The following is a 288022-nucleotide window of genomic DNA, read 5'->3' as shown; positions in this document are numbered from 1 at the left end:
GGATCACGCCACTGTACTCCAGCTTGGGTGACAGTGAGACTCCATCTCCAATGAACCAATCAATCAGTAAAAATTTGCTGGGTGTAGTCCTAGCTACTCAGTAGGCTGAGGCAGGAGGATTGCTTGAGCCAACAGTTCAAGGCTGCAATGAGTTCTGATTGGACCCAATATACTCCAGCATGGGCAACAGAGTAAGACCTTGCCTCTTAAAAATAAACTATGGCTGGTAATTTTATATGAACTAGGACAGGTAAAAAAAAAATAAAAATAAAACTTCCTAGGTCAAAGTAAAATTTCCTGGGTCAACAAAGACTTTTTGTTCAATCCCATAGGTTAGATGTGCATTTCCTTTAATATTTAAAATTGATCGCTTTGTTCTCCTTAAAAAGGAGTCTTCTCTTAAACTTCTCTGACATCACACTATTTCTGTTTCTCTGACCACTCCTTGATCTCGTTTTGTTTTCTTCCTCTGGCTATTTCCAGGCTCTTTTCTCTCCGGAGCCTGCACCAGGTGATTTCATGTACTCTCATGGCTTCAATTGACCATCTACATTTTGATAATTCCTTTTTCTGTAGTTCCAGCCTATATCTGTCTTCCAAGTTCCAGTTACACATCTAGTTGACATCTCCTCTTGAGTGTTCAAAATAGCATCTCAAGTTAGTGTGTCCAGATCTGCATGCATCTACTTTCCCGGGAATTTGTCTTGCATGCCTCTTGTCAGCAAATGACTCTACTCAGTTGTGCAAGCCAAAAACCTAGATGTCATTCTTAAATCTTCCAACTCTCTCATGCTCTGCATCCAGAAATCACAACGTTCTTCTGGTTTTACCAACTGTATCTCAAACGCAGCCATTTCTTACCTTGCCTGCTGCCACCATTTTAATACAGACCACGATAATTTTTCCAACCTGGATTATTGTACCAACCTCCTGTGTTTTCCCCTCTAACTGAGTCTCCATATTACCCGAAGAGTTATCTGCATAATTCAAATCTCTATTCTCCTATCCTTAAAATCTTGAAATTCTTTGAAGGTTCCCCATTTGCCCTCAGGATAACTCTTTACTATAGGTAACAAGTCTATTTCAGCCTTGTCTTCACATCTCCACTCTGTCCCTAAGGTGGCTGTCGTACTTTTCCTTAGCTCTCTACAGAGCCCATCCTATCCCTCCTCGCTTCTTGCTCTCGCACCTGCAGTCTCCTCAGCCTGGACAATCTCTTCCCCTTTTCCCCAGCACAGATGTCACCCTGTTTCACCTGACTAGTTTCTGTTCACACTTTAAGTCTTGTTTGGACAATATTTTCTCCCAGAAACTTTTCTTGACAACCCTTCCCATGGTATGTGCCCTCCTAATACTCTGTTCTTCCATTCACACTGTTTACTTGTTTATATCCCCCACTGGACTGCAAGCTACTCACGACTTGTGTCTTTTTCATTGTTTAATCCTCTAATACATGCGGTGTGCAATAAATATGTGAATAATGACAAACTGTAGTAATAATGCCTTTTTATTTTCTGATACTTTGACATCTGGTTTCTTGCTAAGACTTCTCTTCCTAGAACTAATTCCTAGAGATGGCAAAAGATTCCCTTTGGAGCATGCCTTACATATACACACCAGCCAATCCAAATATCATATCCTTAGCTACCGCCTTTAACAAACTCTCACAAGCCAAACCAATATTCCCATCCCCTAATCACCCCAAGGCCAGCCTCTCACCTAAGAGCCTGCTGAAATTATTCCAACTAGCCAGTCTTAGAGCTGCTTACCCTGTCTCACTCATTCCTTCCCATGACAACCAGAGTAAAGTCTCACCCATGCTTTCCCCTCGTTCCCTCCACCTCCTGGTCAACCCTGGTACTTCCCTGTGTGGGATGCCGTGCTTCCTGCTTCTAGGAAGCTAACTGTAGTGTTTAACTCAGTTAAAAAACATCTTCCTTCATGACAAAATTCATTTCTGTGTCTGTGTATCTTACCATATGCTGTGGTTTGAGTGTATCCCTTAAAAGTTCATAAAATGGAAATTGATATCCCATTTTAACACTGTGGAGAGGCAGAACATTAAAGAGGTGATCAGGTCATGAGGGCTCCACACTCATGAATGAATTAGTGCCATTACTGTGGGAGGGGGTTTCTGATGAAAAGGATGAGTTTGCCTCCTCCCCTCTTGCTCTCTGTCACACATGCTTCCTCACCATACAATGCTTTCCGCCATGGGATGACCCTCAGCAGATGATGACAGCATGCTCTTAGACTTCCCAGTCTTCAGAATCATGACCCAAATAAACTTCTGTTCTTTGTAAATTATCCAGTCTGTGGTATTCTGATATAGCAGTAGAAACAGACTAAGACACCATATCTGATTAAAACATTTCAGATTTTTGAAACACATTTACTAAGTGCTATGTGCTATTATTCCTCACAACAGTCTAAAGTATGAAAGTGTTAAACTTTATTATTCTCATTTTAGAGAAGAAAAAACAGAAAGCTTAAAGCTTAAGAACATGGTCCAAGGTGGTAAAGCTGTGGAACAGTGGAGCTGAAACTAAACTCAAACCTCAGAGCTGCTTTCGGTGGCTCACACCTATAATCCCAGCACTTTGGAAGGCCGAGGCAGGTGAATCACAAGGTCAGGAGATCAAGACCATCCTGGCCAACATGGTGAAATCCTGTCTCTAATAAAATACAAAAAATCAGCCAGGCATAGGTGGTGCATGCCTGTAGTCCCAGGTACTCGGGAGACTGAGACAGGGGAATCGCTTGATTCATGTAATTTGCCATTTTAACAAACTAAAGAAATATTGCATGATCATATTAATAGATGCAGAAAAAGCATTTGACAAAATATAACACCAGAAAAATTATAAAACCTTTAGAAGATTACACAGGAGAAAGTCTTTGGACAGTCTTAGTCCATTCGGTCTGCTAGAACAGAATCCCATAGACTGGGTGACTTTATAAACAACAGAATTGTACTTCTCACAGTTCTGAAGGCTGGGAAGTTCAAGATCAAAGCATCAGCATGTTCTTCATCTGGTGAGGGCCTATTTCCTGGTTCATAGAACAGAATAGTGCCTTCTTGCTGTGTCCTTACATGGTGGAAGGGGAAGGGAGTCTCTCTGGGGTCTCTCTTGTAATATAAGGGCACTAATCTCATTCATGAGGATCTCACCTTCAAAACCTATTCAACTTTCAAAGGCCCCACCTCCTAACACTATCACATCAGAGATTAGGTTTCAACATATGAATTCTGGGGGAAACAAGTATTCAACCTACAGCAGGATCCTGGGACTTGGTGAGAATTCTTAGGCATGACACCAAGAGCACAATCTATAAAAGAGAAAATAAGTGAGTTTAATTAAAATTTAAAACTTTCACGGCCTGGTGAGGTGGCTCATGCCTGTAATCCCAGCACCTTGGGAGGCCGAGGTGGGTGGACCACCTGATGTCAGAAGTTTGAGACCAGCCTGGTCAACATGGTAAAACCCTGTCTCCACTAAAAATACAAAATTTAGCCGGGCATGGTGGTGGGCACCTGTAATCCCAGCTACTTGGGAGTCTGAGGCAGGAAAATCACTGAAACTGTGAGGCGGAGGTTGCAGTGAGCTGAGACTGCACCCAGTACACTCTAGCCTGGGCAACAAGAGCGAAACTCTGTCTCAAAAAAAAAAAAAACTTTCATTCTGTAAAAGATCCTGTTGAGTGTGTAAAAAGATAAACTACAAATTAGGAGAAAATTTTCAAATCATATATCTGACAAAGTATTCATATATAGAATATATAAAGAACTCTCAAAACTCAACAGTTGGCCAGGCATGGTGGCTCACACCTGCAATCCCAGCACTTTGGGATGCTGAGGCAACATAGGGAGACTCCATCCTTACAAAAAAAATTAATTAGCCAGGTATGGTGGCATGCACCTGTAGTCCAGCTACTTGGGAGGCTTAGGTAGGAAGAGCACTTGAGTCCAGGAGGTTGAGGCTGCAGTAAGCTGTGTTCACACAACCTGGGTGACCCTGTATCAAAAAAAAACAAAAAAAACTCAAAACAAAACTCAACAGTTAAAACTCAATAATCCAAACAGAAAATGGACAGAAGACATGAAGAGACATTTCACCAAAAAGGATATATGGATGATAAATAAGAATATAGATTGAGTTAGCCATTAGGAAAATGCAAGTTAAAACTGTGATATCACTATATACTGTTGGGGTCCGGCACATCTGCCGGGGGGCTACCGACCTGCGGGAGTCCCGAGACCGCCAATGTAGATGTCTCGTTCAACCTGAGGGAGAGAGTGCACGGAAGTGAAAGAAAATAGTAAAGCAGAGTCTGGAGGTCTGCGTATCTTATGGTCAAAACGCAGCAAATTTATTCTTGTGGGTTACAGCTTTTATACCTTTTTTCTTGTTACATTTACTTTATCTCATCAGAAAAAGGGGTAAACAGAAAGGAAATAGAAACTCCATAAATATAGTTATCAGGGACTTGTGATAACCGCTCACAAAGCAGTTTAAGAGGGCTTGTGATAATAGTTTACAAAGCAGTTTGTTTTTCAAAGATACACAGTGCAAACAAACAATGGCGCCTTTTTTTTTTTTTTTGAGACAGAGTTTCGCTCTTGTTGCCCAGGCTGGAGTGCAATGGTGCGATCTCGGCTCACCGCAACCTCGCCTCCTGGGTTCAGGCAATTCTCCTGCCTCAGCCTCCTGAGTAGCTGGGATTACAGGCACGCACCACCGTGCCCAGCTAATTTTTTGTATTTTTAGTAGAGACAGGGTTTCACCATGTTGACCATAATGGTCTCGATCTCTTGACCTCGTGATCCACCTGCCTCGGCCTCCCAAAGTGCTGGGATTACAGGCTTGAGCCACCGCGCCTGGCCCACAGTGGCACCTTTAAGGTGGCTTGTTAATCCTGTTTTCCATCAGGAGTTAGATCAAAGGCTTAGCTCCAGGGAAAATATGGGCAGGGGTCTCTTGTCCCTCTTAGGCATCTCAATTGCAGCAAGTTTATTGCTTACACAGAGACTGATGGGGACATGAAAGCAGACAGCACAATGTCCTCATAAACCGCAGATCTTTGCTTTGTATTCTGTTTTTGCCTCAGTGACTCAGCCGCGACCTTTGTCTCAGCTCGACAGCCCTCGAGATGGGGGAGTGCAGATAGGTCCAGCAGCCAAGATGGGGCAAGTCACGCTAACTGTCTCAAGCCCTTGGCATGAACACTGCACAATATACCTATTGGAATACCTGAAAAAAATCCCAAACACTAGTGAGGATGTGCAGAAACTGGATTTCTCATACATTGCTGGTAGGCACATAAAATGGCATAACCATTTTGGGAAATAGATCGGCAGTTTCTTTCTGGAAAATAGATTGGCAGTTTCTTAAAAAAAAAAAAAAAAAAAAAAAAACTGCAAGCACCTACCATAAAGCCCAGCAATCACACTCCTAGATGTTTATCTGTAGAAAGCCCTGTACACAAATAGTAATAATAGCTTTATCTGTAATAGCTGAAAGCCAGAAACAAGCAAAATCTCCTACAATCAGTGAATGATTAAACTGTGGTACATTCATACTATGGAATCCAACTCTGCCACAAAAAGGAATAGTTTATTGATACAACAAGTTGGATGATCTCAAGGGCATTGTAATGAAAAAAGTCCATTTTAAAAGGTCATGTATCAGCCAGGCATGGTGGCTCATGCCTTCAATCCCAGCATTTTGGGAGGCCAAGGCAGGCAGATCACTGGAGGCCAGGAGTTTGAGACCAGCCTGGCCAACATGGCAAAACCTTGTCTCTACTAAAATTATTAAAATTAACCATGCGTGGTGGCACATGCATGTGATCCCAGCTACTTAGGAGGCTGAGGCAGGAGAATCGCTTAATCTGGGCCACAGAGCAGGACTCTCTCAAGAAAAAAAAAAAAAAGTAATGTATCGCATGATTCCATTTATATGACATTCTCAAAATGGAAAGTTACAGCGGTGGAAAAAAGGTTAGTGGTTGCCACAAACCTGGGGTGGTGAAAGAGAGGTGGACGAATGTGACTGCAAAGAGAGATCTGTTTAACTTTCCAGTCATCACTTTCACTGTGTTAAGCTGCCCTTGTCTTAGGTATGATTTTTCTGGTTGGGAAATTCCTCAGCTTCTGGTCTGCTGATAGCATCGTTCCTAATTTCCCATGCTGGTGTGGATTTTGGGAGTAGGAAAGATGAATGTAATTCTTTGAAATTTGTCTTAACCTACTCTCCCCCAAAACAATTTTCAGCAAGTTCACCAATGGCCTCCTCTATGATGCTAAATCCAGTGGACAATTTTCAGTTTCTCTCTTTCTTTCCTTCCTTCCTTCCTTCCTTTCTTTCTTCTTTCTTTCTTTTTCTTTCTTTCTTTCCTTTTCTTTCTTTCCATTTTTCTCTTTCTTTCTTCTCTCTCTCTCTTTCTTTTTTTTTTTTTTTGAGACAGAGTCTCACTCTGTTTTCCAGGATGGAGTGCAGTGGCGGAATCTTGGCTCACTGCAACCTCCGCCTCCCTGGTTTAAGCAATTCTCCTGCCTCAGCCTCTCAAGTAGCTGGGATTATAGGCACATGCCACCACACCTGGCTAATTTTTTGTATTTTTAGTAGAGATGGGGTTTCACGTGTTAAGCCAGATGGTCTTAATCTCCTGACCTCATGATCCGCCTGCCTCGGCCTCCCAAAGTGCTGGGATTACAGGCGTGAGCCACTGCGCCCAGCCTAGTTCTATCTTTTTTTTTATTTATTTATTTATTTATTTATTTATTTGGAGACAGAGTCTCGCTCTGTCACCAGGCTGGAGTGCAATGGCACGATCTCAGCTCACCGCAACCTCCAACACCCTGGTTTAGGTAATTCTCCTGCCTCAGCCTCCTGAGTAGCTGGGATTACAGGCGCACGCCACCACGCTCAGCTAATTTTTGTATTTTTAGTAGAGACGGGGTTTCACCTTGTTGGCCAGGATGATCTCAATCTACTGACCTCGTGATCTGCCCGCCTCAGCCTCCCAAAGTGCTGGAATTACAGGCATGAGCCACCGTGCCGGGCTATCAGTTCTTGTTTTAAAGCAGCAGTCCCCAGCCTTTTTGGCACCAGGGCCCAGTTTCATGGGAGACTATTTTTATACGGGATGGAGTCAGGGGATGGTTTTGGGATTAAACTGTCCACCTCAGATCATCAGGTATGAGATTATCATAAGGAGCACAAAATCTAGATCCCTCACATGCAGTTTGCAGTAGGGTTGACGCTCCTATGAGAATCACACTGATCTGACAGGAGACAGAGCTCAGGCAATAATGCTGTTTCGCCAGCTGCTTACCTCCTGCCATGTGGCCCCATTCCTAACAGGCCACAGACCTATGGTCCATGACCTGGGAATCGGGGACCCCTGTTTTAAAGGATTCTCTGATGCAATTGACATAGCTTATGGTATTAGATTCCGGAGGTTACTGCAACAAATTACCACAGCTTCAAACAACAGAAGTTTATTCTCTTACCATTCTGGAGGCCTGACATCCAAAACCAGTTTTACTGGGCCAAAACCAAGGTGTAGTAGGGGTGTGCTCCCTTTGCAGTTTCTAGAGAAGAATCTGCCAGCATTTTTGGCTTGTGGCTGGACCACCCAATCTTTGCTTCTATGGTTACATTGCCTCCTCCTCATGTATGTATTAAATATCCCTCTGCCTGTCCCTTATAAGGACATTAGTGATGGCATTTAGTGTCTACCTGAATAATCCAGGATAATCTCCCTATCTCAATATTCTTAATCACATGTGTAAACATTTTCCCATAAAGGTAATATTCACAGGTTCCAGAGGAAAGGACCAGGTATCTTTGGGTGGCCATTATTCAGCTTGCTACACTGACCATTCTCATTCTTTCCCAAAACTCCACCCCTCTGACTTCTGGCACATTGTTCTGTACTCTTGTTTTTCTACCTGACAATTGCATCTTGCTTCCTTTGTGGGCCTTTCTTGGTCTGTTTAATCCCACATGGGGGCAACCCTTGGCTCACCAAGCACACTTTTCTCACTGGGACAATTTCATGGACTCCTGTGATTCATCACTCCCCCATCTCTATCTTTAGCTCTGATTGCTCCCCTAATTATCAGACTCAGTCTGCAGATGGTCAGATGCCTGCCAAAAATACATCTATCTGGATGTTCATCAAGTCTCTCACACTAAATAATCTTCCAAAATGAAATTCATGTTCTCCCTCTCACCAAAAGCAGAAGTGTAACTAGGTTCTCATGCTGTGGAGCGAACGTGTATGCAAAGAGAATTCCTCTGAATGGATATGGGAAGCAGGGATCTAGGGGTAGGGAAGGGTCCAAACTAATCACTGACAGATGGGCTCTCGTAAAAAAGGGATCCCCTTTCACTGCCTTCTCCACTGTCTCCCACATGGACTCACCATCGTGTCTCAGTTGTGTAGTGAATTGACAAACTGTGACGTTCTCACTTTGGTAGGCATCACTATGAAATGCATACTTTTTATTAGACCCAGTGACAAATGGAAACTCAGAGCCTCTTGTTCGAAGATTAGTAGGAATTTCAAGAGAAGAAACAGCTGAATACTAAGCCCTTCTAAGCTCAAGACCCTGTGTGACTACACAGGTCACATGCCTGTGAAGTTAGCCCTGCCCGGGAGTCATTTCTTCTCTTTCTTCCCACTGCCTGGATCTAACCAGCCTCTAAGACCTGCCATGCTATTCCTCAAATGTCTCCTGATTCTGTTCTTTCTCATTCTCTTCCATCATTGCTTTAGTACAAGCCCTCATTCCCTCCATCTGTTCTTTTTGGCTCAGGTCTTTAGATCTGGCAGCAAGATGAATCATCTAAAATGCAAATCTGGTCAGGTTACTCCCAGCCTGAAATGCTGCAGTGGCCTCTCATAACTGTAACCCAGGTACTCAGTAAGGTCCACCATGGTGAACTCAAAGTGATGAGCATCAAACTTGTTTTAGTGCTTATATGTCATAGTGTGACACATCTCTGCACCTTTGCTATTGCTGCTACTTCTACACTTTACCTGGACAATTTTTTCTTTTGAGTCTCACAGCTCAACTAATCGTGTGTGTGTGTGTGTGTGTGTGTGTGTGTGTGTTTATGTGTGTGTGTATACCTAAACATTTTTATAACAGTGCCTGGCATATAGTTAGCACAATATGTATTAGCTATTATTATTATTCCAGGAAACCCTCTTGGACAAATCAAGCTGAATAGCCTTCTTTCATGTCTCCATAGCACACACTGCACATATTTTATCTTACCACATTATAGTGAAGAGTTTTTTTTACTCTGTCCACCTCCACAGCTAGAGTGCAAACTGCTTCAGGTCAGGGACCATGTCTTACTCATCTTTTCATCCTAGGGCCACAGTGGTATAGTATCCTGGGCATCGTATGCATTCAACTGATCCCCAGCATACCTTCCAGTCATTTTTAGTCCCAGAAGAGTTTCTTAAAAAGCGTTTTCATCAGATGAGACCCCAGCCCTGGGGGGAGAAGGAGAAAGAGAAAGAGAACTGTTTTCAGCCACCACCTGAGGCCACCATGTACTTCCTCTCTTACACATCTAGTACATACCCCTTAGGCTTCCCATAATTTCTGTCTTCCCTGTGCACAGTTTCTTCAATCATTAGTAGTGTGTTTCTATTTCTCTCTCTCTCTCTCTCTCTTTCTTTCCTTTTTTTCTTTTTTTGAGACAGAATCCTACTCTGTTGCCCAGGCTGGAGTACAGTGGCACAATCTCAACTCACTGCAACCTCCACCTCCCGGGTTCAAGCAATTCTCCTACCTTAGCCTCCCAAGTAGCTGGGATTACAGGTGTGCAACACCATGCCTGGCTATCATTAGTGGTGTGTTTCTCCAATGATGTCTCTAAATCTTCTTCCCCGGGGCCTGCACCCGCCTTGAACCTCCCCATTCTACACCTAGTGCACACTTTGCCTGGGTAATTCCAAAGGAGTCTGGGGGTCAGGGCTGGTGGTAGAAATCCTAGATGTTATGGCTGGATCTTTCCTGGAAGTTTGGGTTGGAACAAGTATTAAAAAGGCCACTCTGAATGTATAAATCTAATTAAAAATTTATGTGACTGGTGGACATTTTTTCCAACCTAATGGAGTCCCTTTCCAGCTCCCAGCTCTTTGTATTTTAAAAGCCAGGTCACTAGACTTGGTAATTCTGGTGACAGCTGACTGAAAATAGTTGATTTGATTAGAAATAGATTTGATTAGAAATAGAGGTTGAACACTTTTACACTGTTGGTGGGAATGTAAATTAGTTCAACCATTGTGGAAGACAATGTGGTGATTCCTCAAAGACCTAGAACCAGAAACACTGTTTGACCCAGCAATTCCATTATTGGTTATATACCCAAAGGAGTATAAATCATTCTATTACAAAGATACATGCACTGGTATGTTCATTGCAGTACTATTCACAATAGCAAAGACATGGAATCAACTTAAATGCCCATCAATGATAGACTGGAATAAAAAAAAATGTGGGTACATATACACCATGGAATACTATGCAGCCATAAAAAGGAATGAGATAATACCCTTTGCAGGGACATGGATGGAGCTGGAAGCCATTATCTTTAGCAAACTAATGCAGAAACAGAGAGCGAAATACTGCATGTTCACACTTGTAAGTGGGAGCTGAACAATGAGAACTTCTGGGCACAGGGAGGGGAACAACACCTACTTGGGCCTGTAGGGAAGGAGTTGGGGGGAGGGAGAGCATTGGGAAGAATAGCTTAGTAGATGTAGGACTTAATATCTAGGTGATGGGTTGATAGATGCAGCAAACCACCATGGCACATGTTTACCTATGTAACAAAACTGCACAATCTGCAAATGTACCATGGAACTTAATAAAATAAAAAGAAATAGAGGTTCAAGTCTTTTCTGGTAAGCATATTTATGCTCTACCACATACGGTTCAACTTTGGGGCAAGACAGTCTTTCTCCTAATTTTTGTTTTGAACATTCTAAAGTTTTTGTTGTTGTTTTCCCTGAGGAAAGATGCAACTTCGGGGATGTACTTTGTGGGGTAGGATGGAATTTGGGGCCTTTAGTTTTCCTTTCAAGAGCCCATAGAAGGTTTTGGGTGCCTTCTCAATGCAGGCATGAGAAAATATTAAGCAGATGGACGGTGAACTTTGGTATATTCAATCCTTATGAGAGAATGTTATGTGGAAAAGTGGAAAAACATAAGCTATTTGACTATGCTATGTTTACAACTGGTTTGCTGTATTTTGTGGACAAAATTGGGGTAAAAAATAAAAACTGTGTTAGGATGATGGGTATACGCCTGAATTTTCCAGGCATTTCTCTAACAGCACCAAACCCTATGTTTTAATGCCACTGTGAACAAAGAAGATCGGAACCCTAGCAACTCTTTTCGACGTTTTCTGGTCGGCGGTAAAAGCTCGGTTTCCGGCACTCCCGGAAGTTGCTGCAAGTCGTTTCCGCGGAGCGGGACTCCAAATGGGTCGCAGTCGCAGCCGCTCTCCACGGAGGGGTGAGTCTTACAGCATTTCGGAGGACGTGGGGCTCTGTCAGAAACCTATCCCTTGTTTTGTTTTGTTTTCGATAGCCGGGCGGCAGAGAGGCGTGCCCTTTTACCCAGGAGGAGAGCCAAGGGTGGATGAAGGAACGTAGACCTGGCCCTGCCCCCTTCAGCTCACGCTCTCGGGTTTGAAGGAAATTTTTTGTCTTTTGTTTTTCCCCTGTGAATTAGTTTCAGTAACTCTTTGTCACCATCATACAATAACTTTTATTACACTGTGGCCGGTGGGTTTAGAATTACACCTCGGTTCCTTTGCTGAATTTCTGAGTGACGGTGGGCAAGTCACTCAGCCTTTCTGAATCGAATTCCCAGAATTAGTCATTAAGGGTAGTATTGCCAACTTTTAAAAACTGATGTGAGAATTAATGTCACATCCCATAACATACAGTATGTGATTTTTGTCTGGCTCTTAAATACTTAATAAATGTTAGATTCCTGCCCAGGTCATTACAGGGAAATCGATATTAAGAATTTTGAGTCCTGGAAGCTCACTCCGTAGTATTTTCTGGCTCCCAGCCCCATAAAGAACCCTGGACTTCCGTTAGTAGATCCAACTCAGACCCTTGGTTTTGCCCCTGATTAGTTTTTATTTCTTTTAATGAGACCGAGTCTCTTTCCGTCGCCCAGGCTGGAGTGTGGTGGCGCGATCTCAGCTCTCTGAAACCTCCACTTTCTGGGTTCAAGCGATTCTCCTGCTTCAGCGTCCCGAGAAGCTGGAATTACCCTCCCGTGCCACCACGCCTGGCTCATTTTTGAATTTTTAGTATAGACAGGGTTTCGCCACATTGGCCAGGCTGGTCTCGAACTCCTGACCTCACATGATCCACCCTTCTCGGCCTCCCAAAATGCTGGGATTAGAGGCATGAGCCTCCGCGCCGTGCCCCTAATTAGTTTTTATCACTTTGAACTAATGAAGCCTCGATTTTCCAATAATCCAGTGTGTTCTAGTGCTGTAACTCTGGAACACACTGGATATCCCTGGAAAAGAATGTAAAATATTTTGTTAATAACTTTTTATATTGTTTACATGTTAAAATCTTAATAGTTTGGCTATACTGAGTTTAAAAACAAATTAATCCCACCTGTTTCTTTTGACCTTTTTAATGTGACTACTAGTAATGGTTTGCATTATGTTTCTACTGGACAGGCAGCTCTAGCTATTTGAGGTAATTTTCAGTTCTGCAATTTGTGTGCGCTTGCATTAGAACGTAGGCGGTCCCGGTCCACATCCCGGGAGAGAGAACGCAGGCGCCGGGAAAGGTCCAGGTCTCGGGAAAGAGATCGGAGAAGGAGCCGCTCGCGATCCCCGCACCGAAGACGCTCCCGGTAAGGGCAGAAAATAAGCCAAGAGCTTTATTTATCATAAGTCCCTAAGAAACTGGTCTCTACTCTTAACTTTGTTTTGATCGCTTATAAGGGGATTTACGGTTTCATGAAATGGAGGAAACTTAATCCCACCTTATTCTAAAGCTAACATTCACCTTGGTTAAATGGTGTTAATAGTACCCTACATCAGAGTTGTCTTGAGGAGTAAATAACACCAGAGCATGGTGCTGGGCAAGAAGAAATAAGTATTTTATATTTTTGTTTCTTTTAATTAACTATTTGGTGATAATGATTTATTCAAGTATGCAATCAAGAATGGATGATCTTGGAAGAAGTTGGAAATGGGCTCAGAGTGTTTTGTTTTGAGAGAGGATCTTGCTGTGTTGCTCAGGCTGGTTTTGAACTCTTGGACTCAAGCGATCCTCAGCTTTTCAAAGTGCTGGGATTTCAAGTGTGAGCCACCAAGCCCCATCCAGCTCTGAGTCTTAATAAGCATCAATTGCTGTTTAAGTTAGCTTTTTTGTGTGTTTGTGTGTGGTTGTTAGAAACTTTTAATTTACATTTTTCTGCTTTCCAGAAAGCTTTCTAGCCTTAGTTGTACTGAAAGCAACTGATGAGTAAGCAGTAAACTATATTAAAATTTTTTTTTGTTAACAATCAAGGCCTTAGCAGAACCTTTTTCTTCACTTTGCTATAGGGAATGACTCTTGGTTCTGTGGAGCTTGGCTCATGTATATCTGTGCTGATTGATACAAAGTTGAAATGTATGTCTGTCTGTCTGTAACTATCTTTGCTTACCTTAGATCTCCAAGACGACATAGATCCACATCTCCTTCCCCTTCTCGACTGAAAGAAAGAAGAGATGAGGAAAAGAAAGAAACAAAAGAAACAAAGAGCAAAGAACGGCAGATTACTGGTAATGTTACTAGATATATAACTATAGGAAAAGTACAGTGATGATAAAATTATAAAAGTTTAATCTTTGAACATTTAAATGTTAAGCCTTTTATAGTGTTACATCGCCTATAATTTTGAGGTTTTGGTTTTCTTTTTTGAGATAGAGTTTCATTCTTGTCATCCCTACTGGAGTGCAATGGGGAGATCTTGGCTCACTACAACCTCCACTTCCCAGGTTCAAGCAATTCTTGTGCCTCAGTCTTCCAGGTAGCTGGGATTACAGGCGCTCACCACACCTGGCTAATTTTTGTATTTTTAGTAGAGACAGGTTCTCAACGATGGTGGCCAGGCTGGTCTCCAACTCCTGGCCTCAGGTGACCTCAGGCCTGCCACAGCCTCCCAAAGTGCTAGGATTATAGGCATGAGCCATCACGCCCAGCCTGAGATTTTGTTTTGATTGCACCCTAGCAAGTTGCTGGTTGCCTATGGTGCTCCTGATATAGAAGGTAGTTAAAAACGTAAGACGATTCTATTTTGGAAGTATCTTCACAACTAGATAGTGTCATGCCTGATGTTAAAGGTAGGCCTGGCTGGGCGAGGTGGTTCATGCCTGTAATGAAGGCTGAGGCAGGCAGATGATGAGGTCAGGAGTTTGAGACCAGTCTAACAACATGGTGAAACCCCATCTCCACTAAAAATGCAAAAAGTAGCCAGGCGTGGTGGTGTGTGCCTATAATCCCAGCTACTGGGGAGGCTGAGGCAGGAGAATTACTTGAACACAGGAGGCAGAGGTTGCAGTGGGCCAAGATCACGCCACTGCACTCCTGGGTGACAAGAGCAAGACTCTGTCTCCAAAAAAAAAAGGTAGTCCTTAATATGAAACCCAGATTTTTTTTTTTTAAAGGTAAACCTGCCTAAAGGCTTCAAGAAGACTTTTTTTTGGTACCATATTGCATCCAAATTTAAGAGGAATTTTCATTAGACTTATCTTCAGCTAATTGTTTTGTGTTCTCTGCTAGTGAGGTGGAATGACAATGTTACTACCTCTCTTTTTATTTATATATATGAAATGATAAAGAGGTCATAAAATTATTTTTGCAGAGGAAGACTTAGAGGGCAAAACAGAAGAAGAAATAGAAATGATGAAGTTAATGGGGTTTGCCTCCTTTGACTCCACAAAAGTAAGTAAAATGTGCAACCAATTACACATTCTCATTTGAATTAATCTGTTATGACTATCCTGTCTTTCCATGTTCTTTTCCATTTATACAATTTTATTTGGTTGTTAGACAATAACTATCTGTATGAAGGGCTTTGAGAATACAGAGGAGAAAACAATGAACTGCCATGGGAATTCAGGGAGGGGTTGCCAGGGACAATGTTTGAGTTAGATCTTAAAGGGCAAGTAGAAGTGATCAGACAAATAAGAGGAGGAAGATTATTTCAGATAGAGAGAAGAGCTCATGAAAATGCCATGTAGGTGTAAAGGAGCACAGTATATTCTGGGAATCTCAAATTCAGCCATGGATAAAGGGGTGCTGATGGGCTTGTGACTTAGGCTAGAAATAGCAGTAGTAGGCAAATCACAGAGGGTGTTTGATCCCCTTAGCCATGCTAAGGGATTCAGAGTTGATACCTTAGGTGTTGAGCGGTGGAAGTAGTGATTTTTAAACTAGGGGGTGATATGGTTATATGTGTGTTTTAGAACAATGACTCTGGGGGCAGCATGGAGGACAGATATAAGGTGGGTTAGATTGGAGGCAGGGAGCACTGCTGATTTGTGCAAGTGAAAGATGTTGAAGGCCTGAACTGAGTTGAGAAGCATTCAGGAGCTGGGGGGAGTGAGAATGAGTAGTTAGTGATGCCTCTTAGGTGTCAGGCTGGGAGCCTGAGTGAGACAATTAACCCAGAATAGTTTCTGGAAGGGGAACTGCTGGGAAATGGAAGAACAAAATCCAGCTGCCAAATAGAGATGACATTGGGCAGCTGCATACATGTCTTACAGCTCAGAAGTGGGATGGGTAGGGGAGTGAATGCCTTCATAATAGCAGAGAGATGAGGGAAGAGGAAAAAGAGGGAGGGATTATGTAGAGGAGGGAGAGCATAGGGAGAGATGGGGGAAGAGAGAAGTGGATATAGAGAGAGGAAATGAAGAGAGGGATGGAGAGAGGGAGGGTGTATGGAAAGAAAGACAATATATTTTTTTAAATCTCTTTTCTGGAATTTTAAGTTTTTCCATTTAGTTTTGCAAATAGAAATAGAGATGTTTGAGAAAAAATTATCTAAAAATTTCACTTTTCCAAGTCTTGTATTCCATTGAATTGTTAATGGAGTGAGGTAATCACCAATGCTTAAGAGTTTCTAACTAATGTGACTGTGTAGGGCTCACGTTTTAAAATGACAGTGTGTAACTTAGGAGTACTGAGGCATGACTGTTCTGAGGTGAGAAATTAAGAACAAGCTCTTGTTTTTGAAAGGGTTATGTGAACCCGGTTTTGGAATTTAATGAAGTTTGTCAGCTTTTTTTTCCCTTGTATATCCTAAATCCTTATTTATTTTTCCAAATAGTATTTTATAAATGAAAATTTATTAATATATATGTTGGATGAATAAAAATACATCAAAAGTAAAGCAACTACAGTTTTATTGTTTTTAAAGAATGGGGAGGGAGCTTTTTCCCCAAAGAAAATGGAATTATTTTCTTCATTTTCTCGTTTTCCTGTTGCTTGATATTAAGTTTGAAGTTCTTAGACATCAGATGTAAGGATGGTGCCACCCATCACTTAAATGTAGTCAGTGATTAATATGTTTGCTTATAAAGGGAAAATTAGGTGAGAAGTCATAAATGCCAGGATAGTCACCTATTTTCCTATTTGGTTTTATTTTCCTTTTTAAATTATTTTTTATTTTATTCTATTTATTTTTTTAGATGAAGTTTCACTATGTTGCCCAGGCTGGAGTGCAGCAGTGCGATCTTGGCTCACTGCTACCTCCACCTCCCAGGCTCAAGCGATTCTCTTGCCTCAGCCTCCCAAGTGTCTGGGATTAAAGGCACCTGCCACCAGGCCCGGGTAATTTTTGTATTTTCAGTAGAGATGGGGTTTCTCCATGTTGCCCATGCTGGTCTCGAACCCCTGGCCTCAAGTAATCCATCCACTTTGGCCTCCCAAATTGCTAGGATTACAGGCGTGAGCCACTGTGCCTGGCCTTACTTTTAATTATTTTAGAGACAGGGTCTTGTTTTGTCACCCATGCTGGAGTACAGTGGTCTAATCATGGCTCACTGCAGCCTGACCTCCTGGGCTGAAGCAATCTCCCCACCTTAGCCTTTGGAGTAGCTGAGACTGTAGGCACATGCTGCCACACCCAGATAATTTTTTTTTTTGCAGAGATAGGGTCTTCCTATACTGCCTAGGCTGGTCTTGAACTCATAGCTGCAAGAAATCCTCCTGCCTCAGTCTATTTTATTTTTTATTTTTATTTATTTTATTTATTTATTTTTTTGAGACGGAGTTTCACTTTTGTTACCCAGGCTGGAGTGCAATGGCGCAATCTCAGCTCACCGCAACCTCCGCCTCCTGGGTTCAGGCAATTCTCCTGCCTCGGCCTCCCAAAGTGCTGGGATTACAGGCTTGAGCCACCGCGCCCGGCCTATTTTTTATTTTTGAAGAGACAGAGTCTTCTTATGTTTCCCAGGCTGGACTCAAACTTCTTGGCTCAATGAATCCTCTTGCCTCAGCCTTCAAAGTAGCTGGGACTACAGCCTCACAGCAGTGTGCTTGGCTTTTCCCTTTCAGTCTGTTAGGTTGGTGCACAAGTAATTGCGGTTTTTGCCATTGAAAATGATGGCTATAACTGCAATTACTTCAATAACATTCTTCTAGGAAATTTCAAAGTTTCATTATGTTTATTAATGGATAATTTTCTATGCCAGCATGTATATAAATGAAGATAAGGCTAATAATATGCAACTCAGCAAATAGTTTCTAGAAATCACTAAGCCTTTAGGAATCAAACTTTGTAAAAAGGTTAGCATCATTTATTTTTTTGTCCGCAAGGCCAGTCTTTCTAAGTCATGCTTACTTCCTGTTATTGGGAGTTCAAAATCATATACCTTGAGTAATTTGTTCAGGACTCACCCTCCACCCCCCCCAAAAAAATACATGAAAATAGTAGAAAAGTAAGACCAAATAGATTTATTTTAGCTCCACTTCAAATATATGATTCTTCTGTGTATGCCTTCTGTGGGTCAGAATCGGTTTTTGCCTTGATACCAATATCTAATTAAGTACACTACACAGATAGGCTACTCTTGCATAAGTAGTAATGGGAGAGGAAGGAGGGTGGGGGTCACTTGTGTATGTTATGACAGTAGCTGATGATACTCATCTAAGTCAATTTTCTGAATACCTGGGAGTGCAGTGGCCTAGGATATGAGAATGCAAAGGTGACTCTTAGAGATATCCCTCCATCAAGAAGCTTGCAGTCTCATAGGGAAAGTAACTTTGTGATGTACATCATGATTATACAGAGTGGAAAATAGAGAGTACTGTGAGGAAAGCACAGTTAACATTTTTCAGGAGTTAGAGAAGGGTACTTCGTGGCAACTGGAATGTCTGAATTGGGCCTTGAACAATGGATAACTGGATAGTTGAAGTTGGAAGCAGGGAGGGCAGTTCAGGCATGAGGAACAACATGGGGGGAAAGTCGATATGTTGAGTTGACTTGGTTGGATCAGAAGACCTGAACATGAATTAGTGAAAAAGAGGACAGGTGCTACATTTAGAAAGGTCAAGACAGAGTGACACATAACAGCCTAGCATTTGTGTCTGTTATTCTGTTCTGATTCTTATTTAAAGATCAAAATTGGGCTGGGCACAAGGTCTCATACGTGAGATTCCAGCACTTTGGGAAGCCAGTGCAGGAGAGTTGCTTGAGGCCAGGAATTCAAGACCAGCCTGGACAACATAGTGAGATCACATCTTTACAGAAAAAAATTAAAAATTAGCCCAGTCTGGTGGCATCTACCTGTAATCACAGCTACTTGGAAGGCTGAGGCAGGAGGATCACTGGAGTTCAGGAGTTCGAGGCTGCAGTGAGTTATGATCACGCCACTGTGCTCCAGCCTGGTGACAGCAAGACCCTGTGTCTAAAAAATAATAATTTTTTAAATGAGCAAAAAATTGCAAGGCTCGTATAAGAAATTAGATTTAGATGAATGGCAACCATTCCAGATTTGAGAATATTATTAGCTAAAGTTGTAAGTTAAATCTTGTGTGCATGTGAATTTTTCTGAGATTATATCTATACTTTTTATCTGGTTTCAAAATATTCTTTGACCAGAAAAGATTAGAATCTGCTACCCTACTTTCTCAGCATGGCTTGCACATAGTATACAGTGTAAATGTTTGTTGGCTTGAATATGAATTGCTTATGTACAATTGTAAAAGTGTGAGCAGAGAGTTGTCCCACTTGGGAGTTCGTAGGATATGGAAATTCTCCCTCACTGGACCCCTCCTCCTCCTCCCCCTCCCCCTCCCCCTCCCCCTCCACCTTTCTGCTGCTGCTTATGCTGCAGCTGCTTCTGTTCCTGCTGCTTCTCCTTCTCTTACGCTTCTGCTGCTTCTGCTTCTGTTTCTTCTGCTTCAGCTTCTTCTGCTGCTGCTGCCACTTCTGCTGCTACTTCTCCTTCTCCTCCACCCCTTTCTCCTCCACTTCCCTCTTTCTTCCTCCTCCTTCCTTTCTCCTTCTTTCTTTCTTTTTTTTTTTGAGACTGGATCATGCTCAGTTGCCCAGGCTGGAGTGCAGTGATGTGATCATAGCTCATTATAGCCTCAAACTCCTGGGTTCAAGCGATCCTCCCACCTTAGCCTCCCCCAAGTAGCTGAGACTACAGGTACATGCCACTGCCACCACACCTGCTTTAATGGAATCCTGATTTAAGGTAATCCTGATTTAATGTATCCTTCCTGGGGTTTTTTTGTTTATTGTTTTTCTTCAGGGTAAGAAGGTAGATGGCTCTGTAAATGCCTATGCCATAAATGTCTCTCAGAAGAGGAAGTACAGGTATGCATAGCCCCCATTATTATATTTGAACTGATAAATCAGTGTTGTACTTAGAACTTTATTATGGGATAACCATGTTTGTAGGAAATGTAGCAGTTTTCCATACTGTTTGTTTTAATGAAATACTACCATCATTGCTAATATTCTGGTGTGTTAAAATTATTTTCCCATTTACATGTGAACTAATAGCTGTTAGAGAGAGGATAGTTTGCTTAAATATTTTAGGACTATAGATAACAATTTCTTCAGAAAAGCATAATTTGAAGTCTGTGGGCTTTGATTTCAATATAATTATAGCTATAAAGTAGATCCCTCCTGCACTAGATTGATTATGTAAGGATTTCAACTGTAAATACATTCTTCTGTTAAGTGTAGGCATATTTTATTTGTACCACAGTTTTGGAACAAACCAATCCATACATGAAATCTCACTGAATTTTTTATTTTTTATTTTTCACCTGGGTACAGGTGGGCTAAGGCCGAAAAGGGCTTTAGCCTTTTTTTTTTTTTTTTTTTTTTTTAAGACGATTTTCACTTTTGTTGCCCAGGGGAGTGATCTCAGCTCACTGCAACCTCTGCCTCCCAGGTTCAAGTGATTCTCCTGCCTCAGCCTCCTGAGTTGCTGGAATTATAGGTGCACACCACCACTCCCAGCTAATTTTGTATTTTTAGTAGAGACAGGGTTTCTCCATGTTGGTCAGGCTAGTCTTGAACTCCTGACCTCACGTGCTCAGCCCACCTCAGCCTCCCAAAGTGCTGAGGTTACAGGTGTAAGCCCCGCCCTGAATTCTTTTTTTTTTTTTTTTTGAGACGGAGTTTCCGTGTTGTTACCCAGACTGGAGTGCAATGGCACAATCTCGGCTCACCGCAACCTCCGCCTCCTGGGTTCAAGCAATTCTCCTGCCTCAGCCTCCTGAGTAGCTGGGACTACAGGCGCGCACCACCATGCCCAGCTAATTTTTGTATTTTTAGTAGAGGCGGGGTTTCACCTTGTTGACCAGGATGGTCTCGATCTCTTGACCTCGTGATCTACCCGCCTCAGCCTCCCAAAGTGCTGGGATTATAGGCATGAGCCACTGCACCTGGCCCTGAATTCTTAATGAATGAAAAAGTCAAGATATTTTCAAAGATTGCCTTTCTTCCTAATTTTATCACTGATAAAAGATTAATAGTCCAGTTAATTTAGATTATGAATCACGTGATTGAGAATGCTGTAAGCTAAGGTATGAGAATCATCTTGGACAGTCTTTTGTAAAATTACCTTCAAATAAGGTCTTGTGGGGAGAATCATTACAGTGTGCAATTGAATTTGCTCAATGGGTGCCTGTTTTGGAACTGTTCTCTATTTCTAAATTACATGTCTCATGTTATCTAAAATAAATAAAATTTTTCAATTGACTTTTTTTTAAGTCTGTAGAATCTTCTCAAATTTTTCAAAATTAACTTCCATACCGCTATTTGGAGTTTAAAGAAATCTGAAAGTCTTTGGCTTATTTTGAAAGTAAAATAATCTCTAAATATACATTAAATTATCTTGAATAGTATCTACCTTAGAATTTGCTATTTGGAAGATGGTTTATAGGTTTAATCTCTGAAGTATGTTACTTTTTTTCTAAGAGGAGTATAGGATTAAAAAAAATAAACAATGAATTTTCTCTTCTCATCATAGGCAGTATATGAATCGGAAAGGTGGATTCAACAGACCTTTGGATTTCATTGCATGAGAATTGAAATGTTGAAGAATGATTTTTTTCCCCCTCATCTTGGTCAGAGAGTGGATTTTGTGTTTTGTATTTAACTTGCATTCAAAAAACAGGATCTCAGTTCTTTCTTCTTGTAAAGTAAGAAAATCTTATTTATGATGTATGTAGTTCACTTACCTTGCTTCAACAAAAGAAAGGTTAAATACTACATTTTTTTCTTTTAGGAAATATCATTTGTGGCAAACATCAACCCCATTTTATTTGTCCTTATTCCTGTGGAAGCAGTATATGTTTTCTTCTTGAATGCTCATTAGGACTTCTTTAAAAACATGAAAGTAATTTGGAAGTAAGTTTATCCAATAAAGCAGTATTTCTACCCTTTTAAATGTGATAAATAGTTTTATTACTAAAGAATCTCCCTAGACATTTTGTTTTTTTACACATAAAGTATCTTGATTCTTAGTAGTTTAAAAATGGGAAGAATGAAAAAGCATAATAGATTTTTCTATCTTCTGTGTTTCATCCTCCCAAAAATACCATTTATTGTTCTCCCCTCAAGTACAAAAGCAATACATGCAAAAAAAGATCTGAGAGAAACCAAAAAGTAAAAGAAAAGCCAAAAATCACCTGTTATCTACCCCCAGAAATAATCAATTTTAACATTTCAGTATATTTCTTTCCAGGCTTCTTTGGGTGTATATTTCTCACCCCCACCTATGAGATCAGAATATATATGCAGCTCTTTCTTTAACCCTTTTTTCTCCCATGTACTGTGGACATTTAAAAAATACTTTTAAATATTCTTTGGAAACTTAGCTTTTAGTAGCTACTTGGTCATAATTTATTAACTAATGTTTTACTGGTAAGTATTGGCTTGCCTCCCATGACTTGCCATTATAATTAAAACTGTGACTATATTTCCATTACATACATATTTTTGTATGTTTCATTATTTCCTCAGGCTCCATACTTAGACGTGGCATTGCTGAGTGAGATTAAAAGGGCTGTGTATCCAAGTTTTAAGACGTTTGATATCTGGCTAGAAGGTAATAGCCAACTCTATCCAGTAAAGTATGAGCATTCCTGTTTCAGATACATGCACAAATATTAGGTGTAAAATTTGTTTTAAAGTTTCTTACCTGATGGGTAAAATACTGGTACTATTTGTTTATTTTGTTTTATTTCTAGGGAGGCTGAATATTTTTTAAATGTACTAGCCATATTTCTTTTGTGACATGCCAATTCTTAATCTGGATCTATTAATATTTGTCTTTTGGCAGGTTTTTCTTTTTTTCATTTGAAGAACACTTTTTATATTGAATATAATAACCACCCATTCTGTTGTAGACCTTGCTGGTAGTTGAGGCTTTGTGGCTAGATTTTAACTTATTTTTCTAAGTACTACAAACGAGGAACACAGTTGAGATGATACAAAGGGTATCTAGTGATGCATTAATTGTATATCCTTTCAGAGATATTCCACATATACACAATCATATATATATCTTTAAAGATAGAAGCAAACTCTACATACTGTTCTGCACCTAGTCTTTGTTCACATGCATCTTAAACATCTTATGATGGTTTCTTACTTGTACTTGTAAAATTATCTCTAGTTTTTTAATTTCTTTTTTTCTCTCTCTTTTTGACACAGAGTCGCTATCACCCAGGCTGGAGGGCAGTGGTGCAATCTCAGCTTACTACAACCTCTCTCTCCTGGACTCAAGCAATTCTCTTGCTTCGGCCTCCTGAGTAGCTGGAATTACAGGCATACACCACCATGCCTGGCTAATTTTTGTATTTTTGGTACAGACAGGGTTTCACCATGTTAGCCAGGCTGGTCTCAAACTCCTGACCTCAGGTGATCCACCTGCCTCAGCCTCCCAAAGTGCTGGGATTACAGGCATGAGCCACCACACCTGGCCTTATTGCTAGATTTTTAAGGGCTGTTTTATAGTCCATTGTAGGATGGACCATAATTTAATCCCCTGTTGATGGACATTCAAGTAATTTCTAAGTTATTTCTAATCTTTTGCTACTTTAAACAATTCTGTAATGGTTATCCTTGGATGTACATGATTTTACAAATCTTTAGCTAGGTTTTAAAATAGTTATCTGAAGTTTGACCATCTATTGTAGTTCTTTAAAAGCTTTCCTGACAAGTTAGTCCCTGTAAAGAAAATAATGATAATGACTGCATTGTATGCTACAGGGTGCAGAGCACCTTGATTCACTTAATGAGATAAGTAGAGCAGGTACTATTGTCTCCCATTTCCCAGATGAGAAAGCTAATGCTATTTAGCATAAAGGCAGAAACTCTTGATGTTTATACTACCCACTGTCTTCAGTGTTTAAATAATGAATTATGTTGTACAACTTTGAAGTACCCATTGCACAATTGTCACTACCGCAAGCATTTGGATTATTTTGCTTGGACTTTTTGCCAGCTAAGCTAAATGGTTTTCCATACCTCTACCCACCAAAACACTGTATATCTGCAAAGAATCCATGACAAGGACTGTTTCTGTTTTTATATATACCTAAGAAAAGCAGACCTAATCATTATTTAATAGTGAAACTGAATCTTCTAGGATAGAATAACATACCCCAAACCAGATTATTACCTTATCATTTTATTGGTGTGTTGCTAGATATTTGACTTGAAATCCTTAAAGCAACATATATTACAGATAAATGATCTGAGAGAATCTGGTAGGTCAACAGATCTGCTGTCTGTGAGCAAACTAAAGAAACAGAAGAAGAGGGCCGGGCGCGGTGGCTCAAGCCTGTAATCCCAGCACTTTGGGAGGCCGAGGCGGGTGGATCACGAGGTCAAGAGATCGAGACCATCCTGGTCAACATGGTGAAACCCCGTCTCTACTAAAAATTACAAAAAATTAGCTGGGCATGGTGGCGCGTGCCTGTAATCCCAGCTACTCAGGAGGCTGAGGCAGGAGAATTGCCTGAACCCAGGGGGCGGAGGTTGCGGTGAGCCGAGATTGCGCCATTGCACTCCAGCCTGGGTAACAAGAGCAAAAACTCCGTCTCAAAAAAAAAAAAAAAAAAAAAAAAAAAGAAACAGAAGAAGAGTAAATCTTTGAAAATAGAGAAAAGAAACCTTTGATCTCAAAAATCTTGGTTTGAAGGAACTTTTATTCATTAGATCATCTAATTCTGGAAGAATAACCAAAGTGCAGCATCCTTGTATTCTTCCTCTAACAGGCTCACCCTCATAGGGGATGTAAATTGTGCCAAGTTTTCTGAGTGTCTAAATATTAAGTGCTCCAGGGCTCAGTCCTTGGACTCTCCAATCTCTGCTTTGGTGAATAGTCCATTTGTGTGGCTCAAACACCTTCTGCCATGGCTCTCAAATTTATACTTCCAGTCGGACCATTTTACTGAATTACAGTCATGTATATGCAACTAGATTAGTAGGCACCTCAAATTTAAGATGAACTGAACTTAACTCTGCTCAGTCTTCTTTGAGGCTTTCCTGTCACAGTAAATGGCCCTTTCATTCACTCTGCTCAGACCATGGTCCTTGAGGTCATCTTGGACTTTTTATTTTATGCCTTATATCTGATTCATTAGCAAATTCTTTTGGCTTTAACCTCAGAGTACATTTTGAATTTGACCGCTTTTAACCACCTGTGCTAACCTAAGCCATCTCTCTTGCCTGGACTACTGCAGTAGCCTCCTAACAAGTCTCTCTCCTTTCACTCTTGCTGCTGTTTATTCTCCACAAATATCAGAAGTAAACCTTTTAAAATGCGCATCAAGGCTGGGTGTAGTGGCTCATGCCTGTTATCCCAGCTCTTTGTGAGGCTGAGGCCAGCGGATCACTTGAGGTCAGGAGTTTGAGACCAGTCTGGCCAATATGGTGAAACCTGGTCTCTACTAAAAATTCAAAAATTAGTTTGGTGTGGTGGCATGCACCTGTAATCCCAGCTACTCAAGAGGCTGAGGCAGGAGAATTGCTTGAACTCAGGAGGCAGAGGCTGCAGTGAGCCTAGATCTCACCACTGCATTCCAGGCTGGGCAGCAGAGCGAGATTTTTGTCTCTTAATTAATTAATTAATTAAATGTGTGTCTAATCACACTGCTCCTGGCTTCAGTTATTTTTTTTTTTTATCATTTAGAACAAAGTTCAGTCCTCAGTATGGTCTACAGGGCCTCCACATGACCTAGACCCTGGTTTTCTACAGCCTCACTCCCTTGCTTACTGCACTGAGCTACACTGGCTGGACTCCTTGCTGTTCTTTCAAAACACGCAAGTGTCTACTCCCAGAGTCTTCTTACTTGATCTTTCTTCCTTCTGGAATGTTCCCCCACCTCCTTGATTTGCACGAGTAGCTTTTTTACATTGTTCAGCTCTCTTTCCAAACTAAGGTCATTCCTGACCACCCTATCCAAAATAGCAAACTTTCTTACTTGTCTATCCCTGTTTACTCTTAAAAAAAAATTTTTTTTTTTCAGTTGAGATAAAATTTATATACCATAAAATTTACCCTTCTAAAGTTTAAAATTTAGTGTTTTTTAGTATATTCAGAGTTATGCATCCATCATTCCTAATTCCGGAATGTTTTCATAACCCCAGAAAGAAACCCCATATCCATTAAAAATCACTCTTCAATCACCCCACCCCTAGAAACCACTAATGTACTTCCTGTCTCTATAGATGTATTCTGAACATTTCATATAAATGGAAATCATACAATATGTAGCCTTTTGTGTCTGGCTCCTTTCATTTAGCATAATGTTTTCAAAGTTCTTCTGTGTTGTAGCATCTGTCAGTACATCCATCATTCTTTTTGGTCTCCAAATATTCCATTCTATAGTTACACCACATTTCTGTTTGTAATTCATCAGTTGATGACCATTTGAGTTGTTTTTACTTCTTTACTATTAGAGATAATGGTGCCACAGCCGGGCGTGGTGGCTCACGCCTATAATCCTAGCACTTTGGGAGGCTGAGGTGGGTGGATCACTTGAGGTCAGGAGTTCAAGACCAGCCTGGCCAACATGGTGAAACCTCATCTCTACTAAAAATACAAAAATTAGCTGGACATGGTGGCATGTGCCTATAATCCCAGTTAGTTGGGAGGCTGAGGCAGGAGAATCGATTGAACTCAGGAGGCAGAGGTTGCAGTGAGCAGAGATCACACCACTGCACTCCAGCCTGGGTGACAGAGTGAGACTCCATCTCAAAAAAAAAGAAGTAATAGTGCCAGAACATATATATACAAGTTTTGTATGAACATGTTTTCAGTTCTCCTGGGAGTATGCTTATGAGTGGAATTGCTAGGTCATATGGAAACTATGTTTACCTTAAAGCACTGTCAAACTGTCTTTCAAAGCAGCTGCACTTATACAGTCCTATCCACAATATGTGAGAGTTCCAGTTCCTCCTTGTGACTCTCCAAACCCTCCTTTACTTTCTTCACCACATTTTTCACTGTCTGACATACTCTATATTTATTTATTATTGTCTGGTTCTTCCATTAGACAGTGAGCTCAGAGAAGTGGGGCATCTGTCGGGTTAGCTGCTGTAGCCCCAGCACCACACAGTGGCTGGCACAGAGTACAATGCTCAATTAAATGTCTTGAATTCGTGAATATAGTTCTGTAACCTTTTTTCACTAGCCAAGTCCCTTCATTTTCATTTTATATCTGATTACCTTTAGTTACCCAGGTATTGTACCTTGTATTTAACTTGCATTCAAAAAAACAGAATCTCAGTTCTTCCTTCTTGTAAAGTAAGAAAATCTTATTTATGATGTATGTAGTTCACTTACCTTGCCTCAATAAAAGAAAGGTTAAGTATTATGTTTTTATCTTTTAGGAAATATCATTTGTGGCAGGCGTCTTTCTTGTAAAAATCTTAAAACATTATTACAAAGCTAAACACCTTTTGAACAGTACTCAGAATGTTATTGCCCTTCTTACTGTTAATCCTTTGCTTTGTATTTTTTGTCCATGCCCGTATGTATGTAACAGAGTAGGAAATGGGGAAAATACATAGTTTGGGCCTTTAAAAAGAAAATGCTGTAAGGATCATTTTGCAACTTATTTACTCAATGCTGTGCCTTGGGGATCTTTTCTTGCCTGTATATGTAAATCTACCTTTTTAAAACCTACTGCAGTGGCCAGGCACAGTGGCTGTAACCCAGCACTTTGGGAGGCCAAGGCAGGTGAATCACCTGAGGTCAGGAGTTAAAGAGCAGCCTAGCCAACGTGGTGAAACCCCGTCTCTACCAAAAAAAAAAAAAAAATAGAACATGTAGCTGGGTATGGTGGTGAGTGCCTGTAATCCCAGCTACTTGGGAGGCTGAGGCAGGAGGATCGCTTGAACCTGGGAGGTGGATGTTGCGGTGAACCAGGATTGCACTATTGCATTCCAATCTGGGCAACATGAGAGGAACTCCATCTCAAAATACAAAACAAAATAAAATAAACCCTGCTGTATAGTGTTTTGTGTGATGTACATATGACAGTTTAGCCATTGCCTTTTTTTTGTTTCTTTTCTTTTTTTAACCACTCCATTCTGTGGCTGGAGTACAGTGGTATGATCACAGCTCACTGGAGCCTCAACTTCTTGGGCTCAAACAGTTCTCCTGCCTCAGCCTCCCAAGTAGCTGGGACTATAGGCCACACTACAACACTCAGCTAATTTATTTTTTTAGTAGAGTGAGGTCTCACTATGTTGCCCAGTCCGGTCTCAAACTCCTGAGCTCAAGCAGCCCTCCCATCTCAGCCTCCCAAAGTGCTGAGATTGCAGGCATGAGCCACGGCCCCAGGCCATTGCCTCATTTTCTAAACCAGAGATTTGTAGAGTGACTAATTTTTGCAAAGCAGCATTTTTAAAGCTTTTTAAAATTAGTATGATGTTAGATACCATATTAGTGTGTCTAAAGTAGCCACAAATAAAGAGATGATACTGTTGAGGCAGAAACTTGAAATACTGATTTATATACTTCGAGGAACAAAATTCCTCAAAACCTTATAAGACAAAATTTATTTTAATGTCATAGTAGTTAGAAGGTATCAAACTCAGTTATAAATGGTGGGTTTTAATTCCCGCAGTGATAGAACCTTTTAGGCACTTAAGGATTATAATAATGCAACAATTGTCTTCCATGCCACTCTGAGGTGCTCTCTAAAGTGACATCTCTGGCAGAACTCCATGAGCCTGCTGCTTGCTCAGCATTAGCATTTACCTCTTAATATACTGTCCTATTGGCTGGGCGTGGAGGCTCACACCTGTAATCCCAGCACTTTGGGAGGCCGAGATGGGCAAAGAGGTCTCCACAAGGTCAGCAGATCAAGACCAGCCTGCCTAACACGGTGAAACCTCATCTCTACCTAAAAATAGAAAAAATTAACCGGGTATGGTGGCACGTGCCTGTAGTCTCAGCTACTTGGGAGGCTGAGGCAGGAGAATCACTTGAACCCGGGAGGCCAAGGTTGCAGTGAGTGAGATTGTACCACTGCACTCCAGCCTGGGTGACAGAGTGCGAGTCCGTCTCAAAATATATATATTTTTTTTTCCCGTGTCCTTTGGCCATCTGGATTATAAGCTCCCCAGAGGAGACTGGGCAGAGGTTTACTTGGCAGTGAAGATTATCTGACAAGTCTAATATTTTATGTCTTTGTAATTTCCCATTTTCAAGTATATATCTCACTTAGTTTATCTTGATATATGCTCAAATATATAAACCATTGTCATCCATGTGTATGCTATTACATATAGCTTTTTATTTAAAGTTCTGGTCATAAAACTCAGGTTAAAACATTCTAGAATTCCCTACTTCTATTTTTGGAGCTGTGCCTTTTAGTCAATGCTTATTTCAGGCCTTTGAGGCACTAGGTATTGAGAGTCACCACTTCTTCATTATCTTAGGATTTTCAGTTCTGTCTTCAAAATTTATACTTTCAGGTTTTCCTAATTAACTGGTCATCCCATACATTTGTGTAAAATAATTTCTAGGAACACTCCAAATCTCAAAACCTTTGTTTTAGACTTACTACTTCATTTCCAGTAGATGGCACCAAATACTCTTTGAAGTTCTTCATTATACTAAGTCCTAGTTGGTGTTGCTGGCTAGTTGGTAATTTCATCCATTACCAAGGAACAAACATGGTCCAGTCTTTAGTCTGATTCTCTAATTTTTACATAATGTAGTATTTTTGTTTGTAGTGTAAGCTGGACTTGTTGACATTTAAATTATTTGCTGTTTCTGGCTCGGAATTCAACCTTTTCCCCCCTTTTTAAGACAAAAATGTCTGAATTTTGATCAGGGTGACTGTAGAGGAAGGGTCATGATATTGAAGTTGCACTTGCACGGTGGCTCACGCCTATAATCCCAGCACTTTGGGAGGCTAAGGCAGGTGGCTCACGAGGTCAAGAGATCGAGACCATCCTGGTCAACAAGGTGAAAGCCCGTCTCTACTAAAAATACAAAAAAAAACAAAAAAAAATAGAAAAAATTAGCTGGGCATGGTGGTGCATGCCTGTAGTCCCAGCTACTCGGGAGGCTGAGGCAGGAGAATTGCTTGAACCCAGGAGGCGGAGGTTGCGGTGAGCTGAGATCCTGCCATTGCACTCCATCCAGTCTGGGTAACAACAGCGAAACTGCGTCTCAAAAAAAATAAATAAAGAGTAAGAATAAAGAGATATGCTAAATATTCGTAATAAAATCAAAGAGAAAACATATACAAAATCCAAAATGTCAGGATAATGAAATCAAAGTATTTTTAGTATTATCAGTTTGGGTATTTTAGTAGAATTGCACTTGTTTATGATTTTCACGTTTGTTTTACAAATAACATGCAAGTTAAAAATACTCTTTAAAAACTGTTAGATCCTTTTGTAGTGCGTAAACGTGGTAATTAGGTGTTCACATTGTATGTGTGGGATGTGCCTCCCAAACAGCTTGTGAAAAAAAAAACTTATATTTCTACCTTCATTTCCAACTTTGTATTGTGCTTTGAAAACCTTCACCTTCAGTATGTGTATTTCATTAGTATTTTTGTAAATAATCAGTTTTTAGATCCAGTTAGCCATCGAAACCAGAATATGCCTATATATCTATCAGGCATGATTAATTACATTAATTACATTTATTCTATTTACTCTGAGTTGATTTAATTTTAGTGGGTTTGTGAACCATTTAAAAATACATGTTTGTTATATTCATATAAAAATTAATATACCATCATTATATTAAGTACTTGAGTTTTGAGTCAAGTGTTTTGTGACCCAGTCTGGAAATCTGTTTAAACTACCTTGTCTTTATGCAACTATCAACAGGAGGATTGGTAATTTGAGCTCCAGGTGAGACAGACCTAGGTTCAGTTTCATGTCTGCAGCTAAATGCATGACAAGGAAAATCATTTAGTCTCCCTGGGCCTCAGTTTCCTCAGGTGCAAAATGTAATTAACACAACCTACCTCATGGGGTTATATTGAAGATTAGAGATAATGTAGGTACGATACCTACACATAGTAAGCTATTATATATTGGCGACAATAATAAACTTTTTAAAAAAGAAATATGTTCATGCTTTACTCATTTGGATTTTGGGGACTCAACCTACCAAGAGCTTTATTTCTACTTTTAAAATTGGAGATGTCTGTCAGTACATTGGCATTGCAGCTTGGTTTGCCAGATAGCTTTCATTTAAAAAATTTTGATAGGTTTAGGGAACGATCTTTAAACTTATTAGTTCTGTATACGTAACATTCTATTAAGCATTTATATTGGTACCACCCCCACGCGGAAACACACCATTTGCAGCCGTCTTAGTATTCTTTTGAATGCTTTCATCTAGAATTAAAAGGAAGGGGGAAGCCGTAAACGATATTTAAGTCAAAGACTCTTAGGGTTCAGTGCCATTCTGTAGGTTCAGGAAGTCTCTGAGCTTTAAAAACCCGCTGGCGTGAAAGTAATTAATTATTCCATCACTTCCCGGGGTGGGGCGGAAAAGGCGCCTGAGCTCAATGCTGTACAGCAGCCCGATTCCATCTCTTTCTTGAGGGCAAAAAAAAAAAAACGCCAGGCGGCGGGTATTTAACATCAGCCAGGCTTTTCTTAAGCTCCGCAGCAGCAGCCACGTGGCGCCCGCCGGAGCTGCTGGCTCACGGACCACTAGCCTGCACAGCTCTTTGGGAGGATTCGCGGCTGGGCCCTTGCCAGCCGGAGTTCCGCAAAGCCCGGAACCCCAGAGGGTTAGAGCGCCCCGACGACACGAGGTGCCTGCCTTCCATTCGAGGGACGCCTGGCAGGTCCCCGGAAGTTTTCCCCGGGGAAAGGTCTTGGCAACAGGTCCGAGGCGGGGCCGGGTGGAGCCGAGCTCCGCAGCGGCGGGTGAATCAGCGCCGCCCAGCGCCTGGCCGGCCCTCCCAGCCAATGCCAGACCTGGTGAGGAGCAGCCAGGCCGCTGACCATCAGCCACTTAGGGCTCGCCTGGCCTGGAGAAAGGTGACATCATCGTAGCTGGGAGGTTTCTGAAGGCTTCACCAATGGGAGACAGGCGAGGTGCTTGCCTTCTACAGCTCTTGACCAATACTAACAAAGCAAAGGGTTGTTGGTATAAAACCAATGGGAAACAAGGAAAGAGCACGAGGCGGAGTTGCGAATTCTGTCACCAATTGGAAAGAGGGGGTGGAGCCCAGGCCTTGTCAAGTGTGGCCAACCAGCGAGAGGAGCGGACTTTGGGGGGTGGAGAAGTGAAGCCCTCTCCCAATCGCACAAGTGCAGGGGCGGGGCATTTTTTGGGGGACCCAATGAGGAACGTGGCCGAAGCTGGTCTGTCAAGAGAAGGGGTTGGGGGCGGGGGGATGGTGAGTCGGGGATAAACACTCCGCGGCGGTGGCGGCTGCTGATCTCCGGGTTCTGTCACAGTGTCGGCGGTGCTCAGCTCACTGGCCCCCTCCCTCTCTTGTCGAGCGTGGTTGCCAAAGAGGCTCCCTCAGCCCTGCTCCGCGGTGTCCACAGCCGGGTCCACAGCGGTCCGGCGGCGGCAGCGAACCCGTGGGCAGTGGAGGTTGGTCCCGTGGCTCCGGCCCCGGTGCAGAATGGCGGCGGCGGTTCGGATGAACATCCAGATGCTGCTGGAGGCGGCCGACTATCTGGAGCGGCGGGAGAGAGGTGCACGGGGACGGGGAGGGGTCTACCCGAACCGGGGCTGAGGGTCCTGGGGGACCGGCCTCAGGTTCGGGCGCCCAGCCGCTCCGGGGGTGGTTGGAGGCGCGGAGACCGCGAGCGCTCCCAACCCCTCAGGCTATCCCCACGCGCGGTCCGAAGGGAGGCCGCCGCTGCCCCAAAGCAATGAATGAGGTGAAGAAGGAGCTGCCGCCCGCCGGGGTCCCGAACGCCGCCTCGTCCCCAGCCCCTCACAAGTGGGTGGCCGGGGCCCCCTCCGCCAGTCTCCCTGGTTTACCTCACCCGGGCTGGCCCCGGCTGGCCCCCAGGTGGGCCCGGCGCCCCAGTCTCCCGGGCAGAGGAGCAGCGCCTCCCCGTCACCGGCTCACGGTGCTTATCCCGCACCTTCGCCCGAGGCTGGTCCCACTTAACCCGCACCAACCTGCTGGACGTTGCCAGTGGGAAACACAGGCTGCGTGAGCTTAGCCGCTACTGTGTCTCTCAACAATGAGCAGCTGGAATCCTTACACCTGCTCCGAACTGAGGGTATTCACACAATGTGTGTGTGTTTTTTTTAAATCATTGTTCTCAGAATTCCACCTTACTCCATTTAATTATTTCCACAATATTCTTTTAAAGATAAATAAAGGAAAAAGGAAATACTGTAGAGAGGAGAGTATTAAATATTCTGGGCCCATTCATTAACTGGATCCTCCGGTTTTCTAGAAGCTGAACATGGTTATGCCTCCATGTTACCATACAATAACAAGGACAGAGATGCCTTAAAACGGAGGAACAAATCCAAGAAGAATAACAGCAGTAGCAGGTAATTTGATAAATATTTCTCTCTCTATTTTAGATTGTATTATAGGTGACACAAACTGCTGAATGTAAGTTGCCTGTTGTGATTATAACCCTATAAAATTACATTGTGGCAGTCATGATTCAATAATGTACACATGGACTTAAGCCATTGCAGGAAGCTGTTTCTGTTTGAGGCAACTGAAAAGAAAAATAGAAATGTTTTACATTTCTTTATGAACTTTATCCAAAATTTAATTTCACTTTTCTTCCCCTTTGGAACAAAACACTGTGGAAGCTTCAAGTGCGATTAGCAATGGCGACAATATTTTGCCTTTAGAAGTTGCAGATTCAGGGCAAGTTTTCTATAAGTCAAAATGCTGGACATTATCCATTTCTTTTACTTTTCATAGTGATGATTTTATAAACATATTAAAGTGCCTGACTTGGTACAAGTGCTAGGATCTCATATTTGACATTTAAATTAAATACAGTGGTTTGTTTGATACTCTAATTTGTCACCTCTATTTGTAATGGCAAAGAGGAATGATTGAGGTTAAAACCTACCTCTTTAGTGATAGAGGAATGTATAATACCAAAATATTAATATGCTACAGCCTTTTCATGTTAGCCTTATAGATTGTCTTATACTGTAGTTCTTAAAAGCTGTAAACCTCACTGGAGATTTGGTTCATGCCAAAATATTAATATGCTACAACCTTTTCATGTTAGCCTTATAGATTGTCTTATACGGTAGTTGTTAAAAACTGTAAGTCTCTGGATATTTGGTTAATGGGCAGTTAAATCACATATTAAAGTCCTATGCATAGTTTCTGATACATATAAATAGTTTGTCAATGTTACTGCCCCTTTCCCCCCTTCTTTGCCCTTAAAATATTGTTGGCTAGGAATTTTGTTTTATTAGATTTCTTCAACTATACCTTTCCTGCCAGTAAATTAAAAGCATTGACATTTTCATCACTGGTTTAGAATCCTTATCCCTCCCTCACCCTCATGAATAACTCCTTGCAAGTAACTATTTGGATAGCTTCTGTGGCTTAATACAGACCACTAAAAGCCAGGAATTTCCCACGGAAACTTAAAAGTCACTTGTTCTTGCTGCCTCTTCTGTACTTGGTTCACCTCATTAATATCACTGGTGGAACCACAGGATGTGAGCAGCATTTCTTGTGCCATGCCCTTGAATAAGAATGGCACGTGAAAGATGAACCTGGTAATTACCTGGTGGGTTTTGCTTGTCCTTCCATCTTAGCGTTACCTGAGGGTGGTAGCCAGTAGTTTTGTGCATGGATACTGAGGCACTTTAAGAAGGATGTTAATACTGACTTGTAATATGCAATGGTATAAAAACAAGCTGTGTTGCATTTTGTTAAAGTATTTTTTTTAATTTTGTTTGGAATAATTTTGAGGCCTTTCAGTTAATTTTTCTAGAAAAGCATAGTCTATTTTTGCTTTTATTGTCACTAATGATTTGAGAGGAATCATCCATGTTACTTATTGAGGCTTAATACCTTAACACTTTTAATATGTTCAACTATACCTTTCCTGCCAGTAAATTAAAAGCATTGACATTTTCATCACTGGTTTAGAATCCTTATCACTCCCTCACCCTCATGAATTTCACAGGAAGGTTCTAGGGGATAATCAGTAATGGGGATAAGAAAATGAGATGTTGAAGAGAAGTGGCTTGGTTTCAAAAGGTGATTAGGAAAGAAAAATAGTAATAGTTAAGAATTTCAAGCCAAGAAATGGATTCTTTCTAGTATCTTCTCTTTAATTCATCAGTACGACACCACAAAATGACCACAAATCCTTCTATTAATGGGTTGGTTTGCTTTCCATGGTTAGAGACAGGGGTTATCACAGTTGTCCATATACTTGACTGACAATGAGTTAGTGTAATATATTTAGTGGTGTAAAGATTTCTGAGAGACCGTGATGAAACCTAGAGGTAGCACCAGACAAATTCGTGAATCAAGAGCAGATAGTTTTCTTTCAATGTGATCATTTCCTTCATGACCCATTTGGAATGGCTCCTTTTCTGAGGTACGAGCAGTCCTAACAGAGAAAGCGGCTTGACCCCGTGGTTTGAATGAGCTTTATATCCTCAGCCATGTATGGTCAGAATTTTGAACTGAGGTAAAGGATAGAGAGAGATTACTGCTGGTTTACATAACCCTTGGATAACAGTTTATTCTTGCTCACACAGGTTGAAATGCTGTGCTTTTTGCTCATTAGAGTCTGGGGGAGTACTTTTCCTTGGACAATAAAAGATAAGATTTAGCCACATAGGAAACTTCTTAGGAACTGAAAATGTAGATCTTATTCACGTTTCTCTAGTTACCTATTAAAACAAAAACAAAAATGAAATTTTGAATATCAATTGTTTTTGAAATTATCCATAGAACTACTAGAATATGGGAAGATGGAATTTTCTTTTCTACTAATTTTTGAAGTCAATTACTAATTATTTAAAATTGAAATCCAGAACTTTTTTAAAGTATGTTTTGTTAAATTGGTAAAGCAAGCTTTGGCACTCATGTGAAAGAGGAAGTTCAGGACTTGCTACCCAGTTGTTTTATAAGACAGTGGCTACAGTGAGCTGATACGAGGAGTCCTTTTGAACCCAAGGATTATTCCTGTTTATCTCAGATATGCCATAATTTGGCTTAGTTTTTTTTTTTTTTAGTGTATTTTTAAATGGTGAAATTTGACCTTTATCAATGATTCCAGAGTTATCCATTCTTTTCCGTAATCACATGGAAAATAGTTTTGACACAAGGTATCAATGTGTTCTTATAATGCTTTAATTAAAAACGTAAATGTTTACCCATCAATGGAGGTGACCGGCAGTCACTGAACTGATCATTTTTGAATGGGCTGCTTTTTATTAATAATTCAGTTTCAGTAAACCAAATACACTTCAGTAATGCTCAAGTCATTAGGCATAAGTCCCCCTTTAAAAAGAATCATGTGTTTAACCCTCTTAATCAAATAAAATCTGTAGTTTTAAAAATTTTATTCTGATTTTGTAAGGAGTTGTGCTTCCTACGGAATTTGTTTAAAAGTTTATTTTGGGGATTCAGAATTTTACATAAGTATATGACTCTATTAGTTTATCTATATCTTTTCAAAGAATCCAGGAATATTTTGGTAAGAATTTCCTGTGTGCTGTTTTTTTCTACTGTCTTCTCAACCTATTACTTTCCTTTCCTCCACCTACTAGGGATGGTCTTTGTCTACAGGTAAACAGGGGAATCTCAACCAGCAGTTGGCATATACTTTCATCCATTTTATTTATTTATTTATTTATTTATATATTTTTAGAGACAGAGTCTTGCTCTGTCTCCTAGGCTAGAGTGCAGTGGCACTATCTCGGCTCACTACAACGTCTACCTCCCAGGTTCAAATGATTCTCCTGCCTCAGCCTCCCAAGTAGCTGGGATTACAGGCACACATGACCATGGCCAGCTAATTTTTGTACTTTTAGTAAAGACGGGGTTTCGCCACGTTGGCCAGACTGGTCTCAAACTCCTGACTTCTAGTGATCCACCTGCCTAAGCCTCCCAAAGTGCTGGGATTACAGGCGTGAGCTACTGTGCCCATCTACTTTCATCCATTTAAAAAAATCTGTCAGGTTTGAACTTACTAGTCCCAGTTAAAACTAAGATGCCATGTGCTTTAGAACCTAAGGTTTGCAGTACAGGCCAGATTCTTGTTAACTATAGCATAATGTTACTGGAGAATGCTGAGGGATAAACAAGTGAATCAATGTAAAAATTTTATTTCTTTTTAATTGAGATGGGATCTTGCTGTGTTGCCCACACTGGTGTTCAACTCCTGAGTTCAAGCAATTCTCCTGCCTCAGCCTCCTGAATAGCTGGGATTACAGGCATGCGCCACCATGCCCAGCTAATTTTTATATTTTGAGTAGAGATAGGGTTTCACCATGTTGGCCAGGATGGTCTCAATCTGCTGCCTTGTGATCCACCTGCTTTGGCCTCCCAAAGTGCTGGGATTACAGGCATGAGTCACTGTGCCTGGCCTAAAACTTTTAAGTTAACCAGTTTTGAATTGGTTTGAATACATGAGGTCCATGTATTGTTTACCTAGAAAACAAATATTCCAAACTTAAAAATACTGTCACTATTTTCTCATTTGTTTTTTCTTCATGAATCAAAATTGATCCCCAGGGTCCTTGTGGAAGAGAAGTTTTAATGCTAGGTTGGAAATTTCTCATTTCAAGGCAACCTCCTCACTTTCTGTGCCACGCCCCAACACTCACTGTCCTTATCCCCATTCTCTGATGAGTGAACTTGGTGGTGGTGCTCCTGATGTACATGAGTGGCTGAGCACTCTTGAAGTGGTATCTCTCCATGCTTGCTGTGAGAATCACAGCACTCCAGTAAGGTGCTGAGTGTGGCCCCACAGAATTCATGAGGTGAACCAGGGATTAAACTCCTGAGCTGGTTAAATTCTAGAGAATTTTCATAAGAAAGGTCAAGATTCAGCTCCTTTATAATGCTGGTAGGTTCTTCCAAGTTTATAACCAGTTAGGAAGGGGTTGTGTGAGGAGGGCACTAAAGGGGCCACATTGACTTCTTATGACTTTGTGAAAACTTGTCCATAAAGTCTTAGACCAGACCTTCTCTTTAAGGTCAGTCGTAACTACACTAATGATACGGTTTCATATCCATCACACCTTTCATCCAAGGCTCTCTAACCAGTTGTACAGTTGTTACCTCATTGATCCATACTTGTTCAGTAAATAATTGGTAATTATTTTTATTCCCATTTTATAGGCAGGTTAACCAGTGACAGGATGGTAAAGAATTTTATTTATTCCACAGTATCAGTCAGTGGCACAGCTAGACTTCACATTTCCCTAACTTCTGCTTTAACCAACCTATCATCTTTATGTTGAGCTGAACTTTGGAAACCCCTTCCTAAAATCATTTGGTAGCTATTTAACAGTAGCATCTTGTACATGATAGTTACTCCAGGGAGTCAGAAGATTGGGGAGGGTTTTTTTTTTTTTTACTATTTAAAACAGTATGGTCAAGCAACTTTACACAAAATTTTGGTGTATGCTACCCCAAGGGAAAACTGCAGGGATTGGGTAGGGGTGCTACCTCCACTGTTCTACCCTTTGCCTAAAGAAAGCTTTGCAATGTTACATAACACAAATTCATATTGCATTGTGGCAGCTGTTTTTGTATAAATAGACCCCTTTTATTTCTTGCCTTAAAATGGATGATTTTTCCGCTGGAAAATGCATGCATCTTGGTTTGTCGCTTTACCTTGAACTCTATTTTAGGTATTTACATTTATCTAACTCTTCAAATGGACTACTTTTTTTAGTAGAGACCAGTGAATTTTTTCCCCACTCTGCATCTCTCCTACCAACTTTGGAGAGAAAGAAGTTAAAATAATTGTGTTGGTGTTGAAGTAGTTCTTTAAGATAAGAATATCTTATTCTTCTCTTATTGTTTCCTCTTTCAGATCAACTCACAATGAAATGGAGAAGAATAGGTGAGTTGGGAATTTGGGAGGTGGAATGCAGGGAGTTTTCTTGCTTTCTCTATTCATGAAGTTCAGACTTGGTTGCTCTTTTTGACTCTTCCCACTAGTAGCACCTGATTTCAGAATTTACCGAGGACCCTTGAAGCAGCATTGCTCATAAATCACTTAGATAGATGTGTAGCTTGCCAGTTAAAAGACCTCACCCCTAACCCTCACCCCAACCAGGCCACTCCAGAGGAAGGCCTTTGAATGACTGTTCCATAAACCAAAGCATTTTAAGTCAGAGGTAATGTTTCCACAAATAGTATTTTTTAAAATTACATGCTACTGAATATAATTGGCAGTGTGATATTAAATCACATATACACTGATATATATGTATATCCACAAACATAATACACATGTGTGTATGTATTAACACGTATGTTTTAACATGTGTATGTATGTGTATTTGCAGTTTACTTGTGAATGAAGAGTCTCAAAATTCAGGCAAATGTATGCATAGCAGAAATTGTGGAGTTGGTACCTTACTAGAGGAGGCCTGCCACCCTCACTGGGCTCCATCTTGCCACAAGCCCAAGTGGAATCTCTCTCACCTGGATTGCCTTTTGGGCTTAATTTTCCAAATCAAGTTGCCCCTCCTTCATTGAGGCAGCTGAGTGGTTCTCAAATCTGGGTGCACATTAGAATCACATTAGAATCATAAAGCTTTTTGTGTATTTTTAACATATTATTATATTAAACACATTATACACACACGCTTGTATATTTTTCTGGTGGGGGTAGAGAACAAAGGTTTATTTCTGCTGATTCTATAAAATAACTTTTTATTATAGAAAATTTCAAATCTGACCAGGCACGGTGGCCCACACCTGTAATCCCAGCACTTTGGGAGGCTGAGGTGGTGGATCACCTGAGGTCAGGAGTTCAAGAACAACATGGTGAAACCCTGTTTCAACTAAAAATACAAAAAGTAGCCAGGTATGGTGGCATGCGCCTGTAATCCCAGCTACTTAGGAGGCTGAGGCAGGAGAACTGCTTGAGCCCGAGAGGTGGAGGTTGCAGTGAACCAAGATCCCACCACTGCACTGGTCTGGGCAACAGAGTGAGACTCCATCTCAAAAAAAAAAAAAAAAAATTTCAACTCTACAAAAGTAGAGTGACTAATGTAATCAACTCCTATGTATCCATTACCCAGCTTCAGTAATTGTCAACATTTGGCAATCTTCTATAAGCAAAACCACCTCTCCCGATAGAGTATTTTAAAGCAAATTTTCTTGTATTTCTAGTAAACACACACACACACACAAAAACAAAAAAAACACCCAAAATGACAACAACAAAAAAACCACTTGCTTTTACAATATTGAAAAAAAAATTGACAACTTTTTGTGGTGCTTTTAAAATAAACAAACAAACAAATAAAATAATGCCCGGATCTTACCCTTAGCAATTCTGATTTAATTGGTTTGGGTTGAGGCTCTGCACTAGTATGTTTCAAAAGCTCCCCAGGTAATGCTCATGTGCAGCCATGGCAGAGAACCATTGAACTAGGCTCTTTCTGGTCTCTGAGCTCCCATCAATTTGAAATGCGGGCTACCCATCCAAATTGAGTGCTTTCTCAGTGCCCTGCATGAACAAGAAAATGATGTGTAATGATGGCTCTGTAAATACATGTGGTTATTTCCTGCAAACCTTCTTTGAAAAAGGAGCCTGACTCTGAAAGTCAGGATCTGAATATTTATGTTTCCTCAGTGAAAGGGCAGACCAAACCCTTGCCAGGCAGGTAGAATCTTGGAATAGAGCGGTTAGCTTTGCTCCACTATGGAATTTCGTGTGTGTGTGTGTGTGTGATGGTGAGTGTGCCTCACTGCTTATATGCTTCTGCTCACCCCTTCTTCTTCCCTTTTAAGTGTTCTGTGATTGTGACCAACCAGGTTTTAAGTTGAAGCTTCCTTTATGCTTTAGGTATTTACATATAATGAACTAGAAACTCAAAAGTATCTCTTCCTAAGGTGGAAAGGTAGTCAGCTGTGGCTTCTTTTTCTCATCTTTAGATTTTCTCTTGAGATTCTCTCCCTTCTTCATGCTTATGCAGTGACATGGGTAAACCAGGACTATTTCTGCTGAAAAATCTCCTAGTTCTTCACACCTCTAATATTTTACTTTGGTATTTATTTTTATTATTATTAAAATTTGATCCCTTCACATAAAGACTTATTAAAGCTTTGTGACTTTTGCCTCTGCAGGAATGCCACAGAATGCCAATTGTAGTATTTATTTTAGCTCCTCCGGGATGTTTATTTTCTGTCTATGGTGGCCTCAGAACTTGTGCATGTTGCTGGGTATTAAATGCCTTCATACTGGGGTATTTAATCAGCAAGGTCCCCATCACAGAGAAGTGTGCATTTTGTCCATTGGGAAAGATTCAGAGAAAGTTTCAGTTAATATACTAAGTGCTAAGATTGAGGTGTGCACAAGAGGCCGGAGGTAAAAATTATAGAAAACTGGACGTGAAGTCAGCACTAGGCAAGCTGCCTGTAATTGAGCTTGCTTCCATATGACCAGAAAATTTTTGCCTGTTGAAAGGTTAGTTATTTACTTTCCTTCTTTTCTTTTTTGGAATTTGGTCTTTTAAGGTCTTGATAATCTTTCTAGCTTAGAGCATGTGAACAGAAGAGAAGGAAAATGAGGACTCAGTTTACTTACTTTAAGCAAGCATTGGTTCCTGCAGTTCAGGGGAGGTGAAAGTTGTTGGGCTCTTCTCATTAGTGTGGATGCTTAAGAATGTCAGAGTTTTGAGGTCAGTTGAACAGCTGCTTTTGTCCTCTCTCTGGTTTTAGTAGCTGAGTCCTATAAAGAATACCACTCTGGTGAATGCTAATACACTCTAGCCATTTTTTACCTTATAACATTGCATAAAAAGATTATCATGGCTTTCATTGCTTCTCGGCCTTTTGGCTAAAATCAAGCATAAAAAGATTGCCATGGTTCTAAAAAAAAAAAAAACGAAAAGGGAAGAAGAAGAAAAGGCAAATTAGGAAAAGAACTTCTAGCAATGGGATTTTCCCTTTTCTTGATATTGCAGTTGATTATACTTGGGTTAGTTTTCTTGAATCAAAACCTTTTCTATGGCACTTTAGAGATACTAAATAATTAGTGTTACTCTATGTTATCGGGACATCACTATAAAGATATTATATCCAACAACACCAACACTTTGAAGTATCTTGTCATTGATGGGACAATAAAGGACTTCCTAGAATGGTGGTGGTAGTATTTTTTCTACTGAACAGAACAAGTGTTGAGCACCTAAGATGCCTGGTAGTAGGTGCTGGGACTACAGAGCCAGCAAAGGCTAAGCACTGCTGTGGAGGAGCACAGATGAATATTACTCTACAGGGGGTTTGGCAGTCAGCACATGGCCTGTGTTTCTCTGCATTTTAACTAGTTTTCTGGGTCTGATTTCCTAAGAAAACACCCTTGGGGTGTGTGTGTGTGTGTGTGTGTGTTTCTTTTTTTTAAACTAATCTTGCAGAAAATTTTGAGAAATATAGAAAATAATGCTAAAAATTTAAATTGTCCATAGTTCTAGCACTCCAAGAAAACCAATGGAACTTTGAAATATATCTTTCCAATTGTTTTGGAAAATAACTGAAAATACAGTTTTGCGTAGAAAGTTAGAAAATTCAGAAAAGCACAAAGAATATAAACATAACCTGTAATAGGCCTCTCAGAGGTCACACCTGCTAATATTTGTTCTATATCCATCTAGACTTTTGTGTATACTTTTTTTAACCAACATGGGATTGTATAGTAATAATTTGTAGCATCTTTCCCAGTTATAATATTTTCCAATGACATAAAATCTCCTTTCCAACATCACTTAATGCCCAGTATTATATCATATGGATATGTTAAACCTCATATAATCAATCCCATAGTTTAGAGTCTTCCCAGAACGTAAAGAATGCTTCTTAAACCACCTGTAGAAAAATCTCTGTCCAACATCATAATTATTTCCTTAGGATAAATTTTTAGCTGTGGAATTGGTGGTGTACATGTTTTTAGGATTGCTGGATTTTCCACCAGGCAGGTTACAGGCGGTGTTTTCCCTATACTTCACAAGTTGAAGTTATAACCTAAATACTTTATGAGTTTGATAAGTGAAAAATAAAAAACCACATAGGCAACTTGTTTTAATTTGTATTTCTTATACTACTAGCATAGTTGAACAATTTTTATGTCTTTGACTCTGTATGTCTCCTTGTGTAAATTGTCTGTTAAATAACCTTTGCCCAATTTTCTACTGAAGAATTTATCTTTTTTTAATTGTAAAAAGTTTTCATAATATAAAGGACATATATGAAAGATATTGACCCTTTTTCTATCACAGAACTCTCCAGTTTATCATTTCGCTTTACTGAATCAGTCTTCCCTCACTGATCTGAGTTGCTACCTTTGGTATAGACTTAATTTTTGTTTATGGCCAAGTCTCTTTCTAGACTTGTTCTTCCAGTCCATTGATCCATCTCTTCTTCCTATGCCAATATATATCGTTTCATTCTCCTTTTTTTATTTTTTCATGCTTTTAGCTACTTTCACCAGTTTTTTTCCTGAAAAATTTTTTAATGTATGAATTCCCCAACCTCTAAATTCTTTTAGAAGTTTAAAAATTGACATTACATAATTCCAATATAAACTAACCTTAAAAGGTTCATGCTTATATATTAGATCTTTTCATCCAGGATTGTGTCTCTAAGCAAAGTTTTGTAGCAAAGTTTTCCACACAGGTCTTATATATGTCCTATAAAAAGTATTCCTGAATTTATATATTTTTAGATTGCTGTTGGTTTCCCATTTTAGTTAACTGATTAATTATTGTGGAATATTAAAAAAATTTGAATCTTTTATTGTTATATATCCTTTATTGATGATAATTCTGCTATTTCTTTCTCTTAACCGAGAATACCTCCACTTTAAATGCCTTTCAATGAGCCCCTCCGCAGAGGGAGACTGAGCAAATACATGTAAGCTACAGCCAATAGGTCAGGAACCAGGTGGTAGAATGGACTCTTTTTTCAAAAGGTGACTCTGGCATCTCCTTTAATAGTAGACATCCATTTTTTTGGAATAGTGCATATGCAGGCCTTGCTGGAATTAGGTGCCTGATCTAAAGATACTACCTCTTCTGACCCTGTGACAGAAGATTTCTGTGGGGAAGACTCAGCAGCCCAGTCTGAGCTGTGATTTCCATTTGGTCAAACAGTATTTCAGTGGCATCTAGACTGGCACGAGAAACCAATTTAGTGAGGTCTCTTCTGCAAGAATATTCTAATTGATTACAGGTCCCTATAGTTTGTTCCTTTTGAGTTTCAGTTTTTCAGATAACCAAGCCCCTTATATTGGAAGGGCTGGGGCCTGACTTTTGCACTGGGCCTAAGTTGTGGTATGCATTGCATCACTCTTGTTTCTGAACTTTCTTGACCACATTCAGATTTCACTCGAGGATGTTGTAACAAGTCCACGTTTGTTGCAACATGGAGTAAGGTTATTATGAAGGAGGGACACAGCAATCAGTATACAAATACAGTCTATATTGATGATCTGGAGGAGAACTCACATTTGTATAAGAATTGATCTTTCTTGTACTATACCCCTTGAGTAGATGACAACTGCCTTTGGCACAACTTGGAGGAGAGATACATGCTGGTCATTTGACCAATTTCCAGTCTCCTACCTGGAGGCCTGGGGGCTACTCCTGGACTTTTTGTGATAGGCATTAATAGTCAAACAGTGGGATAGAGGCAGCAAGTACTAATCATAATATATATGTTGTATTTGAAAATTAGGCTCTGAAAAGGAAGTATTAATGAGATATACTTAATGTTCATACTTTAATAAAGATCACTTCTTTATTAAAGTATAAAATGCATAAGTATATCTCATGAATGTATATCTCCAAAATGTAGCCACCATAAATTGCTATTTAAGTATTATTCACTGAGTATATTACTATCTTTGTATTTTCTACAAAGATTTATCAGCACAATTGCGAGGAATCTTCAAAACCTTTTAGGGTTCCAAGTAAGTTGGGAATAATGATGCATTTGGCAATTGTTTATAAAGGGATCATTTTGGAAAAAGGAGGAAAGTATTTTTCCCCCCTCAAAGCATGCCTTGTAGTCTTCACCTGGATTTTTTTTTTTTTTTTTTTCTGTTTAATGCAGTAGGCCTTTGTTCTTAATGCAGAATCTTTTGTGATCCTTGACACTTGCAGGGATGAATTTTACAAGTCCATTAATAAGACTTGTTTCTTCTTACTCTGTACTACATACCCCTTTTCCTTACTGTACAGTTCATACATGCCCATAGCTAAAATTAGTTTTGTTCAACCTTCAATTATCTTATAGGATTTATGATGCTATTTAATTGGCTAAGTTTATGCCCATACCAAGATAGGTGATAAAATGGTGAAGCCTCAGAGTTAAACAGGCTATCCTGCTTAGGATGATCTATTTGGAAAGGAAAAGAAGGTTATGATAAGCTATGAAAGCTTGGAAAGAAGTCAAGTCAGATGAGATGTTTGAGGGTGAGGGAAAAGAAAGAACGTGTTTGGTAAGGGCAAAAGGGAGCCCATTCTGTAACTTTAGGCAGGAGCTGATATTTGTCAGGCTTTGAATGTAACTCCTACAAATCATTCTGCAACAATTCATCTACATGTTGAGAACTCCAACTAAATTTTAATTACCTCAAAGATAGGGATTTGATCTTACTCAATATTATATCCCAAGACTAGCTGGGTGTGGTGGCTCACACCTGTAATCCCAGCACTTTGGGATGCTGAGGTTGGAGGATCAGTTAAGCCAAGGAATTCAAGACCAGCCTGAACAACACAGTGAGACCCGTCTGTACAAAAAAAAAAAAATTCTTTTAATTAGCTGGGCATGCTGGTGTGTACCTGTAGTCACCGCTACTCAGGAGGCAGAGGTGGGAGGATTGCTTGAGCCTGTGAGGTTGAAGCTACAGTGAGCTGTGATGGCACCACTACACTCCAGCCTCATTGACAATGCAGAAAAAAAAAAAAGAAAAGAAAATATAGCCTAGGACCTAAGAAAGAAGAACATAACATAATAGTTGTTTTTTGTTTGTTTGTTTGTTTTGTTTTTTTGAGACATAGTCTTACTCTGTCACCCAGGCTGGAGTACAGTGGCACAGTCTTGGCTCACTGCAACCTCTGTCTCCTGGGTTCAAGCAATTCTTATGCCTCAGCTTCCTGAGTAGTTGAGATTACAGATGTGTACCACCACACCTGGCTAGTTTTTGTATTGTTAATAGAGACGGGGTTTCTCCATGTTGCCCAGGCTGGTCTTGAACTCCTGGCCTCAAGTGATCCACCTGCCTCAGTCTCCCAAAGTGCTAGGATTACAGGTGTGAGCCACTGTACCCAGCCTGTTAGTCTTTTTTTTTTTTTTTTTTGAGACGGAGTTTCGCTCTTGTTACCCAGACTGGAGTGCAACGGCACGATCTCGGCTCACTGCAACCTCCGCCTCCTGGGTTCAAGCAATTCTTCTGCCTCAGCCTCCTGAGTAGCTGGGACTACAGGCGCGCACCACCATGCCCAGCTAATTTTTTCATTTTTAGTAGAGACGGGGTTTCACCTTGTTGAGCAGGATGGTCTCGATCTCTTGACCTCGTGATCTACCCGCCTCGGCCTCCCAAAGTGCTGGGATTATAGGCATGAGCCACCGCGCCCGGCCAGTCTTTTTTTTTTAAGACAGAAGTCTTTTGCTGTCACCCAGTCTGGAGTACAGTGGTGAGATCTCGGCTCCCTGCAACCTCCGCCTCCCAGGTTCAAGTGATTCTCCTGCCTCAGCCTCTTGAGTAGATGGGACTACAGGTGCCCGCCATCACACCCAGCTAATTTTTAGTAGAGACAGGATTTCACCATATTGGACAGGCTAGTCTCGAACTACTGGCCTCAGGTGATCCACCCGCCTTGGCCTCCCAAAGTGCTGGGATTACAGGCGTGAGCCACCACGCCCAGCCCAGCCTGTCATACTTTCAGTAAAGAAAAGTAATCACAGATAACAGTGCTTCCCTCAAAAACACACACACACACACACACACACATACACACACCCTCATTTGATACTACTTCTGGTGTTGACTACATCCAAGTCAGGAAGAACTTTAAGGGTAGTATATTAAATGCAGGAGGCACTATCTACAGATAGCACCATCTACCTAATAATCCTGCTCTGTTGAATCTATTCCCCATTTGCAGATCTACTAGCCTGAGAGAGATCCATAGTAGAATCAAGGAAGAATGAGTCTGAAGCAGAAATAAGAACTGCATTCAGAATTCAGCCCAGGTGCCCTCTGTCAGTGCCAAAGCTCTGGTGGGAGCTGGCGCCTCAAACAGCTTGGCACCTTGTTCATTAATAACTTCCTTCACTTGTATATTCAATTTCTATAATTCATGGCTGGCAAGAGTTAAGGAAAACTAACAACAGAAATATGTGGTATCTTAATATCTTTTATATTTAAATCTTTAATCTGTTTGGAATTTATTTTGATGTTAACCTCCTCACTCTCTTGCCATTTTCTGAATAATCCATTCTTTCCCCAAGGATTTACAGTGTTATCTCCTTTATGTGCTAAATTCATGTCTATTCTTAGGTCTGTTTCTGGGGATTTTTATCCTGTTCACTTGATTTGTCTGCCTATTCCTGTATTAGTACTACACTGTTTTTAATTATTGAAGCTTTATAATACAATTTAATATCTAGTACAGCACATTCCTCCTCATTATTCTTCTTTTTCAAAAATTTTGGCAGTGTCTCACACGTCTATTCTTCTAGATGAAGTTTAGTCCCAACAAGCATTAAAAAGAACACTGTTGAGAGTTTTTTTCTTGGAATTGTGTTAAATTTGTAAACAAACTTGGGGAACACTGACATTTTTTGCTTGGAGGGTTCATACCCAGGAATCTGCTATTTTTTTCATGTACTCAGATTTTCTTGTGTCTTTCAACAAAGGTATATAGTTTTCTTCCCATAGTTCCTTCCCAACCTGTTTTAAGTTTCTTCCTCAATATGTCATACTTTCTTCTTGTTATTGCACATGAGACATTTTAAGATCTCTGTTTATGCTTAGACTTCCCAAGTCAATACATATTTGCCTCTATTTTTATTTTCCTTTGGCCATTGCAGTAGAGATCAAGGAGGGAGGCCCAGGCTCTTCAGAATGCTTGCTCCTGCAGCAAGCAGAAGTTAGGCAGATGCCTCCTTCCCAACCGTGGAATGCTTTCGACCCCTGCCTCTCCATGATATGAACAGGAAATAAAGGAATATTTTATTTGCATTCATTTGCTTTATAAAACATTTGCTAATTTTGTTAATGTAAAGAAATAGCACTTTTATCATAAGCACTTATTGTGTTTCTGTAGAAAATGGGTTAGATTTTCCATTAATTATTTTAATGACGAAAGATGTCCATTTTCTTCAAGAAAGTATTCAGAAAAGTGGATTTTGCCAGATAGCCTCTGTCTGCCTAGTGAGAAATTTTTGAGTTCCCTATTGATTGTAAAAGGATTATTATAGTGCTATAATTATCTGTGTTTGCTCACAGTTCTCCTTCTACAGAGGAAGCTAGGATTGAAGGAATTACTGCTACCGTATACAGAGTACTCCCGTCAGACCCTGACCCAGGGGCTTCCATACCTTGTCTCAGTCAATACCCATGAGGACCCTCCCAGGGAGGCACTGTCACCCTCATTCTACTGATGAGGAAACTGAGGCTACACAGAGTTAAGTAATTTGCTCAAGGTCACACAGGGAGTTAATGGCAGAGCCGGGATCTCAAATATTTACTTTTTTTTTTTAATATAAACTTCACTTTTTAATTTTTGTGGGTATGTAGTAGGTGTGTATATTTATGAGGTACATGATGTATTTGATACAGGCATGCAATGCATAATAATCACTTCATGTAAAATGGGGTGTCCATCCCTTCAAGCATTTATCCTTTGTGTTACAAACCATCCAGTTAAAAACTCTTTTAGTTATTTTAAAATATACAATTAAATTAGTTTAACTATAGTTACCCTGTTGTGCTATCAAGTACTGGGTGTTATTCATTCTTTCAAGCCTCCTCCCCACCCCCACTGCCTTTCTCGGCCTCTGGTTACCCTCCTACTCTCTATGTCCAGGAGTTCAATTGTTTTGATTTTTACATCCAGCAAATAAGTGAGAATATGCAATGTTTGTCTTTCTGTGCCTGGCTTATTTCACTTAACCTAATGACTTCCAATTCCATCCATGTTGTTGCAAATAACGATGCCATTCTTTTTATGGCTGAATAGTACCCCATTATGTATATGTACCACATTTCTCCAAACACTGACTCTTAATCACTGCATGAATATTTGTTTGCATAGTGACTGAAAGGTTCAGAATAAAAAAAAAAAATTAAAAATTAAAATAAAATTTGGGATACTTAAAACGTACTGAAGATAATCTATAATTGTATCTAAATTAGTTATTACTAGTTATAAGCCATACTTGATTCTGAGCATGACTGATTCTAGTTCAAAGATTGGTTTCTTTATGCTGCTGTAAACCAAAGGTATATCAGCCTATTCAGAATAATTAGTTATGTTTCTGAAGAGTCAGAAGGCGAAGTTTGTTAGAGTTCATGACCTAGGTACAAAGCAGTGTGGATTAGTGCTAAAGGAAGAGACAGCCGGGTGCCAGGAAGCTGGGAGGTAGCTCTTGGCAACAGAGGGAAGACTGTCTGAAGAAGATATGATGGGAGGAGAGCCAACTGCAGGGGTCAGATTGAGGTGTCGGGTGGCTTCCTGTTGAGGATATGTGGCAAAACCCCTGCTAGTTCCCCAAACGGGAGTTCAACCTGGTTTAAAATGGGACAGCAGGGCAGGGAAATAGAACTGAGAAGAGACAGCTAAGATAGGTGTTTGTTCTGCTTCTTTTGGATCTGGGAGCTCCATGGGTACTCAGGGCTGGCAGAGGGATTCTAGATCCAGGAGTTTATGTGTCTGTGTGTGTGTCAGGGTTGGAGAGCCTTGGTAGGAGCTGTATGTAACAGAGGGGTCTACTGGCTTTTTTATCTGGTTCAGGGATTGGATTTCACTACTGTATGATGGAACTGAGTCTACTTAGTATATTTCCTTGCTCTCCTGTGGCTGGCCAGGGCACCAGTGTGGGGAATGTCTGCAAGCGGTAACACGTGGGCAGGGGGCAGCCATCAGGCTGCAGCAATGAGGCGCCAGAGAAGGCCAGGGCAGACACTGCCAAAGACAGAGTTGGCTTTGGATCTCTGCAAAAATCCAGAAAGAATTCTGGGCCATTTTCATAGAACTAGGCCAGAAAACACTGAGTGAACAAGTATTAGCCTCAGCTGGAATTAGTCAAATGGCTTATTTCTAGTTTCATAACTAGGAGTGTTCTTTTGAAACCCACATTTGGATAGTGAAAATTGCACTTTCTGGGCAAGACTCCTATAAAACTAGAAATGATGATGCATCAAAAGATGACTTTATTATATTTTTATCAGTAGGCAAACTTCCTAAAAAAAAATTCACACACTCATATCTGCATATAGACCAACATCATAGAAGTACTAATATGACACTGTTCTGAATTATGCAGTCTTTGCAAATAACAAGCTGGCTGAAAAATATCTAAATATAATTTTAATTTTTAAACTTTTCTTCTGATTTGAAAATTAGCTTACACTTGTAATCCCAGCACTTTGGGAGACTAAGGTAGGTGGATCGTTTGAGATCAGGAGTTTGAGAGCAGCCTGGCCAGCATGGTGAAACCCTGTCTCTACTAAAAATTCAAAAATTAGCTGGGCATAGTGGTGCATGCCTGTTATCCTAGCTACTTGAGAGGCTGAGGCAGGAGAATCCATTGAACCCAGGAGGCAGAGGTTGCAGTGAGCCAAGATTGCGCCACTGTACTCCAGCCTGGACAACAAAAACGAGACTTCGTCTCAAACAAAAAAAGAAAATTAGTCTATAAGCTTTATGGCAAGAAATAAATTAGACAATTATGTAAGTGACGAATTATACTTTCTCATTTTGTTTCTAATAACATGATCTATTTTCATGGCTCTTTTTGAAGAATATTATCTAAGATGAACAAGTTTTTTTTTTGTTGATGTTTTTTGAGATAGAGTCTCACTCTGTCACCCAGACTGGAGTGCAGTGCTGCAGCCTCGGCTCACTGCAACCTCCACCTCCCGGGTTCAAGAGATTCTTCTGCCTTAGCCTTTCAAGTAGCTGGGACTACAGGCATGTGGCACCACACCCAGCTAATTTTTGTATTTTTAGTAGAGATGGGATTTCACCATTTTGGCTAGCCTGGTCTCAAATTCCTGACCTCAGGATCCACCTGCCTTAGCCTCCCAAAGTGCTGTGATTACAGGCGTGAGCCACCAGGCCCAGCCAAACAAGTGTATCTTACACACAAGTTTTCTTCCCTTCCCCGGCCCCCACCCCATGCAGTAGTGGGAGGAGCAGACCTGTCCTGAGTCTTTGCTATGGCTCTGCCACATGGACAGGTTTTCAGAGCAAGTGAAAGTCTTACAAAATAGTAAAGCTCCTGTCCCATTACCTCTTCCTAGCTCAGAAATGAATGCTGTACTCCCCAAGCTTGCCAAGCCTTAGAGTGCCCTTGGAGAGTTTAAGACATCTTCCTCATGATCTAGAAGAGGCAGGAGGCTCAGAAGGAAGTATAATGCATCACTTACTAGACCCACCTTGGGGGAACATCCTGAAGTCTCCCTGGAGAGTGTAAATTGACTTCTTACATTAATATCATGCATATACACCTGTCCTACAGCTTTCTGAAGCCATTTCCTTTCTTTGGTCTACATTTTCAATTTTTGCTATTACAATACAATTCTTAAGAGGAAAAAGGGCAAACCTATAAGGCATTGCAGTGTTTCCCAATTCAGCTGGAGTGTAGCCTCCTAGACTCCAGGGAGCTCTGCTCCAAGTAGGTTGTATGTGGGCAATGCATGTTATCTAAAACCCAAAGACTCTGAGCACTGCTGAAGGTGCAAAGAGGCAGTAGAGACGGACTCTGTCCTCTAGAAGCTCAAAGTCTAGTTGAATAGATGACATAATTCACTCAGCAAACACTTATTAAGCATGTGTGTGTTTGAGGCACTGTGGCAGCACAGCAATGATTAAGCTGCAATCCTAATTTTCTAAGGAGACTGCAGTGAATGGTTAAGTAACAGATACGAAACAATTCAGGCAGTACAGTGAACTTCCCAGTGAATCGTATAAACAATTAAGTGGTGCTCAGAAAATAGAGGAATCACTGTGGGCTAGGATGGCTGCAAAGGGCTTTAAGGAGGTGGTAAGCTTAAGCAAAAACCCCAAATCTCGGCTGTTTCTTACATTCTTGGAATCTTCCAGGTTCTAGAATAAAGCACAAACCAAGTTTCAAGGAAATATAAATTTCTACATTGTAGTGACTCTGATACTCTCTCTTCAGTTGATTGCTGTGGCTACTTCCTCATCCAGGCCTTCTCCCTCTCCCACCCTGTATCATTGCACGGGTCTAACATACTCCAAGAACAAAAAGTATAAAAGATGACTCAGTAAAAATCCCCCTCGCTTCCTTCCTTGTCTGTGTCTGACTGCTCCTTGCCTTCTCCCTGCCCAGCCAGTTTCTTATGTATCATTCCAGAGTTTGTCTACATACAAGAAAATATGAATTTAGATTCTTGTTTTCCTTTGTTTTTAAGATAGCATGGTATACTCACAGTTTGGGATCTTGCTCTCCTTCACTTAATAGTATATCTGGGAGATCTTTCCTAATAGGACATAAAGCACATTCTCATTCTTTTCGATAGCTACATAATACTCCACTGTATAGATGTAGCATAATTTATTTAACCAGTTCCCTCCTGGTTGGTCATTTGGGTTGTTTCAATGTTTGCTGTTACAAATGAAGCTTCAACAAATAACTCCACAGAGACATATGCCCCTTGACTTACAATGGGGTTATGTCTCAATAAGCCCATCATAAATCAAAAATATCCCAAGTCAAATATGCATTTAATACTTAACTATATTCATTATAAATTTAAAATATTGTAAGTTGAACCATCATGAGTCAGGGACCATAGCTGTATATAGTATATACACACATGAAGGACCATATAATAGCAGATATTATTCCCTACCCCATCACTTATATTATCAATAGACTTAGCTTAGAAAACCTTGGATTTTGCTTTTCATCGTTTTTACCAGCATTGTCTGGTTCAAAATACATTTATTCAGCAAGAGGTCATTGGTAACATTTGCCATTACAAGGCCTGGGCAACTTCACACTCTTGTAGAATTCATTCTTCCTGGGGTGCCTTCTGGCCCACTATGAAACTCTCAAATGCTACTGTGGTCTTGTTTTCATAGACGGGCTCATCTTCGCTTGTGCCTGGAGAAGTTGAAGGGGCTGGTGCCACTTGGACCCGAATCGAGTCGACACACTACATTGAGTTTATTAACAAAAGCCAAATTGCACATAAAGGTAAGTGTATCATTGGGATGCTGCTTTATCTTTACTTGTTTAGTAAGGGTTTGTCTGTTGATACATCTCCAGGACAGTCCTCTCCCCTGAACTCCTCCAGTCTGGCTATTGGATGAATCATAGGTACCTCAAATGCAACATATTCAAACACCAACTGAGTATTTCTCACTCCCATGCACCAGAGGTTTAATGGTCCATCCAGCTCTCCATCCAGTTGTACAAGCCAGAAACTCAGGAGTCCTTGATAGCTCCTGCTCCTTAACTGTATATCTAGGCCATCTCCAACAACTAAGTATTTTACAACCTGGTCTGCTTCCATCTTCACCCCCACTGTCTACTGCAGTAAAATCTTCAGAGGTATCCCTCTGGGTCCCACCCATCTGCTTTCCATGCTTCCTGAGAACAGTCCTTCCAAGGCACAAATCAATGTGACTTTGTTTAAAATTCTTCTGTGACTCAGGACAAACTCTGTCACCAGGCCAGCCCCAGGCTCTGCCTTGCCTGGTCCTCACCTGCCTCTGCAGCACCATCTTGTTCTCCACGTCCCCTTTCTCCAGCTCTTCTTCCAGTCCCTGGCACTTGTCATGTTGTCTTACTTAGGACCTTTGTCCGTGCTGTTCCCTCTGCTTGGTATACTTTCCCCTGTCTTCTTTACCTACAGGACTTCCTCAGATCACAGTGCAAGTCTCTCTAGCTCAGAGAATCCTTTGCTGACTTTCCCGACTCAGTGACCTCCTTCCTGTGACAGGTGGTCCCGTCACTGGATATCTCTCTTAGCACTGTCACAGCTGACATTTGACAGTGGTTTGTGTGACCATCGGGTTGTCTTAATCATTAGACTGTAGACCCCATGAGGGCAGGAACTGGGTCTTTGTGCTCACTTCTCAGTCCCAGCACCTTGCAGGGTGTTGGGCACAGAGTTGACACCCTCTATGCTACCTGAATAGCAAAGGATATGGGGAGTTGGATTCAAAGTCTTGAGAGCCACAGACAAAATCCCTGTTTAGCATGTTTGGATAGTCATATCATAGTTGAACAGATGTTACTTTAATTATGGTTAGTAGCCTGCATGCATGACAATTCTGGGAGAAAACCTCTATCTAAACCAAAACAGCTACATTTAAACAATCGTCTTAATTATCTGAAGAATATGAGAAGCTAGGGGGCAGATTTGTAAAAACAAGTATTCTTTGGAAATGTGTTTTCTAAACTCCTCTGTTGGACAAATTAGAATCAGGACTTCAAAAGGGACTATTATTTCCTGTTAACAAACAAGTTAATTGAGATTTGGCATGACACAAAAAAGTGCTTATGTAATTGGGACATGTACTTGAATAAACATAGTTTTAAATGGAAGCGTGTTTCTTAAGCTCCCATCACATGCAGTTTTCTAGTTCAGAGATCAGGTGTTCAGGGGATCGCTGCAAACAAGGGAGACCAAGTTGGGGGCTACTGCCTGCAATCTTTTCAATACTAAAATTGAGGGCTCCCAGGGTGCCAGCATGTGAGAGCTCACCCCCAGAATCCCTGTGACAGAACAAGTACCCACAGCACTGGTGATGCTGAAGACTCACTGGCCAGTCAACTTCCTGTCCCAGGGAGAAGCTTGATGAGTGACACCAAAAGGCTTCTGAGGAAGCATGGTGCATTTCACTGCTAGAAAGGAAGATCCGGGGCATTGCCCATTTAGAAGTCCCCCTGTGGGGCCCAACAACTACCCCTTTGACTTGCAGAAGCTTGAAGATTGTGACAGAAAAGCTGTTCACCAAATAGACCAGCTTCAGCGAGAGCAGCGACACCTGAAGAGGCAGCTGGAGAAGCTGGGCATTGAGAGGATCCGGATGGACAGCATCGGCTCCACTGTCTCCTCTGAGCGCTCTGACTCCGACAGGGGTGAGCCCCTCTTGCTGCGCCCTCTGCCACCCTCCTTCCCTCCTCCCTGTCTCCCTGGTCCTCTCCCACCTCCAGAGTGGGGCAGAGTGGGGGTTTCAGTGCCACTGACAGGAGGCAGAGCGTAAGAAGAACTAAGACATTGGGTATGTTGTAGAGAACTCAAACAGTGTGACCCCCAGTGACAGGTTCCTCCCCCTTGCTAGCAGTTAGGTGACAACGTCTATAGAAGGGTTTGATTGAGGTCAGTTTTCAGCCTGAGTTTTCTGTTTTTGTTTTTTGAGAGTCTTGCACTGTCATCCAGGCTGGAGTGCAGTGGTATGATCTTGGCTCACTGCAGCCTTTACCTCCTGGGTTCAAGCGATTCTCCTGCCTCAGCCTCCCAAGCAGCTGGGATTACAGGCATGTATCACAATGCCGGGCTAATTTTTGTAGAGATGAGCATTCACCATGTTGGCCAGCCTAGTCTTGAACTCCTGACCTCAAGTAATCTGCCCGCCTTGGCCTCCCAAAGTGCTGGGATTGTAGGCATGAGCCACCTGGCCAAAATTTTGTATTTTTAAGAGATGGGGTTTCACTATGTTGGCCCGGCTAGTCTCAAACGCCTAACCTCAAGTAATCCACCCACCTCAGCCTCCCAAAATGCTGGGATTACAGGCGTGAGCCACAGCGCCTGAGTTTTCTGCAGAGCGCTTTCATCAATGTCCTTCTCTCTTGTCCTCCCTGCAGAAGAAATCGACGTTGACGTGGAGAGCACGGACTATCTCACAGGTGATCTGGACTGGAGCAGCAGCAGCGTGAGCGACTCTGATGAGCGGGGCAGCATGCAGAGCCTCGGCAGTGATGAGGGCTATTCCAGTGCCAGCATCAAAAGAATAAAGCTGCAGGACAGTCACAAGGCATGTCTTGGTCTCTAAGAGAGGGGGCGCTGCGGCTGCCTCCTTGAAGGTTTTCCCTGTCAGATCTGATTAGGTAACGTATTGGACCTGCCCACAACTCCCTTGCACGTAAACTTCAGTGTCCCACCTTGACCAAAATCAGCTTTGTAACTGTTTTCGAGGAAGTGCTTAGGATTGTGGGTTTCTGATTGCATCCACTAGCTTCTCTTTTTCTCGCCATAAAAATTTGTCTCTGAGAGACTGTACATTCCAGTCAATTTGATGCATCCAAGAATTCTTAGACCGAATAAGCAATGTCCACATCTCAGCAGTCCCCCTCTTTACTCTCTTCGTGTCCTCTCCCAGACCTTTCTTCCAGTTTTCTGGCTTACTATGTTACTTGCCTAGGAGGAATGTCCAAGTATGTCTTGTGCTTAGGAAACTGAAGGAAACAAACTTTTAAAATTGAGATCCTGATCTCAGAACTCCAAAGTAAGCTTTGAAAGCGGCATTTAAGAGCACTTAACCATGGTCCTCACCGCCAGTGAGGAAGTCAGGAATACCTCTAGAAAACATGCCCTTCACACACAGCGCGTGCTCATTCCCCCGACGTGCTGCGTGTGGATGGGAGCAGTATTTCTCCCTTTAAAATGGACACCTTGATAGTGTGTCTTTGGGGTTGCACAGCTCATAAAAGTTCCAAATTGTTTGTTCTCACAAACAAAACGGTACAATCTATTTTTGTGCGACATTCTTGGGACCTCGCTGTGTTCTGCTATCTTGAGGCACATTCTCCCCTCCAAGTTTGTTAATGCTACTTGTCTCTGGAACATTTTTTTTTCCTACCTCAGAGATAAATGAGATCTCCATTTCCCACTTAACACAAAGTGATTATCCTCTTTCTTTTTTTTCCCCCCAGAATAAGTGACATTTGGTCCAATTCTAATGTATTTTCCTAGTCAACTTTCAGCAATAACTGAGCTGTGGCACTAGCAGAGCTAGTGGCCATTATCAGTGAAAGAAAAAGTCCACATTTCTACTCTCTGTTGCAGGTGAACAGGAGAGGATGGTACACTGTTACTAGAACTCCTCTCCTTAGTGATTATTTTTGGACACACCCAGAAACTTCTTTATGGAGGCTTTTGGGTTGATAGTTTAAAAGGCTGATTTTTCTTTTTGGTTATGATTTCTCCCTTAAGTGGTCTCCAACTTTGTAGCATTTTTATTTAAGCTAAAACAGAGCACATGTATATGTACATAAGACACATTAAATCTATAAATACTATTTATTCATTTTATATAAACTAATGTAATGGAAAATAAATTCTTATGACTTTGTGCTTTTATAGATGTTCTAGAAACTTTGTATGTAGGTATATACAAAATTAGTTCATTCCCCTGAATATTTTTGCATTCATATTTTTGAGGTCTTGATGTTTTCAGCCTCTGATGAATCTTTTTCATTGAATTTAAACCATTTGTAAAATCTGTGATGCTGAAGCAGAGTGTGTCACAAAGTGATGAGAACATTCCTAAAATCCATGGACTCACCGCGACCTAAGGGCTCAACGGCTGACTCGGCAGCGGGCAGCCACCCCACGCTCCCCTGCTGGTCTGCGGTCACTCGCACACCATAGCCTGAAGCTCACCTAGCGCCTGCACCTCACACACAGCTAAGGTCAAAGTTCAAACGCACTCCACAGGGAAGCTCATTCTGTACTGGAAGAGCAATCTCACAAAGCAAGATTACTTTTGTGTGATTCTTTATGTATTTGTTTAAATGTTCTGATTGGAAGTAGTGGATTCCTAAATGATTCCAAAGTCATCTGTAATTCTTCTGTTTTTGTTTTGTTCTGTTTTTTCTTCATTTCAGCTTTGGGTTGGGGGAGGGGCAGGTGACACAAAGGATTTTTTTTTTAATCTTTTCCAATAACCAGCTAAAGATTTGCACTGAAATACAACTTGTATGCCTTTTGCATTCTTAAAGCCTGCTTCCTGGATTTAAGCAGAGTGATAGTGTTCAAAGAGCCAGCTCAGCCTGTAACATGTTTGAAAAAGATATGTCTGCACTTTGAGGTCCCTTTTGAATGCCATTCACCAGACCTCTCAAGCATTTTGTTTCATTGCTACATCCAAGCGCCTCACAAGTCCACGATGCGGGATAGCATCAAAAACTCAAGACTTTGGAAAAAGCTTGTGGGCTTGCATTGGGGAAGGGAAGGGAACAAAATTTGTGTACTTCTTTGTTTAATTTAGAAAGAAGGCATCCAAGAGATGCCGTTATTTCTGTGTTTCAATTGTTGTGCCTTTGAGTTAAAATGCATTTTTGTCTTTTGGTTGAAATCTGAAATGTACTGTCCCAATATAAAACAGTAATTATTTGACCTTTGCACTGTTTGTCTGGTCCTTTTCAATTTGATTGCGTATAAATGTGGAACTTGATAGATCTCTATATTTTTAATGCACTTGTGATAAACTGACACCAGGGTTAGACATTACTTTCAAAGCTCGATGTAGACCGAGTCAGCATGCTAGACAGGCTTCTCTCTCTAACCAAAACTGTAATCTTCAGGACCAGCAAACTCAGCCCAAGGCAGCTAATCCCCCCTACCCGATCCTCCACCCCCAACGGCTGATCGGCAGCCCTGATTTGCCAATCTGTCCTCTCATTCACTGATCCACCAGCCTGACTGCTAAGAGCTATAGTCTTTTCAGTTGTTCTGTCTTTTTAAGCAAGATGAAAACCTTTCTATTAGGGATGTGGGGTCGGGGAGGGGATGGGCAAAGATATAAACCCCAGCCTTTAAGACTTTGACAATTGTACGTAAATACAGATGTGTATAAATATAGGCACATGCATATTTTTATGTAAAAGTTGATTTTTAAAAAAGTAAAAAAATCTAAACTGCACTCTTATTGATACCATCATAATGCAAATGGGAAAAATAAGAGTAGGTAGTCTAATAGAATTTCATGCAGTGAGAAAATATATATGTGTGCTTCTGTAACATCCTGAAAACAAAGCTTTTCATCCTCTGTTGGCTTTGAATGGTGAGCCAAGCACCCAGGGTGTCTTTATTTATTTTTTCTTTTTCTTTGCTAAACAGAGATTTTGAATGGTTCCAGGTGCTGATAGTAACCACTGGCTCCTTTCTCTAGTCACACACCTAATACCAGTTTAGTGATTCCAAGTGCATCACATTTTTAGCTTCTCCCTGTCAACCCAAGATTAAAATCATTTCAGTGTTGATTCAGAACTGGGCATTATGTAGACCCTCATCCTGCAGTTGGCCACTTGAGTGTCTCTGGTTTTGTTTTTATTTTCAAGGTGGGCATTTTCCTTTAATCTCTACTTTTTCAAAATAAACAAAGGGGCCTCACCTGGGTTTCCTATGGGCCTCTCTTCCACATCCCTTAAGTGGCCAAGAGCAAATCCTGGGTGGGTAAGAAAAAAGTGTAAACTAGGTAGGATTGTGATGCTCAAAATAACCATCTAGCAATATCCTGGAGCTTGAGAATGGATTTTGTGGGCTTATTTCTTCTTGCCTCTTCCCCATCCTTTCAAGAGAGAGCTTATTTTTGAAAAGTATATGTGTGTATATATATACATACATATGCATACATACACACACACATTATTATTTAGGTTTTTATACTGTATTGGCAAGAGTACCACTATCATTGTCCTTTACAATCTATTTCTTCCCCCAAATCTTGGTCTTTTTTTATTTTTTATTTTTTTATGAACCACACAGGAGACTAAAATCCTGGTCTTTTCAGTTTCTTCTTTACTTTTTTCCCCGAGTTTCTTTGTCTGCCCCCCTTTGCCTTCCCTGTGTGTTGAACACCAGGTAGTAAAAGGCTAAACGCAATTTCCTGCATGTCAGTCTATTCTTTTTCTACGTTTGACTCGAATGCAGCGTGTTTAGTAGCTGGCTACTACTATTTAAAACTCTTCCTGGTAGAAGACAACCCAAAGACCCTTTTCAATGAGGTGGTTTTCTCATTCTACATCATCTGGTCTCTGTAGGCTGTAGGATACTTTGCTTTCAAATATACTGGATCAGAGGGTGGGATATGCAATAGGTGATTTATCATGATTTTTTTCTTTATCAATATTACATGGATGATTTTCTCCAATTCTTCTGGAAGAAGAAATAAGTGGCACTGTTAGATTCAGCTGTTGAATGGCTGAAGAGATGGAGTGTCTGATCTCTCAAATTCACAAAGTGAGAATTCATAAAGCACCCAATATTAAGATTTATCCAGATTTTTACATTTTGATTTCTTCTCTCTGGGGGAGTGGGGGGCGGCAAGTTGAGGGAGCATTCTTCATTTTAGCTTTTACATGACAACCAAACTTGCCTTGACCCCCATCCCTAGAATTGGTGCTCTTGGACTATTGCTGTTACCATCATTTTTGGGGAGCCATCTTCCTAATGCTACACATAGCCTGACGGGGGGCAGCAGATGAAAGGGTATGCTATTCTGTTTCCAGATGTTTCTTTATGTAAATATGACGCCAATGTAAATCCTGTGTCAAGACCATAGAGAATGGTGCTTTTTACTACAGTTAGCACAGGCATTTCTAGAAACTACATGTTTTAGAGACTCTTTGCTGTGTATATGTAAACTGTATTGTTCAACCGTTAACAAATAATAAATTATTTCATTATTAAAGAAACGTTGGTCTCCTGATGTTTTATATCCCAGTTTGCCCTTTTATTGTTGTCCTTGCAGAATGGCATTAATCAGATTTCTTTTTTCTTTTAATTTAAGGGAAGCTTCACTAGCAAAAGTTTTCAGCCCTTGGAGCCTGTGATGAGGATTGAGATTGTGTGGCTCCAGTTGAGCCCATTTGTTGATCAGAATTAGCCACAATCCCACCCTCTCCACTGCCCCCTCATCCCACCTACTGGTTTCGCCTGCTCATTCACTCACTCTTGGCTGACTTGCCTTGTTTTGGGTGCCTCTGATGATGGAGGCAGTGCACTGGGGCTGCAGGCACTGCCAAGACTTCCACGTCTTTCAAGAAGCCTGTAGCCTGGTGGGAAAGATAGGCACACAATTTAATGCAGTGTAATTAGTTGTAGAATAAAGTTGTATGGGAAAGTGCCATGAGCATTCAGAGGTGGTGCATTCGAGCTGGGCCCTGGAGGAAGAGTGAGTGTTTGCTGGTGAAGGAGCATTACTGGGAAGGGGAACATCGGGGCAGTGAGGCAGGTGCTCAGGCAGGGCCCAGCTTCGTGGGGCTGCGGTATGGCCTGGAGGCTGGAGCACATGGAAGGAAAGACCTCATGGATTGCACAACTCACTGAAAGGAGAGAGGCATTGGCTGAAGAGGTCCATTCTTTTACATATTAACCCATTTGGTTAGCATACATTTATTCATTCCCTGAACAAATAAGGCTTGAGCACCTGTCAGGCTCTGCTGCCTCATGCTGCTGCCTTTCCAGCGTGAGTCTCACTGCAGCTCAAGTCCTCATCTTGGTAAGTTCACCAAGTGCACAGTGTCTTCCTGTTTTTGTTACTCCAGGAGAGCACTTTTTTAGAGTCAAGAGGAAGGAAAAAGATGTCTTTCTCTTTGTTGACCAATGATTTCTTATTCTAAAAACCACCCAAAATTTTTGAAAGGTTTTTATGGTGCCTTATAAGTTAACTATATTGGCATTCAGCCTGCAAGTCTGATAAAAAAGGAACTTTCTGGTACTTCTATTTTGGAAAGTGGCCTTCCTTGTCTGCTTTCTCCAAAGAGTAGGGGCAGCAGCTGGGCCCGTTTAGGATGTGTGGCTCCATCACTATGGGCAAGCTCCAGATGGAACCCACCTAATAGTGCTCAACAAAAGCTATGTCTCTGAAGCATCAGGATCCCTTGTTTACTGTGGCTGCGGAGAGGAAGCTTTGAACTGTAGATAATTAGAAAAACAGCTTTCACATAAAATAGCCTCCCCCACAAGATGACAAATCTTATTTCCGAAGTTTCCTGACTTTGTTTGTTCACTGTAGCCGGATGAAAAAGTATCACTTGTTATGCTGTATGGGACCATGTCATAGCGATGGTCAGCCCACATTTACTGAGTGCTAAGTGCCACTGCAGGGCCTCAGTGAACCTTCACATTGGCCTGGGAGTGGAGTACCAGCATTATCCCCACTTTGCAGGTGAGGAAGCTGAGCGAGAGAGAAGTCAGGCATTTTGCCCCAAGCCCACAGAGCTAGTGACGGGTGGGACTGGAAGCATCAGCACCTGGCTGCTGAGCCCCACACTCCCTTGCCCCAATTTTTGCAAGAGCTGTGCCAAATCGTCATCGGTCTTCCACATACAGCATCTTTTCCTTTTTAAGCCTTTGAACGAGGCCTATTTTATATGGAGGGGGCCTTAGATTCCAGACCGTGGAGCAGAAAGCTGGGAATTCACAATACAATTACTAAGTCACGGCTCTCCTCTCCATCTTAACTTCCCTCTGGGCCTATTGTGAAGAAGGACTCCCAACTGCTGATCCTCCTGGGGATCTGGTGAGAATAAACCAGCATGCTCTCAGAGGAGACACTCTCCGTATCCCACATCTTCTTGGTGGTGAATCCTGTGACATCACTTATTCAACCAGTATTTACCACACACGACTTCATCTTAGGCCTTGGAGTTACCCAGTGCAGCTTTGGGCCAACCTCTTCCATGTCACTATGACCTAGATGAGGAGGGACACACCAAGGCTCTCTGCCAGGAGACTATGGGAGGCCCATTGCCCACTTAGGCCTTCTCATCAATAAAGGACACTTGGGTCTCTAGTTCCAGCTACTCTGGAGGCTGAGGTGGGAGGATGGGAGGATGGGGCTGAGGTGGGAGGTGAGTTGATTGTACCACCACACGCCAGCCTGGGCAACAGAATGAGACCCTGTCTCAAAAAACTAAAGCTAAATAAACCCATGTAACCAGCACATCCACCCCCGAACCTAAAAAAAAAGTTGAAATTATAAAAAAATAAAAATAAAAAATATATAAAAGTAAAGGACATTTGGCTTTCAGTGGCCAAGGGTCCCACAGGCAGGGTCTCTCCAGGAAGTATTGTTCAGGGCTCAGCTCAGACTGGGCAGCAATCAACTCCCTGCCCACTCTGTTCCATGCAGAATTCTGGAGTCATTACCTCTGCGAGTGTCCTTGTGAACCCAAATGAGGTAGATGCGCCTGCTGACTGGGTTGAACATGTTGCCCAGAGGAAAGGGAAGCTTTATGTTGGGACAGAGTGACTAACCCCCTTTCAGGCAGACAGCAGGGCAGGCTCTAACTGGCTGAAGCTTTCGGGAGCCTCCCCCGCTGTGGGTGAAGGCAGCATGTCTGGTGAAGACAGGCTCAGGATTTAGTAGGACATGCCAGCCATCTCATGCAAAGGGATGACTGCAGGAAAAGCCAGCACAGAGGCCAAGGGCATGCACCCGAGGCCAGGTCAGTGCGGGTGGACTGGGGTCATTGGAGCCAGAGTGGCCCACTCAGGCCCTGGAGAAAAGGGTGGGGGGCTTTTATAGGATGCTCTTGGCCTTACCTGGGGGCAAAGGTGCGGAAGACAGTCAACGCAGGGAGCTCTGTGTCAGAAATATGTCTGCCTTCAAGGAAAGTGGCCAGCCCGGAAGAGAAGGCACCTGGGAGGGCCCGAGGGACAGGGGAAACAGAGAAAGGCACTGGCCAACCCCATTGGGCAGCCAGATGGCCGGGCTGGGTGATACCTGGAGGCAGCCCCCAGCCATGCACAGTGGCCAGTGGGCACGGGAGACCCAACATCTACTGGGGAGTTTAGTTACAAACAGAACATCCAACACACTCACCTTCCCGCACTAACGCTCTCATCCCCCAGAAGGTAGAAAACACCGCTGCTGTGAAGCACTGGAGCCAATTATGACCAACAGAGATAAATGAGCTGGCCAAGTGGAAACAGAATCTCAGGGGGAGTGCCCATGTCCCCTAGCTACCCCGGAAAGTGGTCCTGAGTGATGGTCACATGCACAGACTCATCAGATGGAGCTAAGGGCCGATGCCAGCTCCACCCCTACACCCTGGGTGACCCCAGGCAAGTATTTGGGGCTCTATGGACCCGGTCTGCAGAATGAGGATAATAACAGCATGTACTTCTCAGGGCTGTTGGGGGATTAAGTAAGGTAAAGCATGCAAACAGCTTTTCCTGCTGCCTGACATGCAGAAAGCATTCAGTACATATGAGCAATTGTGATCATTTTCCCAGCCAACGAGGGAATGTTCGAACACTGTCTGGCACGTGACTGGGATTTTCAGAATACGAAATTCCAACACTCAGAGAAGAAATAAGCCTGGAAGGGAGAATTACATTAGAGGTTAGGGAAGTGTTCAAATATGTCATTCTGACTGTGCTGTTTAGAAACAAACAGTGGGCAGGAAGTGGTTAAACCAAAAGGGGGAGCAGAGAAGAGGGTGACTTGGGGACAGAATGTGGGCATTGACAGTGGGGGAGTGGACATTTTCCAGGTGGCACCTCGCCTAGGTGCTGTTCAGAAAGTCGCAGTGAATGCTAAGACCCCTCCAGCCCTGCAGGCTAGCTCCTCTCACAGAAGAGAAACCAGGCTGTCCAGAGGTGGCTTAGAGAGAGACAGAGGGAAGCCCTTGCTAAAATGCCTGCATATTGCAAGTATCTCATCAGAAGAGTGCAGAAGACTTCAGTTCCAGCATTCGCATGTACCTTTTTGCACAGCAAATTCAGAACAACAGTAGCTAGAGCGCTAGCCAGACAGGGGCAACTCCACACTTCAAGCATGACCTCTGAGCAACTGCAGACGTTGTGACAATTCTTGGCTGCTTTGCAGTTAAAAGCTTTGGTCAAAGAAGCTATCAGACAATGCGGACTAGCACAGGGCATGGAACAGCATGGAGCCCAGAAGAGGCCTCGCTGGAAATGTAAAGAGACAGTCGGAATAGGACCTGGCCCTGCTTTCTCGTTAGAAAAGTGTGGACTTTCTAACGTCAGGGAAAAGTATTCTTTTGGAAGATTGCAGCAATCCCATTGCTTTCCCCTGAAAAATGGGTGTGTTTACCTCAGGGAAACAGTGAATCATGCAATAGATCATCTTTCTCTTTTTCCTTTGGCTGTCAGGAAGCTCAGAGCCAAATTCACACTTCACCTTTAGTAATTTTGTGAGAACCTGTAATCTGCATGTTTGGGACCCAGTTTCCCCTTAGTCTCTTCTCTGGCCTTGACTTTTACTCAACATTTTTCCTATTTTACTATTTGTAATTTTGAAAGTCACTTCCAATCCACCTTTGTAGGGAACAAGAGGATACTGTCATGCAGAGTCACTGTGTAAAATAAAACATGCTTTTGCAAGCAGATGGAAGTGAGGTTGACTAGGCAGGAGTGAGGTTATTGGGGTCAAGAGTGTGGAGAGGGGAGATTAGTGTCAGGGTTTTTTTGTTGTTGTTGTTGTTTTGTTTTTTGTTTTTTTAGTTATAGAAACATACTAGCCAAGGACTGGAAGGGAGCTGCCCGGGGCTGGAAATCCTCCCTCCTGTCTAGAAGAATTGGGGCTCCTCTGGGGCTTTCCACAGAGGCCAGAGGCAGTGGCGACGCTGATCTGGGTCTGAGTCCCCGTCAGAAACAGGAAGGACTGCCACCCTTTCTCCTCAACTAGAGAAAGCTCATTGGATTGCAAGTAAATGAGCATAATGATTGTATAGAACTAGCTTTGAATCCACTCTGTTACAGATTGTTTAAAAGTAAGCCTGGGAGACATAGGGAGACCTGTCACTCAAAAAAAAAAAAAAAAAAAAACTAGCCGTGGTGGTGGCCTGCGCCTGGTCCCAGCTACTTGGGAGGCTGAGGCAGGAGAATTGCTTGAGCCCAGGGAGGTCAGGGCTGCAGTGAGCTGTGATTGCACCACCATATCCAGCCTAGGCCACAGAGTGAGACCCTGTCTCAAACAAACAATCAAAAGCAAATCACTTTTAAATTTCGGTATTTTATTACTCCATTCCTCCTGGCCCCACCAAGGTTAGATTAGAGGAGACAGGTCACCTGCAGGAAGCTGTCCAGGGGCATGGAGGGGACACTGTCCACAGCCTGTTCCACTCAACATCAATACAGCCACTTGCAGTCGGGTATGGATGGCACATTCTCTACATCTAGGGAAGACCCCGAGCTTGCCAGATGGCACTGAGGGCCTGACAGAACCAGGATCCAAAAGTGCTTGACAGCTCCCAGCCGGGGGCAGCTTGGACAAGATGCCTTTAGGAGGGATCAGTGGAGGCTCCGGGCTTGGCTGGGAAGGCAGCATCCATGGAGGGTGGTGCCAATTACGGGAGGCCCTGGAGGAAAGGGGGCTGGCTGCTCCTACACAGAGTGAATTCCTTTGGTCGCAAGTAGAGGCCCCGAGGGAGAGGGCTGCCCTGCCCCCGGGGCCACCAGACCCCACCGAAGCCTCCGAGCTGCTCTCCCTGTCTCCCCACTCTGCCCACGCTCCCCGCGTCCCCTGTAAACCCTGCCCTCCCGCGAATGCCGTCCCGCTGACAGCACCCAGGCCTCCCCCACGGCGGTTTCCCACCTAATCAGGCCCTGACCACTCCCCACCCATCTCCCACCCCTCTCCTCACTCTTCCCGACACCTGGGGGCCCCCACTTAGGGCGCCTGCCTGGCCGCTCCCCCGCACCCTCGCGGCAGACTGCGCTTCACTCAGGTCGCCGTGCACACGTCCCCGTGTTCTTGAGCTCCCCCACCAATCCACCTGTATAAAATCGCAGCTCCCTGGTCACTTTCTGCTGTCTCTGCAGTGATGCATTTCACTTTCTCTGACAACAACCTGACACCTTGTATTTTACCTGTTTGATGTTCACAGGAAGCTCTGCCGGAGCAGAGACTGCAGGCCCCCTGCGGCTTTGACCCAGTGTCCAGGACATGCCTGTGGGTGCTCAGCGATGGCACTGGTGGATGGATTCCCAAATAGAGGAATGAATGAATGAATGAATGAATGCTTTTAAAGAGAGACAGATGCGAACTTCAGACTGAGAGCTAAGGCAGACAAGAGTGTCCGGTATCATATGGCCCCAAGCAGAGATGGTGAAACACAGCCAGTGAGGTTTTTACTAAAAACTAAAGACTTAATCACCATCAGAGTTGTACAGAATGGTGAGGGCCACAGAAAATGCCTGGGCTTTGGAAGAATCCTGGTGACTGGTTCAAAAACAAAAGCAATGTGACAGAAGCAATTTGGTTGAGAAAAAGTTTGCAGAGGAAACAATTCAGCCCAAAGGACAATTTGTTCTACAAGTATATTCCACATTATCAAAAATTGCAATTTTAATGCAGCATGAAGGCAAATTGCATCCTTTTGTGCCTTTTCAAGTATTTTGCTTATAAATTTCAGGATATTTAGTTTTATCCTGTGCTTTAAATTTCTAGTTAATTTTTTAGTTATCTATTTATATTTTGTTAATTTTAAACATTTTCTTATCATAACTTGGCATATGTATATGTATTTGTTTTTTTGTTTGTTTTTGTTTTTTGTTTTTTTGAGATAGAGTCTCACTCTTTTGCCCAGACTGGAGTGCAATAGCATGATCTTGGCTCACTGCAACCTCTACCTCCTGGGTTCAAGTGATTCCCCTGCCTCAGCCTCCCAAGTAGCTGGGACTAGAGGCATATGCCATCACACCCAGCTAATTTTTGTATTTTTAGTAGAGACAGGGTTTCGCCATGTTGGCTAGACTGGTCTCAAACTCCTGACCTCATGTGATCCGCCTGTCTCAGTCTCCCAAAGTGCTGGGATTACAGGTGTGAGCCACCACGCCCGACTGGCACATATATGTAAAGGTGCTGTTTAATGAGTTATTATCAAGTAAGCACCCACAAAAACACAACTGGTGAACAGGCAGGATGTCACCGGCCCCAGGTACCCTTGAGTGTCCCTGACAATACCCTCATTGGCACTGAAGGACACAGCCACCCCACTGCTGGGGTAACCATGTCCTTTCTGCCTTTGCCCTTTTGCCTCCTAAGAATGCATCTCTAAGCCTGGGCATTAGGTTTGCCAGTCTGAGAATATGACACAAACAAAATCATATTTGATATGTTTTGTGTCCAGCTTCTGTCACGCAACACTGACATCTGTTTTTGTTGTGTGGTTGCAGCACATTCCTTTTCATTACTGTACTGTGAGGTTTGTAACAGTCAAATGTTGAAAACAATCTAAATGTTAAAAAACAGGGGAGGCCATACACAGTGGCTCACACCTGTAATCTCAGCACTTTGGGAGGCCAAGGCAGGTGGATCACTTGAGGTCAGGAGTTCCAGACCAGCCTGGCCAACATGGTGAAACCCTCATCTCTACTAAACATACAATAATTAGCTAGGCGTGGTGGCTGGCGCCTGTAATCCCAGCTACTCAGGAGGCTGAGACAGGAGAGTCACTTGAACCCAGGAGGTAGAGTTTGCAGTAAGCCGAGATCGTGCCATTGCACCCCAACCAATAGAAGATTGGTTTAATAAGGAATGCAAGTTTACAAAACAGAAATTACCTGTAATACTATTTTTGTTAAAAGGAGAGAAAGAAAAGGCAAGAATGAGAAAATGAAAGAGAAAGAATGAAAGAAAATACATTCATAAGAGTGACTATAGAGAAAGTTCTGGAAAAATACTAAAGCATACAAAATATAAAGTAATTTTATATTTGTATAAAGTATATTTATACAAAATATAAAGTAACAGCTTACTTTATAAAAATCCTAAGCAGGGTGAGCAGTTCAAAGTTTTTATATCTATATAAAATGTGTGTGTGTGTGTGTGTGTATGTAAAAGTGCATAAAACATAAAGGGGCTGTTTAATGAGTTACTATAAAGCACCCACAAATACACAACTGTATGTGTATATTGTACATACACACACACGTGATATGTAGATATAGAGATAGATATAGACAGACATAGATTGACCGAAGTTTCTGCTTTTCCTGCAAGGCTCACTCATTGTTTTTGTAATTAAAAAACAAAAGACTAGAAGGAATTTGAGCCATGAAAGAATAAACAAAGCAATAAAAACAAACAATCAAAAAAGAGGGTTAGGAGCTTTAGGGTTTTTTTCTCTCCTCATTTATTTTCAGCCAATTATGTCTGCTATACTTGTCTGACAATTTTTTTGGTGAATTTTTTATTTTTATAAATTGATTTTTAGAATGAATGCTTCCAACCACAGTTAACAGTTTCTGAGGTTTGCAAATACTGCTTAGTTAACCAATACCTAGTTGTTAGTTCCTTCAGCTTTTCAAATTCATTTTCACCCACTTTGTCTTGCCTTGCTCTGTTTATAATGGATGAAAACAACCTAAATTCATTTCAGTAAAATCTTTGTTTGTCCAAACTGTTCCAGGCAACAAAATTGAGTGCTCCAAAGTCAAGCCAGCTTAAATTCCAATGTCAGTTCAGCCACTTACCATTTGTGCAATATTGGGCAAATTAACCTTTCCCAGTCTCAATTTCCGATCTACTAAACGGGGATAAAACCTACTTTATAGGAAACTGCCTGGCTGGGTGCAGTGGCTCTTACCTGTAATCCCAACACTTTGGGCGGCAGGATTGCTTGAGCCCAGGAGTTTGAGACCAGTCTGGGCAACATGGTGAAACCCCGTCTCTACCAAAAATACAAAAATTAGGCATGGTGGTGCATGTCTATAGTCCCAGCTACCCAGGGGGCTGACGGAAGAGGATTGCTTGAGCCTGGGAGGTGGAGGCCACAGTGAGCTGTGATTGTGCCACTGCGCTCCAGCCTGGGATAACACAGATTGTGTAAGAAAAGGAAAAAAAAAAAAAGAAAGAAAGGAAAAGAAGAGAAAGGGAAGGGAAGAAAGTAAAGAAAAGAAAAGAGATTGCCACAATCAGCAAGCTGAGAGTGACTTCTTCTGGGGCTGGGTGATTCTTTGTTGTGGGGGTTGTTTGGTGAATTGTAGGATGTTTCACAGCCTCTGGCCTTTACCCGCTAGATGCCAATGGTCTATCCCCTGGAAGATGTGACAACAAAAATGTCTCCAGACATTGCCAATACTGCCTTGGACCTGTCCCTCTCTCACCTCCATAACAAATGCCCTCAAGTCCTGTTGGTTCCTCCTTCATGTTACCTTTGGAATCGGTTTCCCCTTCTTACTAGCTGGCATAGCCTCTTCAGCCTGCACCAGGGCAGCACAGAATCCCCAAGGAACAACCTCACTGCACCAGGCCTTCTGCCCTGCCTCCCTCCAAGGGGTGCAGAGTGGGTGAAACATGAAAACATGAAGCGCTGCTTTTGCTCTTTGATTTTCTCCCGTTTCTCCCAGCTCAGGCAAGCAGCCAGGACTTTCATTGTACTGGGCCAAAAGCCAGTGCTGCGTTTAAGACACAAGATGCTTTTCTTCCCGTCTTCTGTACCTGCCTAAACCATGGATGCATATGTCGGAGTGCTCTGAACAGGGAACTGTGGGAGGTCTCAGGATGTGTAAGAGACTCTGCAGAGGGCAGATCTGCCTTGATGGGGGTGGACAGTGGTCAGTCCCAGGGACAACTGGCACCACACACCTATCAATAGCCTCGCTCCAAGCAAGTAGCAGGACATGACAAGGGGTGGGTGCCTGGTGTCCTTAGAGAGGCAAGATCTGAGTCAGGCCCTCTTTGTGCCCTGTGCATGGCACAGAAAGCAGCACAAACTTGTGGCAGGAGGGACTCATATATGCAGGGATGCTGGACATTTCCATGGGCACAGTGTGACTGGACTGGGCAGCCACGATTTGCGGGGGCCCTTTTCTCCAATGCTTCACTGCTGCATAAGTTTCTGGGACCTTTCCCCCAACCCAGGGTAAAAAGAGCCTGCCAAAGTGACTGACAATGAATTTCTCAAATGCCTGGCTGAATGGGGACTCAGAGTTGGACTTAATTTGCTTTTTTTTGAGAGCAAGCCTCACTCTGTTGCCCAGGCTGGAGTGCAGTGGTGCCATCTTGGCTCACCGCAACCTCCACCTCCCAGGTTAAAGAGATTCTCCTGCCTCAGCTTCCCAAGTAGCTGGGATTCCAGGCGCACACCACCAGTCCTGGCTAATGTTTTTGTATTTTCAGTAGAGACAGGGTTTCACCATGTTGGCCAGGCTGGTCTCCAACTCCTGACCTCAGGTGGTCTGCCAGCCTTGGCCTGACAAAGTGCTAGGATTACAGGCATGAGCCACCTCGCCCAGACAATTCGCTTTAATTATGGAAAACTTTCTTAAATGACATCTGTCACATCAACATCTATGAGTTTATAAACTGAGGCTCAGATGCATCTCATGATGCAGATGCCATTTTGCCACTCCCTGCCTCCAACTCTGCCCTGGCACCCCATTACCTAAGGATGAAGGCTCCTCATGGCCCACCGCAGAGGAAGCAAGGGCTCAGTCTCCACTCCTGCTCCCAGGGTAGACATCACTAATCAATCACAGCATCTCACTGGCTATGTATGAACACAGTCCCAGGATCCTTTGCAGCACTGCCCACCAGGCAGCGGCATGGATATGAGCTGGTCCTTGAGAAGTCAGGTAATTTCTCTGTTTTCCCCCCACTTCCCCTTTTTACTGCTTCTTAGATCTGAATATACCATTGGCATATACATTTAAGTTGCAGAGGTGGTTTTTCTTTCCTCCAAAAATATTAGTAAACTTAAAACACACTTTTGAATTGAGTGCATTTTAGAACTGAAAAAAATGCAACTTTCCTGGTCTCCTGGAGTTTCCTCAAGGCCATATGAGAGCATCCATGCTGGCCCCTGACTTCTCCTCTGTCTCCATTAGCTGACACCAGCAGGCTGGTCCTTGCCTCCCTGTTTTCTTCCCTGTCCTCCCTCGACCCCACATATTCCTGGAAAACATCCACACATTCATCTTTTAAGACTCAAAGATCTCTAGGGAGCCGTTCCTGACTCCCCGACATCCCACTCAGCACAGGACTGGGAGGAACACGAGGTCAGTCTAAACCCTGCCTGTCTCCCTCTCCCAGACTGTCCTAGAGGACCCGGCTCCCTTCACACTCTTCCCAGTGCAGGGAGAGGCTCTGCTAGGAGCTCCAAGAGATGGGAAGAGCACCACCTGTGCCTTGGAGAAGTCACCACAGTCCAGCTCAGAGTTACACTGTTCAGGGTTGCTGACCCACAATATCTGAGCAGTCAAAACTCGAGAGCCAATTGATTAGCCCTTAGTGAAAAGCATAACAGCCAGGTGGAGTGGATGGTCACAGTGACCTGACCAGAGTCTGCCCTCCTTGCTACCCAGCCAAGTGGCTTCCTTACCGGAGGTTGCTCAGCAGCGGTGGACTCAGTACAGCCACAGTGATTGATGGGCCTGGAATGTGGGGTGGCTTCAGCTCCTCAGTGGTGGAGGACCGGGTGGGCAGACCAGGTCACCTCTTCCCTCACATGGCCTAAGGACAGGACTCATGGCCTTCAGTCTGTGACTCCAGCTGCCCACTTGATGGACACATTGTGTCCTCAGTTGAGGACACACCTTCACACTGGTCCTCAAGGCAAGCCCTGTACACCTGGGAGGCTTCTGCTCTCCTGCAGACAGCTGCACTCGGCTTCCTCATTTGTCTCTCTCATTTGCTGCCAGGGGCCACCCATGCCTGGCACTGGGGGGTGATCTGAATAACTGGTTGCTTCCAGGCTTCTCTTCCATAGGTGCATGGGTTAGCCATTTGGAAACTGCTTTCTGGGCACTTTAGAACTGGGCAAATAAGTAACCTGGAGCTGGGTTTCTCGTTAGTAAAGAAAGAAGTTGCAAATATGCAAATAACTAAAAAAAGTTACGATCCTTTTGCAGCTGGTAACCGTGATGATTGGGTGTTTGCGCATGTGTGATGTGCCACCCTCGCACTTGTTGCAACATCGGCACATTAGCCATGTGACATGAGAAATAATAAATAAAGGGAAAGGTCAGACTAGGCCCTAGAGTGTGGGATTGGAACTGGAGGTATCAGCATGAACTCACATTTTAATATATAGAGAGAGGGAGAGATAGAAATATAGAGAAGTGTGCTCTATGGTTTTCTTCTTAGATCTGGCCACTGAGAGGTCCTAGGAGTGAAGACATGCCAGTAGCAAGAAGCACACACACCTGACATCCAGATTCTTGTTTCTGAATATCAGATCCTGCACAAAGGGACCAGGGTTCCTTGGAGAAATGGCTGATCTCAGTGCTGGTGCAAGGAAGGGACAAGATGAGCCTGGAACTCATCTTGTGCCGGAAAATAAGGAAGAGCTCCGATGATGATGGGGACATTTCCCAAGGAGACAGAAGCCAGTTTGAGGTGTCTCCCATGGCCAAGTCTAAAACAATTTGAGCATCAAGACAAATAATGATTGTAAATGAGTATAAATCATTGAAAAATAAGAATCTCTGAGTCCACATGGTATAAATCAACCAATAGATGAATAGGGAAATCTCCTCTGTAGAGCTGAGTGCCAGCTAATAGGTATAGAAGGATAGAATTCGTCCTGGAAGCCCAGCTACTTGGGAGGCTGAGTCAGGAGGATCATTTGAGGCCATGAGTTTGAGACCAGCTATGGCAAAAAAAGCAAGACCTTGTGAAAAAGAAAAAGAATAAGAAAGAAGAAGAGAAGTAGGAAGAAGAAGAGGAGGAGGAGGAAGAAGAAGAGGAAGAGGAGGAGAGGGGAAGGGGGGGAGGAGGCTCACCATCATTTGGTAACTATCACCAGTGACAATTCAGGCAAGGATCATCATTGGGTGCTGAGTCTAGTAGTGACAGTCTGATGAGAAACAGGATATTTATATGGCTTCAGAGTGTCTCCCCACAAGACACTTAGTCATGACGGGGGTGGGGGATAGTTACAGAGTAGAAATCTGGCAAATAGCACTTTGACCAAGTGACGAAGAAGTTGGCACCTTAGGCCTCCTGATACTGAGGACACACCAACACTTCTAGGTATTCCTGCCCAAAACACACAGCCCACATCTAACCACAACTGAACATCAGTTCTACAAAATAACTGGCCAGGTGTCCTCAAAACTGTCAGGGTCATGAAAACAAAGAGGAATTATTCAGTTTAAAGGAGATGAAAGAGACATGACAACTAAATGCAATGTGTAGCTGGATTCGATCCTGGACTAGAAAATAATTCGGGGCCAAAAATGTTCTTGTTGGGATAATCGGAAACATTGGCATAAGGTCTGAAGCTCAGATAACAGTGGTTTTATCTCAGTGAACGTCCTGATTTTGATAACTGCATCACAGTTATATAAGAGAATGCCCTCGTTGTTGTTGTTTTTCCCCAGGAAATACACATTGAAGTATTTAGAGATAAAAGTGCATCCTATTTGCAGTTTTCAAAGGTTTGTATACATACAGATATAGAGAAAAAGAATGGGGTGAGAGCGATGATGAATTTAATTGGTAAAATGTAAATGTTTGGGAAAACTGGGTGAAACATTTGGAAATTCTTTGTACTTCTCTTGCAACTTTTCTGTTAGTCTGAAATTAAGACTTAAAGGTTTGCTGGATAAAAGCGTAAAGAATTATCTAGCATGGTCTGGGGAACTGGCATGCATTCAGTTTGTGGTGGTCATTAGAGAAGAAGGCAGCTCGTAAGCGCCCCTTAACTAGAGGTATTAGAATGTTCTAGGCCAGGGATTTTCAAACTCTCATATGCCCTGGAATCACTCGGGGATCTTGTTCACTGCAGATTCTGGCACGGGTCTGGGTAGGGATGGAGGGTCTCAATTCCTAACAGGCTCCCAGTTGATGCTGATGCTGCCTTCCTGCTGGTTCATGGATCACCCTTTGGGTAGCACAGGGGTAGATGCCACTGGAATTTAGACCATGGGTTCCCAAGCCTGCTGCACTTTGGGACCACCGGAGGAGCTGATGTTCATTGGTCTTCTCTGGTGATTACCATGTGCTGTCTTCACAAAGACTAAAGCTTCACATTGATCCTGCTCCCTCCTTTCCATCATTGCAAACGCAGACCCTGAGTCTAAGGACTGCCATGGCGTCCAAGAGGGGCCTCTGCTGCTGCTTTACTCCATCTTATACTCAGAAGCCAGATGAATCTTCCTGCTCCCCCATGGTTCAAACGTCCACTGTGGGAGGCAGGTGTGAACTCCTCGCCCAGGCAGCAAGCCCTCTGTGGTGTGGCCGCAACCCACTTTTTCTGGCTTCTCTCCCAGGCTTCTCTGTTGTTTGATACCTGCTTCCCAGAGAGCAGCTGCTCATAGTCCTTTAGCCAGGTTCCACCTTGATGCATCTGCAGCTGTGATCACTCTCACACCCAAAAGCAGCTGTCTCAGGCCCACTCAGGTCTCCTGGTAAGAAGCACCACGTGGTCCCTTCCTCCATGGGGGCCATGTTTCACATGTCACAAATCCCTCCCCTCACTGGGCCTGCTCAGGGTGCCCACAGTTCTCTAGGAGAGGTAGCTTGCTCAGAGCTGGGGACCTGGAGGCTCAGATAGGGTCTCCTCACTTAGAGTAGGGGAAGAGGCTGTCTGCTGCTGGGACACAGAATCTCATTCACAACCACACAAGATGGGGCTCTGCTCCCTCTGGTGTGTGGGGAAGGTCAGGGAGGCTGGGGTGTTGCTCCAGAATTCTGGATTGGCTACCAATTCCCTGGTCCCCTCCCCAGCTCTCCACCCACCCACTTATCCACTCTTCACCCTCCCTCCTTCCACCCAGCATGTGGCTGGGATCCAAAGGACCTGGAGGAAAATAGGTCACCGGGAGGTGCCACCTGGATCGTTCCCTCAGGACAGGGCTCAGCCCTGAGAGGGCAGCATGCGTTAGGCCACAGAGAGCGGGGCTGAAAATCTAATTTGAGAAGGGGAATGCAAGACCCAGGAGGCATCCAGAGACCACCCCTTCTCCACTTCCCCCATCACATTCTCCCACTCCCCCACCCTCTTCTCTAGGCCTCACTTTTCTGGAAAGAGATTTCCCCCAATCCCACACCAGAAGTCCTTCCCTCCACGTACCCTGGGGCTGATGGAGCTAATTTCAGTTACACTGCTTGGCTGCCCAGGAAAGGGGCCTTGGTAAGCCCTGGGGTTTCGGGGCTGAGCCAGGTTCCCAGGAGCATCACAGCTGGAATCGGAGGGAAGAAGGGCCAGGGAGGAGCAGCTGATCCTGGCTCAGATCAGCTTCAAAAAGTCCAGGGGCTTCAACCCTGCCTTCTCTCTCTCCCTCAGGAGCTGTCCAGATGGGAACTTTGAGAGGCTCATTGCATCCTGGAGGATGGAAAATGGTCCTTCACACCCCCATCAAGAGGACCCAGATCCCTGCATGTCTGAGTCTCTGACCTTGCACCAATCTTCCTGGGCCCACAGTTTGGAGGATGCAGGCCGTCCTCCCCTGAGAACAGGCTCTCCTGATGTGCTTGGTGGGGAGGTCTGAGATTTGGAACAAATTGGCTCCTCTGTGGAGACTTTTGTCCACTGAGCATCTCCCTTTGAGTTGGGGCTTTCAGATTCCCAACCCTACTGCATTCCAGAAAAAGAAACAGGAATTTGGAAGCAAATAAGAGGTGGACCCCTAAAAGAGATGCACACCCCATTTCCAGATCTGGGAATGTCCTCCCCCTCCACCAGGTCACTCTAGTTTCAGGCTCTATTCCAAGTCCCTCCAAGAAGAAGCTGACCTCTCACTGCCTCCCCCGTCCTGCAGCATGCCCTGTGCTGCCCCACGCAGGTCAACACTTGTCTCCTGGCCTTGCTTTCTGCCTCCAAGTTCTCGCTCCCGGACAGCTGCAAGAACCTATTGGCCCAGCAGATACTTTCCTGTTGATCATAACCATAATTTCCCAATCCCCAGTCAAGACAGCTCATATATAACTTTAAAGCCACTGTGGGGTATAGGGGCAATTTGTATGCTAAAATACTGCAGATGGAAATAATTAGAGGAATTACTTCGATTCAAAATGATGAGAGTAATTCTGTAGGGAATAAGTCAAATATTTTATGTTGAGACTGTCTTAGAAAATCCAAGCCGTGCTGTCACTGTGGATATATTCTTATACCTCCAGCTGGGCCCTCAGTAGACACTTGAATCTCCCTTGTCTCTGACATTGACTCCCTGCATTCCCCACCCTCTCACATCCCACTCATCCTCAATCAACACGCTACATGGTTTTTTCCTGGATCAGTCTTTATTGGTGTTTGCAGCAACTGAATTATTGGCACAAGGCACAATGAATTTCAAAGCAAATGACAGAAAGAAAATACCATTGTCCAGGTGGAAAGGCTGTTCAGGGAGGTGTCCGAGAGCAACTGTGACCCTCACCAAGACCCTGCAGCCAGGACCCAGCCCAGCTGAGCAGGCTTTGAGGACCAGAGAGTAAGCAAGCCATACCTCAAGGAATCTGAGGGGTCCTACAGTTCTTTCAAAGACAAACATTTTAGCTTCCTTGGGAGCTCTTCCAGCCGTCAAGTCTGCATCAGTAGCAGTCTGATGACCATGGGGACCCTGTCCCTCACCTGTGCCTGCTCAGTGGAAGCCTCCCCCACCAGGGGCAGATTAAGGCCCCTGCAGAGGGAGGCGGGGGGAAGGGCAAGAATTGATACAGTGGATTGGCCAAGCCTAGTGACCCCCCTGAGGATATGTGACCCCCTACACCAGTGGGTCTTCTCACCAATATTTAAGAGGGTAAAGAAAAGGGGGCTTCTCAGTGGGAGAGCTCTTGCGGCCCTTCTGAGGAGGGTTCCTCCTCTATGAGCTCCAGGTCAAACTCATCTTCCAGGGACCCTCCCACAGGCAGCAGGCGGAACTTCTTCCCTTTCAGCGTGCAGGTGCGATGCTCAAAGTCCAGGACTGCGTTGTGGTCCTGGAGCACATCGGTGCCAATGATGGCTTCCTCAGCACTTGCGTTGGCCACCAGGAACTGTGCCTTCAGTTTCAGCTTGCCTAGGGACACCGCTGTATCCCAGACACCCAGGATCTTCATTTCGGCACCGTTGGCCACCTTCACCACGTTCTCAAAGGGCCGCAGGGTGTCCAGATCGCCGTCGGTGACCTCCTCCCACAAGCTCGGGTGGACCACAGAGACCTGGGCCCCAGAGTCCACCAGGAACCTCACGGGCACTCTGCCAATCTTCCCCTTGAGATAGTAGCCCTTACCCATGCTGTAGGCAAAGACGATCTCTTTGGGTAGGTGGCTGGGGGCGGCCCCAGGGACCCCAAAGGCCTTCAAGAGGGTCTCTTTCACAATCTCATAGTCTCCTTGGTCCTGGGGACTGAGCCCATTGTAGACATCCAGGGCCTTTCCTCTGAGGGACTCTTTCAGGAACCTTAGCTTGGTGATATGGTCCCAATGGTTGAGGTCGTTGATGACTTCAAATCGTCGCAGCCAGAGGTTTGGGACGATATTGGCTCCATCAAAAGGTTCTGGGATGAAGGCATGCTGCCGGCGGCCTTCCTCACTCCTGGCTCCACTCCCGGCCATCCCGCTGCTCTCCTCTGGAACTTCAGCAGCAACCCACGCCAAGAAGAGAAAGCCACAGAGCAGTGTCGGCGCAATCACGCTGGAAAACGGGGCCTCTCGAAGCAGAGTGGGGCTGACTTGCCCGGCCTTGGGCAAGCAGGAGGGAGCAGGCGCCTTCAGCCGACTAACAGCTAGGGAAGAGGCAGGAAGTGCTGTGTGCTGCTTGGGCTCTGCAGAGCCTTTTTGATGCCGAGGCTGGCTCCTGGGCTCCCTATTCTCTTTTGTTCTGGAAGCTCCGCCCCTCCTTGCCCCGCCCTCCTGCCAGCATCCAGCCAGACTAGCAGGATGAGTGCCTCACCCTCAGCATCCATCCTCGGACCAACACCAGCCAGCCCACATCCCAAGAAAGGCCGGCCTTTGTTGAAGGGGGACTGCTCAGTACCCTCCCCTGCCCGTGTCCCAGAATAACAGATGAGGATACAGAGGATGTGATGACAGTCAGGTATTTGTCATCAGCCAGAGAAGGAAGGGGGAGGCAGGGACCAGATGCCCATCAGCTCTGAGACTGGGGAAGCCCCTGTTGGCCTGCCCCACAGGTAGCCACTTTGAGTGGTCAGAGGAAAGGATTTTACATGTGCTGAGCTCCCACCACGTGCCAGGCACTGGGAAGTGTCTCTCACACGTTCTAAATCAAGTATAGGGTCCTATGGGACTTCCTGGAGAGGGAGGCAGAGGAGGGTCCTAGAATCAAGAATGCACAGAAATGGTCTTTTTTTTTTGAGATGGAGTTTCGCTTTTGTTACCCAGGCTGGAGTGCAATGGCTGGATCTCAGCTCACCGCAACCTCCACCTCCTGGGTTCAGGCAATTCTCCTGCCTCAGCCTCCTGAGTAGCTGGGATTACAGGCACGCGCCACCATGCCCAGCTAATTTTTTGTAACTTTTAGTAAAGACGGGTTTCACCATGTTGACCAGGCTGGTCTCGATCTGTTGACCTCGTGATCCAACCGCCTCGGCCTCCCAAAGTGCTGGGATTACAGGCTTGAGCCACCGCGCCCGGCCCAGAAATGGCCTTTTTTTAAGTGAGGACACGCGCAGGTGCGCGCGCGCGCGCGCACACACACACACGTGCACAATCATTTTACAAGGACTCAATGGCTGCAGTAATTTTCCATCATTGAGCAGCCCTGATTCAGAGGCAGGGGGCTAGCTACCCAACTCTGGGGGGGCCATCCTGGGCTCCACCAGCTTTGTCTCCAACCTGTCCAACACTCTCCATTTCCAGGAAACTTTCCAAGGGCCCCTTCCCCAGGTGCTGCAGTCCTTCCTTTCCCACTCCCCAACCTGGTCATTTATGGAAAGATCACAGCAGAATTTCACTCCCTTTTCATTCTGAGAGGGGAAATGTCCAATATGTTGGTGATGCTGGTAGTGAGGGCCTGGAGGGCTCTGACTGTGTGCCCCTCCACTGTGGGGTAAAGGGTAGTGCTGGAGGACCTGCAGGCATCTACAGAGGAGATCTGTGAGTCCAACCTGAAGGCCTGACTTGGGGCAGTGCAGTGGCTATTGAAGGGATCCACTTTTATGGCCCCATTCAAATGTCACTCCATGGAGCCTTCTGTCTATCCCTAGCAAGAGCACCCACTCTGGGTTGAGCGTGTTTTACAGTGTGCTCTGGTGGTTTGTTCACAAGTCTGCCTCCTGCTATGAACCAGAGTCTGGGGCTCACAAACCTGGCATTTGTGATCATTTCCAGCCCCCAGAACAACTTCCTCTGGGACCCAAGGGCTCTCTGCTGGGCTCCAGGCCTGGCTGCATGCTGTGACCAAAGAGGATTGATTAAGAATGGGAGAGGAGGAAGACTCGATGGCAGACCTGTGGCTCTGGGGCTGTTTTTCCTGGCTGAGAGCCTATCCCATTCCAGCTCCCTATCCCATGCATTGCCCAGTGCCTGGTGGAATCCTAGCAGTACCCCGCCTTTGGACAGTCCTATCTCTGCATGGCCCAGGTCCCCAACCACACTGCAAGACTGTGCTGTCCCCAGCCCCTTCCAGCTGATTCGATGAGCCAGTGGAGAGGCAGCTGGGTCAACACCTCTCATTGCAGCTGCCTGACTAAGGTGGGGCCATTGTGGCATTCCAACAGCCCAGAGGAAGGGGAAATGGAGTCACTGAGAAGGTGTTGAGAGCAGGTGGTTCTTTGAGAAGATTGCATCATGAAAAACCTGCATCCAGAGACATGGCCCAGCCACATGCAAGACCTGGAAGCCTCTTCTGCAGGTGGACTCTTGCACATGGCTTCCCAGCTGCTGGGATGAATGTTGTTCTGTGGCTCAAAGAACTGACCCAGTGGTTTCATGATTCCCTGGTATTCATTCCCTCCACACATCTGGTCCCCTGGAAGTGGAAATGAATGAGGAGGCTAGCATGTGACCAAGGGAGGAGAGAGGCAGGGTGGCTTGTCAGCTGACACGCTGGGACTGCCAGATACCCTGGACTGGCTTTTCAAACCATAGTGGTAGATGCTGAATTCTAATCTCCCCACTGCCCTTAGACTAGAAATCGGTGGTGCCTTGGGACTTCATTTGAGTGGGTTTGGTGTTCACTTTGGCAAAGTCATTTCACACACATCACCTCCGTGAGCAGCATGACAAGCTGGAAAGCAGACTGCTCCACTCCAGGACTCTGCAGCACAGGAGCCTCAGTGGCCTCAGGTCCCAGGCTTTCCAGTGGCCAGAGAAAAGCATTTTGCAAGGACAGGGAGGTGAGATGCTGAGTTGGGAGAGGTACAGCATAGGCACTGGAGGCAGGGGTCTTGGTGGTCAGTGGAGAAAGAGCTGCTTGTTAAATATTCAGGAATTTAGTGAGCCAATTGTTAAACCAATTGGTACTTGAAATCAGACTTGACGGAAGTATTTATACCACTAAAATTGGCAAATGCTAAATCAAGACATTTCCCCCTCAGGAATGCCAGTTCTGTCACACTCCCTGCATGGGAGCCTTGGTCACACTGACTCTCTCTAGGGCAGGCAAAGTGCCGTGGCCAGCGATGAACAAATTTATAGTAACATCCACCCTGCTCAGCCACTAAGGCCCAAATCATCTCTCCCAAGGAGCCCGAGCCCACCTTTGTCCCATCCTTCTCCACAATCTTTAGACTTCTGTGCCAAGCCCACCTTTGTCCCATCCTTCTCCACAATCTTTAGACTTCTGTGCTGCTGTGGCTTGAGGCAGATGGCCTGTCAGGCTGTGTCTTCCACACAGTTCCCTCTGGGACCTCCACAACAGAAGCACGCACTGGCCTCATGGTTACCATGAAGGCTGGAAGGGGTCAGCATCAGCCTCTGGCTGAGTCTGGGAGTCTGTCTTAGGAACATGGGTGGAGGTCAGTTCTCAATTTCCTTTAAGCCTTAGGAGATACCCAACCCTAGAACGGCCAGGCAATACGCAGAGAGAGAGACCTTGGAATGGCTGTGCTGGGGTGCCCCATGAGCTAAACCAGCCAGGGCAGGTGCCACCATCTCCTCCCAGAACCTAGGAAATCGTGGTTAATTATTGACAAGTATAGGTATTGGGGCGGGACACCCTCATTATCATCCATTACCGTCTCCTGGGTGTACCCTGAAGCAGGCACATCGCACTTAACCCTGGAGGAGCGAAGCAGGACAATAAACAGGAAGGAGTGGGCCTCCCCACCCTCCACACCCCCTCACTCAGATTTCTGGGCTGTGAGCTCCACCAGCCCAATTCCTTCTCAGTTCCCTAGTTCCCTTTTGCCGTTTCTTTTCTGGTGTGTGTGTGTGTGTGTGTGTGTGTGTGTGTGTGTGTGTGTTAATTGTTTAACTTCTGATATTCACCTGGATCTTTTGCCAGGTTTTATCTCCCTCAGGCCAGTTGGGCAAACTGGGACAAGCCCAGGACTGTGCCCATCAGGCCTCCTGAGACCCAAAGCCCTTGGTGGGCAGTAAGTTCACCCCAAACACTTTAGACCAGGGCTCCAATCTTTTGGCTTCCCTGGGTAATACCGGAAGAATTGTCTTGGGCCACACATAAAATACACTAACACTAATGATAGCTGTTGAGCTAAAAAAACAAAAATCTCATAATGTTTTAAGAAAGTTGATGAATTTGTGTTGGGCCGCATTCAAAGTTTGTTTTAGACTGTTCCTGAAGCCCGACGACTTTCCAGAACACAGTAGCAGCTCAAAGAGGAGCCTGAGGCCTTCCAAGTCCCAAGGGTGGCGGGCAGGGCCCACCACGCAGGGTGGAGTGGGGAGCAGACCCCAGCTTCTAGGGAGATCACTTTTCGAGCCAGGAGCCCAGGGCAAGAGACACCTTACGGACTGGGGTGCCGCTAGTGAGGCCCAGACCAGAAGAGGAGGGTCAGGAAAGGGTAAGACCAGCACAGCCCTCAGCCGCTCTGCCAGCCCACCTTGGCACTTCCCCACACTGCCAAGGTCTGGGAACCCAGTGGGGAGAGAGCAAGGGGGGACCCAGGGACCTTCCAAGGTGGCATAGGAAGGTTGGAGGGAGACCAGGAGGCACACTCCTCCGTGGGCATGAGACCCACCCTGCGCTCAGAAAGGCCCCAGCTTGGTTTGATGCTCTGCTGTTGCTGTCTTGGAACTCCTGGTAATTTTGAGTGAGGGCCCCATGTTTTTATTTTATTTGGCGACCCCAAAAATTAAGTAGCTGGCTCTGTCCCTGCCCAATCTGGTGGTGGGGGTCTTCTCTTCATACACATGTACGTACACACAGACACACACACTCCCTGCTTCACACCATGTACACACTGTCCATCCACAAAAGCACACTCCTCCACACTGTACGCACATCCTGCACCTATAAAACACAGTCACACTGTAGTGCTCAGTGCAAAACAGCTGAGCAATTGTGCAAACTGCACATAAAATTCAGATCCCACCTTTCATTTCACATGTTTATTTGCACCCACATTTACACTGAGCATTAAAATCCTATTTATTGGAGGCGCCTGCTGTTTATTAGCCTCTGGGCACACTTGCTGCTTCAGAAGACGAGGCAGGTCCCCGTGGCCACCGCTTACAAGCTAATGAAAAGAGGATCTAGATATTTAACAGCCAAGTTTTGAAGAGTTTAAGACCAATGTATATATGCAGGCTGACCCACTTAAAGCAGCCCCCGTCACAACCACGCTGCTTTGAAAGGAGCCAGTCTTTAAGTGGGTCAGCCTGCCTCCTGCTCCCTGCCACCTGGTGAGGGCAGGGACGGAAGCCTCCATCCCCTGACTCCCCCTACCCGCTACCTCTGGGCATGGCCGCCAAGATCAAGGCCCCCCAATTTGCCCGCCCCTCTCCTGCACGACTGGGCCCCCCAGCCCATATGGGGCCCCCGTCCCAGAGTTGATGCGAGTGTGTGTGGGGTTGGTGACACAGCTCCTTGGAGCACCGCCCTGGCTGCATTCTGCTTCCAGCATTCCGCATCAGTAGGCTTATGGCACCAGGTCTTCAAACTGAAAAGAAACATGAAGAGGTGAATTTGGCACAAAAATCTGGTCAGGAATTCAGATCAAAGCTGGGTGGACTTTGACCCAAGCAAGGTACATTTGGAAATCCAAGATCCAAGACACCTGCAAATTCCTCATCCCCAAACCTAAACCCCGAGACCACACATGCCTGCTCCTACCACACAGGCACCACCCAGCATTCACAGTCACGGCCAAGGGCACATGGGCAGGACAGCTTGACCTTGACTGGACCACCATCTTGGTTCCTGCCACACGCCTCACCCCACAGGCTAGTGTCACCACTGAGGGACAGAGCTCCCCTGCCTTCAGGGCCTTTCCCCAGCTCACCACTGTTCCAGAACTTCTTCTTCCCGTTTGGGTCTCCCTCCTACCCTCCTTCGCCCCAGTTCAGAACCCTTCTAACCGGAAATGGCCCAGTACAGCCCACCAGCCAAATCCAATATGTCAGCAGGCAGCAAAACACTTAATGCAAGTCCCAACCCTGGGGGTCCTGGAGATGTTTGGGGAGCAGTGGTCCTGGCCCCAATGCCATTGTGAGCCTCCAGGCCTGGGGCCAAGGCCAGGACCAACCAAGCGTTGGTCAGAGCAAGCTGCTGACTAACTCCTAGAAGTCCAATTTGCCAAAACCAGTTCTCTCCTGTTTTTATCTTTCAATCAAATATGAAGATTACTAAGGTGTCCTGAAGGCCTTCTCAGTCGCCTCCTCAGGGCCCAGCCCTCCGAATTGGGTTCCTGCCTTTTCCCCAATTGCTGGTGTCCCCACCCTAGACCAGGCCTTCATCCTTTCCTGCCCCATCCCTGCCACAGAGGCCCAGGGCCCCTCTTCAGGGTCCCCTCCACTTAACTGAGGTTGGGAGTAGGACTTGTAACACAGGTTCAGATAGTTTTGGAGACATTAAAACTTTTGACAAACACCCCTGTAATTAGTGAAATATTCAGGCAACCAAAACATACAGACTGGGTAATCTCCAACTGCAAGTGGGCTTCTAATGCCACCAGGAACCTTGGCTTAGAGTGGGACACATGGAGGACTTCTGCCCAACTGAAGCCCAGATTTGGCTTGAGCCCAGATTTTCACAGCCATCCAAACCGAGGGCAGCCTAGCTGTTAACTCTCATGTGAGCCAGCCCAGGAATTTACAGTCCTCTTATGGAGGGCTCAAGAGCTATCCTCATTGGGCCACGCCCTCATGTTCACAGCTGTCCTTATTGGGTTGAGTCCAGATTTTCATAGCCATCCAAACCGGGGACAGCCTAGCTGTTAACTGTCGTATGCATAGGTTCCCAGACCAAGTGTAAATAGCGGTCCTCTTTGTGTCCAGCTCAGGTGTTTGCAGCCTCCTCCTTTCAGGATCTGCCAGGTGCCACTGGCAGCTTCCAGATGACTTGGGCTGCATTGGGGGAATACCTCAAAGGCAGCTTTGAACTGATCTGGAAATAGTTTAAATTGCCTCTAATGATAACTACTATTGTGAGCGATGAAAACCTATCAAAAATCCTCAGAGCAGGGAGTTGCTTCTTTTCAATCAATTGCCAACCTAGCTTTACTCCTAACATACAGGAGATGGGGGGCGGCGGCAGAGAGGGGATACCTTCCCTCTGGCATGTCAGAGTGATCCGGAAGATGTAGGAACGACAGGAGAGGGAGAAAGGGAACAGCAGAGCCCGTACATGTATAGAAATCTCCAGGTGGCTGGGCGAGCCATCCATACTCATTTATTCAGCACCTACTGTGTGCCAGACACCATGCTCGTGGCTGTAAATTAGTGTCAGGCACTCAGAAAGTCCAGAGTATAGACAGGAATGGACAATGCCGAACATGTGGGTTGATTCAATTCCATACATACTTACCGAGGCCAACTCTGCCTCACTTTGAGAGATGAATCAGACCTGGGCCCTACCCTTACTGAGTTTACAGATGAGTGGGGGAGACAGACTCGAACCCAGCTACTCAGAACTCAGGGATGAGCATGGGAGGTGCAGGGCACATTGGAGCCTTCTAGGCAAGATGACAGCCCAAGGAGCATCAGGCAACGCCCCCACCAGACATCAGCCAGTACCACCAGAGGAAAACAAACATGAAAATGAACAGGGCTTTTTCAAAAAGTACTTTAAAAAGTGGTACATCGACCTGGCACAGTGTTTCATGCCTGTAATCCCAGCACTTTGGCAGGCCGAAACAGATCACCTGAGGCCAAGAGTTGAAACCCTGTCTCTACTAAAAATACAAAAATTAGAAGAGGGTGGCGGTGCGCGCCTGCAGTCCCAGCTACTCGGGAGGCTGAGGTGGGAGAATCACTTGAAACAGGAGGTGGAGACTGTGGTGATCTGAGATCTCATCATTGCACTCCAGCCTGGGCAACAGAGTGAGACTCTGTGTTAGAAAACAGACAAACACAAGAAAACTGGTCCATAAAACAAGATTGGCAATATTAATCATTGTTAAAACTAGACAGTAGATCTAAGAGGGTTTTTTGAGTTTCTCACTACTTTTGGGTGTGTTTGAAAATTTTCCATAGTAAAAAGTAAATAATAAGTAAGCAAAGCCTCTGTGCCAATACCCTCCCCAGCCTGCTCTGCTCAGCTCTTGGCCCGCTCCTGGGCAGTCTGCAAGGGCCTGAGTCCTGGACACTGGAACCCCTGGTAGCTGAGGACAGGCAGTCCTGACTGTGGCTCAGTGTCCCTGGTCTGCGTGGCCGCTGCTGAGCTGACTCTCCCCTGCAGCACGGGCCTCTGCCAGGGCAGCCGCTCCAGCCTTGCACCTCATGTCCTTTACCCTTTTTTCCTGAATCTCCAAATTCTCAATCTCCATGGGTTCCCCGCCCCTATCCAAATCAGCATGCACGAGGCTCTCACATCTTAAAAAAGAAAACCCTCACATGATCCTCTATCTCCTTGGTCAATGACTGCTTGTCTCCTTCCTTCCCAGGCGGTTTCTGGAAGGGTTGGTCCACACTCACAGGGCCAAGGTGCATGGATGCCCCATGGTGGGGCAGGCTGAGGCTGAGGCAGAGGCCGCATCCCACTTGCCAAGCCTATGTGCCAGAACGAGGAGCTGAATCTGCCTGGAGGAAGGGGTGCCCCTTTCTAATTTGCACATGGCGGGGCATGGTCTGGGGCAGCCTGCTTACACTCTGCCTCACGGTGTCACCTCCATTCATCCACAAAGCCCCACCACCCTCTGCCCTACCAAAGCCTCACCACCCTTGCCAGGGACATCAGTGGTTACCTGACACGGCAGCCCAGGCCCCCCTCAGCCTTCAAGGACTCTGATTCCGAAGCACTCGCATTGCTGCTTTTCCTCCTAGGTCTGCTCTGCTCCTTTGGTTTCTGTGGCCCACGTTTCTGGATCTTCTGCCACTCCCCTCTACCCTTCGCGGGTTCCTCTCTCCCTGGATACTCACGGATGTGGCTCCCTGAGGCTCTGCCTACAGTCCATTTGCCCTCATTCCACACACTCTCCAGGCCAGGGACACCCTGCTCTGCACCGCTCCCCCATCCTCTCCCCACTGCCCCAGCTGCCCACCTGACGTGTCCGCCTGAAAGCCCACTTTCAATAGTGAACTCTTCTCGCCAGACACACTCTGCCTCCTGTGTTTTTTGTTTTGTCACTGTGTCTGCAATGCCACGACTCCTTGGGGCCTTGACCTCTTGTTCTGAAAAAAATCTGCCCACCGCAGCTCCAACTCCACCTTAGAGGGGACCGCAGGTACCCATCACCACATCTAGCTAATTTTTATTTATTTATTTGTTTGTTTGTTTTTTGTAGAGGCAGGGTCTCCCTATGTTGCCCAGGCTGGTCTTGAACTCCTGGGCTCAAGCGATCCTCCCACCTTTGCCTCCCAAAGCGCTGGGATCATAGGTGTTAGCCACCACACCTGGCCTGCTGTGTTCTTGATCTGACAATGGCATTACGATCTAGCCAGCCCTGAGAGTCACAGACACGGGTGGCTTCCTCACCTTCACCCCTTTCTCACAGTCCCACCTGGACTGATGGGTCGCCAATGCCCCTGGCTCCTCCTCCTGAGTCTCTCTCCTGCCTCCATTCCTCTTCACACGCCGGCCTCAGGCCACCCTGGCACAGCTGGTAGTCATTCTACAGGTCTCCTTGCCTCCTGCCTCTTCTCCATAATTAATCCACCCTCCTCAGGCCACCAGAGTCATCTTCCAAATAAGTCTGCTCATGCCATTCTTCTGCTTAAAATTCCTCCATGGTTCCTCATCCCAAAATAAAATCTTGACACTCAACAAGCAAATGCCCCTCCCTAGTTCCATGCTCTACCTACACTAAATGGTGTGTAGTTCCCAAAATAGGATGGGTTTTCTTGTGCCTTTTCACAAGCCACTCAGCCAGATGAGCCCTCTCCACACACCTGTTCTGGCAAATGCTGAGAAGTCAGCTAAGGCACTACCACCTCCAGGAAGTCTCCCTTGCTTTCCCCAGCAAACTCAGGGTCTCCCTCCTCTAAGCTGCTATCACAAGGGACTGCCAGGCCCAGCTCCTCTCTGAGTTACAGCACTGGTACAGTCTAAGCATCAACATCATGGTGTTTCTGGGCCTTTGGTCTCATTCATAACCTGCACATCCTCAGCCCAGCCTGTCCTCACCCCTTTCCCATGAAGCACTGCCTGATCTTCCTCAGCAATTCCTCCTGCCTCACTGGCTTTGGATGTCAGGCCTGGCAGTACTGTCTTTATCTGCAGACCAGCAGCATTCAAAGTTGCTTTTTTTGGCCAGGTGCAGTGGCTCACACTGTAATCCCAGCACTTTGGGAGGCTGACACGAGCAGATTACTTGATGTCGTGAGTTCAAGACCAACCTGGCCAACAAGGTGAAACCCTGTCTCTACTAAAAATATAAAAACTAGCCAAGCATGGTGGCAAGCACCTGTAGTCCCAGCTACTCCAGAGGCTGAGGCAGGAGAATCGCTTGAACCTGAAAGGTGGAGGTTGCAGTGAGCTGAGATTATGCCACTGGACTCCAACCTCGATGACAGAGCACGACTCTGTCTCAAAAAAAAAAAAGTTGCTTTTAAGTAAGACATTTTTCATCATCATCCAATACACATATGCATGAAAATATATGTAGCTAAAGCAAAATGTACTTACTATGTATAATATATTCTGATATTTTCTATTTGGGGCCACTTCTTTTTTTAACTCTGGTAATGACACTGAAAACGAATCTCCCAACCCACTAATTAATCCCCACCCACCATTTGGAAAACTGCTGTAGCCAGTGGAGATCACTAAAGGCTCCCAGCAGGGGACCAACATGATTAGAACCCTGCCTCTCAAATGTTCTAAGGCACAAGATCTGTTTTGTAAACTTCCAATCTGTCTAATAAAAACACAATAAGAATGAATTATCTGAAAGTAAAATAACAAAGGTATTTTAAAATGCAAGCATAGTTTCATTATAATTAGCTTCAACAGACAGTGCAGCGTGCTAAGAGCATCAGGTGCAGCAACCTGTGGGGAGACCAGAGACATGAGGCAGCTTTGCCAGCCTTAGGATGCCCACCAGCTCTTGACATGCGGCCACGCCTGCCTGCCAAACTCCCTCCTGGGAGATTGAATTTATATCATCTGGGGGAGCTTTGCTAAGGAGAAAGGTGCCTCTGTGCAGTCTTCTGCCTTGTCAAGAGGGCCAGGCTGCCTAAATTCAACTCCTGACTCAGCCACTAACTGGCTGCAAGCTGTGGATAAACGACTTAATTCTTCCAAGCCTTGGTTTCCTTCTAGGATTGTCCTGGAAGATTAATCAAGCAATCCACACCATGTGTCCTAGTCCAGTGCTGCACCTGGTTACACTCAACCCTCTTGCTCTCATGGCTGTGATTCGGTTGCTGTTTTCTTTCTTTTCTTTTCTTTCTTTCTTTTTTTTTTTTTTTTTGAGATGGAGTCTCACAGTGTTGCCCAGGCTGGAGTGCAGTGGCGCAATCTCAGCTCACTGCAAACTTCGCCTCCCGAGTAGCCGAGATTACAGATGCCTGGCTAATTTTTTGTATTTTTAGTAGAGACAGGGGTTTCATCATGTTGGTCAGGCTGGTCTTGAACTCCTGACCTCATGATCCTCCTGCCTCAGCCTCCCAAAGTGCTGGGATTACAGGTGTGAGCCACCGCACCTGGCCTGCTGTCCTCTCAGTTTTCTTGTGTGTTCTGCAGTCCTCCTTAGTCTTTCTCATCCTCCCAGCTCCCTTTTCTTGGCCCCACACTGACAACTCAGGCCAAACCTTTACCCTTCCTCACTTCTCCACCTCCTGCTCGTAGTAGATGGCTTGCTCCTACCGGGCAATTCCCTCTGTCTTCTGGGAATCTTTCCAAAAAGTCAAATCTCTGGTCACTAAGCCTAAGGCAACCTGCCCAGTGGTATGCTGGTAGATGTTTAATTAACAGTGTGCTCTCTGGGGGAAATGCATGCATATATATACATACATATATTTATGATGAATTTTATTGACATAAAGGATGGCTAATAATTTACAAATAATAAAAATATATACTACTCTTTATCGTAAATTGTACATAGCCAGTTGAGTCTTACAGAATGCTTTAATTGATTTTTGCCAATCTGCTGAATCCATAGCCAGCTTACAATTGTAACTGATAAATGAATGTAGTTCCAACGTGAATGTTAACTGATATTTTTGTTTGTACCAACTAGCAAGAAAAAAGTGAAACAAAAAAGATGTTGGAACTTCACTTGTTGTTTTTGTCTTTAGAGAATGGGTTGCCCAGACCTTGGGGTGCAGTGGAGTGATCACAGCTCACTGTAACCTCACACTCCTGGGCCCAAGAGATCTTCCTGACTCAGCTAGTGCACATCACACCCAGTGAACTTTTTTATTTTTTGTAGAGAACTGGTTTAGCTATGTTGCCCAGGCTGGTCTTGGACTCCTGGCCTCAAGCAATCCGCCTGGACTTCCCAAAGTGCTGGGATTATAGGCAAGAGCCACCGCACCTGGCTGGAGCTTCACTTGTTTGTCAATGGTGTGAGCAGGGTATTTACTGAAGCAGAGAATGGATTTTGAATCCTGAGAGAATATTTGCTTCATTTTCCTGTGGCATTCACACGGCAGTGGCCACTGGCAAAACATACATTTAAGTTTAATGTGCATTATTTGCATTTTCTCCATAAGTTTCTTAAGTCTAGATAGTCAACCAAATAATGAATAAAGCCCTGATTTGTGGTGTTGAGGCCCACTTCTGCAATGTAAGTATTCCCACTATGGCTGATTTCAGTCAACCAATATGATGTCACTGAATGCAGACTTGGGGAAAAAAGCACAGTAACACAACATTATATAGTATTTCCACAGATGTAACAGATGTGCATAACCTTTTTTTCTTTTCTTTTTTTTTTTGAGTCTCACTCTGTCGCCAGGCGCCAGGCTGGAGTGCAGTGGCACAATCTCGGCTCACTGCAACCTCCACCTTCCGGGTTCAAGCAATTCTCCTGCCTCAGCCTCCTGAGTAGCTGGAATTACAGGCACACACCACCATGCTCAGCTAATTTTTGTATTTTTAGTAGAGACGGGGTTTCACCATATTGGCCAGGATGGTCTTGATCTCTTGACCTTGTGATCCGCCCGCCTCAGCCTCCCAAAGTGCTGGGATTACAGGCGAGGGCTACCATGCCCAGCTGATGTACATAATCTTAAAATAATAAATAATAATAAAATATAAAATTATTAGGAAGTGATGGGTTTTGAATATTTATTTTTGCCTTAATATAGCTCACTTAATTGTACATTTTATATAATTAAATTTTTCATATTAGCTGGGTTTAATCACTGGTTCATGAAATTCCTGAAGATTTAGCAATCAGCTCATAGAAGCTGGTATGATCTGAGCACACCTGGATCTGAACCCCAACCCCCAGCTCTTCCTTGAGCGGAGCCCTCAAAAGGCTCTCCAAACACCTGATGGCCCTGCCCAATGTAAACTTTTCAGATCTGATCAGCAAAACTGAACTCATTTTCTTTCTCTTCAGTCTGCTCCTCTGTGGGCTGCCATATTGGTGGAGGGCTTCGCCATCCACCCAGGGGTCCCAGGAGTTGTGGATGAGAACTCTGGATAGAAAGAAGGCTGGGATCAGTTTAGAGCAGAGGTGGAGTAATCCTGGGTAATGACAATGTTGAGTGGGTGAAGAGTCCCTGGGCCAAGGAGGGTACAGAACCGTAAGTCTAGGCTGTTCCTGGAGGTCAGGACACGGGCTGATGGCACGTTCACACTCCTGTTACATCTTCTGTCAACTAGCTGCCCTGCGACAAGCTGTGTCTGATGGCCCCTCCCCCACCAGCTCCTGCACTAGGGGTCCCAGAGCAGGCCATGGGTCACATGCTTGGCAGCCTCCCACCCCCATACTCCTCTGGGATTGCTCCAGGCTAAGGTTGGATCCTCAGGCAGAATGAAGGAAGATCAGCCTTGGCCAGAGGCGCAGAAAGCTGCAAAGCCCCCAGCCCTCCCTTGAAGGGCGGAGCTCCCTCTGAGGACAGAGGAGGGTTTGGAGAGGACATGGAGGCAGGTGTTTCACGGAGGACTTGACTGTATTCAGGCTTTCCGTGGCAGTGATGCCTGCATGGAGGCCAGAGTATCCTAGGTGAAGTGCAAGATTCTGAGTGGAGCCCACAGAAAGCAAGAGCCCAGCCTGCAACTTTCGCGCCACCTGACGTCTGCACTGCTGCCCCTCAGCCCAACAGCAGGGCCTTTGCTGGTGCCTCTCCTCCTTCGAGAAGCTTCCCTGCTTCCTCCCATGTACTTCAGGGAACTGATACATTTGGAAAGCACCCAGAATTACTTGAGGAAAAGACTGTTTGCAGCAAATACAATTTGAATATGCCAAGAGACTTTGCCACCAACTTCACTCGCCTAGAGAGAGAGGCCAAGTCCGTGGGTCTCTCCCTGTGGTTCTGTGGCTTCACTGGGAAAAGGTGGACCTTGCTGAGCTATAGCGGGGAAAGGAGTGGAGCGTCAAGGAGACAGGAGGCAGAATCCCCTCACTGTGCCCAGCAAGCAGTTGAGGACATGATGTGCTGAAGGACGGGCTCATGGCCACGTAAGTGGAAGGCCGGGCAGAGTTCCTTGTTTAATGTCCCCTATGCTTTCCCCGTCAGTCAATGAATTTGCTTTGCTGAATCAGGGACAATTTCTACATGGCCTTGAGGCCACAGACATAAGTAGACAACTGCACACCTCAGGATGCAAGGGGTTACACCTGTCCCTTGCTCAAAAGTCATGGGAAGTTGCTAAATAGACCAAAAGAAGAACCAGCACACTTACTGCTCTCCATCCTCCTCTTCCCCACCCCACCCCCAGCTGTTAACCTCACGGAGGGTCAAAACAGGCAAGATAAAATCTGTCCAACTCATGCCTCCAAAGGAACACAAGTTAGGCATGTGACCCAACCGCACCCAGCCTTGTCCCTCCCAGGTACGTGGCCCTGGAAGGCCTGACTCTCCAGCTACGTGGCCCGTGTAGAGGCCAGGTGGCCTCTGACTCCTGTGCTCTTTCAGCAAATGACTTGCATTCCAGACTCGATGCTGCCCACCCATGAGATCCCAATCTGATTTTGGTCTTCCTGTGGTTCTCTAGGAAGCTGGGTCCAGCCCCACAGCACCTCCTCCCCACGTTCACCTGGCTCCCTCCAATCCAATCTCAGGCAGACAGCAATGGGGACCTCAGCCTTCACTGCAACCCAGACCCCAAGGACCCAGAGCCAGCGCTGAAGCCACCTACCAAGAATCACCTCCACAGCCCTTGAGGCCGAGTGGGAGCCCTGGGGCTCCTGGATAGGGGAGAATACAACCCAGACCAGGCCCTGGGTATGAAACAAATCTTTTCTGAACCCAACACTGGACTTTTGCCCAGAGGTGATTTTTTAAAATTATTTTTTGAATGCTTTTCTGAATTATATGAGTGAATGAATGAAGAGATGACAATGACCCTAAGTCAAGAGCCTTCAAAGCCTGTGTACTTGTGAGTTAAGAAAACCCTTTCCCAGCCTGGCATGGCCAGCCCCCTCCCCCTCCAGACACAGAGTGTCCTGGTAAGGTATGATGGCACAATGCGGCCTCTGCACGCCTTATTCCCACCATCTCCCATCACCGTGCCCCATCAAAGCACACACAGAGTCCCAAATCAGACCAACCTATAAGAACAGGGTGCCCACCACAAAACACACACATGCACACACTGAGGAGATGCAAATTGGGCAAAAACGGGATGGGCAAGGTGACTCACGCCTGCAATCCCAGCACTTTAGGAGGCCGAGGCAGTTGGATCACAAGGTCAGGAGTTTGAGACCAGCCTGGCCAACATGGTAAAACCCCATCTCTACTAAAAATATAAAACATAGCCAGGCGTGGTGGCGTGTGCCTGTAGTCCTAACTACTCTGGAGGCTGAGGCAGGAGAATCACTTGAACCTGGGAAGAGGAGGTTGCAGTAAGCAGAGATTGTGCCACACTGCACTCCAGCCTGGGCTACAGAGCAAGACTTTGTCTCAAAAACAAAAAAAAAGCTGGGCACTGTGACTCACGCCTGTAATCCCAGCACTTTGGGAAGTCGAGGAGGGCAGATCACGAGGTCAAGAGTTTGAGACCAGCCCAGTCAGCAAGGTGAAACCCCATCTCTACTAAAAATACAAAACTTAGCTGGGCATGGTAGTGCATGCCTGTAGTCTCAGCTTCTTGGGAGGCCAAGGCAGAAGACTCGCTTGAACCTGGGAGTCAGAGGTTGCAGTGAGCCGAGATTGCTCCATTGCACTCCAGCCTGGGCAACAAGAGCAAAACTCCATCTCAAAAAAAGGAAAAACTTACAAATTGGGCAAAAATGTAGAAATTCAATTTTACTGAACTTTTTTTTCATTATGGGAATTCCCAGTGTCTCAAAAGAAAATGACAACCCCCAGACAAGCACATTTAAGTAAACAACATAAAGGTACTGGCAGCCACTGTGGGTGGGAAGTCACCAGCAAGGGGAGCCCTGCCCCCTCAGGGTTCTGTCATTGTTTTGCAGGTGTGATTCCTGCTTCCCCCACCACTCCGTAAGTTGTGTAACAAGCTGTTGAAAGAGTACAGGGCTGAAAGGCAGGAACCTCATGTTCCAAACCCAAGACGGGCCCAGTAGCTATGTGACCTTGGGCGAGGTCCTCTGCATCTCTGTGCTATCGTGTCTCTATCTGTAAAATAAAGGTTAATCTTCCTGTACAATTTCTTGTCTTAGGTTTCCATTGTACTTTCACTGTACCTGGCCCATTACCACCTAGGAGGGGCCTAATCAATACAAATGAAAAGAAGTAGCCCCAAATAATTTTTTTGTAAATATAACCCCAAATCTGGTTTCAGCTAAGATCTAGATACAGAAGGTACCATTTCCCCACTGGTTCAATGGAAAAGTTGGGTGGAATGCATCTTTGGAGGATCACAGGTGGAAATTAGAAGTAGGAGTAACTTGCCAGGCATGGTGGCTCACGCCTGTAATCACAGCACTTTGGGAGGCCAAGGCCAGAAGATCATGAGGTCAGGAGTTCGAGACCAGCCTGGCCAAAACAGTAAAACCTGTCTCTACTAAAAATACAAAACTTAGCCAGGCACGGTGGTGGGCACCTGTAATCCCAGCTACTCGGGAGGCTGAGGCAGGAGAATTGCTTGAACCTGAGGCAGAGGTTGCAGTGAGTTGAGATTGTGCCACTGAACTCCAGCCTGGGCAACAGAGCAAGACTCTGTCCCCAAAAAAAAGAAAAGTAGGAGTAACTCTGGAGGGGGGAGTGAAGAGAAGGAGGTGACAAGGTGGCCAGTGGGCCTGTTGGTGGTGTCACCCTGAATTGTACCATTCCAAGCTATCTGGCCTGTCTTCTAGGTCATAAGCCCCAGAAGTGGGTCCCTGCCCTTGGGTGGTGAATGACAGGTGTGGGTATAGATCCCCCAGATACTAAATTCAAACTCCGACATCCGCTGTCTTGCCCAAGCCCACAAAGGAAGCAGGCTGGGGTCCTATGGACTTCCTTTGCACAGATGCAACCAGCCAGGTGCCTCTTTCTGGCTACAGCCCTCTGCAGGGCCGTCTTGGGCCTTAAGACCAGGCAGTAACCCCAGCACTCTGAGAAATGCTTGCTTCAACCCCCAGAGAAGCCTCTTCCCCAGGGGGCTCTGTGCTCTCCCAACACTCTCTCCACCCCTCCAGCCTCTGGGGGTATATCCCCAGGGTAAGTTTTCTCAGGCTGGTTCTGAACGTGGCCACACACTCATCTCTGGACAGTTGCCCCACAGAGGGGTCACAACCCGGAGGGCCAGAAAGCTCAGTCTGAGAATGGGACCAGCACCGCCTCACCCACCAGGCCACCTAGGGAAAGCAACTCTGGGCCCCATTTTCCCCTTCATAAAATCCATCAAGCAGTTACGCAGATTAAAGGAGATAAGGCATCAGAGCCTTAGGCCAAACCCAGGGTTAGCTCCCATTCACCCTGAGAATTGCTCGGAGCTACAAAAGCCCTCACAGATTACACCAATGACAGGCCACAGCAAGGCATGACAAGGTTAAGAAAGCCCTTTCCCAGCCTGGCAAAGGTGAGGGTGTCCCGGTGAGGCACCAAACACTGGAAGCAAACCTTGCGCCCTCCAAAGTGGTAGTGGACCTCGGACAGGAGAGCCCAGCTGCTTCAGGGGTCATGGAACCCACCCCTTCACTGCACAACTAGGAAACTCCCAGACGATGCGTGACTTGCCGGAGGCCTCATGGCAGGTCTGTGCCATGTGGACAAGAGGCCACATCTTCATATTTCTTCTCTGTGTGGCCAAATTACTTCCTCAGATACTCATGTGTGTTTCAATGATTTTCCTCCCCCCGCATTCCAAGAAGGTCTTGGACCTGTCCTCTTGTGAGTGTTCCCACAGCTAGGGAGGTTTGTTTCAGGACCAGGCAGAAGCCACCCCAGGCCCTTCTCTCCTTTGCCTCTTTGTTCCAGTGTCTGGGCTCCTTGATGACTCTGAGGGAAGAGTCTTGGGAGAAAATGAGAAGGGAGAAAGGAGGAGGAACAGGGAAGTGGGAAGAGGGCAGAGGTCTGTACTCTGTCCCTCTGGGAGGGGCAGGGCACAGAGGTGGGGAGGCCAGCCCTGCACATGGGTCCCCGCAAACTGGGCACAAAGTCCCCGAAAATGGCCTGAGGGCAGAGTCTCAGCCTCCTGAGGCCCTTGAGAGTGACAGGCCCCTTGCCTGCCCACATTTCTGGGCAATTTCCTGGATTCTGGGGTGACCCTCACTGGATGGGGCCTAATAATGACCAAGATGGAGTTTCTCCTTCTCAGGGACCATGGGAGCTCAGAGTTGGAGCTGAGTTGATTTCAGGAGTGTTTCCTGCCACCTGGGTTGGTGGACTGAGCTTCATGCTCTCCACATGAGGCACTGCCCAGTCCCCATCACCACACTGCTCCCTACAATGCCATCACCCACTTGTAGGATGCTTTACACGGTGCCTTCATGATCGTCCACCCAGTACCTGAACAGGCCTAAATGTATGCCCACTTAATGGATAAAAATATTAGAGTTCAGAAAATAGAGTGAATTTTCTCCCTGCCGCTGGCCTGCCTGAGCAAACAGGGAACATCACTGTAGCCGGGTTCCATCACCCTGGGCAGGCCTCAGAGAGGCGAACCAAGTCTGCTGGGAGCATGTGAGCAACCTGCCCTCCCCTATGGCTCCTTCAGTGACTTAGTAGGATGCAGCACCAGTCGCAGCTTCTAGAAGCTCACCTGACTCTGGCTGTGTGTCACCTTGAGTGGAAACTAAAGATCTCAACACTGACAAAAATGCCTGCAGGTGGTTGGGAAATCAAAAACAAAGAAAAGCAACTGACCACCAAACAGATGGAAAACGGCATACACTCATTAGCAATGAATAAATGCCCACTAAAGCCACGTTGTTACGGTTGCTGTTCATCTTTTAAGTTGGCAAAGTCTTTTTCTCATCCCCTGCGATGCTATTTGTGGAAATATATATTTAAATAATTTTCACATATACATGCACACACATACATACATATGTGTGAGCATGTATATATGTGTATATTTATCTAAAAAGTCTCACAAATGTTCACATCCTAAATACAACATGCTGTCTTGGAATGTATCCCAGAACAGTAAAGGACATTCATGGAAAAAAACGAGTGAAATCCAAAAAAAGTCTAGAGTTTACTTAACAGTATCATACCAATGTTAGTTTATTAGTTTTGGCAAATGTATCCTAGTTAGGTAAGATAGGAACATTAGAGGAAGCTGGATAAAGGGCTATGGGAACTCTCTCTACCATCTTTGCAACTTTCTGTAAATCTAAAATGATTTTTTTTATTTATTTATTTATTTATTTATTTAGAGATGGATTTTCACTCTTGTTGCCCAGGCTGGAGTGCAATGGCATGAACTCAGCTCACTGCAATCTCCTTACCCTGGGTTCAAGCAATTCTCCAGCCTTCCAAGTAGCTGGGATTACAGGAGCCTACCACCAGGCCCAGCTAATTTTTGTATTTTTAGTAAAGATGGGGTTTCTCTACATTGGCCGGCTGGTCTCAAACTCCTGATCTCAGATGATCTTCCCACCTTGGCCTACCAGAGTGCTGGGATTACAGGTGGGAGCCACTGTGCCTAGCCTAAAGTTTTTTTAAAATAAAAGGTATTTTTTTAAAGTTCACATTCTTTTACACAGAATTTTACTTCTAAGATTTTATCTAAAACTTATCAGAGACATAGATGGACATTCTTTACTTAAAAGGATATTGCACCACTTCTGATGATCACAAGAAGTGTGAAAATTATCTACATGTCCAAGAACAGCAGGTAGGTTAAATAAATTATGCTGCATCCAGTGCCTGTAATCCTAGCTATTCAGGAGGCAGAGGCAGGAGAATTGCCTGAACCCAGGAGGTGGAGGTTGCGGTGAGCCGAGATCGTGCCACTACACTCCAGCCTGGGTAACAAGAGCGAAACTCCATCTCAAAAAAACAAACAAAACTAAACTAAACTAAAACTAAAAAAAAAACATAAATTATGCTGCATCCAATAGAATGTGGCCAGAAAGTATTGTATTATAATATTTATTGATGTGAAAAATGCTTTCAATAGAAGGTAAAGTGAAATAATTAGGACACAAAACTAGATATAGTTTAAGCTCAAAATTTTTAAGCTATGTACTATATATTAAGAGTAGTTACAAATGGAGCATATAACTAGAGTGAATCATATTTTCTTCTAAATGCATTTATAAATTTTTACAATGAACAATTATGCTTATCATCAGGAAAAAAAAAGTTGTTTTGGTTTTTGTTTTGAGACAGGGTCTCATGCTATCGCCCAGGCTGGAGGGCAATGGCACAATCTCAGCTCACTGCAACCTCCGCCTCCTGGACTGAAGCAATCCTCCCACTTCAGCCTCCCTAGTAGCTGGGACTATAGGGGCGCACCACCACGCCCAGCTAATTTTTGTATTTTTAGTAGAGGCAGGGTTTCACCATATTGTCCAGGCTGGTCTCATCTCATGTGATGCACCAGCCTCAGACACCAAAAATGCTGGGATTACAGGCATGAGCTACTGTTCCTGGCCGAAAAAAGGGATTAAAAATCTCCTAGCATTAGGAAAAATAGTGAATGCATGCTGGCCTTAATACCTAGGCAATGGGTTGATAGATGCAGCAAACCACCATGGCACATGTTTACCTATGTAACAAACCTGCACATCCTGCACACGTACCCTAGAACTTAAAATTAAAATTAATTAAAAAAATCTCCTACTCATGGCAGTTTCTCAAAAAGTTAAACATAGAGTTACCACATGAGAGTCAAGTGCAGTGGCACACACCTGTAGTCCCAGTTACTCAGAAGGCAAGGCAGAAATATCGTGTCAGCCCAGAAGTTCAAAGCTATAGTGCACCATGACTGTGTCTGTGGATAGCTGCACTACAGCTTGGGCAACAAAGCAAGACCCTGTCTCTATAAAAACAAACAAAAAAGAATTGCCATATGACCCAGCAATTGCATACTAGGTATACATCCAATAGAATTGAAAATGTATGCCCACAAAAAACTTGTACATGAATGTTCATAGCAATATTATTCATAGTAGCCAAAAAGTGAAAACAACCCAAATGGCCATCAGGATAATAAAAAAGCAGCCTATCCATACAATGGATTATTATTCAGCTTTAAAAATAAATTACTGGCCAGGGCGTGGTGGCTCATGCTTGTAATCCCAGCACTTTGGGATGCCGAGGCGGGCAGATCACAAGGTCAAGAGACCATCTTGGCCAACATGGTAAAACCCTGTCTTTATTAAAAATACAAAAATTAGATGGGCATTGCAGCATGCACCTATAGTCTCAGCTATTCAGGAGGCTGAGGCAGGAGAAACGCTTGAACCCAGGAGGCAGAGGTTGCAGTGAGCCAAGATTGTGCCACTGTACTCCAGCCTGGGCAACAGAGTGAGACTCTGTCTCAAAAAAAAAGAAAGAAAGAAAATGAAGTACTGATACATGCTACAATATGAATGAACCTTGAAGATTTCATATTAAGTGAAAGACGCCAGACACAGGGGCCACATATTTTTTTATTCTGTTTATATGAAATGTCCAAACATGCAAATCCATACAGACAGAGTTGGTGAAACTGGGGGGCGGGGAATGACTGCCAATAGGTCTGGGGTTTCTTTTTGGGGTGATGAAAATATTCCAGAATAAGATAGTAGAGACGGCTGCACAAACTTGTGAACATACCAAAAAAATCACTGAATTGTACATTTTTACAACAAGCTTGTCCAACCCATGACCTGCAGGCTGCATATATAGCCCAGGAGGGCTTTGAATGCAGCCCAACACAATTTTATAAACTTTCTCAAAACATTATGAGATTTCTTTTTTGCAATATATATACGTATATATACATATATATTTTATATGTTTATATATATATATATATATATATATATATATTTAAGCTTACCAGCTATCATTAGTGTTCATGTATTTTATGTGTGGCCCAAGACAATTATTCTTCCAATGTGGCCCAGGGAAGCCAAAAGATTGGGCACTCTTGCCTTAAAGGGTGAGTTGGGCCAGGCTCAGTGGCTCATGCCTATAATTCCAGCACTTTGGGAGGCTGAGGCAGGAGGATGGCTTGAGCCCAAAAGTTTGAGGATAGCCTGGCCAAACATAGGGAGACCTCATCTCTATAAAATTTTTAAAAAATTATCCAGGTGTGGTAGTACACACCATAGTCTCAGCTACTCAGGAGGTTGAAACAGGAGGACCTCTTGAGCACAGAAAGTTGAGGCTATAGTAAACTGTGATTTCGCCACTACACTCCAGCTTGAATAACAGAGCAAGACCCCGTCTCTAAAATAAAAAAAAAATTTAAAGGAGGGGTGAATTTTGTGGTTTGTGGATTACTATATCAAAAAGAGAGAGATAAAGAAAAGGAAAGAAGGGGCCAGGTGCAGTGGCTCATGCCTGTAATCCCAGCACTTTAGGAGGCCAAGGTGGGTGGATCACTTGAGGTCATGAGTCCAAGACCAGCTTAGTCAACATGGGAAAACCCTGTGTCTACTAAAAATACAAAAATTATATGGGCATCATGGCGTGCACCTATAGTCCCAGCTATTCAGGAGGCTGAGGCAGGAGAATCTCTTGAACCAAGGAGGCAGAGATGAGGCGGCGCCACAGCACTCTAGCCTGGGTGACAGAGTGAGAAAGAAACAGGGAGGGAAAGGGAAAGGGAGAGAGGAAGGGAGGAAAGACAGAGAGAGAAAAAAAGAGAAAGAAAAAGGGAGGGAGGGAAACAAAGAAAAAAAATTACTACCCAAAAGCCACATTTCACTGCTTCCTATAATTTTCTTTATAAAAAGATTATTTTCTTGATTTTTAAATGATGCACAGGCTGGTAAAGCCCAGTTGCTTGTATCCCCAGAGCCAGGTCTATGTAGGCAGAGTAGGTGGCCATCTTCGTGATGGAAGGAGCCCTGAGGAGGTGATTATAACTGCAAATCTCTCCCTATGAGCTCCTTCCTCCCTCCCTCCCTCCATCCCTCTCATCCATCCATCCAGCCATCCATCCATCCATCCATCCACCCATCCATCCATGCATCCCTGAGGCACAAGAGCTACAATGCTCAGGAGGCCTTACAACAAAGATCTACCCTTCAGAGTTATCCTTTGAAGTAGACACTCTGTGATTAAATCTCTTTTATTAAGGCTGAGCCTGGTGGCTCACACCTGTAAAGGAGGCTCCTCTGAGCCTAGGAGTTCGAGATCAGCCTAGGCAATACAGAAAGACCTTATCCCTATTAAAATTTTTAAAAATTTAAAAAAATTAGCCGCGCCTCTTGGCCTGTAGACCCAGCTACTTGGGAGGCTGAGGTGGGAGGATCACTTGGGCCCAGGAGTTCAAGGCTGTAGTGAGTTGTGATCGCACCACTGCGCTCCAGCCTGGGTGACAGAGCAAGACTTTGTCTCAAAAAATAAGTTTTCTAAGATTTTTAAATTGACCATCTATGTGGGAATTAATTGATCAGGACTTTCTAACCATATGGATAGCTGAAAGGGGAGGTACCAGCTTTACTAAGGAAAAAACAAAGGGAAAGGTTGGCAGGAAGCGGCGCCTCATGGAACAGACGCATCTGGGTGGGGACAGGAGGATACTGGGCACTACAAGTCTTCGAGCAGAGTAGGGAAGACAGAGTCAAACAGGCCAGACAGTTCTGGGAGGCTACTTCCCTTCTCCTCAGGCCTGCAGCTGTTCACTACGAAACCTTAGGCCTCCGAAGTGTGGCCCCTCAGATCTAGAGGCCCTTTAAGATGCCCTGAATAGATGGCATAGCTGCATCAGAACCCTGGAGCAGAAAGGGCTGGCAAGGCTGGCAGGTGGGCCCCTCCCCTCACCCTGTGAGGGCCTCCAGAACCTTGAGTAGTCCTTTATTTTATTTTATGTTATTTTGAGATGGAGTCTTGCCCTTTGCCCAGGCTCCCTGCAACCATCTCCCAGGTTCAAGCAATTTTCCTGCTTCAGCCTCCTGAGTAGCTGGGACTAAGGGTGTGTGCCACCACACCAGCTAATTTTTGTATTTTTAGTAGAGACGGGGTTTCACCATGTTGGCCAGGATGGTCTCCATCTCTTGACCTTGTGATCCAACTGCCTCAGCCTGCCAAAGTGCTGGGATTACGGCGTGAGCCACCGCACCTGGCTGGAACCCTGAGTATTTCTGTCTTCAATTCTTCTCAGTGGAGCCTCTTGTTGCACTGGATGCTCAAGGTCTCCTAGAGGCCTCCCTACGAACACATTTCTGCAGGATCTGGCCAAGAGCAAAGTAAAAAGAAGAGTTGGTTTGAAAAGGTAGAAGCAGGAAGAGGCAAGTAGGGATTTCAACACCGGCCTGAGTTCTGTTCCCTAGAGTGTAGGGAATTCTGTGAAGAGCAGGTGAGCATGTGGCCTGGGACTCTCAGGGAGGGACCCGAAGGCAGGAGACCCTGGAGCAGGGCAGCCCTTTGAGCAAAGCTGCCACCTCCTGCTCAGCCCCTGCTAGGCTGGGCTGGGTGGGGTGGGCAGGGAGATGGTGTGTTGAAATTAAAATTGGTGAAGGAATTTGAAGAATGGGGGAGGGTGGGGGAGCAGTAATTACACAGTTCTGTGCACGAGGGCTGATCTGGAGGGCCTAAGCGTGCACTGGTGTGGAGGTGGGAGGGTGGGGGATTCTCATGTGCAGTGGTCAACGGTTCTGCTTATCCTGCAACTTCTACTTCCCTTCTTCTGGACAGCACCTCACTTTTCTGAGGGGGAACTCCTTCTCCCCCAGTTCTATCATGTTACTTGTGGGGCTGTCAGCACAGGATCCAAGCCAGCCAGTAAGACTGTCTGAGATTTGAACCTGGAAGTCACATAAGGAGGCTGGCACTACCTCTGCCCAGAGGTAGTCTTTCTGTTCCTGAAACCTCAGGCCCTCCTTTCCCAGCCTTTCTGAAGTCTTGGAATTCAACTCTTTCTTCAATTTGATGAGCTGGAAGGTTTTATTTTATTTTTTTCTTTGAGAGGGAGTCTTACTCTGTTGCCCAGGCTGGACTGCAGTGGTGCGATCTCAGCTCACTGCAACGTCCGCCTCCCAGGTTCAAACGATCCTCCTGCCTCAGCCTCCTGAGTAGCTGGGATTACAGATGCATGTCACCACGCCCAGCTAATTTTTGTATTTTTAGTAAAGACAAGGTTTCACAATGTTGGCCAGGCTGGTCTCAAACTCCTGACCTCAGGTGATCCTCACGCCTCAGCCTCCTAAAGTGCTAGGATTACAGGTGTGAGTCACGGCACTTGGCCAGAAGTTTTAAAATAAATGCTCTTTTTGGCTTAAGTTCATTAAATCCAAACTGATACCTCATGCAAAACCTGAGCCGTGGTGATAATAATCCCCATTATATACTGTGTGAATACACTGAGTTCTACCATGTGCCAAGAACAGTGTGGGACACATCACAAGCATTACTCTAATTCTCGTTTTACAGATGCAGAAACTAGGACACAGAGATGGAGCCTGTGTCTAGAGATCCACACTTAGAAGAGACAGAAAGGGGATTCGGGTCCAGCTTTTTTCTTTTCTTTCTTTTTTTTTTTTTTTGACAGAGTCGCACTCTGTCGCCCAGGCAATGGCGCAATCTTGGCTCATGGCAACCTCCACCTCCCGGGTTCAAGCAATTCTCCTGTCTCAGCCTCCCAAGTAGCTGGGATTACAGGCGCATGCCACCATGCCCAACTAATTTTTTGTATCTTTAGTAGAGACGGGGTTTCACCATATTGGCCAGGCTGGTCTCAACTCCTGTCAGGTCCAGCTTTATCTGGCTTCCAAACCTATGCTTTCTCTCCTTCTTTTCTTTGCTCTTCCTTCTCTTCCTTCCTCCTTTCCTTCCCTTTCTTCCCTTTCTTCTCTTTCTTTTGGAATCAGACCTCAAGGACAGATTACTGAGTTAGCCACTCCTCATTTCCTGGCACCTGATCACCATTGGTTCATGCAAAGTCCTTCTCTTGTTTTATGACGCTCATTCTTCCCATCTCACCAAAACCCATCCCATGGCCCCATGATCATGGCTCACATGTGATGGAGCCTGGCCTTTCACCGACAGGCACTCCAGATACTTAGTTGAGTCAAGTCTTGGGGTTTCTTTGTTTCCTTGGGGATCAAAATCCAGTTTGACTTGGGAAACTTTTCAGCAGTACCCTCCATTGGGCAACCCATCAGTCCTGTTATGAACTCAGCTCCAGGCTGGGCTGAGATATAGAATTGGTAAGAAAGGGAAAGGCCCAGTCCCCACCTTCAGGAAGTTTGAAATTCCTTCCATTCAACAAATGCATATGGGGAACTGACCTCCTGTGCAGGTCTGGGATAGAAAGATGAATACAACAGTCATTGGCCTCTGAGAGCCATGAGCCTAGCAGACAATTAAGCAATTACTACCTTGGGTCACAGACTGCTATAGAGAAGGTGACAGAGAGCTCTCAGACAGACATGGAACCCAGGCCAGGATGTGGAGCAGATCGCAGCGTTAGCCACAGAAGTCATGAAGAACCACGCATCTACGTAAGCACAACTGCTTCTGCTTACCCGTCTCAGCATTGTGCAATCACAGTGGGCAGATTGCTCATCGAATTTGGAGGGGAAGTTTGGAATGGCCAGACTTAAAACACAGACTATGTGGCAAGCAGTAATAAAAACTCACTGTGGGGACCCGGGGAATACCTCAGAGAAGGAATCAGTCATCCTCGACCTGTGGGGCCTGTCAGACCATTGAGTGGAACACAGATGTCCCCATTCATAGATGCCTGCCCAGGAGCAAGCAAGGCATCTAAGATGAATCCCAATCAGAAGACACAAGGGCAGAAAGCTCTGTGTTCAAGCGGATTCATGGCTGAGCCTGCTTCCTGCACAAGCAACTCTACATGAGTCCCAGGACATGTGGCAGTGGGTAGTTTAGCTAACCGGGGGAATGGTCCTCCTTAGCAGCCCCACTGCTTAGCAGCTGAGAAACAGCAGTGAACACTCCCCTTGCCTAGAGAGATACAAGTGTGCCCAGCATGGGAGCTGAGGGGCTGTCCTCTCGGGTAGGTCAAGGCCTCCCAGACCAGCACATCCAAGTGGGGACACCTAGAAAAACTCTATAACTCAGGTCTGTGTCCCCAGCCTAGTAGTGCTGAGTAGGAGGGAGCCCACACTGGAAGTGGGATGACAATTTCCCAGACCCTTGTCCATGCACAGACCACAGGCGCTGCCCTGGGTTCCAATAGTCTCAGCCCCTCCTCAGGACCTAGAGAGCCTTTAACCCAGATGGTGGGGGACAAGAGAACCATGAGACCCCTTTCTGGAGGGCCCTCACTGCTGGTCTCTGCTGGGCCAGGCATCATCTTGCTGTGTCTGCTTTGATCACACCCACTGGGACACCATTTGGAGTTCCAGCTGTGCATACCTCTCACTGTGAGCCAGAAGAGTGGGAGAGGATTGGAGGTCACTTAGTGGACAGACTCTCAACCTGCTGTGCTGGAGCTGAAAGGCATCCTGTCGCATAGTGCACAACATGTACTGTGCAATGCTGTCCAACCCACCCTTGCCTTGTGGGGTCTAGGGCCTGGCAGAGAGGGGGCTTAGAACCATGGAGAATGCCCTGCAGAGGATGTGTACCTTCCTCTGGGATTTCAGAGATGAGCCACCTTGGGTGAGGAAGAAAAGAGAAAAAGTAGGAATGCTGCTCCTGGGGGAAGGAACAGGAAACAAACAGCTGGAACAAAGGTGCAGGGGTGGAAATGGGTGAGAAGTCTGGCCCGAGTGAAGGGAAGACACTGGGAGGAGGAGTTCTGAAACATAGCAGACCCCGAAGCCAATTGCCAGCGCCTCCCGGTTACTTCACTGCAGCACCAGGTGCAGAAGCTGCGATGTTCCCCAGGGCTATGTCCTTCTGGGCATCTCCTGTCTCCCTTCTCCTATCTCTCACCCCTGGTCCAAATAGCCAAGCCCCAGGATCACAGAAAACTCATGGTGGGCTTTCCTTGGCCCCTGACACTTCAGTCCCTTCCCTTTAGTCCCATTCCTCTGGGCCTCTTGACTCTCATTTCTGCCCTGGATGGACTTTTTCATTCGTGCTGAAAAAGAAAAAAAAAAGGCTGGGCACAATGGCTTATGCCTGTAATCCCAGCACTTTGGGAGGCCGAGGCGGGCAGATCACAAGGTCAAGAGATCGAGACCATCCTGGCCAACATGGTGAAACCCCGTCTCTACTAAAAATACAAAATTAGCTGGGAGCAGTGGTGCACACCTACAGTCCCAGCTACATGGGAGACTGAAGCAGGAGAATCACTTGAACCCAGGAGGCAGAGGTTGCATTTAGCTGAAATCATGCCACTGCACTCCAGCTTGGCAACGGAGCAAGACTCCATCTCAAAAAAAAAAAAAAAAAAAAAAAAAAAAATTGGGTCGGGAGTGGTGGCTCACATCTGTAATCCCAGGGCTTTGGGAGGCCAAGGCAGGAGGATAACTTGAGGCCAGGAGCTCTAGACCACAGTGGGCAAAAAAACAAGAGCTCATCTCTACCAAAAAAAAAAAAAAAATGTTGCCGGGCAGCACATGCCTATAGTCCCAGCTATTAGGAAGGCTGAGGTGGGAGGATCACTTGAGCCCAGGAGTTTGAGGCTGTAGTGAGCTATGATCTTGCCACTGCACTCCAGCCTGCATCGAAATGAAATCCTATTTCTATAAATAAATAAATAATAAATCAAAATTAAAAATAAAGGATGGAGGATGGTTGTCTTAGAGCTGAACAGGGAATGGAATGGGAAGGTCTTGGGACCTTTTGTGGGCAGGGCACTTACTGACTGGGTGCCATTCAGGTAGGAGAATTCCCAGGTACACCTGCTCTGAAGCCAAAGCCTCCCATTCATTCATCCAACAAATATGTATCAAGTACCTACAATGTGCCGGGCACTGCCCTAGTCTCTGAGGGTATACCCATGACCAAAGGTTTAAAGCCCCTGCCATGCTGGGGAGAATGTGGAGAAACTGGAACCTGTGTGCATTGCCAGTGGGTATGTAAAGTGGTATACAGCCATTGTGGAAAATGGTATGGTGGTTCCCCAAGAAGTTAGAATTACCACATGATGCGGGAATTCCACTTCTTTAGGTATAGACCCAAAAGAACTGAAAGCAGGGATTCAAAGAGATATTTGCACACCCATATTCACAGCAGCATTATTCATTGCAATAGCTGAAAGGAAGAAACAACCCGGGCACCCACGCACGGCTGAACAGATGGACATGTGGTACAGTCATGCAACGGAATACTATTCAGCTGAAAAAAGGAATGAAGTTCTGACACATGCCATAATTTTGAAAAAATTCTGCTAAGTGAAGGAAGCCAGGCAAAAAAGGACAAATGTTCTATGATTCTATTTACGTGAGGTGTCTAGAGTAGCCAGGCTCATAGAGACAGAAAGTAGAGTGGTGGCTGCAGGATCTGCAGGGAGGAAAACATTTAGGGGGTAGTGGGAGTTAGCGTTTAGTGGGTACGGAGTTTCCGTTTGGGAAGATGAAGAGGTTCTGAAGATGAAGTTCTGAAGATGAATGGTGCTGATATTGTAAATTTACGTAACCACTGAATTCTAACACTCAAAAGTAGTAAAAATGGTCAATTTGATGTTATATATATTTTGCCACTATTAGAAACAAACAAACAAAAAACTTCTCCATGGAACTTACGTTCTTCTGGGGTTGCCCCAGACAAGACTTTACTAATGAAGAGTGGTGTTAACTCTGCCACCTCAAAGCCAGGGTCACAGACAACATGGGGCTCTGCAGAAGAGTCTAAGGTAGGGTGAGAAAGGTCAGGAAGCAGGAGGTCACACACAGGTTCCCCTCACTCTCTGTACCCAGAATGGCTCTCCTGTTACCAATTTTCAGTGTGTTCTGATGAAATTTTATTTGAAAAAAGGGCCGCCACTACTAAAGAACTTTTTTTTCTAAACCACTACCTTCCGTCTCTAAACCGAGCACGGACTGGGAGATGCTTCCGTGAAGAGTGAGCAGGCAGGGGCCACTTTGCAAGATGCTGCATGGGCAGGGGATAGGACCCAGAGGACAGGGCTCTCACAGCCCCTCCACCCTTCCTCTGGGCTGGAGGGTCAGTTATCACATTCTGATTCCATCTCCTCCCAGAGGGCAGGGTTCTTGGTTGAGTCACCTCTGGTGTTGCCCAGGGTGGGTATACCTGATTTTGGCATTAGAAACCTTGGTTCCAAGACCTGGCTGGGACTTTTATAAGACACTTAATGTCCCAGCCTATTTTCTTAGCTGTAAAATGAGAATGACCCTAACACCTCCTATCTCCCAGGATCAGACACGACACCACAGCACAGCACAGCACAGCACAGCATGGTGCTGGGCACAGAGAGGGTACACACACACAGAGGGCCTCAGTGTTCAGGCCCTAAGGCCCAGGAATGGAGGACTGTGGGCCCCAGCTGTGCCCAGGAGGCCGTGGGGCGGGTCCCTGAGCCTTTGGACCTGCCTAGCCAGCCCTGCCAGTCCTGATGCTCACTTGGGGCGTGGAGGGGGCACCGCATGCACAGCCGCCCCCAGAATAAACAGCCTGATGAGCACGGGAAAACAAGACACTGAAATGCTTCTGAGCCACGTCATGGTTTCAGAAGCCCTGGCCCGCCTCCCCCAGGAGCCTTCCTGGGCCCCACCCAGGTGATGTGACCACACCCTGCTCTGCCCCTCACCTATCTCTTCATGTGACAATCCTGTGCCTTCTAAACTGGGCTGTGACTTCTTGAAGGCGGGGACCCACCCTACTGGTCTCTACTCCCCTGGCACATAGACAGGTTCAGTAACTGCGTGTTGAATCAGCGGTGAAGATGATGATGGTGACAATGACTGTTGCAGCAGCTATCCAGCACGTGGCCTTTGCCATGGGTGTGGCCGCAGTGCTAAGAGCCTTCATTTAACTCTGATAACCCTCATGGAAATCCTCACAGGTGTGTCCAGTTGCCATGATCCTCATTTTTAATGAAGGCACTGAGGCACAGCGAGCTTAAGTACCTTGCCAAAGGTCACACAAAGTGACAGAGGCAGGGCTTGAACCCCAGTGCCTTGGTTTGCCCTTTTTATTTTTGTTTATTTATTTTTATTTTATTTTATTTTATTTTATTTTTTGAAACGAAGTCTTGCTCTATTGTCCAGGCTGGAGTGCAATGGCACAATCTCTGCTCATTGCAACCTCTGCCTCCAGGGTTCCAGAGATTCTCATGCCTCACCCTCTTGAGTAGACGGGATTACAGTCCCCCCGCCACCTTATTTAATAAATTAGCGGCCGGGCACGGTGGCTCACGCCTGTAGTCCCAGCGTTTTGGGAGGCGAGGCGGGTGGATCACGAGGTCAAAAGATCGAGACCATCCTGGTCAACATGGTGAAACCCTGTCTCTACTAAAAATACAAAAAATCAGCTGGGCACGGTGGCGCGTGCCTGTAATCCCAGCTACTCGGGAGGCTGAGACAGGAGAATTGCCTGAACCCAGGAGGCGGAGGTTGCAGTGAGCCGAGATCATGCCATTGCACTCCAGCCTGGGTAACAAGAGCGAAACTCCGTCTCAAAAATAAAATAGAAGAAAAAATAAAAAGAAAAAAATTAGCCTGGCTAATTTTCGTATTTTTATTAGAGACAGCGTTTTACCATGTTGGCCAGGGGGGTCTCAAATGCCTGACCTCAAATGACCCGCCCACCTCAGCCTCTGAAAGTGTAGAGCCACCACACCCGGCCTGTTTATTTATTTAGAAACAGGTCTCACTCTGTGGCCCAGGCTGGAGTGCAGTGGTGCGAGATCAGCTCACTGAAGCCTTGACCTCCAGGGCTCATTCGATCCTCCCACCTGAGCCTCCTGCTACACTTGGCTAATTTTTTAAAAACATGTTTTGTAAAGATGAGGTCTTACTATGTTGCCCAGGCTGGTCTCAAACTCCTAGACTCAAGCCATCTCCCTACCTTGGCCTTCCAAAGTGCAGAGATTACAGGTGTGAACCACTGCACCTGGCCTCCCTTTTAACCACTCCTCCCACCTGCCTGGAAAAGGGCACTTCCTCTCCTACTGACTCCTCATCTATGGCAACCATCAACATCTTGGGAAGAGACTTTAGAATTCCTCAGGCCACCTTCCTACAAAGCCTCAAAGATCCATTCTGAAGTGTACCCTGGCAGAGAGGCTGTCCTGAGACTGTGCGGACCCTCCATTGGCGGGGAACTTCCCACCACACTGGTATCCATCTGACAGGACCCCAGCCAGCCTCCTCTAATGTGGCCCGCTGGATGTAAAGAATGGTCCCACTCTCACCCTTGGTGACTCTTCAGCTACCTAAATTCACCTCTCCTTTGGCTGACAGCCCCTGTCTCATCACCACTGCTCTGCCGTCAGGCCCCCTCTGTGCTGGTGACCTGCCTGGGCGGTTCCTACTTGGTTGGGATCCAGGAGCTGCACCCTACACAAGGGCACATGGCCTGAGGAGTGGGAATGGAGGACTGTGGCCCCTCCCTGTGCTAGGTCCTTGCCTCCCATGTGTGGGGGGCTCTCCCAAACCTCACACTCTTGGTCCACATGGAGCCCATAGGAAACCAGTCCCCTTGGGTCCCCAGGCTCCTCCACTATGTATTTGAATGAATCATTTTAATAAACCCAAATATAAAATGTTACATTTTCTCTTGTAAAATGTCTTCTTTTTTCTATCCTGACAAGACTATTTTGAGTCATGACTTTTTTACCTCAAAGTCATTTATTGTCCCTTTAGGGTCTGGGTCACCTGCAGCCCAGAGAATCCTCTTTTCAGGTACTTTATTTAAAAAACAGGCCAGGCGCGGTGGCTCACATCTGTAACCCCAGCACTTTGGGAGGCCAAGGCAGTCGGATCACGAGGTCAAGAGATCAAGACCATCCTGGCCGAAATGGTGAAACTCTGTCTCTACTAAAAATACATAAATTAGCTGGGCGTGGTGGCGTGAGCCTGTAGTCCCAGCTACTCAGGAGGCTGAGGCAGGAGAACTGTTTGAACCCAGGAGGTGGAGGTTGCAGTAAGTCGAGATCATGCCACTGTACTCCAGCCTGGCGACGGAGTGAGACTCTGTTTCAAAAATAACAACAACACGGCAACAACAAAACCAAATACATTGCTGAACAAGGTAGGCTTCAGTTTCTCTTCTCTGTGTTGAAATCTAGGACTATTAATAAATGGATTTGTCTCTGGTCAGGCCATCTTTCCCCAGAAGCGCTGCTTTGGGGGCTCTGGCCAACCTGGATGACCAGCTGTGGGGAACGTGACCACCTGTGGGGATTGTGACAAGTGGGTTATTTTCTAGGACGGAGTTGAGGGAGCTCTATTTTACATTTCCTCTATTGTTGGGGGCTTCATTTTACTCTCAATGATCTTTGTTCCACTTTTTTTTTTTTCCTTCCAGTTTGAGGACTATTCTCAAGGGAGGTAGAGTTGGAAACAAAATGGGAATTGGGCACTTTTTCATTCCACTCTGCATCCTCCCCTAGCCGAGGGGGTTGCTTCCTTGTCCATCCTCTTGCTCCAAACAGACCAATAAGGAAGCAAACAAACAACTTTGGTGCTGACCAGGACTCCTTTACAATAGCTGCTAATTCTAGACTTTGGTGTCTCTGGGCATTCTGACATACTCGTGGTGTATCACAGCCAAGGCATTAGGCAGTGTGAAAACCCAGCAGGTTTACTGAAAATCTACACTCGTCTGTCCTTGGGTGCTGCCCACCCCCTTCCTCCCTGTTAAAATCATTTGTGATTTCATCAGCAGACTCTAATTTCCACTAGGTGGAATGCTTATGCCTGGCAGGTGTTCCTTTACCCCTCACATTATTCTAATCCCACTGAAATAAGAATTTCTTTAGGCAGCTTGTTGAGACCATCACTGCGATCAAGCCCCACTCCATTCTGGCCTTGGGACATGTCAGAGAGTGGCTTGTCTAAAATCTTTTCCTAGAATCTTGATATTGTTATTTTAGGTTGTTATTGTGATTTCGAGTTATCCTCCCCACTTTGGGAGAAATGGTTTCATCATTTTGTAAGTAAATTCCATTTGCAAATGTCCACAACAGAATGTGCAGTGCACCACACGTGCATAATGTAGTAAGCAATTGTCAAGACAGAGACCTCCTGGTGACATGACAGAGCCCCAGGCCCCACTGCCTTCTACTAGACCCTTGCTTTCTCAGATGGTGAGGAATAAGTCATCTTTGTCTATGAAATACCTGGCTTTTCTTTGAGATCCCCTCACTGATTAAAGCACCCCTGCAGCCACCCAGGGTGATTCACAGAAGCAGATCTGGGGACCAGGGAGCAGGGAGGAGTCAAGCTAATAAACAGAGGCCTGCCCTGCCTCAGCAAGTGAGCTGCCCTGGCTCGGGCCATGCAGTGAAGAGGGCAGAATTTGTCCTCAAGCTCACACCTGCCTACCCGCCCACTACGGCTCCCCAAACTGCACCCCTAGCCCAAATCTGAGTTGCTGTGCCCTATCTTCTGGCAATTTAGGCCATCTCACCAGGCCTGCCGTCCCCAGGGAGTGTTCAGCTCAGAGTCCTCTCTCCACACCTGTCTCAAAGTGTCAGCAAGCTTTCAAACTGGAAAGGATTTATTCACAAACTCACGTGGGTGAACAAAGGAGTCCAATAGTAAGGGAGCCATGTTCAGCTGTGAGGCCAGCTAGGGCTGTGTGGAGAGGACTTGCCCCCTGAACCTGAGATCACAGTGGCCTCAGTCTCCAAGGTCCCTAGAGAAGCATGGCTGGCCCGAGTCAGAGCCGTTCAACAGCATCTTATTCATCCACAGTCACTGAGGTTCCCATGAATTACTTTGTCTGAAAATGAAACTTGAATTGCCAAAACACTGTTTTAACCACTTTGAAGAGAAATCTTGCTAAAAGGTGGCCCATAGTCCCTAATGCCTTAAAATCTCTCCTTTTTCCACTGAGGTGGTCATCATTATCCCATGGAATGGGAAAATAATGTGACTGTGTTTCCATGTGCTGTTTAATTACAGCCTTCCTTATAGCCTTCACTTTCCTGTTATCTGCAAGTCTCTCTCTAAAAACCACCTTCCGCCAGCCACCCTTCCAGGCTATTTCTTTCCCTTTGCAGTGTTGGGAAATCAGACAGTCGCTCCTGTTAGGACAGGGTGCTCCACAGATGTCAGCAGAGCTTGAGGTCCACAGAGAAATAAAGCACTTGGTTCAAATGCGGGGATTTTGATTTAGCTATTTATAAGAGTCCTGCTTCCAGTACCTTCCAGTTCATAGCCAAAATCCAAAGGCAGATGGGGCCAAGACTCACTTGCACGTGGAATGCTCCTTGAATCTATTTCTTGTGGTCCTCTCACTGGCAAGATGTTTCTGTCATCAGGAGCTCCAGGGTTTGCGTGGCTTCTATTTGTTATGTGTGGCCCTGCCAGGTGAGCAGAGCTGGTGAGACCCCTAGACCTGAGAGGTCTCATTAAGAGGGATGAGATCAAGAGGGGTGAGATGTGCAGCCTGTGTCCTGACCCTGACCTGGCATCCTTCTCTTAGGTGTGTCTAGTGTGTTCTCTAGACTTCAATCTCCTGAGACAGCATCTGTGGCCGTGGCCATTTTACGGCATGACCAATGGAGCAGTGATAGTCAGTGGAAAGAGCAGAGCTCCCCAGGGGGACAACCTGGATAAGCCCATCATGTGGGAGTTCTTCAAGGAATCCAGGGTGCAGCATGTGGGCGGTGCGATGTCAGGCAGCCTGGGCTGTGTTTGGGGCTGTTCCAAGTTGGGCAGGGCTGGCTGTCACAGCTGGGCCAAGATGCAGCCAGGATCTCACTCTGTGCTGCTCACCCAGTGGGTCGTGACCCACTACTGGGTTGTGAAATCAATTTAGTGGGTCACAACCAGCCTTTCTCTTTAAAAAATAAACAGAACAGTACAGAAAATATCCAAGTGCATCACATGTAGTCAGAGTTCATATTATTTTGACAGAACTTTTGCTTCAGTGTTATGTATCCATACATTGAAGTGTGTCCTGGTTGGGGCAGGAAATACCTTTCTCACCATGAGTGGTGGTGAGAGAAGTCGGAAATACAGTGGTCGCACACACACCTGTCCTGCAGCTGATCTTTCTGAGACCCATCCCTGCCACCTCACCCCCAGCTGGGAAGCCAAATGGAATTTGGCCCTAATAAGTTTTAGTTCAGGGCCCTAAAACTAGCCTCACCTGAAACGGACAGAGGAGTCTGGGAAGTCTTATTGGAGGAGGTGGGGCTTGCTGTGGCAGGAGCAGGGAGAGGGATGCAGGGCAGAAGGGAGGGCAGGGGCAATGCTCCCAGGATGGGAAGAGTGGGAAAAAGGAAGCCTGGAGAGGCCTGGGAGGGGCAGTGCTGGACACTGCCTTCTCATGCAGGCAGAATGTGGGCTGAGGCCAGGGTGGAGAGAGAGAAAGAAAGCCCATTTGGTTTCAACATGGAAACAGCCAAGTAATCTTCTACTTGATGGTTGCTTTCCCAGATGGTGTGGAACCATCCTAGTTAAGAGCCAAGGCCTCCTCCTCCGTTTTACCAAATCCCTTTGGGGAGCAATTGGTAGTGGAGCAGTCAGGTGGAGTGCCAGGCCTAATGTCCCTAGCTCTCACCAACCCAGAGGATACAACTTCATAGTGCCTGCTTTTCTTTTTTCAGTTTAAATTACAATTTAAGGCGGGGTATGGAGGTTCACCCCTGTAATCTCAGTACTTTGGGACACCAAGGGAGGATCGCTTGAGCCCAGGAGTTTGAGACCAGCCTGGGCAATATACGGAGACCCCCATCTCTCAAAAAAAAAAAAAAAAAATTAGCCCGTGTGGTGGCACATACCTGTGGTCCCAGCTACTCAGGAGGCTGAGGTGAGAGGATTACGTGAGCCCAGGAGGTCAAAGCCACAGTGAGCCATGATCACACTACTGCACTCCAGCATGATGACAGAATAAGACCTTGTCTGGAAAAACAATTTTCTATTTTAATTCATTATAATGAAAAAATCCGGTTCCTCAGTCACACTGGCCACATCTCAAATGTTCAACAGCCACATGTGGCCAGCAGCTACTGCATAGAACAGCACTGAGAACATTTACTGACATCACGGAAAATTCTAGTGGACAGAGATGTTCTAGAACAAGGAAGTGAAAAATTCATTCATTCCCTCAGGAATGCAATGTCGTTCATTATTTCTATGACATCTGAAATTGTAAATGCAAATGCCTCTGAGAGAGGCACTGGAATGACTTAAGTTCTTATCAAAGAGTAACTGGTTGATATCAAGGGTCCAAAGAAAGCCAGCATCTAAGGAAACCATCCACCTGAGGCTGAGTCTATGTGACAGCATGGTTTGGGGGGGGCGGTGCAGGGATGTCTAATGGTCAGATGCTGTCCCTAAGCAGAGGTGCTGTCTGAGAATGCTGATGGATAAGGTTTAAGCACCTCCATCAAGAAGTATGGAAAACTTTGTGACCTGTGAGGAAAGAAAATGACCCAAAGTTATTCTTCATCTTCAGAGGAGGGGACAGTTTATTGTCCAACAGTCCTCAGCAGGGAGTTATTACATAAGAAACAAGCTCTTCTGTATTTCTAGGGAAAGCAGAATAAGAAGTGGACACACAAAGAGGCTGGGAGTGGGGCTCACACCTGTAGTTCCAACACTTTGGGAAGTTAAGGCACGAGGATCGCTTAAGCCCAGAAGTTGGAAACTACGTGAACTATGATCGCACCACAGCACTCTAGCCTGGGTGACAGAGCAAGACCCAGTCTCAAAAAAAAAAAAAAGTGGGCGCAGGCCTTTGCAGAGGAGGATGCTTGTGAACTTGGCCCTCCTTTGACCTCTACATTACTCAATGACCAGGCTTTATCCATTTCCTCCAGGCCAACACCTCCCAAAACCATAGTACTGACCTAGGCCTAGAGATCTAAGTACTAACTTATCCTCACCAGGAGCCCAAAGGGAATTGTCACAATCCCTGTGCCCTTCCCCCACCACTCCTCTTCCTGTAGTCCCTACCCTGGTTCATCCTCCACCACCCTTGTCCAAGTCAGCACCTATGAGTCACCCTGGCTGGACTCCTCCTCCTTCCTCCCACCCCTGTGCAAAGTCACCATGTCTTGACCACCTCTCCTGTCTGCCTCAAGTTGGCCCCACTTGCCTCCTCACCAGTCCTGCCCCACCTGCAGCGTCCTCCTGCCATACCTGCTCTCTTGCAGAGGCCACCTGCTGACTTCTGTGCTTCCAGTCATGGCTACCTCCAGCCCGGTGAACTGAACCACAGATGAGCAACAGAATAATCTGGAGAGGCGTTTAAAATCCAGATGCTGACTCAGTTGATCTGGCCAGGTCAGGCATGCATATTTTGCAAAAGTGCCCCAGGTGATTCTGACACATACTCCTAGCTAAGCTCATCATTATTAATAACAACAGAAACAACAATTGACATTTTTTTGTGCGCTTACGTGCACTGCCTCATGTAATGTTCATGACAACCCTATGAGGCAGGAGCTGTTTTCTACACCCATTTTACAGTTGTTGAAACTGAGGCATAGAAAGTCCCATGGCTAGTGAGGGGCAGAACCAGCTCGTGACCCACATGACTACTAACCATTGTGCACTCCATACCCCTTTATAAAGTTGAATGTCACATGTGGCCCCCCCGTCTCTCACCATCTCCTGATAGTTCTAGAAAAAAAAATAGCAGTGTGAGGACCATGATTTCCCTCTCCACCCACCCTCCCACCAACAGCTTCTTAACGCTAAAAGAAGTCTCTTATCAGGGTAATGAGGACATAATAAATACCTACATAAAAATTCACTGAGATGTATGCTTAGGAATTGTGACTTTATGTTTGTTATTGCCCAATAAGAAAAGAACCTTTAAAAAGTCACTTAAAAAAAAAAGAACCTAGCAAATCTGAAACAGGGAAAAATATACAACCACTAAAGAAACTGGGGAAAGGTGGCCAGGCACAGTGGCTCACACTGTAATCCCAGCACTTTGGGAGGCTGAGGCAGATGGATCATATGAAGTTGGGAATTCAAGATCAGCCTGACCAACATGAAGAAACTTTGTCTCTATTAAAAATACGAAATTAGCCAGGTGTGGTGGCAGGCACCTGTAATCCCAGCTACTCAGGAGGGAGGCTGAGGCAGGAAAATTGCTTGAACCTGGGGGGCGGAGGTTGCGATGAGCCAAGATCTACCATTGCTCTCCAGTCTGAGCAACAAGAATAAAACTCTGTTTCAAAAAAAAAAAAAACTGGGGAAAGAGGAAAGGCCAAAAACTATGAAGAATTCTTTCTGGCAGCGACACAGGTAAGAACAGGCTAGGAAAAGACCCCCAGAGCTAACCCACAGGAAATGCTTGAAAGAGGGCATGGCTGGAGGCAGGGCCCCAGGCACGACTGACAGGAAACCCCAACACAGTGGGCTTCCTGTCAGTCGCACAGGCCCAGAGCTGTAGCAGCAACAGCAGCAGTGACACAGGGGCTCTGAGGGCCCACAGGACTGTCTTTGGGCACGGGGCTGGGGGCTGCCCCAGGTGGATGTCAATGACAGTGAGTTAACTCCTTAACTTTCACAATTCACAAAAATACTACAGATTCCATCTAGATTAAGATTTATTTTATTCTATTTTATTTTTTGGAAACAGGGTTTCACTATGTAGCTCAGGCTGGAGTGCAGTGGCTAGTCAGAGTTGCAATCACTGTGCGTTACAGCCTTCAGCTCCTAGGCTCAAGCGTTCCTCCTGCCTCAACCTCCCAGGTAGCTGGGACTCCAGGTGCACACCACTGTGCCCAGCTAGATTAAGATTTAAATTAAAAAAAAACACTTGAGATAGTTTGTATGACTATATTAATATAAATTCTGTAGCAGCAAAAGTCTTTCTGAAACTGACAAAAAGACAGAAACCACGCCTATAATCCCAGCACTTTGGGAGGCCGAGGAGAGCGGATCACTTGAGGTCAGGAGTTTGAGACAAGCCTGGCCAACATGATGAAACGCCGTCTCTACTAAAAAATACAAAAATGAGCCAGTGTGGTGGTGCATGCCTATAACCTATAATCTCAGCTATTTGGGAGGCTAAGGCACGAGAATCCCTTGAACTCATGAGGCAGAGGTTTCAGTAAGCTGAAATTGCACCATTGCACTCCAGCGTGGGTAGCAGAGCAAGATTCCATCTCAAAAAAATAAAAATAAACAAGAAACCAGCCCAGTCCTAGTGATCCAAATGCCGGTAACTTATACGGCTGGAAGCCTCCACGCAACAATCCCAAAGGGAATTGTCAAGATCTCGGCACCCTACCCCCACCACACCCCTGCCTGTACTCCCAATCCTGGCTCTTCCTCCACCTGCTCACACCCTGTCCTCCTCCAGGTCAGCACCTGTGAGTCACCTGGGGTTCCTCCTCCTTCCTCCTTTCCGTACCCAAGGTCACCACATCTTGGTCACCTCTCGTCTGCCTCCAGTTGGTCTCACCTCCTCTCTAGCCCTGCCCCACCTTCAGCCTCATCCTGCCACACCTGCACTCTGGCGGGGACCACCTCTCTGCTGGCCTCCCTGCTTGCAGTCATGGCCACCTCCGGCCCTGTGGTTTGGAAAGTCTATATAGGCTACCTTGATTACATGGACATTTTAGATTAATGAATGCTTTAAAAATGAACAAGACTAAATGCAAATGACAATCTAAGATAAAGTATTTGTAATATATGAGAACTGGGCAAGGCGGCTCACACCTGTAATCCCAGCAGCTGGGGAGGCTAAGGCAGGAGCATAACTTGAGGCCAGATGTTTAAGATCAGCCTCCGCAACATAGCAAAACCTTCATCACCAAAAAGAAAAATAAAAAGCCACACATACACACATATGTAATAGATGACAGAAAAGTAGTTAGTAGCCTGAACACATCTATAAGAAACAAATATATACCTCACTAAATAATAATAATAAACTACACAAATGAAGTGGTATAAATGGAGAAATATATCAATAAAAAAGAGAAAACTGACTGGGTACAGTAGCTCATGCCTATAATCCCCGCACCTTGGGGGGCTGAGGTGGGTGGATTTCTTGGGCTCAGGAACTTGAGACCAGCCTGGGCAACATGGTGAAACCCTGTCTCTACGTAAAATACAAAAACTAGCTGGGTGTGGTGGCATGCACCTATAGTCCCAGTTATTCGGGAGGCTAAGGTGGGGGATCACCTGAGCCCAGAAGGTTAAGGCTGCAGTGAGCTGTGATCACACCACCACTGCACTCTAGCCTGGCCAACAGAGGAAGACCCTGCCTCAAAAAAGAAAAAAGAAAAGAAAAGAAACAAAACAAAACTAAGGCTGGACATGGTGGCTCATGCCTATAATCCCAGCACTTTGGGAGACTGAGGTGGGTGAATCACCTGAGGTCGGGAGTTCAAGACCAGCCTGACCAACATGGAGAAACCCTGTCTCTACTAAAACTGCAAAATTAGCTGGGTGCATGGCGCATGCCTGTAATCCCAGCTACTCGGGAGGTTGAGGCAGGAGAATTACTTGAACTCAGGAGGCAGAGGTTGCAGTGAGCTGAGATCCCAACATTGCACTCCACCCTGGGCAACAAGAGCAAAAATCTGTCTCAAAAAAAAATATGTGTGTGTCCAGATGCAGTGGCTCATGCTTGTAATCCCAGCACTTTGGGAAGCCAAAGCAGGCAAATCACCTGAGGTTGGGAGTTCAAGACCAGCCTGACCAACATGAAAAAACCCTATCTCTACTAAAAATACAAAATTAGCTGGTGTGGTAGTGCCTGTAATCCCAGCTACTCCGGAGGCTGAGGAAGGAGAATTGCTTGAACCTGGGAGGCGGAGATTGCGGTGAGCTGAGATCATGCCATTGCACTCCAGCCTGGGCAAAAAGAGCAAAACTCCATCTCAAAAAAGTAAAGAAAACTAGATAAAGCACATAAGCAGATAATTCATCAGAAAAAATTACCAATGGCTGGCCTGTAAAAGAATCCAAATAATAAAAAGAAAAAGGAAAGCAAACTAAAGCAACAATGAAATACTATTTGTTTTTGCTTAACAAATTTGCAAAGTTTTCAAAATGCTAATCCCCAGTATTGGGAAGGATGTAGTGAAGGAGGCATCTCATAGGATTGGTGACCTAAGTGATACCTCCTTCCTGGAAGGCAATTTGACAATATGTACCAAATCTTTTTTTTTAACAAGTTTGTGTTAAAGTTTCCCAGTCTAATTATATACCAAATCTTTGAAAGTGTGCATACTCCTTGATCTGACAATTCTACTTAAGGGGATCAAAAATAAAGATATGGCTGGCCTTGGTGGCTCATACCTGTAATCCTAGTACTTTGGGAGGACAAGGTGGGTGGATCACCTGAGGTCAAGAGTTCAAGACCAGCATGACCAAAATGGTGACACCCTGCCTCTACTAAAAATACAAAAAAATTAGGCAGGCATGGTGGTGCATGTCTGTAACCCCAGCTACTTGGGAGGCTGAGGCAGGAGAATCACTTGAGCTTGGGAGGCCGAGGTTGTGGTGAGGCAAGATCTCGACATTGCACTCCAGCCTGAGAAACAAGAGCAAAACTCCATCTCAAAAAAATAAAAATAAAAATAATAAAGGTGTGCACAGAGTCAGAATCATATGTAATAGCCACAACTGTTAATAGCCTAAAGTGGAAATAAGAAGGGATTCATTAAATCATGGTAAATTGAAAGTGAAATATAAGTGATCTATAAAAATTTCATTGACAAAAAACTGTTCACAATGTACTGCTAAGTATAAAAAGCAAGTCATAGAACAGACATACAGTATGAACCCATTTATGTAATAAAATACACATACACAGAAAAAATATCTTAAAGGATAGAACCAAAACCATAGCAATAAGTATCTCTGACAAATATTAGCATAATTTTTAATTTTCTGTTTCCTACTTATCTTGTAAGAAACAGGGCAGTGTGCACTGGCATAAACCTCAAAGGTAATTGCAGACCCCACCACACCCCCACCTTTCCATCCACACAGTGGGGGGTCCCTGTCCAGAGCTCCCCTGTGGCTCTGAGCATTCACACATATTGTATCAGACATAAATGCTATTTCTTGTGCTGCTGTTTAACTTTTCAAGCTTAATCTTGCCCACTCAATTTGCTAGACTGTGGGTAAGGTTTGTGTCTCACATTTCTTTTGTGTTCCTCTCACTGCCTACTACGTAGCAAGTTCACAGCAAATTGCCTAAGAAAGAATGTGTCACTTCCATGCCCATGATCCCGTGGGCTGGCTGGCCATACAGGTGTGGCATCTGAACCCAGTTTTAGGCCAGCTTGAGGCTGTGTATTATGGGCTACCTGTCGATCTAGTTCTATGAAGATGCCTATTGTGCTACTAATTACTGTAGAGTGATGGGGCTGCTTGTTTAAAGCACAGATTATTGTCCCCACACCCAGAGGCAAAGCCAATCCTGTGGCATCCTGTAATTAATGAGCCCATAGCATTTCCTCCTGCCTCTAGTGCAAAGTTGGCTTTGATCCAAGGCAGCGCTTCCCCTCCATCTACAACTTCACATCTTGGCTGTTGTGAGACCTCTTCTGAGAAAGTACTTCCTTTCCTAAACTGGGGGCCTCATCAAAAGAGCCCTATGTCCCTGGTATGCCAAGTCAGCTTCACCAGCTCCCCTTCGTCCTCCTAAGTGATAGAGTATGCTCTTAAGTCCAAGCAAACCTACCGCCCAAGCAGCTCAGTTTATAGGCCCAGAGGCCAAAAGAACCCTAGAGACCACTGCAGGGGTGACAGAGGTTCATTCATTCAAATTCAACAAGTAACTGTTCATAGTTGTCCATAATCTCTGCAATCAGCACTCAAATCAGTTAAATCTTCTGTACAAAAATGAGTTAAATCCTCTGGAGAGGGAGTCAGAATCAGGAAGAGAAGGCCAGACATCTGCCTCTTTTTCTCCTTGTGTATGTGTGAATGTGTCTGGCACTCCAAAGGTTCTTGAAGGAGTGGACGGAAGACAGAAGTCCTGAAGCCTTTGCCATGAACACATGTGAGAGGCTATATGGCGGCCAAGCTCAGACTTCTATCATGGGGACTTTGGCCAAGACACTTCATAGCTCTGTGGCTCAGCTTCCTTATCTGTAAAATGGGATGATCATAGTGCACCTGCCTCACAGAGTGGTTGTTAATGTTAAGCACTTAGAACAGTGCCCAGCCCAGGATGAACAGGACACAAGTGTGTGCCACTGGTAACAAAAGCAGAGGGGGCTTTTTGAAAATGCCATCTTATGAATCCCCTGAGCACTCTCTTGCTCCTCTCTGTGAAGAAAGATCACACATAGCCTGGCATGAGAGCAAGCTCTCTTCCTGGGTGCTCTAGAAGTCAAAGAAGTGGCCATAGCTAAGTAGGAAGACAGCTATTGGCCATAGAACATTCCTTTGGAAACTCTTCTCCAAGCAGCCCACCAAGGGCCTTGGGTGTTGAGAGAGCCCAGCCTGGCATGATAAAACAAGGGGTGTGCTGTGGTTTGAATGTTTCTCCCAGAAAGCATGTGTTGAAAATTTAATTCCCAATGCAATTGCTGGGATGTGTGGCCTGAGAGGTGATGAAGCCACAGGGCAGAGTGAATGTCATTATCATTTTTTTTTTAGAGAGATGGGGTTTCACCATGTTGACCTCAGGTGATCTGCGCACCTTGGCCTCCCAAAGTGCTGGGATTACAGGTATGAGCCACTGCGCCTGGCCTCTCTTCCACTCTCTTTGCCTTTCCACCTTCCACCATGGGATGATGCAGCAAAGCCCCTCGATCTTGGACTTCCTAGTGTCCAGTCTCTGATATTCTGTGATAGCAGCACAAAATGGACTAACATAGGGTGTTTGAGAAGAATCCCACACTGGCCTACAAGGAGGGCCATCTGCCACAAACGAAGTCTTTTAAGGGTGAGGGCTGGCAATTATTGGAGGAAAGCTTTCTTTTCTGTAGCCTGAAAGTCTGAGACAGAAAGGCAGAGGAGGAACAGGGACCAACTCCAGATGGAGTCCTTGTTTATAGAAGATGGGGTAATCAAGGGCTGGTCAGTTGGTCTCATGGAAGGACACCACTTCAGACACATCAGTTTTTGGTAAGAAGATAGACTACATGAGTCATTAAGAAATGTTAGTTTTTCTATATGCTAGAATCTGTTCTTCTCTCTGAATCTAGGCTTTCTGAAAAGAAGTTAAATATCTTCCCGTCTCCTGCTTCACCTCCTCAGCTAAGCCTCAACATTTTCTTGCTCAATCAACAAACATCTTGGTTCCAGGCACTTGAGCCAGCTTTGGGCCTTAAGTGAACTGATGTCACTGGTCCCCATCTGTTGTTATCTCTCACCAGGGCTCAGAATAGCACTGCCTTTTGTCTATGTTGTTAAATGCCACACCTGCAGTGTTTAGTGCCTGGCATACGGTATGTGCTCAGCAAATAGTGGTTAAATGAATGAATGAAGATGCTGCAGAGTCCATCACCCTCCCTCAAGCCCAGGCCACCCTCAAAAAGAGAGGTTCCACTATGGTCTTTTTTTATTATTATTATTTTGATTCAGGGTCTCAATCTGTCTCCCAAGTTGGAGTGCAGTGGCAATCGCGGCCCATTGCAGCCTGGACCTCCTGGGCTCAAGCAATCCTCCCACCTTAGCCTCCCGAGTAGCTGGGACTACAGGCACGCACCACTATACTCAGCTAATTCTTAAATTTTTTGTAGAGACGGGGTTTCCCTATGTTGCTCAGGCTGATCTTGAACTCCTGGGCTCAAGCAATCTTCCCAAAGTGCTGGGATTACTGGCATGAGCCACCATGTGCACCCGGCCTGTGGTTTCTTTTATCAAGGTTTTTGTTCCACTTCTACATCCACTTTTATCTAATTCTGTTGTCTTGACAAGCATGCCAAATTGTTAATTTTATTTGTCTTAAATATATGTATGTATGTATGTATACATTTATTTTGAGATGGAGTTTCCCTCTTGTTGACCAGGCTGGAGTGCAATGACACAATCTCAGCTCACCACTACCTCCACCTCCTGGTTCAAGTGATTTTTCTGCCTCAGCCTCCCGAGTAGCTGGGATTATAGGCATGCACCACCATACCAGCTAATTTTGTATTTTTAGTAGAGACGAGGTTTCTTCATACCGGTCAGGCTGGTCTCAAACTCTCAACTTCGGGTGATCCACCTGCCTTGGTCACCCAAAGTGCTGGGATTACAGGCGTGAGCCACCGCACCTGGCCAAATGTATATTTAAAGTTACAGATTTTCTTGTTTTCTAATTAATTAACTTCTGCTTGTATCTTAATTTGTTCCAGTTCCTTCTTGTCAGGTAATTTTTTGTCGTCTTGCTTCTTAAGTGTCCAGCTTGCTGAGTTAAATTCCCTCTATCTGGTTTAATGATAAAGCATTTAATTCCAAGTAATTTTCCTTGAGAATAGCTAAAGCCATATTCAGTAAAATTTTTAGTATCTTCAACAACATTAATTTCTCCATAGCTGTGTCCGCATGTAGAGAATGACGATCTATCCCACTACCCACCCCGACTTCACCAGCCATTCTCCTGTTCTTTGAGATGGAAAGTGATATCTGCTCATTGTTTATTTATTTTTTTTTTTAATTTTTCTTTCATCAAGATGATCTTGTTGCATCTACTCATTGTTTATAGAAAGCTTTTTGTGACCAAGCATCGTGGCTTACGCCTGTAATCCCAGCACTTTGGGAGGCTGAGGCGGGTGGAACACAAGGTCAGAGTTCAAGACCAGCCTGGCCAACATGGTGAAACCCCATCTCTACTGAAAATACAAAAATTAGCTGGGCACGGTGGCACATGCCTGTAATCCCAGCTATTCAGGAGGCTGAGGCAGGAGAATCGCTTGAACCTGGGAGACAGAGATTACTGCACCACTGCACTTCAGCCTGGGTGACAGAGCAAGATTCCGTCTCAAAAAAAAAAAAGGCTTTTTGTATGATTCAAGCCACTTCCTTTCATCCCAGATACCAGCCACCCCTCAGCTCCTGTTACACAGAGACTCAGGGCCCATGGGGGAGAGCCATGTGCTGAGCACTGTCTGCCCTTCCACAGCCCAGAGTTCCTCAATGTCAGAACTATTGACACTTTGAGCTGGATAATTTTTTGTGGCCAGGCTGTCCTGTGCATTGCAGGATGTTTAGCAGCATACCTGGCCTCTTTCTACCCACTAGATGCCAGCAGAATATGGGCACATGCACATGCCCACGTGTGCACACACATACACACCCCAAGTTGTGACAACTAAAAATATCTCCAGATATTGCCAGATGTCCTGTGTTGAGGCTGGGGGGGGGGGTAAAACTGTTTGGGAACCACTGATATGGTTCTATAAAACCCACAGCCATGGAGAAGTCAGAAGCCTGGAGGTCCCACATTGGGGCCCCCTGTAGTTAGGTGTAGGAGCTGTAGATGAGGAGGTGAAGGGGGCCAATTCTATTTCTCTGGATGGCTGCCATTTTTCCCTCTTGCAGATGGAATAAGAAAATGGGACGTAGGTGGCTTCTAGCTGGGAGGTACCTTCAAACTTAGGAGACCAAGAGGGTACAGGGCAGACTTCTCCAGCACCCAGTGGCTTGGCCTCAATTAGAGGGCAGGAGAGGACACCAAGACTTGTGGGAACCCAGTCCAGCCTAGAAGGGAAGAGATAGGATTCAGAACTGAAGCCCTGGCCAAAGCAGAGAGAACACCCTTACTTCGTAAAGCCTCTGAGTACAAGAGCATTGGCAGCCCCTCTGTTCTCAGGAAGCAAGTGGGATCTGTACTTGGTCATAAAAAGAAGCCCATTACTCTTTATATAAAAGAACATCCTGACCATTTAGCACTATTAATGTGTAAAATACACATAACTTGACCTAGTAAATACACTACTGTGAGTGTTACGGATATACCAGCACAAGTGCTTGGGGTCTACAGAGGGGCTGTGGCATAGTAATCCAGAGTGCAGCCTTGGGACCTGGCTGCCTGGGTTCAGGTTCCAGATCTACAACCTATCAGATATGTGATCTTAGGAAAGTTATTGACCTCTTTGCATCATAGTTCCTCCATCGTGAAGTACAGGCAGAAAAAGGACCTATCTCTTGGGCTGTTACACAGATTATGTAACTCACCATATTCCAACAACGTCTGTGGTCAATAAATGCTAGTTAAAAATCTGATAATTTAAATGCCACTCATTGGTTAAATACATGTGACATATCCATTCTGTGGAATACTGGGTAGCCATTGAAAGAAATGAAGTAGAACCATATCTACTTTAATAAATAGAACTTATTTAACAGTAAGTAATAAATACTAATATATATAATAAAATTGTACTAATTTTTATGATATAGACATGCAGAAAAGTATATATCATTTGAGCTTATTTGTATATAAAAAGAAGTATGTAGAAATAGCTATGTGACTTTACCTGCATAGAAAATTTCTAGAACCCTCAAGAAGCTCATTATATCTAGGGAGTGGAAATGGAAGACCAGGAAACTTCTGCTTTGTTCTTTCGTACTGTTTGAGTCTCCTACCATGAGCATGTATTTTTATTTTTATTTATTTATTATTTTAAAATTTTCTTCAAAAATTTTTCTTTTTTTTCTTGTTGTTTTATGTCAATTTATGGGGAAGATTATTTTTATTTTTATATTTTTTTGAGACAGTCTCGTTCTGTCACCCAGGATGAAGTGCAGTGGTGCAATCTTGGCTCACTGCAACCTCTGCCTCCTGGGTTCAAGCAGTTCTCATGCCTCAGCCTCCTGAGTAGCTGGGACTACAGGTACACGTCATCACACCTGGCTGACTTTCGTATTTTTAGTAGAGATGGGGTTTCACTATGTTGGCCAGGCTGGTCTCAAACTCCTGACCTCAAGTGATCTGCCCACCTCAGCCTCCCAAAGTGCCAGGATTACAGTGTGAGCCACCGCACCTGGCTTATTTTCTAAAAAATAATAGCTCATTGCGCAGTAGTGCTAGCGGGTTCGCGTTTCGGTTGTCGGACCCGGCAGCCGCTTTTGGTGCTAAGCTGCTAGGAAGCCCCTCTCGGCGAGCTCGTTGGAGCTTGAACCCATTGTCACCCCTCCGACTCACCGGCAAAAAAAAAAATTGTTGAAGCAGATCGCCCAGGAAAGCTCTTCATTGGTGGGCTTAATACAGAAACAAATGAGAAAGCTCTTGAAGCAGTATTTGGCAAATATGGACGAATAGTGGAAGTACTCTTGATGAAAGACCGTGAAACCAACAAATCAAGAGGATTTGCTTTTGTCACCTTTGAAAGCCCAGCAGATGCTAAGGATGCAGCCAGAGACATGAATGGAAAGTCATTAGACGGAAAAGCCATCAAAGTGGAACAAGCCACCAAACCATCATTCGAAAGTGGTAGACGTGGGCCACCTCCACCTCCAAGAAGTAGAGGCCCTCCAAGAGGTCTTAGAGGTGGAAGAGGAGGAAGTGGAGGAACCAGGGGACCTCCCTCACGGGGAGGACACATGGATGACGGTGGATATTCCATGAATTTTAACATGAGTTCTTCCAGGGGACCACTCCCAGTAAAAAGAGGACCACCACCAAGAAGTGGGGGTCCTCCTCCTAAGAGATCTGCACCTTCAGGACCAGTTCGCAGCAGCAGTGGAATGGGAGGAAGAGCTCCTGTATCACGTGGAAGAGATAGTTACGGAGGTCCACCTCGAAGAGAACCGCTGCCTTCTCGTAGAGATGTTTATTTGTCCCCAAGAGATGATGGGTATTCTACTAAAGACAGCTATTCCAGCAGAGATTACCCAAGTTCTCGTGATACAAGAGATTACGCACCACCACCGCGAGATTATACTTACCGTGACTATGGTCATTCCAGTTCACGTGATGACTACCCATCAAGAGGCTATAGCGATAGAGATGGATATGGTCGTGATCGTGACTATTCAGATCATCCAAGTGGAGGTTCCTACAGAGATTCATATGAGAGTTATGGTAACTCACGTAGTGCTCCACCTACACGAGGGCCCCCGCCATCTTATGGTGGAAGCAGTCGCTATGATGATTACAGCAGCTCACGTGACGGATATGGTGGAAGTCGAGACAGTTACTCAAGCAGCCGAAGTGATCTCTACTCAAGTGGTCGTGATCGGGTTGGCAGACAAGAAAGAGGGCTTCCCCCTTCTATGGAAAGGGGGTACCCTCCTCCACGTGATTCCTACAGCAGTTCAAGCCGCGGAGCACCAAGAGGTGGTGGCCGTGGAGGAAGCCGATCTGATAGAGGGGGAGGCAGAAGCAGATACTAGAAACAAACAAAACTTTGGACCAAAATCCCAGTTCAAAGAAACAAACAAAAAGTGGAAACTATTCTGTCATAACTACCCAAGGACTACTAAAAAGAAAAATTGTGTTACCTTTTTTAAATTCCCTGTTAAGTTCCCCTCCATAATTTTTATGTTCTTGTGAGGAAAAAAGTAAAACATGTTTAATATTATTTGACTTTATGACATTGCTTTTCAACAAGCAAATGTTAAATGTGTTAAGACTTGTTGTACTAGTGTTGTAACTTTCCAAGTTAAAGTGTTCCTAAAGGCCACTTCCTATATGATTTTTCCCAGTAAGTGAGGCAAGCAGTTCTAAGATCTTCCACAAAACATCTAGCCATCTAAAATGGAGAGATGAATCATTCTGCCTATACAAACTAGCTGTTAGAGGGTGGTTGGGGTATACTACTCATAAGATTTCAGGGTGTCTTCCAACTAAAACCTCCATGATCTCAGTATGAAAAACCTGAAATCAGATGCCTATGTAAGGAAATAATCACCCAGTAAACCCAAAAATGCAAATGGATAATGCTGGCCATTTTGCCTTCCTGACATTTCCTTGGGAATCTGCAAGAACCTCCCCTTTCCCCTCCCCCAATAAGACCATTTAAGTGTGTGTTAAACAACTACAGAATACTAAATAAAAAGTTTGGCCAAAACCAACCATGAAGCTGCAAAAAAAAAAAATAATAATAATAATAATATTCATCTTTTTGAAAAGAATGAGATAAATCTATCTCATTCATTCATTTCCACTGCTGTGGAAAATTTTTAAAGATTTCTTATTAAGTGGCAGAATATGAATAATATAATACAAGCCACAGAAATGAATCTACAGTCACAAATCCAGGTGTGCAAGAAATCAAATTTTAGGCTATAACTCAACTCAGTGATTATGGTAAGCATATGTCTAAATTCTCCAGAACACTGAGAAGTGCCAGGCATGGTCAGCAGAGGCCAGGTCTGGAAGCCTCTGCTGCTCTGTGCCTCTTGGGGCAGCCAGGAACCCTGGATCAGGTTGCCTGTGTCTTCACAACCTAGTCCATTTGTCCAACCCACAGCCTGTGGGCTGCATGCAGCCCAGGACAGCTTTGAATGTGGCCCAATGCAAATCTGTAAACTTTCTTAAAACATTGTGAGATTTGTTTGATTTTTTTTTTTTTTGCCCATCAGCTATCATGTTAGTATATTTTATGTTGTGTGGCCCAAGACAATGCTGCTTCTTCCTGTGTAGCCCAGGGAAGCCAAAAGTGACTGCCTCTCTCTGGGATTGTACTCCTGCCCCCAGCCTGACTGGGGAGGACAGGGCTAAAAGGGTCCTTTTTACTCCCAAGGAAATCCTTCTTCCATCATTTCCAGTCACCGCATTCAGTCTATGCAAGAGAATCCTCATCTTTTGATAAGCTCCTCAGCAAATCCTGGAGTTGCTCTAAATGCTTAAGCTTTCAGCACATAAAAGCAAGAGATGCCCGGTGGTGACTGATTCAGTTTTCTAGCCTGAAAAGCTGCTCCGAAGGTAATGAGTTCCATAAATGTGAGGACAGAAAAAGGGAAAATTCAGGGGAGAAAAAAATTAATTTCTCAGATACTGTCCCAGCCACTCATATGGTAAATGCAAAACAAAAAGTCTAAACATTTCCACCAAATAATTAACAGTGCCTATCTGTATGATAGGCTTTAGGATGGGGGAAGGGATGCAAGGAGAGCATTTATATATTGGTAGATATATTTCTGAACTGTTTGGATTTTTAAATGAAGAAGCTGTACTCAGCACTGTTTATATAACTTATTGATTGATTGATTGATTGAGGTGGAGTCATGTTGTGTTGCCTAGGCTGGAGTGCAGTGGCACACTCTCGGCTCCCTGCAACCTCTGCTTCCTGGGTTCAAGCGATTTTCCTGCCTCAGCCTCCCAAGTGGCTGGGATTACAGGCATGCACCACCATGCCCGGCTAATTTTTGCATTTTTTAGTGGAGGTGGGGTTTACCATGTTGGCCAGGCTGGTCTCAAACTCCTGACCTCAGGTGAGCCACCACCTCGGCCTCCCAAAGTGCTGGGATTACAGGTGTGGGCCACCGCACCCAACCACAACTTATTATTTTAAATAAATAAATACCCACACATCTTTTACCTCCAGAGGGACAATGTAGGCTGCATCTCTCTAGTAAGCTGGTGCACAGACCTGAGAAGCCTATTTTCATGAGGGGTAGAAAGGTTCTGAAGGAAATAACTTTTTCTAAGGAAAGAAGGAAAACGGGTACAACGAGCTGACCCAGAAACAAAGTTCTGTTCAACAGAAAGAACTGATTCTGGACTGGACTGATATTTTCAATTTAGATGTATCTGTGGGCCCAAACCCCATGGCTCTATAAGGCAATGTAGGGACCGCAGCTCTATAGCACTGCTACTATAGGAGTGTCCGTGACTCCCGGCAGGCATGGGGTGCCTGATGGGTGTGGCCATGCCCAGCAAAACTGATAGCTACATGGGGTGTGGTAGGGGCAAAGGGAAGTCACAGAGCTGGAGGAAAGGAAAAGATGGGAAGGTAATACTAATCATCTAACCTTGTCCACTAGTACAGGAGAGTCATACACCCTGGGGATGCCCAAAATGCTCATGGGTGAGGGGGTGTGAACTAGACAGGGGTCTAGTTTCCACATTGGCACGTAAAGACAAGAGAGACGCACGTGTGAACAAACTCTAAAGACGTGATAAGGGCACAAGAGTTCAGGTGTGTGTACAGGTGGGGAGCGCAAGAGAGGGAGCCACAAAGTCTAGGGGAGGGGCTGGGAAGGTCTCCTGAACAGCTGATTCACAGTCGGATAGACAGGCAGTAAGGATTTGTGTGGCAAAGGTGGAGGACACAAGGAACTGCATGTGCAAAGGCCTGGAGCTGAGAGAACAAGCAAGCAGTGTCTGGGGAACACGGGAGAGGTACACAACGAGGCCACAAAGGTTGTGTTTCATGATAAGGAATTTGGACTTGATCCTGCAGGTGGTGGCAAAGCTCAGAAGAGAAGTATTTAACAGGGAAATTAGATGGTCAAATTTTCCAGTAAAGTTTTTCACCACGACACTCCCATCTCTCTTAGTTAACTCCCATCCAGGCTGCAGTCTGAGTGTGAGAGCTGCTTCCTCCAGGAAGTGTTCCCTGAACACCCTCAGACTCAGCCCTCAGCCAAAACCTCTATGGGTTCCCAAGCACTTCTTCCATCTTTCCCCATTGCACTACATCCTAATAACCTGTGCCCTCTCCTTTTCTCTCTTCCTTCATACGCTGTGAGTGCTGGAGGTCAGGACAGTATCTGTTGTGTTCTATGTTGCATCCCCATACCCAGCACAGTGCCTGGCATAAGTACTCGATGTGTATTTAATGAAAAACACATTATTTGTAGCAAACCAACACAGGAACAGAAAACCAAACACCACATGTTCTCACTTACAAGTGCGAGCTAAACAATGAGAACTCATGAACACAAAGAGGGGAACAACACACACTGGGGCCTCCTTGAGGGTGGAGGGTGGGGGGTGGCAATAGGGAGAGGAGCAGAAAAAAATTACTCTTGGGTACTAGGCTTAGTACCTGGGTGACATAATCTGTACAACAAACCCCTGTTACACGAGTTTAACTATATGACAAACTTGCACTTGTACTCCTGAACTTAAATTAAAAGTAAAAATAAAGTATGAAAAGATAACTCAAGTGGTTTCCAACCAGAACTGTAGAGTACAGGTTGAAAACAGATGGCAGGGAGCCAGGGAGAAGACCCTTGCAATCGTTTAGGTAAAAAGGGATGACACCCTGAGCTGAGGCAGTGGTGGTTGGGCTGGAGAGCAGGGAGAGATTGGGAAAATGTTTAGGCAGCAGATCTGATAGGCCAGGTGAGCAGGTGAGGGAAGGGAGGGATCCAGATAAGGGGAAGAGGACTCCTGGGTTTCTTGCTTAAGCAGTTGAGCAGATGATGGATTAACCAAGGCTGGCTATTCTGGAAGAGGATGCAATGCACTGGAAGAAACCAGTTTAGACATGCTGACTTTGACTTGCCTGTAGGGCATACAGGTGGAAAGGTCTCAGGTGAAACCACAAAACTGAAGTCTGGGACAGGCGTCTGGATTGAAGATACAGATTTGGGAGCTGTCAGCTGCAGGTGATGTTTACAGACCAGGGAGGAAATAAGATTGCCCAGGCAGAGGAGGAGGCAAAACAACAAAAAGAATGCCAACTTGTAAGGAGTGAGCTGAGGAGGAGCCATGGAGAGAAAGTGAGGCATGAGAGAGGGAGGAAAAGCAGGAGCTGAGAGCAGCATCACCGCTAAAGGAGGAGCAGCTTCAGGGGCTAGCAAACACATTCCAACAGTGTGGAGAAACAGAGCCCGCCCAGGCCTCCCTTTACAACTGAGGAAAGTGAGGGCAAGGAAGGCTGATCGAGGGTGCTAGAGGCATGTGCCATTAGTACCCATGGTCATATAGGCCGTGGCTCTCAAGTTATGATCCCTGGTCTCATGGGTCCCCAAGACCCTTCCGAGGGGATCCAAGAGGTCAACATCATTTTTATAATAATACCAAGAGTTCTTTGCAGCATTCCCTTTGTGGACATTTGCACTGATGATGCAAAAGCAACAGTATTTGGTGAAACTTCTGGAGCCTTAAATCAATGAAGTGGCACCAGGAGTCACAGTCTTCATCCCTATGTACTTGCAGTTCAACAGAAAGGCAAACATCATGGAAGAATGTTCAAGATAGACTAATAATTATTAATTTTCTTAAAACTTGTCCTTTGAATACATGTCTTGTTAATACTCTGTGCATAAAGCACTTCTGCTGAATACCAAAGTACTGGAAGAACTTACCTGATTGGATTGCAAGCTGACCCACCTGCTTTTTTCATAGAACATCATTTTTATTAGGAAAAAATGACTAATAAACTATGATTATTCAGACTTGGGTATTTGGCAACATTTTCTCCAAAATAAATGAAGTGACCTGTCACCTCATAGAAAACAACTGATAGTATTTGTTGCCAACTGTAAAATTTGAGCTGTCAAATGAATATTTAAAATTTTGGAAAATGTGTATCCACGCTGGTAAATACTTAAAGATTTCTCAATACCTCAAGACTTTTCTGATGAAATCAGTGGTAACATTGACAAATATGAGTTTTTGATATTAGAGACTGGAATGTGCATAACTCACTGAACCATCATTTTCAAAATGACAAATGCATGATGTTACAAAATCAGGCATGAAAGACCCATTCAAAGTGCAAGATAGAGCAATGAAGTTGAATACAGAAAAGTATGAGTTCGTTGATATGGACTCAACTAATTTTTTACATACATTACAACTAATTTTTCAGAAACTGCCATTTGTCTAATTTTGATGACATATCAAAGGAGAGTATCTACCATGATCTAAAAAGGTTATTAAAATACTATTTTTTCCAACTACAATCTGTATGTAGCTGGATTTCCTTCATCTACTTCAATCAAAACAACATACAGAACAGACCGAATACAGAAGCAGATATGAGAATCCAGCTGTCTTCTAGTAAGCCAGACATTAAAGAGAGTTGCAAAGTTATAAAATGATACTACTATTAACTACATTTTTTGGTTGTTGTTTTAGAGAAGACAGTTGTTTTTATAAAAAGTATGTTGGCCCGGTACAGTGGCTCATGCCTGTAATCCCAGCATTTTGGGAGGCTGAGGTGGGTGGATCACTTTAGGTCTGGAATTCAAGACCAGCCTGGCCAACATGGTAAAACCCTGTCTCTACTAAAAATCCAAAAACTAGCCAGATATGGTGGTAGGTGCCTATAATCCCAGCTACCCAGGAGGCTGAGGCCTGAGAATCTCTTGAGCCCAGGAGGCGAAGGCTGCAGTGAGCTGCAATTGCACCACTGCACTCCAGCCTGGCAACAGAGTGAAACTCCCACTCAAAACAAAACAAAGAGTATGTTCACATGTAATGGATTCATTGTTGCTAGTTTTAAATCATCAGTGTAAAATATGGCATTTTTCCAAAATACTAATTTTAATGTTTATCATATTTTGGATATGGTAAATATTGTTAAAACCACTATATAAAGTTATTTGGGTTTGTCTGTAATTTTTAAGAGAATAAAGGAGCATATCATTGGCTTTGCCAATGATTTCTTCAATATAACACGCAAGCCAGAGGCAACAAAAGAAAAAATAGATATATTGGACCTCATGAAAATTAAACACATTTTTGCATCAAATGACACTTTCAGCAGAGTAAAAAAGGTTATGCACAGAATGGGGGGGAAATATTTGAAAAGCACATAAACCGTATGGTTTAACATTCAGGATTCATAGAGGAACCTAAATATTCTACAATAACAACAAAAAAATTAACAACCCCATTCAAAAAAGGGCAAAGGACTTGAACAGACACATTTCACCAAAGAAGACATACAAGCACAATGAGCCCACAAAAAGATGCTCAAAATCATGAAAACCATGGCCAAAAAAAAAAAAGGAGACACATGGGACTACATCAAACTTAAAAATTTCTGTGTAACAGAGGATACAATTACGAGTGAAAAGGCAACCAGATGCAGTGGCTCACACCTGTAATCCTAACACTTTGGGAGGTCAAGGCAGACAGATCACTTGAGCCTAGGAGTTCAAGACCAGCTTGAGTAACATGGTGAAACCTCGTCTCTACAGAAAAATATAAAAATTAGCCAGGCCAGGCACAGTGGCTCATGCCTGTAATCCCAGCACTTTGGGAGGCCGAGGCGGGTGGATCACGAGGTCAACAGATCGAGACCATCCTGGTCAACATGGTGAAACCCCGTCTCTACTAAAAATACAAAAAATTAGCCGGGCACGGTGGCATGTGCCTGTAATCCCAGCTACTCGGGAGGCTGAGGCAGGAGAATTGCCCGAACCCATGAGGCAGGAGAATTGCCTGAACCCATGAGGCGGAGGTTGCAGTGAGCCGAGATCACGCCATTGCACTCCAGCCTGGGTAACAAGAGCGAAACTCCGTCTCAAAAAAAAAAGAAAAAGGCAACCTGCAGAATAGGAAAAAATATTAGCAAATCACATATCTGAAAAGGACTTACTACCCAGAATATATTTTTTAAATTCCTACAATTCAACAGCAAAGAGCAAATACCTTCATTTTTAAAATGAGTAAAGGACTTGAATGACATTTTTCCAAAGAAGAGATACAAATGGCCAACAAGCATATGTAAAGATGCTCAACATCACTAATCATTAGAGAAATGTAAATCAAAACCACAAAGAGTTATTACCTCACACCCATTAGGTTGGATACTATCAACAATTAAAAACAGACCCAACTATAGATGGCCTATAGTTGGGTCTGTTAGTCTAAAGACTAACTTCACATTTAAGGACACACATAGAATGAAAGTGAAAAGCTAGAAAAACATATTTCATGCAAATGGAAACCAAAGAGAGCAAGGGTACCTATACTTAGATAAAACAGACTAAGTAAAAAACTGTAAAACAAGACAAAGAACATCATTATATAATGATAGAGAATCAATTTATCAAGATAATATAACATCTGTAAATATACAGTTGACCCTTGAACAACACGAGTTTGAACTGCACAGGTCCATTTATATGCAGATTTTTTTCTAACCACATGAGGACTGAAAATACAGTATTCATAGGATGGGAAATACATGTATATGGAGGGCCAACTTTTCATATACATGGGTTACTCAGGGCAACTGTGGGACTTGAATGGTGCAGCTTTTACACAGTGTTATACACAGAGGTCCCGGAAGGAATCCCACACCAAAGGACAACCGTAAATATACCTAATATCAAAGGACCTAGATATATAAGGCAAAAATCAACATATCCGAAGAGAGAGAGATATTACAATACAATAATAGGGGACTTCAGGCCTGGTGTGGTGGCTCACGCCTGCAATCCCAGCACTTTTGAAGGCTGAGGCAGGCAGATCACTGGAGGTCAGGGATTCAAGACCAGCCGGGCCAACATAGCAAAATCACATCTTTACTAAAAATACAAAACTTAGCCAGGCACGGTGGTACATGCCTATAATCCCACCTACTCAGGAGGCTGAGGCACGAGAATTGCTTGAACCTAGGAGGCAGAGGATGCAGTGAGCTAAGACCATACCACTGCCCTCCAGCCGGGACAACAGGGAAACAGTAAAACTCTGTCTCCACTAAGAAAAACAAAAGGATCATCCATTATGATCAAGTGGGATTTATCCCTGGGATGCAAGAATGGTTCAATATACACAAATCAATAAATGTGATACACCACATTAACAGAAGGAAAGACAAAAGCCATATGATCATTTCAATTGATGAAGAAAGGTATTCAACAAAATTCAAAATCCTTTTTTGTTTGTTTACTTTTTAAAATTCAACATCCTTTCATGATTAAAAACTCTCAATAAACTAGGCATAGAAGGAAGGAACTCAACACAATAAGGGTCATATAAGACAAGTCCACAGCTAACATCATATTGAATAGTGAAAGTTGAAAGCTTTCTTCCTAAGATTAGTAATAAGACAAGGATGCTTATTCTGGACACTTCTATTCAACAGAGTATTGGAAGTCCTAGCCAGAGCAATTAGGCAAGAGAAAGAAATAAAAGTTGTCCAAATCAGAAAAGAATAAGTTAAATTGTCTGTTTGTTGATAACATGATCTTTAGATAGACAACAGTAAAGACTGACCAAAAAACTGTTAGAACTGAAAAACATATTCAGTAGAGTTGCCAGATACAAAATCAACATGCATTTGCTTGTCTGTTAGTATTTAAAAAAAAAAATCAACATGCAAAAATCAGTGGTGTTTATATACATTAACAACAAACTATCAAAAAAAATGAAGAAAACCATCTCATTTACAGTAGCTATTTTAAGTTACTTAGGAATAGGCTGGGTGTGGTGGTTCATGCCTGTAATCCCAGCACTTTGGGAGGCTGAGGTGGGTGAACTGCCTGAGCTCAGGAGTTCAAGATTGCCCTGAAACCCCATCTCTACTAAAATACAAAAAATTAGCCAGGTGTGGTGGTGCACACCTGTAGTCCCAGCTACTTGGGAGGTTGAGGCACAAGAATCACTTGAGCCTAGGAGGTAGAGGTTGCAGTAAGCCAAGATCGTGCCACTCCAGCTTGGGCTACAGAGTGAGACTCCATCTCAAACCTCCCCTGCCCCCCCACCCACCGCAGGAATTAATGTAATCAAGAAAATGAAAGATCTGTACACTGAGAACTATAAAACATAGATGAAAGAAACTGAAGAGGACACACACAACACATGAAAAGATATACTGTGTCCATGGAGTGGAAGAATATTACAATGCCCATACTACCCAAAATGATCTACAGATTCACTGCAATCTCTATCAGAACACTAATGACATTCTTCACAAAAAAAGAAAAAACAACTCTGAAATTCCTAGGGAACCACAAAAGACCCCAGATAGCCAAAGCAATCTGGAGCAAAAAGAACAAGACTAGAGGTATCATGCTTAGTCTCCAAAATATACTACAAAGCTGTATTAGCCAAAACAACATGATACTGCCAAAAAACAGACACACAGACTAATGGAACAAAATAAAGAACCCAGAAACAAATCTATGTATTTACAGTCCACTAATTTTCAACAAAGATCTCAAGAACGTACACTAGGGAAAGGACAGCCTACTCAATAAATGGTGCTGGAAAAACTGAATATTCACATACAGAAGAATGAAATTAGACCTTCATTTAACACCACATATAAAAATCAAATCAAAGTGGATTAAAGACAAACATAAGACTTGAAACTGTAAAACTACTAGAAGAAAGCATAGGGGAAAAGCTTCATGATATTGGTCTGGGCAAAAAATTTTGGATATGACCCCAGGTGACAAAGGCAAAAATTGACAAATTAGGATTACATCAAACTGAAACTCTTCTACACAGCAAAGGAAACAATCAGTACAGTGAAGACACAACTAACAGAGTGAGAGAATACATTTGCAAACCATGAATCTGAGAAGGGGTTATGATCTAAAATGTATATAATAAACTCAAACAACTCAGTTGTAAAAAAACAAACAACTAAAGTTTCAAAATGATCAAAGAACCTGAATAGACATTTCCCAAAAGACATACAAATGGCCAACAGGAATATGAAAAAGTGCTCAACTGCACTAATCACCAGAGAAATGCAATTCAAAACAATGAGATATCACCTCAGTCTTGTTAGAATGGCTATTACAAAAGAGAAGAAAGATGGCAAGTATTGGAAAAGATGTTGTGAAAAGGAAACCCTTGCACATTACTGATGGAAATGTAAATTAGTACAGCCACTATGGAAAACACTATGGTGATCCCTCAAAAATTTAAAAGTAGAACTATCATATGATCCAGGAATACCACTACTGGGTATATATCCAAGGGAAATGAAATCAGTATGTTGAAGAGATATTCACACTCTCATGTTCATTATAGCATTATTCACAATAGGCAAGATATAAAACCAATGTTAAGCGTCCATCAGCAGATGAATGGATAAAGAAAATATGGCACATATGCATAATGGAGTACAATTCATCCTTTAAAAAGAAGGAAATCCTGTCATTTGTGACAACATAAATGAACCTGGAGGATATTATGTCAAGTGAAATAAGCCAGGTACAGAAAGACAAATACCACATGATCTCACTTTTATATGGAGCATAAAATAGTTGAACTCATAGAAATAGAGAATAAAATGATGGTTACCAGAGGCTGGGAGGTGAGGAGATTGGAAAGATGCTGGCGAAAGGACACAAAATTTATTAGACAGGAGAAACATTTCAAGAAATCTATTGTACATCATACTAACTACAATTAGTAACAATATATTGTATATTTGAAAACTGCTTAAAGAATAGATTAAGTGGTCTTATCACAAAAAAGGGAGGTATATGAGGCAATGCATATGTTCAATAAGTTAATTTAGCCATTCCACAATGTGTGTAAATATATATATCAAAACATTATGTTGTATACCATAAATATATACAAATTTTACTTATCAATTAAAACACTTTTTTAAAAATCAAAAAATAGTAAGTATTGGCAACAATATGGAGAAATAGAACCCTCATGTAGGATTACTGAGAATGCAAAATGGTGTAGCCCCTAAAGAAAACAATAAGGCAGTTCCTTAAATAATTAAAAATAGAATTATCATATGATCTAGCAATTCCACTTTTGGTTATACACCCAACTGAATTGAAAGCAAAGTCCTGAAGAGGTATTTATTCACTCATGTTTGTAGCAGTATTATCACAATAGCAAGCAAGATACAAACAACCTAAATGTCTAGTGATGAATGGATGGACCAAATGTGTTGTATACACACAATGGAATGTTGTTCAGCCATAAGAAGGAAGTTCTGAAACATGCTATAATATAAACATTTAAGACATTGTGGCTCTGGTGCAGTGGCTTGTGCCTGTGATCCCAGCACTTTGGGAGGTCAATTCAGGAGAACTGCTTGAACCTGGGAGGCAGAGATGGCAGTGAGCCAAGATCGCACCATTGGACTCCAGCTTGGGCAACAAAAATGAAACTGTGTCTCACAAAAAAAAAAAAAGACATTGTGCAGGGTGATGTAAGCCACACAGGGAGATGTGCTACATGATTCCACTTACTTGGGATGCCTACAGTAATCCGATTTGTGAAGAACAGAGGGTACTGGTGGTGATCAGAGGCTGAGAAAGGGAAGAATAGGGAGGTTTCATTTAATTGGGATAGAGTTTCAATTTTCAAGATGAAAAGACTTCTAGAGATGAAGAATAGTGATAGTTGCACAATATAAATATACTCAATACAACTGAACTGTACACTTAAAATGGTTAAGATGATAAATTTTATGTGTATTTTACCCCAGCTTTTTAAATGTTTTAATTATATAATGGAAACTGTATGATCACTGAAAAATGTTCCCCCCTCCCCGCTATTTTTTTTTTGAGACAAAATCTTGCTCTGTTGCCAGGCTGGAGTATAGTGGCATGGTCTCAGCTCACTGCAACCTCCACCTCCCGGGTTCAAGCTATTCCCCTGCCTCAGCCTCCCAAGTAGCTGTGACTACAGGCACACTCCACCATGCCCAGCTAATTTTTTGTATTTTTTTTAGTAGAGATGGGGTTTCACCATGTTGGCCAGGATGGTCTTGATCTCCTGACCTCATGATTCTCCCACCTTGGCCTCCCAAAGTGCTGGGATTACAGATGTGAGCCACCGCACCCAGCCTCCATTTTATGTATATGAAATATGCATCACATAGGTGGAATCACATGGTGTTTTTCTTCCTGTAACTGATTTGTTTCACTTGGCACAGTATTCCTTAGGTTTATCCATATTGTCACAGATAGCAGGATTTCCTTCTTTTTTAAAGTTGTATAGTATTCCGTCATGTGTACATACCATTTTCTTCATCCATTTTTCTGTATGCAAGATGAATAAATTCCAGATATCTGCTGTGCAATACAGTACCTATAGTTAACAATAAGGTATTGTGTACTTTAAAATACATTAATAGAATACATGTTATCTTTTTTTTTTTTTTAAGACAGAGTCTTGCTCTGTCTCCAGGCTGGAGTGCAATGGCATGATCTCGGCTCATTGTAACCTCTGCCTCCTGGTTTCAAGCAATTCTCCTGCCTCCGCCTCCCAAGTAGCTGGGACTACAGGTGCATGTCACCACATCCAGCTAAATTTTTGTATTTTTAATAGAGATGGGGTTTCACCATGTTGGCCAAGATGGTCTCGATCTCTTGACCTGGTGATCTGCCCGTCTTGGCCTCTCAAAGTGATGGGATTATTAGCGTGAACCACAGCGCCCAACCAATACATGTTATCTTAAGTGTACTGAACACAAGCAGACCAGGCACAGCACTTTGGGAGGCCAAGGTAGGAGGATCACTTGAGTCTAGGATATCAAGACCAGCCTGAGCAACATAGTGAGACCTCAACTCTACAAAAAAACACAAAAGAATTACTGGGGTGTAGGCCGGGTGCCTATAATCTCAGCTACTCAGGAGGCTAAGGCAGGAGAATCGCTTGAACCAGGGAGGTGGAAGTTGCAGTGAGCTGAGATTGAACCGTTGTACTCCAGTCTGGGCAACAAGAGCGAAACTCTGTCTCAAAAAAAAAAACAAAATGAAATAAAAGAATTAGTGGGGCATGGTGGCACATGCCTGCAGTCCCAGCTACTCAGGAAGCTGAAGTGGGTGTATCATTTGAGCCTGGGAGGTCAAGGCTGCAGTAAGCTGAGATCACACCGCTGCACTCCAGCCTGGGTAACAGAGTAAGACCATTTAAAAAAAAAAAAAAAGCAAATTTTTGGAGGTAATGGACAAGTTTAGCATCTTGGTTGGGGAGATGGTCTCATGAGTGTATGCACATGTCCAAACTTGCCAAGATGTATACTCATCAAGACATATAAATCAAATGTGTGCTATTTTTTGTTTATCAATTAGCTTAAAAAAAGGAAAAAGGGTGTAAAAGGGTCCTGAGACCAAAGCACTTGAGAACAGCTGACACAGAATATCCATTTCTGCCTCCTGGTTTTTAGGCCGTTTCCAGCACACCTTCCCCTCCCATTCTTCTCCACAGAATACAGAATCATAAAATCCTAAAAACAAAATAAAAATCAAAACTTAACTGAAAAAGAGATAAGACAGCAAGCACACCAAGCTAGAGAGAAAATAAGATCCCCTCTTTCTTTTCTCTTTTTTTTTTTTTTTGAGACGGAGTTTTGCTCTTGTTACCCAGGCTGGAGTGCAATGGCTTGATCTCGGCTCACCGCAACCTCCGCCTCCTGGGTTCAGGCAATTCTCCTGTCTCAGCCTCCTGATTAGCTGGGATTACAGGCACACGCCACTATGCCCAGCTAATTTTTTGTATTTTTAGTAGAGGCAGGGTTTCACCATGTTGACCAGGATGGTCTCGATCTCTTGACTTCATGATCCACCCGCCTCGGCCTCCCAAAGTGCTGGGATTACAGGCTTGAGCCACCGTGCCCGGCCAATTTTCAAAATAATTTTCCTTTAAGGGCAGGGCCTGATAAGTAGTCCCACCAGGCTAGGCTGGTTTCATCAACAACCCCTCCCTGCTGCCACCTATGGGAGAAGAAAGATGGGGGCAAGGACCTGAGCAGGAGTTCAGGTGTCTTGTCTTCACATTCTGAATCTGATGTGCTGCAATAGCCGATTAGGCAAGGCAGGTGGGGATATTTTTTATTAGTCACAATTTGCAGGGGAGAGAAGAGAGGTCTATGCCTTGCTTAATACTAGTAAATAAAAGACAGGGCTGAGAGCAGGACAACTTCTGGCTGCAGTCCAGGATTCCCTCCATTGGGCCCCCTTGCACTCTAAGCTGCCTCTCTTCTCCACTCAAGCCCAGAGGTACAACATTAAAAGATGCATTGTTGGCCAGGTACAGTGGTGCACATCTGCAATCCCAGCTACTTGGGAGGCTGAGACACAAGAATCACTTGAACCCAGGAGGCAGAGGATACAGTGAGCCAAGAATGCATCACTGCACTCCAGAGCCTGGGCAATAGAGCAAGACTCTGTCTCAAAAAAAAAAAAAAAAAAATGCAGTGTTGTACTTGCTAATAAATATTTTCTTGCATTTATAAGCCATGTAGATTTCTTTTTTTTTTTAATCCTTTTTTCTATTCTTTTGGGTTGTTGGTCTTTTTATAATAGTTTGTAAGAGAAAGTGACCCACTATTACTTTTCAGTTGCAAAATGGGTTTTTTAATAATTAGAAAAAGTTAATGAAATAAGAGACAGGCCGGGAGCGGTAATCCCAGCACCTTGGGAGGCTGAGGAGGGCGGATTATGAGGTAAAGAGATCGAGACCATCCTGGCCAACATGGTGAACCCTCATCTCTACTAAAAGTACAAAATATTAGTCGGGCATGGTGGTGCATGCCTGTAGTCCCAGCTACTAGGGAGGCTGAGGTAGGAGAATTGCTTGAAACTGAAAAACGGAAGTGGCAATGAGCCAGGATCGTGCCACTGTACTCCAGCCTGGCGATGGAGTAAGAATGTCTGAAAAAAAAAAAAAAAAGAAGACAAACAATAGAGATGACAAAATGAGTTCTAAAAGACAAGACAGACCACTAATAAAACAGATGATTAAAAAAAAAAAAAAAAAAAAGGCTGAGGCCAGGCACTGTAGCTCATGCTGTAATCCTAGCACTTTGGGAGGCGAAGACAAGAGGACTGCTTGAGGCCAAGAATTTAAGACCAACTTGGCCAACACAGCAAAACCCTGTCTCTATGTAAAAAAATAAGGCTGAAGCACTAAATAAGTAATATTGGGATTTAAAAATGGAAGATAAAATCAAGCTTTAAAATGGAATAAGACTATGAAAATTTTATTTCAATAATTTAAAAATTTTGAGAAAAAAATAAAAATTACTAAACTTGACTGGAAGAGAAGTAATAGTTTGGGTAATACTTAATAGCAGCAGCAGAAGTTATATACTAGGATCTCCTCATAAAGTGCAAACCCATCAAGGTAGTCAATACTAGTAAGTCGTTCATCAGTTGCAGTCTTCTGTGACAAAAGAGATGAGTCTTTGGAGCCTGGGCCTGTCAGTCTGGTTTGGAAGGAAAGAAGACACTGAGAAAACAGAGAGGAGCTGGTATTGCCCCATGGAGTCACATTACTCCAGGGCTGGGCCAGGATATCAAGTAATCTCCTACTTGCTTCCCCAAGGGGCAGCATCCCTGTCAATCTTGCTCAGTCCCAAGGCTGCTCTACCCACAATCCCCTCCTCACTAACCCCTTCCTCCTTCCCTCCTCTCCTCACTCCATCAACCTCTTTCTCAATCCTCTTTTCTTCCCCTTCCTCCCCTCATCTCCCCTGTTTTCTGTTGGAAGACAGTTGTTGCTCCAAGTGTGACTGGTGTCATCTGGTGCCACACCACTTCTCCCCACATCTTGCCCCCTTCCCCACTCCCACCTCCTGACACTTCCAGATAGAGGAGTTGCAGCAAACAGGTGGAGTCCTAAGGCCTAACCCTCAGCCTCTCTTGGCCCATTCCCCAAACTCATTCCTAAGTCTGATCTCATGGACAGAGAAGAGGTTTAAGAGGGGAAGGGTATGCAGTAAAGGGTGACAGATGTCATAGCTCTAAGCCCTGGTACTAGAGTTAATGCAAAAGAGCCACCTTTTGAATCTTGCACTGTCTGTAGCTCAAATAAATGTCCCACATATATAAACACTACCATGTCTCAAGTTTGTCAATGTAATTGGATGTCTAAAAATTAAATATATTTAAATTTGTTATTCTTTTTATACCAGCTTATAATAACTTGTATTATCTCAACAGATACTAGACAGATACTAGAAGCACCACCATTATAACATGTATACATGCATGAATGTGTGTGTGTTGTGGATTAGAAATGCATACAGAAAGAAAAAAAGTGGAGTGAGACATGGTGGCTGAGGCAGGAGAACCACTTGATCCTAGGAGTTCAAGGCCAGCCTGGACAACACAGCAAGAACCCATCTCCAAAGAAACAAAGGTGGGGGGACAGGACAGGACAGGAGAGGAGAGAAAGAGAGAGAGAGAGAGAGAGAGAGAGAGAGAGAGAGAGAGAGAGAGGAAGAAGGAGGAAGAGGAAGAGGAGGAGGAGGAAGAGGAGAAAAGAAAAGGATGGAGATGACCAGTGTACACAACATTGCTGTGGTCAAGTTTTGATGTCTCTTTATGGTCCTATCCATGGGGTGGGAGGGAAGAAGGCCACAACAGAGAGTTGGGTATATGCAGAAAGGATGCCTTCGTTGATTGTGCCAATGATTTGCTCCTGGACTGATGCTAGCCCTTAGCAGCCCCTCAGACAGGTGCTTTGGTAAACCATCTATCTTGCTCAAAGCCTGGAAGGTGGGGTGAGATCTGGAGAGCAGATACTCTCTGTGACCTCCAGCTTCTGCTGACACTGATGGTCTGGAGTAGCGTGAGTATCCAAATACACAAAAACTCATGCTGCAATGGCTGTGACCATACCAAAGGGCAGGACTTTGACCAGGCATGTCCAAATGCATTAATGGACACATGGGTTTAAAGAATTAAAAGATGAACCATACCAGATGTTTGTGTTTCTTACCAAAGTCAGCCTGTGGTGAGAATATGGACTGGAATCTAGCATCAGAGAATTAAAAACCTATAAGGATGAGAAAGAGGTGCTATAACATGGGCACTGCCCAATCTTCGTCTAAGATATGGAACAAGGGCCGAGCACCCTGGCTCACACCTGCAATCCCAGAACTTTAGGAATCCAAGGCAGGTGGATGACCTGAGGTCAGGAGTTCAAGACCAGACTGTCTAACATGGTCTCTACTAAAAATACAAAAATTAGCCAGTTGTGTTAGAGCATGCCTGTAATCCCAGCTACTTGGGAGGCTGAGTCAGGAGAATCACTTGAACCTGGGAAATGGAGGTTGCAGTGAGCTGAGATCATGCACTTCAGCCTGGCAACTTCAGCCCCGCACTTCAGCCTGGGCAACAAGAGTGAAAAAAAAAAATTACACACACACATATATATATATATATACACACACACACACACACATATATATATATATATATACACATATATATATATATATATATATATATATATATATATATAGAGAGAGAGAGAGAGAGAGAGAGAGAGAGAGAGAGAACAAGCAAAAGATGCTTACTTTCATTACCTTTATTTAACATAGTCCTGGAAGTCCTAGCCAGAGCAATCACAAAAGAGAAAGAAATAAAGGGCATCCAGACCGGAAAGGAAGAAGTCAAATTATCCTTGTTTGCAGACAACATAAAAACCTAACGACTCCACCAAAAACCTGTTAGTAGTCAATAAACAAATTCAATAAAGTTGCAGGATACAAAATCAACATACAGAAATCAGTAGCATTTCTATACAACAGCAAAAAATCAGAAAAATAAATCAAGAAAGAAATTCCATTGACAATAGTGAAAAAAAATAGGTACAAATTTAACCAAAGTAAAAAATCTACCATTAAAACTATACAACACTGAGAAAGAAATTTAAGAGAAAACAAAAAATGAAAATATATCTCATGCTCATAGATTGGAAAATTTTTATACTGTTAAAATACCGATATTACCCAAAGCAATCTATAGATTCATTGCAATCTCTTAACTAAATACCAATAACATTCTTCACAGAAATAGAAAATAACATCCCTAACATTCCTAGGGAATCATAAAAGACCCAAAATAGCCAAAGCAATCCTGAGCAAAAAGAACAAATCTAGAAGCATCACACTACCTGACTTTAAAACATACTACAAAGCTATAGTAGGCAGGGCGTGGTGGTTCACACCTGTAATCCCAGCACTTTGGGAGGCTGAGGCAGGAGGACTGCTTGCATCCAGGACTTTGAGACCAGCTGGGCCACATAGTGAGACCCTGTCTCTACAAAAAATTTAAAAATTAGCTGGGTGTGATGATGCACAACTTTAGTCCCCGCTACACAGGAGGCTCAGGTGGGAGGACCACTTGAGCCTGGGAGGTCCAGGCTGTAGTAAGCCAAGATTGTGCCACTGCACTCAGCCTGGGTGACACAGCAAGACCCTGTCTCAAAAAAAAAAAAAAAAAGTGGGGGGTGGCAGGGGGATGTAAATTAGTATAGCCACTGTGGAAAATAGAATGAAAATTCCTCAAAAAATTAAAAATATATCTACCATATGATCCAATAATCCTACTGCTAGGTATAATACATACAAAAGAAAGGAAATCAGTATATCTGCACTCCCATGTTTACTGCAGCAGTAGTCACAATAGCCAAGATATGGAATCAACCTAAGAGTCTATCAACAGAAGAATGGATTAAATTGTGGTATATATACAAACATAGCCATAAAAAAGAATGAAATTCTGTCATTTGCAGTAACATGGATAAAACCAAAGCCATTATGTTAACTGAAATAAACCAAGCACGGAGAGACAGATATTGCATGTTCTTACTCATATATGGAAACTAAAAAAGGTGATCCTATGCAAATATAGAGTAAAATGGTAGTTACCACAGGCTGGGAAGGGTGGGAGCGAGAATGATGAGAAGTTGGTTAATAGTTACAAAAACAGTTAGATAAAAGGTGTAAGTGAAGAAAAAGGAGAGAACGATCCAAGATGGCTGATCGCTAACATCTCAGGATTGCAGCTCCCAGTGAAAGCACAGAGAGAATGAGAGAACGCCACACTTTCAGACAAATTTTTGTCGCTCACAGACCAAAAGATTCCTAGTGGAGGAGCCCCATGGGTCACCAGCACAACTCTTGTGGCAGGCGCAGCGGTTTTGCTGGCACCTCGGCGCAGTAGCTCTTGGCGCAGAGTAAACGGGACTGGTTCCCCTTCTGACCGAAGTTTGGAGCTCCAGGAAGGCAGAGTCGCCTATTACGGACTCAAGAAGGAAGCCAGACTGGAGATTCCCGGGCAGAAAAGCACTATCAGTCTTTAACACCGCTGTTTTAGCCAGCGCAGGTGGTTGCTCAAATTTCGGCCCTGGGAATTAACAACTTGGACGTCCACTCAGAGACTTAATTTGAAAGTTGGTAATTACAAAGATGACAGCTGGATAAATTTACAATGATGGGAAGAAACCAGTGTAAAAAGGCTGAGAATACTCAAAATCAGAATGCCTCTCCCTCTAAAGAGGATCACAGTTCCTCATCAACAACGAAACAAGGCTTGATGGAGAACGAGTGCATTCCATTAACAGAATCAGGCTTCAGAAGGTGGATAATAAGAAACTTCTGTGAGTTAAAAGAACATGTTGTAGCCCAACGTAAAGAAACTAAGAACTTTGAAAAAAGGTTTGACGAAATCCTAATGAGAATAGACAATTTAGAGAGGAATATAAGTGAATTAATGGAACTGAAGAATACAATATGGGAACACCAAGAAGTATGCACAGGTTTAAACACTCGAATTGATCAAGCAGAAGAAAGGATATCAGAGGTCGAAGACCAACTTAATTAAATAAAATGAGAAGACAAGAATAGAGAAAAAAGGATAAAAAGGAATGAGCAAAGTCTCCAAGAAATATGGGACTATGTCAAAAGACCTAATTTACGTTTGACAGGTGTACCTGAATGCGACGGAGAGAATGAATCCAAGCTGGAAAATATTCTTCAGGATATTATTCAGGAAAACTTTCCTAAACTAGCAAAGCAGGACAATATTCAACCCCAGGTAATACAGAGAACACCACAAAGATATTCCTCAAGAAGAGCAACCCCAAGGCACATAATCGTTAGATTCACCAGGGTTGAAACAAAGGAGAAAATACTAAGGGCAGCCAGAGAGAAAGGTCAGGTTACTCACAAAGGGAAGCCTATCAGACTTATAGCAGATCTCTCAGCAGAAACTCTACAAGCCAGAAGAGAGTGGGGGCAAATATTCAACATCCTTAAAGAACAGAACTTTCAGCCCAGAATTTCATATCCAGCCAAACTAAGCTTCACAACTGAAGGAAAAATAAAATCTTTTATGAACAAGCAAGTACTCAGAGATTTTATTACCACCAGGCCTGCTTTACAAGAGCTTCTGAAAGAAGCATTACACATAGAAAGAAACAACCAGTATTAGCCGTTCTAAAAATACACCAAAAAGTAAAGAGCATCAACATAAAGAAGAATTTACATCAACGAATGGATAAAACAGCCAGTTAACATCAAATGGCAGTAATCCTAAATTTAAATCGACTAAATCCCCCGATCAAAAGATAAAGCTAAAACCCAACAGTATGCTACATCCAGACCCATTTCACATGCAAGGATATACAAAGACTCAAAACAAAGGGATGGAGAAAGATTTACCAACCAAATGGAGAGCAAAAATAAATAAATAAAAAGCAGGAGTTGCAATTCTCACATCTGATAAAATAGATTTTAAAGCAACAAAGATATAGTGGTAAAAGGATCAATGCAACAATAAGAGCTAATGATCCTAACACCCAGATACATAAGACCTATAAAGAAACTTAAGACTCAACAAGACAGAAAATTAATAAGGATATCCAGGACTTGAACTCACATCCGGAACAAGTAAACTTAATAAATATTTCTAGAGCTCTCCACTTTAAATATACAAAATATATACTCTTGTCAATACCACAACACACCTACTCATAGGTTTAAATGAAATATTGATCGGCCATTATTAATACCCATTTTTAGAATAAAGCAACATTTCCGTTCTCTCTCCCTCTTTTTCTTCCTCTTTCTTCCTCTCCTTCACTCCTTTTTTTTTCTTTCCTTCTCTCCTAAAAAAAATAAAAAGAAGAAGAAAAAGATGGGTGCTACTTGGGAGGCTGAGGTAGGAAAGGATCACTTAAGCCCAGTAGTTCAAGGCCATCCTGGGCAACAAAGTTCTCAAATTAATAATCCAGACTCTCATCTCAAGAACCCAGAAAAAGAAGATTAAAATACACCCAAAGAAGAAGAAGAAGAAAAGGTGTAAGTTCTAGTATTCAATAGCACACAAGGGTGACTGTAGTTAGTAATTTGTATGTTTCAAAAGAACTAAAAGATTTAGAATGTTACCAACACAAAGGAATGAGGACTGTTTGAGGTGATAAATATGCTAATTAACCTGATTTGATCATTGTACATTGTATCAAAATATCACATGTACCCCATAAGTATGTATAATTATTATGTATCCAAAAAAAACCCTGCAGGATAAGAAAGAGGTGCCACATCATGGGCACTTCCCAGTCCAAGGTACTGTGATTAAAGGTCTCTAAGGAAGGTCCTCATATCCTCCATCATAGCTAGTGAAATGATGCCTAAATTCAGTAATTAGAGCTCTCTCTAATTATCTCTCACTTCCTTTCACTGCAATTCCACTAGGTTGGGCCACACTGGGTGAGGCTGGGTGGAGCTAGAACCAGTATTATCCTGAGCTGTTGGCACTCTTTTCCACTCCAGTATAGATGAAGATACTGAGAACGGAGTGTGATGGGGTAGGTGTGGAAATAGGTGGAAGTAATGACAAGGAGACAATGTTCTACTATTTCCCACAACTGATTCATTTCAGGTCTCTCTCCCATAAACCCCATTGAACTTATTTGTGTTGAGTCTTTGGAAATCAGTGAGCACCTTCTTCAAAGTACTCACCCCTCCATGCCACGTGAGACCTAGGATATAAGCTACTTTCTGCATGGGCTCTCTGCAGGCTCAAGAGCTACAAATCATGAAGTGATTAACTCAAAACCTTCCTCCTTGGGTGCCTCTGGAAGTGACATAGTAGGAAGCCTGATGTTGTGGTTTGAATGCATCCACCAAAGTACATGTATTGGAAACTTAATCCCTAATACTTCAGTATTAAGAGGTAGGATCTTTAAGAGGTGATTAGATCATGAGGGCTGTGCTCTCACAAATAGATTCATATCATAGTCACAAGACTGGGTTCCTGATAAAAGGGTAAGTCTGGCCCCCTTCCTCTCTTACTCACACATACTTTCTTGCCCTTCTACATTCCACCACAGGATGATGATGCAGCATGAAGACCTTCACTAGATGCTCTAGCCTCTTGACCTAGGACTTCCCAGCCTTCAGATTCATGAGCCAAATAAATATCTCTTCTTTATAAATTACCCAATCTCCAGTATTCTGTTACAGCAGCACAAAATGGACTTAAGACACCTGGTGGGTTTTCTTCTCTTTTCTTTTTTTTTTTTTTTTTTTTTTTTTTTGAGACAGAGTCTCTGTTTTGTCGCCCAGGCTGGAATGCAGTGGTTCGATCTTGGCTCAATGCAACATTCACCTCCCAGGCTCAAGTGATTCTAACGGCTCAACTTCCCAACTAGTTGGGACTATAGGTGCATACCACCACACCTGGCTATTTTTTGTATTTTTAGTAGAGACGGGTTTCACTATGTTGACCAGACTGGTCTCAACTCCTAAGGTCAAGTGATTCACCCACCTCCCAAAGTGCTGGGATTACAGGTGTAAGCCAACACACCAGACCTCACCTGGTGTGTTTTGATGTGATCTGTGGGTCCTTAGAAATTCTTCCAGGCCGGGCATAGTGGCTCATGCCTGTAATCCCAGCACTTTGGGAAGTTGAGGCGGGCAGATCACCTGAGGTCAGAAGTTCAAGACCAGCCTGGCTAACATGATGAAACCCCGTCTCTACTAAAACTACAAAAATTAGCTGGGCGTGGTGGCACTGGCCTGTAGTCCCAGCTACTCGGGAGGCTGAGGTAGGAGAATCACTTGAAATCAGGAGGAGGAATTTGCAATGAGCTGAGATCATGCCACTGCACTCCAGTCTGGGCAATAGAGAGACTCTGTCTCCAAAAATAAATAAATAAATAAAGGAAATTCTCCTTCCAAAAATATCAACCCTGACACCTAAACATCCACCACCAGAGAGTCCCTAAAGTTACTCAATGGGTCTCTGTTAAAATACAACTATCACTCAACTCAGTAGAGGATGGGGACTGGTGTGATGTCATTCGAATATGAGCAAATCCGTTGTAGCCCTGGACTTTCTATAACTGGGGCTTACAAGTGGCAATCCAGCAGGAAGAGGGTTGGGGGCAGGGAATTGGGAGGGTAATTATATTGAGCATTTATTTGGAATGAGTTTGGCCAAGGAACTGATAGAAATTTGAGATGCTAAAGACACATAAGCGACACCCTGACTACCATTCCAACAAGAGAAACAAACTAAGTGTGATGACATTGGCAATAAAAAAACAGGAGTCCTGGACTTGGTGGAGGACATCAAATTCAACTCCCTCCCCTACTTAGCCACTGTGCTTGTCAGAAGCAGGTAAGCACACCAAGGTTGAGCTAAGAAATATCCACAAGGGGTCTTCTGTCCTCAGAATACTCATCAAGGACCCCTCCCTAGAGGAGGCTGAGGAGGCAGTGCAGGACCTTGGGCTACAAATGGTGGGAGAAGGGCACAGTGAATTGTGGGCTGTCTTATCCAATCACAAGAAGGGATCTCACTGCCTCTTGTCACATGACCTCTTTTTCTCCCTCCTCCTTTGGTCTCTCCTTCTCCGCCCTTCCCCTCCCTTTGTTCTGTTTTAAAGATTTGGTTAAAATAGATGCAAACTCTGGTCTTTTCTATTTTTAATACCTAGCCATTACATAATCCACACCATAATTGCTGACTTGAAAAACTATTGGCAACAGTAGAAAATCCCCAGAGTTTTAAACAGGAAAAGGATCATTAAGCACAAAAGCCTTTGGTAGTTCTACTGACTGGTAAAATGTTGGTAATCGTCACTTGCCAATGGAAGTCACATGGGCCGTGGGAAACACCCCCCATCTCATGGAAAGTGGGCTGGGGGAAGGGATGAAATGCAGCCTCAGCTGGGAGGAGGAGGCTGCTGGTGGAGGGGGTATGCTGCGCTCTGAGTGGGGCTCGAACAAAGAAGGTCCCCCCAGGAAGTGCTGAAGGAGTGAGCTTCAGGTTACCCTCGGGCTACCTTTTACTGCTTTTGTTTCTTACTAAGGAGTGAGTGAAGTCTCCAGCAGCCCAGTCCTTTCCCTCATCAGTTTCCCGGCTTCCTACAGCTTCCAACACATACCTATTAGAGCCTGAGGGGTGGACTACTCCAGTTAAATACGTTATTTAATAAAGACACAGGAGCAGAGAAGGCTGCCTGTCTATCACAAAGACCTGACCCACTCCTCTGCAAGGCTTTCCAGACATTAGGCCAGAAACACACTATTTAATTCTTCAATAAAATGATCCAAAGAGAGTTTAAGAACCAGTGGTTTGGTTCACAACCAGAGATTAATCGTCTAACTGAGAAAAAATTTTCTATATGTGTATGTGTGTTAGGAGTGTGGACAGTGTACAAGATGCAGAGGGTACAGGGACTATTCTGATTTTGTCACTTCTGCCACAATCCTAACCCCAATAATCAAGGAGGATCCGAGTAACTTCGTGACCATTGATTCAATAAATGTATGTTGAATGCCACATATCGGACTAGGTGCTGGGGATGCAACAGTGTGCAAAATCACTGCAATCATAGAACTGCTAGGTCAGTGAAGGAGAGAGACATTAATCAAAATATTAAATGTATTATTAAAATGATAATGAAGGGTTATGAGGGAAAGGTACAGGGCACTAGGAGCATTTAGAACAGGGGTACTGGATTGGGTCTGAGGGTCCCTAGATTATCCTAAGGACTTTAGTGTTCTTTTAAATCAGTATCCCTTCTTCTTCCCCTTACCCCACTCCTTTCTTGCTTCCTGTAGTTAATATTTACTGTTGTTTTCCTACCAGGAGGATAATGCCGGGTTCTTCACATGGATGATCTCGTGTGATTCTCATGACAAACTTACAATTGAGCACTTTAAGACAAAAGATCTGTTGAGAAAGGCTGATCCATATTTTTTAATGAGAACTATATAAAATTATGGCAATGATAAGTTAAAACTCTTCTGGCTGCAGGTGGCAAAATTCCAAATCAAACTTTCCAAAAGGAGGGGTAATAAAAGAGAAAACCTGGGCCTATGTAAATGAAGTGTCCAGGGCTAGACTAGTTTAAGGCACAGTTAGATCCAAGTGCTCCAAAGAAGTCATCTGGCCTCCATCTTGCTCCATCTCACAGCTCAGCTTTCACCTATGTTGGTTTCATTATCAGGCAGCGTTCCCCTTTGGGTGGCAAGATGGCCCAAAGCAGCATGAGGCCTACATTTTACAGGCTTGGGGACCTAGCTGGAAAATAAATGAGTTGACTTTCTTTTGTTTTTGTTTTTAGAAATGGGGTTGGTTTTACCATGTTGGCCAGGCTAGTCTCGAATTCCTGACCTTAGGACCCCACCTCAGCCTCCCAAAATGCTGGGATTACAGGCATAAGCCACCTTGCCTGGCTCACTTTCTTAATAGTTTCAACAGAAATCCAGAGTCATGATTGGCCTGGATTTGGAACCATGCCCATGTCACCTGCTATTCTCTGACTGTCACAGTAGTGTGTCCTCCAAGGGACTTATCCCACCAAAATCTAGTCTGAGAGTGAGGAAGAAGGTGGTCTCCCAAAGGAAAATCAAAGTGTTCTTACCTAAGAATGGAGACTGCATGCTGGGCAGTCAAAGCCCACTGATCTCTATTGTCCTCAAAGTTGGAAATTACAGTGGAGAGGAACGATCCAAGATGGCCAATCGCTAACATCTCAGGATTGCAGCTCTCAGGAAAAGTGCAGAAAACTAGAGGACGCCACACTTTCAGACAAATTCTGGTTGCTCACAGAGCAGAAGATCCTCAGTGGAGGAATCACACGGGTTGCCAGCGCGACTCTTGTGGCCGGCGCAGCAATTTCGCCGGCACCTCAGCGTGGCAGCTCTCGGAGCAGAGTAAACAGGGCTGGCTCCCCTTCTGACCGAGGTTTGGAGGACCCACACGGGTCCCCAGCATGACTCCTGAGACCGGCGCAGCGGCTGAGACGGCACCTCGGCGCGGCAGCTCTCGGGGCAGAGTAAATGGGACTGGTTCCCCTTCAGACCGAGGTTTGGAGCCCCAGGAAGGCAGAGTTGCCTATTACGAACACAAGAAGGAAGCCAGACAGAAGAATCCTGGGCAGAAAAGCACCATCAGTCTTAATGCTGCTGTTCTGGCCCTGGGAACTAACAACTTGGACGTCCAGTCAAGAGACCTAATCTGAAAGTTGGTCATTTCAAAGACGACAGGAGGATAAATTTACAATGATGGGAAGAAACCAGCATAAAAAGGCTGAGAATACTCAAAATCAGAACGCCTCTCCCTCTAAAGATGATCACAGTTACACATCAACAATGTAACAAGGCTTGCATCCCAATAACAGAATCACTCTTCAGGGAATGGATAATAAGAAACTTCTGTGAGTTAAAAGAACATGTTGCAGCCCAACGTAAAGAAACTAAGAACTTTGAAAAAAGGTTTGATGAAATCCTATTGAGAATAGACAACTTAGAGAGGAATATAAGTGAATTAATGGAACTGAAGAATACAATACAGGAACTCCGAGAAGTATGCACAGGTTTAAACACTCGAATTGTTCAAGCAGAAGAAAGGATATCAGAGGTCAAAGTCCAACTTAATGAAATAAAGCAAGAAGACAAGATTAGAGAAAAAAGGATAAAAAGGAATGAGCAAAATCTCCAAGAAATGTGGGACTATGTGAAAAGACCAAATTTACATTTGATAGGTGTACCTGAATGCAATGGAGAGAATGAATCCAAGCTGGAAAATACCCTTCAGGGTATTATTCAGGAAAATTTTCCTAAACTAGCAAAGCAGGTCAATATTCAACCCCAGGTAATACAGAGAACACCACAAAGATATTCCTCAAGAAGAGCAACCCCAAGGCACATAATCGTTAGATTCACCAGGGTTGAAACAAAGGAGAAAATACTAAGGGCAGCCAGAGAGAAAGGTCAGGTTACTCACAAAGGGAAGCCTATCAGACTTATAGCAGATCTCTCAGCAGAAACTCTACAAGCCAGAAGAGAGTGGAGGCCAATATTCAACATCCTCAAAGAACAGAACCTTCAGCCCAGAATTTCATATCCAGCCAAACTAAGCTTCACAACTGAAGGAAAAATAAAATCTTTTATGAACAAGCAAGTACTCAGAGATTTTATTACCACCAGGCCTGCTTTACAAGAGCTTCTGAAAGAAGCATTACACACAGAAAGAAACAACCAGTATTAGCCGTTCTAAAAATATACCAAAAAGTAAAGAGCACCAACATAAAGAAGAATTTACATCAACGAATGCATAAAACAGCCAGTTAACATCAAATGGCAGTAACCCTAAATTTAAATCAACTAAATCCCCCAATCAAAAGACACAGCCAAAACCCAACGGCATGTTACATCCCAACCTGTTTCACATGCAAGGATACACAAAGACTCAAAACAAAGGGATGGAGAAAGATTCACCAACCAAATGGAGAGCAAAAATAAATAAATAAATAAAAAGCAGGAGTTGCAATTCTCGTATTGGATAAAATAGATTTTAAAGCAACAAAGATATAGTGGTAAAAGGATCAATGCAACAACAAGAGCTAACGATCCTAACACCCAGATACATAGAGACTTAGACTCAATGAGACAGAAAATTAATAAGGATATCAAGGACTCAAACTCAGATCTGGAACAAGTAAACTTAATAAATATTTATAGAGCTCTCCACTTCAAATACACAAAATATACATTCTTGTCAACACCACATCACACCTACTCATAGGTTTAAATGAAACATTGATTGGCCATTATTAATACCCATTTTTTTTTTCAGAATAAAGCAATATTTCCGTTCACCCTCCCTCTTTCTCTTCCTCTTTCTTCCTCTCCATTACTCATTTTCTTTTCTTTCCTTCTTTCAAAAAAAAAAAAAAAAAAAGAAAGAAATCAACTTGTAAACCTCTAGATCCAGGTCGGCAATGTCTCTCTCATTGCTTGATTTCCTTCCTCCCTCCCTCCCCCCTTCCTCCCTTCCTCCTTCCCGCCCTTCCTGCCTTCCTCCCTTCCTCCTTCCCTCCCTTCTGCCTTCCTCCCTTCCTCCCAAAAAAAAAAAAAAAAAGAAAGAAAGAAACTACAGTGGATTTTAAGACTATATGACAGATTCTTCTATCGACTAGGTCCTCCTCCCTAAGGAATGAGTAAGAGTGTTTGTTCAGTGTAGCACTAGTTGCATTCACTCTGGTCCTTCCTCAGCTGCTCAGACACCTTGGTTTAGGATACTGATTGTAGTCAATATTTGCTTAAGACCAAGTGTGGTGGCTCACAATTATAATCTCAGCACTTCAGGAGGCTAACATGGAAGGACTGCTTGAGTACCAGAAGCTCTAGATCAGCCTGGGCAACCTGGTGAGACTTCATCTCTACCAAAAAAAAAAAAAAAAAATGAGCTGGTGATATGCACCTGTAGTCCCAGCTACTCAGGAGGCTGAGGCAGGAGTACTGCTTGAGCCCAGGAGGTTAAGGCTACAGTGAGCCATGACTGCACTACACTTCAGCCTGGGTGACAGAGTGAGATCCTATCTCAAAAAATTTTTTTTTGCTTAGGTCCTTGCTCAGAGCAGTCTTCAAGTCCCAAGACTTTGTGCAAGACTTTTCCCATCCCTTTTACCCCTAATGATGGATCCTACTCAGCAATGGTGTGGCTGAGGAGGCTGCAGCTCTCTGACTTTTTTAACTAGCATCCTCAGGTTCTGTGTAACTCATAAGGAGGGAAGAGTATAACAAAGTCCTTTGTTGGGAAGTCTGCTGTTCCCCTTTGGAGTCCAAATAGAGAGAAGAATAACATGATGGTTCCTGAAGCATCCACAGAGCAGAATCTTGGGGACTACTGTTAAACACTGTATGAGTTACACTGCACTACGGCAATCAGATGTCAGCTACTACAACTCTATCCTTGGGCATGTTTTAAAAACTGCCTGAAGCAGGGTCAGGCATGGTGGCTCATGCCTATAATCCCAGCACTTTGGGAGGCCGAGACGGGCGAATCACCTGAGGTCGGGAGTTCGAGACCAGCCTAACCAACATGGAGAAACCGCATATCTACTTAAAATACAAAATTAGCCAGGCATGGTGGCACATGCCTGTAATCCCAGCTACTCAGGAAACAGAGGCAGGAGAATCGCTTGAACACAGAGGTTGCGGTGAACCGACATTCTGCCATTGCACTCCAGCCTGCGTAACAAGAGTGAAACTCCATCTCAAAAAAAAAAAAAAAAACTGCCTAAACCTCCCTATCCCACATTCTATGAGAAGTCCAATGGCCTTCCCAAAATTTCTGCAAATCCCAGGAGCTAATGCTCTTAATGCCCTTTGGCTCTGACTCCATTTCTTGCTGGACTTCTGATGTCACTCACATGTCACCTCCTGAGGTGAGCAGGTCTCTTCCCCTGCTCTAAGGTGTCTCAGATATAGCACTCAGCCCCCTTTTCCATGGTCCATGGTATAGGGCTCAGGCCCTATTTTCCATGCTTTATCTAACAGGAAAAAAAACCGGATACATACTCAATCAAAACATTGCGTGCCCATCAAACTTTCCTGAAGGCATGAAAAGATTGAGGGGTTATTACCACACTGCTCGGCCCCTTCATCCTCTTCAAATGCTTCCCACGCTGTGTTTGTGTGTTGAGGTGGAAAAGAAATCCCACTTATGTTATTCAGAACAACTTAACTCTCCACCAGCTTTTCTCTGACCTCCAATGACCCATAGCTGGAGTCACCTGTAGTGTGAATCATCCACTCCGGGTTCTACCCTTGATCAGCACTGAGGAACAAAAAGAGGTTTTGAACTTTCGCTCACCACCACCATTCTGTAGTGGTAAAGGGAATGGAATAAATTTTTCCCCTATGAATATGAATTAGCCGCCCCTCCTTTTTGTTTTTTTCTTTTTTGAGAGAGTCTCATTCTGTTGCCAGGTACCAGGCTGGAGTGCGGTGGCACCATCTCGGCTCACTGCAACCTCCGCCTACTAGGTTCAAGCAATTCTCCTGCCTCAGCTTCCGAGTATCTGGGACTACAGGTAAGCACTACCACGCCCAGCTAATTTTTGTATATTTTAGTATAGACGGAGTTCCACCATGTTGGCCAGGATGATCTCAATCTCTTGACCTCGTGATCTGCCTGCCTTAGCCTCCCAAAGTGCTGGGATTACAGGAGCGAGCCACCATGCCTGGCCCCCCTCTTTAGAAGAACAGGCCACAACCATTTTTGGTTTTAAGTACCTCTATTACATCTCTCTATATAAACTCTCCAGCTCTAAGTAACGCCTATGTAACAAGTCTGAAACAATTCCCATACACTCATTGGCAGTCTTCTGACACTGAGAATGTGATTAAGGAAAGCAATGCTTCTGTCCCTAAGACACTGTCTTTTATTTATTTATTTATTGAGATGGAATTTCACTCTTGTTGCCCAGGCTGGAGTGCAATGGCACGATCTCAGCTCACTGCAACCCCCGCCTCCCAGTTCAAGCTATCCTCCAGCCTCAGACTCTTGAGTAGCTAGGACTACAGACACATGCTACCACGCCCATCTAATTTTTCTATTTTTAGTAGAGACGGGATTTCACCATGTTGGCCAGGCTGGTCTTGAACTCCTGACCTCAAGGGATCCACCCACCTCAGCCTCCCAAAGTGCTGGGATTACAGGCATGAGCCACCGCGCCCAGCCAACACTGTCTATCTTTAAAAGAGAAGAGATTTGCTGTCCCTGTGCCACCTTATGATAGAATTCCTGTTGTTTCTAGGCTGTAGCTCTGAAGCCTCAAATCCCAGTGAAATAGGTAGAACTAGAGTGAGCTTAAAGTACTTCACTCACCTAGGGGATGCAGGTCTGAGACCAAGATTAAAACCAGCTGAGGGGCCTCTTCAAAAGAGGCAAGGACAAATGCAAGTGACAGGTTTCCTCTAACGACCTAAGCCAACTATAAGACTTGCCTTCCTGGGCCACTCAGGTTTATCTTCCCTTTTGAAGGGGATGAGGCAAGCAAGGCCTCCTATGCAGAGGCTCTAGCGCCTCCAAATGCATCAGAGGAAAGGGCAGAGAGGCTCTGCATGGCTGTACATATCAAAAGTGAACAAATCCTAGGAAAGAAGAATCCTGAACTTTGAATTCCATTATTCATCACACCAAAAAGTACAACTGCAGACACCATGGCCCAGCAGCCTTCCTCAGGAATCCTTTTAGGCTAGGCACAGTGACTTACACTTGTAAACCCAGCTCTTTGGGAGGCTGAAACAGGAGGACTACTTGATCCCAGGAGTTGGAAACCAGTCTGGGCAACACAGTGAGACCTTGTCTCTATAAAAGATTTTAAAATTTGCTTAACTGGCTCTGTCACCCAGGCTGGAGCGGAGTTGGGCGTGGTGTTGTGCACCTGGAATCTTGGCTACGCTAAAGGCTGAGGCAGGAGGATCACGAGAGCCTGGAAGGTTGAGGCTGCAGTGAGCCGTGAGCATATCACTGCACTCCAGCCTGGGCAAGAGAACAAGACCATGTCTCAAAAACACAAAAATAAAAATGAAAATAAATAAAAATTAAGATTCTTTTAAAAAGGAATCCTTTTAGTCCCTGGGAAGAGAAGGGTAGTGAAAGTGCTCTAAATCTTTATAGAGTTTTAGAGGGCTAAAATTTATAATACCAGATTAAACTAAAAAAGAGTGGAGGAAGGTGAGGATGCAAGGATGGGGAATAAGTCTTTTATCTTACATAAAAGAAAAGCAGAACTTAACATTTCATTCATTAAGGTCATAATTAGAACAACACAGCCTTGTCCAGGCGTGGTGGCTCACACTTGTAATCCCAGCACTTTGGGAGGCCGAGGTGGGTGGATCACCTGAGGTCAGGAGTTCAAGACCAGCCTGACCAACATGGCAACACCCCATCTCCACTAAAAATACAAAAGATTAGCCAGGCATGGTGGTGGGTGCCTGTAATTGAAGCTACTTGGGAGACTGAGGCAGGAGAATCGCTTGAACCTGGGAGCAGAGGTTGCGGTAAGCTGAGATCATGCCATTGCACTTCAGCCTGGGCAACAGAGTGAGACTCTATCTCAAAAAAAAAAAAGAAAGAAAGAAAAGAATAACACAGCCTTAAATTTTAACCTAATAAAATTTAAAATGGACCAGTTGCAGTGGCTCACACCTGTAATCCTAGCACTTTGAGAGGCCAAGGTGGGAGGATCACCTGAGGTCAGGTATTGAGACTAGCCTGGCCAACACGGTAAAACCCCATCTCTACTAAAACAATTAGCTGGGCATGGTGGCGGTGCCTCTAATGCCAGCTACTCAGGAAGCTGAGGCAGGAGAATCACTTGAACCCAGGAGGCAGAGGTTGCAGTGAGCCTAGATCGAGCCACTGCACTCCACCTGGGCAACAGGAGCAAAACTCCATCTCGAAAGAAAAAAAAGTTAAAATTTAAAATAGGATATATGCCTTTTCTTTTCTTTTTTTTTTGGATAGAGTCTGGCTCTGTCACCCAGGCTGGGGAGTGCAGTTGTATAATCTCAGCTCACTGCAACCTCTGCCTCCCAGGATCAGGCCATCCACCCACCTCAGTCTGCTGAGAGCTGGGACCACAGGCATGCACTACCACACCCAGCTAATTTTTGTATTTTTTGTAAAGACAAGGTCTCCCTTTGTTGCCCAGGCTGATCTTGAACTCCTGAGCTCAAGTGACCCACCCACCTTGGTCTCCCAAAGTGCTGGGATTACAGGCAGGAAGGAGCTGTGCCCAACCAATATACACATTCTAAATCAAATAATTATAAATGTTTTTCATTTTTTTAAATAAATGTGTGCCAAACAAGGTGGCTAATGTCTGTAATCCTAGCTCTTGGAGACGCTGAGGCAGGAAAACTGATTGAATTCAAGACCATCCTGAGCAACACAGTTTTACCTCATCCCTACTAAAAATAAAAACAAATTAGCCAGGCACGATGATGTGAGCCTGTAGTCCCAGCTACTCAGGAAGCTGAGGCAGGAAGATCACTTGAGCCTGGAAAATCAAGGCTGCAGTGAGCTATATGATTGAGCTGCTGCACTACAGCCTGGGAGACAGAGGAAGACCCTGTTTCAATCAATCCATCCATCCATCCTTCAATGGCGACCAGGCATGGTGGCTCATGCCTGTAATCCCAAAGAGTAGGATTACACTTTGAGAGGCAGAGATGGGAGGATCGCTTAAAGCCACTAGTTGGAGGCTCCAGTGTGCTATGATGGCACCACTGTACTCCAGGCTGAATGAAAAAGCAAGATGTCTCTAAAAAGAAATTTAAGCTAGGCACGGTGGCTCACTCCTGTTATCCCGGCACTTCGGGAGGCCAAGGCAGGTGGATCACTTAAGGTCAGAAATTCAAGACCCACCTGGCCAACATGGAGAAACCCTGTCTCTACTAAAAATACAAAAATTAACCCAGTGTGGTAGCACACCTTTAGTTCCAGCTACTCGGGAGGCTGAGGCTGGAGAATCACTTGAACCTGGGAGGCAGAGGTTGAGGCAAGATCTCCTCCAAGCTGGAGTGCTGCCAGCACTCCAGGCTGGGTGACAACAAGACTCCATCTCGAAAAATAAAAACAAATTTAAAAATAAAAAACAAATGGGAACATTCTATCCATATCGTTCCTTATTTGCTTTTTTCACTGATAAAGAAAACTAATTCCATCTTTTAACAGCCACATAGTATTTCATACTATCCCTACTCATGGATATTTACTACTGCAATAAACATCCTTGTCTAGAGAACTCTGTGCTCAAGGGTAAGCATTTCTCTTTGTATTCTTTGCCCGTTTTCTACCAGGGTTTGTTTTTTTCTTATTGATTTGTAGAAACTCTTTATAGATATTAGCCCATTGTCTATTATATACATCGCAAACATTTTCTCCCAGCCTACTAGCTGTCTTCTAACTGTTTATAATGACTTTTGCCAGATAGAAGTTTCTCGTTTTTATGTGGCAAAACCCATTACAAACTATTCAGATATAGAGATGGCCAGGCATGATGGCTCACACCTGTAATCCCAGCACTTTAGGAGGCCAAGGTAGGTGGATCACCTGAGGACAGGAGTTCAAGATCAGCCTGGTCAACATGATGAAACCCCATCTCTACTAAAAATACAAAAATTAGCTGGGTGAGATGGCGAACACCTGTAGTCCCAGCTACTTGGAAGGCTAAGGCAGGAGAATCACTTGAACCTGGGAGGTGGAGGTTGCAGTGAACCGAGATTTGTGCCACTACACTCCAGACAGAGTGAGACTCCCTCTGAAAGAAAAAAAAAAAGTAGTACAGAGACAGGAGCAGTGCACCCCAAGCTCTGATCCAAACAGCCTCCTTTGCTTAGGTTCCTGTGGTGAAAAAGCTGGTTAGGCAATCATTTTCTGAGTTGTTCACATCTGGTTTTATAGCCAAAGTGGTGGTGAAAATGGATCAAGGTAAAAGGGACAAAAAGAATTGTGAAGATTTTAATGTGTTTGTTTATTTAGAAGTCGCTTTTTAAGTGTTTGGGGTTATGAACTAACAATGTTGAAGGAATCCTGAACAACTGAAAATTTAAAATCATCTTTATGAACAATTATCTCAGTATTTCCAGACTCTTTCAAACTATGTGGGCTTTTTAGGGCATTTTCTGCTATCACTATGAAGAAAATGACTGAACATACATAGCCCAAGAAAAAGAAATTTCAGACCCCACAGGAACAGAAAGTTTCAAGAGTCCATTGACTCCTAGAGTTTTAAGCAAGAAACTTTTATAAAAGCTTCCATTCAGCCTCTCACAGATAATTAGCACTGGCTCAGGCTCAATATGATCCTGAAGAGTTAAAAAATCCTAACAGTCAAAAATTTTGCCTGCAAGAGGGCCACAGGCTTTTCCCCCAAGAGTTCATGGCCCCTGTTACCTGCAAAGGAAGGTCCAGGACTTTGAGGCGCTTGTCCTACTTGGCCAGAACACCCCAGGCCTCATTAAGACTCTGCATTATTTCAACAGGCAGTACCAGAAAGCAAGCCTGAAAGGTGGTCCTGGCCACCTTCCCTCTAGCTGAAACCTGATACTCATTTAGGAACTTGCTTTCTGGGAAATGAGAGTCATGCTACAAAATCATTCTTTAGTACCCAGCAGCACTAGGAGAAGTCCTAGAGTTCAAGGCTTCAGTGAACTAAGATTGTGCTAAGCATGGGTGACAGAGCAAGACCCTGTCAAAGAAAAAACAACAACAACAACAAAAACTACAAGGAGGAGAAACACACATTTGCCTCAATGCTACTTTTTTTTTTTTTTTTTTTTTTTTGAGACAGAGTTTTGTCTGTCGTTCAGGCTGGAGTCCAATGGTGAGACTTGGCTCACTGTAACCTCTACCTCCTGGGCTCAAGCAATTCTCCTGCCTCAGCTAGGATTACAAGTGCCCACCACCACACTTGGCTAATTTTTGTTATTTTTAGTAGAGACGAGGTTTCACCATGTTGACCAGGCTGGTCTGGAACTCCTGACCTCAAGTGATCTGCCCAACTCAGTCTCCCAAAGTGTTAGGATTACAGGTGTGGGCCACCATATCCAGCCTCAATGCTACTCTGAAGCCATCATTCCTACAAAAAATCCTTCCTTTGCTGAGGCTCTTGCCAAACAACTACATTCTTCCTGACTGCTATCATCTGCAGACCTTCTGGTCATCAAGGACTTTGGCCTTTGGGTCACAGTATGCCTTTCCACCTCAAGTCAGACCCTTCGCCTGGTCATGATCTTTTATATTTCTGCCTCTCCTGTCTTTACTTCTACAACTTCTGTTCTTCAACTTTATTGGGATTTCCAGCCCCTTGACAACCCCACTATGATATGCTACCTATCACTCTTATCCTGAGTTTATTTCTTTCTCTAGCCAGCTAGAGGTCAACCACTCTCCTACCAATACCCTAGTCCCCCTTATTCCATGTCTTCCATTTGCCCCACAAAACACAGTTACTATTTTAACACAAATGTCCTTCTTTGTTTTAACCCCAAGTTGCTTTGTGCTGCTAAAGCAACCATGAAGTCATGAGGGCTACTTCCTCTATAAATTCATCATCTCCAATGTTAGCCAGGTCTTCAGCCCTGCTCAGGTGTCCTCCTACACAGTGAGGATAGGGGTTTCACTCTCCCCACTCCCAGCAGATGACCTAAACTTCTGCCCACGGAAAACAAAGCCCAACAGAAGAAAACTCTTTCTATCTCCCAGAATCTTACCAAATCCCTCTGCCCCTTTACATCCCTTGCCCCATCAAATGAAATTTAAAGGTGCTCAGCAGAGCCTGGCATGATAGCACATGTCTGTAGTCCCAGCTGGGAGGCCAAGGCAGGAGGATTGCTTGATCCCAGGACTCTGAAGAGCCTGGGAAACACTGTAAGACCCTGTCTATAAAAACATGAATAAATTTAAATCTTAAAAAAAAAAAATGCTCAGCCAGGTGCAGTGGCTCACACCTATAATCCCAGAACTTTGGGAGGTCAAGCTGGGAGGATTGTTTGAGTTCAGAAGTTCAAGACCAGGCTGGACACGGTGGCTCACGCCTGTAATCCCAGCACTTTAGGAGGCCGAGGCAGGTGGATCACCTGAGGTCAGGAGATGGAGACCATTCTGGGTGAAACCCCCTCTCTCCTAAAAATACAAAAATCAGCCAGGCATGGTGGCATGTGCCTGTGCCATAGTTCCAGCTACTCAGGAGGATGAGGTGGGAGAATCGCTTGAACCTGGGAGGCGGAGGTTGCAGTGAGCAGAGATTGTGCCACCACACTCCACCCTGGGCGACAGAGTCAGACTCCCTCTCAAAGAAAAAATAAAGTTCAAGACCAGCCTGGGCTACATAGTGAGATTTCATCTCTACTAAAAATTTTTAAAATGGTGGGGTGCAGTGGCTCATGCCACCTAGCACTTTGGGAGGCTGAGACAGGCAGATTGCTTGAGCTCAGGAGTTCAGGACTAGCCTGGGCAAATGAAAAAACCCTGTCTCTACAAAAAATACGAAAACTTAATTGGGCATGGTGGTGCATGCCTATAGCCCCAGATACTCAGGAGGCTGAAGCAAGAGGATCACTTGACCCCACGAGATGGAGGCTGCAGTGAGCTATAATTGTACTATTGCACTTCAGCTTGAGCTACAGAGTGAGACCTTTTTTCAAAAAATAATTATAATAGGCCGGGCGCGGTGGTTCACGCCTATAATCCCAGCACTTTGGGAGGCCGAGGCTGGTAGATCATGAGGTCAAGAGATCGAGACCATGCTGGTCAACAAGGTGAAACCCCGTCTCTACTAAAAATACAAAAATTAGCTGGGCATGGTGGCGCACGCCTGTAATCCCAGCTACTCAGGAGGCTGAGGCAGGAGAATTGCTTGAACCCAGGAGGCGGAGGTTGCGGTGAGCCAAGATCGCACCATTGCACTCCAGCCTGGGTAACAAGAGCAAAACTCCGTCTCAAAAAAAAGTTAAAAAAATAATAATTATAATAATGTTGAGCAGAGTGTTGGCAAAAGGTAGGAAAGCGATAAAGGATGGTGGTATGATGTTATTCTCAGTGGTAGCCCTGTCCTTTGTTCAGCTGAAATTTAATCTCTCTGCCAGTAATCAGGATACAGTAACCCCTTCTCCCTAGGGCCTTGCTCAACAATTTTTATTTCTATTTTCAATTAATTATCATTTATTTTAGAGACAGGGACTCACTCTGTGGCCCAGGATAGAGTGCAGTGGCATGATCACAGCTCACTGCAGTCTCAACCTCCCAGGCTCCAATGATCCTCCCACCTTTGTCTCCCAAGTAGCTGGGATTACAGGTGCATGCCAGCATGTCCGGCTAATTTTTTTTAAATTTTTTTGTGGAGACAGGGTCTCACCATGTTGCCCAGGCTGGTCTCAAATTCCTGGGCTCAAGTGATCCTCCACTTCAGCCTCCCAAATTGTTTATTTATTTTTCCTGTCTTCAACTTCTCCCTCGACATCTAGTTTTTTCCCCACAGCAAAAGGACATGCTTGGGTGTCAAAATATAAATCAATAGCCATCACTACATCCCGTGTCTTCCTTTCACTAACTCTTCTCACTTCACAGACAAGCTTCTTAAAAGTGCAGCTTCCCTGACTGGGTCCACATCCTCGCTTCCCATTCACCAGCTGGAGTTACCATCCAGTAAAAGAGTCCATTCCTCTTACTCACCAAAGGGTCTGCTCTTTGGAAAATGGCTTTACTGATTCTCAAAGAAGTATAATGAAAATAAATACACCATATTGCTACTAATTCAGAGCTTTATTAATATGAATGAGAATAATTATTTTTTTTAAACAATCTCACTCTGTCACTCAGGTTGGAGTGCACTAGCGCAATCTCAGCTCACTGCAACCTCTGCCTCCTGGATTCAAGTGATTCTCCTGCCTCACCCTCCCAAGTAGCTGGGATTACAGGCACACATCACCATGCCTGGCTAACTTTTTTGTATTTTCAGTAGAGATGGGGTTTCACCATGTTGGCCAGGCTGGTCTCAAACTCCTGACCTTAAGTGATCCACCCACCTCAGCCCCCCAAAGTGCTGGGATTACAGGCATGAGCTATTGCACCCAGCCAAAAATAATTTTTTTTTTTTTTGAGACAGAGTCTCACTCTGTCACCCAGGCTGAAGTGCAGTGGCACAATCTTGGCTTACTGTAACCCCCATCTACCAGGTTCAAGCGATTCTCCTACATCAGCCTCCCAAGTAGCTAGGATTACAAGTGTTTGCCAACACACCCAGCTAATTTTTGTATTTTTAGTACAGCCAGGATTTCACCATGTTGGCCAGGGTGGTCTCGAACTCCTGACCTCAGGTGATCCACCTGCCTCAGCCTCCCAAAGTGCTGGGATTACAGGCATGAGCCACCACACCTGGCAGGAAATAATTTTTAATATTATGAAGGATAGTAGATTTTCCTTTGTATTAATGCTACCTCTGATCATAATATAAGCAAAATTGTTTAAAGTGTTAAAAACAATTCTGTTGATTAATGCAACAATAAGAGCTAATGATCCTAATACCCAGATACATAGAGACTTAGACTCAATGAGACAGAAAATTAATAAGGATATCCAGAACTCAAACTCAGATCCAGAACAAGTAAACTTAATAAATATTCATAGAGCTCTCCACTTTAAATACATAAAATATACATTCTTGTCAATACCAAATCACACCTACTCATAGGTTTAAATGAAATGAAATATTGACTGGCCATTATTAATACCCATTTTTTAGAATAAAGCAACATTTCCGTTCTCTCTCCCTCTTTTTCTTTCTCTTTCTTCCTCTCCTTCACTTTTTTTTCTTTCCTTCTCTCCAAAAAAAAAAAAGAAAAAAAAAGAGAAAAAAAAACAAATCCAAGTGGAAATGCTTTTATAAGAAAGTTTAGAAGAAGGGAGAGGAACCCTCAGATATGAGTTGTCTTTTTTCTTTTCCTTTTCCTTTTTCTTTTTTGTCTTTTTTGCCTGGATTCAAGCAATTCTCCTGCCTCGGCCTCCTGAGTAGCTAGGATTACAGGTGTGCACCACCATGCCCGGCTAATTTTTGTATTTTTAGTATAGGTGGAGTTTCACCATGTTGGCCAGGCTGGTCTCAAACTCCTGACCTCAAATGATCCACCCATGTTGGCCTCCCAAAGTGCTGAGATTACAGGCATGCTCTGTGCCCAGCTTCTGAGTTCTTTTTTCATTGGAGGGTACAATCCTTGGCTACAGATCATAATGCACAGCTAAAATGTTCTGTGTGCAAGACAATCAGTACAACTTTGTGATTCTGAAACAAATCAGTGTCATTTTTAGTATCAGCAGGTTAGTATGTCTTAAGGAGCTCATGATAAAATTTCAGGGACTCATAATCACTTTCTTTACTCAGGGACAGACTACAAGCTATGAATTGTAAGACCTTCCCTGGATGGTTCATTGGGAAGCCTGCCAAATGTGACATGTAGGTTAACAGCCTCAAACCTGAAAAGTTATTTCTAGACCTGATTCCCTACTTGTTAGCCTTCTTGTCACCATGGAGACCATAGATTCTGTTAAACTAAATTTGGCCTAAGAATCCTTCCGTACCTGATTTGTTATGGAAGGAACTGCAACCTAACTTTTTAAAATCTATTTTTTGTAGAGAAGAGGGTCTCCCTATATTGCCCAGGCTAGTCTTGAACTCCTAGTCTCAAGCAAGCCTCCTGCCTCAGCCTCCCAACGTAATAAGAATATAGGAGCCAGCCACTAAGTGAGACCCTGCAACCTAACTTAGTAGTAAAGTAACTGAAAGCCTAACACAGGCATATACTCTTGTAACAAATAGCCCAGTCTCAACCAATCACAGCTTCTGAGCTCCAGTTAATCACCAGCAGCCAACTGATCAGACCATGTTCAAATGAGGCAAACCTGAAGCTGTAACTGATCAATCTGTTTCTGTTCCTCTCTTCCATTTTCCTTCTATAAATACTGCCTGCCCACCTTGTGGAATGAGTTCTCTGAACCTCTGCTGGCTCTGAGGGCTGCCTGACTCTCGAGCCTTTCTTTGCTCAGTTAAACTCTGCTAAATTTAATTTGTCTAAAGTTTTTATTTTAATAACTCATTGGTCTTTGTGTCCTACCTCATAGGCCACATCATTGATGTCAGCCATCATTGAAAAAAAAAAACAACAATTCTGTTTTCACAAAATCACCTAGTTCTCTAGATGCAAAAGCTGGAAACAATCTCTCCTCCCTCTGAATTCCTGCAGATTAGTCTTTATCTGTCATATTTTTATACAAAACATAAGTTCCTCAAAAGCAGGCTCAATTCATGTTATCACAGAACTCTCTGCAGTTAATAAATATTTGAAAATGAATAGACTTTATAAGCACCTGTTATAGAAGGGCTAATTCTAATTACAAATCAGTCTAATCAGCTCATTAAATCAGGCCACCTGAAAAACCTCCACTGTCATTTTGCCAACTTAATGTTAGTTTTCCTTAAGTATTGAAGCAGATAAAGTTGCATTCACACATTCATATCCTATAATTTAGGCTTTCACTCATTGAAAGATGCCTTGAAAAGTCTCAAATACTGAGACTCACAATACTATTTTGGTTTCAGTCTGGAAGGACTAGGGTAAGTCAGTGAAGTCGCCATTACCCAGTCCGAATGGTATGAGTAGGGCATGCCTATGGGAGGAATGCGTTTGTCTCCTCCCTCACCCAAAAAAATACCCTGGGAAGGAAAGACTGAAACTTACTCTCAGGCAATGCCTGCTCCCCTCTGCCTCAATTCCTTTCCTATAAGCTGAGTGTCAGCTTCTCATCATGGACATGATTTGCCACTAACTGGACCTTCCTAGGTTTGCTCATTTCTGAAACAAGAAAATTTGCCTAGGGAACCTCAAACTTTTTTTTTTTTTGGTCAATAGGGATGGGGTTTCACTATGTTGCTGAAGCTGGTTTCCAATTTCTGGGCTCAAGCAATCCTCCTGCCTCAGCCTCCCAAAGTACTGGGATAATAGGTGTGAGCAACTGCATCCAAACCCTCAAACTTTTTTTCATGCTGATATTCTGTGAATAATCATACATTATTTACCCATTTGAAAATCAGATTTTAGGCCAGAAACGGTGGCTCACACCTGTAGCTGCACACCTGAGAGTAAGTCTCAGTCTTTCCTGGAGGAACTCCCAGCACTTGGGAGGCTGAGGCAGGCAGTTCACCTAAGGTCAGGAGTTCGAGACCAGCCTGGCTAGCATGGTGAAATCCCGTCTCTACTAAAAATTCAAAAAGTTAGCCGGGCGTGGTGGTGCATGATCCATTAATTTATAATCTCACTACCTACCCTAGTTGCTATTTTATTATTTCAGGCTTGTATTGAGTAGTCCCAGCTACTCGAGAGGCTGAAGTAGGAGAATCACTTGAACCTAGGAGATGGAGGTTACAGTCAGCCAAGATTACACAACGGCACTCGAGCCCTGAGCAACAGACGGAGACTTCATCTAAAAAAAAAAGAAAATCAGATTATATTTTGAAAAGCAGGTCTAATGCTTAAAGAACCTGCTGGGAAATCCTTTTGTGATGTGAATACCACTGCCCACAGACACCTCCAATATAACTGTTAGATCATCTATATGAGACCAACAATTCTCCCAAGGCAGGATGTGGCAGTTGCCGTCAGGAGCTTCTTCCAAAGCACAGACGTTCCTGCCCCCACAGACCCTCTGAAGAAGGTAGTCTGTAATCCTTAGCCAGGCAGAATTATGGGCTTAGAGTTGGTATGCTAAGGGTAAAAAGGTGTCCAGGACTACTCACCAGGAAACACAGGCAGGGCCAGGTGACAGGCCCTAGTCCCTCTGGAGCCAGAACCAGCACCCCCCAGTTTGCTTTACCATTGTAGAGAGTGTAATTTCCAGCAGGGCTAAAAATCACAAATGGCTGAGGATGACGTTCTCCAGATTCATCCATGTCCCTACAAACAACACAAACTCATCATTTCTGATTGCTGCATAATATTCCATGGTGTATATGTACCACAAACTGACACAAGAACAGAAAATGAAACACCGCAAATTCTCACTCATAGGCGGGTGATGAAAAATGAGAACACATGGACACAGAAAGGGGAGTACTAAACACTGGGGTCTATTGGAAGGAAAAGGGGAGGGCCAGTGGGAGGGGGAGGTGGGGAGGGATAGCCTGGGGAGAAATGCCAAATGTGGGTGAAGGGAAGAAGGAAAGAAAAGCACACTGCCATGTGTGTTCCTACGCAACTGTCTTGCATGCTCTGCTCATGTACCCCAAAACCTAAAATCCAATAAAAAATTAAAAAAAAAAAAAATCACAAATGGCATAGAGCCAGAGGGCAGGGCCAGGCTGGGTAAGCAAAAGCCAGATGTGTGCCAGGAAGTTTCCGGATTTAGAATCCAAGCAGTGAGAAGGGAGGTGAAGAACCTCCTACAGCAGACCTATAAAGTAGCTGCCCTCTTTGGGAGAGATCCAGGTTGCAGCAGGAAATCTCCTACCTCTGTGAGCCTCCTCAATTGTTCCAGGGACTCTCAGCAGCCTGATCCTTTAGGAAGAGAGATCCAGTGACTGGGACCGAAGTGACACCAGTTTACCAGTTTTGAAAACATTCCTACCCTAAAATAATAGTTGCTATTTTACTATTTCAGGCTTATATTACCACTACAGTTTACTGATTTCTCTCATCTCATTTTCTGCTTCATTTGTTTTGCACGATATACTATAAAACCTGCCCTGATCACTGCTTTTATCACCACTATCTGCTCAAGAGCCTACGGCTCTTCATTACCAAGCCCACCATGCTAAAATAATTTTGTCTGGTTTCAGCCCACCCACCATGTTCAAGTCAGAATCTATTTCCTGGTTTGTTTGTTTTTTTTGTCTTGTTTTTGAGACAGGCTCTCCCACTGTCACCCAGCCTGGAGTGCAGTTGCACAATCATGGTTCATTGCAGCCTCAACCTCCCAGGCTCAAGCTATCTTCCTTCCTCAGTCTCCCAAGTAATTGGGACTACAATCCTATACCACCATATCCAGATAATATATATTTTTTTAATTTCTTGTAGAGATGAGGTTTCACCATGTTGCCCAGGCTGGTCTCAAACTCCTGAGCTCAAGGAATCCACCTGCCTCAACCTCCCAAAGTGCTGAAATTATGGGCATGAGCCTCACTGCACACAATCTATTTCTTTTTTTTTTTTTCTTTTTTGAGACAGAGTCTTGCTCTATCACCCAAGCTGGAATGCAATGGTGCAATCTCAGCTCACTGCAACCTCTGCCTCCTGGTTCAAGCCATTCTCCTGCCTCGGTCTCCAGAGCTACTGCTGGGACTACAGGTAGGCTCAACCATGGTTCTGCTCTGCTGGAGTGAAATACAGTAGTGTGATCATAGCTCATTGTAACCTCAAACTCCTGGCTAATTTTTTTATTTTGTAAAGAACTCCCAAAGTCTTGGGATTACAGTCATGAGACACTGCTCCTGGCTGAAATAGCCTTTTTCTATATGCTTTGTTAGTCACATTTGAATTTATTCTTCTATGACTCTGGCCCATTTTTCTGGTGGTATTTGCTTTTTTTCCTATTAATGTGTAAAAGCTCTATGTACATTAGAGGTATGTTGAAAATTGTTTTTAATCAGTTGTTCATCTAATTTTAATTTTGCTTATACTGTTACTTTTTTTTAACTAATTCATCATACATTTTCCTTTATAGTTTCTGCCTTTAGTGCCATACTTTAAAAAATGCAATTATCTTCTAGTACATTTATTACTTTAGTTTTTATGCAAAAACTTGTAATCCATCTAGAATTAATTTTGCTATCTGGTGACAGAATTTTTTTCTTGTCAGCCAGTTGTCCTGTATCATATGTCCTAACACTATCCTTTCCTGCTGAAACCTAGGTCTCTTTCCGGACATCTATTCTGAGCTCTCCTTGACAAGAATCCTTCTTCCCAGTTGGACTAGTTTATCCTTTGTCCACAACAGGTTTCATGAAGGCTGCTGCTTTTATTGTTGCCTTTACCTAGAATATCTCCTAATTTTCCTCCATAGATCCTTCAATGTAAAATCATTATGGAAATAAGTAGTAAGTGCCATTCAAAACAAGAAATACCTTCACAAGAGGGAAGACAATGGAAAAGTAAACATCAGAGGGTCTACAGATTATTCTTTGTGTAGCTAAAGAAATCCATGAAGGCTGGGCAGAGTGGCTCATGCTTGTAATTTGGGAGACTAAGAAAGTAGAATTGCTTGAGGCCAGTGGCCAGTTCAAGACCAGCCTGGACAACAAAGCAAGACCCTGTCACTAAAAAACAAAAAAATTAGCCAGGTGTGGTGGTGTGTTAGCTACTCAGGAGGCTAAGGCTACTGTGTTAGCTACTCAGGAGGCTAAGGTGGTAAGATTGCCTGAGGCCACGGGTTTGAGGTTACAATGAGCTATGATCATACTACTGCACTTCACTCCAGCGTGGGAAACAGAGCAGAACCATGTCTCAAAAAAAAAAGCTATGAAGTTCTTTATTCCCCCTTGGTGGGCTCTGGACACACAGAAGAGAACCCAGAAGTGATTTTAGAAGAAAGTGTTTGAGAGCATTAAATTGCTTGCAAAACAGAATGAGAGAGTATTTGGAGTTCTAGTGGAGTTCTAGAGAGTTTGCAGAGGAAAGATAAGATTATAAAAGATCAAGACCAACATACGTGGGTGATATGAATAATGACAAATCCCTAGTGGAGAGGTGGGCAAAAGTACTTTAAGGAACAAGAAGAATATCCAGTATGAGAATTCAAGTTGCTTACTTTGTTGCAATGTTAACTTCTCTCCATTATCCCAAACCTTTGATAAAGTCTGCAACACATATAAAGGTTGGGAGTTCTACATCTGTATCAGTGTGGATGGAAACAGGGACAGTGTACTTGATCCAGTAAACCATCCATAATTTGAACAAATTCAGTGGAAGCAAGAGCTCAAAATCAGAGCTCCTGGGAATTTGAAGAAATGTAAAGAAGGAATCAGAACAACTTGCTGTAAGTTGAAGAATGACACTTTGAGACAAAACTTGAAGGAGAAGGATGACTTCAGCTAGCTGATGGGTTATACCAGGATGCTCAATCGTTAAACTCTCAAAAGAAATCAAACTGCATGAGGTTCCAGTGATTCACAGCAACATCCAGCAGGGGAGATACCAATTACTCTGTTTGCCCAAGAAACAAACTGAAGATCATATGCCCCACCTCTTATCCATTCTGCATGCTCCTCAAGAGGTCTTCTGGCCCCTACTTCACCTAAGGGTGGCCTTAGTCAACTCTCAAGTTTTCTCCCAAATCAAGGAAAAAAGGAGGAGGAGGAGGTTTGCAATGGGGGGAGGGAACGGTTTGATGAAGAATATAATTTGGCTTGAGACATATTGAGTTTAAGATGCTTAAGAGCTATCCAGGTTACAATGTCAATAATGTTTGGCTATGATGAGTAAGAAACTCAGAAGAAAGAGAGGTCCATGTAGGAGATGATGGTATTAAAGCACTTGATGTGTTAGTGGTAGCTGAAACAATAAATATAGATGGCATCACCCAGAGACAGTATATAGAGGGAACTGAGACAGTTGGGCATAGTGGTACCCACCTATACAATCTCAGCTACTCAGGAAGGCTGAGACAGGAGGATTGCTTGAGCATAGGAGTTTAAGGCTACAGTGAACTGCGATCACACCACTGCACTTTAGCCTGGGTGACAGAGCAAGACTTTGTCTCTTTATTAGATATTTATTTATTTATTTATTTATTTTTGAGATGGAGTCTTGCTCTGTCACCCAGGCTGGAGTGTAATGCTGTGATCTCGGCTCACTGCAACCTCTGCCTTCCAAGTTCAAGCGATTCTCCCACCTCAGCCTCCCAAGTAGCTGGGACTACAGGCTCACACCACCATGTCCAGCTAATTTTTGTATTTTTAGTAGAGAAGGGGTTTTGCCATGTTGGCCAGGCTAGTCTTGAACTACTGACCTCAGCTGATCTGCCTCCCTCAGCCTCCCAAGATGCTGGGATTACAGGCGTGAGCCACTGTGCCCAACCTCTGTCTCTTTAAAAAAGAAAAAATGAAGGGAATAGAGAAGGTAGCCAAGGCAGTGTCTTAGGAAATGGTCTCATTTAGGAAGGTTGTTAGGGAAGACAGTTAACAAGTTTTCCACAGTATAGGCCAATTAATACTTAGCAAATACCTATAGACTGATCAAAGAAACTACATGCTCTATTTAAGATCTTTGAGGTCAGGCACAGTGGCTCACACCTGTAATCCCAGCACTTTGGGAGGCCAAGGCAGATGAATCATGAGGTCAGGAGTTCAAAGCCAGCCTAGCCAAGATGGTAAAACTCATCTCTACTAAAAATACAAAAATTAGCTGGACGTGGTGGCAGATGTCTATAATCCCAGCTACTTGGGAGGCTGATGCGGGAGAATCGCTTGAACCCAAGAGGCAGAGATTGCAGTGAGCTGAGATTGTGCCACTGCACTATAGCCTGGGCAACAGAGCAAGACTGTCTTAAAAAAAAAATCTTTGAATGCCTATTTCAAGCCCTCTTGCAACTTTTCTATAACTGAGCTGACTCCCTGGTCTTCAGTTAAAACCATGGTCTTTCAGAAGTGGCAGAAATGGCCAAATGCCATAGGCCAAGGCCCCAAGGGTGGGGCTTGTATATGGAGAATGCTGCTTACTAGATGTTCAAAGAACATTACCTAAGGACACGGTCCATCCATACCTAAGGGTATGGTCAAAGCCGAGCCTTTCCATCTAGTTTGTTTTATCTGAGTTGAGATCAGCCAACTAATGATTTCACTCATGACAATAAAAACACATACATGAAGATATCAAGAGGACCTAGTAATTTCTTCATCAGAAGTCTTAGAGATTTGTCTGCTTCAGGTGGTCTTTTCCTAGCTGTGTTGGCTGGCAATGGCATGCAGGGGAAGTAACTGGCTTGCTCTTTGGTTACTAGCTATGCCAGCTGCAATTCCTGGTACTCGGTCACCCACCCAGCCAGATTTAAATGACTACCCACCTGTAACACTGCTCTGCCCACAGAGCATGGGCTTATCTCCATTCAACGATTGACAAAATTATTATAGTCTAGACTGCGCACAAGATATAGAAGAGGGATTTAATAGGGAAAGTAGAAAATTTATGTCATGCTCATTCCATAAAAATGAGCTCCATCCCATATGGCACCAATCCCTATGTGTAAAGTCAAAATCCTGAACTAGTAATGAAACTTGAGACTGATGCTGAGATGAATACTGTCCCAGAGGAGAAAGAAAGGGTGCTCAGGAGGGCTCTAGAGAAATTCTGGCAGAGATCCAACTTAGGGAAGAGAGCCTCAGAGAAGCCCTCCTATCTTATATCTAGGAGCCAGTGATGGCCCTGGCCATGATGGCACCATCGCATTTACCACCTCCTGTTTCTATTGGGAAGGAGAAGAGGATCCAAAGTAGAAGAAGGAATGCAGAATTCATCTTTCCTTCCCATTTTAGAGCTCCACTGCAGATCAGAGGTAGCTTCATGCAGACACACAGGAAATAGTGATCATTACCTTCATCTGTAATTTCAGATAAAAGCAATAGTCACATTACCTTCATCTGGAATTACTGCACTTGGTGTCCATTCCTTTGGGGTAAAGATTCGCTCTTTCCAAAACTGTATTCCACCAAACACCATATTCTATGAGATTTTAATAAATATTCCTTCAGAAAAAAATGGACTCTAGTTAAATACGTTTGAAAAATGTTATATACTCTATTTCCCTTTTGGAGTTTTACAATGCATATTAAAAGATCTTTTTGAGATGGAGGCAGCTGGACAGCTAACATGAAATCCAGGGCAAGAGCTCAACAAAGCTAAGAGCCTTGTTCCAGAAGGCAGCGGAGCAAGACCAGCATGACATCTAATTAGCCCAAAGAGTTCAAGGTGGTCAACACAGGGAGATCTGTGCATGAGCAGAACTCTATCTACCAAAGCCTAGATGCAAGAAAAGGCTCTAGTATCAGATAAGTGACCTGGCCAAGGAAAGGATGGGAAGCAAAGGACATAGCCCCTGGTGAGGGACTGACAGCAGGGCTTTAGTCCTGGACAGGGTTAAGAAGTGGAGGCAGAGAACAAGACAAAGCTTGTACTTCTAGGTAAAAGCCAAAATAAAGGTGAAATGAAGGGAAAGCAGAAACTGATAGGCAGAGAGTTGTTATTCAGGGCATAAAACATATGCCCAGGATTTCCTCCCTCCTGGAGACAGTGGCCCTAATATCCTAATTATCAGCAGATTCTGCTTCACCACTAGGTCTTGTGTATGAGGCTGCAGGGGTTGCGTGGAGAGGAAAGGGTATGGGATGTTCAGAAATCTCCAGAGTTGTGCTGACTCCATTAAGGTAGGAGGTTCAGACCTTGCCAAACTTTGGGGGATAGGGAATAGAGGCCACTAGGGAAATGTGTCCCAAAAAATTTGCTAGAACCCAAGAGGCCTCAGTGAAACCTAAAGTCTGGATTCAAAATAAAGTGCACTGGACTTAGGATAGGAATGTAGACAATGAAGTTGAAGCCTGAGGGTGGAGGCATCTATAAGCCTAATTGTTAGGAGTTCAGAAAGGCACTGAGATTTGAATTGCCCCTGTAAAAGACACTATTGGGAGAGAACAAAGCTGTGAAAATTCTAATTATAAAGGCAGTTAAGAGTGCACTGGTGAATGAAAGATGATGCCAAGTCAAGTAGAAAGGATCTCTCTTTGGAAGAACTCAGGCCAAAAAAGTTGTATGTCTTCTTTGGGAGGCCAAGGCAGGCACATCATCTGAGGTCGTAAGTTCAAGACCAGCCTGGCCAACATGGTGAAACCGTGTCTCTACTAAAAATAAAAAATCCTTACCTGAGCGTGGCAGTGTGCACCTGTAATACTAGCTACTTGGGATGCTAAGGCAGGAGAATCATTTGAACCCGGGAGGTGGAAGTTGCAGTGAGCCAAGATCGCTCCAATGCACTTCAACCTGGGTGACAGAGTGAGACTCTGTCTGAAAAAAAAAAAAGGGCTGGGCGTGGTGGCTCACCCCCGTAATTCCAGCACTTTAGGAGGCTGAGGTGGGCAGAACACGAGGTCAAGAGATTGAGACCATCCTGTCCAACATGGTGAAACCCCATCTACTAAAATTACAAAAATTAGCTGGGTGTGGTGACCTGTACCTGTAGTCCCAGCTACTCAGAAGGTTGCAGCAGGAAAATCGCTTGAACTCGGAAGATGGAGGGTCGAGTAAGCCAAGACTGCACTACTGCACTCCGGCCTGGCAACGAAGCAAGACTCCACCTCAAAAAAAAAAAATGCCAGGTACAGTGGCTCATGGCTGTAATCCCAATACTTAGGGAGGCCAAGGTGGGTGGATCAGGAGGTCAGGAGTTCAAAACCAGCCTGGCCAAGATAGTGAAACTCTGTTTCTACTAAAAATACAAAAAAATTAGCCAGGCATAGTGGCACACATCTGTAATCCCAGGCAGAGAATTGTTTAAACTCGGCAGGTGGAGGTTGCAGTGAGCTGAGATCGCACATCTGCACTCCAGCCCAGGCGACAGAGCGAAACTCTCAAAAAAAAAAAAAAAAAAAAAAAGTTGTATGTCTCAATCACAGGGACTATCTTGGCAGCTTCTGGATCAGCTATTTTGGCTCCACAAAGTTAGTGGAAAAGAGGTAACTGCACCTTTGCGTGTATACCCCAAGTGCTTTGTCATTGCTTTTGGCATGGCTTATTTTGCTTTCCGGTAAAGCTTTATCTTAGCATAGCTCATTGGGAAATTTAGACCAGAAGCTGTCCATGACCAGCAGCCACGAAGGAAATGCCCTGCCCTTGTTGCCACTGGTGGCCTCTTTTGCGCCACCATTTTGCATCATTTCTCAGAAGCTGTGCCTCCCCCCTTCTAAGATCTGTGACAGTATTGTCTGAGGACATCACAGTAAACCACAGACCCAAAGGTCCAGCACTCCTGGTTACATTCTAGCTGTCAGCCACTCTCCAGACGACACTGTACCTCCATCCAAACATGCTAGTAGCAAATCTGTCTACCAAGCATATCTGCTTTTGGGGTCATGGGTTTCCATAACCAGCACCCTCAGCTGCTTTTCTTTTCTCAGACAAAACTGTGAAGGAAACTAAGTATTTCTTTAGGGACCCAGCATCTCTCTTCAAGGCCTTTATCTCAAACTCATTGGTGTCTCCTTTCTGTCCCTACAACTAGGGGCACAGTGCCTTCTCCTCTCTATCCCGTCCTCAGTCTAGTTCTCAGAAATTAATCTGATAAACTCATTCACACTTCCACTTAACATGACCAAGATGTTTCACAATCAAATCCCTTCCTGGAGTCTCATTTTTAACAGGGTCTCAAAGATCTAAATCAAGAAAAAGAAATTCCAACTGTGGGATTCCAAGCAATAGCAAACAGCTAGGTCAAGTTTTTGAGGGGCAGGACACATTCTTGGTGCCGTGAAATTATGCCACTTGACAGACTAGCAATTTACATTCCATCGCCTGACACCTTCAAGCCATCTCTTCTGCTAGCTCAAGGGGCCAGGATCCCTGGATGTGTGCCAGCACTCACTGCTATTTGGTCTCCCTTGGAAAAGAAAAAAAGAGACACCTATTTTATTTTTTTTTTATTTTTAAAGAGACAGGGTCTCGCTATGTTGCCCAGGCTGGAGTGCAGTGGCTATTCACAGGCGAGATCCGACTACTGATCAGCACGGGAGTTTTGACCCGCTCCATTTCTGACCTGGGCCAGTTTACCCCTTCTTAGGCAACCTGGTAGTCCCCTGCTCCCGGGAGGTCACCATACTGATGCCGAACTTAGTGAGAACACCTGATCAGCATGGCGCACTACAGCCCAGAACTCCTGGGCTCAAGCGATCCTCCCACAGCCACCCGAGTGGCTGGGACTATAGGCACGTGCCACCGCACCCAGTTTTTTTTTTTTTTCTGAGGTGAAGTTTCACTCCTGTTGCCCAGGCTGAAGTGCAATGGGGTGATCTCAGCTCACTGTAACCTCCACCTCCCAGGTTCAAGCAATTCTCCTGCCTCAGCCTCCCAAGTAGCTGGGATTACAGGCATGCACCACCACACCTGGCTAATTTTGTATTTTTAGTAGAGACAGGTTTCTCCATGTTGGTCAGGCTGGTCTCGAACTCCCAACCACAGGTGATTCGCCTGCCTCAGACTTCTAAAATGCTGGGATTACAGGCATGAGCCACTGTGACCATCAAGACACCTCTTAGTAATAATTCACTGCAAAAGTCACACAAGAGGTGCCACCAGCTCCAGTACATGCAGTGAGGACACACCACACCCTCACCTCTGCCATCATCACCGCTGACTTCAGGACCCACATCAACAGATTTTATATAGATGACAGGACAGAGCCACTTAAGCAGTAAACCAATTACCAGTGGTGTTTTGACACATGTGCCCTATACTGTGATGAAGAACAAAGGCTTTTTAAAAATCCTCCCCTACAGCCAATTGGTATCTTTCCCACATATGTTGTTGCAGCATCTCTATATATAGAATCTAGTATTCTATAAACAGAACGTTCTGGCTAAACACGTCCCAACAAGCAAAACTGCAAGGTAGGTAAAGATGGCATCTCACCACCCTTCTTTCTCATATCTTCCTTTCTAAATCTCACCAGGGACAGAAAAGCTCTGTGAAAACAGCATGGGCTTTGCAGCTGTATAGACTTAAGGAAAAATAAATCCTAGCTCAGCCTTTTTATTAGATGTGTGACCTTGGGCAAGTTATGTAACTTCTTTGACTTTCAGCTTGCCCATGTGCAAAAATGGGAATGATATTTTATTGGTTTGTATTACAATTAAATAATATATGAAAGCATCTAATACATGCCTCGCTCTCAAGGGACACAAGTTTCTGTTAGCCATCTAAATCATCATGTACCTGGTACCCTCAAGCTGTCAAAGCCAAGGTGTGTGCCCCACACAAATCTTCCTTTCCTTTCCTAAACCCTATCGAAGCTCCCATCCCCTACAAGAGCTGATCTAATCACATTGTTAAAACAATTCTGATGAAATGAATTCAAGTAAAACATAAACAACATTGCTGGGTTTCTATATTAACTCTGTGGCGGTGTTTCTGTATTTTAAAAAAAGGCCTGGTTCAGAGACTGAGGCAGGTAGATCACTTGAGTCAGGAGTTCGAGACCAGCCTAGTCAACATGGTGAAACCCCATCTCTACTGAAAATACAAAAATTAGCCAGGCATGGTGGCACACACCTGTAAGTCCAGCTACTCAGGAGGCTGAGGTGAGAGAATCACTTACACCCAGAGGCAGAGGTTTCAGTGAGCTGAGATCACACCATTGGACTTCAGCCTGGGTGAGAGAGTAAGATTCCACCTCAAAAAGAGGTCTGGAATTAAAATGAGGCAGGACATATAATGGTGAGGCTCTCCTAAAGCACAGCCTCTTTCACTCTCTGCAGAAGATGAGAAACCAATCAGAGCGACAGAATATCAGCTCATATTGCTGAATGTCACACCTCAAATCAACAACAGGTCCAGAATAGAACTTGGAGTCTTGGCTATCCCTCCTGTTCTAGTCAGCACATGTCACTTCCTTTCCCAGGAAGTTACGGTGTTTTTTTTTTTTCCTAGGAGGTTTCCAACACTATTTTAAACTCTTTGGACTCAACAGGATTTGACTATGGTCACAGCCTTGGAACAATGTGTAGGAGGCCTGGGCCTTACTTCTAGCATCACACCTTTCTTTGAATGGTCTCAACAAGGCCCAGATTAATACAGGTGGTAGAATGGGCCTATGACTTGACTTGTCTCTTAGTGATCCATCCAGGAAGGAGGATCACAGAGAAATTTCTAGGCTTTCCACATACAGGATCACAGAAGCAGATTATTAAAACTAAAAGCAGCCTAAGTATAATCACTTGACACAATGTGCTATGCTGACTATAAGTCACAATTCAGCATGGGAGTTTTCATTATCAGGTACTCTTGGGCAGTATGTATGACTTTCCTGGCAAGACCGTAGGGAGCCAAGAGCACTAGCTCAGTCTGGGGTCTGAGAAGCCAAACACCCCTGGGGGAGGTAGGGTGGTAGAAAAGGCTGACTGGCAGCTTCAGCAGGTGGTATAAAGGGGAACTGAAGGTGAAGTCTAGGGTGAGGGAAGGACTGGTCCAGGCAGGATTACTCAACAGCATGTGCTCAGAGAACTGGGAAAACAAGAACAACAACAACAACAATTTTAAGTTACTTTATATTTATCAAAGTGGTAACCATGGTAAAAATCAGAATTTCGCTATATTTTCTCTATATTTTGCTGGGTTTCTTTATACTTATTTTGCATTTAGACTTTTTAAATACATACTGAGGGAGGAAAGTATGAGGGACATCACAATTTTTCTACTGCTTAGGACTGTTAAACGAATTCTTATTCTGGCCCCTGACTTCAGGAAGAAGCAAGGAAAACCAAGAGTTTGAAGCTTCCAGGTCAATATTCACTTCTTCATTCAACAAATATTTCTTGAGGGGTTAGTAAGAATCAGGGCTTTGCTCAATCCTGGGACAGAGCAGCAAACAAAAGAGACATGGTTCCTAGAGTTCAGTCCTGTGAGAGTGGATAAGACCAAGAACAGGAACTAAAGCCAAAGGTCTATATTGGAAAACAGGCAAGATTCCATAGCCACCAATGAAATGCCAACAGAAAAGCCCCAGGGCAGGCAAGAAAAGCCCCAGGGCAGGCAAGAAGCTATTCAGGGAGATGAGTTGGTTCAGAAAATGCTCTAATCCCTTCACTCACTCTGACAGGAGAGACAGCCATTGTGGTGGGTTGAATTTATCAATAAAAGTGCCCTCACAGCCAGTGCCACCATGAAGGTGCCCATTCTCTGTTCATAGCCATGTAACTATAAGCTATGTGAAAGATCTTGAAAGCTCCAAAGAAAAACAGAAGATCTGAATTGTCTACTAACAGAAATTCTAGAAGATACAGCAGACGAGAAGTGGGAAGTATAAAACCAACTGCCAGATCCAACTGGGGGATCCTCCCCCAACACTATCACTACACCTCTCTGACACTGCATGAAAAGTAAAAATAAAGACAGAATAGGAAAGAGAAAAAAAGGGGGAAAGAGGGATTGGAGAAGAGATCGGGGATGAGATGGTCAGGCTACAATCAGAAGCCTCCTAAGAGGAGTTTCTGATTTATGGTATGAAGCAGGCAAGACGTGGGGAAAGGCTATGTATGGCCTGATCAGTAATAAAAATGAGTCATTCCAGCAGCTCAGTTCAAGCACTCTCAGGAGGTGATGGCCATCATAAAGGTGGAGAGCCAACAGCAGCAGCAGCAGGAGGTACAGAATCTATGAACAGCCAGCACAGCAGGGGCCTACAGAGATCTCCTATTTAACTTCTCTGAGCCTCAGTTTCCTTTATCTGAAAATGAAGATGGTAAGAGTGTACAGAGTACACATTAGTTACCTAGGACTGCCATAACAAATTACCACAAACTGGATGGCTTAAAACAACAGAAATTTATTTTCTCATAATTCTGGAAGCTACAAGTCTGAAATCCAGGTATCAGTAGGGCCATGCTCTCTCTGAAGGCTCTAGGGACGGATCCTTCCTTGTTTCTTCTAGTTTCTGGTGATTGCTGACAACCCTTGGAGGGCCGGAGCCATTCCTTAGTTTGCAGCAGGATAACTGCAATCTTTGCCTCCATCTTCATGTGGCCATCTTCCCTCTGTGTCTCCTTCTTCTTATGACAACACCAGTCATTGGACTAGAACTCACCACTTAAACTTCATCTCAACTTGATTATATGTGCAAGGACTTTATTTCCAAATAAGATCACATTCACAGATTCTGGAAGAACATGAATTTTGGGGGATACCATTCAACTCAGTACAGAGTACCAACCTCGTAAGAAGTTTATACATGTAAGGTATTATACTTAGGACCATGATTGGCACACAGTATGTGCTATGTAAAGGTTGGCTACCCTTCTTCACCATCTCTGGCAGGTAGCTGCTGCCAAAGGGATATGTGGGTGTGTTCTGTTATATAAGAATCACCCTCCCTCCATTTTGAGACAGAGGCAAAAAACTGAATTAAACTAGAGTTCTGAAATAAGCTGATTAGGGCAGAGCTGCAGCACAACAGGTTTATTACCATTCAGTACCCCTTATCAATATCCTACCAATACTCTCAACCTGGAATGAGAAAATACCTGCTGCAAGCACTTTTTTTTGAACAATACAGAAAGTATCATTCCAAATGAACAATGGCCCTTCAAAGCAGTACCCGTGTTAGGATCTGCTTTGGAAGAGACTTCAGAGCCAGTTAAGAAGCTTCAGCAGAGAGACAGCAGTCTCATCACTTACAATTCAGACTGTGAGTTCTGATCCAAAACTGCTCTACATGGTATATTCAACCCCAGAGTTCAGTAATGAAATGACTTTTGGCTGTATCCAAACATTAAAATCCATTCTCTGAGATGGGATTTGCTATTTCTGAGGATGTGATATTTAAAATAACAAGCCACTTTCAAATTAGGGAAGAGGAGAATAGACTGAAGGCTCCTGCTTCTCCTTCTTTAACAAATGAGTTTAGGATAACTACCCAACTGAAAAAAAATACACGGCAGGGCACAGTGGCTCACGCCTGTAATACTTTGGGAGGCTGAGGCAGGCAGATCACAAGGTCAGGAGTTTGAGACTAGTGTGGCTAACATACTGAAACCCCATATATACTAAAAATACAAAAATTTAGCCAGGCATGGTGGTGGGCACCTTTAATCCCAGCTATTAGGGAGGCTGAGGCAGGAGAATCACTTGAACCCGGGAGGCAGAGGTTGCAGTGAGCCAAGATCACACCACTGCACTCTGGCCTGGGCAACAGCGAGACTTGAAAAAAAATAAACAAAGAAAAGAAACACAGCCAGATCCCAACCACTCTCTTCATGTCCAAATAAATACCAGATGGATCAAAGATTTAAATTTAAAGATTAAAGATTTAAACACACACAGTACTCAAAAAGAACAAGTAACTATTTTTATAATTTTGAGGTGGGGAACATGCTTTTTCTAAACATTGGTCTAGTAGCAGAAAAAACTATAAGGGAAAGGATTTTATAATTACCTAAAAATGTAAAATTTGCACACAGAAAAAAAGCTGCATAAAGAAAATTGAAAAAAAAAATGACAAAATGGGAACAATTCCCTATCATTTAAGATAGTCTTAAATGTTAAGACTCGTTAAAACTCTTACGAATTAATAAAAAAAAATTATTAGAAAAAATGTGCAGGCAAAATGCAGTGGTTCAAGCCTGTAACCCCAATGCTTTGGGAGGCCAAGGTGGGAGGATCACTTGAAGCTAAAGTTCAAGACCAGTCTGGGTTGCAAGAACCCATCACTCCAAAAAATAAAAAATTAGCCAGGTGTGGTAGCAGGCACCTGTAGTCCTCAGCTACTCACGAGGCTGAGGCAGGAGGATCTCTTGAGCCCAAGAGTTCAAGGTTGCAGTGAGCTATGATCACACCACTGCACTCCAGCCTAGACAACAAAGCAAGACCCTGTCTCTGAAAGAAAAAAAAAAAAAAGGTGCAAAAGTTATGAATAATTGATTTAAATAAAAAATACAAAGGTCCAAAATACATTTAAAAATTCAATCTTTAATATTCAAAGAAATAAAAATTAAATCATATTTATTGAGTGCTATGTTTCAGTTACTATTCTAAGCATTGTACTTGTATTCCTCAAAATAACACCATAAAATAGGTACTATCATTATTCCTACTTTACCAAGATAAAATTGAAGGACAGAGAAGGTAAATGAATTACCCAAGGTCACACAGTTAGCAAATGGCTGAGTCAGAATTCGGCCCCCAGCAGGCTGGCTCCAAAGTCACATTCTTGACCACTGTGTTACAAGACCATGTCTCACCTGTCAGATGAGGAAGACAAAAACACACAGCACCCAATGTTATTAAAACATGGGGAAATAGGCAATCTCACATGTTGCTAATAGAAGTTTATGTTCTCAAGGGTAGTTTGGCTCCATGAATGAACATTTTAAATATGCATACCCTTTAACTTGGCTTATGGATTTTTTGGAATTTATCCTAAAGAGACAGTGGACAAGCATGCAAAGATGTATATACCAAGTGTTTAGCACAGAATGCTCATAATAATCAAAATATTACAAATAAAAAGCCCAATGAATTAATTTGTTGAATATACCAAATATCCGCAACAAGTTAACATATACCAAATATCCAACAAATTAATTCACTCAACAAATATTTATTGAGCATCAATGTGGTACCAGGAACTGTTCTCAATACCAGGTATAGAGCATGGATAAAAAAGAAAAAAGGGCCAGGCGTGGTGGTTGACACCTGTAATCCCAACATTTTGGGAGACTGAGGAGGGAGAACTGCATGAACCTAGGAGTTTAAGCTTAGGCAACAGAGTGAAACCAGATCTTTTTAAAAAAATTTTTAAATTAGCTGGGTGAAGTAGCACATGGCTGTAGTCCCAATTACCTGAGAGGCTGAGGTAAGAGGATCACTTGAGCCCAGGAGGTTAAGGTTACAGTGAATCCAGATCATGCCACTGCATTCCAGCATGGGTCACAGAGCGAGACCCTGTCTCAAAAAAAAAAGCAGGGGAACACTCATTCTGTGATATAGAATAAAATGCTGCCTGATTCTAGCATAATAAGACCATTTTTAAAAGAAAAATCCCTGTCTTCATGGAGCTTATATTCTAACGGAGGAAAGTTAGGCAATAAGCAAAAAAATAAGAAAAGTATATAATGTATCAAGTGATGCTAAATGCTATAGAGAAAAATATAGGTGGGAAGAAAGAGAAGAAAGGGGGATTGTCATCTTGTTAAGTAAGGGAGTCAAAGGCAGCCCCATAGATAACAGATAAGATAAATAGATTAAATATTAGAGAATAATAGCAGTATGATATATCCACCCACTGAAATATCAGCCCTTTATTCTGTATTTATTGACCTGAAAATGTCTTCAAGTGAAAAAACATGGTAAAACAGTAACAAAGCACGACTACTGATAAAAAGTTACATGTGTATATATATGCTCATATTCCAACTGGGAGAGTGGACCAACCTACAAAAAGATTAGTAATACTGAGTAAGGGTCCAGGCTGAGTGCCAGGCAATAGTATAAGCAGTATATGTGTTCACCCACCCATTCGCTGATCTTCCTCCCAATATCTATACTTTCTTCCAGAAAGAATTTAAGGACAGCAAATCTATACACCTCCTCAAGTTCTTTTTTTCTCTCATCCTCTCTCTCTTCTTCCCAGAAGCCAGGCCAGTGACAGTGTGAAAAAGAGACGCAAGGATGGAAGGAAACCCCCACAGAATCTAGATGGGATTCCTCTTACTTCAACACAGAGGAAACAGGTCCTGGGAGGCACAACTCCTCCCTGCACACCTGCAGGATTTGAAAAAAGGCTACCTGACTTAGAATCCCTATTTCATCCCCTACTAAACCCAAGATGCCCTACAGGGACAGCTGGGAGCAAGACTGACTCATATGGCGGTGACAGGCCACAGGAGGCCAGAGCTCTACACTTGGCACACAAAGCCTACATCTTTCTATGAGCAGAAATGACAGTGTCAAGCCCTTTTTGGCCCCTACCCTGTCCTCTCCTCCATGCCTGTACTCATAAGCTATCCTGGGTAAATTAATTCATGCTCAATCCCCATATGTACTGCCTTGCCCAGTTACCCCAGAGAGTCACAGACTTCCCCACTATCGTTCTCAAAACTAGGTCCCTACCAAGAAAGCTGCTTAGAGTGACCGGACATGTTAGTTTGATTCAAATACTTTCAGTCTGGGGTGAGGGTAGATAGGGTTCAAATCTATCTGCTCTTAGATATGTAGGAACAGACTACACTTCTTGTTTGAGCATAAAGCCACAAATAAGGAACTGGAAACTTCCCAAAGGTGAAATCCACATTGTTGTCGCCTGTATCTTTAGCCTGGGGTGGGGGGTACGGGCACATGAGTGGAGGCAGGGCACTTAGGGAAAGATTCAACTATATGAAAATATTTCTCACATACTCTCTGTCATCCCTTGGACACCAACTATAAGCCAGGCCCTGTATTAAGTGCTTTCATATACTACTGGCAAAAAAAAAGCAAAATCACTTTTTTCTTTTTATTTTATTTTTTTGCAAAATCACTTTTATCGAACATTCCTACTATGTGCTACTGAGTTTAAGAAGCCTAAAGTTGGCCACGTGTGGTGTTGCACACCTGTAATCCCAGCACTTTGGGAGGCCAAGATGGGTGGATCACCTGACATCAGGAATTCAAGACTGGTCAGATCAACATGGTGAAACCCTGTCTCTACTAAATACAAAAAATTAGCCAGTCATGACCTGTAATCTCAGCTACTTGGGAGGATGAGGGAGGAGAATCACTTGAACCCAGAAGGCAGAGGTTGCAGTGATCCAAGATCACGCCATTGCATGCCAGCCTGGGAAACAAGAGCAAAAATCTGTCTCAAAAAAAAAAAGAAAGAAACCTAAAGCATGTTCAGGTCCAGCTGCCCTGCTGACAGTTAAGTATTCAGGATTGATGTTAAAAAGAGGATAGAAATCTGAGATTCTCTCCTCAGGGCTATCACAGAAGTCATTCTACATACTATCAAGTCAGATTCTTCAGGCCCCAGTCTGGCTTCTGCTATCTTACCTGGGCTTTCAGCAGGAAACACTGCATACACATATGTACACATCTCAAGTCCCCAACACACTTGGTCTGCAAGTGGAAGAAACTCCCTGCTAGTGATGAGTACCACATGAGGTAGACAAAAACCAAAAGTAATCACACTTCGTTGGCAGAGGACACACTTGGTCTGCAAGTGGAAGAAATTCCCCACTAGTGATGGGTACCATATGAAGTCGACAAAACCCAAAAGTAGTCACACTTTTTCAGCAGAGGAACTTTCTTCTCTCTCCACCTCTCTCATCTTTGCCAAATATGCATTTACTAAAATCTCTTATTATGCTCATCACTAAAGGATATAAGAGACGCCTCCTACCTTCAAAAATTTACTTTATTAGGGAAAACAAAATCAACACATAGGAAGTGTATTATAAAAATAAGAGGGCTCCAAGATTTCTAGTGCATGGAACAGGAAAACAGAGATGCTGGTAAAACAACAAATGGAGAAGTGGATAAAGTAAGACAAATGGTGGGGTGTCCTGGTATACATAGCTATCTTCAATTTCAAATAACCAAATCTCTCCCTTTTAAAAGGTTCCATTCCTAGGAGAGGTATGTTTGACTTCAAGAAAAATCTCCAATACCAACATTCGAGACATAAAGTTGGGGATCATTCACAATACAAAAAAAGAGTCTCTTTGCTGTAAAGTTAACTAAGATATGATTTAACCACCCCTCAAACTATCCCTGTATTATACATTCAAATATATACAATGTTTATACCCAACTTTTCAGGATCACATTTATAAAATGAAGTAAAGTACTTTTAAAGGCCGGGTGCAGTGGCTCACACCTGTAATCCCAGCACTTTGGGAGGCCAAGTGCAGTGGATCACAAGCTCAAAAGATCGAAACCACCTTGGCTAACATGGTGAAACCCCATCTCTACTAAAAATACAAAAATTAGCTGGGTATGGTGGTGCGCGCCTATAGTCCCGGCTACACGGGATGCTGAAACAGGAGAATCGCTTAAACCCAGGAGGCAGAGGCTGTAGTGAGCCGAGATCAGGCCACCACACTCCAGCCTGGTGACAGAACGAGACTCTGTCTCAAACAAACGAAAAAAAAGTACTTTTAAAAAACGTTCAGGCCAGGCAAGGTGGCTCACGCCCATAATCCCAGCACTTTGCGAGGCTGAGACTAGCGGATCACCCGAGGTCAAGAGTTTGAGACCAGCCTGGCCAACATGGTGAAACCCCGTCTCTACAAAAAAAAGCAGCCAGGCATGGCAGCGGGCACCTGTAATCCCAGCTATTCAGGAAGCTGAGGCAGGAGAACTGTTTGAACCCAGGAGGCAGAGGTTGCAATGAGCCAAGATTGGTATTCCATCCTGAGCAACAGATTGGAACACTACAGAGAAGACTGGCATGGCCCCTGAGCAAGGATGACATACAAATTCATGAAGCGTTCCATATTTTTATTTCATATAGAATCAAAGAAGACCTCATATAGCCAAGACAATCCTAAGCAAAAAGAACAAAGCTGGAGGCATCACACTACCTGACTTCAAACTATACTACAAGACTACAGTAACCAAAACAGCATAGTACTGGTACCAAAAAGACATATAGACCAATGAAGCAGAACAGAGACCTCAGAAATGACGCCACACATCTACAACCATCTGATCTTCTACAAACCTGACAAAAACAAGCAATGGGGAAAAGATCTCCTATTCAGTAAATGGTGCTGAGAAAACTGGCTACCCATATGCAGAAAACTGAAATTGGACCCCTTCCTTATACCTTACACAAAAATTAACTCAAGATGGATTAAAGACTTAAATGTAAAACCCAAAACTATAAAAACCCTGGAAGAAAACCTAGGCAATACCATTCAGGACATAGGCATGGGCAAAGACTTCATGACAAAAACACCAAACGCAATTGTAACAAAAGCCAAAGTTAACAAATGGGATCTAATTAAACTAAAGAGCTTCTGCACGGCAAAAAAACTATCATCAGAACAAACAGGCAACCTCCAGAATAGGAAAAAATTTTTGCAACCTGCTCATCTGACAAAGGTCTATACCCAGAATTTACAAGGAATTTAAACATATTTACAAGAAAGACAGACAACCCCATCAAAAAGTGGGCAAAGGATGTGAACAGACACTTCCCAAAGGAAGACATTTACACAGCCAACATACATTTTTTAAAAAAGCTCAGGCTGGGCATGGTGGCTCACTTTAGAGGCCAAGCACTTTAGAGGCCAAGGCAGGCAGATCACCTGAGGTCAGCAGTTCAAGACCAGCCTGACCAACATGGTGAAACCCCATCTTTTAAAAAAAAAAGCTCAACAATTGATCAAAAGGGAAATGTAAATCAAAAACCACAATGAGATACCACTTCACACCAGTCAGAACGGCAACTATTAAAAAGTTAGGAAACAATAGATACTAGCAAAGCTGTGGAGAAACAGGAATGCTTTTACACTGTTGGTGGGAATGGAAATTATAAATTAGTTCAACCATTGTGGAAGACTATATGGCAATTTCTCAAGGATCGAGACCATTACTGGGTACATACCCAAAGGAATATAAATCATTCTACTATAAAGACACATGCAGGCCAGGCTGTGTCTGACACCTGTAATCCCAGCACTGTGGGAGGCCGAGGTTGGCAGATCACCTGAGGTTAGGAGTTTGAGACCAGACTGGCCAACATGGTGAAACCCCTCGCTACTAAAAATATATAATTAGCCAGGCAGTGGTGCACACCTGTAAATCCAGCTACTCAGGAGGCTGAGGCAGGAGAATCTCTGGAACCCAGGAGGTGGAGGTTGCAGCGAGCCAAGATGGTGCCACTGCACTCCAGCCTGGGAGACAGAGCAAGACTCCATCTCAAAAAAAAAAAAAGAAAAAGATTAAGAGCTTCTACTCAAAAAAGAAAAAAAAAGACACATGCACACGTACGTTTACTGCAGCACTATTTGCAAAAGCAAAGACATGGAACCAATCCAAATGCCCATCAATGATAGACTGGATAAAGAAAATATGGTACATATATACCATGGAATACTATGCAGACATAAAAGGGAATGAGATCATGTCCTTTGCAGGGATATGGTTGAAGCTGGAAGCCATCATCCTCAGCAAACTAACACAGGAACATAATACCAAACACCACATGTTCTCACTCCTAAGTGAGAGCTGAACATGGAGAACACATGGACACGGAGAAGGGAACAACACACAGCAGGGCTGTTGGCGGATCCGGGGGTGAGAGGAGGGAACTTAAGAGGATGAGTCAATAGGTGCAGCAAACCACCATGGCACACGTATTACCTATGTAACAAACATGCACATTCCGCACATGTAGCCCATTTTATCGTTTTATCTTTTTTTTTTTTTAATGGAAGAAATACGGGGGGTAAAAAACAGTATCTATAAAGGAAATGTATCAGGTTGGGTGTGACAACACATGCCTGTAATCCTGACACTTCAGAGGCCACGACAGGAGGATCACTTGAGGCGAGGAATTAAAGACCAGCCTGGGCAACATAGCAAAAGACTATGTAGACTCTGTCTCTACAAAAAAATTAAAAATAAAAAAAATAAAATTTTTTAAAAGGCAATGTATTGATGAACAAATGGCTAAACTATGATGCATACATTCTTTTTTTTTTTTTTGAGATAGGAGTCTTGCTCTGTTATCAGGCTGGAGTGCAGTGGCTCGATCTCGGCTCACCGCAACCTTTATCTCCTGGGTTCAAGCAATTCTTCCTCCTCAGCCTCCCAAGTAGCTAGGACCACAGGTGCGCGCCACCACGCCTGGCTAATTTTTGCATTTTTAGTAGAGACAGGGTTTCACCATGTTGGCCAGGATGGTCTCAATCTCTTGACCTCGTGATCCACCCACCTCGGCCTCCCAAAGTGCTGGGATTACAGGCATGAGCCACTGCACCTGGCCAATGCGTACATTCTTTAAGGCAGAATATTATTCTGCCTTAAACCAGAAAGAAATCCTGTGTCACGTGCTACAACATGGATGAACCCTAACACATTATGCGAAGTAAAATAAGCCCCTCACACACACAAAAATACTATATGACTATTTATATGACTATTCGATTATTATTTATATAATCAAATTCATAGAAACAGAAAGTAGAATGGTGGTTACTAGAGAGAAAGGAGTGGTGGGGCAAGAAGAGTTGTTGCTTAAGAGTACGGAATTTCAGTTTTACAAGATGAAAAAGTTCTGGAGATTTGTTACACAAAATGTGCATATACCTAAGACTACTAAAACATATAAAACGTAGACTTAAAAATGGTTAACACTGCAAATTTTATGTTTTTTTTTTAACCACAATTTCTCACAGACTTAAAATGACTGGCCAAGCACGGTGGCTCATGCCTGTAAATTCAGCACTTTGGGAGGCTGATTATGGGTGGATTATGAGGTCAGGAGTTCGAGACCAGCCTAGCCAACGTGGCGAAACCCCGCCTCTACTAAAAATTTAAAAAAAAAAAATCAGCTGGGCGTGGTGGCGCATGCCTGTGATCCCAGCTACTTAGGAGACTGAGGCAGGAGAGTTGCTTGAACCCGGGAGGTGTAAGGATGCAGTGAGCCAAGATTGAGCCACTGTACTCCAGCATAGGCAACAGAGCGAGACTCCATTTCAAAAAAAAAAGTAATGTTGGGGCACGGTGGCTGACACCTGTAATCCCAGCACTTTGGGAGGCTGAGGTGGGCAGATCACAAGGTCAGGAGTTCAAGACGAGCCTGACCAACATCATGCAACCCCATCTCTATCAAAAATACAAAACTTAGCTGGGCAGTGTGGCATGCATCTGCAATCCCATCTACTTGGGAGGCCGAGACAGGAAGATCACTTGAACCCAGGAGGTGGAGGATGCAGTGAGCCAAGATCACGCCACTGTCTCCAGCTTGGGCGACAGAGGAGGACTGCCTCAAAAAAACAAAATAGTAATGATCATATGGGGGAAAAAAATTCAGCAACAGAGAAGGATATTAAAAAATAAAAAGGCCAGGCATAGTGTCTCATGCCTATAATTCCAGCACTTTGGGAGACCAAGGCAGGTGGATTGCTTGAGTCCACGAGTTCTAGACCAGCCTGGGCAACATGGTGAAACCCCCGTCTCTATTAAAAAAAGAAGAAAAGAAAGAAAAAGAAAACTTTCAGAAACAGTATGGGTATATAACAAGTACACAGAGTTTCTCCCCTTTTTTATATACAAATGCTAACGCTAGTATACTAGTCATAAATACTATTCCGCACCTTTCTTTAGTTTTCTCTTAATTACAGATTTTGGAGATTGTTCCACACATATCAATGTGTTTGTGTATATCTGTGACATTTTTCTTTTTCCTGCATCCAATCATCCATTACATTTTTTTTGTTGCTGCTGTTGTTTTGGGGAGTGGGGGGATAAGGTCTCGCTCTCTTGCCCAGGCGGTAGTGCAGTGGGGTGTCTCGGCTCCCTACAACCTCTGTCTCCTGGGTTTCAGCAATTCTCCTGTCTCAGCCTCCCAAGTAGCTGGGATTACAGGTATGTACCACCAGGTCCAGCTAATTGTATTTTTAGTAGACAGGATTTTACCATGTTGGCCAGGCTGGTCTCGAACTCCTGACCTCAGGTGATTTGCCTGCCTCAGCCTCCCAAAGTGCTGGGATTATGAGCCACCTCGCCCAGCCAATAAAATGTATTTTTAAAGCAAAACATATTAAGGGCTTTGCACATCAATTTTACATAGCTTTTCCCTCAACAAATACATTCAGGCCAAGCATGGTGGCTCATGCCTGTAATCCTAGCACTTTGAGAGGCTGAGGTGAGAGTACTGCTTGAGATCACTTTGAGACCAATGTGGGCAACATAGTGAGACCCCATCTCTGCAAAAAAACAAACAGAAATTAGCCAGGCATAGTGGCACAAGCCTGCAGTGCTAGCTACATGGGAGACTGACGTGGGAGGATGGCTGGAGCTTGGGAGGTTGAAGCTGCAGTGAGTGGAGACTGCGCCACTGCATTCCAGCCTGAGTGACAATGATAGGTAGACCCTGACTCAAAAAAAAAAGTTCAGATTTCTCTCTTTATGTATCCTCCAAGAAACTTAATGATTGATGTTTTCTTTGCTTTGACTTGAAATAACATTTCATCTCAGCTCACTCTTTTTTAGAGACAGGGTCTCACTCTGTCACCCAGGCTGGAGTAAAGTGGAGCAATCTCAGCTGTCTCTGCATCCCAAAGTGCTGGGATTACAGGCATGAACCAATGTGCCCAGCCAAACTCATTTCTACTAGGCTGTATGTGTTGGCTTTATCAGTACCACAGCGAATCACGGATATGATCAAGGAAATACATGAAATACACATCATCCTCTCAATGTTATGGTCATCTTTCATAATTCTGCTGTCTTTATTAATGGCTTGTGAAAAATATTCATTTTACTGTGTTTAACTCTGAGGAAATTTTTTTTTTTCTTTTTTGAGACAGAGTCTCACTCTATCACCCAGGCTGGAGTTAACCTCCACCTCCCAGCTTCAAGCAACCTCCACTTCCCAGGTTCAAGCGGTTCTCCTGCCTCAGCTTCCCAAGTAGCTGGGACTACAGGTACGTGCCACTGCACCCAGATTTTTATTTTTATTTATTTATTTATTTATTTATTTATTTATTTATTTTTTGAGACGGAGTTTCACGCTTGTTACCCAGGCTGGAGTGCAATGGCGCGATCTCGGCTCACGGCAACCTCGGCTCACGGCAACCTCCGCCTCCTGGGTTCAGGCAATTCTCCTGCCTCTGCCTCCTGAGTAGCTGGGATTACAGGCACGCGCCACCATGCCCAGCTAATTTTTTGTATATTTTTTAGTAGAGACGGGGTTTCACCATGTTGACCAGGATGGTCTCGATCTCCTGACCTCGTGATCCATCTGCCTCAGCCTCCCAAAGTGCTGGGATTACAGGCTTGAGCCACCGCGCCCAGCCGATTTTTATATTTTTTATAGAGACAGTGTTTTGCCATGTGGGCCAGGCTGGTCTGGAACTCCTGGCCTCAAGTGATCACCTGCCTCAGCCTCCCAAAGTACTGGGATCACAGGCGTGAGCTACCATGCCTGGGCTCTGATGAAATATTTTTTAAAGTTTTTTTTGTTTTTTATATTTTGTTTGCGACGGACTCTCGCACTGTCACCCAGACTGGAATGCAATGGTGTGATCTCGGCTCACTGCAACCTCCACATCCTGGGTTCAAGTAATTCTCCTGCCTCAGCCTCCTGAGTAGCTGGGATTACAAGAACCCGCCACCACGCCCAGCTAATTTTTTATATTTTTAGTAGAGATAGGGTTTCACTACATTGGCCAGGCTAGTCTCGAACTCCTGACATCAGGTGATATGCCTACCTCACGCTCCCAAACTGCTGGGATTACAGGAATGAGCCACCATACCAGACCTTTAAGTTCTATAACCTAATTTTTTTTAAAGCACCTCTTTCACCTCAGTGTCTTTCAGTCTATTGACTGGTTTTCTTTTTTTTTTAATGGTAAATTGAATTTCTTTTATTATTATTATACTTTAAGTTCTGGGATACATGTGCAGAACGTGCAGGTTTGTTACATAGGTATACACACTGATTGGTTTTCTTACAGGGAGCATAGTGAGGTAGAAATGAGGGCTCTTCTATACATCAGGGTTCAAATATGAGTTCTGCCATTTCCAAGTTAATTAATCTGTTAGAGCAGCCATCCCCAACCTTTTTGGCATCAAGGACCAGTATCATGGAAGACAATTCTTCCATGGACAGAGGGGAGGGAATGGTTTCAGGATGATTCAAGTACATTACATTTATTGTGCACTTTATTTCTATTATTATTATGTTGTGATATATAATGAAATAATTTATACAACTCATCATAATGTACAATCAGTGGGAGCCCTGAGCTTGTTTTCCTGCAATTAGATCATCCCATGTTGGGGAGATAAGAGACAGTGACAAATCATCAGGCATTAGATTATTGTAAGGAGCATGCAACCTAGATCCATGCAACCTGATCACTTGCTCAGTTCACAATAGGTTCCCGCTCCTATGAGAATCTAATGCTGCCACTGATCTGACAGGATAAGGCAGCAATGCAAGTAATGGTTGTAAAAATACCAATAAAGCTTTGCTCACTGCCCACCACTCACCTCCTGCTGTGCAACCTGTTCCTGTTGGGCCACAGACGGGCTGGGGACCCCGTCTTAGAGCCTCTGGGTTGTCACCTGTAAAAGAGAGGTATTACCATCTATCTCTTACATGGGTGAAATCACAACATACAGTTGAAAAGCCTATGAGACCAGTCACGGTGGCTCATGCCTGTAATCCCAGCACTTTGGGAGGCTGAAGCAAGTGGATCACCTGAGGTCAGGAGTTCAAGACCAGCCTGGCCAACACAGTAAAACCCATCTTCACTAAAAGTACAAAAAATTAGTCAGGTGTGGTGGTGTACATCTGTAATTCCAGCTACTTGGGAGGCTGAGCCACGGAATTGCTTGAACCCAGGTGGTGGAAGTTGCAGTAAGCCAAGATTGAGCCACTGCACTCCAGCCTGGTCGAGAGTGGTTAGACTCTGTCTCAAATAAAAATAAAATAAAATAAAAGAGTGTTCCAGGCAGAAGCTATACAGCACTGCAAAGGCCCTTAGGCCAGAAACCACTGGAGAAGGGGTCAACGAACCGTGAGCAGATGAGGGTGCCAGCAGTAGAGAAGGAGGGGCCTGGGATGAGACTTGACAAACATGCAGGAACCAGATATTACAGGGCCTTTCAGGCCACAATTTGGGCCAAACTGTGCCAAGACTTTATTCCAACCTAAGACATCATGACTTGATTGTCTAAGTAACAGGAATGCAATAGAGAATTTTAAGAGGAGAAAGAAAAGATCAGGTTCTTTTGTGGGATGAGTGAAAAAAGCATGGAGAATGGCCACAATGGGGAATTAGGACAATGTGGAGACCAGATGAGGAAGGCCTATGCTAGGACAGGATTAAGGTATATGGTGATGAGAAAAACTCCAGAGACAGGTCTGAAGTGTGCCTGATTTAGCAGTCCTCAGGTCTACATTCAGGCCTGCTTTTTTAATCCAAGCAAACGACCCCTGTAAACCCCAAAGTCACTAACCTGCCTTGGGGAATCATAAGGCCTTCCACCTAATCTGGGCTCTGCTCCTACTATAGTAACAAGAAGATAGGTGCCCATACACAGAGACAGTTAGCAACTGTCCCCACTGCATGACAGGCAAAAAACTAAGGTTCATATACTTTCAGGATCCAAGTAAAGAACTCAAATATCTTCCCTGCCCCTTTAAGGGTAGAGAAAATGGCAGAGGCCTTTAAGTCAAAGTTTCTCTAAATATGGTCTGGAGACGAAGACTATAGTGTCAGAATTACCTGGGAGGCTGATGAAACTGCAGATTCCTGGTTACCACCCCATACCTACTGAATTAGAGTATCTAGCAGTTGATACCAGGGATCTGCATTTTAAACAAGTATCCAGCACCCCCTCCCTCACCCTCATGGGGAATTCTGATGCACTAAAACTTCAAAACCATAGCTCTACGAACAGAGCTAATGAAGAAAGGCCTTTACTTGAAGCTGGCTGTCAATGTCATAATTAGAGTACTATGTGAAGCTGGGCATTTGGGTAAGTAATCTAGACAGAGTAGTCTAGGTATGATGGTGCACGCCTATATCCTAGCTACTTGGAAGACTGAGACAGGAAGATCATTTGAGCTGAAGTTCAAGACTGTAGTGTGCTATGATCATGCCTATGAACAGCCACTACACTCTAGCTTGGGCAATATAGTCAGACCTTATCTCTAGAAAGAGAAGTCTGAATGAATTATGTAATTTGAAGGTCCCAAAGCAGAAAATAAAAGGCAGGACATTACAGCATGGGACTTAAGAGAACAGAGCGGGCAAGCAAAGATAGTGAGCAGTCTTAGGGAAATCACTAACAATGATCATGACCTCCAGTTCTCTTAAGCTGGTTTTCCCAGCACAGCCCTAGGAAGGGAATGCAGGTGCCTCACCTCACAGAGACTAGATGACCACACCACAGACTGCCCAGTCTGTGCAAATAGCCACTCTATCCAATCTTCAAGAGAGAACACACTCCTCCTCAGTAAGTATTCTATCTTCATGAATCCCCACCAGTCTGCAAAAGAGCTCCAAGCTACATACAAAGACACCTCTAAGGGCCAGGGACTAGCGCTACTCCTCGAGACTCTCTACTTGGCACATCAGTGCACCCAAACCCGTCAAAATTTAAAAGCCAGGTCAAAAACTTTGATGCCCACTCCTACATATCTTCCCACCATTACATGCACGTCCAGCCAGTCTTCCACTACTTTTTACTAGGCCTCACTGACAGAGTCCTGTACTATACTATACAGAATACTCACTGCCCAAAATTCAGAGAGAAATTCCACAGATTCATGTTGAATAGAGTCCTGAACTCCCAAGGTGCTGCGGCCAGTTCCTACACCTGGTTCAGTGGAAGGAGGTAGTCTGAAAAGAGCTCACTCTCCCTTCACCCTATCTGAAGGGAGCTCCAGGACTGTTGCAGGCTCCTGTATACACAACTTGTTTAAAAGATAAGGGAACTGAACCTGATTATTTTTTGAGACAGAGTCTTGCTCTGTTGCCCAGTCTGGAGTGCAATGGCACAATCTCAGCTCATTGCAACCTCTGCCTCCCAGGTTAAAGTGATTCTCCTGCCTCAGCCTCCTGAGTAGCTGGGATTGCAAGTGCCTACCACCATGCCCAGTTAATTTTTGTATTTTTAGTAGAGACGGGGTTTTGTCATGTTGGCCAAGCTGGTCTCGAACTCCCAACCTCATGATCCACCTGCCTCAGCCTCCCAAAGTGTTGGGATTACAGGCGTGAGCCACCACGCCTGGCAAACCTGATATATTTAAAAGAACGGATGACAGGCTCTTGGCAGCAGAAATTGAGGTGGAGGAAAAGTTAAGGTAGGATTTCTGAGGATTTTAAAGAGTCCATAAAATACAAAGAAAGTAATATATATCTTACTCAAATCCTTGTATGTCAACTATCTGATCCTTTCTATAATCCAAAAGCTGGTTCCAAACTAAAGAGGTAAGAATGCTAGAAGTTGATTTAAGAAATCTCCAAGATTATTTACGACCCTAATCCTGAACTGTTTGCCCTATTCCTTTTTACACTCTACACACTATCCATATGCTCCATGCTTATGACTTAATGATTTATCTTCCTGCTTCAGCCTTGCATCATCTTATCCTTCAGACATTTTGCTTACTTCTTTGCTTAGCATTCTACTCCACTATCAGTTATTGTGCCCTCAGCTACCTGAAGTTAATAATATGCCTACCCTGATTCTTAAACCTTTATCCTCAGGACACATACCCCTGCTTCATGAGCAAGTCTTTGTGTCAAGCATACCCTGGTTTAATGGATATGACTCAAGTATTTTAGATGGTTCTTCCAGGCAAACATGGAAATCACCAAAGATGGATAAAATAGAAAGAATAACAATGAACCAAGGGCCACCGTTTAAACCTCACCTTAACATCCTAAAGTACACCTCCTAGGCCTCAGGTGCTGCCCCCGATACTCTAACCCCCTCCCTAGTGCCCCACCTCAAAAATCCTTCTAAACGCTACTGATAAGCCTTGACTAGAAATTCATGGTAAGCACAACATAAGCTTTTGCCCCACATAACTTATAGTCTAGTGAAGGACACAGACAATAAAATAATTACAATACATATGACAATTAATGGTAATGTATGCAGAGTTGCAGGATCAAGGCTAACCAGGTAAAGTCATACTTGAGCTGTTGTAACTTGAATGATGAATAGGAGATATCCAGGCAGTGGCAGGGCATGTGAGGAAGGGTGTTTTAGGCACAGTTAAGAGCACATACAAAGGCCCTGCAGTAAGAAAGCACATCTAAAGAGATGTCATAAGCTGGAGGATGGGAAGGTCAAGATAGGAGACTGATGCAGATGATGCCGGAGAGGCCAAAAGGGCCTCATAAGACAAATGAAGTTGTTTTACTATTCACTTCATAAGTATTTACCGTCAATAATGTGCCAGATACTGTCCTAGGTGCTAGGAAAACAACAATGAATAAAACAGTATCAGCCAGGCACGGTGGCTAATGCCTGTAATCCCAGCACTTTGGGAGGCCAAAGCAGGTGGATCACTTGAGGTCAGGAGCTCAAGACCAGCCTGGCCAACATGGTGAAACCTTATTCCTACTAAAAATGCAAAAATTAGCTGGGCATGGTGGCACGCTCCTGTAATCCCAGTTACTGGGGAGGCTGAAGCACAAGAATCACTTGAATTTGGGAGACAAAGGTTGCAGTAAGCCAAGACTGCACCACTGCACTCCAGCCTGGGCAGCAGAGCGAGATTCCACCTCAAAAAAAAACAAAAACAAAACAAAACCAAAAAACACAATCAGACAATATCCCTATTCTTCTCTAATTGGAGAAGACTATGAACAAATATAAGTAAACCAGAAAATTATCAGATATTGATAAGTAAGATCAAAGAATTAAAATAAGGTGTTGTAATAAAAGCAAATGAGTAGACACTTTCGAATCATTAGATAGTGAGGGAAGACCTGTCTGAAGAGATGACATTTAAAAGCAGGGGCCGGGGGTGGGCGCCATGACTCACAATTTGTAATCCCAGCACTTTGGGAGGCTGAGGCAGGTGGATCACGAGGTCAGAAGTTCAAGACCAGCCTGGCCAAGATGGTGAAACCCGTCTCTACTAAAAATACAAAAATGAGCCAGGCATGGTGGCACGTGCCTGTAATCTCAGCTACTCAGGAGGCTGAGGCAGGGAGCTGCTTGAACCCAGGAGGCAGAGGTTGCGGTGAGCTGAGATCATGCCACTGCATTCCAGCCTGGAACACAGAGCAAGACTCTGTCTCAAAAAAAAAAATAAGAAAAAGAAAAGAAAGCAGGGGCAGGGTACGGTGGCACAGAGACCAGCTATGAGAACTCGTTTCTACAAAAAATTTTTTTTAAAAATTTGCCAGGTATAGTGGTGCATGTCTTTAGTCCCAACTACTGGGGAGGATGAGGCAGGAAAATCCCTTGAGCCCAGAAGGGTATAGTGAGTTATGATCACACCACTGCACTACAGCCTGGGTGACAGATCGAGACTTTTGACTCTTAAAAAAAAATAAAAAAAGGAAAGAAAAGAAAAATCAGGTATCTCAATTTTTAAAAAGTCATTAAAAGCTAAATGGAGGCTGGGCACAGTGGCTTACATCTATAATCCCAGCATTTCAGGAAGCTGAGGTGGGTGGATCACTGGAGACTACGAGTTCGAGACCAGCCTGACCAACATGGTGAAAGCCCATCTCTACTAAATATACAAAATTAGCCAGGCGTGGTGGCACACACCTGTAATCCCAGCACTTTGAGAGTTACGGCAAGAGAATCGCTTGAACTCAGGAGGCAGAGGTTGCAGTGAGCTGACATCACAATACTGCACTCTAGCCCAGGAGATAGAGCAAGATTCTGTCTCCAAAAAACAAAGTAGTTAAATGGAAGTATCACTGACTTTTTTTTTTAAAGACAGAATTTCATTCTTGTCACCCAGGCTGGAGTGCAATGGTGCAATCTCGGCTCACTGCAACCCCTGCCTCCCAGGTTCAAGTGATTCTCCTGCCTTAGTCTCCCAAGTAGCTGGGATTACAGGCACCTGCCACCACGCCCAGTTAATTTTTATATTTTTAGTAGAGATGAGGTTTCGCCATGTTGGTCAGGCTGGTCTTGAACTCCTGACCTCAGATGATCCATCCACCTTGGCCTCCCAAAGTACCGAGATTACAGGCGTGAGCCACCTCACCCAGCCTCACTGACATCATTTTAAGCAGGGGAATCATTTAAGCAATCATTCTTACATTTTATTTTATTTTTTTGAGACCAGGTCTCACTCTGTCACCAAGGCTAGAGTGCAGTAGCACCATCACAGCTAATTGTAACTTCCACCTTTGCCCAAGCTCAAGTAATCCTCCCACCTCAGCCTCCCAAGTAGCTGGATCCACAGGTGTGCAAAAGCACCACATTTGGCTAATTTTTTATTTTTTGTAAAGACAGGGTCTCACCATGTTGCCTCTCACTCCTGGGCTCAACCTTAGCCTCCCAAAGTGCTGGGATTACAGGCATGAGCCACCACACCGGGCCCATTCTTCCATTTTATAAAGATGACTCTGGCTGTAGTGTGGAGAATGGAATGGAGGTAGGGGTGAATAAAATTAAGACTGGAGGCAGAGATGATAATGGATTATGTAAATTAAGATAATAATGGTAACAACTAACATTCACATACCAATTAGTAGGTACCAATCTATTATTCTAAGCATTTTACATATTTTAATTCACTTAATCCTCAAAAATACTCCTTCATAAATTTAAAAACTAAGGTACAAAGTAGTAGCAATGGAGAGAGAAAGTGACTGGATTCAAGAAATATCGAGGAGGTAAGGAGGGCAAGTCCTAGTGATTGACTGGTTGTCAGATGTGGGAATGGAAGGAAGGAATAATTAATCACTACTGGGTTTGGGGAATAATTATTCATTACTGCATGCTGTCTATAATGTGTATGACTGGGCACCAGAGAAGGAGCAAGTGAGAAAAAGCAGGGGGCTGCAAGACATCTCAGTGGAGTTGCAAGCAGTTGGATAATCTGGTCTAGAGATCTGGGCTAGAGATTTGGAAATCATTCATGTGTAGACGGCAAACTGAAGTTACCAAAGAGGTTTTGATCATCCAAAAACTGGAAATACCTTAATGTCTCAGTAGAAAAATAGCCAAATAAAATATAGTATATCTATTCTATAAAGGATGAAATATGCTTTTATGTACTAACATGGAATACTGTCAAAGTATGTTATTAAATCAAAGAAGAAAATACCAGAATGTTACATAAAATGTTATATCATTTGCATAATGAAATAAATAACACTTTAAATTTTTTCTGAATTCATACATACGTAAGCACACAGAAAAAAAGTATGGCAGGTACATTCCAACCCACCAAAAAATCACCTCTAAATACAGAAATAACTGAAATGGGGAGACAGAAATAGTCAAAATATGATCTACAATGTTTTGATACTTTTAAAAAATCTTCACACCTGTAATCCCAGCACTTTGGGAGGCAAGGCAGATGGATCACTTGAGGTCAGGAGTTCGAGACCAGCCTGACCAACATGGAGAAACCCCATCTCTACTAAAAATATAGAATTAGCCAGGTGTGGTGGCACATGCCTGTAATCCCAGTTACTTGAGAGGCTGAGGTAGGAGAATTGCTTGAACCCAGGAGGCGAAGGTTACGGTGAGCTGAGATCGTGCCATTGCACTCCAGACTGGGCAACAAGAGCAAAACTCCGTCTCAAAAAAAAATCATTTATTATATTCTCTGTAAATTAAATAATTTTTCAAAAACAATGGGCAGAAGAGGGAGATTACAAAGGACATCTTTTGCTTCAGATATTAAATTCTCTGTCCTTCCCATCCTCCACTGGCCTTGATGTTCACATATTCTGGCTTCTCATCTGACTACCTGTGAAATGTCAACACCAAGCCCCCTAATTCCATACTCTATCCCAAATCCTTGGCTCCAGGCAAGCCCAGGCCACCAATCCCTGAGCCTGGGCTATAGCCCCAGGAGGGGAGATCAGACACCAAGGGGAAATGGGTATAGATGCCAGCTTCAAGGACAGTGATCAAGTGGCCTTGCTGGCCAGCAGAAATTTCAGAGAAAAGGGTATCTGAAAGTATCTGGCGGTCTGGAAGCAGCTCTGAAGTGCTGAGGAATGGGGCTGGGGGACAGTCAGGCAAAGTCAGGGGTGAAGTGGTAAGGGGTGGGTTGAAGAAAAAGCTAGTTTCACTTGTAAAGATTCCAAGTAAAGTGCTGCAATCTGATGGAAACTAGGTTTACAGAAAAAGGAGGAGGCAAGCTGCATTCTGCGAGTCTGGTTGGAGGATGGGGGTTTCTAGGGGTATCTAGAGGAGTCACTTCCAAAGCATCAATTCCAAAGGTATGTTACGTAAAGGTTTAGTAGCTGGAGCAGCAGCAGGAAGCTAGAGATGTGAATAGAAAGGAGGTAAGGAGGATCTACAAATCAGGAGAGATTAAGACAAATTAAAGCCTTTCCTTTGTCAGTAAACCAAAGGCAGAGATCATAGGCAGCTCTCTGGTGACTGTACCCTTAAATTTCAACTTTCTGTAGACAAAAGAATTGTCTACAGAATACATTGGTATTTGGTCATGTTTTCCTGCTTACCCAAAAAAATGACACAGCCTAGGCCTTACCCAACAGCTGATTCACCATCAATTAATCTGTATCACAGCCTGTTGAGCCTCACACCTCACAGAGTCACATACTAGATGGCTCTGGATAAAAAAAAAACAACCCAAGGTGAGCTGTCAAAGTCCTCTTGGTACCTGACCTCACCCTCTGGGGTAGGTTTCATTTCAAAACTGAAAGGGACTGAAGGGCTGGGGAAATCCAAAGATCAACAGAGCCAGGAACAGGTGGTTCCCAGCAGAAGTATCACAGGTTGGAACTCAAAACAGAAACCAGACTACTGATAAGACATGGTTTATGATGTCTGTCTCCAAGCCTTCAGAAGCCATTTATATGTTTTCTGATATTTACAAAAGGGCATGAGCACATTTATCCAACTACTGACTGCTAAAAATCTAATTCTCAAAGTGCTCTAGCAACTTCCTGGTTTTATTACGTTTTGAAGCTTTGGAATAGCTCCAGTAACTGGGATACCAGGAGACCTGCGACTTCATTAGCCCTTCACGTGAGCCACAAATAATGAATTTTATCCCCTCTTCTTTCTTCATCTCCCCACAAAGCCTTGGCAAAATTCCTGTCTCACTAAAAAGTTTCTAAGTTGTTCGTAATGGCCCTCTCACTGGAGCAATATTCAATACATAAATGTCTAGTTCATCAAAGAAGTCAGGTCATTTGCTTGAGGTTCATCTGTAACTAGCTATATGACCTTGGACAAGTCATTTCACCTTTTTGAGCTCAGTTTCAATTTCCTCATCTAAAAGTAAAGAGGTTGAAAACAGAAGAAGGGGAAGCAATAAAACAGCCTAAACTGAGAAAAGACTTCAAGTATTTAAGTCTAAAACGTTCATCAAGTGCCAACAAGGGTTATTTTAAAAAGACTTACAAAGCCGGGCGCAGTGGCTCACGCCTGTAATCTCAGCACTCTGGGAGGCTGAGGCAGGCAGATCATGGGGTCAGAAGTTCAAGACCAGTCTGACCAACATAGTGAAACTCTGTCTCTTCTAAAAATACAAAAATTAGCAGGGTGTGGTGGTGCGTGCCTGTAATTCCAGCTACTCAGGAGGCTGAGATACGAGAATCTCTTAAACCCGGGAGGTGGAAGTTGCAGTAAGCCAAGATCATGCCATTATAATCCAGCTTGGGCAACAGAGACTCCACCTCAAAAAAAAAAACAAAGACACACACTTCAGCCTAGCCAACGTGGCAAAACCCTATCTCTACTAAAAATACAAAAAAGCTGGGTGTGGTAGTCCAGGTCTGTAATCCCAGCTACTTGGGAGGCTGAGGCAGAAGGATCGCTTGAACCAGGAGGCAGAGGTTGCAGTGAGCTGGGATCATGCCACTGCATTCCAGACTGAGCAACAACAGTGAAACTCTGTCTCAAAAAAAAAAAAAAGACAGATACCTAAGCATACCATAGGAAACTCTAAGCATAAACAAAAATTCACAAACTTCCGGAAAGAGAGAACAGATTATTACTTATAAAGAAAAAAATCCCACTGGACTTCTCATCTGTATCACCAGAAACTCAAGATAGTGGAAAGCTACTTAGACTCTGTTGAGACTAGGACTAGTATTCCAAGAATTCTAAACCTAACCACATCATCATTCACAGATGAAGATTAAAAAGAAATTAGACATATAAAGACTTTTAAAGTACCACCCATCCCTCAATTCTAAGAAAATCACTCAAAGAAATGTCCTAGTTGGCCAGGAGCAGTGGCTCACGCCTATAATCCAGAACTTTGGGAGGCCGAGACAGGCAGATCACGAGGTCAGTAGTTCAAGACCAGCCTAGCCAACATGGTGAAACCCTGTCTCTATTAAAAGAAAATACAAAAATTAGCTGGTTGCCGTGGCACATTCCTGTAGTCCCAACTACTCAGGAGGCTGAGGCAAGAAAATCGCTTGAACCCCAGAGGCAGAGGTTGCAGTGAGTAGAGATTGCCCACTGCACTCCAGCCTGGGTAACAGACTAAGACTCTGTATCAAAAAAGGTCCTAGCCAATTAATATTTAATTGTAACAAAGCCAGGAAAGACAAACTATTTACGAAACATATGTTTCCCCTCCCCAACAAAAACCTTTTAATGAGTTTGGACCAGATGACTTCAAATGGCCCTTCCAAGTATAAACAGAAACTGCCCTGTACACAACAGTCCCTGGCAGTCTGGGTTTGTGAGTTGTTCATCACCTAGTGGCCTGATGAAGTAAATGCAGTTTGTCAAGTGCCCGGATAAACTTCCAGCCATTTTGTGAGCTCTGATGGGAGTATGCAGCAGGGCAGCAGCCTGACCTCCCAATGATTACAAGAGTGGTAGACTGCAAACCCTCCAAACTCATAGGCAATTGTAAAGACTTAGCTCACCATCCATTCATTCTTCAAGGAGGAAGGGAAAGCCTACTTACCTTGTACCTAAATAATCATAAGAAGTGAAGCACAGATTTGTCAGGCTGAATTTACAAAGTACAGAGAGGTAGAAATTGCTTTTGTGCAGACTGATCTGAATTGAAAACAATTTTAGAATTAGGATAAACTCCAAATATATCTTAGAAAGACTGTCTTCAAAGGTTCACAAGTTGGCATATGGAAGATGTATTATATTTATTCTGTATAGTTCCAGGGTAGTTGTCTAAAATTAGGCTGGGTATAGTGGCTCACACCTGTAATCCCAACACTTTGGGAGGCTAAGGCGGGAAGATCACCTGAGGTCAGGAATTCAAGACCAGTCTGGCCAACATGGTGAAACCCTGTCTCTACTAAAAACACAAAAATCAGCCGGGTGTGGTGGCACATGCCTGTAATCCCAGCTACTTGGGAAGCCAAAGCAGGAGAATTGCTTAAATCCAAGAGGTGGAGGTTGCAGTGAGCCGAGATCGTGCCACTGTACTCCAAGCTGGGTGACAGAGTGGGACTCCATCTCAAACATAAATAAATTTTTAAAATTAAATTAATGAGAAGATTCAATTAGATTTCAATTCAAAACAAGAAATAATTGTCAGCAGGGAACTGTGGCTCATGCCTGTAACCCCAGCACTTTGGAAGTCTAAGGTAGGATGACTGCTTGATGCCAGGAGTCCGAAACCACCTGGGCAACATAGCAAGATCCAGTCTCTACAGAAATTTTTTTTTTTCTTTATGAGACAGAGTGTTGCTCTGTCGCCCAAGATAGAGTGCACTGGCACAATCTCGACTCACTGCTACCTCTGCCTCCTGGGTTCAAGCAATTCTCAAGCCTCAGCCTCCCAAGTAGCTAGGATTACAGATGTGAAACACCATTACCAGCTAATTTGTATTTTTAGTAGTGATGAGGTTTTGCCACATTGACCAGTCTAGTCTCAAACTCCTGGCCTCAAGTGATCCACCAGCCTTGGCCTCCCAAAGTGCTGGGATTACAGGCATGAGCCACAACCCCCAGCCTCTACAAGAAATGTTTTATATTAGGCAAGTGTGGTGGTACATGCCTGTAGTCCCAGCTACGCAGGAGGATCACTTGAGCCCAGGAGTTCAAGGCTGCAGTAAGCTATGATACACCACTGCACTCCAGCCTGGGTAACAGAGCAAGACCCTGTCTCTTAAAAATAAAAATAGGCGAGGCAGCTGGACACAATAATTCATGCCTGTAATCCAGCACTTTGGGAGGCTGAGGCAGGCAGATTACTTGAAGTCAGGACGTCAGGACGAGACAAGCCTGGCCAAATAATAAAACCCTGTCTCTACTAAAAAATACAAAAATTAGCTATGCGTGGTGGTGGGCACCTATAATCCCAGCTACTTGGGAGGCTGAGGCAGTAGAATTGTTTGAACCTGGGAGGCAGATGTTGTGATGAGCCAAGATGGCACCACTGCTCTCCAGCATGGTCAACAGAGCGAGACTCGGTCTCAAAAAAAAAAAAAAAATAGGTGAGGCACAATGGCTTATGACTGTAATCCCAGCACTTTGGGAAACTGAGGCAGGAAGATCACTTGAGGTCAGGAGTTCAAGACCAGCCTGGCCAACATAGTAAAACCCCATCTCTACTAAAAATACAAAAATTAGCTGGGTGTGATAGTGGGCGCCTGTAGTCCCAGCTTCTGGAGAGGCTGAGGCAGAAGAATCGCTTGAACTCGGGTGGCAGAGGTTGCAGTGAGCCGAGATTGTGCCACTGCTCTCCAGTCTAGGCGACAGGGCGAGACTCCATCTCAAAAAAGTAAAATAAAATAAAAACAAATAAAAAATAACTTTTGCCAGGCATGGTGGCTCATGCCTGTAATCCCAGCACTTTAGGAGGTCAAGGCAGAAGAATCGCTTGAGCCCAGGAATTCAAGACCAGTCTGGAAAATATAGTGAAATCCTATCTTTATAAAAAAAAACTAAAAAATAAATAAATAATAAAAATAGCCAGGCATGGCGGCATGCACCTGTAGTCCCAGCTACAAGGGGGAGAATCGTTTGTACCAGGGAGGTTAAGGCTACAGTAAGCTGTAATCCAACACTGCACTCCAGCCTGTGTGACAGAGCAAGACCCTGTCTCAAAAAATTATGATTATATTTCTACCGATGAGAGCTTTTCAACAACAATATCCTAAAGAAGTGGTAAGCTCCCCCATTAATGGAGGTATTCAAAGAGAACCTGAAAGATCATTTGTCAGGAGAATGATAGAAAGCATTCCTGTAATTGGATGGCAGACTGGAGACAAGGAGACTGCATCAAATTACGTCAAAGGCTCTTTTCAGCTCTAAGAGTTTTTATTCTAAATAAAAACAAAACAAACAAAAACCACTGATAACTAAGGAGTCCTCCTCCTATTTTTTTAAAGATCCAACCAGGCAGGACAACTTAGAAGCTAAAAGTACAGCTTTGATACTACTTTCTCTTGAATAAATATGTACAAATTACTTAATTCTATTTGCCTCCGTTTCACTATCTGTAAATTTAGAATAATAGTACCTACTTCATAAGATTACTATGAAAAGTAATATAATACTTAGTTAAATACTTAAAAGGGTATCTGACAAATGAACGTGTTTAAAACTAGCAGCCTAAAAAGGAAAGGAAAAGGAAAGGTGGGGATGGAAGAAAGGGCAAGGAATGAAACCTAAATGTGTGGCTTGTTTTCATTATCTGTACCTAAGCCTCAACCAAACCATTCCTGACTGCTGTGGCCAGAGGCTGGGTTCCCTTGGCAACCAGCCTCAAAAAAGAACCTAGATCTACCTTCTTCAGGGAGGCAGCTCATCCCTTGCCTTAGAATCTGGCATCTTCCCTGCACAAGGCAGACTCCCTAAGAACTCACAAATACCACTGCCCCAAACTCAAGGAGCTAAGTGTTACTTTTAGTTCCTATGATCAATTACAGATCATCAGAGTTCAAAGAGACCTCAGAGGCCATCTAGAGCAACCCCTTTGTTTAATGAATGATGACAATAAAACTAAAAAAAGTGAAGTCCTAAATATGGCAAGTTGGTGGCAGGGTCAAGACAAGATCACAGTCCTCTTTATTCTTAGTCCAGTGGTCAAAATCTTCCCATTTTTCATGAGAAAAACCGAACTGGTCCTACTATCTCTTAAACCATACAGTCCATACTACCTACTTAACAGAAGAAAGAAAAGACTACAGGCAGTAGATTGCAGAGGTTAAGAACATGAACTTGGGGGGCTGGGTGCCGTGGCTCACACCTGTAATCCCAGCACTTCGGGAGGCCAAGGCCAGCAGATCATGAGGTCAAGAGATGGAGACCATCCTGGCCAACACAGTGAAACCCTGTTTCTATTAAAAATACAAAAATTAGCTGAGTGTGGTGGCACAAGCCTGTGGTCCTAGCTACTCGGGAGGCTGAGGCAGAAGAATCACTTGAACCCAGGAGGCGGAGGCTGCAGTGAGCCGAGGTTGTGCCATTGCACTCCAGCCTGGCGACAGAGCAAGACTTCATCTCAAAAAAAAAAAAAAAAAGGTAGCAGGGCATTGTGGCTCATGCCTGTAATTCCAGCACTTTGGGAGGCCGAGGTGGGCAGATCATGAGGTCAAGAGATCAAGACCATCCTGGCCAACATGGTGAAACCCCGTCTCTACTAAAAATACAAAAATTAGCTGGGCGTGGAGGTGTGTGCCTGTAATCCCAGCTACATGGGAGGCTGAGGCAGGAGAATCACTTGAACCAGGGAGTCGGAGGTTGCAGTGAGTCAAGATCATGCCACTGCACTCCAGCCTGGGCAACAAAAGCAACCCTCAGTCTCAAAAAAAAACAAAAAAAGCAAGCATGAACTCAGGATGGACTGCCTTTTTAAAATCCCTGCTCTACTACTTATTAACTGTGCAACTTGAAGCAAGCTTCCTAACTGCTCTTCGACTCTATAAAACAAGGCCAGGTGCGGTGGCTCATGCCTGAATTCTAGCACTTTGGGAGGCCAAGGCAGGCGGATCACGTGGTCAAGAGTTTGAGACCAGCCTGACCAACATGGTGAAACCCTTCTTCTACTAAAAATACAAAAACTTAGCCAGGTGTAGTGGTGTGCGCCTGTAATCCCAGCTACTCAGGAGGCTGAGGCAAGAGAATCACTTGAACCCGGGAGGTGCAGGTTGCAGTGAGCCGAGATCATGTCACTGCACTGCAACCTGGGCAACAGAGCAAGACTCCAACTCAACACACACACACACACACAGACACGGTAAGAGTCACCGATTAGGTTATTTTTAAGGATTAAATTACATAATCCATGTAAAGTACATAGCATGTAGAAAATTCTCAATGTGTAGTGGGGTGCGGTGGCTCATGCCTGTAATCCCAGTACAGGCCAAACTGGGTGGATCACCTAAGGTCAGGAGTTCGAGACTAGCCTGACCAACATGGAGAAACCCAATCTCTATTAAAAATACAAAATTAGCTGGCACGATGCCACATGCCTGCAATCCCAGCTACTCGGGGTGCTGAAGTAGGAGAATGACCTGAACCCGGGAGGTGGAGGTTACGGTGAGCCAAGATTGCACTCCAGCCTGGGCAACAAGAGTAAAACTCCGTCTCAAAAAAAAAAGAGGGGGAGAGAAAAAGAAAATTCTCGATGTGTACACTGTTCTGCTTCTCATCATTACCAGTCATGTTAAAAAAAATAAACAAGCGGGAACAAACATGGCCCCAGCTGCTCAGGTGGTGTGGGCGCTGTGGCCTGGCAGGTGCACCTTGGCCTGGAGGCTGGGCGGCCGCCCCCAGCTGCTGCTCCCCACACAGAACCAGGCTGGCTTCACGGGGGTGGCGGGCGGCTCGGGTCCTGTGGCTGCCACCCATAAGGGGAGCCCACGGCTGCTAGGGGCAGTGGCACTTGCCCTGGGGGGAACCCTGGGGCTGTACCACACAGCTCGGTGGCACCTGCACACCCAGGACCTCCATGCAGAGCACTCAGCCACGCAGCTCTCCCTGTCCAGCCACCTGCAGCTGACCCTGTACCAATACAAGACGTGTCCCTTCTGCAGCAAGGTCCGAGCCTTCCTCGACTTCCATGCCCTGCCCTACCAGGTGGTGGAAGTCAATCCTGTGCACAGGGCTGAGATCAAGTTCTCCTCCTACAGAAAGGTGCCCATCCTGGTGGCCCAGGTTGGAAAAAACAACAACTGAACAACTCCTCTGTCATCATCAGTGCCCTCAAGACGTACCTGGTTTCAGGGCAGCCCCTGGAAGAGATCATCACCTACTATCCAGCCATGAAGGCTGTGAACGTGACCAGGGCAAGGAGATGACCGAGTTCGGCAATAAGTACTGGCTCATGCTAGACGAGAAGGAGGCCCAGCAGGTGTACGGCAGGAAGGAGGCCAGGACGGAGGAGATGAAGTGGTGGCAGTGGGTGAACGACTGGCTGGTGCACGTGATCTCCCCCAACGTGTACCGCACGCCCACTGAGGCTCTGGCGTCCTTTGACTACACTGTCCGCGAGGTCAAGTTTGGAGGACGCTGTGGCCAAGTACATGGGTGCAGCGGCCATGTACCTCATCAGCAAGCGACTCAAGAGCAGGCACCACCTCCAGGACAACGTGCGTGAGGACCTTTACGAGGCTGCCAACAAGTGGGTGGCTGCTGTGGGCAAGGACCAGCCCCCTTCATGTGGGGCCGGAGGCCGAACCTCGCCAATCTGGCGGTGTATGGCGTGCTGCGAGTGATGGAGGGGCTGGATGCCTTTGATGACATGATGCAGCACACTTGCATCCAGCCCTGGTACCTGTAGGTTGAGAGGGCCATCACCAAGGCCTCCCCAGAGCACTGAGTGTCTCCACAAGCAGCAGGGGGAAGGCAGCAGAAGACGCCAGCTGCCAGGGCCTGGGGCCACTGGGCCAGTGCCTGGCAATGCTGGTGTGGGCAGGATCATTCTGGCTCTTGTCCACCCACCCCCCAGCCCTCTTGCTTCTAACACAGGGCACCTGCTAGGGCCCAGGGATGTTGGGGACGAGTTCCAGCCCTGCTCCTACCTTGGGCCGGACCTTCCCTGTCCTGGCCTCGCTGCTCTGCCGCCTCTCTCCCAGGCCCTCAGTGGCTGTCCCATGGCTACATCCCGTGGGTGGGGGCCCTGGCAGGACAGCAGGACAGTTCATTTTCGGTGGAATGCCATCACTGGGTTCCGCTGGTTCCGACTCTTCCCAAGCCTCCTGGGACTGGGACACATTTGCAATAAAGGAAAGGTTTGTGGCCCCGTCACAGCGGGCATCACTTGGAAAATAAAAAATAAATAAACAAGCAAGGCTGGGTGTGATGGCTCATGCCTGTAATCCCAGCACTCTGGGAGGCCAAGGCAAGCAGATCACGAGGTCAGGAGTTCAAGACCAGCCTGACAAACATATTGAAACTTTGTCTCTACTAAAAATACGAAAATTAGCCAGGCATGGTGGCACGCTCCTGTAATCCCAGCTACTCAGGAGTCTGAAGCAGGAGAATCACTTGAACCAGAGAGGCAGAGCTTGCAGTGAGCCAAGATTGTGCCACTGCACTCTAGCCTGGGTGACAGAGCCAGACCTCGACTCAGAAAAAAATAAATAAAATAAAATAAAATAAGCATTAACACGAGCGGCTAGACAAGCTCTCACTTCTGGTCCAAAAAGCACTGAGATATGTTTGCTTAGCTCCATTTCCTGGCCCAGGAAACACCCAACACCTCAGCAGAAGAAGAACATAACTAACCTATCTTTCATGTCTTTGGATCCAGGGAACAATCAATTCAGAGAATAATCAAGGCTCATGCTATATTGATAAGATGCTTAAGATCACAATGAACATTAAGTCAGAACTCAAGCCTGACCTTTACCCTATACTCAAGTTTGACAAGATGCAGTTTTTGCCCAGTCTTCCCCTCAACCTACTAAGGTAATGCAGTGGTTAAGAGCAAAAGCTCTGGAGTTTGACTGCCTGGGTGCAAACTGGTTCCATCATTCATATGCTGTGTGACTTAGGCAAATTCGTTTATTTGCCTTATTTCTCTAAGACTTTGTTTCTCCATCTTTTAAATGAGAATAACAACTATTTTAATTTTTATGGTAACAGCTGACATTGGATAAGCACTTTCTGTGTGCCAAGAACTATGCTAAACACTTTACATAGCTTATGTCATTTAACTGTCACCACCAGCTTAGGAGGCAGGTATTATTATTCTCATGGTACAGATATAGATGCTCCTTGACTTATGATGAGGTTACATCCCGAATACCTTAAGTCAAATACACATTTAATACACTTAGCCTACCAAACATCATAGCTTAGTCTAGACTATCTTAAACACACTCAGAACACTTAAATTAGCCTAGAGCTGGGTAAAATCATCCAACACAATGCTTATTATAAACTTGAATATCTCATGTAATTTATCAAACACAGTACAGTATGCAGTATTGGTTGTTTGCCTTCATGATTGCATGGCTGACTAGGAGTTGCTTGTTGCTGCAGCCATGCATCATGAGAACATATCAAACAACGTGTTGCCAGGCCAGGAAAAGATCAAAATTCAGAATTTCTAGTGTAGTTTCTAATTAACACATATAGCTTTTGCACCATTGTAAAGTTGAAAATTGTAAGGCAAACCACTGTAAGTCAGGACTATCTGTACAGATGAGGCAGAGTTTTTCTTGTTCAAGGCCACGCAGTCAGTTACTGGCAAAACTTAGATGTCAATGCAGGAGGTCTGACCCCAGAGTCTATGCTCTTTACTCCTACTACACTGCTCTACTTCTCAAAGTACTAGCATCACATGGTTGTTAGAAGATGGCAACCCACATAAAGTGCTTATCACAGTGCCAAGTTCATCAAAGCTGGCCATTACTATCATTTTTGTTATCGCCATTATCAATTCCTTTAAGCCTCTCCCAAAAATTACTACCTCCTAAGTTCCAACTTCATCTAAAAGGACAGGGTTGTTTTCTTACCTAGCTACCACCTCACTGAGTAGCTCGGAGTAGGGTTGTAGTATTTTTATTTAATTTCCCTCATGTAATCCAGGATAAGTACCTGGGTGGAGAAAAAGGAAAATATTTATTAGAAACATATTATTCTATAAAAAAGCAATATTCTAAGTCTTTCTTTTTAAAAATAAAATCTTTATTAATCTCTTAGGAAAAAATATACACTTACAAAACTTTTTTTTTTTTCAAAACAAGGCAGAGACAAATAGTATTTACTTTAAAAAGAAACTGTCAGTCCTCTACCTCCCTTCCTCATTCTACTCTGTTCTCAAAACTGACAGGCTTTAAAGTAATTATTTAAAAAGCCGGGTCAGCCAACGCAGTGGCTCATGCCTATAATCCCAGCACTTTGGGAGGCCAAGGTAGGTGGATTACCTGAGGTCAGGAGTTTGAGAACAACTTAGCCAACATAGTGAAACCCATCTCTACTAAAAAAAATACAAAATTAGCCATGCGTGGTGGCGGGCGCCTGTAATCCCAGCTACTTGGGAGGCTGAGGCAGGGGAATCACTTGAACCTGGGAGGCGGAGGTTGCAGTGAGCTGAGATAATGCCACTGCACTCCAGCCTGGGTGACAGTGTGACACAACATCTCAAAACAAACAAAAAAAAAAGCCAGGGTTGATGGGGCTGGGAGCAGTGGCTCATGCTACAATCCCAGCACTTTGGGATTTGGGAGGCCAAGGCTGGCAGATCACCTGAGGTCAGGAGTTCGAGACCAGCCTGGCCAATATGGTGAAACCCTACGTCTACTAAAAATACAAAAAATTAGCCAGGTATGATGGCATGTGCCCATGGTCCTAGCTACACAGGAGGCTGAGGCAGGAGAATCACTTGAGCCCTGAAGGCAGAGGTTGCAGTAAGCTAAGACTGCACCACTGCACTCCAGCCTGGACAAGAGCAAAACTCTGTCTCAAAAAAAAAAAAAAAAAATTAAAATTAAATGAATGTATTTGTTCAGCTCCTATGTTCTAGGCACTGTTCTAGGAGTGAGGTTATAGCAATGAAGAAAACAAAGTTGTAACTATCATGAAATTTACATTCTAGTGGAGGGTGGCATGCAATAAACTATGGTAGAGAGTCCCTACAACACAATGCCTGGCATGCAGTAGGCAGCACTTAACATAAGTACTTACTAAATAATGAACAATGAATGAATAAAATGTATGAATAAACAGTATGTGCTATGCAGAAAAATAAAACTGGGAAGGGGACCAGAGAAAGCAGAGGGCAGAGAGATGGCTTTTATTTTAAACAAGGCAGTTAAGGTATATTGCATTGATTAAGTGACAGTTGAGCAGAAACCTGAAGGAGATAAGGGAGAAGTCCACACTGATGTCTGGAAAAATGATGTTCCTGGCAGAAAAAAAAAACCACAAAGGCCCCAAGGCCTGGCATGCTGGAGCAACTACAAAGGAGACCAGTATGGCTACAGCACCAGGGAAAGTGGTAGGAAATGAAGTCAGAGCAGCTGGGAGACGGTGGTGCAGATCCCATATGGTCTTGCAGACCATGGTAGAGAATCTATCTTTTTTTGTTGTTTTTTTTTTGACTCATCAATGAGAGCTTCTTATGTTGCTCAGGTTGGCCTTGAACTCATAGCCTCACCTCCTCAAGCGCCAAGACAACTGGCCGGAGCCACCGCAGCTCCCGAGAATCTACCTTTTAAACTAGGTGGGATTTTAATCTCAGCACCCAGGTGACAGTTTTCAGCAAAGCAGTGACTTGATCTGATACACGCTTAAAAGAATAATTCTGGTCACTGTTAAAATTAGATTGAGGGGGCAAAAAGCAAACGGAGGAAGACCATTTAGTTATTCCAGTAGCAACAGGGCAGGTGGTGGGAAGTGTTTAAATACTTGATATATTTTAAGGTGAAGCTGACAGACCTACTGGTGGACTGGATGAGGAGAATGAAAAAACAGAGTTAAGGGAGACACTCTATATATTCAATATAGAGAAGAATAACAACTCTGAGATGGGGAGGACCTTCCAGAGAAGCAGATTTGAGAGGAGATGTTCTGAAAATTTTTAATAAGTTCAATAGGCTACCAGGCACCCAAAAGGAAATATCCAGTGAATAGCTAGATGTAAGTCTTGAGTTCAGGGAAGGACATTCAAGCTAATAATGTAAATTCATGAACTGTCAGGAAATAATGGCATTTAAAATCTTGATCAAGTCCAGCTGATCAACATAGCAAGACCGTGTCTCCATAAAAAAATAATAATTTAGCCAGGCGTGGTGGTGGGTACCTGTAGTCCTAGCTACTGAGGAGGGGCGGGAGGATTGCTTGAGACCAGGAATTCAAGGCTGTACACAGTCAACTACGATCATGCCACTGCACTTCAGCCTGAGCAACAGAGTTAGAACTTGTCTCTAAAAAATAAAGTACTGAAAGAGAGCACCTAGGAAAAGAGTGTAGACAGAGAAGGTATCCAAGGTAAGCGATCCTCCCACCTCAGCCTCCCAAGTAGCTGGAATTACAGGCACCCACCACCACACCTGCTAATTTTTGTATTTTTAGTAGAAACAGCATTTCACCTTGTTGGCCAGGCTGGTCTCAAACTCCTGACCTCAGGTGATCCACCCACCTCAGCATCCCAAAGTGCTGGTATTACAGGCATGAGCCACTGTACCCAACTGCCCCTTCTTTCTTTTATGGGACAGAGAGTTATTGATCATTAGCTAACTCAAAGGTTAGGTTTAATTTACAATTTCTCCTTAGAATCTCTAGACAAGAAGTACAATTTCTGATGTCTTCACCTTAGAATTACTGCTATAAAGTAAGGCCTTTAACTTTCTGTGCTGCAGCAAGTATAGTCAAGTCTCAATAATCTATGCTAGTGAAGTAGCAAAACAATAATCACCAAAATCTGGATAATGTGAACATCCTTAATATCTTCCTGACATGGCTACAACTTCTGAATGGACTGTGCTCTGTTTGGCTTCAGGGCTTTGATTCCTCTGCCTGGAATACCCTTCCCTCTCCTCCACCTTACAGTCTGCTAGTTTGAAACTCCTTGCCTCAACCTGTCCAGTAGCAGGGATTACAGATACGTATCACTATGCCTAGCTAATTTTTAAATTTTTTTAGTAGAGATAGGGTTTCCCTATATTGCCCAGGCTGGTCTTGAATTCGTAGGCTCAAACAATACTCCTGCCCCCGGCCTCCCAAAGTGCAGGGATTACAGGTGTAAGCCACCACACCCAACTATACCAACCCCAACACATTTCTTACATTTCTCAGAGAACCAAGTGATCTCAAAACAGCAGTGTAGGGTCACCAGCACATGAGGTCAAACTGTTAACTACAAAATGGGTAAGATATATTGTTTGGGGCCAGGTGCGGTGGCTCAAGCCTGTAATCCCAGCACTTTGGGAGGCCAAGGCAGGCCGATCACGAGGTCAAGAGAGACTATCCTGGCCAACATGGTGAAACCCTGTCTCTACTAAAAATACAAAAATTAGGTGGGCATGGTGGCATGCGCCTGTAGTCCCAGCTACTCCAGAGGCTGAGGCAGGAGAACTGCCTGAACCCGGGAGACGAAGGTTGCAGTGAGCCGAGATCCTGCCACTGCACTCCAGCCTAGCGCCTGGCAACAGAGCAAGATTCTGTCTCAAAAAAAGATAAATTGCTTCGAAGTGCCAGTTTCTAGCTTCTGGCTGGAGGCTACACTTCCCAGCCTGGCAGAAAGGCCACCGTGCAGGCTGCAACTCTTTATGAGAAATAAAGCTCTGTTTTCCAAAAGAAAAAAATTTTAAAAAGATATATTTCTAGCTGTAGTAGCCTAGAAAGTAACAGCGGAAAAGTTTTCTCAATTTACTGTTATTTATTTCTTATTATTTTTCTTTTTTTAGATAGGGTCTCGCTCTGTTGTCCAGACTGGAGTGAAGTGACAGGATTACGGCTCACTGAAGCCTCTAACTCCTGAGCTCAAGTGATTGTCCCACCTCAGCCTTACAAGTAGCTGGGACTACAGATGCACGCCACCACACCCAGTTAATTTTTTTAATTTTTTAATTTTTTTGTACAGAGAGGGTCTAACTATGTTGCCCAGGCTGGTCTCCAACTCCTGGACTCCAGTAATTCTCCTGCATCAGCCTCCCAAAATGCTGGGATTACAGGTGTGAACCACCATGCCTAGCCTACTATTACTTTAAATAAAAGAGAAACAGAAAGATAAATCTTAAGGGAGAGAGAAAAAGAAACCACTTAAAAAAAAAAGTGTGTAATGACTTCTGGATTCAAGAAAAAAAAAAAAGTTACATGTTAGCAGCACTTTTTTTTTTTTGAGATGGATTCTTGCTCTGTCGCCCAGGCTGGAGGGCAGTAACACCATCTCAGCTCACCTCAACCTCCATCTCCCAGGTTTACATTCACATGCCTTAGCCTCCCGAGTAGCTGGGATTACAGGCAGATACCACCATGCTCAGTTAAATTTTTTTGTGTATTTTTAGTAGAGACAGGGTTTTGCCATGTTGGTCAGGCTGGTCTCAAACTCCACCTGCCTCACCACCTCATCCACTGCACTCGGCCAATATGGCAAATTTAAATAGCTATAGGCCAGGCATGGTGACTCACATCCATAATCCCAGGACTCTGGGAGGCTGAAGCAGAAGAATCACTTGAGCTCAGGAATTCAAAACCAACCTGAGCAACATAGCAGGACCTCATCTCTACTAAAAATTAAAATTAAAAGATTAGCCGCATGGTGGACACACACCTGTAGTACCAGTTCCTGAGGAGGCTGAGGTACAAGGATTACTTGAGCCCAGGAGACTGAGGTGGCAATGAGTTATGACAGAGCCACTATACTACAGCCTGGGTGACAGAGCGAGACCTTTTCTCAAAAAATAAATAAAAATTAAAAATTAAATAGCTGTAGTATGCCTGCTGAACCAGGTAGATTAGAGGAAAAAAAATTTGGTCCCTGTCCCAAGGGAACTCAAGAGTCTTATTGAGGAATCCTTCCTACCCCTTCTAAACCCATAAATGTAAATATCAGAGAAAAGAGAGAAGAGACTTTCCAAAGTAAGAGTTAGGAACTTAAGGTAAATGCATTGGCTGTTTGGGGGCAGAAAAATGATGACTGGCTGGAAAACTTTTTGAGTTTATGGTAAAGTCATCCCATACATTAAAGTCCACATATATATCACAAGCATCAGAAACTATGGAAAGTGCAATCCACAACTAGGAGCCAAGAAGCCTATGTAACCTTGAGCAAGTCGCTTCACTCCACTGATCCAAAAATGGCTCTTCCGTAAAATGGGCATAATAAGAAAGTTGGCAAACTTGCCTGTGATGATTAAACAATGTGAAATCATTTTGAAAGGTTTTAGGTGACATATCAACTTAACGTAGAGGAAGCAACAATCATTCCTCTGACTGGAATATAAATCCTATGGTTCAACTTCCAAAGTCTAAACCTGACTCACCTTCTTAGCCTTGTTAACCTCCTCAACCAACCTGTGGTCACTGAGTAAGAGGAGATGAGTTACGTGTGAAGCTCCAGGGGTGAAGCAGTGACTACTCAGCCAATTGCTCCATGTCTCAGTGGCTTCATCTATAAAACGGATGGTGTGGAATTCACTCAGGTATCCCTAAGATAATGCAAGTCTGAGGAAGGGAGTGGAGATTTTACCAAAAATGTGGAAAATATTTACATAACCATCCCACCACCCCGGGATAAATAACCAAGGTCAAATATCATCACCTCCTGGACATCATGAATCATTTAATCTCTTGCTTTATAGATGGGAGCACTGAGACCCTGACAGATGAAGCAAGTTGTAGAAGTCTCAGAGCTAGTCACGGGCAGAGCTAAGACTAGGGCCCAAAGCCTCAAATTCCAAAGTCCAGTGCCTCTTTGCCAGATCACAGCATCACCCAAGGTTCCTGTATGACATGTTATCAACCCCAAGACACACTACAATTTAACCAACAATCAAATGTGGACTACAAGGAACTGTAAGATTGTGGGGGAAGCAGGGAGGCTGAGAACTGGGGGAGCTGGGAAAGGTAAGCCTTCACTGAGGAGGTGTGCTAAGTCCCAAAGGTACATAACAGAAAATTATGGAAATATTTCAGTAGGTAGTCTTGGAAATAAAGACCTGACGGATAAAATTTTCTCTAGGGAAGAGAAATAGATTAGATTTACAAGGCCAGAAGGCTTTGTTTGAACATTCCTTGATTAGATGAGATTTAGTCCTTTTTTGTGACGAGTTTCTAACACTTGTTAATATTTTTAATTCCCTCATCTATTACATCTCTGGACAGGACCCTCTGCAGAGACCATATCCAGTTTAGTGGTTAAGTAGGTATCTCCGGACTCAGACTGACTAAATTCAAATCCTTGCTTTACCTCTTCACCAATCTGTACCTCTGTAAAACTGACCTAATATCATCACCCATTTCAGGAGGTTTTGTGAAGATTAAATTTGTATAAGCAGTCAACACTAATGGGTTTTTAATCACTTTATTTATTTATTTTTTGAGACAGAGTCTCGCTCTGTCACCCAGGCTGGAGTGCAGTGGCGCAATACTGGCTCACTGCAACCTGTGTCTACCAGGTTCAAGTGATTCTCCTGCCTCAGCCTCCCAAGTAGCTGGGACTACAGGCATGTGCCACCAGGCCCAGCTAATTTTTTGTATTTTTAGTGGAGACAGGGTTTCACCACGTTAGCTAGGCTGGTCTCAATCTCATGACCTCATCATCCCCTGGCCGAGGCCTCCCAAGGAGCTGGGATTAGAGGCATAAGCAACCGTGCCCTAATCACTTTATTTATAATGTGTTCTTTTTTTTTTTTTTTTTTTTGAGATGAAGTCTGACTGTTACCCAGGCTGGAATGAGGTGGTGTACAGTCTCAGCTCACTGCAACCTCCGCCTCCTGGGTTTCAAGCAATTCTCCTGCTTCAGCCTCCCTAGAAGCTGGGATTACAGGTGTGTACCCCACACCTGGCTAATATTTTTTTTGTATTCTTAGTAGAGATGGGGTTTCACCATGTTAGTCAGGCTGGTTTTGAATTCCTGACCTCAGGTGATCCACCGGACTCAGCCTCCCAAAGTGCTGGGATTACAGGTGTGAGCCACCACGCCTGGCCAATGTGTCCTTTTTTATATATAAAGACTAGAAATTACCCAAGAACACTGCATGTAGTAATTACTGTTTTGCAAGAATTTTGTTATATGTGTGTACATAATGTCTTAAGTCATAATGTAAAATTTGTTTCTTACAGTGGTTTTTTAAAAAACGTGAAAAACACTAAATACATAAGGCTTAGAACAATGCCTAGCACACGGTAAGCACTCTTACTGTGCTATAACTGTTAAATGTGGTTGCAGGGTTATATAAACTAATATGACAGCACTTTGGAAAATATATCTGATAGCAACATAAGTTAAAGGCAAAAGGCCCTTCTTTTGTGTATCACACCCACACAATCAGAGCCCTGCTCAGGCACCCATTCGGCCCACTGAAGAGGCCACAGACTGACCTAACACTCTGTCATGCTCTGTCAATCTCCGCAGAGAAATGGAGGTTTGGTGCCAGAGTGTATTCATTTTTACCTGGTTGGGGTGTTGGGGTGGAGAAGGCAAGAGTCAAGCCCATGGGGAGCTGAGGGAAGCAAATGAGTCATACAGAGAACTGTTTGCTCCCCCGGAGCCAGGTAGACTCAAAAGTGCCACAGCCAGGGCCAGAGTGACAGATACCTGAGTCTCTGCGCGGGCTGAATCACTTCCCCCTCCCTATTCTCACCAGACACCGCATAAGAGCATTTGAGACCGCCCATTACAGGTGTACCTCATATCAAGAAAAGCTGGAGCCGCCAAACAGATACAAAAAGGGGCTGACTACACAACAAAAGATTACCTGAAGTATTCATTTAAATGACAAGCTCCCCTAAACGTTTAAAATAGCATTTAAATTCCAAAAGTCGGATTTACAGAAAAATCTGGAAAATGTGCTCACCAGTAAGGAAATCTGGAGGTCCATTCCCGACACTGTGTGACCTTGAATTAGGCACTTCATCTTTAAGTGTCTTCCTCTGTTTAAAAGAGAGAGAGAGATAAGATCACCTACCTCAGAGGCTCATGGTAAAAATTAAACAGAGGATGCGGTGAAATGCCTAGCATCGAATGTGCTGACACTGGCCAATGCACAATAAACACCTGTCCCCTCTAAAGTAAAACTGAACACTAATGGTGTTAAACTGTTAATAAGATTCACCGGCCAATTGGCCTGTGAAAAAGTCAGAGGCATTCTAGTCTCTTCACGGAAGTTCTCTTGCTTTTAAAAGCTTTATAAACCATCTCTTGTTCTCCCCAGCACAACGGACCATGCTAGGAAGTCTAGAAAAGCAGTAAATTATCTCATTCCTTAAATTAAACAGAGGTTTCTAAATGCTTTGGTACGGTGGGGACCCAAATTATCCTTTGATACTGCCCATTATCCATTATTAAGCTTTAAAAGGGCGAGAGGCTAAATATCGTGCCTACATTTTACAGTTATTCGCGTTTCCGTTTCAAATTAAAGGGAAGAAAACGCGTTAAAATTAGGCCTCAGAGCTTCAGACCAGCCTGCGGTTTTTTTTTAAATCCCAAAGGGGTCATAAGACTCGCGGAGCAGGGAAGGCCCGGGGGAGGAAAAGGGGTGCATTCTAGCGCTTTCAGGCGGACCCCAATTTCTCGTTGGCGACAAATGCTAGCCACGTGTAGCCATTTTGTCTACAAGAAATATGGCGGCTGCCCCGCGGGAAGGAACGGGGGAGGCGGAGTAGCGCTACGTTGGCCGCTTTCCCTGAGGAATTCTGAAGCACGTTGCGCACGGGGCCTTTTCTGGTCTGGCTTAGGCCAAGGGGAAAGGGCAGAAATCACAACTCATAGGCCAGCGTCTCGAGCGACACTTCCTCAGCGGGAGCAACCGGCAGCAAAGGCCTTCCAAGATGGCGGGCCGTGGTGGGGCCGCTCCTGGAGAGCGGGGCGCGGTGGCTGCGCCCATGAGCCTAAAAGCCAACTGTGAGCCCAGGCCGCGCGGGAATAGCCGCAGAATGAAATGCCCTGAAGCCCCGGTCGGCACCCCCTGAACAAAAGAGGCCTCCACAGGCGCACACTATTGTTTCTAATGTCGGACAAGGGTGCCGCGGTGGAAACGACACAAGGGCAGGAGGTGGGGTTTCTGTGGCTTTAACCGAAACTTGTGAAACGCAAACAAAGCATTATGTAAATGGACGCCATTCTTTTTAGGACCACGTTTCTAGCACGCCCCACAAACAGCAGAGCCGCGATTAGGAAGGCGGCCGTGTCGGTTTCGGTTTTTCTGCTCACCGACCGCCGCTGGGGGGCAGGGGCAGGGGCCGGGGTGTGGGTGGGGGTTGATGCGGGACGCCCGCGCGCACTCGCTCCGCAAGCCTCGCCTCGCCGCCCCTCCCCCCCGGAAGACGGCCGGTGCCCCTCCCGTCCCCCCCACACCCTCGCGCACGCGCCCTGACCACCTCACGCGCACGTTTTAAACCCGCGGCGTCCCGGCTGGTGCCTGCAGTTTCCGCCGGGGCTGTCCGTGTCGCTCCGCGCAGGAATCCCTTATGTAGAACAGGAAAATAATGTCTTTCTACCATACACAACACTAGTAATTTCAGTCATCTGCCAGTGCCGTTAAAGTTAATAAAATACGTATCATTTTAAAACTTTGCCGGACTCACAGCTTCCCCCCATAGTGCGCTTCGTTCTCACTACTGCAGTGTCAGAAGGGTTTTTTTTTTTAAGGACCATGTGAGGGTTGGCGCAATCTTGTGACCTAAAAAAGACGGGTCCTCATTTTTTTTCAAGGGGTCCTGCACAGCAAGCACTTCCGGGGTCAGAGGGTACGCGGGGTTGAAAGCGGGCTTCCCGCCCCGCCCAGACCGCCGAGGCTGCCGCCGGAGTCGCCACCGCCGCGCCCTCGCCCACCCGCCAGCCCGCCGCTCCCGGCCCCGCTCGCCCCCTCCGCCGACGCCGCCCGCCCCTGAGACTACGCTGCGGCCTCCCACCCGCTCCCGCTCTCTCCCGCGGCCCTCGCTCGCCTCGCGCCGGCAGTTTTGGGCCTACACCTCCCCTCCCCCCGCCAGCCGCCAAAGACTTGACCACGTAACGAGCCCAACTCCCCCGAACGCCGCCCGCCGCTCGCCATGGATGCCGGTGTGACTGAAAGTGGACTAAATGTGACTCTCACCATTCGGCTTCTTATGCACGGAAAGGAAGTAGGAAGCATCATTGGGAAGAAAGGGGAGTCGGTTAAGAGGATCCGCGAGGAGAGTGGCGCGCGGATCAACATCTCGGAGGGGAATTGTCCGGAGAGAATCATCACTCTGACCGGCCCCACCAATGCCATCTTTAAGGCTTTCGCTATGATCATCGACAAGCTGGAGGAAGATATCAACAGCTCCATGACCAACAGCACCGCGGCCAGCAGGCCCCCGGTCACCCTGAGGCTGGTGGTGCCGGCCACCCAGTGCGGCTCCCTGATTGGGAAAGGCGGGTGTAAGATCAAAGAGATCCGCGAGAGTACGGGGGCGCAGGTCCAGGTGGCGGGGGATATGCTGCCCAATTCCACCGAGCGGGCCATCACCATCGCTGGCGTGCCGCAGTCTGTTACCGAGTGTGTCAAGCAGATCTGCCTGGTCATGCTGGAGACGCTCTCCCAGTCTCCGCAAGGGAGAGTCATGACCATTCCGTACCAGCCCATGCCGGCCAGCTCCCCGGTCATCTGCGCGGGCGGCCAAGATCGGTGCAGCGACGCTGCGGGCTACCCCCACGCCACCCATGACCTGGAGGGACCACCTCTAGATGCCTACTCGATTCAAGGACAACACACCATTTCTCCGCTCGATCTGGCCAAGCTGAACCAGGTGGCAAGACAACAGTCTCACTTTGCCATGATGCACGGCGGGACCGGATTCGCCGGAATTGACTCCAGCTCTCCAGAGGTGAAAGGCTATTGGGCAAGTTTGGATGCATCTACTCAAACCACCCATGAACTCACCATTCCAAATAACTTAATTGGCTGCATAATCGGGCGCCAAGGCGCCAACATTAATGAGATTCGCCAGATGTCCGGGGCCCAGATCAAAATTGCCAACCCAGTGGAAGGCTCCTCTGGTAGGCAGGTTACTATCACTGGCTCTGCTGCCAGTATTAGTCTGGCCCAGTATCTAATCAATGCCAGGCTTTCCTCTGAGAAGGGCATGGGGTGCAGCTAGAACAGTGTAGGTTCCCTCGATAACCCCTTTCTGCTGTTTTCCCATGATCCAACTGTGTAATTTCTGGTCAGTGATTCCAGGTTTTAAATAATTTGTAAGTGTTCAGTTTCTACACAACTTTATCATCTGCTAAGAATTTAAAAATCACATTCTTTGTTCAGCTGTTAATGCTGGGATCCATATTTAGTTTTATAAGCTTTTCCCTGTTTTTAGTTTTGTTTTGGGTTTTTTGGCTCATGAATTTTATTTCTTGTTTGTCGATAAGAAATGTAAGAGTGGAATGTTAATAAATTTCAGTTTAGTTCTGTAATGTCAAGAATTTAAGAATTAAAAAAACGGATTGGTTAAAAAATGCTTCATATTTGAAAAAGCTGGGAATTGCTGTCTTAAACTCTTTGTTGGTGCTTTTTTTTCTCCCGTTAGCCTGAGGTGTTTGGAGGGAGGAGGGAGAAAGGTGGGCCCGTCCTTGGTATTCTCTCAAGCCCTTCTCACCTTATCGGTAAGATTCCATTCTCTCTCTGCCCCAACAAAGGAACATGGCAGGCTGGGCCTGCTTTGGGATGTTTCCAGAGACAGAGGGGTTCAAGTTCCAGAGAGAGGCCTCTGCCCGTTTCTCTGGTAGAAACAGGGTTTTCTCGAGGGGAAAAGGTGTGCCCACTCAGTAGGACCTCCGAATGGCATAGCGTCCTCTCCATCTAACTAGTCCCCCCACCCCCACCTCACATGATAAACTTAGGAACAAAAAAAAAATATTCTGTGGGAGGAGCCTGGGGAAGGGTTATGGGGGAGGGAAAGGAAGAGAAGGGAGGGCAATGGGGGGTGGAATTGGGGGCCTGGAGAAGGGCAACAGCTGCAGGGTGGTGGTGGGAACAGAGGGGTCTTGGTTGGGCAGCAAGGGTGGGAAGGGGGAGGGGATGGTACCAACAAGACGCACGTGTCGAGCATGCACCTGTGGCAAGCAGCCTGTCAGAGGATGTTATTACACCTGCCAAGTGGTGTATCCAGAAACAAAAGAGGCCCAGTTTCCAGTTCTTCAGCTGTGTGCAATGTTTAGAGAATCGCTATACCAGGAAATAATCCTGCCTTAATGGGTCAGTCATAACAGGCAGGAATGTAGACTGATGTAGTGACTATTACCTAAGAAGATCTGGGTGTTAAAGATACAGATTCCTGTGTCCCACCCCAAAACTAATCAGCTACATTTTTAACACCCCAAAGGAGTCTTAGATTTGAATGCCACTGATTGTCTTCAGTGGAGGAAGATCCTGCTGTGAAGGCATAGCAACCTCACACCCTCATCAGCCAATGGGACAGACCTGACCTGATGAGAAAAGGAAAACAATGCTAGGCAAAGGCAACATTAGAAACAATAGTACAAGGAAAATAGAGCCTGAGATGAGGGAAAGAAGAAACAATAGTATCAAACAATAGACCACTAGGTGCCAAAGTGGGTAGTTCAAACCCCAGCCACTATGGGAGATCACTCATGGCAAAGAAGTTCTTGTGGGAGGGAAGTAGTATCTGCAGTAAATATTTGTTGAGGCTTATTCTCTACAGGACATCTTCCTGAGGTACAGGCCTGGTTCTGAGAGTCCCTGGAGGTTAAGATTGGGGTCTGCCATGCACCTCACACTATGGCCATGCAGGGTTAGGCAAGCAGTCACTGAAAGGAGCCCAAATTTGCTCTCACATTTAAGTTCTGCCGCTCATTCATGGCTTTGGGCAAATTAAGCTCTGTAAACAAAGATGTTAAAAGTAACACCTCCTGGGCTTGTGAAAATAAGATGAAAGCATGTATTTAAGACAGAAGAGTACTTAGAACACTAAATTTCAGTGTACTCTGGATTATAAAAAGCCAAAAGGCCCATTTCTGGGGGCTGAGGGTAGGCCACAACATCTGGGCAGAGAAGACAAGATTAAAAGGTAGGGAACAAAGCAATGTGTATTAAATGAGTTGAACTGAGAGGCCAAGACAGGTGGGGAGGGAGAAGGGCCTGGTGAAGACCCAGAAGTGGGAACCATGCCTTCTGGGAACAATGAGCACAAATCCAAATCAAGGCAGGAGTGGATAGTAAGCTTGAACCCTCAAACACCAAGCTGAATGGTCTGTAAAGAGCCCCTGAAAGGCTGGGTGAAGCAGTTCAAACGCCTTATGAAAAGCAGGCCTTAATACGAAAAATTAGGCTGTGTGTGGTGGCTCATGCCTATAATTCCAACACTTTGGGAGGCCAAAGTGGGCAGATCACTTGAACTCAGGAGTTTGAGACGAACAGGGCAACAGGGCAAAACCTTGTCTCTACAAAAAAAAAAAGAAAAAAACTAGCCAAGTATGGTGGTGTGCACCTGTTGTAGTCCCAGCTACTAGGGAGGCTGAGGTAGAAGATCACCCTGCACCTGGAAGGTAGGTCGGAGCTGCGGTGAGCTATGATCACATCAGTGCAGTCAGCCTGGGCAACAGAGCAAGAACCTGTCTCAAAAAAGAAAAGTAGGCCTCAAACTTTCCGGAACCTCCTCACTGCATCTTATAATGGGGAAAGCTGGCAGTAATTTGTAAAATAATGATTTAGGCAGCAAGGCAAAATGAATTGCTACTTGGAGAGATGAAAGGCAGGAATAGCAGTTGCCAAAGTCCCTCAAGAAAGAAGCAGGCTCTAATATAGGCTGGCAAGTGATATCAATAGGAATGCAAGGAAAGGAGCTAGTCAATGCAGAGAAATTGAAACTAGGTAAAAATAAAAATAAATTTTAAAAAAATGAAACTAGGTGTGGAGGCCAGAGAAACATGTAAAGACAGGAACGGTGAATTAAGGCATGGTGATAGAAGTAGATGCAGCCAGAAATATTCAACAAGTAGCTAGAAACAGGAGACAAGACTGACGAAAAGTCAGAGCTGCATAAGGACAGAGGTAAATGAGGGGAAGGGACTAGAGATGAAGTTTTGGGGTATCTTATTGGGTCAAAGAACCTGGTTTTCTTGGTCACTGCATATTCTAGTACCTGTCACCATACTTGACACACAGCAGGGACTCAATAAATATTTGTAAAGTGTGTGGAAGGGGCAGCCAGTGAGGACCGCAGGAATAGTTGAAGCAGCAGGAGAGAAATCAGGAGAGTGCCCTTGAGAGAAGTCAAGGAGGAACAGTCCAGGGCTGACGGAGTGACAATAATGCTATAAGGTGGTTATTTCACAGATTGGATCGAACACCTACTGTGGGCAAAGTACTCTGAACTACAACCTGCTGTTGTGGTGCACTTGGAAGATGTCTAGTAGCTGATTACAGTTAGAATATGATCTTTGGTAATGGGAGGCAGAGGAGGTAGAAGAAGCCATAAAATCATCTGGGGCTAAATTATCAACAGCCTTGAATGCCGTAACAAAGGCTTTGAGCTTCGTACTGAAAATCAGTGGTCTCCAAACATTTTCTTAAAGTGTAGGCCTTCAATAGCAAGTCGTTAGCATATACCTTTATAACACATTTGTTTACTTATAAATTATATATGTAGGCTAGTTCTCATGCTTATATGTAAGCTATATATAAGCAGAATTCTACATATGATATGCATTATAAACACAAAAATTAAATATTTGTTTAAAAACAAGTGAAATCTCTTATGAATCGGACAAGAGAAATTTTTCTAATTGAAATCTTTATTTATTTATTTATTCTGAGACAGAGTCTCACTGTTACCCAGGCAAGTGCCTCAGCTCACTGCAACCTCTGCCTCCTGGCTTCAAGCAGTTATCCTGCCTCAGCCTCCCAAGTAGCTGAGATGACAGGTTCCTGCCACCACACCCAGCTAATTTTTGTATTTTTATTTTTTTCATGTCAGATGGGTGATATGCCAACGTCGTAACAACGTTTAAGGGTGGCACATCTCACACAAGCATGTGAACACCCAATTGTCATGCTCATGAACTACAAAAGGATCTAATTTTTGTATCTTTAGTAGAAAAGCGGTTTCACCATTCTGCCAGGCTGGTCTTGAACCCCTGACCTCAGGTGATCTGCCTGGCCTCAGCCTCCAAAAGTGCTTGGATTACAGGTGTGAGCCACCTTAACTGACCTAAATTATTTTATTTATTTTGAGACAAGGTATCACTCTGTCATCCACGCTAGAGCGCAGTGGCATAGTCATGGCTTACTGCAACCTCAACCTCCCAGACTCAGCTGATCCTCCCACCTCAGCGTCCCGGGTAGCTGGGACTACAGGTGTGTGCCAACATGCCTGGCTAATTTTTGTATTTTTTTGTAGAAACAGGGTCTCACTATGTTGCCCAGGCTGGTCTTGAACTCCTGGGCTCAAGCAATCCACCTGCCTTAGCCTCCCAAAGTGCTGGAATTACAAGTGTGAGTCACTGCGCCTGGCTGAAATCTAAATCTTTTTTTTTTTTTAGACGGAGTCTTGCTCTGTTGGCCAGGTTGGAGTGACGCACAATCTCAGCTCACTGAAATCTCCACCTCACGGGTTCAAACAGTTCTCTGCCTCAGCCTGCAGAGTAGCTGGGATTACAGGTGTCTGCCACCACACCCAGCTAATTTTTGTATTTTTAGTAGAGATGGGGTTTCACCATCTTGTCCAGGTGGTCTTGAACTCCTAACCTCGTGATCCACTCACCTCGGCCTCCCAAAGTGCTAGGATTACATGTGTGAGCCACCATTCCTAGTCCAATATCTAAATCTTAATAGTTTTGTTGTTGTTGTTGTTGTTGTTGTTGTTTTTCAGAATGAGTCTAGCTCTATCTCCCAGGCCAGAGTGCAGTGGTATAGTCCTGGCTCACTGCAACCTCTGCCTCCCGGGTTCCAGCAATTCTGCCTCAGCCTCCCGAGTAGTGGGGATTACAGGTGCTCACCACCATATTTGGCTAATTTTTGTATTTTTAGTAGAGATGAGGTTTCACCATGTTGGCCAGGCTGGTCTCAAACTCCTGACCTCAGGTGATCTGCTCGTCTCGGCCTCCCAATCCCTGTGCTGGGATTACAGGCGTGAACCACCATGCCTGGCCAATCTTAATAGTTTTTTTTACCCCTTCACCCCTGTCCTTTCAGACACTAAAGGAATTCTGGGGAAAACAATTTCACTGGAATGAGTATGCTTGGGGAGCAGAATATCAGAAGAGTGATGTAGGGAAGGCAATTTGCAGCAGGAGAGAAGGGCATAGTGGGTGAGGGAATGGAGGCAACGGTATCCACTGCTCAAATACATGATGGTGCAAAGGAGGGAAAGAAATAAGTCAAAAACTTGATCAGGAGAATTGGGGAAAAGATTATTTTGTTTTATTGGTTTTGAAAGGAACCTCACTAAAGGCAGAAAATAAGGAATCAATAGTAAGCTGAATGTTAAAGGTACAGGTAAGAGAAGACTATGGCTCTAGCCATAGTCTGTTGGACTGTTGGAATTGAACTCTGTCCCCTCTTCCATAGGAACCTGCATCTCAGAATTCCTCTCCTTTGTCCTTTCTCTTTGGCGCAGCTTGAGCATGTCCTGTCCTCTTCTGGATGGAGGGCTGGAAATTGATAAGGTCCCTAGGCAGTTGCTGTTTCTTGTCACAGCCTCATTCCTGCTACCAGCTGTTAGGCCACAGCCACTGCCATAGTTGGGAAGAACCCGAACAGGTTGACAAACACCTGTTGTGTCACAGCCATAGTAGTTGTATCATGTGTTTAGACTCCCCCAGTCCCCAGTCCCCTCCTTTGCCCCAAGCAAATATAGACACACACACACACACACACACGTACATGACCACCATGTGCTCCCCTCCAGCCAGTAGTTTAGACAGTGAATCACCACCCTTTGGTTCACCCCTAGAGCAGCTGCTTACTCCATGTGACCTGAAAAGTAAGCAGTATTTACCAAGAGCTTGAGGTTTGTGAGTTGAATCCACCTTACCCTTGCTACTCTTGGCTATCCCAAGTGGTGAACCACATACTGTCCAGCATCCCTGCCTGCCACCTCCTCCTGCCAGTGAGACAGCACCCAAACAGATGTACAAATAGGCAGTCACAGCAAGAAAAGCCTTCCACTACCAAGTCCTCTGGTCACCTCACCTAGCCTGGCCACCTGAGGGGCCTTCCTAAAATTCAAATCTAAACACATGTGTCCCCCGATCAAAGGCCTTCCAGTCCCTCCTCACCCCCATGTTCTATGAAAGAAAACCCAAACTGTTCAGCACAGCTTTCCAGGCCCTTAAACATCTGTTTCCTCCCAGCCTCGCCAGTGCAAGGCCCACCATTCTCCTGCCACTACCTTCAGCCTTCCATGCAAAATAACTGACAGTTCCCCCAAAGCTATTCTGTGTGGGCATCCTTGCCTGTGGGACATCATTATTTCTTCACCCTTCTGATCCTGGCCGGGCTCTTCTTCCTTACCTGCCTGGGCTGCTGGGGCTCCTGCTCTTTCAGCAGCAACATTCTGCAAGGAAAATCACTCTGTGCTGAGACTGGGAGACCTGAGTTCTAGTTCTGGCTCTGGTATCAGCTCACTGGGAGAGCTTGGACAAATTCCTCCATCTTTCTGGGTCTTAGTCCTCCATCTGAGAAGACGGGGTAAGTTCAGACCCACGATTCTCTGGCTGCTTTGGAAAATAAGGCTTCCTTTGTGGGCACCCACCCCAGCTTCTGCCTCCTGCCACAGGGCTGACTTCTGACACACAGGCCTTCTGTAAGCACTCTAAGAGAGAAAAGCGGAAGTTGACAAAAAACTGGCAGCAACAAGCCCCAGCTTGGCATTTTGGGTAACTATTCATGGGCACTTGATTGAGGAAGAAGTAGAAAGGAAGAACTTCAGAGAGATTTGCTCGGAACATACCTGATCTATCGTGCTTGTCACTTTAGACGTTTTCTTATTTTATTTATTTGTTTTTAATTTTAATTTAATTTTTTTTTTCTTTTTTGAAACAGAGGCTCACTCTGTCACCAGACTGGAATGCAGTGGCGTGATCTTGGCTCACTGAAAACTCTGCCTCCCAGGTTTAAGCAATTCTCCTGTCTCTGCCTCCCAAGTAGCTGGAATTATAGGCATTCGCCACCACGCCTGGCTAATTTTTGTATTTTTAGTAGAGATGGGGCTTCATGATATTGGCCAGGCTGTTCTCAAACTCCTGACCTCGGGTAATCCACCTGCCTTGGCCTCCCAAAATGCTAGAATCACAGCCATGAGCCACCTCTCCAGCCTTTTTTCTTATTTATTTATTTAGAGGCAGGGTGTCACTCTGTCACACAGGCTGGAGTGCAGTGGCACAATCTAGGCTCGCTGTAACCTCCACCTCCCAAGTTCAAGCGATCCTCCCACCTCAGCCTCCCCAGTAGTTGGGAGTACAGTTGTGAGGCATCACAGTGGCTGTTTTTTTTGTGTATTTTTTATAGAGACAGGGTTTTACCATGTTACCCAGGCTGGTCTCGAATTCTGGGGCACAAGCGATCCACCTGCCTCAGCCTCCCAAAGTTCTAGGATTATATGTGTAAGCCACCACGCCCAGCCTACCCAATTTTTCAATCAAGAAAGCAATATATGAAGCCTGGCATGGTGACTGACACCTATACTCCCAGCACTTTGGAAGGTGAAGGCAGGAGGATCAGTTGAGGCCAGGAGTTAGAGACCAGTCTGGGCAACATAGTGAGACCTTGTCTCTATTATATTTAAGAAGAACAAAAATTTAAAGGCCTGGAACAGTGGTTCATGCCTATAATCCCAGCACTTTGGGAGGCCAAGGCAAGTAAATCAGTTGAGGCCAGGAATAGACCTTGTCTCTATTATATTTAAAAAAAATAAAGGCCGGGCACGGTGGCTCACGCCTGTAATCCCAGCACTTTTGGAGCCGAGGAGGGTGGATTACAAGGTCAGGAGATAAAGACCATCCTAGCCAACATGATGAAACCCTGTCTCTACTGAAAATACAAAAAAATTAGCTGAGTGTGGTGGCAAGCACCTGTAGTCCTAGCTACTCGGGAGGCTGAGGGCAGGAGAATCTCGTGAACCGGGGAGGCAGAGGTTGCAGTAAGCCAAGATCGGACCACTGCACTCCAGCCTGGCGCGACAGAGCAAGACTCTGTCTCAAAAAAAAAAAAAAAGAAAAGAAAAATTTTAAGGCCAGGAATTTTACAGGCTCATGCCTGTAATCTGAGCACTTTGGGAAACCAAGATGTGAAGATTGCTTGAGCCCATGAGTTTGAGACTAGCCTGGGCAACATGACAAAACCCTGTCTCTACCAAAAATACAAAAAAAAAAAAATAGCTGGACTTGGTAGTACACATCTATAGTCCCAACTGCTTACAAGGCTGAGGTGGGAGGATCACCTGAGTTCAGGAGGTCCAGGCTGTAGTGAGCTATGACCACACCACTGCACTCCAGCCTGGGCAAGAGACACCCTGTCGCAAAAAAAAATGAATAAATAAAAAATAAAAAGAAAGCAATATGTATATTTATAGAGGATACATGAATATCTAACACATATAAAAATCCTTATTTGTAGGCCAGGCACGGTGGCTCATGCCTATAATCCTAGCACTCTGGGAGGCCGAGGTGGGCAGATTGCCTCAGCTCAGGAGTTTGAGACCAGCCTGGGCAACATGGTGAAACCCTTTCTCTACTAAAATATAAAAATTAGCTGGGTGTGGCAGTGCGAGCCTGTAGTCCCAGCTTCCAGAGGCTGAGGCAGGAGAATTGCTTGAACCTGGGAGGCAGAGGTCACAGTAAGCCGAGATTGCACCACTGCACTCTAGCCTGGGTGACAGAGCAAGACTCTGTCTCAAAAAAAAAAAATCCTTGTTGCTATTAACATCCTCTAGTCTTTGTTGTATGCATATATAAATATACTACTTTTCAATATATATAGACACAGTATACGTGTCTATATATATGTACATATATATGTGTGTGTATATATATATATATATATATATAGAGAGAGAGAGAGAGAGAGAGAGAAAGAGAGAGTATATAAATATACTTTTTTTTTTTGAGACAGAGTCTCGCTCCATTGCCCACGCTGGAGTGCAGTGGTGCAATCTTGGCTCACTGCAATCTCCGCCTCCCAGGTTCAAGCAATTCTTCTGCCTCACCCTCCTGAGTAGCTGTGATTATAGGTGCTTACCACCCCACCTAGCTAATTTTTGTATTTTTAGAAAACTGGGGTTTTACCATGTTGGGCAGGCTGGTCTCGAACTCCTGACCTCAAGTGATCCTCCCACCTTGGCCTCCCAAAGTGCTGGGATTACAGGTTTGAGCCACCATGCCCAGACAAATTTACCATTTAAAGTGTACAATTTAGTGGGTTTTAGTATATTCACAAGATTGTGTAATCATCATCACTATCTTATGCCAGTTATTTTCATCACCCCAAAAAGTAACCTTTTCATCTATTACCAGTCCCTTCCATCCTCCCTCACCTCCCGTCTCCACACCCGAGTCTCTGGCAAGCACTAATCTACTTTCTTGCTCTATGAATTTGTTTATTCTGCACATTTCATATAAATAGAATTATACAATATGTGGCCTTTTGTGTCTGACTTCTTTCATTTAGTATAAGTTTTCAATGTTTGTCCATGTTGTAGCATGATTCAGTACTTTTCTTTCTTTTTTTTTTTTTTTTTGAGATAGACTTTTGCTCTTCTTGCCCAGGCTTGACTGCAATGGCACAATCTGCTCTCCGTCTCCCAGGTTCAAGTGATTCTCCTTCCTCAGCCTCCCCCGTAGCTGGGATTACAGGCATATGCTACCATGGCCCACTAGTTTTGTATTGTAGTAGAGACAGGGTTTCTCCATGTTGGTCAGGCTGGTATCAAACTCACAACCTCAGGTGATCCACCCATCTCAGCCTCCCAAAGTGCTGGGATTACAGGAGTGAGCCACCTCGCCCAGCTAATTTTTGCTTTTTTAGTAGAGATGGGGTTTCACCATGTTGGCCAGGATGGTCTCTTTCACTTGACCTGGTGATCGCCCACCTTAGCCTTCCAAAGTACTAGGATTACAGGCATGAGCCACCACGCCTGGCCTAATTTTTTGAATTTTTAATAGAGATGAGGTTTTGCCATGTTGCCCAGGCTGGTCTCAAACTCCTGGCTTAAATGATCTGCCTGCCTTAGTCTCCCAGAGTGCTGGGATTACAAGCTTAAACCACCATGCCCAGCCACTTTTTTTTTCTTTTTTCTTTTTTTTACTGTAGCCATTTTTGGGGGTGTAAAGTGACACCTCACTGTGGTTTTGACCTGCAGTTCCCTAATTGAGTGTCTTTTCATTTGCTTATTGGCCATTTATATACCTTTTTTTCTTTTTTTTTTTAACTCAGTCTCACTATTGTCCACGAGGCTGGAGGGCAAAGGCACAATCTCAGCTCACTGCAACCTCTGCCTGCCAGGTTCAAGCGATTCTCCTGTTTTAGCCTCCCAAGTAGCTGGGATTACAGGCACCTCCCACCACACCCAGCTAATTTTTGTATTTTTAGTGGAGACCAGGTTTTACCATGTTGGCCAGGCTGGTCTCAAACTCCTGACCTCAGGTGATCCACCCACCTCAGCCTCCCAAAGTTCTGGGATTATAGGTATAAAACACCACGCCCAGCCAATTTATGTATCTTCTTTGGAGAAATGTTTATTAACATCCTCCCCAGCTTGGGCAACATAGTGAAAACCCATCTCTACTAAAAATGTTAAAAGTAAAAAAAAAAAAAAATTAGCTAGGTGCCATGGTATGTGCCTGTGGTCCCAGCTATTCAGGAGGCTGAGGCAGGAAAATTGCTTGAACCCAGGAAATGGAGAGAGCAGTGAGCTGAGATGGTGTCAGCACACTCCAGCCTGGGCAACAGAGCGAGACTCCATCTCAAAAAAATAAAATCTTTTGCCTATTTAAAAATCTAAGTTGTCTTTTTATTATTGAATTATAAGAGTTCTTTATATATTCTATGTGCTAGAACCTTATTAGACATATAATTTGTAAATATTTTCTCCCATTCTGTGAGTTGTCGTAACTTTCTTGACAATGTCCTTGAAGCACAAACGTTTTTAATTTTAATAAAGACCAATTTTTTTTCTTTTTCTTTTCTTCTTCTTCTTCTTTTTTTTTTTTTTTGGTAGTGGCTGCTTGTGCTTTTATTGTCATATGTAAGAAACCATTGCCTCATTTAGGTCATGAAGATTTATACTCATGTTTTCTTTTATGAGTTTTATAGTGTAAGAACTAGAACTACGAAACTCTTAGACCAAAACACAAAGAAAGAAAACAAAAATATAAATCTTCATGATCTCAGCTTTAAGTCTTTGATTCATTTTATGTTAATTTTTGTATATGGCGTAAGAGTCCAAATTTGTTCTGTTGCATGTGGATATCCAGTTGTGCCAACATCATTTGTTAAAAAGACTATTCTTTCATTATTTTCTTTTTTTTCCCCATTTTTTACCTTGAAAATTTGTGAACATTTTCACTACAGTAAATACTACAATTTTGTGGTCTTTTTATTTGTTAATCGTATGTCATTTTTTTAACCTCTCTCCTGTTTATGTACATTTGTTTGTGTATTTTTCTTTTTTTTTTTTTCTTTTTTTAACTCAGTCTCGCTCTGTCACCCAGGCTGGAGTGCAGTGGCGCAATATCAGCTCACCTGAGTTCAAGTGATTCTCCTGCCTCAGCCTCCCTGGTAGCTAGAACCACAGGCACCCACCACCACACCCAGATAGTATTTGTATTTTTAGTAGAGATGAGGTTTCTCCATGTTGGCCAGGCTGGTCTAGAACTCCTGACTTCAAGTGATCAGCCCTCCTCGACCACCCAAAGTGCTGGGATTACAGGTGTGAGCCACAAAACCTGGACTTGGTTCTTTTCTTTTCTTTTCTTTTTTCCTTTTTTTGAAATAGAGTCTCACTCTGTCATCCAGGCTAAAGTGCAATGCAGTGGTGCAATCTCCACTTACTGCAACCTCTGCCTCCCAGGTTCAAGTGACTCTCCTGCCTCAGCCTCCCGAGTAGGTGGGATTACTGGTGTGTGCCACCATGCCCGGCTAATTTTTGTGTTTTTAGTAGACTGGGTTTTGCCATGTTGGCCAGGCTGGTCTTGAACTCTTGACTTCAGGTGATCCACCTACCTTGGCCTCCCAGAGTGCTGGAATTACAAACATGAGTCACTGCGCCCAGCCTTGGTTTTTGTTTCTGTTTTTGTTTTTGAGATGGAGTCACTCTGTTGCCCAGGCTGGAGTGCAGTGGCACGATCTTGGCTCAGTGCAACCTCTGCCTCCTAGGTTGGAGCAATTCTCCTGCCTCAGCCTCCTGAGTAACTGGGATTACAGGCACACGCCACCACATCTGGCTAATTTTTGTATTTTTAGTAGATACAGGGTTTCACCATGTTGGTCAGCTGGTCTCAACTCCTGACCTCGTGATCCACCGCCTCATTTTCCTAAAAGTTATTTGGCTGGGCATGGTGGCTTTCGCCTGTAATTCCAGCACTTTGGGTGGCTGAGGCAGGCGGATCACCTGAGGTCGGGAGTTTAAGACCAGCCTGTCCAGCATGGAGAAACCCCATCTCCACTAAAAATGTGAAATTAGCCAAGTATAGTGGCACATGCCTGTAATCCCAGCTACTCGGGAGGCTTAGGCAGGAGAATCGCTTGAACACAGGAGGCAGAGATTGTGGTGAGCTCAGATCATGCCATTGTACTCCAGCCTGGGCAACAAAAGCAAAATTCCATCTCAAAATAAATAAACAACTGTGTTTTGGCTGGGCGCAGTGGCTCATGCCTGTAATCCCAGCACTTTGGGAGGCTGAGGTAGGCAGATCACCCGAGGTTGGGAATTTGAGACCAGCCTGACGAACATGGAGAAACCCTGTCTCTACCAAAAATACAAAATTAGCCAGGCATGGTGGTGCATGCCTGTAATCCCAGCTACTCAGGAGAATCACTTGAACCCAGGAGGTGGAGGTTGTGGTGAGCCAAGATTGTGCCATTGCACTCCAGCCTGGGTAACAAGAGCGAGACTCTGTCTCAAAAAAAAAAAAGAAACAATTTTCCAAATTACTTAGTGTAAGAAAATATTTAGTGGCATTTACATTTTTGCAAATCTTCTTAATGTCTGACAGTAGAATACACTGTCTCATGTTTGTTTCTGCACTAATCAAATGTGATATCACAAATCATCTAACCTCTGGAAAATTACATTCTGTGCCAATAATTGAATGAGAGTGAAAAAGGGAAACAACATCTTAGTTTCTTTTTTAGATGGAGTCTTGTCTGTCTTCCAGGCTGGAATGCAGTGGTGCAATCTTAGCTTACTGTGACCTCTGCCTCCCAGGTTCAAGCGATTCTCCCACCTCAGTCAGCCTCCCAAGTAGCTGGGACTACAGGTGTGCACCACCATACCCAGCTGATTTTTTTTTTTTTTTTTTTTAGTAAAGACAGGGTCTCACCATGTTGGCCAGGCTGGTCTCAAACTCTTGACCTCAGGTAATCCAGTCGCCTCAACCTCCCAAAGTCGTAGGATTATAGGCATGAGCCACCACGCCCAGCCACATCTTCGTATTACTATGACAATATTTTTGACCTCTCAGACCCCTGAAAGGATCTCAGGAAGCCCTAGGGGCCCCAACTACTCTTTGAGAAACTCTTCTCTACAGAAAGATGTACCAAAGTGTCCTCTTATCACTGTGCTTCTGTGCCTTCACCAACACTGGGCATCTCTCTTGCTTTTTTTTTTTTTTTTTTTTAGCCTTTACTAATTTGTTAAGCAAAAAGCAGGATCTCTTTGTGATTTTAATTTGCATTCTGAAAGGGTCATGATATTTGAATTTATATTTTTTCTTTTATAAACTGCCTCTTTATATCCTTTGCATCCTTTCTTCCTGGTTATGGGCATTTTGTGTTATTTATTGCAAGAGCATTCTTTTTTTCTTTTGCAAATGCAGTCTGGCTTTATACCTTGGGCTGGAGTGCAGTGGTTTGATCTTGGCTCACTGCAACCTCCGCCTCCCAGGTTTGAAGGATTCTCCTGCCTTAGCCTCCTGAGTAGCTGGGACTACAGTCACCTGACACCACACCTGGCTAATTTTTGTAACTCACCACCGAGAACAAGGTGATAAACATGGAGTTTATTGTACCTGTGTCAGATCAGGATTATAAGACTGGAGACCTGTGAGTCCCTGTTCCTCACAGGGGAGGAAGTGGCCCATCTGGGTGGGCCTCTTGGCCTCAAGCCAATGCTGTGATGCCCAACAGGGGGCTGTCTTACTGTACCCTAAGATGGGGCCAGTTTATACCCAAAATTTTAGCAAGGGATTTGGGTATCCAAGATGTTAAAGCTTTGTTAGGGGAAAATAGGCTAAGCCCTCATGACCCATTTCTTCAGAATAGACATTTTAGAATAAGAAAAGGAAACTAGAATTTAACAATCTGACAGGATATTCTTGCTAACCACAAATTTATAGAATTATAGTTTAGCTATAGAGGTCTTCTCCTTTCTCAATTTTCTGCAGATCTCACCAGTAAATTACTGCTTGACTGCTTTCTGAAATAGGAAAGCATTATAAAGTAGAATTTGTGTCCAGCGTGACTAGGCCCAATTAGCTGGGATTTTCTCCATGTCAGTGTCGTTTCCCACATCCTTAAGCACACTAGAGATTTTTCTTTGCCAGTCTGGCAGGTGAAAAGAATGGTATAGCATTGTTTTAATTTTCATTTCTTGGATTACTGGTGAGTAAAAAGAAATGTTATGTATCTCTCAGCTGTTTGCATTTCTCCTTTGGTGAATTGTCTATTCATATCTTTGTCACCTTTTTCTATTGGGGTGTTCATATTTTTCTTACTGATTGAGCATCTTGTTATATAGTAAAATATTAACCCTTTATCATATATAGTGCACTTTCTTAATCCATCAGTTTTCTTTTAACTTTTGCTCTGCAGAAGTATCTAATGATTAAGTAGCTAAATCTATCAGTCTTTCACTTTATCATTTCTGTCTTGAAAGTCAGGCTTGGAAAGTCCTTCCCTAACTTCAATAATTGTTTTTCAAAATTTCCTTTTTTCCTCCTAGTATTTTGTGTTTCTTTTTTTTTAATACTCTAAACCATCTGAAACTTACTTGGGTATATATTATATACAATGGGAAGAGCTAATAATTTTTTTTACCAAAAATGCAGGTTCGTTGTCCCAGTGATTTTTATTGACTAATCCAGGAAGGGAAAATATGTGGCCTGAGTAAATCTGTCTCCCCATCCCGGGCCCCTGGAAGACATTTCTAATCAAATGCAGAACTCTTGGTAAAACCTAGACTAGGCCGCACAGCCGGATTAGAAATGCAAGCAACTACCTTGATGAGATTTGTCATCAAGATGAAACATTTTGTCTTTCCCTAAGTAATCTATCCTTTTCCCTATTTATGTGTGATGCTTTTATAACACCTTTTTTATTCTAAACTTTTCTGTGTTATTGACATATCTATCTTTTCCTGTGCCAGCTCCACACTGTTTGGTTATTGCTTCTGAGTACTAAATGGTAATGACTGGTAGCACTAGCCTTATACCATTTTTCAACATTTTAAAATTATTTCCTCAAATGGAAGTTTTACAGTATAAGAAATTTTTTACCCAAAATGCGGGCTCAAACAGAAGTCTGCCTCAGAATATATCAGAAAATACTTTTAAATACAAAATAAAATTTTTTTTGTTTAAACTTTTTATTCTTTTTACATCAAAGTATTTCCAAAATAAATTAATTAAAATTAAAAATTCATATTACATTTTCCAATCTAGGTACACAGTGTTTATTTAATTTAATTAATTTATTTATTTGAGATGGATCTTTCTCTGTCACCGGAGCTGGAATGCAGTGGCGTGATCTTGGCTCACTGCAATCTCTCCCTGCCTCAGCCTCCTGAGTAGCTGGATTACAGGTGTGCACCACCATGCCTGGCCAATTTTTAAATTTTTTTTTGAGATAAAGTCTCATTCTGTTCAGCCCAGGCTGAAGTACAATGGTGCAATCTCGGCTCACTGCAACCTCTGCATTCCAGGTTCAAGTGATTCTCCTGCCTCAGCCTCCTAAGTAGCTGGGATTACAGGCACCCACCACTATGACTGGCTAATTTTTGTATTTTTAGTAGAGACCAGGCACCATGTTGGCTAGGCTGGTCTCGAACTCCTGACCTCAGGGGATCCACCTGCCTCGGCCTCCAAAAGTGCCAGGACTACAGCCATGAGCCACTTCACCAGCCAATTTTTTTGTATTTTTGGTAGAGACAGGGTTTCACCATCCTGTCTGGTCTTGAACTCCCAACCTCGTGATCCTCCCACCTCGGCCTCCCAAAGTACCAGGATAACAGGCATGAGCCACCATGCCCAGCCTCTTTTCATTTTTAAAGATTCCCTTTATGACTCTGAATCGTTTCTTTATAACATCATTCATGTTACTGGTTGAGTTTTTTCCTGAATATTTTTTATTTGTGGTTGTTATTAGAAGTGGAAGTTTTGCCAGGCGCGGTGGCTCACGCCTGTAATCCCAGCACATTGGGAGGCTGAGGCGGGTGGATCACGAGGTCAAGAGATCAAGACCATCCTTGTCAACATGGTGAAACCCCGTCTCTACTAAAAATACAAAATTAGCTGGGCATGGTGGTGCGTGCCTGTAGTCCCAGCTACTCAGGAGGCTGAGGCAGGAGAATTGCCTGAACCCAGGAGGCGGAGGTTGCGGTGAGCCGAATCACGCCATTGCACTCCAGCCTGGGTAACGGAGTGAGACCGTCTCAAAAAAATAAATAAAGAGCTGGGCGAGGTGGCTCATGCCTGTAATCCAGCATTTTGGGAGGCTGACGTGGATGGATCACTTGAGGTCAGGAGTTCAAGACGAGCCTGGCCAACATGGAGAAACCCTGTCTCTACTAAAATACAAAAATTAGCCAGGCATGATGGTGGGTGCCTGTAATCCCAGCTATTGAGGAGGCTGAGGTGGAAGAATCTCTTGAACCCGGCAGCCAGAGGTTGCAGCGAGCTGAGATTGTGCCCTTGCATTGCAGCCTGGACGACACAGCAAGACTCCGTTAAATTAATAAATAAATTTAAATTAATAAATTAATTAATTTAAAAAATAAAAAAGTAAAAGAAGTGGAAATTTTTCCAATATAATATCTTACTTCCCACTCTGTCACCGAGGCTGGAGTGCAGTAGTACAATCTTTTTTTTTTTTTTTTTAGAAAAAAACACAGAGCTTTATTATTCTCAACATCAGCGGCAGCGGTCTCTGTAGGACAGGGGAATGAGTTCTGTTGACTGACAGGGATAGGTGGCTCCTACTTGCCAGCGATAAGCGGATTCCGCAGGACCACGATGACCGAGTCCCCACGCAGGAACATCTTGGAGATGTAGCGGTCTTTGTTGACCGGCTTGGACTTCTTTTTGCCCTTGCCGCTCTTGGGTACCTAGTCCACATCTCCTTCATGTTCTCCAGCACCATGTTGCAGCGCCTATCAAAGGCCTTCACGCGGCCCAGGAGTTTCTTATTGTTGCGGCAGTTGATGAGCACTTGGGTGTTGTTCTTGACGGACTGAGTGAGCACAGAGAGTGGACCCGTGTTAAATTCCTCCTCCTCTCGCTTCTGCAGCTCCTCTGGGGTCATCTCACTCTTGGGCTTGTTGAGGAGGCTCATGTTGGTCGCTAAGCTCTCGGTTCACTCCGGTTTCCTCCGCGTTGCTGCTGCCTCAGTAGTACAATCTTGGCTTACTGCAACCTTCATCTCCCAGGTTGAAGCAATTTCTCCTGCCTCAGCCTCCCAAGTTGCTGGGATTACAGGTGTGTGCCATCATGCCAGGCTAATTTTTATATTTTTAATAGAGATGGGGTTTCACCATGTTGGCCAGGCTGGTCTTGAACCCCTGACCTCAAGTGATCCTCCCGCCTCTGCCTCCCAAAGTGTTGGGATTACAGATATGAACCACCTTGCCCAGCTTTGTTTCTTATTACTAGAATGTAAATTTCATGAGGCCACATAACTTTTGTTCATAGTAGCCACAGAGCCCTGTAATCCCAGCACTTTGGGAGGCCGAGGCGGGCGGATCACAAGGTCAAGAAATTGAAACCATCCTGGCCAACATGGTGAAATCCCATCTCTCTACTAACACATACGAAAATTAGCTGGGCATGGTGGCGTGCGCCTGTAATCCCAGCTACTTGGGAGGCTGAGGCAGGAGAATTGCTTGAACCCGGGAGGCAGAGGTTGCAGTGAGCCGAGATCGTGCCACTGCACTCCAGCCTGGTGCCTAGCAACAGAGCAAGACTGTCTCAAAAAAAAAAAATAGCCACAGAGCCTAAGAAACAGTGCCTCCATATTGCAGGTTTTCAATAAAAGTTTTTAAATTAATGAAGGAATAATGGCAGGAAACAATGCTATTATCTTAGTGTTATTAATTTATAACAGGAAACCTTACTGTTTTTTGATTAGTTTTTGTTCTTTGATTAGTTCTGTTTTTCATATGATTCTCTGGTATTTTCCACATCTACAAATATTGGTATCTTTCCAGCAAGTGTTGCTCTTTTTTTTTTTTTTGAGATGGAGTCTCACTCTGTCACCCAGGCTGCAGTGCAGTGGCACAATCTTGGCTGACTGCAACCTCCGTCTACCAGGTTCAAGCGATTCTCCTGCCTCAGCTTCCAAGGACCTAGAAATACAGGCACGCACCACTACGCCTGGCTCATTTTTGTATTTTTAGTAGAGACAGGGTTTCTCCATGTTGGCCAGGAATGGCCCCAAACTCCTGACGTCAGGCAATTGTCCTGCCTCAGCCTCCCAGATTACGAGGAATACAGGTGTGAGCCACCATGCTCAGCCTTATTTCTTTTTCTTATAAGATTTTATCTAAAAAAAAAAAAAAAAAAAGAAAAAGAAAAAGAAAAAAATAAGTAAGATTTTATCTAATTGAATAGATCTTCCAGAATAATCCTAAATAACAGTGATGACAGCAGGCATCTTTTCTTATTCCTAACTTTTATGGTAATGCTTCTAAGTATTTCATTGTCAAGTCTGATGACTAGAAGGAGAACAAATTTGATGGGAAGAAAATAGTGAGTTCCATTTTGGACAGGATTAGAAAGGTATTAGTGTGGAAATGTCCAGTAGTTGAATGGACATAAAAGAAATCCAAACTAGAGACAAAGATTTGGGAGTTAACCTCAGATAGATAGTAGTTAAAGCCTTGGGATGAATAATTTCCAACTGGAGAGAAGGCCAAAGATAAGAACTGGGGAACAGCAATCTCAAGGCTGAGCTGAGGAAGAGGAAACTAGGAAGAAACCATCACAGAAATAAGTGGAATTAGTAAAAAAAAAGGAGTCACCAGAACCAAAGATGAATTTCAAGGGAGAGGAAGCGATCTATACAGCCACAGAGCAAACAGCGGAGAGACTGAAAATGGGCAAGGAAGAGCCAGGCACAGTGGCTCATGCTGTATTCCTAGCAATCTGGGAGGCTGAAGCAGGCGAACCACCTGAGGTCAGGAGTTCGAGAAGAGCCTGATCAACATGGTGAAACCCTGTCTCTACTAAAAATACAAAAATTAGCCAGGTATGGTGGCGGGCACCTGTGATCCCAGCTACTTGGGAGGCAGAGGCAGGAGAATCGCTTGAATCTGGGATGCAGAGGTTGCAGTCACTGCACTCTAGCCTGGGCAAAAGAGTGAGACTCCGTCTCCAAAAAAAAAAAAAAAAAAAAAATCAACTGAGTGCAGTGGCTGGCACCTGTAGTCCCAGCTACTCCAGGGGCTAAGGAGGGAGGCTTGCTTTAGCCTGAGAGTTTGAGGCTGTAGTGGACTATGATTGCACCATTGCACTCTAGCCTGGGCAACAGAGCAAGACCTTGTCTCAAAAAAAAAGAAAAAAAGAAAAGGAACAGCTAAGCTAAGAGGTAAGTTGAAGGGAAGACAGAGTGGAGGTAAGAATTTGGGATTTTTAGGTGGTAGTGACACAAAGGTGTTCATAAGCTTAAGGAGAAAAGACCAGAAAACAGACTAAAGTTTTGAGAAAGAGACAGAGGGAAAAGTGTATGGAGCAGAGTGCAGAGTGCGTGGCCAGCCATGGTGGGGACACTGCTAGCTTTCTCTGAAGTGGGAAAAAAACGAGTATTTCATTCTCTGCACTTTCTCAACCAGACTGGCTGAGGAAGGACAGAGGGGACCCAGAGAATAGTGAGGGTGTCCACTCACTGAGTTCTTGGGCCTGGAAACTGTTGGGGCTGTGGATTCCAGGGTACTGAAGGACTGCTGGACAGAGCCTATGGCTCCGTCTGAGCCTGTAAAGCATAAATCCACCTAGTCAAAGAGTAACGGCCTCAAAGCTTCTGAGTTAATCGGTCTGCTTTTTGTTTTTGTTTTTATTTTTTTTTAAAGACTAGTCAAGTGCAGTAGTGAGAAGGGGCGAAAGAGTAGAACAAGGAATTCGATCTGTTACTGACTGTGAACAATCAATTGAGATAACTCACTACCTTCAGACCAGCCTGGTCTGGTTTTTGACCTGAACATCAGAAATTTTTAAAGCTCCCTGGGTGAGTCTAGCATGCAGTCATGGTTGAGAACCACTGGGGTTAAGGCATGAATTGAGACGTTTGGAGACAATCTCCAACCCTTGGTGCGAGGACAAGGAGAGGTTCTGCTGCCCTGGCTGAAGGAGTGGGGCCCTGTCTGGGTTGTGGACGTCCCCTCAGTGATAGGAAGATGAATTCCTGCCTTGTTCCTTTGGTCAGGATCTGAATTCTTCCCCAACCTCCTGCCCTAAGTGAAAACATAGAGAGCTTCCCAGACAGAGACCATCGGCCCTTAGGGTGGCAGTGAAAGGCCAGGTTCAGGAATGTGATATTAATTATGACAATCAGTATGTTCTCCCACTTAAGAACCAAGCCCTCAGCCTCGTTCTGTGTGTGTGTGTGTGTGTGTGTGTGTGTGTGTGTGTGTGTTCAGGGCTGCCTATTCAACTGAAAAACAAAAGCAGCTCTGGGTCTGAAGCTAAGGTTTAACAAGTGACCAAAATGAGTCATGCTGCCTGGCTGCGAAGGCCACAGGGCTACCACCCCCAGAGGGGCGGGGCCTGGGTGGGAAGAGTCACAGGTACAGAGGCTCCTGTGACATTCCCACTCTGCCCCTGCATAAGCTGCCTTTGGGGCCAACCAAATACTTTTGTAAAAAGTAAGACAAAAGGCCGGCGCAGTGGCTGACGCCTGTAATACCAGCACTTTGGGAGGCCAAGGTGGGCAGATCACGAGGTCAGGAGATCGGGACTATCCTGGCCCACATGGTGACACCCCATCTCTACTAAAAATACAAAAATTAACTGGGCATGCTCCCAGCTACTCTGGAAGCTGAGGCAGGAGAATCAATTGAACCCAGAGGTGTAGGTTGCAGTGAGCCAAGATCATCCCACTGCACTGCAGCCTGGTGACAGAGCAAGACTCCGTCTGAAAAAATAAAAAAATAAATTAAGACAAAAAAATGTAACTTTCTTCCTATGGTCCCAAATCTGGTGTAAGCAGACAAGTCCAAGTGAAGTTGAAGCCAGTGGATCTCGCAAAGGCATGGCAATGTTTGCACAAGGATGGGATACAGTAAGTTAAAAAATGTGGGCTTTTTCCAGTGGACTTAAGCTGGAAAAGAAGGTCTAAGCAGAGCATGTGCATGAACTGTAAGAAGGGTTCCTCAGCAGGAGACAGGGCAGCCCAGGGGCGCACATTTAGTAGAAACTTACAATGTGCAGGTTTGGGGACATGAAGGAAACATCTAACCTGTCCTGTCCAACATAGCAGCCACTTGTCACATGCGGCAGTTGAAGACTTGGAATATGGTTAGTCTGAATAAAGATGTAAAACATATGCTAGATCTTAGACTTAGTATGGGGGTGGGAAAGAGTTTAAAATAGCTCATTATAGGCTGTGCTGTGCTCATTATAGGGCGCTGTGGCTCACGCCTGTAATCTCAGCACTTTGGGAGTCCAAGGTGGGAGAATCACCTGAGGTCAGGAGTTCGAGACCTGGCTAACATGGCAACACACCATCTCTACTAAAATTACAAGAATTAGATGGGAGTGGTGGTGGGCGCCTGTACTCTCAGCCACTTGGGAGGCTGAGGCAGGAGAATCGCTTGAACTGGGAGGTGGACATTGCAGTGAGCTGAGATGGTGCCACTGCACTCTAGCCTGGGTGACAGAGAGACTCTGTCTCAAAAAGAAAAAAAAAAAGCTCTATTTCTCCATATATATATATTATGTGTATATATATTATATGTATATATAATATGTGTATATATATTTTATATATATGTATATATATATATATATTTTTTTTTTTTTTTGAGATGGGGGTCTTACATGATCATGGGTCACTGCAGCCTCAAACCTCTGGGCTCAAGTGTTCCACCTGCCTCAGCCTCCTGACCAGCTGGGACTACAGGCATGAGCCACAATATCAAGCTAATCTTTTACATTTTTGCAGAGATAGGTTCTTGCTATGATGTCCAGGCTGCTCTGGAGCTCCTGGGCTCAAGTGATCCTCCTGCCTTGGCCTTCCAAAGTGTTGGGATTATAGGTATAAACCACCATACCTGGCCAAAATCAATAATGTATAATACTTTACAAATACTGACTACATGTTGAAATGTATTTGGATATGGAGTTAAAGAAACTGTACTATTAAAATTAATTTCCCTTGTTTCATTTTACTTTTTACAATGTGGCCACTAGAAAATTTGAAATTACATATATGGCTTTTTATATTTATATTGGACAGTGCTGCACTAAACCCATCAGCCAATGAACTTTTATTGGACAACTACTTTGCCCAAGGAAACATGAAATACAAAGCTATATATAAAAATAACAGCAGCTCCAGTTTTTATAAGGTTAACTACTTGCCAGGTACTTAGCACTGATTTAGTAACTTGCCCTAGGTCAGAACCCCTGTCTGTTGGCTTCCAGAACTCCCTGTTAGCCATTAGGCCAAACTTCCTCCCTAATGGCAAAGACCTTAGGGTCTAATTGGGGGGCTCCACAGACATATGTCCTAATACAATAGAGGCTGCCAATACAAGGAGCTGGGCTGAAAACATTCAAGTTAAAAATCCATCCTCAGAAACACTTATGTTGTACATTTATTTTATTTTATTTTATTTTATTGAGATGCACTCTGTCGTCCAGGCTGGAGTGCAGTGGCTCAATCTCAGCTCACTGCAACCTCTGCCTCCCAGGTTCAAACGATTCTCCTGCCTCAGCCTCCCGAGTAGCTGGGATTACAGGCATGTGCCACCACACCCAACTAAATTTTGTATTTTTAGTAGAGTTGGGGTTTCAACATGTTGGTGAGGCTGGTCTTGAACTCCTGACCTCGTGATCCACCCGCCTTGGCATCCCAAACTGCTGGGATTACAGGGGTAAGCCTCCACACCCGGCCTTTTATTTTATTTTTTAAGACACAGGTTGGCCGAGCCCGGTGGCTCACACCTGTAATCCCAGCACTTTGGGAGGCCGAGGCGGGTGGATCATGAGGTCAAGAGATCGAGACCATCCTGGTCAACATGGTGAAACCCTGTCTCTACTATAAATACAAAAATTAGCTGGGCGTGGTGGCGGACGCCTGTAGTCCCAGCTACTAGGGAGGCTGAGGCCGCAGAATTGCTTGAACCCAGGAGGCAGAGGTTGCATTGAGCCGAGATTGTGCCACTGCACTCCAGCCTGGGTAAGAAGAGTGAAACTCCGTCTCAAAAAAAAAAAAAAGAAAAAAAAGACACAGGTTACAATCAGGAGAAAGGAAAGAGTTTAAAAAAAAAAACAGAAAAAAGACACAGGGTCTGCCAGACGCAGTGGCTCACACCTTTAATCCCAGCACTTTGGGAAGCTGCAGCAGGCAGATCACCTGAGGTCAGGAGTTCAAGACCAGCTTGGACAACATGGCAAAATCTTGTCTCTACTAAAAATACAAAAATTAGCTAGCATAGTGCATACACTTATAATCCTCAGCTGAGAATTAGAAGTACTCAGGAGGCTGAGGCAGAAGAATCGCTTGAACCCAGGAAGCTGAAGTTGCACTGAGCCAAGATCATGCCACTGCACTCCAGCCTCCAGCCTGGCAACAGAGTGAGACTTCGTTTATTAAAAAAACAAAACAAACAAAAAAACTGCACCACCCAGGCTGGAATATATTGACAGGATCCTAGCTCACTGCAGCCTCCAACTCCTAGGCCCAAGTGATACTCCTGCTTTAGCCTCCTGCGTAGCCACCCCACCAGCCTTAAATGTGTTTTGTTTGTTTGTTTGAGACAGAGTCTCGCACTGTCGCCCAGGCTGTAGCACAGTGTCACGATCTCGGCTCACTGCAATCTCCGCCTCCTGGTTTCAAGCAATTCTCCTGCCTCAGCCTTCCAATTAGCTGGGACTACAGGCATGTGCGACTACGCTCAGCTAATTTTTTTGTATTTTTAGTAGAGACGGGGTTTCACCATGTTGGCCAGGATGGTCTCAATTTCCTGACCTCGTGATCCGCCCACCTAGGTCTCCCAAAGTGCGGGGATTACAGGTGTGAGCCACTGCGCCCAGCTGCCTTAAATATTTTTTAACCTGATAGAAAGATATAGCAATCTGTCTGCAATCTTTCCTAGTTGTTTCCTTCTTTTTTATTTTTTTTTTACAAAGATTGCCAAACATTTATGACATGCTGGTAGAGTAAGAGTTACAGACAGGACATGACGTTGGAAAAGAGAAAGCAGTAGTCCTCCACCTTGTCTACCCAGTGTAATCGCCTGGGTTTAAAAAAAAAATTCCTAATGTCTGGGTCCCACCCCTAGAGATTCTGATGTAATTAGTCTGGTTTGGCGCCTGGGCTTTGGGATTTCTTTTTTTTTTTTGAGATGGAGTGTCACCGTGTCGCACAGGCTGGAGTGCAATGGCACAGTCTTGGCTCACTGCAACCTCCACCTCCCAGTTAGCAATTCTCCTGCCTGGGATTACAGCTGAGTGCCACCACACCCGGCTCACTTTTGTATTTTTAGTAGAGATGGGGTTTCACTATGTTGGCCAGGCTGGTCTTGAACTCCTGACCTTGTAATCCACCCGCCTTGGCCTCCCAAAGCACTGGGATTACAGGCGTGAGCCACTAGACCCAGCAGCTTTGGGATTTGTAAAAGCTGCCCAGTTGATTCTAATGTGCAGAACCACTGGAGAAAAAAGTTAATTCGTGCATATGGAGACTGGATTCCCCAATCACAGGCTCTCTCGTTTGTTCTCTCCTAGGCCATTTTGCCCACCTAACCATAACCGTTTGAAGCTGTGCTGGTATCTTAAACTAATGACAAAGGGGTGCTGGAGTGAATGAGGTTCATTAAAAGGAACAAAGGGAGACTGGGCTATAGAGCTTCTCAAGGCTGAGCATTTTTACCTGGACTCTTTAGGAATCAGCACCTTTTTTACATTGTTAAAAATTTCTTTCTTTTTTTTTTTTCTTTTTTTTGAGACAGTCTTGCTCTGTCACCAGGCTGGAGTGCAGTGGCTCTATCTCGCCTCACTGTAACCTCCGCCTCCCAGGTTCAAGGGATTCCCCTACCTCAGCCTCCCAAGTAGCTGGGACTATAGGCATGCACCACCACGCCCAGCTAATTTTTTGTATTTTAGTATAGACAGGGTTTTACCGTGTTGACCAGGACGGTCTCTATCTCCTGACCTCTTGATCCACCTACTTTGGCCTCCCAAAGTGCTGGGATTACAGACATGAGCTACTGTGCTTGGCCTTAAAAATGTTTTTCTAAAGAAGGGGTCTCGCTATGTTGCTCAGGCTGGGGTGCAGTGGCTGTTCACAGACATGATCATAACACGCTACAACCTCGAACTCCTGGCCTCAACAGATCCTCTTGCCTCAGCCTCCCGAGTAGCAGGGACTAAAGACATGTGCCACGGCACCCAGTGTGGCACCTTTTAAAAAATGCAGCAACTTAAGGGCACTTTCTGTTGTTTTATTCATCTCTCAAATTTTACTTATTTATACACGAATACACATGTACTATCGGATGAGAGCAGCGCGAGGCTGTGGAAAGGATACTGGGCATAAAGCCAAGAGCACTTGCCTCCAGGTCTGGTCTCCTCCTTCCAGCTTAGACATTGAAGTCGAACTGTTCCTTAGATTTTGTGTCTGATCCCACAGCCAGAGAGTAGGGCTGGTTTCCTTGTTAATGCTGATCCAGTGCTGTCAGCCACAAGACGTCATCTTTGGAACAGAAATTTCCATCTGCATCCTCTCTGCAGATCATGCTTATCCCTCCTCCCCACTCACATCCCTCCTCATGTAAATCAGCCTGGGGAATCAGATGTTAGAGAAACTTTGATCTCTTTATCTGGAAGGCACAAAGATAGCATTGTGAAGCCTGCTGCTGGTGTGGAGGTGGTGTTCAGGAATGCTTCACATTTTTCTAGCAAGTTTCATTCCTAGTAGTATGATCTTGAGGAGAGGCCTTCTCCTAGAGAGACTTTGGGGAAACCAGCAATGGAATGAGGGAAGGAACATGGACTGGGTGGGAGAGAGCCTTCTTTAGAAGGAAATACTGGCAAAATCTGACGTTGCAAAGTTTTGAAAAAAATCCATCCTATTGCATTTGCTTAGGAAGAACCTGGGGCTGGACTGTGGGCCTGGCTCTGTCACTGTGTGATTTTAAAAGACATTTAATGTTTCCAAGAGGTTTCTCACTGAGCTTGATTTTGTACCCCTCCAGCCCACCGTCTATCTACAATGCTGCCAGCACTGACTCTAACATGCACACGACTCTACCTCCACTCCCATCCCACTGCCTCTATCACCTGCAGCAAAAAAAAAAAAAAAAAAAGAAAAGAAAATCCAAACTCTTCTCCATGACATTTGAAGCCTTTAAAATCTGGTCCCAGGCCTTTTTTTTTTTTTTTTTTTTTTTTTTGAGGCAGAGTTTTGCTCTTGTTGCTCAGACTGGAGTGCAATGGCGTAATCTTGGCTCACTGCAACCTCTGCCTCCTGGTTTCAAGCTATTCTCCTGCCTCAGCCTCCCAAGTAGCTGGGATTAAAGGCATGTGCCCCCACATCCAGCTAATTTTGTATTTTTAGTAGAGACAGTGTTTCTCCATGTTGGTCCGGCTGGTCTTGAACTCCTGACCTCGGGTGATCTGCCCACCTCAGCTTCTCAAAGTGCTGGGATAACAGGTGTGAGCCACTGCGCCTGGCCCAGGCTACATTTTTTTTTTTTTTTTTGTGACGGAGTTTCACTGTTGTTACCCAGACTGGAATGCAATGGCACCATCTCGGCGCACTGCAACCTCCGCCTTCTGGGTTCGAGCATTCTCCGGCCTCAGCCTCCCGAGTAGCTGGGACTACAGGCGTGCACCACCATGCCCAGCTAATTTTTGTATTTTTAGTAGAGACGGGGTTTCATCTTGTTGACCAGGATGGTCTCAATCTGTTGACCTCGTGATCCACCCGCCTCTCCTCCCAAAGTGCTGGGATTATAGGCGTGAGCCACCGCGCCCGGCCTCCAGGCTACATTTTTAATCTCATCTCATACTCTCCAGCTTACTGAGCCCCTTCCCCTATTGTCCTGAGTCGATATCTGCCTCTGGACAGCCAGGAGCTCCACTGGGAAGGACAGTGGCTTACCACCCCTGGCTGTGTCCTTTCCCCAGTACCCTTTCCAGTTCCTGGCACAGAGGCTCAGTAAAGGTTTGATGCCTGAATAACCAACTAAATGGGCAATCATGTAAATCAGGGAAGGCCCATGGACCGTACAACTCTTAAATTCCTTTCCAGCACTAACTTCTGAGTACTGTTCCTAGGGCAGAGCTCAAAACTGCTTAGGACTTAACCTAGTTCATACTGTTACTGCGGTGTGAAAAACAGAGACAGGTGGTCTGACAAAGGGTTTAAAAGTTTTTATTCATAGGACAATTTTGCATATAGCAGAAAAATTAAAATACAATTTCAATTTAAATTTACTTTAAAACAAGATCATCCTATGGTTGCACAATAATATGAATGTACTTAATGCCATATACACTTACATGGCTGAGAGAGTAACCTTTATGCTACGTGTATTTCACTACAATTGAAAAAAAAGACTGCCAGGCACGATGGCTCACGCCTATAATCCCAGCATTTTTGGGAAGCCAAGACAGGAGGATCACTTAAGGTCAGGAATTCAAGACTAGCCTGGGCAGCATAGCAAGATTCCATCTTTACGAAAAAATCTTACAATTAGTTAGGCATGGTGGTGCATGCCTGTGGTCCCAGCTACTCAGGAGGCTGAGGCAAGAGGACTGCTTGAACCCAGGAGGTTGAGGCTTCAGTGATCAGCGTTCACGCCACTGCACTCCAGCGAGGGCAACAGAGTGAGACCCTGTCTCAAAAAAAAAACAACAGTAACGTGTAAATTTATACAGCTAGCCAGTTGAAAACTAAAATTCAAAACTACCTTGGGTGTGGAAAGAGTTAAAAAAAAAAAAGACCCAAAGTCCATGCTGTTTCCAGTGCCCCATGCCTTATAATGGCTTTCTTGTTTGGCTTGGTTTTGAGTCCTCCCAAAGCAACTCTGACTACCTAATCCAGACAGGACATTATTGGAAGGAGCCTAGGGTGGCTCCGGGGACTGAAGGAAGGGCTAACAAACAGCCCTAGACAGGTAGGGACTGTGGCAGCTGAGGGACCTTCATTCTAAGACACTGGGGTTCATGTGACACTGCTCCAAGCTTGCCAGGCTGAGAGACTGTTCAGGTTTCAAATTCCCGGGAGAGAGAATCTGGTGTGCCTGCCTGGGTTAGGTGCCCATAGCCCTATCAGTCAGCTCTGCCCAGGGAGACAGAGTCCTGAACCCTAGACATGGCCACTGGGGTTCATTCTAGGTGTTGGCTCATCTCAGAGAAGGGAAATCCCTGTGGGCCAGGCAGTCCCCCTAGGTAAGTCCCCAGCAGAAAATTTTCTTGGGGGAGGAAAAAGGGAACAGAAGTAGCCTGTCACCCGAGAAGCCTCCGTGGCAATATTTGGAGTTATCAATTCAGCCTCAGCTTCGCATGTTACTCTGTTCAAGGTTTCATCATTATCAGGGCCTGCAAACCTGGGAAGCCCATCTGTAGTTTTGGCCTCACTGTACCCCTCAGTGTCAAAACTCAACTACACCAAGGTTGCTTGAGCATGTCTTCCAAAGGCACCCTTGGGGGCTTAGTGGGTGCAAGGGACGCTCAGGGCAAAGGCAAATGAAAGGCACACAACCAAGAAAGCTCAGAGGTGTCTGGAAGGCAGGCTGTGCTGACTCTACAGAGACCCCTGAAGGTTCTCGAAGAAAGAAAAGAAAAATGTGTGCCATGCATTTGACTTGGTTTAGCTGTGCTTTGGGGCTCATGGCATGGAAACCTGCCCATGCAGTCAGCCCTAACAAGCAATAACCAGAGGTGCCTGGCCTAAACTCTATAATGTTCTTAAGGATATTAGAACCATTAGCTCTAAATGGAGTTAATCTATAGTCAAAATAACTGGCCAGTACTTTAATAGCCTTTCAAAGTCAGGAAGGCCTGTATATATATCAACAGCAGCAACTACCACTGCTTGGCACCTCACTGCTATTTCGATTGCATTTCTCTACAATCCTGAGAAAGCTCCTATTATTATTACCATTTACGGATAAGAAAGATGAGGCACAGAGGTTTTTTTGTTTTTGTTTTGTTTTGTTTTGGTGAGATGGAGTCTCACTCTGTTGCCGGGCTGGAGTGCAGTGGCACAATCTCAGCTCACTGCAATCTCTACCTCCTGGGTTCAAGCAATTCTCCTGCCTCAGTCTCCCTAGTAGCTGGGACTACAGGCGGACGCCATCATACCCAGCTAATTTTTGTATTTTTTAGTAGACACGGGGTTTCACAATGTTGGCCAGGATGGTCTCAATCTCTCGATCTCTTGACCTCGTGATCTGCCCACCTCGACCTCCCAAAGTGCTGGGATTACAGGCATTAGCCACCCTGCCCAGCCTTCCTGTGAGGACTTTCTCATGGATTCATCACTTCTTTATTCCCTTTATGTCATCAACCCTTTCCTCAGAGTAAGTTATCTAATGATTCTCCACCCTTGCACTGTGGGGCTGGCTTCTCCAAGCTGGTGTAAATGTACATACAAAGAATGCATCGGATTAGTTTCCCTGACCAAGAAAGTAGTGTCACCCTTTTCTTGGGCTCTAATTGCAAGAACAGCTGAGCTGGAGCAGATCCTGGTGACCATTTGTTGCCAAGTCCAGGATTACACAGTGGACAAGAGGAGTTTTCTAGGACTACGTTAACGTGAGTATAGTTAGGATGAGGATTTCAGGACCATGGAATTAGAAGAAACTTTATTCTAAACCTCAGGCTTGAAATTCAAAACGAGTTTTTGCCCTTGCCTGTTAGACGTCAATCAGAGTTTAGTTCAGCGTGAGTGCTCCTGTAAGTCTTCAGTGTTCCTCTATGGATTTATGATTGTCTGACCTCTCCATCACCCCTCTGCAGTGGGAAATAAGTGAAAGTGGCATGGAAGGAGGTAAGATTTGGGCAAAGAGAAAAATCAGCCTCCATGGTCCTGATCTGTTTTTCAGACTCTGAGTCAAGAATCTATTGATAGGTCGTTAAAGCAATTTACTGGGTCAAGACCAACACTTTAAAAAAAAAAAAAAAAAAGATAAAAGTAGTCAAGCAGGAAATATCAGACTATAGCATGTAGTTATGGTAAATAATGTTTCATAAAACATTTTAAAATAGTTTTCAAAAATCAGGCTGAGCGCCGGTGGCTCACGTTTGTAATCCCAGCACTTTGGGAGGCTGAAGCAGGCAGATCACAAGGTCAGGAGTTTTGAGACCAACCTGGCCAACACAGTGAGACCCCATCTCTACTAAAAATACAAAAATTAGCCAGCGTCGTGGTGAGAGCCTGTAATTCCAGTTACTAGGGAGGCTGAGACAGAAGACTTGCCTGAACCCAGGAGGCAGAGGTTGCGGTAAGCCGAGATCATGCCATCGCACTCCAGCCTAGGCAACAAGAGTCAAACTCCACCTCAAAAAAACAAAATAAAACAAACAAAAAACTTACCACCCAGAAACATGAAACCAAAAGCTGCAAGGAAAAAGATTTTGAAACTAGATTTTGTAAAATATTTCTAAATTTTCTATGTTAAAACATATAACAGAATTAAAAGGTGTAAAACTGAAAAAAGCATCTGCACCCACATGTCAAAGTGTCAAATTCTTACCATTGAAATAAAGATTATAAATCAAGAGGTGAAAAAGTCTGATATCCCAGTAGAAGAAAAGGGACAAAGGCAAATCATGAGAAAAAGGGAAACAGATAAAAAGATGTTTGCCGGGCACGGTGGCTCAAGCCTGTAATCCCAGCACTTTGGGAAGCCGAGGCACATCGATCAACCAGGTTAAGGAGTTCTAGACCAGCCTGGCCAACATGGTGAAATCCCGTCTCTACTAAAAATACAAAAGTTAGCGGAGTGTGGTGTCACATGCCTGTAATCCCAGCTACTTGGGAGGCTGAGACACAAGAATCACTTCAACCTGAGGCAGAGGTTGCAGTGAGCCAAGATTGCACCACTGCACTCCAGCCTGGGCAACAGAGTGAGACTGGGTCTCAAAACTAAATAAAAAAATAAAAACAAAAAGATGTTAAGCTTCACCAATAATGTTAATTAAAACAGGATCTAATTTTTTTAAACTCTCTACTTTTTTTAAATATCCAGTTTTGTCAAGGATGTAACACTTTAAAAGGTATCATTGCTGGTGGGAGTATAATTAGATAGACTGGGAGATAAACTGGCAATACACATCAGAAGCCTTGAAAATTGTACCCTTTGGCTTAATAATCCCTCTTCAAATAATTTATTTCGAGGAAACAATCATGGGTGTGTTCAAGGTTGTCAACAATAGTAAAAAACTTGAGAAAAAAAAAACCCTGGCTGTCCAACAACGGGAATGTTATGACTGTCTTTGTGTACAAAATATAATTAATTAACAATAAGTTAACTAGCAAGGCCCCAACCTAGGGCTGGAATTTGGGCCATTTTAGGGGCTGGAAGCCTGACAACTCCTCTGAGAATTCATTTTCCTGAGCTGATCGTTGAAGGCAGGAGGGAGGAGTTTGGAGAATACAGGGTTGGGGGCAGGGTGATGCAGACAATGGGACTGTTGAACCTCAGCAGAGAGAGGTTTTGAGATGGAAGCCGAGGAGCTATTTTCTGTTTGTTGTTTCTTCTTTGAGACAGAGTTTCGCTCTTGTTGCCCAGGCTGGAGGGCAATGGCACCATCTCGGCTTACCACAACCTCCGCCTCCCAGGTTCAAGCAATTCTCTTGCTTCAGCCTCCCAGGTAGCTGGGATTAACAGGCATGTGCCATCACTTGGCGCTAATTTTGTCTTTTTAGTAGGGACAGGGTTTTTCCATGTTAGTCAGGCTGGTCTCAAACTCGCAACCTCAGGTGATCCAGCCGTCTTGGCCTCCCAAAGTGCTGGGATTATAGGCTTGAGCCACTGTGCCCAGCCATACCTATTTTCAAGAGATACTTTGAGAGACTCTAAATCCGGGGCCTGGGATTAACAAAAAAGACATCATAGTGTGTTGGTTAAATGTGCCCCAGAGGCCGGGTGCAGGTCAGGAGTTCAAGACCAGCCCGGCCAAGATGGTGAAAACCTGTCTCTACTAGAATACAAAAAATTAGCCAGGCATGGTGGTAGGCACCTGTAATCCCAGCTACTGGGGAGGCTGAGACAGAGAACTGCTTGAACCCAGGAAGCAGAGGTTGCAGTGAGCTGAGGTTGTGCCACTGCAGTCCAAACTGGGCGATAGAGCAAGACTCTGTCTCAAAAAAATAAAAGTGCTCTGGAGAAGAGTACAGCAGACAAGAGGGTCTAGGGACTATGTGGGGGGGACTTCACAGGTTCATTTAGGATAGACAGGGAAGGACAACTCATCCCTCTGATGAGTTGAGATTTGGCAAAGATCTGAAGAAATGGTGAGAACTACCAAGGGAGGCTAGGTAGAGGGAACGGCCAGTGCAAAGGCCCAGAGGCAGCACATGCTGGCTGCGTTTGAAGCATAGCAAGGAGGCCAGTGTGGCTGGAGTGTGGTGAGCACAGGTGACACTGGCAGGAGACGAGGGCAGTAAAGCAGCCGGGTTGGGTCATGTGGGACCTTGTGGCCATTCTGAGGATTTGTCATTTACTCTGAGATGGGTAGCCATGGTAGGATTTTGAGTAGGGAAGAGACATGTCCTGACTTAGGTTTTTGTTTATTTATTTACTTAGTATTTGTGAGACAGAGTCTTGCTTTGTTGCCCAGGCTAGAGTGCAGTGGCACAATCTCAGCTCGCTGAAACCTCCACCTCCCAAGTGCAAGGGATTCTCCTGCCTCAGCCTTCCTAGCAGCTAGGATTACAGGTGTATGCCACCACGCCCAGCTAATTTTTATAGTTTTAATAGAGATGGGGATTCACCATATTGGCCAGGCTAATCTCAAGTGATCCATCTGCCTTGGCCTCCAGAAGTGCTGAGATTACAGGCATGAGCCACTGTGCCTGGCCTTGATTTAGGTTTTTAAAGGATCACTCTAGAGAGTGCAATGTGGAGGGACAGGCTTAGGGGACAGGTGTGGGGGCTGAAGACAGAAGTTGGACATCAGTTAGGAGGCTACTGCAATAACCCAGGTAGGAGGCAGTGATTTGGATCAGGATGATGGCAGAGGAAACAGTGAGAAGTGTTCAGATCCTGGATCTATTTTGAAGGTAGACATAGAATTTGCTAATGGATGGGGTGAGATTGTGTGTGTGTGTGTGTGTGTGTGCGCGTGTGTGTATGAGTGAGAGAACAGGCTGGGCATGGTGGCTAATGCCTGTAATCCCAGCCCTTTGGGAGGCCAAGGTGGGTGGATCACTTGGGGTAGGGGATTCGACACAGTGAAACCCTGTCTCTACTAAAAATACAAAAATTTGCTGGGCATAGTGGTGCGCACCTGTAATCCCAGCCAGTTGGGAGACTGAGGCAGGAGAATAATTTCAACACATAAGGCATAGGTTGCAGTGAGCCAAGTTTGCACCATTGTACCCCAGCCTGGGTGACAGGGCAAGACTCCATCTCAAAAAAAAAAAGAGAACAATTGGGCCCACTTCACCCCACGTGAACCAGATTCTTTGCAGACAGTTCATGGTATTTCTTTTCTTTTCTTTTTTCTGAGTCAGAGTTTCACCCTTGTTGCCCAGGCTGGAGTGCAATGACATGATCTCAGCTCACTGCAACCTCTACCTCCCAGGTTCAAGTGATTCTCCTTCCTCAGCCTCTCGTGTAGCTGGGATTAAAGGCATGTGCCACCATGTCTAGCTAATTTTTGTATTTTTAGTAGAGACAGGGTTTTGCCACGTTGGCCAGGCTGGTGCTGAACTCCTGACCTCAAGTGGTCTGCCCGCCTTGGCCTCCCAAAGTGCTGGGGTTAGGCGTGAGCCACTGCACCCAACTAGAGCTTGGCTCTCTAGTGTTGGTACTTGGAGCCTGTTTTTTCGAGGAGGTCTTTCCTAAAAACCTACTCTGGGATCTGTCTCAAAGCAGGAAGTGAGAGGCTGTGTTTGAGGTCCACAGTCCAGCTGGAATAAGTGGTAGAGAGAGGACCCTAGATAGTCAGGCCATTGGGCCACAGAATCAGGGTCTGGATCTGGGACAGTCCTTGGCCTCCTCTGAGGCTCTAGGCTCCTGGTTCACCTTTTCTGAATCCCTGTCTCTTGGGAGGCAGGGAGTGAGTTATTTGTGTAAGACTAAGGCTCTAGAATATGTCCCAAGTTCTCTGGCATCAGACACCCCACTCAGGGGCCAAACAGAAAGCTGTGAAGAGTGATGAGAAAATTCTCTTCTTACACCCGCTCTTTACAAACACTATTTAGTACATTGCTTTTTTAGTTTTCATGTTATATTATGACTGGTTTCCCATGTCTTTAAAGATTCTTCAGAAATTTAACTTTGATGACAATATATTATTCCCATTAACCATAACTTTATCATTCTCCAACTGTTCAAAAGATAGATTATTTCTAGCTTTTACTATTATAGTATACTTAACATCACCTGGTAACTGATCTCAAAGAAATAATTAGAAATCATTCCCCAAATTTTGAAATGAGCAACCAAGAAGTCTTTTTCATTTTCCACAGTTTTCCCACTTTTTTTTTCTAAGAGACAGGGTCCCGCTCTGTCACCCAGGCTGTAGTGCAGTGCGATGATTATAGTCTACTATAACCTCAAGTTCCTGGGCTCAAGCAATCTTCATGCCTCAAGTTTCCAAACAGCCAGGTTTAACAGCACATGCCACGATTTCAGGCTAATTTGCTTATTTTTGTAGAGATGGAAGTCTTGCTATATTGCCTAGGCTGATTTTGAACTGGGCTCAAGCAATCCTCTTGCTTGGCCTCCCTAAGTGTTGGGATTATAGAGGTGAACCACCATGTCTTCTTTTTCTTTTCTTTTTTTTTTTTTTTAATTCTGTTTTAGGGCTGGGCACAGTGGCTCAGGCCTGTAATCCCAGCACTTTGGGAGGCCAAGGTGGGTGGATCATGAGGTCAACAGATCAAGACCATCCTGGGCAACGTGGTGAAACCCCATCTCGACTAAAAATACAAACATTAGCCAGGCGTGGTGGTGCATGCCTGTAGTACCAACTACTTGGGAGGCTGAGGCAGGAGAGTCATTTGAACTCAGGAGGTGGAGGTTGCAGTGAGCTGAGATTGCGCCACTGTACTCCAGCATGGCAACAGAGCCAGACTCCATCTCAAAGAAAAAAAAATTCAATTCTGTTTTAGAAAGGAAATCCCTCTTGCCAACATCTGAGTAATATCTGTCTTTACTATTATTATTTATGTCTGTTAGCTTTACCGTTCACAAAGCATTTTCTTATATATTGTCTCATCTAATCAACACAGTAACTCTATGAAATAGGTTATTATTTGCATTTTACATTTGGGGAAATTAAGGCTCAGAGAGGCTATGTGACATGTTCAAGGTAACACATTTAGTGTCAGAACTGGGATGTGGACCCCGGTCTTAGGACTCCCAAAACTGTATCCTTTAACATGGGCAAAGTACTATGGTGGGGCCTTGCCAGACACGTAGATGGCAATGGGAGAAGGGCAGGTTTGGAACAGCTCCCCAGGCAGAGGGGGTGATGTTATTAGTAAGATACAGTGAAAGTGCTACAGACAATGGCTTTGCAAGGACAGAGCGTTTCCTTCCACAGAGGGCATGCTGTAAGCTTTGGGAAGAAACGTGGCCAAGTCAGGTCTTCAAAGGTGAATAGGCTCTAGATATTCAGAATAAGAGGGAGAGCTTTCCACAGGCTCAGTGAATGGGAAAGGAAAGTGTGGCTGACTGGGGAAAGTGCCAGCACTGGGAGCAAGAGATGGGGCGTGGCTGGGGAGGACTGGAATTGTAATTCTAGCCTCACCAAGGCTAGAGCCAGCAGGGCCTTGGGATCATCTCGGGAGGAAACCAGAGATGTGTGGAACAATTTGCTGAAGGCAGAAGCAGGCAGGGAAAGGGCAGAGTCGGGTTCTAACTCGGGCCAATGCTCCTTCCCTGCAGTAAACCTGATTAATCTCAAACTCAGGTGCCATTTCCTTGAAATAATATTTACTGTGGGACGCGATGGCTCACGCCTGTAATCCCAGCACTTTGGGAGGCTGAGGCAGGAGGATCCCTTGGGCCTAGGGTTCAAAACCAGCCTGGGCAACATAGTGAGCCCCTGTGGTTAAAAAAAGAAAAAATTAAAATTGGCCGATAGTGGTGGCACGCTTCTTGGGAAGCTGAGACAGGAGGATCATCTGAGCCCAGAGAGGTCAAGGCTGCAGTAAGCCATCATCGTGCCACTGTACTCCAGCCTGGGCGACAGTGCGAGAGCCTGTTTCAAATAAAGAAAAAAAAATGTTGTTCAAGTTGTGTAGTGTACAGGAGGAAAGAAGCATGACAAACATAGGACAGCAGCCGGCTCTTTTTTCCTCAGAATGTGGAGAGTGGGCGCCTTGGGAAGATGAAATTGAGTATGTGCGGGGGAGGGGTCAGATGAAACAAGGTCGGAAGGGGGGCGGGGAGAGCTGGGGCGTTGGAGGAGCTTGGGCTCGCGCTGCGGGGGAGGAAGCGCCTTCTGCGGTCGCTGGGGGGAAGTGGCTAGGAGAAAGCTGGGGCTGTAGAGGGGTCTGCTGGAGGGTCTGGGAAAGCAGGCACAGATGAGGGACATTTCCGCCCGTCACCCTGGCAAAGTGCTCGCAGCTCTAGAGGGACAGAGGTTCTCAGACCCAAGTGGAGAAAACCGGGAATTGTTCCGGCGTTGGGGACTGACATTCATCGCGGCAGTTTCTAGTGGCAAAACAGAGGAAACAAAGGAATGATGAAATGAACCGCGCTGCCTTCATGCCCCGGATGAATGTTCAGCCATTAGAGAAGAGTGAATCCCAGCTGGGATTTGGGGTTCCACAGTGTACTAGAAAAGCAACATAAAGAGAGGCGCCTACTAGAAGATGCCATTTTGGAAAACAAAAGCAAACGCACGCGCGTGTGTATGTGTGTGATGTTACATGGGCATGGGGAAATTACGGAAGTAAATACGTATGCTTGTGTAAACTGGGATGGTGGAAAATGAGGAAGAGGGCGGCGAGGGAACCCTTAGTACTTACAGAGAAAACGGAGCAAGTTCTCATAAGCACACCAAAACCCCCTCCCCGCCCCCGTGCCCGGGCTCCGCGCTCACGAGGCTAGGATGACGCCCGTGGGACGCCCCGGCGGCCCTACCCGCATCCACGCTGCTCGGGGTCACTTCTAGTCTCTCCGCTCTTTGTTAAATAAAGAGTGTGAGATAGGGACAGGCTGGAGCCTGCAGCGGTTGCGGCGGGCGAAGGGTGGAGGAGACAGGTCCGGGCGCCCCTCGCGCCTGCCACGCTGCCGCTGCCCTAAAGACAGCTGCGCCCAACGGGAGCGCAGGGGCCCCTGCGCGCAGGACCTGAATCGTCTGTCCCGTCTGCCCCTGACACCCACGCACTCAAGCGGCCGACCACTGCCCTTCTATCCCCCGGTCATTTGCTTCCCACTCCTTGATTTTCTTTTCTTTACCCCTCCCCTCAACATCCTCCCCAACCTCTGATACACTTTCTAATGAATTTACCTAGTCTAGGTATTTTGTATAAGCGGAATCATATAATATTCGTCCTTTTGTGTCAGGCTTATTTTGTTTAGTATAATGTTTTTTATTTTCTTCTTTCCTTTAATTGAGACAGGGTCCCGCTCCGTTGCCCAGGCTAGAGCGCAGTGGCGCCATCTCGGCTCACTGCAACATCCACCTCCCGGTTCCAAGCGATCTTCCCACTTCAGACTCCTGAATAGCTGGGGCTACAGGCAGAGGCCACCATGCCTGGCTAATTTTTGTATTTTTCATAGAGACGAGGTTTTGCCACGTTGCCCAGGATGGTCTCCAACTCCTGAAGTCGAACCATCCTACCCTCTCAGTCTTCCAAAGTGGTGTAATTATAAGCCTTGAGCCACCATGCCCACCGCTTAGCATAATCTTTTCAAGCTTCATTCCAGCTGCAGTATGTATGAGAACTTCATTTCTTTCCTTTTTTTTTTTTTTTTTTTGAGATGGAGCCTGCTCTGTCACTCAGGCTGGAGTGCAGTGGCACAATCTCGGCTCACTGCAACCTCCGCCTCCTGGGTGCAAGCGATTCTCCTGTCTCAGCCTCCCGGGATTACAAGCGCCTGCCACCAGCCAGGCTAATTTTTTTTTTTTTGAGACGGAGTTTCGCTTGTTACCCAGGCTGGAGTGCAATGGGGTGTTCTCGGCTCACCGCAACCTCCGCCTGCTGGGTTCAGGCAATTCTCCTGCCTCAGCCTCCCAAGTTGCTGGGACTACAGGCACGAACCACCATGCCCAGCTAATTTTTTGTAGTTTTAGTAGAGATAGGGTTTCACTATGTTGACCAGGATGGTCTCGATCTCTTGACCTCGTGATCCACCCACCTCGTCCTCCCAAAGTGCTGAGATTACAGGCTTGAGCCACCGCACCGGCCTAATTTTTGTATTTTTATTAGACACGGGTTTCACCATCTTGGGCAGGCTGGTCTTGAACTCCTGACCTCCTGAGCCACCCACCTCGGCCTCCCAAAGTGCTGGGATTACAGGCATGAGCCACAACACCCAGCCGAGAATTTCTTTTATTGTATTTGTGGTAAAATGTATACAACATAAAACTTCCTTTTTTTTTTTTCTGGGAATTTCGCTCTTTCACCCAGGCTGGAGTGCAGTAGCGTGATCTCCGCTCAGTGTAGCCTCCACCTTCCGGTTTCAAGCGATTCTCCTACCTCAGCCTCCTGAGTAGCTGGGACTATAGGCAACCACCACCATACCCAACTAATTTTTGTATCTTTAGTAGAGACGGGATTTCACCGTCTTGGCCAGGCTGGTCTGAAACTCCTGACCTCGTGATCTACCTACCTCGGCCTCCCAAAGTGCTGGGATTACAGGTGTAAGTAACCACGCCTGGCAAAACTTCCTATTTTAACCAATTAAGTATAGTTTAGTGGCACTAAATATCATATGGTTGTGCAATCACCATCATCATCCATCTCTAGAACTCTTCCATCATCCTAAACTGAAACTCTGTACCCATGAAACAACTCCCTCATTTAATCTATCCACCTCCTGGCAACCACCATTCTATTTTCTGTCCTTATGAACTTAGGAGCATCACTTTTCTGGGACATCTGCAATGGCTCTCTGGAGGATTGTGTCACCCTTTTTTTTTTTAATTTATTTTTCTTTGTTTTTGGTAGAGAAGGGGTCTCACTTCATTGCCCAGGCTGGTCTCCAACTTCTGGGCTCAAGCAATCTGCTTGCCTTGGCCTCTCAAAGTGGTGGGATTACAGGCATAAGCCACTGTGCCCTACCTGTGGTCTCATCTTGGAGGGCAAGAGAGATAGAGATAGCCATAATCGGCCGGGCCTGGTGGCTCATGTCTATAATCCCAACACTTTGGGAGGCTGAGGTTTGTGGATCACAAGGTCAGGAGAGCGAGATCATCCTGACCAACATGGTGAAACCCCATTTCTACTAAAAATATAAAAATTAGCTGGGTATAGTGGCACACACATGTAATACCACCTACTTGGGAGGCTGAGGCTCAAGAATTGCTTGACCCCAGGAGGCAGAGGTTGCAGTAAGCTGAGATCTCGCCACTGCACTCTATCCTGGCGATAGAGCAAGACTCCACCTCAAAAAATAAAAAAAAAGATAGCCATAACCTGGAGAATATTGAGATGTGGACAACAAGGAAGACAAAATTTGGTCCTATGAGAAATCATCTGTGAGGAAGAGTGGACGGAACTGAGCATGTTCAAGCCAGTGAGATCCTGAAATGATTTCAATTCATGTAAGACAACCAAAACCAGAAAACAAGGTTTCAGTTTATCAACAGATTTATTACTCAAAAGTTTCATTTTTTAATTTAGCTTTCTGACTCTGTGCTTTCAACTTCAATACTTTCACAACGATTTTCTGCTCCTCGATAAGGAAAGCATGCTCGATCCTGTCACGAACACATTTAGCACACATGGAACCACCATAGGCCCTGCTGACATGTTTCTTTGTTTTGGACAACCTCATAAGAACTTTAGGCCTTATAGCACAAACCCCTCAAAGTCTGCCTCGGCACAGGCCACATGCAGATTTTGATGCTTTCCCAACCTTCTTGGTATAAAGGTAAACAATTCTATTACCAGAGGTTTGGGACAGCCTAGTTTTGTTACAGGCAATATTGTAGGAAAGCCTACGTCATTATGTCAAATGCCAGACCATTTTGAGTGCCTCTACACTAGCTCAAAGGACTGCTCCTGAGAGCTCTAGGCTTCCTTGTCTACTTGGATGGCAGCCGATTGTGAAGGAAGTAAAGACAGGGAAAAGAGAACAGCAGCCATACCTGCAGACAACATTCTATCAACAGATTTAAAAGGAGCAAGCACTGTGATATAACTGGAGAAGACTCAGGCGATCACACAATCTGTCTTCACCCAAGTGAAGGGTGATTATGTAGGAAAGTGGATAGAAGATATTGTCAATAGAAATATAAAGGGAATCATGTTAAAAATTTTTCAGTAGCCACATTTTTTTTTTTTTTTTGAGACGGAGTCTTGCTCTGTTGCCCAGGCTGGAGTGTAGAGGCAGGATCTTGGCTCACTGCAACCTCCACCTCCTGGGTTCAAGTGATTCTCCTGCCTCAGCCTCCTGAGTCGCTGGGATTACAGGCACACCACCATGCCTGGGTAATTTTTGTATTTTTAGTAGAGACAGGATTTCTCCATGTTGGTCAGGTTGGTCTCAAACTCCTGACCTCAGGTGATCTGCCTGCCTCAGCCTCCCAAAGTGCTGAGATTAAAGGCGTGAGCCACTGCACCTGGCCAATTTTTAAACTAATAATGAAAGGCTGGACATGGTGGCACACACCTGTGGTTCCAGCTACTCAGGAGGCTGAGGTGGGAACACCGCTTGAGCCCAGATAGTTGAGACTGCAGCAAGCTGTGTTCATGCTACTTTCTCCAGCCTGAGAGACAAAGCAAGACCTTATAAAAAAAAAAATAGTAATAATGAGGCATTTCACATTCTTTTTTTTTACACTTGGTCTCTGAAATCAGGCTGGCTACATTTCAAGTGCTCTCTAGCTACGTACAGCCACTTTACTGGACAGTGCAGGGTTGGAACCTGGACTTAGGAGTCAGACAGGGCTGGGGTCAAGCCCCACATTCCATCCCTTACTAGGCTGTGTGACTAGGCACATTACTTAGCTTTTCCTATTTCTGTTTCTTCATCTATTAAATGAAACTAAAAATAGTACCTACTTCATAGGGTAATTTTGTGGATTAATGGCACACGAAGCATACAGTACATGCTCAGTAAATGTGGGTGATTATTAGCAGTAAATTTGGTGGTTACTGAATTATGACACTGCAGTATCACTGTTAGGATGATCTCCATTCCCATCAGATGATGTGGCTTGGAGATATTCCAAATGCGCAAGGTTAAAAAACAATAGATGAACCAGGAAAACCTATTTGTAACACATATGAAAACAAAATGTTGTTATTCTTGCTATGTAGGAAGTGCTTGCAAATAAATAAGAAAATGAATACCAGTGGAAAATTCAAAAGAAACAAACATCTGGAGTAATTTTTTTTTAAAGCAAGACCCACTTTAAATAAGTTTAACTCTCCTTGGAATCAGAAATAATAATAAACAAAAGACATTGTTTTGTTGTTGTTATTGTTGAGTAACAGGTCAACAGCCAGAATTTGGTGGCACCCAATACTGAAGGAGATGTGGGAAGATCTCTTCTCTTTTTAAATCAATATTTCCTGAAATTTTCATTGCTAGATCTGACCACAGACTATCTGGAGAAACGAGCTGAGTTCTTGCTTCAAGGAGGAACTAGCCAGACAGCCTTTTCTGCCCACCATTTTCCTCTTCCAGATAAAGCTGAACAGCCAATAAATCTCTCCTAGCACGTTGACTTTTTCCTTGTCATGTGTGCAGACTCTGCACCTTAGCTTTGCTAATAGTGCTTTACCACAGGTGTTGACATTTCACGTGGCTTGAAATAGCCCCCAGCATTGTTCTACATTTGGACAGGGCTGACATACTTAAGCCATAACACCCCCAGAATATTCTTAGACTTCTGGCTAACTCCTTCAGGAACGTTTTATCTGCCAGTAGGATTGGCTACATAATTTTCAGGGCCCAGGAGAAAATGAAAATATGGGCCCCTTTCTAATAAAAGGAGGAAAAAAGCTCTTTCCTTTTTTCTGCAGTGTCTGTCTCAACCTGTCATGATATTTTTATTTGCTATTTATTGTTGTTCTCCCTTGGACGTGGAGATACTTCAGAGGTAGGTGCAGGGCCTCACAGATGCCCAGGACGCTGCGGCAAGACAGCATGCATTTTCCAGTCTGGGAAAACTTGATGGGGAGTCGGGTGAAGAGACTAATGCTTTTTTCTTTTTTTGAGATGTAGTTTTCCTTCTTGTTGTCTAGGCTGGAGTGCAATGGCACAATCTTGGCTCACTTCAAGCTCTGCCTCCCAGGTTTAAGCGATTCTCCTGCCTCAGTCTCCCGAGTAGCTGGGATTACAGGCACACATGCCACCATGCCCAGCTAATTTTTTTGTATTTTTAGTAGGTTTCATCATGTTGACCAGGCTGGTCTCAAACTCCTGACCTCAGGTGATCTGCCTGCCTCAGGCTCCAGAAGTGCTGGGATTACAGGTGTGAGCCACAGCGCCTGGCCTGAGACTAATTCTGACTGATCTAAGTCCTTAGTCTTCTGTTCTTTGCCTTCTGCTCCACAGTGGTGCCTGGAGCCAAAAAATGCCTCATGGTCCAGCCATCCCAAAGGGGAGGGAGGGTCACAAGGTAACAGGAAACACTGAGATTAAAACAAAACAAAACATAGACTAGGAGATCAAAATATTATCTTTGCACACGCAGCAGTGTCTGAGAGCTGGGTTAATGAGTATGCCCCAGAGAGCTGATCCACTCTGTGTTACTAACCCAAGCCTTGAGCCAGGCAAGGAAGAGGACCAGTCAGGTTAAGCTCTGAGGTGAGGTGACATAGTGGGGATCCCTGTGACAGCAATGTGACCACTGAGACTGGAGCGATGCAGCTGTCAGTCAAGTACTGCATGCTAGCAACCACCAGAAACAAAGATGCAACGAGCACGTTCTGCCCAAAACTCTCCACAGGGTGCACACTCCTGCTGACACCTGGATTTCAGTTCAGTGACACTGATTTCAGACTTTTGGCCTTGAGAAGTGAGAGAAGAAATTTGTGTTGTTTTAAGCCACCAGGTTTGTGGTAATTGTTACATCAGCCATATGAAACAAATATGTCCCCAAACAGGTGTGGAAATTAAATACAATTCAATTTCCCCTTCCAATTCCATTTTTCTAGAATTTGACAAAATTATTCTAAAGTTCTTTCGAAAAAAAAAAATATATTAACATGACCAAGATTTTTTTTTTTGAGACAGAGTTTCACTCTTGCCCAGGCTGGAATGCAATGGTGCCAGACCAGCCTTGCCAACATGGTGAAATCCTGCCTCTACTAAAAATACAAAAATTAGCCAGGTGTGGTGGTACATGCCTATAATCCCAGCTACTCGGAAGGAAGGCTGAGGCAGGAGAATCAATTGAACCTGGTGGGGGTGGGGTGGAGGTTGCAGTGAGCCAAGATTGCACCACTGCACTCCAGCCTAGGAGACGGAGCAAGAGTGTTTAAAAAAAAAAATGTTTACAGCCAGGGTCTTGCTCAGTTACCCAGGCTGGAGTGCAGCTGTGGGCTCAAGAGATCCTCCTGCCTCAGCCTCCCAAGCAGCTGGGAGTATAGGCATGTGCCACCATGCGTGGCTAATTTTTTTATTTTTACTTTTGTAGAGGTAGGGTCTTGTTCTGTGTTGCTCAGTCTGGTCTTGAATTCCTGGTCTCAGGTGGTCCTTCTTGAGACCTTGGTCTCCCAAAGCATAGGGATTACAGGCATGAGCCAGGGCTCCTGGTCAGCATTTTATTTTTTTTATTTATTTATTTATATTTATATTTTATTTATTTATTTTTTTGAGACGGAGTTTCATTCTTGTTACCCCGGCTGGAGTGCAATGGCGTGATCTCGGCTCACCACAACCTCCGCCTCCTGGGTTCAGGTGATTCTCCTGCCTCAGCCTCCTGAGTAGCTGGGATTACAGGCATGCGCCACTATGCTCAGCTAATTTTTTGTATTTTTAGTAGAGACGGGTTTCACTATGTTGACCAGGATGGTCTCGATCTCCTGACCTCGTGATCCACCTGCCTCGGCCTCCCAAAGTGCTGGGATTACAGGCTTGAGCCACCGCGCCCGGCCAGTATTTTATTTTTTAAGAACAAATTTGAATATGCTTTATTGCAAGGTACATTATTTTTACCGAGGACCTAGAATTTCTCAAGTTCTTTGTATATTATATAAGTCTTTCACAGCAACATTAAGGGACAGGTGAAATAAATAGAAAATAATTCCTGGCTGGGTACAGTGGCTCACGACTGTAATCCCAGCACTTTGGGAGGCCAGGGTGTGTGGATCACCTGAGGTTGGCAGTTCGAGACCAGCCTGACCAACATGGAGAAACCCCGTCTCTACTAAAAATACAAAATTAGCCGGGCATGGTGGTGCATGCCTGCAATCCCAGCTATGGAAGGCTGAGGCAGAAGAGTTGCTTGAACCTGGGAGGCAGAGGTTGTGGTAAGCTGAAATCTCACCACTGCACTCCAGTCTGGGCAACAAGAGCAAAACTCTGAAAAAAAAAATCCTATTTACAGAGTAGGCAATTAAAACCCATTGTCAATCATCTAGTAGGCATCAGGACTGGGGTTTGAAAGCACTTCTCTAAAGTCCATATCTTTATTTGTAATGCCAAAAGACTGGAAACAACCTAAACATCCCTTGGTGGGAATCACTTAAATTATCGTATGTCCACACAATGTAATACTCTGCAGCCACAAAGATAGATAAAAATGAGAATACTCTCATATACCAATAAGGAAATGTCTCCGAGATAGAGTGTTAAAGAGGGGGAACCCAACAAATGTGTAGAATATGTGTACCGACTGGCACCATTTATATTAAAAAGGGGTAAAGAACGGCATAGATTTGTTTTAGCTTATATGTGCACAAAAAATGTTAGAAGGATAAACACAAACCTAGTAACAGGGTTATTTATTTAGAGTGGGGGAACTGGGCATTTGTGGACAGGGACAGGAGAGATAAACATCTTTTAATCTTTTAATTTCTCTCTTTTTTTAGAGACATAGGGTCTCGCTATGTTGCCCAGGCTGGAGTACAGAGGCTATTCCCAGGCGCAATCCCACTACTGATCAGCACAGGAGTTTTGACTTGCTCCGTTTCCGACTGGGCGAGTTCATCCCTCCTTAGGCAACGTGGTGGTCCCCTACTCCTGGGAGGTCACCATATTGATGCTGAACTTAGTGCAGACACCCGATCAGCATAGCACACTATAATCCAGAACTCCTGGACTCAAGCGATCCTCCAGCCTCAGCCTCCTGAGTAGCTGGGACTACATGCACACGCCACTGTGCCCAGCCATCTTTTCATTTTTTTAGTTTTGACTCATATACATAAATTACCTGTTCAAGAAAGCAAATACATATAAATTTTTCTTTGTTTTTATGAGACCGAGTCTTGCTCTGTCGCCAAGGCTGTAATGCAGTACATGCTCTCAGCTTACTGCAACCTCTGCCTCCCAGGTTCAAGTGATTCTCCTGCCTCAGTCTCCCGAGTATCTGGGATTACAGGTGCTCGTCACCACACCCAGCTAATGTTTGTATTTTTAGTAAAGACGGGGTTTTGCCGTGTTGGCCAGGATGGTCTCCATCTTTTGATGTTGTGATCTGCCTACCTCAGCTTCCCAAAGTGCTGGGATTACAGGTGTAAGCCGCCATGCCTGGCCACATATAAACATTTTTAAAGCAACATGAAATTAAAACTGCTGTCCCTTCCTTCCACTGTACCATGCACCTTAGACATCTTTGGAGGGCAGTCTGTCCACCTTTCCAATGAGTTCCACAGGGCAGCAGGCCTCAGGATGCCCTGGCAGCTCTAAGGATGGCTTCAGTACAGCCTGGGGAAGGTGGCCCCGCCAGCAGGCAGCACCAGCCCAATGTATACCCTTTCCTTATCCCTGACTCAGAAAAACAAAACCAACAGTCAAATCCACTCGTCAGCATTTCTGAAGCCAGTTGTTAACCAATGCTCTTCCTGCCCTTTACTCTCCTTTTCTTCCTTTTTCCAGAAAAACCTGGAAAGCTCTGTAACTACTTTTCAAAGTGCTTTATGAGCTCTGGCTGCCTTGTTGTTTTCCTTCTCTAGTTTGGCCTGTGTCATCCTCTCAGGCAAGTACTGCAGTCAGACTTCCTGCCAGCTTGCCTGCTGGGTTCATCTGTCTTAAAAAAGCAAAACAAAAAACCTGTGTTTTCATAGAACTGACAAACCTCAAATCTGAAGTTATTTTGTCCAACACTCCACTCAGAGCAGAAGAACCCAGTTGTAAAATTTAGCAGAGTAAATCTATTTGCTTTTAAAATCCAATCCTGTGGTTTCACTTTGTCCATCCAATCAACTAGGAGTGACAGCTCTCATAAAATATTTGCTCTTGTGAAGAATCCCATGGGGCAGGTCTATTTGTGTGTGGAGTCTAGTGGTGCAGTGAGACCCAGTAAATTTCCATTCAGTAATTCAGTGACTGTTAATTGACACCTAATATGTATCCATCGCTGTCAGAGGCCCTGCGCTAGGGATAGAAACCAAACACTGAGACTCAGCCCCTGCCCAAATCTCTAACAGCCGTGTTAGGATACCTTTGGGTCATCAATGTGCCTGGCCTAATTTTTTTTTTAATCTATTTGCAAGGTATCAATTATATCACTGTGTTATGGACATTTTCATGGTGAGCTATGTGTCAGAAATATGATTTATGGGAATGGGTTTCTCTTCTCTCTTTTTTAAAGTTTTGGGGACATAGCTTTTATATTACAAAGATAATGTCCAAGTTCAAACTCTAAGTAATATAATCCATATAAGATTCATTAGCCTTTCAGGGTGTTAATTTTGTCGTAACAGTATCATAGCTTTCAGCTTTCATTTGCTAGAATTCCTCAGTTAATGTGCAGGAAATCTGAGATGTCTGCCAGGTGTGTTCAGTAAAAGATTTTGCTTAAATCAAATGCAAGTCTAAAAGCAAGTCATTTTCAGGGACACTGAGCTTGGCCGGGATTCAGGTGACTAGAACCATATCATATACTCCCCAGATGATGCTGGGCCAGAATACGTCTTCGAGTATTGTTCAATTCACTGGGCACACGGAGCAGAAGGCTCCGTGGAGATAGCATGCTCACTCCCATTACACACGCATAGCATCACCAGGAACCATACCTCGACATTCATTCTTTGCTGGCTTATTCTCAAAGGAAAACCCTAACCAGAAGATAATGAACACCACAGACTGTTAGAAGCAGAAGAAGCTACCGCACATTTGTGTCTCCTACACATCCACCCAAAACACACCAGCAGGAAGAAAGAGCAAAATATTACTCAGGTTTCCTGTCAGGACATCCTGGCTTGAAACACAGGTCTGCCACTTAAAAATATAAGATAACTCACAGATGGGAAACTGTTATGTCATGTCCTTGAGAATGTCAGGAAACGGTCCGCTTATGAAATAGAGTTCAAAAGCAAGCAGAAAATCACCCATTCCCATTAATGACGGGTAGTTTCGCTCTTAGGCGAAGAATGCAGGAACATGGGGACATAAACTGACTCAAGGAATCTGGCCTGGGGAAAGGCCCATGCAGTTTGTGGGCAGACTGAGCCCTGTCTTAGACCAACGACCTTGGTCCAAATTTATCATAAGGACGTGACAAAGTCGGTGTACAAGCATTACCACATAAGTAGTAGGCCCTATTTTGTTGGTGACTGAAGATTGCCTTTGAATTCCCCAGTGCCCATAGGCCCTGCATGCCTCAACATCTGGCATTGAACAGTGTAAGCAGATCAGTTCGGCAGAACAGTATAAGGTTATACATTGAATAGTAACTGTCTCTTTGGGGGAACCCTATAACGAAGGGGAATCCATTAAAAGGAGAGTGTAGGCTAGATCTCTTCTCTCCAGGCTTGTCATGGCAAGCTCAGAATCAGAGAGAGCACCCATCCATTCATTAATGCATTCATTCACTCGTTCAATAGACATTTATAGAGCATTTCTTTTTTAGATGGAGTCTCGCTCTGCAGCCCAGGCTGGAGTGCAGTGGCACAATCTCGGCTCACTACAACTTTCACATCCTGGGTTCAAGTGATTCTCTCACCTCAGCCTCCTGAGTAGCCGGGACTACAGGCATGTGCCACCGTGTCTGGCTTTTTTTTTTTTTTTTTGTATTTTTAGTAGAGATAGGGTTTCACCATGATGGTCAGGCTGGTCTAGAACTTCTGACTTCAGATGATACACCTGTCTCGGCCTCCTGAAGTGCTGGGATTACACGCATGAGACTCTGCACCTGGCATTTTTTGTTGTTTTGTTTGTTTTTTAGATAGGGTCTTGCTCTGTCACTCAGTACACGAGTGCACTCACAGCTCACTGCAGTCTCAACCTCATGGGCTCAAGCAATCCTCCCGCCTCAGCCTCCCAAGTAACTGGTACTACTGGCGTGCACCACCATGCCCAACTAATTTCGGTATTTTTTGTAGAGACAGGGTCTTAATATGTTACCCAGGCTAGTCTTGAACTCCCAGGCTCAACCAGTCTTCCAGCTTTGGCCTTCCAAAGTGTTGGAATAATGGGCATGAGCCACTGCACCTGGCCAGTGCCAACTCTTGGGAGCTTGCTGTCTCTCTTAGCCAGGTTACAATGGATACTATCTGTTAACAGTAGTATTCCTACTGTTGCACATTCGATCGTCACTCCTCAACCACAAACTTTTTTTTCCTTCTGCTCTTCTATCCCATGATTCTCACAAACCATCAAAATGTCTTCAGAATGCCATTTTTTTGTGTATTCCGATTTCATCTCTGGCACGATAAACTGTAGTTCTGAAACTCTGGGTTCAAAAAATAGTGCCATGAAGAGCCAGGTGGTCAGGCTGACACCTCAACATGCAGTCCCTCCAGGCTGCATGTATCTGTGAACAGGCAATCTCCTGAGGGAATACAAATGGTCTCCACAGATTCCATAGCCACACCCATCTCAAGACCTGGCTTCCTCCCCTCCTCCCTGCCCAGCCTCCACCCCCTGGGCAGGAAAAGGCACCAAGAAAGTGAGCCTTCAGCTCCTTCCTCTTCTGTACTTAGATCTATCACATCTCACCATATCAACCCTTATTTTCTTATAACTACATAGTGCTTATATTTGCGGGCCAGGGTAAAATTCCATTTTCCTCTGTCATTGCAACTGGCTTTCTGGATTTCAGAGAAAAATACTTCCTTTGGAGATCTTGGCTTATTTTTACCCAGGGAGTGAGTCACATTCACAAATATGTATTATCTCCCAGGACACAACCTGGTCAACTACCGCAACTCACAGAAAATGATCACAAAGATTGTGTGTCACTTTTACCTTTTTTTTTTGAGAAGGAGTTTCGCTCGTTGCCCAGTCTGGAGTGCAATGGCACGATCTTGGCTCACCGCAACCTCTGCCTCCCAGATTCAAGCAATTCTCCTGCCTCAGCCTCCTGAGTAGCTGGGATTACAGGCGTATGCCACCACGCCTGGCTAATTTTTGTATTTTTAGTAGAGACCGGGTTTTACTATGTTAGCCAGGCTGGTCTTTAACTCCTGATTTAAGGTGATCTGCCCACCTTGGCCTCCCAAAGTGCTGGAATTACAGGTGTGAGGCATCACACCCAGCCCCCTTTTACTTTTATATCACTCCCACAAAATTTATTTAAAATTTGGAGGAAAACCTCAGTACTTCCTCCTGCCTCCCACCCCTTGTTTTCATTTTCTCTATAGCATTCTTCACTATTGACATACTAGATAGCTTATTCATTTGTTCATTAGTCATTCATTGTTTGTCTCTCTCTTTCCTCATTAGAATGTAAACTTTTTGGGCAGACACGGTGGCTCACACCTGTAATCTCAGCACTTTGGGAGGCTGAGGTGGGCAGATCACTTGAGGTCAGGAGTTTGAGACCAGCCTCTGGCCAACATGGTGAAACCCCATCTCTACTAAAAATACAAAAAAAAAATTAGCCAGGCATGGTGGTGCATGTCTGTGGGTTGGAGTGAGCTGAGATACCACCACTGCACTCCAGCCTGGGCAACAGAGCCATATTCTGTCTCAAAAAAAAAAAAAAAAAACGTAAACTTTCTGAGGGCAGGGCTTTTGTTTGTTCCGTATGTTGCTGTATTCCCAGGCCAAACTCAGTGCCTGGCACATAAGAGATACTCAATAAAGGTTGAACAAATATATTTGTGAATAAATAGTTGATTTTTCCTTCCTTGTCTCTGAGGCCTACCACCTCCTTCTCCTGTCACATTTTTCCATTGGTTCAATCGCTAGAGATCAGATGACTGTGTGTTCTGTGTAAGCTCCAGAGGTGAACCACCAAAGCAGTGGGTAGTTCCTCTCCATCTCCTCCATTTCCACCTACTGACAGCACATCCATTTTGCAAGTCCTACTTGCCTCCTCTGTGGCACCATCCCTTAACCTCCCACAGTGATCTCACCCTCCTCTGAACCCACAGCATCCAGTGCATGTATCACTCTTCTACAATTTAGTACTTGCTGCCTTGTATGGATAATATAATTCTCCTGAATGTGAGCAAAGCTGGCTCCTATACCACGCCCTTCTCTTTACAGCAGCTCCTCACTCCTTATCTCGTGGTATTTAGACAAGGACCCAGACATGGGACTTACACTTTCAGGCTGGCCCACTACGAGGCGACTTATCTCTCAAACACCTATTTAGTGAGTTCACACATGTTGAGGGACATATAAATCAAATGCCAATTTACTGACTTACACTGAAGAATGACAGACATTCAAGGTGGGCTGGAATGCCTGCACTGGCCTGACTGGCTGATCTCCCCATGGGCTAAGGATTGCTTAGTAAAATGCAGACTTAGAACAAAAGTAACCAACCTAAAGTCAGGTCTCACCTTTTTTTTTTTTTTTTTTTGAGACGGAGTTTCACTCTTGTTACCCAGGCTGGAGTGCAATGGCGCGATCTCAGCTCACCGCAACCTCAGCCTCCTGGGTTCAGGCGATTCTCCTGCCTCAGCCTCCTGAGTAGCTGGGATTACAGGCATGCGCCACCATGCCCAGCTAATTTTTTCTATTTTTAGTAGCAACGGGGTTTCACCATGTTGACTAGGATGGTCTCAATCTCTTGACCTCGTGATCCACCCGCCTCGGCCTCCCAAAGTGCTGGGATTACAGGCGTGAGCCACCGCGCCCGGCCAGGTCTCACCTTTAAGGTAGGAGATCTTTTTTCCTGCAAAAGCAGCAGCAGCCTCACCAAGGAACTCACCGAGTTCACCTGTTCTCCCCTTAGTCCTGGACCCTGCCAGAGTTATATTTGGAGGTATAGGTACTTCCAAGCATGGCCAAACCCCTTCTATTCAGTTTGCCAAACCGGTTTATAACCCAACTGATTAGACTTCACCTAAATTACAACCACTTTTCAGCCACTCTCCTAATAGACTATAAGCTCCCAAGGGTCCATGCTTTGCAGGTTTCAGTAAGTATGTTGTGACAGAAAGGGCTGCTTTGTAAGCAAAAAAAGGAATACAAAAATTCACTCCCCCCACTGTTTTTTTTTTTTTTTTTAGAGACATGGTCTCTCTCTTTCGCCCAGGCTAGAGTCGGATCATAGCTCACTGCAGCCTTGACCTCCAGGGCTCAAGTTTTCCTCCCATCCTCAGCCTGCCAAGTAGCTGGCACTACAAGTATGTATCACCAAGCTGGCTTTTTTTTTTTTTTTTTTTTTTGAGATGGAGTCTGGCTCTGTAGCCCAGGCTGGAGTGTAGTGGTTTGATCTCAGCTCACTGCAATCTCCGCCTCCTGCATCCTGGTTCAAGCAATTCTCCTACCTCAGCCTCCCAAGTAACTGGGATTACAGGCACAAGCCACCATGCCCAGCTAATTTTTGTATTTTTTTAGTAGAGATGGGGTTTCACCATGTTGGCCAGTCTGGTCTTGAACTCCTGACCTTGTGATCTGCCTGCCTTGGCCTCCCAAAGTGTTGGGATTACAGGCGTGAGCCACCACACCTGGGCTTTTTTTTTTTTTTTTTTTTTTTTTTTAATAGAGATGGGGTTTCACCATGTTGCCCAGGCTGGTCTGGAACTCTTGGGTTCAAGGAATCCTCCCACCTTGGCCTCCCAAATTGCTGGGATTATAGGCATTAGCCACCTTCCCTGGCCTCCCTCCCCATTTAAAGTGTCCCTGGGCCAGGTGCTGGGATTCACATCTGTAATCCTAGTGCTCTGGGAGGCTGAGGCTGGAGGACTACTCAAGGCCAAGAATTCCGGACTAGGCTGGGCATCATAGCAAGACCCCATCTCTACAAAAAATTTTAAAAATTAGCTGGGCATGGTGGCACATGTTTGTGGTCCTAGTTACTCAGGAAGCTGAGGTGGGAGGATAGCTTCAGCCCAGGAGTTTGAGGTTAACAGCTATAATTGTGCCACTGCACTTAGCCTGGGCCACAGAGAGAGACCTTGATCTAAAAAACAAAAATAAAGTGTCCCTGGGTCAATGAAGCTCATCCACTCTTTTTTTTTTCTTTTTTAAGACAGAGTCTTGCTCTGTTGCTCAGGCTGGAGTGCAGTGGCACAGTCTTGGCTTACTGCAACCTTTACCTTCTGGGTTCAAGCAATCCTCCATCCTCCCACGTCGGCCTCCGGTGTAGTTGGAATTACAAGTGTGTGCCACCACACTGGCTAATGTTCTTATTTTTGGTAAAAACAGGGTTTCACCATGTTGGCTAGGCTGGTCTCGAACTTCTGACCTCACGAGATCTGCCCACTTTAGCCTACATCCACTCTCTTGATCTGAAACATAGAAGCTACCTGCCGTGTTCAAAGCCAAAAAGCATCTATATACAAAGTCCTGGGTTTTGAAGGACAAATGCCTGGGTCCTTATTTGTCTTCTGGGAATTTCGCTATCCAATGCTGTAGAAAAGATTTTTTTTTTTTTTTTGTTAATCAATGAGAGCTTGTTATGTTGCTCAGGTTAGCCTTGAACTCATAGCCTCACCTCCTCAAACGCCAGGACAACTGGCTGGAGCCACTGCGGCTCCCAAGATTTTTTTTTTTGAGACAGAGTCTTGCTGTGTCACCCAGGCTGGACTGGAATGCAGTGGCACAATCTCCGCTCACTGCAACCTCCGCCTCCCAGGTTCAAGCGATTCTCCTGCCTCAGCATCCTGAGTAGCTGGGACTACAGGCACCCGATGCCATGCCCAGCTAATTTTTATATTTTTAGTAGAGACAGAGTTTCACTATGTTGGCCAGGATGGTCTCGATCTCTTGATGTGATCCACTCACCTCAGCCTCCCAAAGTGCTGGGATTATAAGCATGAGCTACTGCGCCTGGCAACAAGATTTTTTTTAAAAGGATAGTGGACTTCGGCTTTTGTAGGTTTTCTCTTGTCTTCTGTGGTTCCACATACAACTCAGCAGTGTCTATGGGCTATCAATGGCAACATAACACAGGCAACACAATTGTGTCTAGGGTCCACCGAATCCTAATTACACATGCACCACACTTCTGCCTTTTGCACTGTTGACTGGCAAGTGAGCTATGTTTTGTAGAAGCAGCAGGTGTGAGGAGAGGTGACTCCTGCCAGATGGTGCTAAAAAAAGGCCCAAGTCTAATACATAGGAGTCGTTCCATTAACCCATCCATGACCAAGGCAGAGTGTGTGTGTGTGGTGAGGGGGTGGGAGGAATTGCCCTGCCGTCTTCGCCTTTTGAGTTTAGCCTTGATACAAATGGCAGGGGCGGCCAAGAGAATGGGGTGACGGGGGAAGAACCCAAGGTGTGATATGCCTTCACACATACCCTCCAGGATGGCCCTGAGCGTCTCACACCTTAGAGAAGGCCTGACCAGGTACTGACACTTCACTGCCGAAGCCCTACAACCACTACATCCCCGCTGAGAAACATGAGGTGAGTTATTTAAACCGGCTGAACCAGTTTCCTCATCTACAGAGAGGGATGATTCCCCCTAGCTCACAGGACCACTGTGGGAATCAAACGAGATCACTCGTGTGAAAAGCCTAACACAACCCCTGACACATGACACAAGCACTTCAGGACACATTCATGTTCCTTCCAGGAGATGGCCTTGAACTGTATACTTTGGTAGACCAGCCTCATATAAGCTCCTGGAGGCTGGCGTGTCCCAAGGTTCAGGTCATCACAGAATCGATGACCGTCTGACCACAGCAATGTCATGAGGTGACAGATTCTGGGAAGAGGCAGCTAGAGGAGAAAGAAGAGCGCCCCAAGGCAGTCTGTGCCCTCGACGGGGCTCCCAGCCATAAGCACTTACGCAGGTGCAGGAACACAGCGAAAATTCTCGTAACACTCCTCTCCCCTCATTTCTGATCAGGCCCCAGGTTCAACTCATCAGTTCAGGGATGAGCCCGTTGTCACCTTTTCCTAACTAAAGCCACTCGTAGGTGTGGAGCTCACGCCTAGAAAAGGGAAACTTCTAACAGCCAGTACGCAAGACACACAAAGCCTTTTGTTTGAAGGACTAACCAGGCCCTTCCAGACAGGCTCTCGGGACCGACGGGGAAAAAGGAATTAGTGTATTTTGACACAACACCCACCGTGTGGTAGGCAGAGAGTGTGCGAAGGGGATCCATCCCGCTGTACAACGAGGTAAACCGCGGTTAGGAGAGCCTGAGCTGAGTCGCAGGCAAGGGCCGCCCTCCCGGCGCGCACGCTCCTCCTCCCCGACCTGGCCCGGGTACGGGTGGGCGACGGGAGCCCACGTAGGGCGGGGCCTGGCTTAAGGCACGGCGACTCTATGCCCGCAGCACCGCGCGGCCTGGAGCTCCGGGTGCGGCCCGATCCCCCGTTCTCCAATTCTCCCCCATCGCTGTCCTGGAGGACCCGCGGGCCCGATCCAGGCGTGGTCCCGCTCGCACAAGGGTGCGGCGGCCCAGGGTGTCAGGAAGTCGGCGCCCTGCCAGCCGCCAACCGAGCGCGCCCCTCCCCCCCGAGCTAGCGCGCCCGCCTAGTCAGCACCTTTCCCGCAGCGCGGCCCCACAGTGGGTCACGAGGCGGGAGCGGCCAGGTCAGCCCTGGCTGGACCTGGCCTCGCCACCACCCATCTCGTCCGTCCCTGTCCCGATGGTTCCCCATCCCCCTTCTCCCCCGCCTCTGTTCTCGTCCCCCTCCCCCCTCTCTGTTCTCGTCCCCCTCCCCCCGCTCTGTTCTCCAGCCCCTCCCCGGGCTGGCCGCAACCCGCCACGTCTCTGGCCCCGCCCCTGCGAGCCATGGGTGGGGGACCCCGGTGACGTCACCACCCACCGGCGCTCGCATTCCCGCGCTCTCCAGAAAAGACGCGAAGGTGGTGACGTGTCCGGTGCGCCAAGGCGGCTGCGCAGGAGGCATCGGCAACTGAGCGTCCTGCGGCGCCGCCTGGTGGAAGCAAAGCGGCCGAGCCCCTCACCCCCGGAAGCGGCGGCGCGGGCGACAGGAGAACGTGACTGACGTCATCTGGTGGAGGCGAGGGGGTGGCTGCCGCGTGACCAGCCCCTGTCCGGCGCGTTTCTGTTTCTCTTGTTCTGCTTTCAGTGGAGAGGGTGGAAGCTTGATTTCATGACCCTTATTTTACTTTGTTTTTAAACCTATCAAGGTAATATGTATATATGTGTGTGTGTATGTGTATATATATATATTTTTTAATTTATTATTTTTTCGAGACGGAGTTTCGCTCTTGTTGCCCAGGCTGGTTAGCAATGGCGCAGTCTCGGTTCGTCTTCCGGTTCAAGCGATTCTCCTCCCTCAGCCTACCGAGTAGCTGGGATCACAGGCATGCACCACCAAGCCTGCCTAATTTTGTGTTTTTAGTGGAGAGTGGGGGTTTCTCCATCTTGGTCGGGCTGGCCTCGAACTCGACCTTAGGTGATCCCCCCACCTCCGCCTCCCAAAGTGGTAGGATTACAGGCATGAACCACCACGCCCGGCAGTAATATTATTAGAAAACTTGGAGGGGGGGAAACGGAAGTTAGGAGGAAAATAATTTTTAGCATCCCCAATAGTCTTTAACCTTTCATTATGTTTACTTCCAGCCTTTTTCATGAAATAAAATTGTGATCTTTCTGTATACAGTGGTAGTAACTGCTAAGATTCCTAAGAAAGGACAAAAAGCACATTTCCACTTCAAGGCTAATTTAGAGGAACAGGTAGAAGAGGAAAAGTTCAAACAATAGACAGAAATTCGTTCACGGTATCTAATTTACTATTCACGTCATTCAGAGGAGGAAACGGAGGCTCAGAATCATGCTCAAGGCCACGCGTAAGAGAGTGGCAGACGGGTTTCAAACCCAGGCCCTAAACTGTGAACCTGCAAGATGGTGGGAGTGAGGAAGACTGAAAGGTTGTGCAGGGAATTCCCAGAGCTATAGAACCCACTTTGTACTTCTGGAACTGCTGAGTGGGAACTAGTTCTAAGAAGCAAGTCTTGTGCCCCACCAGTTGCCGCAGTTTTGTGAGAGAGTGGCACAAGGTTCACACTGGTACACGGCCCTGTCCCAAGGTTCACACTGGTACACACTTGCTAAGTGCCACCCATCTCGAGCACTGCCCTCCCCATGAGTGGCAGTGAAAGGTGGGAGAGACGTTATAGGACTGTGTTACACATTAGACGGGCTACTCCCAGTGCAATCCTGCAGCATCCCTCCTGTCCAGCACTTTCTGCATCCCTTGGGAGCTTGATGGAACTGCAGAATCCTGGACCACACTCTAAAACTTCTGAATCGGGCCAGGGGTGATGGCTTACATCTGTAATCTTAGCACTTTGGGAGGCCAAGGTGGGCAGATCACCTGAGGTCAGGAGTGGCCAAGAGAATGGGGTGACAGACCCAGCCTGGCCAACGTGGTGAAACCCCCTCTCTACTAAAAATACAAAAATTTGCCGGGTGTGGTGGCAGGCACCTGTAATCTCAGCTACTTGGGAGGCTGAGGCAGGAGAATCTCTTGAACCCGGGAAGCGGAGGTTGCAGTGAGCCAAAACTCCACCATTGCACTCCAGCCTGTGCAACAAGAGTGAAACTCCGTCTGAAAAAATTAAACTTCTGTATTTGAATATGCATTTTAACTAGGTCCCTGGGTGATTCCTGTGCATATGAAAGTTTTGAGAAGTGCTGTTGTAAAGAAGTTACCCTGCTCCCTCGGTGAAGTAGGTGGGATGGTAGATGTGAAGGGTGTTTGCAGAACTGGATGATGGGAAGACAGGCAGGGAGCAAGGTCGATAAGGAGGATTTTAAAAAAATTATATGAGTATCAAAAAATATGATCTGCCACGGAAGAAAACCAGGAAATCAATCTGGGAGTTAAAGGAAGAAGAAATAGGTGGAGCAGGTAGGCAGATCTATCTTGGGAAAATTCACTAGTAGACACAAGGGCTGCCCCCCTGTGGCTGACTTTTTTGTGTTGTCTATGACTTATGCTTGAGAGGGTCTAGTTATAATTCACAGGGCTGGGGGAGAGCAGCCCCTGCCCATCCCCTCCAGCAGGGTATAGTGAGATTTCTCTGGCTTCTTCTAGCTGAGGGCATATTCTCGACGTTTTTGGACAGGGGAGAACCAGGGATAGGAGCTGGCTGAGGTTCTGACAGAACGGTGTCTGTTGGATGAGGGCTAGAGTACGTGCGGTGTGTGCTTGTGTATCCACATGTGAGCTGGAGGGAAGGGAAGGGCGTTGGCACCAACCCAGAACAGCAGTCACTGAAAGACGGGGTGAATTTAGGTGATTGGGAATTAGTAGCCAAGAAGGCCACAGGCTGATGACATCTGGTACCTTGAAAGTCAGGTGGTAGGCCTACAGATTTCTTGGGTGGATAGTTCTTAGAGTCAGATTTCTGGAGGTCCCCAAGTAGCTTCTAAACATTAGCAATCTGGCTGGGCGAGGTGGCTCATGCCTGTAATCCCAGCATGCTTTGGGAGGCCGAGGCAGTGGATCACCTGAGGTCAGGAGTTCGAGACCAGCTTGGCCAACATGGTGAAACCCCATCTCTAGTAAAAATACAAAAAAATTAGTTGGACATGGTAGCGCGTGCCTGTAATCTCAGCTACTCCAGAGGCTAAGGCAAGAGAATAGCTTGAACCTGGAAGGCAGAGGTTGTAGTGAGTTGAGATCATGCCACTGCACTGCAGCCTGAACGACAGAGTGGGACTGGGACTCCATCTCAAAAAAAAAAAAGATACACACACACACACACGTAAGCAATCTGTTGAGACAGAGACAATAGTTGTACTGATAGAGGCAGGGCCATAGTAGATTAGAACCAAAGTTTTCTGGGTGGAAAGAGTAGCCAGTTGTTCTCATGATGACCATGGTGTTAGGGGACCCAGCCATCCAGCCATGTTGCCTGGAGGAGGAAGAGTTAAGAAAGCGTCTCTCTCAGACCTATTAAGACACCAGTCTGAGAATGATCAGTCTGTGCAGTAGACAGAAGGCTGTGTGGCCATGGAGGGTTTTAAGCTGTTCTCTTCAGAATACAAATGGTGGCTGCAGCTTGGAGAGGCAGCAGCTGGACAGTTCTTAGAGGTCCCATTGACTGATGGAGGAGGGGACCATGTGTGGGTGGGAGGTAGGTGGATGCAGGGTTTAAGGAGTGCTGCTGTGGGATTATCTAGGACCACTCTGGGAGGGA

General features: G+C 44.5%; 5 protein-coding genes, 2 long non-coding RNA genes, 4 other non-coding genes and 3 pseudogenes across 27 annotated transcripts; 8 read left to right on the top strand and 6 right to left on the bottom strand.

The window, feature by feature from the left end:
* Positions 1 to 11488: 11488 nt before the first annotated feature.
* SNRNP27 (small nuclear ribonucleoprotein U4/U6.U5 subunit 27) lies at positions 11489 to 24667 on the top strand. Of its 4 annotated transcripts, XR_013526527.1 has the most exons (9): positions 11489 to 11548; positions 12802 to 12922; positions 13726 to 13838; positions 14921 to 15000; positions 19821 to 19885; positions 21555 to 21726; positions 21813 to 21934; positions 22550 to 22634; positions 23243 to 24667. XR_013526527.1 is itself a non-coding variant. In XM_002757660.7 (6 exons), exons 1-6 carry the CDS (start codon positions 11515 to 11517, stop codon positions 21607 to 21609), a joined length of 468 nt encoding a protein of 155 aa, XP_002757706.1. In that variant the 5' UTR covers positions 11489 to 11514; the 3' UTR covers positions 21610 to 21974. The 4 variants fall into 4 exon arrangements, 1 of the variants encoding a protein (XP_002757706.1); XR_013526528.1 differs by lacking the exon at positions 21813 to 21934; XR_613672.5 differs by lacking the exons at positions 22550 to 22634; positions 23243 to 24667 and having other exon boundaries at positions 21813 to 21974.
* Positions 24668 to 30449: 5782 nt separating this feature from the next.
* Positions 30450 to 30551, top strand: LOC118147642 (small nucleolar RNA U13). The gene has a single exon (XR_004734083.1). It is a non-coding gene; the product is annotated as a small nucleolar RNA U13 (small nucleolar RNA).
* Positions 30552 to 32432: 1881 nt separating this feature from the next.
* Positions 32433 to 61101, top strand: MXD1 (MAX dimerization protein 1). 4 transcript variants are annotated; one of them, XM_035272361.3, is made up of 6 exons: positions 32433 to 32633; positions 33458 to 33557; positions 39056 to 39085; positions 53535 to 53649; positions 55383 to 55542; positions 56269 to 61101. In XM_035272361.3, the coding sequence occupies exons 2-6, from the start codon at positions 33481 to 33483 to the stop codon at positions 56454 to 56456; spliced, it is 570 nt and encodes a 189-aa protein (XP_035128252.1). In that variant the 5' UTR covers positions 32433 to 32633; positions 33458 to 33480; the 3' UTR covers positions 56457 to 61101. The 4 variants fall into 4 exon arrangements, with proteins under 4 accessions (XP_035128252.1, XP_002757704.1, XP_035128254.1 ...); XM_002757658.6 differs by having other exon boundaries at positions 32433 to 32737; XM_035272363.3 differs by lacking the exon at positions 32433 to 32633 and adding an exon at positions 32756 to 32926.
* Positions 61102 to 73222: 12121 nt separating this feature from the next.
* On the top strand, positions 73223 to 73321 carry LOC118147633 (small nucleolar RNA U13). The gene has a single exon (XR_004734077.1). It is a non-coding gene; the product is annotated as a small nucleolar RNA U13 (small nucleolar RNA).
* A 4230-nt stretch (positions 73322 to 77551) lies between these two features.
* ASPRV1 (aspartic peptidase retroviral like 1) lies at positions 77552 to 79863 on the bottom strand. The gene is given in 2 exon segments (XM_008980558.5): positions 77552 to 79067; positions 79070 to 79863. Coding segments are annotated over 2 exon segments (1125 nt in total). The 5' UTR covers positions 79214 to 79863; the 3' UTR covers positions 77552 to 78086.
* A 3902-nt stretch (positions 79864 to 83765) lies between these two features.
* Positions 83766 to 226494, bottom strand: LOC128929610 (uncharacterized). Of its 10 annotated transcripts, none has more exons than XR_013526525.1 (10): positions 225836 to 226494; positions 225309 to 225384; positions 217302 to 217383; positions 198754 to 198828; positions 188389 to 188494; positions 187685 to 187787; positions 173312 to 173358; positions 172132 to 172758; positions 116278 to 116398; positions 83766 to 84331 (listed from the first exon to the last, which is right to left on the bottom strand). It is a non-coding gene; the product is annotated as an uncharacterized LOC128929610 (long non-coding RNA). The 10 variants fall into 10 exon arrangements; XR_013526522.1 differs by having other exon boundaries at positions 173312 to 173429; positions 188389 to 188490; XR_008476299.2 differs by having other exon boundaries at positions 188389 to 188490.
* LOC100406653 (RNA-binding motif protein, X chromosome) lies at positions 128426 to 129937 on the top strand. Its single transcript, XM_002757657.7, has one exon. It carries the CDS (start codon positions 128693 to 128695, stop codon positions 129749 to 129751), a length of 1059 nt encoding a protein of 352 aa, XP_002757703.4. The 5' UTR covers positions 128426 to 128692; the 3' UTR covers positions 129752 to 129937.
* On the top strand, positions 191923 to 192026 carry LOC118147543 (U6 spliceosomal RNA). Its single transcript, XR_004733995.2, has one exon. It is a non-coding gene; the product is annotated as a U6 spliceosomal RNA (small nuclear RNA).
* On the top strand, positions 213517 to 215221 carry LOC100413971 (prostaglandin E synthase 2 pseudogene; annotated as a pseudogene). The gene has a single exon (XR_013526521.1). The product of XR_013526521.1 is annotated as a prostaglandin E synthase 2 pseudogene (transcript).
* Positions 226495 to 227235: 741 nt separating the features above from the next.
* PCBP1 (poly(rC) binding protein 1) lies at positions 227236 to 228925 on the top strand. The gene has a single exon (XM_002757656.8). The coding sequence runs from the start codon at positions 227503 to 227505 to the stop codon at positions 228571 to 228573; it is 1071 nt and encodes a 356-aa protein (XP_002757702.1). The 5' UTR covers positions 227236 to 227502; the 3' UTR covers positions 228574 to 228925.
* A 3473-nt stretch (positions 228926 to 232398) lies between these two features.
* LOC118147625 (small nucleolar RNA U13) lies at positions 232399 to 232502 on the bottom strand. The gene has a single exon (XR_004734067.1). It is a non-coding gene; the product is annotated as a small nucleolar RNA U13 (small nucleolar RNA).
* Positions 232503 to 233830: 1328 nt separating this feature from the next.
* LOC144576447 (uncharacterized) lies at positions 233831 to 235244 on the bottom strand. Its single transcript, XR_008476345.2, has 2 exons — positions 234942 to 235244; positions 233831 to 234079 (listed from the first exon to the last, which is right to left on the bottom strand). It is a non-coding gene; the product is annotated as an uncharacterized LOC144576447 (long non-coding RNA).
* Positions 235245 to 245703: 10459 nt separating this feature from the next.
* Positions 245704 to 246245, bottom strand: LOC100406286 (small nuclear ribonucleoprotein Sm D2 pseudogene; annotated as a pseudogene).
* Positions 246246 to 268894: 22649 nt separating this feature from the next.
* LOC144579273 (large ribosomal subunit protein eL34 pseudogene) lies at positions 268895 to 269513 on the bottom strand (annotated as a pseudogene).
* Between the last annotated feature and the right edge of the window lie 18509 nt (positions 269514 to 288022).

The sequence above is a fragment of the Callithrix jacchus genome, chromosome 14 (assembly GCF_049354715.1).
Source record: "Callithrix jacchus isolate 240 chromosome 14, calJac240_pri, whole genome shotgun sequence".
NCBI classification, from domain to species: Eukaryota; Metazoa; Chordata; class Mammalia; order Primates; family Cebidae; genus Callithrix; species Callithrix jacchus.
The sequence above is the reverse complement of the archived record's forward strand: the minus strand, read 5'-3'. Positions and strand labels throughout refer to the sequence as shown.

Coding starts and splice junctions, on each gene's coding strand:
- SNRNP27 (XM_002757660.7), top strand. CDS start 11,515: ATGGGTCGCAGTCGCAGCCGCTCTCCACGGAGGG. Junction 11,549..12,801: donor CAGCCGCTCTCCACGGAGGG/GTGAGTCTTACA, acceptor CGCTTGCATTAG/AACGTAGGCGGTCCCGGTCC. Junction 12,923..13,725: donor CCGCACCGAAGACGCTCCCG/GTAAGGGCAGAA, acceptor TGCTTACCTTAG/ATCTCCAAGACGACATAGAT.
- PCBP1 (XM_002757656.8), top strand. CDS start 227,503: ATGGATGCCGGTGTGACTGAAAGTGGACTAAATGTGACTCTCACCATT.
- MXD1 (XM_002757658.6), top strand. CDS start 32,665: ATGGCGGCGGCGGTTCGGATGAACATCCAGATGCTGCTGGAGGCGGCC. Junction 32,738..33,457: donor TCTGGAGCGGCGGGAGAGAG/GTGCACGGGGAC, acceptor CCGGTTTTCTAG/AAGCTGAACATGGTTATGCC. Junction 55,543..56,268: donor GCGCTCTGACTCCGACAGGG/GTGAGCCCCTCT, acceptor TCCTCCCTGCAG/AAGAAATCGACGTTGACGTG.
- LOC100406653 (XM_002757657.7), top strand. CDS start 128,693: ATGAAAGACCGTGAAACCAACAAATCAAGAGGATTTGCTTTTGTCACC.